The following is a 236,292-nucleotide window of genomic DNA, read 5'->3' as shown; positions in this document are numbered from 1 at the left end:
GGGGTCAGGCCTCCTGGTAGTTCCCGGTCTGCCCCTCTGCCCGAGGCTCCTTCAGCAGTCTTTGGGGCTGCTTCCACAGCCACGCTCAGGTCTGCACCGGGTCCTCACTGGAGGTCCAAGCCTGGGCTGGAGATCGTTATTCAAGCCTAGGGCACTGCCTTTGCCTGCGCTGATGCTCTTAGGGCCCTGCCTTCACCCCCGCAGAAGGTAGTGAAAGTCCGTGGGCTGGAGATCTTTATTCGCCCCTGAGGCGATGCCTTCAGTGCTTGGGAAAGGCCGCTTTTTAGGGGCCTTTGTCCCGGCTGGAGGCGGTGCCTTCACCCACGTGGACGCTCAGGGAGAGTCCCAGCCACCTGGGGTCCCTCGTCTTGCAGCGCACAGGTACAGGCTCAGGGGCTGCCAGTGATTTTCTGGTTGCCCCAGTCCTGTTTACCCGCTTGTGCGGTGTGGGGGGTGGGGGAGGGGCTTCTTCCTCTCGTGTTTTAGTGTGAACTGTTTCACCCCTTTAAAGTGTGGAAATGCCCCGATTCTGCGTACCTTCAATGCTGCGCCCTGTTGTGGGGTTCCTTCGTTCCTCTGGACTCGTTTTTATTTCCCCTTGAGGGGTCCTGTGTGGTTCGGTCAGGAGAGATCGAGCAGCTGCTCCTTACTCTGCCGCCATCTTAACCGGAAGTCCCAGTCCCATTTAATTTTAGTGCCTTCCCTCTGTTGATTATTTCCAATTTATGCTGTAAAGAGCTTGTGTTGGCTCCCTCATTCTACTGAGTTCTTTGATAATAACTGTATTTTTGCCTTTCATTTTCTTACTACAGTGCCAAGCACAAAGCAGACATTTAAAAATGTTTATTGAGTGATTATACTCTCAGAGTTTGCAAAGTGATTTATGAATGATATTTCATCTGACCTCGGCAATTCTGTAAGATACTGCTATTATAATCTGGATTTTAGAGATAAGTAAATTGAGGCTTAGAGGTTAAGTGACTTGCCACCCCAGAATCATTCACTTGTAAAGAATAAGGTCCCTGTAACTCCAAATCCAACACTGTCTACTATGTCACCTAGCTGACTCTTTAATAATAGCTAATATTTAAATAACACTTAAAAGTTTACAAAGATCTCTACATATATGTTTCAACCTATCCCTACAATAATCCTGTGAAATTGATAGTATGATTATCACAGTTTTACAAATAAAGAATCTAATGGTAAGAGAGGGTAACTGACTTGCTTAGAGTCTCACAATTATTGTGTCCCAAGAAAGATTTTAATTTAGAACCTCTCAATTCCAAATCTAGTGTCCTAATTTTGTAATATATTATAATCATAACATAATATATATTATATCGTCCTATACTTAAAAATAAGCCTACTTAACTCAGAAAAAAAGCAAATCATAGACTCTTTTTAAACACAGAATAAGAGGAAAATGTCATTAATTTTTATAATTAAACTATTAATAGAATGCCAAACAACTTCAGAATGCCAAAAATTCAATCACAAAAATTGGTCAGTGAAATCACTATAGGATATTAATAATTTCACATTTATTAACATTCTCTAAATCCTAAAACCCCATTTATTTTAGGTCCTAGGAGCACAAATCTGTGATAATGTTCAAAGCTAGTCTAGAACTAAATAGTCTTTCTTTGTTTCTTCATTTGACAGGTACAAGAAGCTAATGTCACCTGACACAGAAGGCGGCCTAGTCATTAAATGAAGAAATTAAATCTATTTCTAAATTCCAGTTGTTCCCATCCAAAGCTAACTAAATATTACCAGTTTCCTAATCAGTATATTAAGATAAACAGGATTGAAAGACATGTTTACTGAGGAAAACTTTCCATAAATTCTTTTTAGACTACCCACCAGGGATCATTTTGATGAAAGAAACTAAGCAATGAAATTTTAAAAAATAATAATCTATAGCTACTGGAGTGGATATTTGTTGTTGTGGAGTTAATAGCAAATAATTTTGGATAGGTAGGGATAGGGATTTCACTGACCATCTTGGAGAGCCTTTAAATCTAGGTAAAAGAATTTAGACTTGATGCAGTAGGCAGTAAAGGGCCATTTATGGTCTTTTAGCAAAAGAGAAACATGATGAAAGAAATGCTTTGGGAAAATTCATTTAGCCACTATCTACAGGATGGATTTGAGGAGAAAGAATAAAATTAGTTATTTTATTTGTTATACTAGCCTTGGCATGAAACAATAATGGCCTGAAGTAGGGTGGGAATAATAAGGAAGGAAAGAGAAGAATAAAATGGAAGATCTAATGAGGCAGAATGAGAGTGGTAATATAAGGGCAATAGGTAGATATTGACCCCATAACAAACGAGATCAAGTTATGGGGACAGTGGATCAGACTAGAAGTTTATACTAGAAGATTGAGGTTCATGGGCCTGTATATAAGAGTCAAGGTACAATATAAAAGTGAGGAAAGAACACTGGCCTTGGAATCCAAAGATCTAAGTTTGAGAGCTAACTAATACTTGCTAGTTGTGATCTCTGGGCAAGTCATTTACCTAAAAAAACCTCAATTTACCCTTCTATAAAGTTGGGATAATAATACTTAATATTATTCACAGAATTGTTATGAGGAAAATCTTTTGTCTATTTTAATGAACTATATTAGTATAAGCCCATATTATAAAGGGTAAATCTTATTCTTTCTTGGGGTTTTATATAACACCTTTATGCATGACTCTTAAATGTATAAATTCCAACTCCTAAAATCGAGATTATCATCAATCAACAAGCACTTATTAAATGCCTATTCTGTCTTGACTATGACATTTCTTAATTATTAAACCTCAGTATCTTCCTATTGCTTTCAAGATCAAATACAAAATTATCCATTTGACTTCTAAAGCCCTTCATAATCTGGTCGTTCCCTACCTTTTCAGTCTTCTCATACTTTACATCCTTCCACATACACTATGATCCAGTGATTCTGAACTTGTTGCACTCCAGCTCCCAATTAGGTCTGGAATTCTTTCTCTCCATTCTTCTGCCTCCTGTCTTCCCAGATTCTTAAAATTCTCAACTAACATCTTACTTTCTGCAAAAAGCTTTTGCTAGTCTTCCTTAATATGTTATTCCTTAATATTCCTTTTATCATATAAGTAATACAATATTCCTTAGTAATAATGTTAATACCTAACTCTCTCAGGAATTACCTTGAGTTTATTCTGGGTAAATCTTGTTTGGACCTATTTTTTTCATCTTAACTCTCCCAAATAGATAATGAGCTCTATAAGGAAAGGGATTATTTCTAACCTTTCTTTTTATTCCTGATCCTTTGGCAGAGTTTCTGGCACAGAGTAGACAATAAGTGGTTGATGACTTGACTTGCACTAGTCTTGGTTATAGGGCAACAAAGACAAAAAAAATAGTCTTTACCTTCGAAGAATTTACAGTCTACAACCTGTTCATTATGCCATGCTTCCTCTTTGGATATAGGATATACAAGATAAATGCAAGGTAATTTGTGAAGTTTAAAATGTACTTGAGCTTTTCGAGAACTTGGAACTTCCAAGATGTAAGGTAGAAGTATAGTCCAGACACAGGAGTTTCCAGTGCAAAGGCACAAAAATATGAGATGAAGTGTGTTATGTGAGGAATAGTAAGGAGACCAGGTTAACCAGAGCATGGAGACTGCAAAGGAGAGTATTATATAACACAATTGGGAAGCTGGACTGGAGCCAGTTTGTGAAGAGTTTTGTCAGAGGAGTTTGTATTTGATCTTAGTGGTAATTGAAAGCCACTCAAGATTATTGAGATGGAGAGTAACATGGTCAGACCTCTGAGGTCATAACCTCTGCTTGAAGACTGTCATTCTGGCAGTTGAGTGGAGAATGGTTTGGAGAACAATTAAGGACTGAGACGCAGAGAAAATTATTACAATAGTCCTAGAGAAGTGATTAAGGTCTTATGTCTCTACATGAACAGAGAGAAGGTGACAGAAGGCAAGATGTTGTGGAGATAAAATCAACAAGACTTGGCAATTGATTGGACATGTTAGAATATGAATTGTGGATATATTGGCTGATGGTGGTGCCCTCAAAGACAATTACATTTTTATGTAATTAATTTAGAATATTTTTCCATGGCTGCATGACCCATATTCTTTCCCTCCCCTCATCTCTCCCACCTCCTGGAGCCAACTCCATTAAGTTTTATGTGCATCATTGTTCAAAACCTATTTCCAAATTATTAATTCTTGCAATAGAGTGATCATTTAAAGCCAGTATCCCCAATTATATCCCCATCAAACCATGTGATCAATCATATGTTTTTCTTCTGCCTTTCTACTCCCACAGTTCTTTCTCTGGATGTAGATACTGTTCTTTCTCATAAGCCCTTTACAAAAATATTCATAGCTGGGCTCTTTGTGGTGGCAAAAAACTGGAAAACGGAGGGGGTTTTCCATCGATTGGGGAATGGCTGAACAAATTGTGGTATCTGATGGTGATGGAATACTGTTGTGCTGAAAGGAATAATGAACTGCAAATTAAGACAAAAGCACCTACCCCATGGAGATTGTTGTGAGGACAAAATGAGAATATTTGTAAAGTACACACTCAAGGTGCCTTATAAATGCTAGCTCTTGTTGTGAGCCTGCCATTGTCCCTGAGAAGATGGGGTGGACTTTCTCTAATGCTGTTAGCTTTACTCCTATTTCAGTGTATTCAGCACTCCCCCGCCCCCATAATAGCCACCAGTGATTAAAACATCTACTCTATTTAACTAATATCCATTCACTTTTCCAAAAGCAATTGGCTTCACTGATGTAGCTACTGGATGAGCCCCCCCTCCCCGCTGTCTCTACTACTGATGCTCTAGGTGTCAAAGGCCCATTTCTTCCCTGAAAGCCTTGATGCTGAATCCCCGGTGTCTGCAGAACCCTCGTTGGGTCCGTACTCTGGTTTCGCTCCATTGATTTCTCCGAGATTTGAAGCCTGTGTAGACATTCTGTACCTGGTTCCAGTCTACTAGCAGCCTTTCCAGCCTCTTCCATGGGTATCAGCGGAAGATGCTGCCATCTGCTCACCAGCCCCTTTCCCTCCTTCTCTTGCATATGTGTTACTCGAAGATCCCAGGGCAGTGCTGGTGGCCATTTTAAATAGCTTTGGTCCACACCTATAAATTTATAGTTTGGGGCTAAGGAGGTGATGTTAACCCCAAAGTGAGAGGAGATGGAGGTTACTGGACAGTAAGTTAATTACAGAGAAATTTTCTGCCATGTTAGTAATCTCAATTATTAATACCTACTAGATTTCTTATGAACCTAGAGAGAGACTTAATGAGGAAATAAGCTATTAGTAGCAAAAGGTTAAAGAACCATTGATATGTTGATTCAGGTAACTACTCTGCACATGGCTTTATTTTCCCAACCATTTTTTTTCCAAATTATAATCCTGCACAACACAATTATGCGATTGTATCAAATCTATTTAGTTGGACTTCAAAATACTCCAAAAGTCTTCCTGCAGTTATAAGCATTAATAGATTACAATGAGCCATGGGTAAATTCAGATATAGTTACAGGGTATCCTAAAAGTCAGCTATAATAGCTTTTAAACTAGAGTAATTAAATACTTGTTACCAAGCTATAGCTATAAAAGTTAAAACTTCACTAAGACTTTTGGGATAACCTGTATATATATTTGGAATGTTTTACAATCATTCACTTACAAATAGTTTGTTAATTTAATTGAATTTGTCTAGGATCTATTCTTCTTCAATTGACAAGTTATTTGCTATTGAAAAACTATATATTTGGGGTTAAATTTATCTAAAATTGCAGTAAGATCTGTTGATAGCTGGCTTGTAAAAGGGAAAGTACCACAGTTACCAATTTAGAAAGGAACCAGAGGAAAAAACTACTGCTGAATATTGAAATTCAACAGTGAGATAAACCAAGTACCAACAGTGATAAAAATTATTCAGTGCCTTAAGTCTGAGGCCATAATATTAAGGATAATGTTAGAAAAATCTTAACCTGCCCTTAAGGCACAAACTTATTACACTTTTGGGAAGAAGTGATAATCATAAATGAGGTCAGTTATCCAAAATTGGATATAATATAATATAATATGATAATATGGAAGAGAAGATAATGAAATGATACAAAATTTGGACATCACAAATGCCCATATCTGTTCAGGAAATGAGTATCATAGTTTTTTTTATTTATTTGATTTGATTTTTATTTTTTTTAGAAAAATTTTTCCATAGTTACATAATTCATGTTCTTGCTCTCTCTCCCCCACTCCCCACCCCCCCCAGTAGCCGACACACATTTCCATTGGTTTTATTCTTTTTTTTAATTTTGAGTATCACAGTTTTTGAAAAAATTAATATCACAAATAAGTAATTTTGTCATATAATTCAGTAAAGTTGACATGATGTATTATCTTAGAAAAGCTATTTTTAAAGGACAATTTTTCCTAAAAATCTGCATCAAAGCATTTCAGCCACTGTTCAGAAACAAAACAGGGCAAAATATATTTTTACTAATTGATTAGGAAAATATAGCAGAACAGAATAAATTTTAGTAGCATTATCACTTAGAAATAAAACAAATTTGACTAATAAGTAAAGGATAAGTTAATATTTGCTTGGCTTATGGAACAAAGAATTGGATGCTAACAGAAGCAGACTAATAAGAGGAGCTCTTTTAGCTGTGGTATGATGCTTGTCATAAAGAAAAAGGCCCCTGAGTCTCCATGAAAACCATAGTAAGCCTAACAAGGCTATGCAAAAGCTCAGAGGAAGAGGCCTTATTGGGATGCCAATCTTAGTACCCCTAGGTTTGGGCCTCCTGATTCAAGGCCAGGTACCCTGGGCAAGAGCTATAAACATTTTCAGCTCTCAAACTGAAGCCAGTGAGACTTGCAAAACAACTTTTCTTCATCTGCCTATGAAAAACCTCTCTGGTCATCACAAACAGCATACTCTGACAAACACTCTGAAAAAAAAGCCCTAGTAAAAAATCAGATTTCAAAAGCTCCATTTCTAAGCGAATAGAATTGAATTTTAGCTTTCTAGCCATACAAACCATACACACACTTACCTTGCTTTCATTTGTTAAATTTATATAAAAAGGAGCAGATATTGCCCCCAGTAGTGAGAATATATCCCAATAAAATTAGTCATCAGCTAGCTAGAGCCAGGTACGTATGATCTCACCCAAAGTACCTGATAAGTTTTTGGCTATTCCTGGCTGTTCTTGACAAATCCACTAAAGCAAATATTTCCCTGAGAAGCTGGGCTAGATGGTTACATATTTACCTGTGATTTATTATCCTGTGGAAAACTCTGTCTAAGCTTAGGTGAGGTAAACTAAGTCATTGCACTAAGATTGTAAATCATTACTAACCATTGTCCATGTAAAAAGCTTACAGTCAGTTTCTCTATAAAATACTAGCTGTGAACAATAAACCTCTCCTCCGATTGCTCCCAGCTTCAGTGGCCCTCCTGGTGCGTGTCATCCTGCTCACCAGGTCTCATTCCCTCCACCCTTTTGGGGCCTCAAAATGTTTGTCAGGATCACCTGACAGATGTCTTTATTTCTTATAACTTACTTGTATACTTTTCTTGAAGTCCAAAATATGATTCATTCTCAAATATATATTCCTAAGATTAAATTATTTAATGCTATGACTTCAGAAGAAAGGTGAGTTTATAAGAATAAAAGTTTGTACCCCCAATACCATATTTTAATACTTCATAAATTACATTGATGCTGTTTATTTCATCTCCACCCTAAAAATAATCCATCGACAGAATTGGTCCTATTATTCTTAGTAATCTTTTATCCTGTTAATTCAGTTTCAGAGTGCAAAATCTAAAGATATCTTCAGTGACGAGTTATCCCTTTAAAAAAGGAGTTAGTGAAGAAATCATCTCATAATAAATTAGCACTTACTAATTGAAAATTATTTCTAACTATTGTTATTCATGGTTTTCTAATGTTCTCTAGAAAGTAGATTTTTATAACAATATCATTACTCTAAGAATTTATTTTTAAAATGCTCTTAAAGTTTGATTTTTTTTCTCTTGCAGACACAGAAGCAGAAGAACAACAACAAAACCAGAAAAAAAGAAATATTACCAAACAGGTAAATATTTTTCCAGTGATTAACATACTTCTTAAAAATTCATGTTTTTTTAACTGATGCAAAAATTTTAAAAATATAAACATTTTAACTAAAATAAGCAGCTCTGACTAACCATGTTGATTCCTTTTTATCAGTTTATTGAAGGATACGCCCTTTTAAAAGTTGTCTTTTCTATTCATTTTTAAAAGATTTCAATAGTCATTTAGTTCACAAGTATTTACTGAATACCTATTATGTACCTACTATCTTGGTGAATGCTTTGAGGAATACAAAAATTAATTTTTAAAAAATGGTTCTTTGCCTCATGTAGATTATAACTTGAAAGGGAAGGTTGTTAGAAAAAGTACAAGGTGATAAGTACCATAAACAGGTACAGAGTACTCTGATAACTAAGAGGGAGGAGGAGAAATTACTACTAACTGGGAGGCTGTGGGGGGAAGATGAGGTATAGAAGTGACCTGTAAAGTCCTCAAGAAGGAGGTAGTCTCCTAGGTAAGCCTTGAATGGATGAGAAGGATTTTGACAGAAAGAGATGTTGCCAGAAAGGGCGAAGAGGCCATTCCAAGAATAAGGAAAAGCGAAAAGATGGGAGAGAAGGTAAGAGAACAAAGGCAAAGGGTCATGTTCAGAAGATAATGAGCAATTTAACTAGAATGTAGCCCTTGTTCAGGGAAGCTTAAGATATAAAGTAGGAAAGGTAGATATAGATAAGGATTGTAGAAAGTCTTGAAAAGGTCATGTTTAAAGAGTTCGTCCTCAAAGTAACAATAACAGAATCATAAAACAAGTCATTTTAACAAGCTTTTATTGCGAACTTTATATCTCCCTTTTGATTTTATACCTCCCGGCTTATTTACTTTGGATCTCATTCACAGACTTACCTAGTCTTATTTTTTAATGGCATTCTTATTGCTTTGCTTGTATATGTATAATATGTATGTATATATATATATATATATTTATCCACAGACATATATGTATACTCATACATAAATGTCTATATTACTAATGACTTATTTGTAATCTCAATGCATTTCTTTTTATCTACTGAACAGAAAAATTTCTTTAATAAGATTTTGCTTTAAAAACATTCAATATTAAGGCTTAATTTATCAGTCCTCTTACTATTCAAGGACTTTTGTCCCTACCTCCCATTGCACTTAATCGTTATTCTTTGTCTTATTATCTTTTGTTTTATTTTTCCTACTAGAATTTAAACATAAGAGCACATGCTTTTCCCCTTTGTATAATATGGATAGAACAAAGATAATCTGGGATGTTCTTAGAGCTCTAATCTCAAGACAAGAGCAGAACTAACCTAATCTGAATCTAATTCTCATTAATAATTCCCCCAACCCAATCTGAATGAGACTAAGGTCCCAATTCCCTTATGATACTTACAGACAAAAACAGGGTCCTTACCAAATATCATTGTTCAATATCTCTTGAGTAATTCTCATGTAAGAGAAAGCAAAGAGCTAAATCAAATCATAAATGTATGCTTATCTCTTGTTCTTAATAGGCTTGAATAGGTGGGATGGGGAGACAAGGAGGCATGTAGCATTAACTGAAAGGAATCTATGCCAGCCATATACCAATAGCTGCCCCATCCCTGGGTATCTATACTCTTCCTCCATCTGAGTACATTTGCCAATTCACTCTGCTATGTATCTTTGTTTATAGATGATAGTAGCATGGCTTTCACAGGTCATATGTTCTTGCTTCTAGACTAGACAGTTATTGTCTACCCTTCTGTCAAATATCTGTCAGTGTTCAGTGAGGGTAAGGGTGAGGTTTCAGAGAAAAAAGGGTTTCTTATTATGGTCATGAGGAAAATCATATCTTTCCATTTCTCTTAGTATCTAGTAAGGTGTATTTAAAAAAAAACCTTTACCTTCTGTCTTAGAACCAATGTGTTCTAAGGCAGAAGAGCAGAAAGGGCGAGGCAATGGAGGTTAAGTGATTTGTCCAGGGTCACACAACTGGGAAGTGTCTGAGGCCAGATTTGAACCTAGAATCTCCCATCTCTAATCCAATGAGCCACCCAGTGGTACCTCAGAGTTGTTTTGATTTGCATTTCTCTAATTATTAGAGATTTAGAAACTTTTTCATGTGCTTATTGATAGTTTGATTGCTTTATCTGAAAATTGCCTATTCACTTCCTTTGCTCATTTATCAATTGGGGAATGGCTTGATTTTTTTGTACAATTGATTTAGCTCCTTATAAATTTGAGTAATTAGACCTTTGTCAGAAGTTTATGTTATATTTTTTCCCAATTTGTTGCTTCCCTTCTAGTTTTGGTTGCATTGGTTTTGTTTGTACAAAAACAATTTAATGTAATCAAAATGATACATTTTACATTTTGTAATATTCTCTTTCTCTTGCTTGGTCTTAAAATCTTTCTTTTCCCATAGATCTGACAGGTAAACTATTCTATGTTCACCTAATTTACTTATAGTTTCCTTCTTTATATTTGTCATTCACGCATTCTGAATTTATCTTGATGTAGAGTGTGAGATGTTGATTTAAAACTAATCTCTCCCATACTGTTTTCTAATTTTCCTAGCAGTTTTTGTCAAATAGTGGGGTTTTGTCCCCAAAGCTGGGCTCCTTGGGTTTATCATACACTATCTTGCTGAGGTCATTTACCCCACGTCTATTCCACTGATCCTCCCTTCTGTCTCTCATCCAATATCATATTGTTTTGATGACCACTGCTTTATAGTACAGTTTAAGATCTTGTACTGCTAGACCCCCATCCTTTACAATTTTTTTCAACTTTACCCTTGATATTCTTCATCTTTTGTTCTTCCAAATGAACATTGTTATAATTTTTTCTAATTCAATGAAAAAGGTTTCTTGGTAGTTTGATAGATATGTAAATAAATAAGTAAATTAGTCTGGGTAGAATGGTCATTTTTATTATGTTAGCTCATCCTATCCATGAGCAATCAATGTTTTTCCAATTGTTTAGATCTAGTTTTAATTGTTTGGAAAGTGTTTTGTAGTTGTGGTCATATAATTCCTGTGTTTGTCTTGGCAGATTCCTAAATATTTTATGTTATCTAGGGTGATTTTAAATTAATTTCTCTTTCTAACCCTTGCTGCTGAGATATGTTGGAAATACATAGAAATGCTAATGATTTTATGTGGGTTCATTTTGTATCCTCCTACTTTCCTAAAGTTGTTGATTATTTCCACTAGCTTTTTAGTTGATCCTCTAGGATTCTTTAAGGAGATCATGATATCATCTGTGAAGAGTGATAGTTTAGTCTCCTCATTGCCTACTTTAATCCCTTCAATTTCTTTTTCTTCTCTGGAGGCTACTGCTAGTGTTTCTAGTACAGTTAAACAATAGAGGTGATAATGGGCATCCCTACTTCACTCCTGATCTTATTGGGAAGGCTTCTAATTTATCCCCATTGTAGATGATACTTGCTGATGGTTTTAAATATATACTGTTTGTTATTTTTAGAAAGGCCCTTCTATTCCTATACTTTCTAGTGTTTTGAATGGGTATTGTATTTTTTGAAGGCTTTTTCTCCATATATTGAGATAACCATGTGATTTCTGTTGGTTTGATAACTGACATGGTAAATTATATGGATAGTTTTCCTAATATTAAACCATCCTTGCATTCCTCCCACCTGGTCATAGTGAATTATCTTTGGGGTCACTTGCTGGAGTCTTTTTTCCTAGCATTCTATTTAAAATTTTTTGCATCTATGTTCATTAAGGAGATTGGTCTGTAGTTTTCTTTCTCTGTTTTTGGTCTGCCTGACTTTGGAATTCGTACCATATTTGTGTTATAAAAGGAATTTGGTAAAACTCCTTCTTTGCTTATTTTGTTAAATATTTGTATAGTATTGGGATTAGTTGATCTTTAAATATATTTGATAGAATTCACTTGTGAATCCATCTAGTCCTGGGGATTTTTCTTAAGGAGTTACTTGATAGTTTGTTCAATTTCTTTTTCTGAGATGGGTTTAAGTATTCTATTTCCTCTTTTGTTAATCTAGGCAGTTTTTATTTTTGTAAATATTCACCCATTTCACTCAGATTGTCATATTTATTGCCATATAGTTGGGCAAAATAGCCCTTAATAATTACCTTAGTTTCCTCTTCATTAGAGATGAGGTTCTCCTTTTCATCTTTGATACTGTTAATTTGATTTTTTCTTATTTTTATTAGATTAACCAGTATTTTATCTTTTTATTTGTTTTTTTCCAAAGGATCAATTCCTAGTCTTATTAGTTCAATAATTCTATTACTTTCAATTTAATTAATGTCTTCTTTTATTTTTAGGATTTCCAATTTAGTTTTTGTATGGGGATTTTAAATTTATCCTCTTTCTAGTTTTTTAAGTTGCATGCCCAATTCATTGACCTCTTCCCTCTCTGATTTGTTGATATATGCACTCAGGGATATAAATTTCCCCTGAGTACTTCTTTGGCTGCATCCCATAGATTTTGATATGATGTTTCCTCATTGTAATTTTCTTCAATGAAATCATTAATTGTTTCTTTGATTTGTTCTTTGACTCTCCAGTTTTGAAGAGTTGGGTTATTTAGCTTCCAATTAATTTTAAATTAGTCTTTCCATAAATACTTATTGACTATGATTTTTATTGCCTTATTGTCTGAAAAAATGCATTTATTATTTCTCCTTTCCTACATTTGCTTGCAATGATTTTATGCCCTAGTATATTGTCAATCTTTGTATATGTGCTGCTGAAAAGAAGTTATATTCCTTTTTTATCCTTATTTCTCCAGATATCCATTAGCTCTAATTTTTCTAATTTTTCATTCACTTCCCTTATTTTGTTCTCATTTATTTTTTTGTTTCTATTTATCTAGCTCTGATAGGGGAAGGTTGAGATGTCCCACTAGTATGGTTTTACTCACTGTTTCCTCCTTTAATTCCTTTAATTTCTCTTTTAGAAATCTGAATGTTATACCATTTGGTTCATATATCTCAAGTAGGGATATTTCTTCATTATTTATACAGCCTTTCATCAAGATGTAATTACCTTCCTTAACTCTTTTAATCAGATCTATTTTTCTTTAGCTTTGCCTAAATCATAATTGTTACTCCTGCCTTCTTTGTCTCAGTTCCAGCCCAGTAAATTCTGCTCCACCCTTTAACCTTTACCCTGTGTATGTCTACCTGCCTCAAGTGTGTTTCTTGTAGACAACATATGATAGGATTCTGATTTTTAATCCATTCTCCTATCCGCTTCCTTTTTATGGGTGAGTTCATCCCATTCACATTCACAGTTATGATTAATGCCTGTGTAATCTCATCTATTTTGACTTCCTCCTTTGATTCTGCCTTTTCTCTTATTTCTCTTACCCTTCTCTCCAACTTTTCTGTTTTAGTCAGTCTCTCCCCTCTTTCTCCTCCCTAATGTTACTCTCCTTCCCACCCCCTGCCTTCTTATTATTCCCCTCTTACTATAATGCCTTTTAAATGACCCCCCAACCTCTCCCTCCCTAGTGTTGCACCTTTCCCCACCAGTCCATTTATTAGCCTTCTGCTTCTCTATAAAGCATGATACAAGTCTCTGCCCCAATGGATCTGACTGTTCTTTCCTCTCTGAGCCAATTTCAATGAGTGTAAGTTTCAAGTATTACCTGTCACCAACCTCCTCCTCCCTTTCATTGTATTGGCCTTCTCTCCCCCACCCCCATCCCCGTTCACTTCTTCATGAAAATATATTTAACTCATTTTATCTCTTTTTCCATTTCTCTTAGTATCATCCTCTTTTTTATCCCTAGTTTTTTTAACATATCCTATACAGTTTATCACTATAACCTCTAGGTATACTTCTTCTAGCTACCCTGATGATAATAACAAGAGCTACCAATATCATCTTTTCATATAAGAACACAAATCATTTGAACTTATTGGGTCCCTTAATTTTTTTCCTTTCTTAATTACCTTTTGGTGGTTCTCTTGAGTTATGTATTTAAGTAACATTTTCTGTTTAAGTCTGATATTTTCTTCAGGAATGCTTGGAAATATTCTATTTTTTAATGACCATACTTTCCTCTGTAAGAATATAGTCAATTTTGCTGGGTAGTTCATTTTTGGTTGTAGACTCAGTTCCCTTGCTTTCCAGAATTTTATCTTCCATGCCTTCCAGTCCTTCAGTATAGATGCAACCAGGTCCTGTGTGATCTTGACTGTGGCTCCATGATATCAGAATTGTTTCTTTTTAGCAGCTTGTAATATCTTTTCCTTGGTCTGGAAGTTCTTGAACTTGGCTATAACATTCCTTGGCACTGTCAGTTGGGGATTTAATGCGGGAGGTGATCTGTGGATTCTTTCACTCTCTACTCTCTTGTTTAAGAATATCAGGACAGTTTTCTTGGATAATTTCTTGTGCAATGATGGTCCAAGCTTTTTCTTTGGTCATGATTTTTAAGTAATCCAATAATTCTTAAATTGCCTCTCCTGGATCTATCTTATAAGTCTGTTATTTTATCAATGAGATGTTTCATATTTTCCTCAATTTTTTCATTCTTTTGATTTTGTTTTATTGATTTTTGCTGCCCTGTTGAAGTCATTTGCTTTTAACTGTTTGATTCTAATTTTTAAAGACTGAATTTCATCCCTGACTTTTTGATACTTTTTTCCTTCTGATATATTTTTCTTTGTAGGTCATTGCTTTTATCTTTTACTTTCTTTGCCTCATTTTTGAGCTGGTCAATTCTTGCTTTTAAGACACTATTTTCTTGTGCCTCTGTTTCCAGATGAACTATTTTGCTTTTTAAAATCTTTTCTGAAATTTTTCAACCTCTCTTAATTGTTTTTTGAATTGTGTTTTGAGTTCTTCCAGAGCCTGAGTCCAATTAGCTGGAGTCCCTGAGTTTTTGTTTGGTGTTTCTTGGCCCTCCTCTGTTCCATTTGTTCTTTGTTCATTACCTGAATAGAAGCTGTTGATTAAAATTTCTTTTTTCTTTTTCTGTTTATTCATATTTTTTCCTTTCCCCCTCTCTCTTTATTGTCTTTATTCTTGGTCCTCTGTTTATTTGCTTGATCTCTGAGTTTGGGCTTTTCTGCCCTGAAGAGGCTTCTTCTCTGATCAGTTGATTAACTGGATTAGCCTGATGGAGCTAACCACAGTTGTATTAATGTACCTTGAGGACAGATCTTCCCCAGCTGCCAGCAGAGGCTGAAGGTGAAAGTGAAGGCATGAGGCTAAAGGTAGTTACCCTTGGTCCTCCTCTCTACTCTTTTCTGCTAGCCACCTAGTCAGAGACCTGAGCTTTCTATGGTAGTACCAAGGTACTCTGTTGTGGTTGCAGCCTTCACCCTAGAATCCCAGTCAGCTGAATTCCTACTGTGGGTCTCAGCATAGTAGGTAGGGGAGAGGTGTTGGATCTTTCCCTTATACCTGAGAATTTGATTTTATCTGTGTACCTTTCAGGTTGGATCAAGCAGAAGAGACCCATGGCTCCATCCCACTACTGAGCCTGGCTCTCTGTCTACTCTGCACGCTTCCTCCTCTGATTTTCTGCTAGCTCTATGAGACTGAGCCCCTCTGCCCTCTGGAGGCTTCTTCTCTAAACTATTGAAAAACTTGATTAAGCCAGTGGAGCTGATCTGCAACATTGAATGTGCCCTGAGGCCAAAACTTCCAGAGGCAGAAGCCCAAGATGGAGATGTGATGGCTGAAGGCTTTGACCAGCCTTCCCTCTTCTCTGCTTTTCTCCTCCAGCTGTCTCCTTGCCAGCTGTGGTCAGAGCCCTGAGCATGGAGTAGTTGTGGTAGCAAGGTATTCTGTCCTGGTTGGAGGTACTCTGTTATTTTAAGTTGAATAAAGCAAGAGGTTCCTGCAGCTCTTTCTTGTTGGATTTGATTTTCTGTCTCTTTTGAAGTACTTTGTTTTTGATTGGTGTGAAAGAGTTTTCACAGAGAAATCAACTTTTGCTGCATCTAAGCCACCATCTTGACTCTGCCCAAAAGAAGTTTTTTTTAAAGCAAAAGGAAATACATTAATTTGATAGTTTCACTTTTTAATCAGTTTCTAATCTATAAGACATTTTCATCTTTGTTTTGTCTTCCTTAAATAATAAATAATCTTATATATTTGTGTTTGAATATATGCATATATAAAATGCAGCAGCATTTTATTTAGAATCAGTTCTTAGCATAGTGCCTGGAACAAAACAGGCACTTAATAAATATTGATTGATTGACAGTTTGATAAATTATGTTTGAACACTGATATTTCTCATAAATAAAAAACAGAAAAAACAAGGACACTTCAAAATTTGTGAGGTATTATGGTCTCAGCTCAGTATCTTCTGTTACAAAATTCCATGACACAACCTGGTGAGTAAAAAGACTGTGCCCTTAGTCCCACAGCCAGTACTCCTTCAATATTGCATAGTATCATGAAGATTATCATCAAAGTGCCAGGAAAGCTCAAGATATATGTAGTCTTGGTTGGAAAAAAGAACAGAACAGAAACCAAAAAGTTGCCTATTTCCTTTATGATGTGGCTTGACTTCTTGGCAACATTTCTTGGCATATTACTCCAAGCTGAGATTTGACAAATTATTTCCCTGACTGATATACAATCTCCCATTAAGTACAGCTGCTTTCTCTGTAAGCTAGCTTCCTTTCTGGTTCACACCTTGCAGAGAGTGAATAAATAGAAGTAGTGATAATGTTAACAAAAGACAACATACAGAACAGATGGCTGAATCAGTAATATTCAGAAATCAGGATTTACTGTGAATAAGCCACAGTTTTGTAGACCATGTGGACTGGTAGAAAGAGCTTTCGGACTTGGAATGACAATGACAACAAAAACGTTCAGGTTCAAATCTAGATCCCTTTACTGTGTGAATTTTCTCACTTTATTAATTACTACCTGTGGAACCTTGAGTAATTCTTTTCCCTTCTCTGGGCCTTTTTCCTCACCTTTTTTTAAACCCATTAGATTGTGTGTTCCTTGGGGCAGCAACTAACTACCTTATGCCTCTCTTTTCAGCCCCAGAAGAGGTGCTTGGCACGTAAGAGAAATTTGATAAATGTTCATTGACTGAATAAAATGAGAGGGTTAGACGTTTGATGTTTAGTCATTTCTCATTCATGCCTGACTTTTTGTAACTCTGTTTGCTGTTTTCTTGGAAAAGATACTAGGAAGGTTTGCTATTTATTTCTCCAACTCATTTCTCAGATAAGGAAACTGAGGCAAATAAGGTTAAATGGTTTGCACAGGGTGATACAGCTAGTAAATTTGAACTCAGAAAGATGAGTCTTCCTGACTTTAGACTTTAGATCCACATAGTTGCCACCCTAGGGTTAGGCTTTAGAGTTAGACTAGATGACCCCTAAAATTCCTCCTAGCTCTGTCATTTTTGAGGTTATCCTGATTAATGGGACCTCATTTTAACTGAGTGAGTCCCAGTCTCAGCCTGCCTTTTTAATCGAGTTATTTTCCAACCTACTACTGTACCTTCTGACCAGACTCAGAGACTTCAACATAGAAGAACTTGGAAAATGCCATAGTAAATCAGGCTGATGTGATTGGTTGATGGGTGAGATCTCACTACATATCTAATTTAGAAGACCTCGGACCTAATTCTGCTCTCAGTCATTTTTTCACCCACTGTCCTTCTCTGTCCTGTTTTTGCTCTGGAAATATAATTAAATAATTTTTTTTATTGCTTCTGGAAAGGCCTTGTCAACTGAGTACTCTATTTTTCTATCCATTATCCCTTTGAATTCTCAGATCAAAAAATCCTATCCTTGTCACCATTTCTTTATATATTGACTTTTCCTTTTTAAAACATAAGCTCCTTTAAATAAAGGAGTTTTTTTTTTAATTTTTGTATTTGTATCCCCTGAGCTTAGTTATCATAGTACCTAGCACACAGCTTAATAAATACTTTTTTAAAAAAACTTCTATTGATAATTAGTTATACATACCAATTTTATAATTCCACATTTCCTAGAAATGTTTAATCTATTTGTGAAAATAAACATGTATATGTGAACTAGCTGATCTCTCAGGAACAGATTTAAATTATTTAAATGCTTTTTCTTATTTCCTAGATTTTCTTTTTCATAAGAACTCTGTTTATCATTGATTTCATTTAGTATTTATCATTGTTCAATTATGTCTAGCTCTTCATGACCTCATATGGGGTTTTCTCGACAAAGATACTAGAATGATTTTCCATATCCTTCTCCAGTGGATTAGGCAAAAAGAAGTTAAGTCACTTGCCCAGGGTCACACAGTTAGTTAGTATCTGAGGCCAGATTTAAACTCAGATCTTTCTGACTCCAGGCCTAGCACCCTATCCACTGAGTAGTCATGTATTTGCTTTGTCCTTTACAATGAAAAAATCATAAATTAATGACCAGAAGAGTGAATTCATTACTAAATACCTAATTTATTATCATGAGGTTACTTTGTACCTGTAGGTGATCAGCTCAGGTTTTAAAATATTATACGTCTTTATTTATACAAATTTATCAGACATCAATAGAGTACTTAGACTATATCAATCAAGCATTAAGGACTTACTATGTGTCAGACCTTCTGTAGGTGCTATGGATATAATACAAAGAATGAAACTGCCCCTACTTCCAAGAGCCTTATGTTTTCATGAGGACAACATGTATATTTAGGATAATAGGGTAAATGAATCATAGATTTAAAGCTGAAGAAATTTTAGAAGTAATCTTGTGCAACTCTCATTTTTACAAGTAAGGAAACTGAGACTTAGAAACGGTTAAGTGGCCCTCCCAGGTTTATACAAGTACCTAGTTTCAGAGGATGGATTTGAATTCATATCTTCTAGGTTCCAAGTCCAACACTCCCATCTATTAGGTTATGTACAAGTAAGTATAGAATAAATAAAAAGAGAATGAATGAAAATAAATACAAGGTCATTAGGAAGAGCACCAGAAAATGGAGGGATCAGGAATGACACCATTGTCATTATAGCTAACATTTATACAGCATTCTAAGTAAATTTGTCTCATTTGATTGTCACAAAAATCCTGTGAGGTGCATGTTATTATTATACCCATTTTATAGATGAGGAAATTGAGGCTTACAGGTAAAATGACTTTCCTGAGTCATAATGCTACTTAGTAGCTGATGTGAGATTCAATTTTGGTTTGGTTTGTTGAGGCTGACTCCTCAAAGTACTGTAACATACTGACTAAATCACCTAGCTGCTCTTCCATACAAGATAGTACCCGGACTAAGTCGTGAAGGATGACAGGGACCCAATGAGACAAAATTGAGAAAGGAGGGAGTACATTCTAGCCATTGCCCTGAGAATGGCTAGTGAAAAGGTAAAGAAATGGGAAAAGGAGTGTCATGCCTGAGTAAGAAAGAAAATGTCAATTTGGCTAGATTGAAGGATGCAGAAAGAAATGTAAGATACAGTGGTACTAGTAATGATAGTGTATCTCCTCAGTTCTAGTAGAGAAGTAAAATGACAAAACAATCATCTAGATTCCTCAGACCACCCCCCTCCTCAAAAGAAAGGTGGAAAAATGGATTTGGGAATTGAATTATCCAAATTAGTTCTCTATACAGACAGATTCACCTTTTTTTTTCTTAGCTCTATAGCCCATTCACCTTATCCAGAAACAGACTTAATTTGTTTCCAATATGGTTGTCACAGTGAACCCATGTTTTCCATTTGGTAATTAGATTTGTTTATAAATTTTGATGCCTTGCCTTCTTAATATCATTAAATCCATTAGAATCTAATTTACATTGAAGTAATTTTCTTTACTCTTTATTGTAGCAAACATTTATTTTTAGAGCTATGCTCTTCTGAAGTTTCACATGTTAGAGCTAGATATATTGTGACTTTTTGCTAGATTTAAAAGAAGGCTCTTTTGTAATGTCCCAAAAGATCAAACTGCCTTCCCTTTATAAAACCTATAGTAGATATTTCCAGCAAAATATACCTCTATCAATTATTCAAAACTCTACTCTAAAATACATGGATTATCAATACTCCTTCTCCCCTTTTCCCTTTCTGCTTTTTCTTAGGGAGGAGAGAAAGAATTTCATTACTCATTAATAGTTACCCTGGAGAACATTTGGGAACAGAGGAAAAGATGAAATTCTAATCATAAGATTTTCTCAGTAGATATGGTTGAAAAAATTGGGAAAGAGGGCATTGAAGCTTGTGGCTAAAATTGGGTTGTAAAATTTTGATTATGTTTATTTTTAATAATCATGTAGCTCCATTATAATAAATACAGTCATCTATATATTTAACTACTGTCCTGATCTTTTTATATGATAATGCAGAAATCATAAATATAGATTCTAATAATGTTCCATCTGTTACTCTTCTCAAAATTTCAGAATACCATCTTCAAAACACATTAAATATTTTGAGTAATATGAGATATATTGGAAAAACAAAAACAAAAACTTCTGCAGCTAGAATTAAGAAGGAGCTGGGTTTGAATCCTGCTTCAAATATTTACTAGTTGGATGGCCAATGGCAACTCTCTTAATCCTCTGAGCCTCAGTCTCCTGATCTATAAAATTAAAATAATCCAACTTAAAGGACCTATGTTATAAAGTTGTGAGAAACAAAAAAGATCATATAAGTAAGGCAATTTGAAAACTGTTGAGTACGATACAAATGTTACTTTTTCTATTATCATTTTTATTATATTAATGGAAATATATGCTTATTATTGCTATCGTTCCCCCAGTTACATGCCACTGAACTGCTTTCCCATATTTTACAATGAAGAAACCTCTGACTTGGTCTACCTGTTATGTAGGTTAGACATGCTAACATTTAGTAGTGTTTCATATTTCCAATATTAAAAATGCCACCAAGTAAATCAAAAGATTAAAGCAATTTAATGATCTCATATAGATAAAATCTAACTTCATGTTTAAAAATAATAAGAGTTTTTTTCTGGATTAGAAAAAACTACTAATTATTAAGGGTCTACTTTTTGTTTTGCCTTTGATACTGGAAGTCCAGTACCTGATCCAATGACTTGCACATGGCAAACTTTTAAATAAATGCTTGTTGCACTGGATTACAGATATGTCTTCGAAGAGAACAAATGTTTTCTTTAATAACACATTAAAGGAGGAGTGATTAAGTCACATACTTGGTATTGGCCTTTAAAGGGGGGAGGTAAACACAGAAAAGAACCACAGTGAGATGACTAGAAATAATCTAATTGAGCACACACAGCTTCAGAGGAAAAGCCTACGTATCCTCATGGACCCCTTACAGAACTATGTGCATTACAACCCATTGTAATATTTAGATATTAGATGTTATATAGATATATATTTTAAGGTGTGGTTGCCAGGAATCAATAATTCAGATTGATTCCATAATTAAAATAGACCCAAGTCAGGATGGGTTTTATGGTAGTTTATTTACAGTTAGGAAGATAGAAGGTAGGGTAATAGAAAGAGAGAGTCTGGAAAGGCCAAGGTAGGCCAAGGAAGTCAGCCTAACTTACCCACATGACCATTCAGAGTGGAAGCAGTCTGAGGTCTCTGCTGAGATCCTTCAGCACCAAGTTCAAAGTGGGAACTCCCCCAACAGGAAGTTACCAACATACTTGAAGAGATAGTATCTTTTGTCACTTCCTGTGGGTCCACCTCTTATTCAAGTGGACAAATGGCAGCCTCTACACTGTTTTGGACTGCCCAAAGGGCAGTCCCTTGTTCTTGATTTGTTGTCACGTGTGGGTAACTCATCTCCCCTCCCCACTAAGGGAGTTGGGGATGACATTATCTCTGGTGGCTAGAGTTTTAACTATGAATGGGTTTGAGCTAATTCCATTTACACAATCCCCCCTGATGATCATATTGGGTGCCTAGTCACCCCAAGTGATCATTTTACATAATCATCTTATACCCACAAAGTTCTTCTAACTACAATAGTTAGAGATAAGAGGGGAATGGAAGAGAGAGAAAGCAAAACCAATGTTTGCTAAGCGCATTCACAAGAAACCAATTGGGGGCAGTCCCCTATTGGCATAAAATGTACATTTAAAGTAGCTGTTCAAACCCCATCATTTCAATCAGTTGTAACCCAAAGTTCATTCTGGATCTCTTGATTAAATGTAGATTCTTCAGGCATCTCTCTGCAAACAGTTCATTCTTTGGATTAAGGAATCAGCAAGCTTCTTTCCCTAAAAATTTTTCTCGAACAAAATCAAAAAATTAAATCTTGGATTTAATAAAAATACAATTAAATCTTGGATTTTATAAAAATACACCATGTTGTCTCAGAATGGGGTGGGGGGAATCACTTTTGTTTCAGATAAGTTAGGGGATGAAGCAGCAATGGAGTGGTGAGGATCTCCTTGGCAAAACAACAACAAAAGCTAGGCAGCAGTAAATGAAAGGTGATGGAGGAATTCCTGAGCAAGCAAAGGAGTTCCTACATCAAGTTTTTTGAACCAGAGAAATTCCTAGAAAAAATGAAATTCCTATACCAAACCTTTGGGTTATCATTATACCAACTAGAGGAGTTCCTTGATCAAGCAGAAATGGGATCCAGTGATCAAAGATCCACAAGAACCCAGAAGCACAACATGGAGGATCAAACTGAGATGTTGACCTTTCCAGGGTCCATGAATTTTGGAGTCTATGAAAGTTCAGAAAAGGATAGATGCCTCTCTATGGACAGTCAAGTGATTTTTTCCTTTTAGAGCAGTGGTTCCCAAACTTCTTTGGCCTACTGCCCTCTTTCTAGAAAAAATATTACTTAATCCCCTGGAAATTAATTTTTTTTTAAATTTTAATAGCAATTAATAGGAAAGATAAATGCACCTGTGGCCATCACCACCATCCCTAGATCGCTGCAGCATGCACCAGGGAGCAGTAGCACCCACTTTGGGAATTACTGTTTTAGAGGATGCTAACTAGAGTTGTAAGACAAATCTGGAGTACTTTATAAGTGACTGAGAATGTGGGCCTTCCTGGAAGAAGAAGTTGCTATACTCTCTGGTGATCCTAAGTGCTTTTCTCTCATAAGGAGGGCCTCACCTCTATTGTGTAAAACTCTAGTTTCCTGAAGAGTAATAGGGAGAGAAGTGCTTCCAACAAGTCCTCTCTGCTTTGTGTCTTTATGTTAAATCTCATATTTGATATATTGTTAGCCTGAATGCTTGCATGGGATCTGAGGACCTTTTTTTCTGCTGTTATCAAGCCCTAAGCATGATGCAAGTTCTGATAGTCTCAGGGATAGAGACCTGAGTTGGAGATTTCAGTGAGGAAGCTAGGTGGCAAAGTGAATAAAGTGATAGAATCTGGAATACTTGAATTCAAATCTTACTTCAAATATTAGCTGTATTATCCTAAAAAAAAAAGTCACTTAACTTCTCCATATCTTCATTTCCTCATTTGTGGAATAAAGATGGACATAATAGCACCTACCTCCCAAGGTTGTTCTGAGGATAAAATGAGATAAAATGCTTTGCAAACTTTGTTGTTATAATTGTTAGTAGAAAAGCACCCAAGACTCTGGCCCTTGGTTTATATTATTATTATATATGTTTACCTCTCTTGCTGTCTTCCAGTTTTATTACTTTCATCACTGACCTTTTCTTGATCTTCAACCTTGATAAATATTCATTTACTTGAGCTGAATTTCTGTGCCCCATGGCTCCTGTCATAACCTAGTGAGTTTTTCCTGAAGCCATAGTTTCTATTGTCCTCTCCCATTTTATAATATGATTTGGATGAAATTTATTTTGTAAAAACATCCATATGCCTTTTCTATACATGACAGGTAGAGCACAAGTATATTTCAGTACTCTTCCCATTTGATAGGCATTGCAGTAGTTTACTCACATGGCAATTGGCATAATTCTTTGACACTGTCATACCATAGTCTATCAATTAGCAAACTATGATCCCTGCGGACCTGTTTTATATGGCTGGCTAAAAATGATTTTTATAGGGGGCAGCTGGGTAGCTCAATGGACTGAGAGTCATGCCTAGAGATGGGAGGCCCTAGGTTCAAAGCTGACCTCAGACACTTCCCAGCTGTGTGACCCTGGGCAAGTCACTTGGCCCCCATTGCTCACCCTTACCACTCTTCCATCTAGGAGCCAATACACAGAAGTTAAGGGTTAAAAAAATGATTTTTTATACTTTTAGATTAAGCATATAATCTATAAATATATATATATGCATATATATATGTATGTATGTTTTAAGATGTATAAAATACTTTTAGCTCTAAGTGGGATTTGGGTTATTAGCCCTGCCACAGTCTGATCATTAAACTCAGTAGACATTTCCATTGCCAGGATGGCAAAGAACTCTATTTTCTCCCAATTATTCTTAATAATCTTCAAATTGTCTGATGAAATTTCTATTTGTTGTGTGAAAGAGGGGTCCCAAAAGACTTTGGAGGATACCATGAGGACAAAGGAAATATAGCCCTTTGGTTGGGTACGGATGGGGGGGGGGGTAAGAGTTCCAATCTGGCCTCTGATTTATTAGCTGTGTGACCTTGGCTTGGGCAAGTTACTTAATCCATTTTCATTATCTGTAAAATGAACTGGAGAAGGAAATGGCAAACCACTCCAGTATCTCTTCCGTGAAAACCCCAAATGGTGTCACAAAGAGTTGGACATGACTGGAAGTGACCAAACAAGAGAGTATAGAACTGAAGGGGCAGTAAACAAAGTTAGCGAAAACCAGAAGCTCATTAAAAGAATATTTAACAAGTAAAGAATCGTCACTTTTAATTCACCAGAAATTTCTTATATGTCTCCTTCTTTCTTACCTGATTCATTTTCTTTTTTAACTTTTTCAGACTAAAATTCACAGATATCAACAACCCCACTAGGAGATAAAAATATTTATTTTTAAGAGGTATTTTAAATATTTCTATATCATTTGGAACCATTTCACTGAGTGCTTCTCCATATTATGTTCATATGTCTCTTAAAAGTCCAGATGCTATTAAAGGCCAGCGAGCAAATAGAATTTTGATGGATATCTGTGTGGGTGTAGCAACACTAAATGCATTCCATTCATCAATGGGGGGACCTTGAGTGTATTAATATTTAATGCCTCAGTGTCCTTGAATAAAAAGAGTTCAGAAATATAAAGCATATAAATAATTTTTATTAGTTAGGATGCTTTCAGATATTCTATTTTATGGTGAGTTTTTTATGGAAAAGCTTGCATCTTTGTACTTTCATTATGGATGCATTTATGGGCAATGTATTTTTTGACCTACCTTTCTCATTCTGCTCATATGGAATATAGTGGAGCATTGTTAATAACTCATAGTTCTGTATTATATTAGATTGTGAAATTCCATGAGAGTCAACCACAATAAGAACAATTTAAAAGCAGAAACAAGGAAGAAAAAGCTAGACGTGATTTGTAACATAGCTATAAGTTTAATTAGAGAAAATACAAAAAGAAATTATTTTCTAATGTGAACAAATATGCTAACAACTACCCACTAACCTTTCAATGAGTTTTCCAGGATTATGACTCTCATGTAATCAACCAGGAAAAAAAAAGTTATACAGCCACCCCTATGGTAGTTGACTAGGAACTCATAGATTCTAAACAACCACCCTAGTGCAACTATCAATAATATGGAAATAGGTCTTGATTGATGACACATGAAGAAACCGGTGGAAATACGTGTTGGCTATGACAGAGGACAAGGGGGGGATGGTTGGGGGGTGAAGGGGAGAGTATGAACATGAATTATGTAACCATGGAAAAAAATTTTCTAAAAATCAAATCAAACAAAACAAAAAACAAATAAATAAATGGGGAAAAAATAAAACAAGCAATACAAAGGTAAAATCTGCAAATGAAAAGACACAGTTCACATTTATGTAGTCTTTTTCCATAGGTATGCAAACATGCATGGAACATGAATTCATTGTGCCAGCACACTGGACCCCTATGTATTTTATTCTTTATACTCTGTAGAATCACAGAATTTCAGAGTTGCAAGAGATCTCAGGAACCTTCTATTCCAAATCATAGTTCAGTAAGAACTCCATCTACAAAGCATCCAACATAGACTCATTCAATCTTTGCTTGAAGAACACTAATGAGAAAACCTATTACCTCCTGAGGCAATCCATTCTATCTTCACTAGCTCTAATTGCTAGAAATATTTTTCTTTTCATTAATCATGAATATTCATTTTTACAACTTCCATCCCTTGGTCCTCTTTCTTCCCTTTAAGACTGAATAAAATAATTCTCATCCTACATCTAGATAACAACTTTTTGAATACTTGAAGATTGGTATAATTCTTCCTGTTCCCCTACCAAGTCTCTCCAGGCAAAACATTCCCAATTCATCCAGCCAGTCTTCATATGGCATGAACTTTTTTGCCATCCTAATTGCCTTCTTTTTTTTAACTTTCTAAATAATTTTTATTTTTTAGAAAAGTTAACATGGTTACATGATTCATGTTCTTACTTTCCCTTTCACCCCCTGACCTCCTTTCCCCTCCCCCCACCAAAGCTGATGCGCATTACCCCTGGTTTTAACATGTGTCATCGATCAAGACTTATTTTCAAATTGTTGATAGTTGCATTGTTGTGGTGGTTTTGAGTCTACATCCCCAATCATGTCTGCCTCAACCCATGTGTTCAAGCAGTTGCTTTTCTTCTGTGTTTCCTCTCCTGTAGTTCTTCCTCTGAATGTGGGTAGGTTTCTTTTCCATAAGTCCCTCAGAATTGTCCTGGGTCATTGCATTGCTGCTAGTACAGAAGTCCATTACATTCTATTTTACCACAGTGTATTGGTCTCTATGTACAATGTTCTTTTGGCTCTGCTCCTTTTGCTCTGCATCAATTCCTGGAGGTCTTTCCAGTTCACATGGAATTCCTCCAGTTTATTATTCCCTTTAGCATAATAATATTCCATCACCAGCATATGCCACAATTTGTTCAGCCATTCCCCAATAGAAGGGCATACCCTCATTTTCCAGATTTTTGTTACCACAAAAATCATGGCTATAAATATTTTTGTACAAGTCTGTTTATCTATGATCTCTTTGGGGGGTACAGACCCAACAATGATATGGCTGGATCAAAGGGCAGGCAATCTTTTATAGCCCTTTGAGCATAGTTCCAAATTGCCATCCAGAAAGGTTGGATCAGTTCACAACTCCACCAGGAATGCATTAATGTCCCAATTTGGCCACATCCCCTCCAGCATTCATTACTCTCCCCTTCTATCATTTTAACCAATTTGCTAGGTGTGAAGTGATACCTCAGTGTTGTTTTGATTTGCATTTCTCTAATTATTAGAGATTTAGAGTGCTTTCTCATGTGCTTATTGATAGTTTTTATTTCTTCATCTGAAAATTGCCTATTCATGTCCCTTGCCCATTTATCAATTGGGGAATGGCTTGATTTTTCATATAATTGATTTAACTCCTTGTATATTTGAGTAATTAGACCCCTGTCAGAATTTTTTGTTATAAAGATTTTTTTTCCCAATTTGTTGTTTCCCTTCTGATTTTGGTTGCATTGTTTTTGTTTGTACAAAAGCTTTTTAATTTAGTATAATCAATCATCCCATTCACATTCAGAGGTATAATTATCAGTTGTGTATTCCTCAAAATTTTGGTATCTTTTCTTAGTTCTACCCCTTCTTCTTAGGCTATTTCCTTTTAAACCAGTGATTTGTTTTAAACCAGTGACCCTTGTCCCCTCCCTTGATTTAGTACCCTTTCTACCCCCTCCCTTGTTATTCCCCTCTTTTTTATTTTTAAGTCCTAATGAATTCCTTCTCACTTCTCCTCCCCTCCCTTTTTTGACCTCCCCGCTCCTCTGCTTCCCTTGGTATATCCCTTCTGACTTTCTCAGTAGGGTTAGATAGAGTTCAATATCTCAATGTATATAGCTACTCTTCCCTCTCAGGGTTAATTCCACTGAGAGTAAGGTTTAAATATTACCTCTTAATGTTCTCTTCCTCTCCTTCTTATAATAGTATTCATCCCCTCCCCTTCCATGCCCTCTTTGTGTGTAAGAGAATATCCTATTTTTCTTATTCATTCAAGTTTCTCTTGGTGTCCTCTACCATTCACCCCCCTCTTTCCCACCCATCCCCTTATCATCTTAGACCATTTAGTACTCCAACCTCTCCCTGTGAATAATTCTTCTAATTACTATAATAGTGGATACTATAATAGTGAATAGAGTTCACTACAGAGAATTACACATAACATTTCTCCATATAGGAATACAAATAATTAGATTTTATTGAAGCCCTTAAAGAGGCAAATTTAAATATAAGAGTTTTCTTTCTTTCCCCTCTGTTTCTTATTTACCTTTTCATGTTTCTCTTGGTTTTTGTGGTTGGATATCGAATTTTCCATTTAGTCCTGGTCTTTTCTGTGCAAATACTTGGAAATCTTCTATCTTGTTGAATGCCCAAACTTTCCCCTGGAAGTATATAGTCAGTTTTGATGGGTAGGTGATCCTTGGTTGTAGACCCACTTCTGTTGCCTTTCTGAATATCATATTCCAAGCTTTGCGGTCTTGTAGTGTGGAGGCTGCCAGATCCTGTGTGATCCTGATTGCTGCTCCTTGATATCTGAATTGTCTCTTTTTGGCTTCTTGTAAAATTTTTTTTTACTTGGAAGCTCTTGAATTTGGCTATTATATTCCGGGGGGGGGTATCTTTTGAGGGTTTAGTGTAGAGGGCAATATATGGATTCTTTCAATGTCTATATTGCCCTCTTGTTGTAGAAATTCAGGGCAATTTTGCTGAATAATTTCCTTTATTATGGAGTCCAAATTTCTATTAATTTTTGCTTTTTCAGGAAAATCAATGATTCTCAAATTATTTATTCTAGACCTGTTTTCTTGATCTGTCAATTTCTCAGTGAGATATTTCATGTTTCCTTCTGTTTTATCAGTCTTTTGACTTTGCTTTATTTGTTCTTGTTGTCTTGAGAGATCATTGGCTTCTACTTGCCCAATTCTTGTCTTTAGACTGGTTTTCTGCTATATTCTTTTGATTTTCCTTTTTGATTTGGTCTATGCTGTTTTCCAGCTGTTTGATTTTGGTCTCCAATTTGCTTATTAAATCTTTTGATTTGGGGGCATCTTTTTCTAATTGCCCAATTCTAGCCTTTAGAGACTGGTTTTTGGCTATAATCTTTTGGTTTTCCTTTTGAATCTGGTCTGTTTGGTTCTTCAAGGCTTCTAGCCGGTCATTTCTGGTCTTCAATTTGCTTATCAATTCATTTGATTTTTGAGCCTCACTTTCTAATTGTGAAATTCTGCCTTTTAAACTGTTATTTTCTTGCCAGTTCTCTACAATCTTTCTCATAATCTCAGATTTGAACTCTTCTTGTGACAAGTTTTAATTTTTTTGGGAAGGTTTGGATATGATTACTTGTTTGTTCTCCTCTGCTGTTTGCTCTGTTGTTTGGATTTTTTCTGTGTAAAAGTTCTCGAGCGTTAAAGATTTCTTCTTTGTCTTTCTCTTCTGGGATTCTTGTCTCTGGCTTGCCATTGTTAACCCAGCGCCCTCTCAGCTTTATCCTCATGCCCAGGGTCTGTCTGTGCTCTTTAGGCTCCTGAGGTCTCAAGTCTAGTTGTTCTCAGGGTCAAGCCTCCTGGTGGTCCCCTTGCTTGTTCCTCTGCCCAAAGCTCCTTTAACAGTCTCAGGGCACTGCTTCCACATTTGTGTGCCCCTCTGTACTGGGTCCCCACCCACAGTTCCCTGCCTTTGCTCAGAATCCATGTCTGCAGCTGCGACCATGCCTGCCCTCAGGGTCTGTGTTCAAAGTCTGCACGTTTTTTAGCCTCTTGGGGTTTTAAGTCTTGCTGCTCTCAGGAACAGGTCCTGGTGACCCCAGGTAGCTGTCAAGGACTTAATGGATGCCCTAAACTTGCTCTAACTCTTGTGCACTGGCTTTGGCACTGGGGTGGGGGGGAGGGTTGCTCAGTTCGTATTTTAGTGAGAGCTGTTTCACCCCCTTATAGCATGGAAATGCCCTGATCCCAAGTACCTTCAATGCTGCGCCCTGTTGTGGGGTCCCTTTGTTCATCGGATTTGTTTTTATGTCCCCTTGAGGAGTCCTATATAGGTTAGGAGAGGTTAAGCAGCTGCTTTATACCCTGCTGCCATCTTAACCTGGAACTCCTATCCCTAATTGCCTTCTTATAGATGCTCTCCAGTTCATCAATATCCTTCCTGAAATGTGGTACCAGAATTTCAGATGTGGGCTCAGCAGGGATAAGTATGGTATTGTTTTAGTCCCTGAACCCAGGTTTTCTGCAAATATTCCTTACTTGAAGATGAAGCCAATAGAATTTGTATTTTTTCTCCATATTTCTGTAAATGTGATTTCCCCATAGTTTTGAGGGGAAAGAGGAGGAAAAAGTGCTTTCCATTATTGAATGTCTACTATGAAGAAACTATCAAGAGAAGTAAAAAGTGTAAGATATAATCTCTACTCAAGGAGTTTATAACTGAGTTAGACAGACATGGTTATAAATTCAGGAAAAGTTAAATGCCTAATTTGAGTTAAATAACAACACTAGTACAAGAAATCTTATCTGCTATGCTATTTTGACATATCCTTCTAGATGATTTAGCTCAAGCTACTGCTCTAAATAAAGGATATTTTCCTGGCAATATCCTTGTGAACAAAGGGGAGAAATGTGAGCCTCAAGTTCGTATCATAGAATCATGAATTCTAAGAGTTGAAAGGAATTTTAGGAATCATCTAGTGCAGTGTTGGGCAAGCTTTTTAAAGAGGGGACCAAAGGAAAGGAAATGCTCATCTGTCAGTCTGTTTCTAAGGCAACTCTTTCAAAGTTTCATTGTATTGTATCCTACTCATTGTATTCATCAGATTATGAATAATGTCATGTGGCAGGATAGAACATTTCAGGGGGCCACATGTGGCCCATCACTGGTCTAGTGCAACCCATCTCCTTGTGGAATGCTGCTTTGTGACAGAGGGGCTTGTATAGTTCAGTGAAACTATGAATAATACAATGTAGAGTTATCCAAAACAGACAGGTCATGGTGGAGAGTTGTGACAAAAGGTGAACCACTGGGAAAATCCCATGGATGCTATTCAAACGATAAGAGCTATGCCAAACCCCTTAAGTTGGAAGGTGCCCAGTGTCCTACTGGGGAAGGGCAGAGGAAAATTATAAGTAGTAGTACTTGTACTTATGAAGTACTGGGACAACACCAAAAAGAAGTTTGGCCACAGATGTGTCTGGTGACAAAAGTAAAGTCCAATGCTGTAAAGATCAATATTGCACAGGAACCAGGAATGTAAGATCTATGAACCAAAGCAATCTGGTTGTAATTAAACAGGAGATGGAAAGATTAAGCAACTCATACCTGACTAGTAATTCCCTCTAAAAATTAACTTGAATAAATTATTATTCCATCTTTACTTGGAGATATTTAATATGAGGAATTCACCCAAGTCTACCTGAGCAAATAATTAATTAAAAAACTGGATTAAAATAGACTGATCAATTTGTATCAGTCTGAAAGGAAGTTTCTAATAGAAAGGCACAGTGCTCTTTCTCTTGTTTAACATTTTAAATAACAATTAAATTTTATACAAATGCTACTTATTTCAGTTATTAATAGGAGCATATATATGTGTGTGTGTATATATATGTATATGTATATATATATATAGTGTTTAAAATCTTGCAAAGTACTTTACATGCATTTTCTCATTTGATCCTCCTATCAGCCCTGAGGTAAGTGTTGTTATTCCCATTTTATAGATGAAGAAACAGCAGCTGAAAAAGGTTATTTGCCCAAGGTCATACATATAATAAGTGGCTTAAAGCTATATTCAGACTCAAGTATTCCTGACTCCTGATACTTATTTAAAAAACAAATCACTTGAGCTAAAAATTCAGTCAAAAGAATCTCTTCTATGTACCATACATAATAGAATTACAAAACCCCAGAGTTAGAACAAATTTCAGAGGCTATATTGTCCAATCTGTAACTGAATAAGAATCCACTCTAAAAGATACCCAAATGATAATGCAACTGTCTGTAAAGATCTATTTCCAAGTTGACATTGAGCAATTAATGACTACTTTGGGGGTCTAGTAATTCAACTAGTTCCAATTCTGTCCAAAGGTATAGTCAAGTAACAAAAAAATGTTTTAAATAATATGATATAACCAATCCTTGCTAAAATTATGGCGACTGTCTGTGACCACTATTCCATTTTAAAATGTCCATTTACAATCTCTACAATAATAAATCTCCTTGGCCAGTTTATAGATAGAATCACAGAAGGCCAGGGTTTAAGGGACCTTAGAGGTTCCTATACATCAGTGGTTCCCAAACTTTTTTGGCCTACTGCCCCCCCTTTCCAGAAAAAATATTACTTAGCCCCCTGAAAATTATTTTTTTTAAATTTTAATAGCAATTAATAGGAAAGATAAATGCACGTGTGGCCATCACTGCTCCCCTCCTGGATCGCTGCAGCACCCACCAGGGGGCAGTAGCGTCCGCTTTGGGAATCACTGCTGTATATAGACAAAATATCTTCTACAACATCCCAATAAGTGCTCCTTCAATTTTTTTAGAAAAGAAAATCCTTAACTTCTGTCTCAGAATCAGTATTGGGTTTTGGTTCCAAGGCAGAAGAGCAGTAAGGTCTAGGAAATGGGGGTTAAGTGACTTGTCCAGGGTCATAGAGCTAGGAAGTGTCTGAGGCCAAATTTGAACCTATGACCTCCCATCGCTGGACTGGGCTTTCAATCCACTGAGCCGCCTACCGATTCCCACTTACTCAATTTTTGCATGAAGATATCTAGTAAAAAGAAATCTAATCCTCCCAAGATGTCACAGTCAACTTTTGGATGGCTCTATTTGCCAGGTAAGTGGTAAAGTAGATAGAAGGCAGGGCCTGGAGTCAGGAAGACTCATCTTCTGACTTCAAATGTGACCTCAGACACTTATCCCTGTTTGCCTCAATTCCTTCTCTGTTATATGAGCTGGAGAAGAAACTGGCAAACCACTCCAGTATCTTTGCCAAGAAAACCCCAAATGGGGTCGTGAAGAGTCAGACATGTCTGAAACGAGTAAAGGACAAATAGATAATGTTGCTTACATAAACCTTAAATATTTTGCTTTTCAACTTTTACCTTTTGTTCCAAATTCTGATCTCTGGGGCCACAAGCCTTTTCATGTAAAAATCCTTCAAATTCTTGAAGTTAGCTAGCCACACCTTGATTGTATTTTTATAATACCTTGGAAAGAGCATTAAATTGAGATTCTATGTACTTGGATTCAAATCCTGACTTTTCCATTTATTGTGTGCCTTTGAACATGGTGCTTAGCTTCTAAGAATCTTAGTTTCCTCATCTATAAAATGATTTGGTTGAACTTGATGATTTCTAAGATATTTTCAGTTCTATGCCTATAATGTTATGATCCTATTGTCATCTTCCCCACATTATCTCTTTCCTGCAAGAATAGCATAATGGCTTTATCAAATATTTTGCTAAAATTCAAATAACATCAATTTATTGCCTGAGGATTGTCAGACCAATACTCATATCAGAAAGTGTGAAGTAAGATCAATCTGATAGTCCATTTTGCTGAAGCTTTGCTGGCTATTTGTGATTGTTGCTTCTTCCTTCTCTATATAGTCACTAAGTATCTCTTTTTTTATTAAGTTTAGGTTTTTTCCAGAAAGCAAAGCCAAGCTCCATGTCCTGTAGTTTACAAGGATTTTATTCTTTTACCTTTTCTGAAAATTGGGATAACATGTCCTTCTCCAATTTTGAAAAATCCCTCGCTCTCCAAGGATCACTGACGAAGGGGGTCATTCATTCTATGCTATCTAGGATATAGTTCACCTCGGTCTAGTTCCTTTAACTCATCAAAATCTAGGTGCTCTTTATGTCAGCTCTAGAGGGCTGGTACCTTGACATTTTCCTCATTGAAAAGGGTAGAAAATGGGGATTTTTTTTTGTACCTTAAAGCAAAGGGTGATTTCTTGTACCATATGACAAAGGGACTGAGGGGGGATTTTGCTCCCTTACCATCCCAACCAAGAGCATTTATAGCAGGTTGCCTTAGATGCTCATATTGGATGCACTTAGGTGGCTCAGTGGATAGAAAACCAGATCTGAAGTTAGGAGGACCTGGATAGGTTCAAATCTAACCTCAGGCACTTTACATCTATATGACCTGGGCAAGTCACTCGAACCCAACTGCTTTACCCTTACCTTGGAACCCATATTTAGCATCGATTCTAAGTCAGAAAGTAAGGGTTCAGAAAAAAAATCACCTGGTTTGTGCAGCTCAGCTGTGTCTTCTGCAGGAAGACTTTCCCAGTTCCCCTTACAGCTGGTGCTAATAATCATTGCCCGAAAAAGTTCATTTCCCTCCTCCTGGAACTAATATATCTTTATTTACAAGATGAGACCCAGAATAGGTTTGAAAAGAATAAAATGGAATTTTCTTTTGCTGGTTCCTCTCCTTTCTGAAGGACTAAATGGTCATTAAGGTTAAGTCAAGAAATTAAGAGTTATGCTTTTTAACAGAGAACCTCTAGTAAAAATAACATAAAAAAACCCTCAAGGTCTCCATCATTACTATATTCTGATTGCATACCAGGTGTATTTCCCAAATTCTTTGGCCTATTTCTCCCTTCTGTCTATTTGGTCTATGAAATATTTTGATAAAAATATCAATTTGGCTTCTGCCACTTCTGATCCTGAATGAAACACTTTTTTCCTGCTATTTCCTGAATTTCTTTACATAAGCTATTCTGCCTCTTCTATCCTATCCTCTTTTTTTTTTTTTAATAAGGGCCACCATTCCAGAGTCAAGTCCCCTTAAGTCTCATCCTATGACATCTCAGTGTTGTGTAAAGAGCTTACATCTGCCCCCTTATATTAGTATCTCTGGTTTATGTTGCTTAGTTAGCTAAACTTTGTACATTTGAATGGAGAAGTCTTGTTTTGACTTATCCAAACTTCTGGATATCTCTAAACTGGAAGCAGGGTTTTTTAATGTGGGAATTTTCTTTTTAACTATGTGGTTGATTGTTTTCCATCTATTAAATTTTTTTAATGTGTTGAGCAATATCACTTGGTTAATAATATCTGCATTCCTTCAGCCCACACAATTGGTACTGTCATGCCAAATCATTAGTGGTTGAAGTAATTAAAAATCTTCTGATATTTTATTTGTAGGGATATATTTTAATGCTTGGTGCATCAAATGACAACATAAATCTTTTATATTAATAATAGGAACAGAATCAAATATTTGAGAAAACCATCCTTATTTCTGTAAAAATATATTAATTTGGATAGTTGTACTAAATTAGTATTTATTTTGTAATTAATATTTTAATTATTTATTAATAGATTTTAATATCCCTATAGTTTTAAAAATCATTTATGTAAATGCAATTAATAAACTTTTTTCTCTTCAGTTATCACTAAAGGACAGGAAGTTTTTATTACAAGTATTGGAAAGGAAAAAACAATTAAAATCAGTTACACCCAGAGAAAATGATGTAGGAAAAAGAAAAATCCGAAGAAGACGAAAGAGAAAAAGAACTCGAAACCCATATATCTTAAGAAGAAATGCTAGCAGTTGTAAGTAGAAATCTATTATTAAATGTTATTTTTGTCCTATTTTATTTAAAGTTATACTTTACATACAATATTACCAAATTAATCCAAAGACATATTTATAAACATTCTGCCATGGCTTCAAATCAATGCAACAAAAGTTATTGAAAATCTGTTTGAAATTCACTATGGTAGATACTTGAGGTGGATACAAAAATGAATAAAGCATATTATACTCTCTATCTTCAAGAAGCAAATACTAGAAGATGCCAGACACATCCACAAACAAACATAATGCAAGGTAGGAAGGGATAAATGCTATAGGAGAAGTGTAAGTTATAAAAACATAGAGGAGGGAAAGATTAATTGTCAGGATACACTAGAAAACAAGCTTTTCTGGTCAGAGATATGTATTTAAAACCTGGCTCCAGTATTTATTAACTATATGCCCATGAATGGAGGGTGCTTTGTGAACATTCAAATGATAAATATGCAAATAACCATTGTCATCATAATGGGAAGATCATTAAGATTTTAAGAGGTGGCAATTGAGTTGGGACTTTGAACAATGATTAACTTTCAATAAATAGAGAGAAGGTAGAGTGAATAATGAAAGGCTCAGAATACACTAAAGGGGAAGGACTATACTAATCTTATCTCATTTTATCCTCACAATAATTTTATTATATGTATATGTACATGCATACATTTACACATATAATTTCTTTATCCCCAGCAAACAGAGGTTAAATTCTTGTCCAGGATCACAAAGCTAGGAAGTATCCGAGTTCAAATTTGAACTCAGGTCATCCTAATTTGAAAACAACTGCACTACAAGTTGCTTTTCTCTATTGAGGGAATGGAAAATAGATCCATTCAGTCAAAGCAGAGAGGTACACAAAAGGAATTTGAGGTTAATAAAGCTAGACAAATGCTAAGTGCTAGGGATATGAATTTTAAAAAAAAAAGTCTCTGACCTCAAGGAGCTTAGAATCTAATGTAGAAAGACAGCATATATTAGAGTTAAAATGAGGCTGAAACGGGAGGAGGTGGTAGGTGGAAGGGTTGGGGGAAGATAACTGACTCAGGGGCATAGTGAAAAAGTCAGAGAAGTTCCACAACAGCGCAATCAAGTGAAAAATGTGATGTTTTGAGTTCCTTCCATACATTTAAGAAATAGAGGTTTTAGAGTTCATGGCTATACTCTCTAATCTGAGGGACTGAAGGTGGTGCTGAGGTGGAATATCAAGGCTAATAAGATCTTTGCAGGATGATATTTTCCACAATTACTTGGCAACCAAGAAAGCAGATGTGATTTTACGATATATTAAGAGAAAAAGGGAGCAGTTAGGTGGCTTAGTGGATTGAGAGCCAGGCCTAGAGAGGTTCTGCGTTCAAATATGGCCTCAGGCATTTCCTAGCTGTGTGATCCTGGGCAAGTCATTTAACCCCCATTGCCTATCCCTTACCACATTTTTGCCTTGGAAACAATATACAACATTGATTTTAAGACAGAAAGTAAGGGTTTCAAAAAGGGAGAAAGAGAAGAACAGCTTCCAGGAATAAGGAGGCAGTTGTTCTATTACTCTCCACTTTAGTCAGACCATATGTGGAGTATCAAGCTCAGATCTGGGTATCCTATTTTAGGGAAGACATTGTTGAGCTGACTAAGAGCCCAAGGGAAGACGACCAAGGTAAAGGGAGTCAAGTTCATGACATATGAAGACTGGTCTGAGAAAATGGAAATATCTAGCCTATGAAGAAGAAGACTTTGGAGCAACAGAACTTTCTTCAAATTGTTCTCATCTGCCTATTTCCACTGGGAAACATCTTGGGGTAGGAGGTGTTCAGGAAATACTAACACCTCTGGCAAGAGGGTGTGCCAAGCTTTTTTCAGGGCTGCTAACCCAGCTTTGGTGTCCACCTTTCACCCAACTCTCACCTATGACTCTAAGAAGCTACAGCATGTACAGCATTCACACCTTGGTAAAAGTGTCTGGGAAGATGGGCTAAACCAGGTTGAGAGCATCCAACATGTCTCAGAGCTGTCAATGAGTTAGAGGGGATGTCTACTTCCTGGCCTGGACTACTCAAAAGTTGAAGGAGGTGCTTTGGGAGAGGTAGTAGATTTCCCGTCACTAGAGGTATTCAGACAAAGGCTGGATTTATCTTATGTAATATTTGTCTAGTTTGTTTTAGAGATCTTTTTTAGTAAGAGAGGCAACAAGGTATAGTGTATAGACAGCCAACCTTGAAGTCAGAAAGTTTTAGATTCTAATTCTACCTCTCATGTATACTGGTTGTATTACTCTGGGCAGATCATTAATCTTTCACATCTAGGCAATTTGGTTCCATTTTTAAGGCTAGTGCTTGTGCCTCTTTTATTCCCTCCAGGTTTTTTACTGTACAGATCTTGTTTGTGTGTTACTTTTTGCATATTGTCTCCTCCATTAGACTGTGAGTTCCTTAAGGAGAAGGACTATTTTTGCCTTCCACTGGAGACCCCAGTGCTTAGTACATGACCCATAGCAGGGATTTAATAAATGCTTGCTGAGAAATGATATCTACCATCATACAAGAAATAGAGCATGAATACAGAGTAGAATATTTACTTTATTTCCCTCATGAATTTTTCTCTCGCAGAAGCAATTTATGTCTTATTTCACAATATGATGAAGAGGGAAATATGGATTATATAATACTATATGTACAACCTATGTCATATTACCTGTCTTCTTGGGGAGAGAGAACAGGGAGGAGGGGAAATGAGATATTTTTAGATATAGTTAATGGGAAAATTTATTTCTCTTGGATAGACATTCTTATTTTGATTATTACATATATAAAAAATCATATGTATTATTATATTACATAAGATATTGTTACATATAAAAAACAAAAACGAATGGTAAGAGAAACGCTTGCTGATGACTTAACCAGGAGTTTTCTATGCTCAAGAAATAATAGTCCTAATCTCTAACCTGATAGTCTGAACTATATCCTGAGGTTTCTCCTGATTCTGTCATCCTAGGTATTTCTTAAAAGCTGTGACAACAATACAAACTCTAACAGCTAGAAAGATTTGGGGCACAGGCTCAGTGTGATAGACTGTGTCTGCTGTTCAAGGATCAGCTAAGTTCAAAAGGTTCATTGCCAGTTAGGCATCAGGATTAGAAATTTTGTGGTCACACACAATTCTTGGAGTCTGGCTATTAAAAAGGATGGAGTGGAGAGGAGGAATGTTTGTTTTAAGCCAGTGAAGGAAATATCCATAACAATGGAGTAACAGATTAATCCTTGAAATATTAAATTACTTCTGTGAGATAAAATTGTTAAAAGTAAAATGACATCCTTTACATATGAGCAAAGAAAATGCTTCAATGACTTAGAGTTGGCTAAAATTTTGCAAATTATTACTAAACCTCTAAATGATGGGCCAATTGATTGGTGTGGTTATTATGACTATGTCAGTGATCTGGATGAATCCTTGGAAAGAAGAGACTGCTAGGTCTCACATTCGTCAGAGCAGTGAGTACAGGATCTTACCTGCACAGATATTCCTCCAAGTACTAAATGCACTCTCTCCTCATTGCTGCCTCCACCTGGATCCTTTGATTGGCCAATGGCCTCCATATGTCATATCTCCTAGCTTCTATGGCACCCCCACTCTGCAAACGGGTGACTCTGACTCCTATGGTGAGTCTTTCTGGGATTGGACTGGGTTGAAGGTACCCTAGATATTTAATTCACAAACTTCAAAGCATGGTTCAGGTGCCAAGGCATACACAAGGCCATGTATGGGTACCTAACATTCTTTTTTTAGTCCAAATATGTAATTTCATCCATGAAAGGGACTTCTTGGCGAGGAAATTTCTTCTACCAAAGCAGGAACTAGAACACCAAGAGATTAAATGTTTTGCTCAAGATCACACAGCCAAAATGTCAGTCATAGGCACCCAAAGATGCCTCCATTAAGCTATATATTGCCTCCTGCCTTCAAACAAGAAAATAAATCCAATTCCTCCAAACTGTTCATAAGAAATTAACTACTTTCCTTTACATAGGCTCCAAACCTACTGCCCCAGGCTTTATGCCTCAATCTAATTCTTTCTTCCTTTTGGAGGCTGGATTTGTGGACACAAACTCAGAAGCTTTGTATCAGGCAGCCTTGCTTCAGTCATCTCTAATTCCCCCAAAATGGATTATACAAACTATCTCTTTAATCACATTCAGTCCCAGATGGAAGAATTACCTCTTCCATCTACACAGCAGAAGCTGTAATTTAGCCAGGCAACCTTCTCAAAATGCCCATCTCCATTCTTGAGCAAGAACCTCTTATTTCAAGGGCTTCTTTCTCTCAACTAATTTTATTTTACCTAGACCAGTGATGGTGAATCTATGGCACAGTTGCCAAAGATGGCACACAGAGCATTCTCTATGAACATGTGGCCAACCCCTCACCCAGAGTTCATTGCTAGAAAGGCAGAGGAACTCAGGTGGAACTGCTCCCCTCCCCCACTCCATTGTGCCTAATGACATTTTTTCACATCTCCCACCCATCTGCTCAGCAGCCCAATGGGAACACACAGGGGATAAGATGGTCAGCTTACAGAAGGCAGAGCTGGAGGGGAGTGGCATGCTCAGGCCACCCTCCTTACCCCTCTACACTTGCTGAGGACATTCCTCACTTTACCCACCACTCTGCCCAGCAGCCCAATGGGAGCACTTTCTCCTTCCCCTGTGTGTGGTAACGAGAGGTGCAGAGAGCAACTGGCACTCGGTGAGGGGGAAGCAGACATGGCACTAGGTCTAGGGGTGAGGTGTGGGGACAGGGCACAGCACTCCATCTCTAAAAGGTTCACTATCACTGACCTAGACAATTATGCTCCCCTACTCCATTCCTACTATGGCTGAGCCAAACTGACAGACATAAATACCTGGACAAAAGCAGCTGAGGAGTGTGTTGTCCCTATTCATTTATCCTATCTGGGCCTGCCCTTTGGGGAACAGATGTTTTAAACTACCTTTTATTACCATAATTTTCTTTTTTGGAGGCAGGACCGGACCTGTGCTTTTATCAGAATAGGAAACTCCTGGTGTGGAGACTTCTTTCTCCAATGCACATTGGTATCTTTTCTGTAATTTATAAGGTTAGAGCATTATCCAGAAAACTGAGACGTTAAGTGACATTTCCCAAGGTCACACAACCAATATGTTTCAAAGACAGGATTTGAACTCAGGTCTTCCTGATTCTTAAGATCTTTCTGCAATAATAACTAATAATAGATTTGAAAAGATTTATTTATCTGATTTGATTCTATCAACCTACCCATGAGGGTAGGTGCATTATTATCTCCATTTAATGGGATGAAAGCACAGTGAAGCTAAGGAATTTTCTTAAGATAACAAAAGGTAGTTAATGTCTGAAGCAAGATATATTTTCAGGTCTTTCTGACTTCAAGTCCAGTGCTCTTTCAAGTGATAGCTCATTAGTACAGTAAAAGTTTTATCACAATCCCTTCCCAACTATGCAACATCATAATTCTTGCAACTTCTTGCCTTGTCCTTCACAATCTGTCTTACCGATATTCACTTCCATGTCAGATAAGTATACAAGTGGTACAGAAACGTTTTCAGAAAGATTTTTACTTTCATTTTTACAAACCGCTGGGCTGAGGACAATGACTGCCTCCGTTACCAACCGCTTCTAATTCTTTTTTCTAATGTAAAATATCACCTAAATCTTCCATTTTATCTCGTGTATATGGCCACCTTACTCTGAATACGTTCTTGTTTGTTAATCTTTCTATTAAAGCATGATACCTATAACAGTTTATAATACTGTAAATGTGTCCTAACTAGTGCAGAATACAGATGGTTATCTATTACTTCCATGAATATGGATTTTATACCCTATTAATGCAGCGTTATGTAGTAATAAGCCTTTTGACAGCCAAATAACAATACTTTGTGTCCTTTGCTTTTGTACTGTTTCTCTTGTCTGCAATGCATAGTCTGTCAGCTTCTTGAAAGCAAAGAAAAAACATTTTAATCTTTTTTTTTTGGTATCTCCAATGCTTAGCACAGTACCTTGCACATAGTAGGTGCTCAATTAATGCTTGTTCATTAACAGACAAACAACTTCCTCATATCTATCTTTTAGAATACATAGCATACTTTTAGACTCAGCTCAAGTGCTGCCTTCACAAGGTCTGTCTCAATCTTCCATAGATATTAAGCACTATATCTTCAAAAAATTATTATGTATTTATTTGGTATCTATTTTGTATATAGTAGCATTTATATCTCTATCTATCTATGTATCTATTTATCTATGTTTGTCTATCTTGACAGAACATAAACTCCTTGAGGATAAATATTGCTCTGCATTGTATCCCCAGCACCTCAGACAGTGCCCAACAAATGGCAGATCTTGAATTATTGACTCATATGATGCTAAAAGAGGAAGGATCATCTACTCAAAGGAATCTAGAACTTGGAGTCAGTGTGTCAAAGGCTCTTTTATTTCATCCTCAAGAGAGAGAAGAGCCAGTGTTATAAGTGTTATAGTCAGCCAGTCAGCAAGTACCAAAGTATGGGGGCAAGCAGCCTCGTTTTATCCTAGTCCCTTAGTCCGTGATGCAAAGATGGTCCTTCCCTTCCTTCACCACTGGCTGGTTACTTGAGAGTTACAATCTTATCTCAAAAGCTACCTAAGCAAAATGTGCAATTTACAAAAATAATTATCCTAATTATTTAAATGGGTTTTAGTTAATCAACATAAGGACTGTTGCAGTCCTATCTATCTGCATTTCCTATAAGATTTTTACCAATCAAAACAAGGACTATTTCAATCCTATCTATCTGAACTGGGGCTTAGGTTGGGGATAGGAAACTTGTTTTGATCAAAAGGCTCCCTGACTCTATCTTAGTGATTCATTGAGAAGAGTCCACCATCTTGCTGAACTTCATCTCTCACAAGCAAGCAGACACCAAAAAATCCTTTATGTCTTTTCCACATGAACTTTTGTTAAACCCAGATTTACATTTGCAGTTGATATTTTTTTAACCATAGCGTAGAACATTTTTACCTATTCGATTTCATCCTTTTATAGTTTTTCCCCATTGTCCAGCCTATCATTTTGTTGTTCAGTCATTTCAATCATATCTGATTCTTCATGATACTTAGCATGATACTTAGCAAAAAAATACTGAAGTGGTTTGCCATTTGCTTCTTCAGCTCATTTTACAAATGAAGAAACTGAGGCCAACAATTAAGTGACTTGCTCAGTGTCACACAGCTAGTAAGAGTCTGAGGCCAAATTCAAACTCAGGAAGATGATTCTTCCTGACTCCCGCTCTTTCCATCGTACCATCTAGCTGCCCCAGCCTGTTAAGATCATTTTAAATCCTGATGCTATCATATAGTATTTTACCAAGTTCTTCACAAATTTCATAAACTGTCTTCTATGTCTTCTTCTAACTCTTGATATGTATCTATCTCTTGGTCTACTCCACTCTACATTCATACCAATTGAGGTTCAGCTTGTAGGATTTTTAATTTTGGTTTGTAATAACCTCAGTTGTCTCAACAGTTGTAAACTGGGAACTTCTAATGTCCCTTGGGTTTTCACCATACTAAGAAAATCCAGGAAAAAGACATAGCAAATTGGTAAAATACTTAATTAGAAATGAACCAAAGTGTAAAATAAGCAATCACATGCATTCCTAAGGAAATACAGACCCATGCCCTCCCGTCCCCAGAGAAATGGGTTAACAAGCCCTTCCAAAGTTTCATAGCTTATCTGAAATAAGGTTGGAGCCTTTCTCTCATTGCTCAAAAACTGCTCCTGCCATTATCTTATTGCCTACTTTTTGAGTCTATGTTTCTACCCAGTTATTGTCTTCCCTGATTTCTCTAGCTACTTGGAACCAGTATCTCCATGTGCTACTTTGCTTGTCTCTCTTCATGTTCATGAGTCCTCAGTAGCAACTTCCGTGTTTTTTCCTCCCCAGTCATCATTGCCTCCTGTCATAATCTAACCATAAGTGTCCTTCAGGGTTCTGTCCTGAGTCCTCTTTTCTTCTCCATCTGTATTACTTGCCTTGGTGATCTCTTCAGCCTAAATGGATTTAATTAACATTTCTATGCTGATGACTCTCAACTACCTATCCTGTTCTAAATTCTCAGCTGACCTCCAATCTCATACCTCCAACTGCCTTTTAGAAATTTCATATTGGTTATACACTAGATATATTAAACTAACATTTTCAAAACAGAACTCATTATCATTCCTGCTAAATCCTCCCACTACCCCACCTACTTTCCCTATTACTATTGAGGGCAAGATGGTATATTCAGGGAGGACTAACACTTCTGGTGAGAGAACTTGCCAAGCCCTTTACAGGACTTCTCATCTACCTTTGGTGTCTCTCACCCAATTCTCACCTGTGGCTCCAAGATGCTTAACATGTTTAGTGTTCGTGCCCCAGTAAAACCATCTAGGCAGACAGGCTAAGACAAGTTGAGGGTAACCAATGGCTCTCAAACCCAACAATTAGAGGATGTCTACCCCAAGCATGTGAAGACTTCCCCTGGTGAGATGGGAAGATAAGAACAATTTCTCCCAACAGCTATTAAGGCAGCTGAAGAAGAGTTAGAGCTTAGAGGTAAGACATCAAAGATGCCAAGGTCATCCACTATATACCAGGCAATTATCACTAATATCCTGACTTTTCTCTTGCCACTAGATTTGAATAATTCTGTAACAGAGTGAAGTTGATGACTTTGTGCAACTCTGCTCCACTTAAATCCACTACATGCATAAATCTTCACCCAATGATATCATTGGTCCTCTTTGAAAATAAAGGGAGAACAACAAGAGGGCAAAACCATCTCAGTCTCTTGAGGTTTACAATCTAAGAGTCATCCTGGACTCTTCACTATCTCCCACCTCCAATATCCAGCAGTTGCCAAGCCCTATTGATTTCAACTTTAGAATATCTCTTTAATATACCGCTTTCTGGGAGCCAGTTAGGTGACTCAGTAGATTGAGAACCAGACCTAGAGACAGGATCCTGGTCTTAGGTTCAAATCTGGATGCAGAAACTCCCTAGCTGTGTGACCCTGGGCAAGTCACTTACCTCCCATTGCCTAGCCCTTACCACTCTCCTGCCTTGGAACCAATGCACAGCAGTGATTCTAAAACAGAAGATAAGGGTTTTAAAAAAAATTACATACTCCTTTCTTTCCACCGAAATTTCCACTACTTTAGTACATGCCCTCAGAACCTCATGCCTGGACTATTGTAATGAATTTCTAGTGGGTTTGCCTATCTCAAGTCTCTCCCTTTTCCAATCTATCCTCCATTCAATCACTGAAATGAAGTTGTCCAACAATATCACTCCCTATTCAATAAACTTCCAATGTGGCTCCCTAAGTGACTTTATAATGCTTTCAGGATCAAATCAAAATGCTATGTGGCCTTCAAAATCCTTCATAATCTAGCCTCTCCTTACCTTTCTAATCTTCTTAACATCTTCTACAACAAATAATCTTCAATCCAGTGGTACTGGCTTTGGCTTCCTGGATGTTCCCCAAACAAGATATTCCATTTCTCAACTTTGGGCATTTTCTCAGGCTGTCCCCCAAGCTTGGCGTTCCTTCCCTCCTCAACTCTACTTAACTGAATTTCTTTAAGTCCCAACTAAAATCCCATTCTTTGCTGGATTCATTCTCTAATAGTTCTTAATTCTAATGCCTTCTCTTTTAATTATTTCATATTTATACCATATATATATCTTGCTTTTTATATCTATATTTGCATGTATTCTCCCCCATAAGATTATAAGCTCCTTGAGGGGCAAGGACAATATTTTGTCTTTTTTCTGCGACTTCAGTGCTTAGCATAGTTCCTGGCTTATAGTTGGTTCTTAATGCATGCTTATTGACTGATGGATTATTACCCCACTCTATAGGTATAGAGCAGTGATGGTGAACCTTTTAGAGATGGAGTGCTAGGCTCCCCCACCCCACCCCTCTAACTGAGTGCCATGTCTGCTTCTCTAGAGACAATGTGCCATGCTCCTCCCTCTACCAAATGCCAGGTGTGCCCTGCCCCTACCCTCCTTGCCCCACACAAGAGAGGGAGAAAGTGCTCCCCTTGGACTGCTTAGTGGAGGGGCCAATAATGTGAGGAATGCCCTCAGCAAGTGTAGAGAGGGGGTGAGGAGTGGCCTGAGAGCTCTTCTCCCTTCCAGCTCTGCTGCAAGTGAGCCACCCACCTTACCCCTGTACGCTCCCATTGGGCTGCTGGGGAGTGGGGTGGGGGATGTGAACAAATGTCATCAGGCATGGTGGGGAGGGGGAAGGGAGAAGGTATGCCCAAGTCCCTCTGCCTTTCTAGTAATGAACTCTGATGGGGGGAGAGGGAGGCTGTGTGTCCACAGAGAGTGCTCTGTGTGCCATCTATGGCACCCATACCATAGGTTTACCATCAGTGGTATAGAGGAATCCTGGGAAATGTCATCCTGGGAATTTCTTCTATGCCATGGACCCCAGCATTCTGGGAAATGTAATGCTTAATCAGAATAATCTTCTAGACAAAAATGTTGAACAAGAAAGGGCTGATCCCTAAACTTTGCAACATTCACCTCCCTTAGATATTTATACATTACTCAATATTCTTTAGAAAACAATTGTTCCACAGCCTTGGTGATCTCTAACAGGTAGGTCCTCTCTACCTGCCCCAATCAGATTCCTAAGGCTGGTTTCATTTTATAGAATTTCAGAGTTTCAGAGCTGGAGGACCCTAGAAGCCATCTAATTCAACCTAAAACAAAACAACATTCTAGTCCCTAACATCCTCAACAAGTAGGAATCCAACAAAGACCTTTATATTAGAGAAGGTTTCACCTCACAAAGCAGCCCATTCTTCGTTCAGATAGCTTTTATTCTTAAGTTTTCCTTACATCAAAGCCTAAAGCTACTTCTCTATAACTCCATGGTCCACCTCTACTTCCTTGATTCTTTTCCTTCTGGGATTATTTCTTGGATCCTCTCCAGAGACCCTTTCTCCTCCTGGTAGACCAGAGGAATTCTATAGAGAAGCATTCCTCAAATCCTTTTTTAAAAAACTTTTGCAGGCATGGAAAGACAGTTTGAAATATCCCACAAGTAATTGGCAAATGCCTCTGTCTGGAAGACAAATATAAAACACACCAAAACAAATCCTTCAGTCTCTGTGCCTCCTGGGTAGGAAGAATAACCTACATAATAGTGTTTGGAAACTTTCCCTGAAAATTACTGTGGCACATTTCCTATTTACTTCTCTTTACTGTTGGTATCCTGTTTCATGGGGACACTTGAAGAAAATTATCCACTCTCCCCTTCCTATGAGATTCTGCTAATCTCCTTAATTTAATAACTTGAATTCCTTTAAAAAAAGTGGCAACTTTACTGAGGTCCTTGTGCCAGATATTCCACAATCTTATTTACCATTCCAATTTCCTTTGCCATTTTTATTTGCCCCAGGGCTCCTGCTTTGGCAAGGGACACTGAAAACTTTTGGCAGTTTTGACTTGCTCTTTAAAAGTTCAATCTTGTCAAATACATTTGTATGGTACAAAAATGGATATCCATCCTGCCGATTCTTAAGTCATACAGAAACAGGTAAATTATGTTTGGCATAGAGGGATGCATCATTGAGAAGAAGACAGCAAGCTGGCCATGTAGCTGAGATGAACCAAGTTCAAAGTCTGACTTTGGCATATGGGCCTGGGGCAAATTATTTAATGTCTCAGTGCCTTAGGCAGGCAGTTCTCTAAGACTATTTGTTGCAGTGAGGTTGTCATCCTGTATAGTTAGAGGGAGTTTCTCCACCCCAGGTAAAGATTACTAATGGAATCACAGGTCAAGTACTTATAGTACCTTAGAAAGGTGCATGTATAAATACATTTTTACAAAGATTCCAATTAAAATAACCAAATTAAAGAAAGCCTTAGTACTTGAAGAGGCATGCTTCCAGTTTTCTAAATGATCCCTTTATGTCAAATACATCATTCTCCAATAATGCCAGATAATCAAGGAAACAAATTTATTGAGGATATAAAACAATAAAATAATACCTAATAATAATGTTGAGCAAAAACTGGCTTATTGATACTATATTTAAAAATTAATTTCTATTCATTTTACTTTACTTTTACTCTGTTTATTATGCAGTTGCTATAAGACATGTTTGATTCTGGTCTCATTTTATAATTTATAATTCTTGAATAAATGAATACCTTATTTACATACTAGGTTATATCTCCTTTGTATTCAGTATTTGTATTTCCTTTTTTACCAGTATATGAAAAGAAAAAGTGGATTTTGTGATTATACAAGAATGTTGAAAGAAATATTTTATTTGGAATGATCTATACCATTTCCTTTACTCAGGGAATGTATTTATGCTTGCTAATCATGATTTGCAGACCAATAACTTGTACAAACATGATTATTATAAATATGTATTTTCTTACTTCAAAGTATTTAATGCTTTAATCACACTAACTTGTATATTGAATCTTTCTTATATTAATTTATATTTTGTGTAATAAATCATTATTCTCCTTCCTATCTAAGCTTGATTCTTCCTACCACATATTAATGGTACAAGTGTACTTCTAATACATTGTTCAAGAAATCAGTAGCATAATCTGATTCAGATTAAATTCAATTGAAAAATCAAGTGAGAAATGGGCAAAATCTATTCATGAGAGTTTTGTTGCCAGAGAGGCAATTTCTCATTTTTGTCTTCTTGGATTATTTAAAACTTTGAAGTCAGATAAGGAGATAAGAATACTGTTGCTTAGTGGTCTTTTCAATTAACTATCATTTCTCTGTCATGTTGTTGGGCAAAATGTGGCCTAATTTGGGGGCAGCTGGGTGGCTCAGTGGATTGAGAGTCAGGCCTAGAGAGAGGAGGTCTTAGGTTCAAATCTGGCCTCAGACACTTTCTAGCTGTGTGACCTTGGACAAGTCATTTAACCCTCATTGCCTAGCCCTTACCACTTTTCTGCCTTGGAACCAATACAGAGTATTGATTCTAAGATGGAAGGTAAGGGTTATAAAAAAAAAGTGACCTAATTTGATGCCTAAAATAATTGATTTATTGTTCATTTATTTTGTTAGATTATTTTAATGTGGCTCATTCCTTTATTTAAATATTTGATGTTTTAGATTTTTGTGATCAGAAAGATATTCCTTTGGCTGGTCTTTTTTGGCCTATGCTAACTGATCATAAACATACTTACACTATTGTCCCTGTGAAAAGTAGATAAGTTCTACATATATGTTTATGTGTATATGTTTGTGTATATACAAAATAATGCTATATTGAGAATTTTTGTTATAAATATAATTTTTATGTTTATGCACATATACATACATTTATGTATGGACAGGTGATGATAATTTTATATATAAAGCATCCACCTTTCTATATGGCATATATACACATAAAAACACATGTATACACGTGTCTATATAAATATGTATTGTCTACAAAAATATGTGTACATTTACTTGTCTATATGCACATACACATAGAGCTCAACTCAATCTGGTCCAAACCAAACCACAAATTAAAGACTCCCTGAAAGAAGCAAATTAGAAATTATTCTTCCTTACAAATTCAAAGAACAACTTGTAAAATTCTGCATTTGTGGAATTCACTTACTTTTATGTGAATTGATCTAAATACTTTTATTATATTCTAAACAATTAGATCTGAGACAAGGACAGTCAGGAAATGTGAGATCTAAGTCAAACAGCTTAATAAATATATAGGCAATGAGAGGAATAGGATTGGGACTCTGGTCACTGATGTGTGTGCCAAATAGTACTGTGCCAAGCCAAGGAGTGCCAATCATTTGCATTACTGATCCAGACTTTTTCTTTATGGCACAAGATCTAGGATTTAGAATTAAGGCACTTTAGATATCTCAAAGCCAGATACATAGTAGCTGCATGACCTCATAAGCAAAAAGGAAACATTAATAGTACATCTATCCCAGAGTTGTGAAGATGAGATGAAACTGTATTTGTAAAATACTTTGCAAACTTTAAGGTGCCATTGTTATTATTATCATTCCATCCAACTTATTTTCCAAGGAGCAAACTGAGGCTGAAGAGCTGTTCAATAAGTTCAGATCGTCCAAGATCACACAATTGTTAAGTATTCTATTCTATATTATAATCAAGCCTTAAACAAGAAATTGGTCATAAAATATTCATTGAGGGCTTACTATATATAAAGTACTTTGCCTGGAACTGTGAGGTATGCAAAAAAAAAAGGTAAAACAGTCTCCTCTTCACCAGTTATATTATGGTGTGATGAGAAATGTAATACCTTTGTACAATCAGTAACTGTCAACTTTTCTCCATCTCTGTCATGTGCTATTTTTTTAACCATAGCTTCAGAGTCCAAACTCCCTGGGATGGATGAAGCATATGCTTATATCATTCAAGATCAACAGCTAAATTCTAATTGTTCATCCCTGGATTTTCTCCACTGTTAACTACAGTTAACTACTTTTTGTATCATTTCTCTTTCAGTAAAACTCTCCTAGTTACAAACTACAACTAATACAAAACTAACATTTAGTGAATTTTGCAAATTAGGTACTCAAACTACAAAAAGTATAAATATAATCCAAATGACTAATCACAGAGTAGTAGAATCTTATAGTAGGGAAGGACTTAAAGGACCATGAAGCCTAACCTATACATACACTAGAATCTCTCTTCTAATGCCTCCAACCAATAATCATCCTCTGCCCAACAAGGGGGAGCCCACTACCTCTTGAGGAGGCCCATTCCACTTCTGGACAGTCAAAATATTTAGAAGTTTTCCTGATGTGGACCCCAACTCTTTCTGTCCCATTGACCTATTTCTACTAGTTCTGCCTTCACAGGATAAAACTGAACAAGTTTCATTCTTTTTCCATGAGAGAGCCTTTCTACTATTTGAAAACAATTATCATGTTTGTCCCTTCACTCTCAATAGTTCTCCAAGCTAAAGATCACTGGTTTTTTCCATCCAATTCTCTCACTATCTTGGTTATTTTCCTAGATACTCTCTGTTTTTTCTATATCTTTGTGGTACTCAGAAATAAACACAATATTCCACTTATCTGAGTATGGATGAAATAAAAGGGACTATCATCTCCCTCTTTCTGGATAGACATCTTTTAAAGCAGCCTAAGATCATTATATATAACCTTTGACACAGACTGGCTTTGTGACCTAGATAAATCATTTGTTTTCTCAGTACTTCAGAAATTCTAATGCCCCAAGTTGCAGAATAGTTGTAGACCTGTGTTGGTAGAGAGAGTTTGCTCACCAAGGTAAACTCCATAGCAATGAAACTACTGGCTGAAACTCCCCCCCCCAAAAAAATACAACTTCTTTGGCTGCTATACATATTGAGTTTGCAGTCATTTGAATTCCCAGATTCTTCTTTTTTTCTTTCCTTCTTTGTTTCTTTCTTCTTGCCTGCCTACATCCTTTACTTTCTCTCTCTTTTTCTCTCTCTCCCTTCCTTTCTTTCCCTCTTTCTTTCTCTCCTTCCTTCTCACTTTCCCTCCTTCCTTCCTTCTATTTCTCCTTCCTTCTATTTTCCTTTCCTTTCCTTTCCTTTCCTTCCTTCTTGCTTCCTTCTTTCCTTCTTTCCTTTCTCTCGTTCCCTCTCTCTCTCTCTCTCTCTCTTGGAGCTCATTATATTGATGCTAAACTTAATGTAGAAATCCCATTGATAGAGCCCACTGTAATTCAGAACTCCCAAACTCAATAAATCTACTAGCCTCTCTGGTAGCTGGGATTTTGGGTGTGCTTCAGATCTTTTTCATATGAACTGTTGTCTAGACAACTCTTATGTGTTGTTCTTTAGTAGCTTTCTTTTTACTTATATCTTTACCTTTAGCTTTATTTAAATTTATTAGGTTTAACCCACCATCCTAATCTCTTAGGATCTTTCAGGATTATAATTCTGCCACCTTACATGTAAGATATTTCCCTCCTCTCCACCTCTGAGTCATTTATTTGTCAATTTGATCCAAGTTGCTATTAGAAATGTCAAATAATCAAGGTTGAGAATTGAGTTCTGTAGTTCACTTCTAGAAATTTCCCTAAATTAATCATTGCTCATTCAGGCCTGACCTTTCTTTTGTGCACAAAGATTTTATGAGATGGTACCAAATGTTTTAATGAAATCCAGGTGTACTAACCTAAGGCATATTCCCTACATCTAGGGAAACTGTCCTCTAAGAAATGGCCTTAATCTGTCATGACCTGTTCTGCTATGCTTCCTCTCAATGATCCCCATCTGCCTTCCTAAATAATCACAAACTATCTCTTTAATAATATACTCTAGATTTTTTTCCCAAAAAATCCAAGTCAAGAAAACTATTTACCAATTATTTTCCTTGGCAAAAGAAAGCCCCGAAGGTGGTATGTGTTGCCTTTGGTACAAGAGGATTGTCAAAGTCTGGATTACTTCTTATCAAGATAAGCTATAGAGCAGATTCTGGTTCAGTTTTGAGCTAAAAAAGATGGTCAAAGTCTGAAAATCACTGAGACTCCATGATTCAATAAAATATTACTCTTGGTCTAGTACTTAAAATCTTCTTTAAGTCTATTTTTGCAACCTTATTTCATAACTCTCATGACTACTAGTTCACAGCTAGAATGCTATATTCAATTCAAAATAAACAAACTTCTCATTTCTCTATATTGAACCTCCTGGTGCTTTGCCTAATAGTTTCATTGCAAACTCATCCATCTCTTCATAGATAGGCATATTTACAATTTTTAAAGTATATTCTAAAGTTTATACATAAAAATGTACTCATTTTGAATATAAGAATACAACCAAGTGTTATGATGATCAATCAAGACAGAGATGGGCAGGCAAAATGTCTGCAATTTGGGTGGGGTCAGCATGAATTCAAAGTGTGTCCATTTATCTTTGTGGATTCAAAAACTTTATCACTTTCCTGAAAATTGATGAGGCTCAAGGAAATATAGTCTAACAAATTCACAGAAAAGATGGATTTGAAAACCAGGATGCCAAGTGATTGTTTTATAAAGTGGATCATATCCGTAAGGTAAAGGGTCATTTGAAGAAGGCATTCCATATTTTAGGTTAATACACTAAAGAATAAACCAAATTATAGACTAGAAATTTTCTTAATAAGTATACCACTATTGACTAGAGTAAAAGGGATTAGAATTGGAACTTCTTAAAGGACATTTCTCCCAGGCTTGATAAGTTCTCATTTTCTAGACTAGAACTATTTTCCAGAGAACCATTGCCAGTTCTTAGAATCAGAGCTTCTTTTATATGGACAATGGTTGATAAACCCTGATTTATAGTCTGAGATTTAACTTTTTCTAGATTCTAGGCAGCCTATTCTTTTATAATGCCATCCCTTTGGAGGGACACCGTTAATTGACTCCAGCTTATCTTTCTAGTTACATTTTGAGTCTCCTGGATGAGATTTGGAGACATTCTAATCTTCTTGCTTGAGGATCCTTAATGAGAATTGGAAAATATCCTAGTTTCATCAACAAAACATTAACAAATCATCTCCAAGTATGATTTTTTTTCTTACACATTCTTCCTATGCTTCAAGGCTACACATTGTTTGGGGTTTTACATACATACATACATACATACATACATACATAAACCAAATTAAGGAATTAATATGTGAATTAATCTACAACATGCTTGCAAATCATAAAGCAGCATAAAAATGCTTTATTTAAGTCGTTTTCAGTCATGTCCAACTCTGTGACCCCCATTTTGGAGTATTTTTTGCAAAGATACTAGAGTTCATTGCTATTTCCTTTTCCAGCTCATTTAACGATGAGGAAACTGAGGCAAACAGGATTAAGTGACTTGTTCCAGGGTCACACAACTAGTGAGTGTCTGAGGTCACATTTGAACTCAGATCCTCCAAGTCCCAGGCAAGTATTCTATCTACTGTGCCACCTAGCTACTAGTTATTATTATTATTTGAGTGAGGTCTTGCTTTTTCTCTAGTGGTTTCTTTCGGTTCCTAGATTTTAGTTAAGGAAAGCTAGGTAAATTCAGCTATTACGATAAAGGTAGCTGCTTCTTTCTACTGGAGAGTCTGAAGGGACACCCTTTGATTATGGCCACACCAAATTTGAATTCAGAAGAGAAAACATTGTCTTCCCTCTCCAGAACACTAATTCTTTGTCATTTTGTAATCCATCTGAATGAGCTGGTATTAATATTTATGTAACACTTTAAGGATGCAAAGTGCTTTGCATATTTTATCTCATTTGATCCTCATAATAACTCTATGAAAGAGGAGATAGGTGCTATTACCATACTCATTTTATAGATGAAGAAACAGGCAAAGGTGGGGCCAGTTTGGACTTTTCCTGCCTTGATAAGACCCCAACCAGAGAAATCCTTTTTTTTAATGTTTAATTCTATGGAGTTCCACAATAGATGGTACTTATTGAAGCTGCCAGGTTCTCAGCATCCCTTTGCTACACAAAAGAACAGCTTGTAGCACTGGGAGGGAATTAACACCTCTTGTACAGGTGGATTTATTTTTTGGCTACCCTGTTGACTGACACATTTTCATACAGCAGTTTAGATGTTGTACTGGCACTACTCCAAAACTTTCTGCAGTATTTCTAAAATGTCTTAAAATATTGCCATCTGTTTAAGGATGGAGGAATTTCCTCCTCACCCACTTTCCTCCTCCACGCTATAACCTTTTTTTTCCCCAAGTGCTCTATTAGAGTACACATTGTCTGCTAAAACTCCAGAGAAATTTTTCTTTTAAAGGCCTGTGCCATCTCCAAAATAAAACCTTTCCTGATTTTCCCTCCGACCCATTTCTGGTACCCTTTCCTACAGGTCTTACAGACCACTATTAAGAACCCACTAATATGCCAGTGAGTTATTAAGAATATAAAGACAAAAATGAAGCAATTCCTATTCTCAAGAAACTTAAAGTCTGTAGAATCAATGTTGTACAAATAGATATTGACTAAAATATAGAACAATATACATTGAATGCCATAAATGTATGCTATCAAAAATCACAATGGATATCTTCTATAAACCCTCTGCTATGTTAAACCATACACACAAAAAAAATCACTAAAATGCCCATCAAGATAAAGGAGCTTAGTTTTAGGTTGAGAACTCCACTGATAAAATAGATTTGTATACCAAAACAAATTTAGAGCCTGAAAAGAATTTCAAATGAAAGGATCCCACAAAAGAGGAAAGTTATAGATGTTAATCATTTCTGGTATAAATATATAGAGTAGAATCCTTAAATTCAATTCCAGTTCATTCATTGGGTATTTAAATAGAAGGAATTGCTATTGCAAAACCAATTTGATAAAAATGTTTCTATTAAAATATGCCTATAATCCAAAGACTTGATAATATATAATTCAAAACAGCAATTCAGTACTAAAAGTGTTTTCTATTCCAAAATTGATTGGCAAGCCAGTTGTCCAAAATAGCTGCAAATCATCTTTAAGTGGGAAAAACCCCAAAACTTTGCACTTAAACAAACTGACAAAGTTTCTAAGCCCACAAAGAAAGAAACCATATCTTTCAGATGAGTTGTCAGAAGGAAAAAAGATGATGTTGTAAAGGAAGTAACATTTTATGTGTCTTCTATTAGCAAATGATCAGGACTATTAATAGGTCTTTGTGGTCTTGTTAATGGAATATGGGATCATTGTACTCCTCTCATTTGAAATTGTTTCCTTTCTTTATTCCCCGAGTTTTGAACCAGAGCTTTCACTAAATATATCAAAACCCTCTTTTGGAGGCAATGCTAGGTAGTGGAAAAAAACAGAATGTGGATATGAAATGATCTGGATCTGAGTTCTGACATTCCCCACTTACTCTAGCACTTGGACTTGGGAAATCATTTAAACTCTCTGACGAACTATGGTCTCCCTATGAAATGAGAATAATAATTTCTAGCCTTTTTAATTGATAATATTGTGAGGATCAAATACATAAACTATTTTCAAAATTGTAGAATGCTACAAGTATATGGTGATACATAATATATTATTAAAAATTAAGACAAAAGCATAATGCAGTTTTATTCATTTTGTCTCCTATTTGTATCTATATAGTAAGAAGACAAGCAAAGAAAAACCAAACTGAGGAAGGAAATCGCCTTTATGAATTGGGCACCAAAATGCTAAACCAGTCTAAAAGCCAGAAACAAAAAGAAGAGTGAGTCCATATTTTGTTATCTTTTAATACTTTGAAAGAGTCCTAGATTCATCACTGTGGTCACTCCTTCCTATTGGTATAAGTCACAGCTCCTCCACATACTTCTGAGAGCTACTTTTGCCCATGTTTTCTCACAAAAAATCCATTTAAAACTAATGTGGTCAAAGGAAAATACTACATAAAAAAATTCAAAGGGGAAAACAAAAATGTATTTCATAGTCTTTTTAATAGCTTGGTAACATTTGCTTTGTAGCCTAAATTTTAAAATGATCAAATTTAAGTATTTAACAAATTTAGTTAGTTAAATACTAAATTTAGTATTTAACAAATGATATAGAAAGTCAAATTTAAAAAAACTATTTCTTAAATGAACAAGCATTGGCATTTGAAAGTAAATTCCTGAAGGACCAGATAAAATGGGTAATTGTGGTAATTATCTGGATATTTGAAATAAAAACACACGATTTGTCCTTAATTATCTGTATATGGGTTATTAAAATGTGTTGGGTTACATTATAGGTAAGTTATAGAGTAGACGTAGATTTAAGTTAGGATAGAAAGCTGACGGCTAAAAGCAAGCCTTGACTTGAGTGCATGGACATTCCAGGATAGAATGAAGAGTGAGGTTTGAAAAGGAGAGTGGACTTCTTGGCTAAGCTGGTAGAAGGAGGGTGGATTTTGTGGTCCAACTTGTTGAAACTCAAGTAGCTGTGAAGTTTTGGGATTTTAAAGAAGACTGAAGAGATCATCAATCAACACAGCCTAGTTTGAGAAAAGGTTTCAGATCTGAAGCTGGTGGAAGGCTATCAGATAGCCTTTCTCCCTAGAGCTTCATTTGGACTTACTAGCTGTTCAAGGATTTGTTCCTGGTTCCTGTCATCATCTAGGATCAGCCTGAGCTGTGAGAATTCCAAACTCCAGCCCTCTCCAACTTAGTTAGAGCTGTCTGTTAGTGCAGTAAGGGAAAAGCCAGCGGAACTACTTACATTCTAAAGGCAGTTGGTTTGTTCATTCAGTGTTAGAAATCCTTCACCCACTTTCCCATCTTACCAACATTAAAATCTGTTTTAATAAATTTCCTGTGTCTCCTCTACACCAACAAGAACCCCCACTATTGAGTTACCTTAACATCCCTGGTATCCCTGGCTGTTTGGTGGACAGTTAAACTGTCAACTGTCATTACTCACTCCCCACATCCCTTGTGTGGTTAATTCAGTGTAACAAGCCAGTCCTTTACCTTGCAGGTATGGGTGAGTTTTCATTTTGTTATTCTCTGACACCCAGTCCAGTCCATCCTACCCCTTCCCCTTTATTTTATTTTTTCAGTTACTACAAATGCAGTAAACTTATCCTTTTCTAAATATCTTATTTTGCTAGCACAGCATGTTATTAACTGCTGCTGTCTTTGCAGTTGATTATTTAACTGAAGTTTAGGACTTTACATTTATTTCTCTGAAAGTAGAATAGACCTATACATCTTTCATTAATTCATTCATTAATTGCTCTTTTTTGGATAGAACTGTTCAACTAGTTTTGAGTCTATTTAGCTTATATCTTCCTATCATTTTCCTGAAAAAAAAATTACATTAATCTAGTAAGACTTTCAACCACTTATTAGCTATATGACCTTGTATCATGGCTTTCCCTCCCTGATTGCTTTCCATCTGCAAAGTATATACCTAGTTTTTTTTGTGTGTGAAGTCTCCTTAGAATGTAAGATCTGTGAAAGCAGGAATTGGTTTTTTTTATCCTTTTTACTCATTGCCTGGTATAGTGCCTTGCTTACAAATGTTTCTGCCTGCTTGCCTAACAAGTTAATTCAGTTCTCTGAGCTTCAATTTTCTCATCTCTAAATTGGGGGTGAGAGATTGTAACAGATGTCAGTAAAGTATCTTTTTTTTCCACTTTAACTTTCCACAATTCTATATCTTGTCCTTCATTAACCCACATTTGTTCAGATAAAATCAATTTTATCTCCTAGGTCTTCTCAAATTATCTTTACATAATGCATTCTTTAATTTACCAGTAATGAAAATCAAACTTACTGAACAAAAGTCTGAGGAAACTATTTTTTTATTAGTCAGGAAAACATTTGCCTATTCTAAATCTTGTGGCCTATTACAATATTCACAGTTTTTCAGAGATCATCAATAATGTCCTGGCAATCATACCTATGAATTCTTATATTAGGATGAAGTTTAGCTTAGTTTGATGCCTTGAGCACCACTGGGAGTGTCTAAGTGCTCTCTTAAAACTTCTGCACATTAAAAAAAGAATTATTAAATTCCTTCTATGTGCCAGGCATTAATGATACAAAGACAAAAAAGAAAAATAATAATTGTCCTCAAGTAGCTTAATTCTCTTAGGGGATACAACATATAAACAAATAAATGAATACAAAATTTTTTGAGGATGGAGATGGAATCAGAAAAGACTTTCACATACATGGTACCTAAGTTAAGCAGCGAAGGAAGATAAGGATTATGAGAGTTAAAGGGAAAGAGAGAGTATCTTCCAGGCTCAGGTTACAACATCAAAGTTGTGGTTAGATTGTGAAGGGCCTTAAACAGTAGCCTGAGAAATTTTTATTTGATCTTAGAGTGCTAATATGGAAGTAGTTTTTATTTAAAAATTTTTAATCCTCATCTTCTGATTTAGAATTTATTTTAAGTATCAATTCCAAAGCAGAAGGGCAGTGGGCAATAAGGGCTAAGCAACTGGAGTTAAGTGATTTACCCTGAGTCACAGAGCTAGGAAATGTCTGAGGTCAAATTTGAAACCAGGATCTTCTGTCTCTGGATGTAATTCTCCACTGTGTCACTAAGCTTCCCTAATAGGGAAGTGTTTTTATGATTTTTGAGCCTAAAAATTTTATAGTCATGCCTGTGTATAGGAAGATTATTTTATCAACCATTTGAAAGATAAATTGGAGAGAGATGAGATGGGAAACTGAATGAATGCTATGAGACTTGCAATAGTCTAGGCAAGAGTTAATGAGGACTAAACTAAGCTAGACAATGAGCAGAAAGGGAGAAATACAAAAGGTGCAGTGGGGGTAGATTTCCTAAGAATTAGAAAATGAATGAATGTGACAGTTAAGGAAGAGAGAAAAGTCAAGAATGATTGACATTGCAAACTAGGCGATTTTCCAGTGGAGTTTGGTGGCATGCAAAAGAAATGAGAAGCTTTGGAGGAGGGATAGTTTCAGAGGGAAAGATGAGTTTTATTCTGGACATACTTCCTAGCTGTGTGATCTTGGGCAAATCTCTCAACCCCCAAAGCCTAATCTTAGAATTGATCAATTCTAAGACAGAAGTTAAGAGTTAAAAGAAAAAAGAAAGAAAAAGGAGTGAAATCTTGTGTTTCAAGACTTTATTATCACTTTTATTCCATACTTCCCAGTCTGATTGTTATTCTTTGTGTTAAAGAAAAAGAAACAAAATAGGGATAGTTATTTTTCTAATGGTTCTTTCCCTTAAACTCTCCTATTATCTCCAACAACTAAGAAAGTTCTTTTGGTGATCTTGACATTCAAGATCTTCTCACTAGCCACTTTGCTGCCCAGGCCAGAGACCATGACCTAGATGATTTAGTTTTTTCAACTCCAGCATTCCTGTCCTGAGGTGTCCCTTGAGGTCCTGATTGATGTCAATCCACTAAATCAGGCCAATTAGTCCAGCTTGTTCTTCACTTTACACTCTCATCATCTTCTTATCATCAGTCTTACTGTTGCTTTCCAGTTCTGTAACTATGGTCATGGAAAGGATATGTTGTCAGTTTACTCCACTGATGCTATCCTAGATATTCTTTGCCTAGAAAATTTCCTTGATTTGTCAGTATAGTAAAAAGGTCAAATAAGAAAATAAAGTTATTCTCCTATGACTCTTTACCACTTATTTATTTATATGACCTTGGAAAATATCTTTCCAATCACCAAACCAGATAGTGAAGTTGTTTGTCATTTCCTTTTTCAGCTCATTTTGCATATGAGAAACTGAAACAAAAATAGTTGAGTGATTTACATGAGGTCAAAGAGGTAATAGTAAGTATCTAAGGCTGGATTTAAACTCAGATTTTCCTGACATAGGACTTGGCACTATGCTACCTAGCTGCCCTTGGCACATAGTAATGTGAGGATATGTGAAGGAACCTAAAGACAAATTAGATCCACTGAGGAAAAGCAGCCATAAAGCCATACTTTTTGAGCTGCTATTTTGAGATCCCAGCCCTACCTTAGAATCCCAGAAAAACTCGTAATTATGACTTTATTTATGGCTGCTTTTCCTCAGTGGATCTAATTTGTCTTTAGGTTCTTTCATATATCCTCACAGTAGGTACTTAATAAATTTTTAAAATTTATTATTCATTCATTTTATTCATCACCAGCCTTCATTTATTATAGATTTTAGCATTACTTGAACTAATCCTATACTTTCTATGGAAAAGATAAGTCCATTTTGATATTCATCCTCAGTAAATATAACCCAGAATCACTGAAGAGACTCAGAGACTTATCTGATTCCACTTCTACCTTCTATAAGTGTCTTTTAGAAAAATAGATATTTTTTGTATATCACCTATAGTCTCCTTCCTCTTCCTCCCTCCCAGACAACCCCAATCCTTATAACAAAAAAAGAGAAAGAAATTTTTCAGAAAAACTAAAAATAATCCGATATTGCAGTATTCCATATCATTGTTTCCCAATTTCTGCAAAAATGCAGAGGAAAATGTTTTTCCATAACTATCCTTTCAGGGCAAAATTTGACCATCATAATTTTGTAGCCTTCAGTTTCAGTTTTGTTGTTGTGCTCTCTGTTTACATTGTTGCAGTCATTATGTACATTATTTTCCTGGTTCTGCTTATTTGTTTTGGATCAGTTCACAATAAGTCTTTCCATGCTTCTCTGTATTGATCATATATATGATTCTTTACAGCACACTAATATTCTATTACATGCACATACCAAAACTTATTTGACTATTCCTCAATGATGGGCATAATAGGTGCCATTTAAAAATAATAATTTGGTCAATTATTCCCCAGTACATTCACATTTACCTCTTAGAGCACTCCCCCTTCTTTCCTATGGGAAATATTTCTACTTCTGTCTTTAAAAAACATATTCTTAGGGTCATTCCATCCCTCTTGAGTTGGCTTCCCTTGCAGAACTTTATGCCATGGGAAGATACCTATCCTTTCTCTGAATTCTTTGAAATCTAGTCTCCTAAATTTAAGATAACCATTAGATAATGACTGACATTCTATTTCTTGACTATCATTTTCAAGACTATGTAGTCATTTCTTCCCAAGGTCCCAGTCATTTATATTTTGGCAACCATTTCCTCATTACTGATCAGATTCAGACCCAGAATAACAATTGCCTTCACTGGTTTCTCCAGAAACCTGCATTCAAGGTTCTGCCACTTCTGAACCTCTCTTCGTCTTAGTTTTCTTATCTCTAAAATAGTGAATGTTGTACATGCCCTTTCCCTTTAAAGGGTTGTTGTAAGGATAAGATATATAGTGCTTTATAAACTATAAAATTCCATAAAATTGCTGTTTTAATTATCGCTGAGAACTCTTAACTGCTGTGACTGCTAGAGCCTATTTTATAATCTTTCTAGATTCCAGAACTTCAACTGTACAAAGATCACCGATACCCATAACTCTAATACCAAGTCAACTATCTCCTCATTCCATTCCTCATTTAACTCATAGTATCCTGATGCTTCCTACACCCTTGCAAGCTCCAGAATAAGCAAATATTGAATAGTATCTAAACAACCTTCAATGATCCATTTCTCTCTTATCTCACATCTCTCCTATCCATCTCTCTCTAACACTTCTTTGCTGCCTACCAACGTGTTTATGCTTTCCCATACTTAAAAAAAAAACAAAACACCTGATTCTGCTTTCCTATCTCTCTCCCCTTTCTGACTAAACTCCTTTAAATAAGTCATCTATAATCATTGCTCCCACTTTTTTCCTCCGACTCCCTTCTGAAGAGTCTTCTTTCTGATCACCGTATCCAAAGTTCCAATGATCTCTTTATTGCCTTTTCTACCATAGATCATCTCCTCCTCCTGCCTAGGTTTTCATAAGATCTCTTGGTAATCTCTGATGAGACTGAGAGAGACAGCTGGTAGTGGAATGGATAGAGCCCTGGATTGTGTGATCCTGGGTAAGTTATTTAATTTCTGTTTGCCTCAGTTTCTTTCACTATAAAATAGGGATGAGAATAAGAGCACCTACTTAACAGAGTTGTTATAAGGATCTAATGAGAAAATATTTTTAAATAGTGCTTAGCAGAGTCTCTGGCACATAGTAGTCACTATATAAATACTTATTCCCTTCATCTAATATCATCTTGGTTCTCCACATATCTGCTCCTGCTCTCAACTCTTTTTGCTATTTCTTCACGTCATACCTATTAACCATACGTATTTTCCATGACTTTCTCCTAGGCTCTTTTCTGCTCCCAGGGGTTCATTTATTATTTTATGCAAATGATTCCCATATTTACATAATCATCTTAATCTCTTGGTAAGTCAATCACCAACTGGCTCTTGGACATCTCAGAATGGATAATCCTTTAGGCATCTTTCAAACTTGACATATCCAAAACAGAATTCATTATTTCCCTCCAAACCTTCCCCTTTAAACTTCTGCTATTGAATGTACAACTCATCCTTGACCTCTTACACTCATCCAATCCTTTGAAAAACTTGGCACTTCTAACTTTAAAATTTTTCTCATTTTTCCCCCTTCTGTACACTCACACAACCTCAACCTTTGTTCAGACTCTCATCATTTCTTACCTAGATAATGATGATAGCCTTCTAAATAATCTCCCCAACTTAAGTGCCTCTCCAATCCATCGTCCACTTAGCTGCCAGGATGATTTCTCTAATATATAGCTCTGACCATGTCACCCTTCGCTCAATGAGCTCCAGAGGTTCCTTATTATCTCCAGGATCAAATATAATCCCCTTGGTTTGGCATTTAAAACCCTACATGATCTGGCCCCTTCTTAACTTTTCAATCCTCTTATACTTTGCTCCCCTCAACTCACTGTAGAATCCAACTACATTGCCCTACCCAGAGTTCATTGAACATTGACACTACATTCCCCATTATGGAATGCTGTCTCCTTGACTTCCTTCAAGACTCAATTCAAATTCCGCTTTTAATAGAAGAACTTTCCTTTCCCCTCCAGGTACTAAAGACTTCCCCTTTCATATTATCTGCCATCTACTGTCTCTATACATTCTGTATATATCTAGTTGCATTTCCCCTGTTAGACTGTATGCTACTTTGAAGGCAGGAATTTTTTCCCCCTTTCTTCGTATTCACAGTGCTTTGCCTAATAATTGGCACATAGTAAGCACTTCTTGACAAACTCAAAGCACATGTATTTTTCGATGGTTCTTTTTATTCATCATTATTTTTGGAGATCAGATTGGAGCAAGGACATATGTGGGTTAATTATTTCTAGCCTTTGTTTCCTGAAAGGAATATTAATTTTTCTTTTTAAAAAAATATGAAAATAAATTCCAAAGCTACTTTCTGTCTCTTTAATACACATCTTACTCTTTGCAAAGTTTTTAGTTTGTTTTAATACATAGTAGTAACAGATGACATCTCTGCCCTGAGAAATAGAAAATGCAGTATAATTCTACTGCATTTGTATTTCTAACTCATATAGCCTTTATGTAAAGAAAAAATCTAATTAACATCTAATTGTTGGAGAACTTGTATAAAACCTCAAAACTTGTATAATAAATTATAGTTTAACCGAAAAACTTTAAGTTTTTCTAAATAAAATAACAGTTGAGTTTTCTCTATGCAGTTTGTGTGTAGTAGTAATGAGTTTGTGCTCAGTCAAAATGTTATACCAAGTAAAGATTTTATGTTTTAAAAATTCATTTTAGAATATCAAGCCTTTGTTTTCATGGAAATTTCTTCATGGGTATGATATATCAAATTTAATTCATCATTCTCTATAACTTTTGGATAAATAGTAATTCAGATTAATAGTATTCAGATTTGGATGATTTTACTATTTCAGATAATTGCCTCAATTTCTCACTTCATATGAAACTTAGTCTAAAAAGATGGTGAGATGCTCCATTATGATATTATTGTATCTTCCCCTATATTCCTTCTTTGGTGCTTCATTTTGGGAAAGTGACACTGAGGTTCTCAAGAACTATTCCAGCAGAGTTTTAGCTCCATAAAATCCTATCAAATTGATGGCATGTTTTAAAAATGTGCAGATGACAAAACCAGGGTTCAAAATATCTTGCTAATCTAGAACATTGGGCTAAATAAAATAAGTTTAAATTTACCAAGAGTAAATGTAAACTATTACACTTAGGTTCGAAAAACCCACTTTGCAAATGCAAAATATAGGAGATATGACTAGTCAGCAGTTCTTTCAAAAAAGGATCAATGAACTATAAACACTAATGATATGAGTCAGTCAAGGTAGGTAATGCAAACTAACTAATGCAACTTATATTAGGATAGTCAAAGAATAGTTTTACTTCATCCTGGTCTGACCACTTGTGAAGTGTGCATTCAGTTCTGGATGGAGAATGAAAAATTAAAGAACAAGAAGGAGGGTAATAAATAATAATAAATGATATATGAAGACCAGTTCTGGCCCTCATATTTAGTTGTTTAACCTGGAAAAGAGAACATTCTGAGGAGGCATGTTGACTCTTTCAAGCATCTGAAAATTATATCCTGGAAGAAGAACTTGGTCTGTTTGACTTGGGAAGGGAAAACTAAGAACAATGAGTACAAGTTGCACAGTGAAACCTCGGTTTGATGTAAGGAAAATTTTCTTAAAAGAGCTATCTGATAAGAAGTGGAATGGGCAAATGCACAGTATGATAGGGTGAAAGACTTTGAAAGACTTTAAGAGAAAACTTGACTGCCACAGGGAGGAGTATATTTTAGAAGTTGTTTGTTTTTCAGATATCACAATCTAATAGGAGAGTCAAAATACAAACAATTACGTACAAAGAAAATATAGACAGGAAAAAGGAGGGGTTATCACAGAGAAGGGGCATTAAGATTAAGAAGGGAGAATGACAGTGACTTCTGGTTAAGATGGCGACAGAGTAAGGAGCAGCAGCTTGATCTCTCCTAACCGAAGCATACAGGACTCCTCAAGGGGACATAAAACCAAATCTAGACGAACAAAGGGACCCCACAACAGGGCACAGCATTGAAGGTACGTGGAATCGGGGCATTTCCACGCTATAAAGGGGTGAAATAGCTCTCACTAAAACGTGAGAGAAAGAAACCCCTCCCCCACCCCCCACACCACGTACAGCTCAGAGGTAAGCGCGCAAGAGTTAAAGCAGGTTTGGGGCACCCAGCTCCAGGGCTTGTTCCTGAGAGCAGCAAGACTTAGGATCCCAAGAGTCTAAAGAACTCACACTGACTTTCCTGAGCATCTGCGCGGGTGAAGGCAGTGCCCTAGGCAAGGACAAGGATCTCGAGCACAAGCTTGGACCGCGAGTGGGGACCCTGGGCAGATGGGAGTGCGGCTGTGGAAGCAGCGCCCTGAGACTGCTGAAGGAGCCTCGGGCAGAGGGGCAGACCAGGGAAGACCAGGAGACTCGACCCCGAAAACAATGAGACCTGAGACCTTGGGAGCCTAGACAGCGCAGACAGACCCTAAGTGTGAGAATAAAGCAAAGAAGGCGCTGGGCTAACAATAATGGCAAACCAAAATTGGGAAGCCCAGAGGAAAAAGATTATCAAGAAGAACTCTGGAACACTCAACAACTTTTACACAGAGAAAATCCAGACAACAGAGGAGGACAAACAAGAGATCATATCCAAACCTTCCCAAAACAATGAAAACTGGTCACAAGCTATTGAAGAGTTCAAATCTGAGATGATGAAAAAGGTGGAAGAGATCTGGCAAGAAAATAACAGTTTAAAAGGCAGAATTTTGCAATTGGAAAGTGAGGTTCAGAAATCAAATGAACTGATAAGCAAATTGAACACCAGAAATGACCAGATTGAAAATGAAAACCAAAAGATCATAGCTGAAAACCAAAAGATTATAGCTCAAAACCAGTCCCTAAAGGCTAGAATTGAGCAATTAGAAGCTAATGATCTCTCAGGACAACAAGAACAAATAAAACAAAGTCAAAAGACTGATAAAATAAAAGGAAACATGAAATATCTCAATGAGAAAGTGACAGACCAAGAAAACCGGTCTAGAAGAGACAATTTGAGAATCATTGGTATTCCAGAAAAAGCAGAAATTAATAGAAACTTGGACTCCATTCTAAAAGAAATTATTCAGCAAAATTGCCCTGAAGTTCTATAACAAGAGGGCAATATAGACATTGAAAGGATCCATAGATCACCCTCTACACTAGAACCAGAAAGGGCAACATCCAGGAATATAATAGCCAAATTCAAGAGCTTTCAAATAAAAGAAAAAATCTTACATGAAGCCAGAAAGAGACAATTCATATATCAAGGAGCACCAATCAGGATCACACAGGATCTGGCAGCCTCCACGCTAAAAGACCGCAAGGCTTGGAATATGATATTCAGAAAGGCAAGAGAGCTGGGCCTTCAACCACGGATCAACTACCCATCAAAACTGACTATATACTTCCAGGGGAAAGTATGGGCATTCAACAAAATTGAAGATTTCCAAGTATTTGCCCAGAAATGACCAGGACTAAATGGAAAGTTTGATATCCAACCAAAAAAATCAAGAGAAACATGAAAAGGTAAATAAGAAACAGAAGGGAAAGAAAGAAAACTCATAATTTTTTAAATTTGACTCTTTAAGGGCTTCAATAAGATCTAATTATCTGTATTCCTATGTGGAGAAATGCTATGTATAATTCTCTGTAGTGAACTCTATTCACTATTATAGTATTCACTATTATAGCAATCAGAAGAATAATTCATAGGGAGAGGACAGAATACTAAATGGTCTAAGATGACATGGGGGGTGGGAAAGAGGGGGGTGAATAGTAGGGGACTCCAAGAGAAACTTGAGTGAATAAGAAAAATAGGATATTCTATTACACACAAAGAGGGCATGGGAAGGGGAGGGGACAAATACTATTATAAGAAGGAGAGGATTATGTTAGAGTTTCAAGAGCCACAAAGAGGATTTTTATATTTGATTTGATAGGGAATGGTTGTGATTATTGGGCAGCACACCTACACTTATGAAACCACATGTCCTTGAAGCTTTGAAGTATGTTAATATATATTTTCTATAACTCTCAAGTCTTCTCATATATTTTCTATAACTCTCAAGTCTTCTCATATATTTGAAATGAAAATCATGGACAGATAATTATTTAGATAGTATAGAAAAATGCTACTGGCAAGGAAACAACAATTTCTAGACAATCTGTTTTATAAATAATAACAAATATTATCATTTGGTAATAACAAATGGTAATAACAATTGAGTTCAAACACCTTAAGACAAATATCATGTTAGAATAGAAAAAAAAATGACTTTTGAAAATTAAACTTCTAATTTTATGTTCTTGAAACAGAGCCTACCTATTCTTTGCCAGAGCAGCTGATAAAGGAAACTTGAATGCTATGGAGAAGATGGCTGATGCTATGCTTTTTGGTGATCTTCGCGCTCAAAACATTTCAGCAGCTATAAACCTGTATGAGTCCTTGGCAAAAGAAGGATCTCATACAGCCCAAAATGTAAGCAAACTTTGGAAAAGATAATACTACATAAATAGATATAGAGATATATGGGGGGAGGGAAGGGAGAGAGAGAGACAGAGAGACGGTTATAGAACAAATACCACACACTTGGAAAGGCAACTGATAAATAATATCCAACTATTACCAATGAGTCCTTAAGGAAACCTTATAAATTTCCTAGAATGATAAAAGGCAATGGTAAGACCACAGAGCAGGTGCTCCATAAAAGTTGCCAACCAAACAAGCAAAATTCAGGCTCAGGACACACAATACTTTAATTAAAATTTGCTGACCATGGTTTTTTTTTTTGCCTGTTTTCAGGTAATCTGGTACTTAACTCTATAAAAACCATTCACTTTAGTTATACTCCATTTTAAACTAAAATCTAGTAAACTGAACATAGAAAATAAGAAGTGAGTCTAGGTGCTACAGTAATATATTATCTGGTTACCTAAAATAAAAACCCATTTTTACAAACTAAATGAATTTTCTCTTTAAAATAACATTGAACTATTATTATAGAACATGAGGTTCAAATAAATCTCCAACTTCCACTTCTAGAAACCTGAGGACTCTATGTTAGTATTATGGAGGAGGTCAAATGTTGAGATCACTTCCTCTAATGAAAAGAAAAAAATGGCATTATATGATTCCCTTTCAAACTAGTACAGGTATTCATTTTTCCCACTAATAGAAGACAATGAGGCAATATATCTAATATGTTTGAACTTTAGTAAGTATATGATACATTAAAAAAAATTCCCAAAGAATAAAATCCTAAATGACATGGAAAATACAAAATTCATATAAATTTTTAGAGCATGGTGTTATTAATGACAAAAGGACATTTTCAGGCTTTATCATATGTGGTTTAACTTCATTCTGTAGCAATAGGGTGGACCTAGTTTATGGAACTGTTAATGGAAATTTTTGTATCTAGGCCATTGCAGACAGATGTCCTCTGGGAGTGAAGAGCTCTCCATAGCCCATCATCTGGTAGCTTCCTATATTAACTAATTATGCTTACTAACTAAACGCTAATCTGTTATTTCTATACTGCTAAAGGTCTATAACTGTTGTCATTGCCCTCTAAATTTGGTACCCAAATCAGATAGTAACCAACCTTAGTTATCACTCTGCCTATAAAACCATCTAGATGTTTCCAAGTGAATGCAATGATCACAAACTCATTGCCACTATTTAAAAAATGAAACTCAAAATATATGTCCCTGCTGATTGCACCTGAATAGCATTTTCTTGGTATACAAAAGACAGTATTATTATTAATATATTCTAATACTGAACCCTTGGTCTTGGACAATGGATAAATTTTAGAAAGGATATTACCATATAAGATAACCCATCAATCAATATTAGCCATTTACCCTAACATTCTACTACAAATTAGGAAGACAATAAGGAGGAAGGTTTCTCATAAAGGGGAGAGTGAACAATTAAAATTCCTAACTCCTAAACTGTCAGAAGAAAGCAGTTCACAGAGTCCTTGATATTCATCAAAAGATGCTACCTTTTCTTCACTACATTTTGTATTCAATAATTTACCATTATTGGTATATCATTATCTATTTCACAGTGGAGGAAATATGTTTGTTTTGTTACTTTGACATCAAAATAGTATTGTGAGAAGTTTGTAACCTGCAAGTGTTTCACATTCAACAATATCTTTATATCTTTTAGTCCCTTTTGCACCAGTTCCCTTTACCCAGAAACAAACAGCTCCATAGACAGTCGATCAATAAACATTTGTTAAGCTTTTACTATGTGCCAGGTACTTTGCTTAAAACTGATAATTCAAAGAAAGGTCAAAGAATAGTACCTTGCCCTCAAGAAGCTCACAGTTGGCTGGAGAAGACAACTGTAATCAATTATGTATGAATAAACTACAAAAAGGATAAATTGGAGACAATCAACATACTCCTTTACAGCAATGGTAAGGGAAAGAGTATGATGAATATGGAATCAGAGGCCTAGGTTCAAAACTCATTTCTGCTATCCAATTATTCTACTATTCTACTATACTTGTGGGAGTGTGGGCATATCTCTTACTTCTCTGGGCTTCCATTTCCTATCTTTAAAAATGAGGATTAGGATTGGTTGATTTTAATGTTTCCCATCCAACTCAAACCCTATAAATGACTGCATCTCCAGCTATAGCTGGCTTCCTTATAAATGTGTGCCAAAGACTAGGAGAGGGGAAGTATCAATAACTCACTACAAATTCATCACCACTGGAAAAAAAATCAAACCACAAGATCCTCCTATAAATAAATCCTTTTCATCCATGAAGGATAGTATACATTAGAAAAAGTCTATAACTCAGGCAATAACTGTGACATTCAGTTGCAGGTGACTTTGATCAGAGGGAATGCTGGCTGTAGCAACCAAAGCTCCCTAGTCAGGCTGTTCCTATTTCTGATATGTCTGCCCTTATTGGGCTAATTTAGGAGCTCTGATCAATACTTGTGAGGAAAGAGTTGCAATTAAGATGGATTGAATAAAGCTGTAAATGTAGGCTGAAAATGATACAAGGTTCAATTTATAAAACACCAGTTTATAAAAAACCAAAACATACCTGCAGTGAAAAATAATTTTAAATGCTGATGTTCAACAATCTGACAGATACCAGAATTAACAAAGAAGAGTGAAACAATACAAATTCACAAAGTAAAATGGCAACAGCAGTAAACCAAAAAGAAATGGCTTTCTAAGAAGCATTGGAAAGAGAAGAAGGACATGATTATTTCCTTTTACAGATCTCTTTTTTATAGTTCTGCAAAAGATTTGTGTAAAATCATCCACAAACTTCCATCTTTTCCAAATGCTCTGTGTCTAAGATATATACTTACTTATTTACATGTCATTTCCACCATCAGAATGTAAGTTCCTTGAGGGCAAAGACTTTTTTGCCTTTCTTTGTATCCACAGCTCTAAGCACAGTGCCTGCCACATAATAAATATTTAATAAATGCTTTTTTAGAACTACTACATATACTATATAAACTTTTTTCAGTTAATTCACAGTCTAAGGATCTAAGAATTGGAAGAAACCTCAGACATATTCAATCAGTAATTATCCAAAATTTCCTTCAAGACCTCCAGTGAAGGGGAGAATCTACTACCTTAAAAAAAATTGTAAACCCTTGCCTTCTGTCCTAGTCACAACTCTATGACAGAAAGACAAAGACTAGGCAAATAGAGTTAAGTGATTTACCTTGAGCCGCACAGCTAGGATGTGTCTTAGGACAGATTTGAACCCAGGTCCTCCCAGTTCCAGACCTGGCTCCCTCCTATTCATTGAGCCACCTAGTAGCCCCAAAACTACAACCTCTTGAAACATCCAATTTCACTTTTGAATTGTTAGATTTTAATTACTATTTCTTTGCTGGTGATTTTCAAATCTACTTATCCAGATTTAGCCTCTCTATTGACCTCCTTCTATCTACTGGACATCTGTATAGTGCACATCCCATAGACATTGTAAACTCAATATGTCCAAAACTGTGCTCATTAACTTTCTTCCAAAACTTCTCTTATTTCAAACTTCCCTATAACTCTGGAGGTTACCACAATCCTCCCAATCAGACTTTCAACCTGCCTATTATTTTCAACTCCTCACTCTTAACCCATTCCATATCAAATCTTTCACCAAGATCTGTTGATTTTCCCTTTGTAACATTTCTTATATATACTCTCATCTGACATTACCACCATCCAGATGCTGGCCCTCTTCAGCTCCTGCCTGAACTATTGGAAAAGCCTGTTTGATGGTATCCCTGCCACAAGCATCTTGCCATTCTTGTTCATTTTTCACTCAGCCACTAAAGCAATTTATTAAAGCATACATCTGACTTGGTCACTTTTCAGTAAATTCCAATGGCTATCAGTTCCAGGATCAAATATAAAATTTGTTTGGATTTTAAAGACTTTCATTATCTAGTCCAACTTCCACTGCAGTCACTGCAGTCTAGTGACATTGGTCTTATTGCTGTTGTTCAGATAAGACACTTATCTCCTAACTATTTTTGTTGGCTATCATCTTCATTGCCTAGGACTTTCTCCCTTTTCAGCCCTTCCTCATGGTTTCTTCGGCTTCCTCCAAGTCTTGGATAAAATCCCTCCTTCATCAAGAAGCCTTTCTCATTTATACTTTCTATGTGCCTTCCTTCTATTGAGGATCTCCAATTTATTCTACATATATAGTTGTTTGCATGTTGTCTCCCCCCTTAGACTTTGAACGACTCAAGAAATGACCACCTTTTGCTTTTCTTTGTACCCCTAGCACTTAGAATATGGCCTGGCCCATAGTAGATGCTCCATAAATTTTTTATTAACTCAGTTGTCTTCTTTCTTCTTTGCAAGTTCTACTCATTGTTCACAGGGTCCATCTGATCTGTTTTACAGATAAGGACCCAGAAAGGTCACTTGACTGCTCCAGGGGTCAAACAGTTCAGTGGAAAGCCAGGAATCAAATTCAGGCCCTTTAATCCCAATTCCTTCACTCTTTCTTGTATTCCATTCTATTCCATGTAAGACTTATAGAACCAAGCAGAATCAGTCTAACTCCTACAGAGTATGAAAGCTCCTCAAATACTTAAATAGAATTATCATATTCTACTTAAGTCTTCTCCTCTGCAGGCTAAACCCTCACTAGTTCCTTAAAAGAATCCCTTTATGACACAATCTGGAGAACCTTCATCAAATTAGTTGCACTTCTCCGAATACTCCCCAGTTTATAAATGTCTTCCTAAAATGTGGTCCTGAAAACTCAGCATTGTACTCCTGTATTCTGGATAGAATGCAGCACAGAGAGGCTATTGCATCCCTGTTCCTAGGCTCAATGTGTATCAATGGTAGGGTAAGGTAGCATTAGCTCTCTTCGAAGTCATATTATACTGTTGACTTCTAACAAAACTTCCCCAATGTGCCCAAATAACCCAGATCTTTTTCAGACACACTGCTGTATAGCCATCCCCCTTGTACCTATACTTGTGACTGATTTTCTGAACCGCAATGGAAGACTATGTTTATCCCTTTTAAATTTTGTCTTATTACATTTGACATAATTTCCTATCTCATACAGGTCTTTTTTAATCCTGCCATCCAATATGTTAGTTATCTCTCCCACATTTGATAAGCATGCCATTCACAACTTTATCAAGGGTGTTGATAAAAAATGGTAAATATCTTGGGACCAAGCTAAATAAGTTGATATTTAAAGAATCCAAACCTTTTAAATGAGTGAAATAATAATAATCTTCAACAGAAGTGGTAGAAGTTTAGGAAATTTATGTCAGAATTAATAAGATATTAGAGAATGTGTAGTAGAAAACTTTTCTTCCCTAAGTATAAATCAATTAGATACTTTTTAAATTTATGTGATTCTTATGCAAAAGATAGAAATTCTTAGCAAAACTCACTCTCTCTGACATTTATTACCTATTTCTGGACCAAAATTCATCTGTATTAGCCTGTAAAACAAGAAATCAGCTTGAGAAATCCATATCTTACTATGTCTACATCAGAAGAAAAAACTGGACAGTTCCTGTTGTTAATCCCTTAAAAGTTAATCTATTATTATTTTAAAGTTTAATGTTTTATTTAAAAACTTAATATTAGACATTGGTGCAAATAACTAAATTTGCTTATGTATTTAGCTAATTTGAAAAAGCAAGGCATTCTAATCATAGTTTTGTCACTAATCCTAAGTGCTCATTAAGATCCTTTCTACATTCTTTGCTTCACTTTGTATCAATATGTGTGCACTATCTTCATGGGATCACAAATCCATACAATGGAATTTGCAGTGACCATGATCAGAGACCATCTAAACCAAGATCTTTCAAGTTACAAATGAGGAAACTGGTTTTCAGAGAGACTATGATTTGCCTACCATCACAGGGGTGTAGTGCTCATGAGAGATCTTGATTTGAACAGAAGTCATATGGACATAGAGTCAGTGCCCTTTCCGCTGGGCCACACTAGTATCTTTCTAGTTTCCTTTTTTTAAATTTTTATCTTCTTTCATGAAGGTATTTTCATATTTCTTTGTATTCCTCATACTTTTCAGTCTTATTGTGGCACATTGGATAGAATGCTGGAGTCAGGAAGCGCCAAGTTCAAATTTGGCCCTCAGACACTTACAAGCTGGGTTGCACAAATTGATTAATCTGCCTGCCTCAGTTTCCTCATCTAATATGCAGCTAATAATAGTTTTTAGTACAGTACCTGGCACTTATATAAATGTTAGCTATTATTGTTACTGCATTATTCTTACATAATTCTATTTCATTAATGTAATTCAATTTACTTAATAACTCCCCTATTATTCAGAAGATACTGGTTGCCTCCAGTTTTTATGTGATACATAAAATGCTATTGTAAAAATCTTTGAACTGATTGCTATATTTTTTTTAATTTTTATTTTGAATATTTTCCTTTAGTTACATGTTTCGTGTTCTTTCCCTCTCCCCCAAACCTCCCTAAGCCCCCTTAGCTGACCCACAATTCCACTGGGTTTTACATGTATCATTGATCAAGACCTAATTGCATATTATTGATAGTTGGACTAGAGTTATTGTTTAGTGTCTACATCCCCAATAATATCCCCATCAGCCCATGTATTCAAGCAATTGTTTTTCTTCTGTGTTTCTCCTCCCACAGTTCTTCCTCTGAATGTGGCGAGTTTTCTTTCTCATAAGTCCCTCAACCTTGCTCTGGATTCTTGCATTGCTGCTAATAGAGAAGTCCATTATGTTTGATTGTACCACAATGTATCAGTCTCTGTGTACAATGTTCTCCTGGATGTGCTCCTTTCACTCTGCATCAATTCCTGGAAGTCATTCCAGTTCACATGGAATTCCTCCAGTTCTTTATTCCTTTGAGCACAATAGCATTCCATCACCAACAGATACCACAATTTGTTAAGCATTCCCCAAGGACATCCTCTCATTTTCCAATTTTTTGCCACCACAAAGAGCACAACTATAAATATTTTTGTACAAGTTTTTTTTCCCTTATTATCTCTTTGGGGTATACTGATTGCTATGTTTAAGAAATAATTTTATTCAATTTTTAACTCTAAATTACATAAAGTAATAGTTTTTAACATTTGTTTTCTGACATTTTGCAATCCAAATTCTCTTTTTCCCCTTTCTTCTCCCCAAGAAAGCAAATAATCTGTACATACATGTGCTATCAGATAATACATATTTCTATATTCATCATGTTTTGAAAGAATTAAATAACATTTAATAACATATATCCCCAATAATGGAATTATTAGGCCAAAGAATGTGATTATTTTTAAAATTTCTGCTGTCTTCTGTCAGATTGTTCCTCAAAACATTTTAGAGGCTTGTAATTCTACCAGCAATGAGTGAATGAATGAGTATATGTACTCCTCCACAATCCTGCCAGAATTGAGTTTCATTGTTTTTAATTATTTTTACTAATATCAAAACTTAATTTAGATAGAGATCTTTTACTACTTAGCTCAAAATAAGTTTCCAGATAAATTCCAAGTAAATTGGAAACCCTAAAGGGCCTCAGGTTAGAATCCAGCAAAGAATCAAGTCTCATACTATGAATGCTAATTATACCCATTGGTGGGGAGAGAGGTACGGATCATAAAAGGATATAAAAATCATGTATATACAATGAAAAGGCAGAGCTAATAACAGTTACAGTCAGACATGCTCCACTTGCTTCTCTTTATCCCTTACAGAGAGAGGCTTCTTCTGAAAGATTTTAGCAGTTCTATTTGGAAAGGTTAATCTAGTCCGGTTAAAGGAACATTGACCTCTCTCTTTTTCTTGTTATTGCTTCCGTCACCAAATGCTGAATGCTATATGTCAGTCTGGTTGTTGATTGGGTAACTGTAAAAAAGAGAGTTTATTTGACGTGTGTCTAGTCTCTGGGCTTTCCCTCCTCCTCCTTCTCTCTCTCCCATTTTATAACCTTGGGTTTTGGTTTTTTCTGGACTTTACTTTCCCTCACTTTCCCCTCCACACACATACCTTCAGTCTTATTTTCCTGCTAAATTCTTACTATGTCTATCACTTTGAATGAAGTACATCCTCATTCAAGTTTTAAGGTCAACAATCCAATCACTACTTACCTCACCAAAGTCGACATTGCATCAGAGGAATCTGGTATATTAAATTAAAATAATTCTACTTTAAATATCTATGAAACCCTACTATGTTCAAACATTATATTAGAAAACTTTTGTTGATCTGAGTTGTTAAAATGCCTAATAAACACAATGTAAAAATAAGGTACATATTTCAGTGTACATCTTACTACATACCATGTGACTAGAATAATTCAGTTTCACTGGCAAAGTTTCAACATGTTTTCAATTTACTTCAGAATATAATTATAAAAGTGTTTGGGGGGCAATATAGTTTATTAGTACAATGTCAATGCAGAAAAATTAGTTTTTAGGATTAGCTTGATCATTCTAGTATTACCTCTATAGAATATTTCCTCCCATACAGATGATGTTAATCCTCTTTATATTAAAGATAGAGTACTGGAGGGTTTTTTTTTATTCCGAGTCTTTCATTAGGGGTGATTCAGGTGATTCACAGTTCTAACTATTATGTAATTTGAGATCTAGATAATGATCACAGATGGATTTCAAGCATTGTACAATAATTAAAGGAAAATTACTTAATCTATTCTTCAGGCTTCAATAATTTCTTAAATTTGGAAAGTAAAAGGAGGAATAATTTATTTTTAAATTTACATAATGAAGCCTGAATGCATTTACTTTAAATATCATAATACGAATTTATCCCCAAATTAACTCTTTGAATTCAAGTCTCAGTTACTACCACACTTACTTCAGAATCAAAGCACAATATCCAGGGTCCAGAATCAAGCCATATAAGCAAGCCTAATTTGTAAAACATGACCTTTTAAAATGAGTAAAGATGCCACCCTCCTCATCATTTCAAAGTGATTCCTCTTTCTAGAAGCATTGCTTTTTTTCCCTTAGATTAAGCTCTAATCATTCTAATCCATCTCATTTCATCTCACTCTTATCTCCTTCAAGCACCAGGTACTAAAAATTGATTAGCATAAAGTTATTCATTGGGAATATCCAAATGTAATGAAAAGAGCTGAATGCAATCAGCATGCACATTGAATGACAACTTCTAAAATCTTTCTGCTTCCCCTATGGGCTTAACATGCTTTGAGTTGCACAGGAGATAGAATGAAACACAAGCATCATATGTATTCCATAAAAGTATTAATTCAGTGTTACTTTTGGTTACTTTCTTCAGAGGAGAAAGAAGGCCTTAAGAAGTTGACTGTTGCATTTTTTTAGAGCATTACATTAATGATACCAAGATCATACATCCAATTCTGTTTGACAAAAATGTATTAAATGCCTACTATGCACAAGATACTGGGCACACAAAAACAAAAATGAAATAGTCCATTCTCCATAAGTCATTTGCATTCTATGAAAGTTAAAAATCTGACCTGATGAGTAAACATAAATATATGCAAATATCATACAGGTCATACTGGTCCCCCCACTTTCTAGCGACCAAGTATTTTATACATTCCTCCTCCAGGCTTGTCTAATACCCTTAGATGAACTGGAGATATCTAAACTCTCTGCCAGTGTTTGCTCCAGAACCCATTGATAGCTCTCAACTGTAGAGAGTAGTCCCTAGTATCCTCAGCTCCATGAGCCACAAATAGATTCTCTTTTACACAGAAATATTTATTTCATAAGATAGAATCACAAATTCAGAAACTTACTCCCCTAACCCATAGGAAGCATAATCCTCTTCCTTTCTCTGGGGAAGAGAAGGAGATTAGGCTCGTGGTTTAGCTCTGTTCCCATAGAGCACAGTCCCATTTTCAAGTCTAAAAACCCAGCACAGACTGAAGTATCAGGCACCTTGGCTTCTCAGGGCTTCCATGCTGGGCTGACTGGTTGCACCATCCCACCTACAATCCTGACTCCAAAGCTGTCATAGTTTGGCTTGGGTCCCATAAGAATACTTGATGGCACCTGAAATTGAAGAGGAGAAACCACACAAAACAAGAGCAAACCCACCCAGGCTCATTTCTGGGGTCCAGGGTAAAAGGGGGAGCAGTTGAGTTCATGGTGTCTTGGCTATAGGTAGATTGAGATTTTTACCATCTGTGGTTTACAGATAAGAGAGCAGCAGAAAGAGACTGATTGGCTTAGTTTTACTAGTTTTAAAGAAACAGGCAGCTAATCAAAGGAGGCTACCACATCCACTGGTACGAGCAAAGAGGTCTGGACATGCTCCAAAGGTCCCTCCATGTTAGGCAAAGTAGGTATGCCCAGACAAAACTGGATTATGCAAAGTAATTCCATTATGCGTACAGAGGAACCTTGTTTTACGTGAACTCAACATATGAATTCAGGTATTGATTGATGATCAAAACATAAAACAGAAAAAGAAAAATACATAAAAATTTTAAATTAAATACTTAAATCTACCCCATTTTACCAAGGAGAGTAAAGTCTTGAAGCAGTTCATCCCATCATGCTCATTCTCCCATATTTTCTCCCATATCAGTGTTTGTCCAGAGTTCTCTCTTGTAACAAGTCATGTCCAAGTCAGAGTAGTGCTCCGCTTTGTTTCATTGACACTATTTAGCGATCAATAATGGCCCCAAAATACAAGAGCAATGATGCTGATAGCTATAAATAAGCCTAAGAAAAGATGCAAAGTGCCTAGGTATGTTGATATTAGAAGTACTTATTAAATAATGGGATTCACTATTATGCATGATTTTCAACTTACCCAAAGGGTCTTGAAATTTTTGCCTGTATAAAATGAGGTCCTACTGTATTGTCATCTTTTATTACTAGAATATAAGCTCCTTGGGGACAGGGATTGTCTTGGTTTTGTATCTGTATCCCCAGAGTTCAGTACAGTGCTTAAAAACATGGTTTAAGCACTTAATAAAGGTAGTTATTAGTATTCTTTTTTACCAACAGAGAATTCCACTAACAAATAGGGTAAGGGATGGTGCTCAAAACTTCATATTGGAGATAGAATTTTAACTGCATTTTGAATGAAACTAGGGATATTAAAAGGAGAGAGTATAAAGGGAGTACATTACAGATATGGCTCAATATGCAAAGGCATGGAGGTGGGAGACAAAATTCATATTTGGGGAAGCAGTTAGCAGATTAGTTTAAAAGGTTTCAACTAGGACTGGCCAGCTGATTTTTCAGAGAAAAAACTGTCCTCCAGAGGCCCAAACAAACTACATTCCAATATTTGAAAGATGCAAGGCAGTGATGATAAGGAGGATGGAGAGAGCAAGTGTAGATGGCTCAGCACAAACTGATATCAATTGCTGCATGTTACTGAAAAATGCATGATATACTGACAGTGGGTCAATAACATCATCTTCTTACACAAAGAAAGCACATTCATTTACTGCCAAAGTCTAAAAATGGCCAAACCAAATCCTAAAGTGAAAGAAATCAAAAGTTGCTGAGAGGGCAAGAGGAATCAGCAACTGATACTTATTAGAAAGCTCTGACCAACAAAACTGGAGTCAGCTGAATACATCTAAGAGTAAATGACAAAATTTAAGGATTCCAAACTGGTTTTTAAAGGCCTTTATAGCCATCTTTCTTGAAAAGGGAAAGTTTGAGAGGAGTAGCTAAGGAGGAGAGGAGAAAGACAAGAAGGAAGAAGAAGGAGGAGAAGAAGGAAACATGAATGAAATGTTAAAAAAAAAATACACAGAGAAGAAAGGGAGGAAGTTCAGAATGGGAACACAAATAAGTAGGTCTATGTTGGCACTACCATGGAAAATATTATATACTTTAAGAAGGTTTTTTTAAAAATCATGATTTTATTTTTTTAAATAAAAGTGTTATTATTGAGCTAGTGCATAAATTGGAAACAAAGTTGCTGCTCCTCTTTCCTGTTTGTTTGTTTTTTTTCAGAAGAGTTTTGTAATCATCAAAAGTACTTTGCAATTTTCCAAAGCCAGTCTAGGCCACTTCAATCCTATTCAATTATGGGCCCAGATCATTGTCCATTTGTAGTATTCCAAGTTAAATATGCTGGTAGACTAGGCTTCTAAGTTGTCCATCCAATTGCATCTTCTAGTCTGGACAAGAGTAGTTTTCCATCCATTTGGTTTTTTCTGTGTGGATAATTAGGCCAAACTCATTATATTCATCTTTGCTCTAACAAGTTGGTTGTCTGACCTTAAGCAAACAGCTAATTCAAGAAGGACTACTACCTCATTAACAAGGTGTTTACTATTTATTTAATGCAATTTACCTTATTTTTAATAATATTATTTGGGTCTCTATCAAATGTCTCTTAATTTTTTTCTTGAAGAAAATATTCCTGTTACATAGCCATGGGATGCCTATGTAATCTATGAGTCTTTGACCTCTCCTTCCTTATTACAACCATATTTTCTTTTTATTTTGACCATTTTATTTTTTAATCTTTTATTTTATATAACCCAAAATAATCCCTCTCCCACTCTCCACTCAAAGAGACTTGACTTATAATAAAAAGTAAAAAGAAAATGAGAAAAAAAAACAGTTCAAAATTAAGCATCATATAAGTATTCTGATAGGATTTCCTGTGTTCCAACCTTCATAGTCTCTTACCTATGATGAGAAGAGAGAGGTACATGTTCATATCTTTTCTTTAAGACTTATTGTAAGTTATACATATATATGTATATGTATACACACACACACACACACACACACACACACACACACACACATATATATATATATTAACCCTTTGCAGAAGGAGCAGTAAGGACTAGGCAGTGGGGGTTAAGTGACTTGCCCAGAGTCACACAGCTAGGAAGTATCAGAGATCACATTTAAACCCAGGACTTCCCATCTCTGAGCCTGGCTCTCAATCCACTAAGCCACCTACCTGCCCCCTACTCTGAGTATTATAAACACAGTTTCAATTCTTCCAAGCCATATTTTCAAATGCATTTCACTGTCCTCCCCAATATCCATGTTTCCATTGAAGTCACTGAGTATCAAAATATATGTTGATTTAGTTTGGAAAATCTTATCACTTCTTTGTAGAATTTCTCTCTCTTTCTCTGGAAGAGATAACATTATTTTTCAATTTTTTTTGTAATGATCTATGACTTCATCTGTAGGGGAGCCCCATCCAAATAATGCAAATTAGCTACTCATAATTTAGAATATTAAAGAGCCACCTGGGGTCATTGAATAACCACAATGATGATGATAGCTATTGATATAGTGCTTTAAAGTCTGCAAAATGCTTTAAAACATTTTCATTTTACCCTGTTGATGGAGAACTTCATTCCAGAATAGCACATAGAGTGGTAGGCTAGGCAACTCCTTACCTCCTTCCTATATTTCCCTCTGGTTACTATCTCTACTTTGATGTAATAAAGCTACTGAAGCTAAAAAAAAATTCTCATTTTATTTTCACAACAACTATGGCTGTTGTGCTATTAACAGTAATTTGTGGTATTATTATCCCCATTTTACAAATGAGGAAACCAAGGCAGATAACTGTTAAGTGACTTGCCTAGTATCTGAGGCTGGATTTGTACTCGTCTTCCTGACTCCAGGTCCAGCAATTCTATACAACCATACCTCTGAAACATTGCCACATTCCTTATCAACCAAGGTTTGAAGGTAGAAATAGGGGGGGTAAAATCATCATAGCCCCTTTACGCCATCAGGTTTATCAGATTCTCTATCCTGGGACTTGGGCTATTTCTCACTAAGGCCAATTTCACTCTTCTCTGCTCTCCAGACATTTTAACCTCTTGATCATAATAACATATTCCTTTATTAATACCTGGATGAGTATACTATAATCACTACTAGCTTTCTCCTCCCCCATAAAAATGTTTGCTAGTTCTTTAATGAAAAACTGGAAGAAAAATTTCACTGGATGATTTGGGAAATTTTGAAGCAATTTATTTTAAATTACCTTAGGAATAAAAGAAGATGAGAAAAATGTGCTTTTATACAGGTCACAATGATTAACTTTCCTATAGTAGATAAAATTAAATACTGAACTAAATCTTAAACATGTAACACAAAAGACATTATCATATTACAAAATTCATACTTTTGGAAGGAAATGGTGAATAGCAGGCTTGAAAGACATATCATGAGCTCAACAAAAGACAAATGTATGTTTGAATTTGCTGAGACATATTTTTCCTTACATCACATTTGGTTTTAGCTTCACATTTGAAACATTCAAAGTCAGACAATTTTGTAGATTATGTATGTATCTTCTCCTGGGTACTCTTTCCTCTCTCGGTTTTCCTGATCTTGCTCTCTTCTGGTTCTTCTATCTGCTTAATTGTGTCTTCTTAGTCATCCATGTCATGAACTCTAATTCCGAGTATATTCCAAGGCTCTATCCTGAGCTGCATACATTCTCTTACTTGGAAACTTACTATGTGTTTATTTATCATCTCTGTATATATGATTCCCAGATATACATACCTAGAACTTTTATTTCTCCTGAGTCATGTGTCATCAACTGCTCATTGGACATTTTAAATAAAATGTCCTATAGACATCTCAAACTTAACATGTCCAAAATAGAATCCATTATTGTTTCACAAAACCTATTCCTCTTCTACACTCCTCTTTTATGTAATCCTGAGCTTCTCAATTCCTCATCATCCCTTCACATATGATCAAATTTTATTTTTACTACTGTTAATATGAAAAATGATAAAGGCTGGTATAAATATATAAATTAGTATTTTAATTAAAGCCATGTTGATAGATAAAATCATTAGACCACGCGCTTGTAAGCATTCAAAACTGCCGCCTCCATACTGCCTCCTAGCCAAGCTCTACTCGCCAAAGAAGAGACCACTCCCTCCTAACCCACGAGATTTAAGCGCTCCCCTGCGTCAAGACGTCGGAAACGGAAACCAGTTGGACCATGTTGGATCACGGGAAATGTAGTTTTATACATTTCCCAAATCCACTTTTTACACTACCACTACAATATCTTTCACATACTTCTAACCCGAACCCCTGTCTAATCACATAGTCACCACCTTAGTTTGGACCCTCACCACCTCTCCCTCATCTAGACTATTGCAAGAGCCTCCTACTTGGTCTTCCTGCCTCAAGTCTCTTCCTACTCTAATCTATTCTCCACATAGTTGCCAAAATTATTTTCCTGAAGCATAGACATGACCATGTTTCCTCCTACTCATCCAGTAATATTTAGTGGATCCCTGTGTCTTCTAGGATCAGATAAAAAAAACTCTTCTATTTGATTTTTAAATCTGTTTATGATCTTCTTCCAGTTTTATGCATTTCCCCTTTTTGTACTGTTCAGTCTACCCTAATTATGTATTACAGATCTTTATACGCTACATTCAATTTCTCACATTTCTACTGGAATCTTGGGCTAGCTTCCCGTAAAAGGGAAATGTTAATCCCACTACCATTGTCAGACTTTATCTGAAGTACTATGTTCAGTTCTGGGAACCACAGTTTCATAAGGACATTGAAAAGCTGGAAATTCCCAGAGGAGGTATAACTAAGATGGCGAAGGGCTTAGAATCCATGTTATATTAGTATTTGTTGAAGCATCTGGGCATATTTAGCTTGGAAAAGGAAAAGACATGGGGAAAACACACTACTTGTCTCCAAGTCTTTGAAGGACCATCATTTGGGCAAATGATTAGACATGTTCTGTTCCAGAGGACAGAACTGAAAGTAATGAGTGGAAATTTCAATAAAGCAAATTTAGGCTTGATGTCTAGAAAAACTTACAAATGATTGGACCTGTCCATAAGTATAAAGGGCGTCCTTCAGATATGGTATTTTCCACTTTCTTAGATATCTTCATAGAAGATTGAAGTCCACTTAATGGGTATATTACAGTGACCTTTCTTCGTATGGATGGGTTGGACAAATTGGCTGATGATGTCCCTTCCAAATTTTAAATTATGTGATTATATGATTTCCATCTCTTTGCCTTTGCAGAGGCTGTCTCCCATGTCTGCAATGCATTCCTTCCTCAACTCTACCTCTTAGAATCTTTTTTTAACTTCAGCTTTTCCTTCAGTTCAAGGTCCATATGAAGCTTTCCCTGATCTCTCCATAGTTGCTAAGCCCTCCTCATTAAATTGCCTTGCATATATTCTATATATAGTTATATATGTACATATTATTTCCCCTAATAGAATATAAACACATAAAGACAGAAGATGTTTCAATTTTGTCTTTGTATCTCCAGCACTCAATACTCATTGATGATTGACTGAGTGGGTCTGTTACCTCGCTCATGTGGGTACTTCCTCTACCACTGCATTCTGAATCACTGGAAATTTTGATTCTTCTGGATGATGGTGTTCCATAATTTCCATTTACTTAGAATTTCTGAAAGAATGTTAGTGCTAGAAAAATGGACTTTTCTACAGTGAATCACTGGTGATTGAAAACATAGCATACTTTCATGAATTTAATCCAGATTTGTGATCTTCGAATCAGCTCTGGGCCACCTCATTTTACTTCTGTGGTGCCTATTCAAGATATAAAGGGACTAGAGTACTTACTAAATGACGTGCTGTTTATCTATATGTGTCCTTCATCCACTTATTTTATCTAGGGTGAATGACTGAACTGGTTTCTTGACTAACTGAAATGAAGGGGCCTTGAAATCTTCAATATAATATATAAATATAAATCAATATAATAAGGCAAATGCCATTCAAAAATATGAATTATATTTTAAAATTTTTAATAAACAAATTTCCACATAAGTTTTTCAAAGTCGTATGACTCATATTATCTCCCTCCCATCTTCCCTCCCCACTTCTGGAGCTGACCAGAAATTCAATCTGGGTTACACATGTATTATTACATAAAACATATTTCCACATTATTTATTTCTGTAAGTGAATAATCTTATAGAACACAAATCCCAAAACATATACCAAATAAATAAATGATAAACCATACATTTAAATTTGCATTTCTATTCCAACAGTTCTTTCTCTGGAAGTGGATAGCATTCTTTTTCATAAGACTTCAGAAGTGTCCTGGATTACTATATTGCTGTTAGTAGCAAAGTCTCTCACATTTTATTGTCCCACAATATTGCAGTTACTGTGTAAATGATCTGCTGGTTCTGCTTATTTCACTCTGCATCATTTCAGGTAGGCCTTTCCTGCTTTTCATCATATACAATGCTATTCCATCACCATCATATACCACAATTCGTTCAGTCATTCCCCAGTTGAGGGACATCCCTTTAGTTTCCAATTCTTTGCCATCACAAAAAGAGTAGTTATATATAAATCAAAAATATGAATTCTAAAGGTTTCCTTTAATAAGTATGTAATTAGAAATCTTGCACCCTTGAACTTCATTTCCCAGTACTCCACTCTCCTTCTGTCATTCCGTACTAACATAGGCAAGATATAAATTCTCCCTTTTTCCGCCTTTCTTCCTCTCATCTTCCTGACATGGCTTTGGTGGAGCAGGCTTTTTGAGCAGGAAGATTAGCTCAGGAATGTGGTTTTATTTGGTGAGATAATTACCTTTTTATTCCTTTACTTCTAGTGATTATTAATAAATCTTATAAAAATAGTATTTGGAGTTATTGTATATTAATTCTTAAGCTTACATAGGGATTATCTTATTTTTACATAGGGAATATTCTTATTTTGGACCATTATACTAATAATAATACCACAACTGAAAATTCATATTTATATTGTCTTTAAAGTTCACAAATCACATACATTGCTCTCAATAACTATGAGGAAGACAGTGTAGAAATTATATCCCCACTTTACAAACCAATTAATCAGCACATATTTATTAAACTCTGTACCAGGTACTGTTCTAGGTACCAGGAACACAATTAAAAAATTTAAGAAAGCATTAGCATTTGGGGAATCAGGAGAGGTGGTTTTATGTAGATGTTTTCTGAGTTTTCTTTAAGTTAGAGTGGTGATACTGTGAGGCATAGGTGAAGGAAGGAGTGTATTCCTGGCAATAGAGATGGCCATTGTAAAGGCATAGGGATAGGAAATGCATATTCATAGTTAAGGAAAGAAAGAAGATTATTTTGGCAGGCCCGAAGAGTGTAAGAGGTAGAAACTAATGAGGAAACTAAATATAGGAAGCAATTTGTCCACAATCATAAATAAGCACATGTGTAAAATGTCTGTGGCAGAATTCAAGCCTAAGTTTCCTGTATTCTTTTATCCCAAGCTGATTCTGTTCATTGAATGCCTCTCTAATTTATTTTTCTCCTCGTTTGATATTGACATGTAGTAGGTCAGTTTTTTTTTTAAGATTTTGTCTCTGTGGCTATATTTGTCATGAAAACTTTTATGAGCTTAATTTAACATAAGTGTGGGAAAGACTTCTTTTGAGAAGAATTGTCAAGGATGAATTTTGCCTACCCTACTTTTTTTAATGAATAATCAATAAGCACAGTGGGATTCATATTCTGAATACTTTTAGCAAATTACATGACTGATAAGATGTGGTCTGTTGTAGAAAACATCTGCAGTGGTTGACTTAAATTCTTTTTATACATTTAGCATCTACTTGTACTATTCTCATAAAGATATCATAGAGATGAGGTAGGAAACGTAAGAGCCAATTTATTGATGTCTTTTCAGGAGCCTCTTTTGGTGGGATGTGTAGGTGTAGTGTAGGTGGGGAGTAATAGTTTTGTGATCTTTTTCTTTCATATAGACTCTTGCCCTCTTTGATATGTCTTGAAAACCAGTCCCTGAATGTTATTAAATTGTATTAGTTCCATCACAGATTTCTTCTATATACATTTGATTAACTAGCTATTCTCATCTACTCTATCTTCTTGAGTTCCATTGTCACTTCTTTACATATTAATTGATGGTGAAGTACAAACGTGATGATTCAACCATCATTGCAGATGAGATTAAAAGATCATAATCCTGGCAGACCTTTTCCATTTTTTGTCTGTTTGTAGTCTTCCAAGTTTTGCCTTTAAATAAATGTTTTCAGTTCCCAAATAATCAGATATCCTAAAAGAGGAAGAATTCTCATGGAAAAACTGACACCTTATAAATGTGTCCATCCCTAAATATTCAATGCCCATTCTAAAATGGTTTAAAATGTGCAAAATGTTCTGGCTTAAGCTAGTGTTATACTGGATTCACTGAAGACTCAATTTCTCCTTAACTTCTTCTCAATGTTTTGTGAGTCAGTATTGCTTATAATCTGCTGTTCTTCTTCAGTAATGTTTTGGAATGTGTGACTCTTGTCTACCATGTCTCTTCATTTGGCAAAGATATTAAGTTTCTGCCTATTAGAGAAAGTAGCCTCTCTTGACTTTGTCATTGTAACAACAGAGATCCAGACGTCATACAGGAGAGAACCACAATCATTGTCTTTGCTTTTGCCTATTTTCTGGAGTTGTTTTTTTAAAATAGTTTCACAGCTTACCTTTTTTTTATTTTTTTATCTTTAATTCTGGTTTCTTAATGACTTTTATTTTATTTTTTCAAATGATATAACTACATTTAGATAGGTGATCCTAAATAACTCATTGCAACTAGACATGCTATCTAGGTTATTGTATATTTCATTTCTCATATTTCACAGTGCTTGCCATACCCAATACCAATATAGCCATGAATCTTCTACGTAGGCTTAATTTTTTTACCTTTTTAATTTCCTAGATGATATTTTAATTTACCAAATGAGATTTTCTAATGTATTTCTCAAAATTTTAGCCTGTCCCAATCTTTTCATTGCAGTTGTCTAATATCAAAGTATATATGGAATTAATTTGAAGGATCCTGTGAAGATCTTCATAGAATTTCTCAACTTTTATTATCTACATTCCATGTTGATACATAAATTTCAATGATTTGATGGTGATCTGTTTGCTTTTTTTATATTTATCATGAGGACTAAAAGGCAAAATGATCAAATATCCCATAAAATTGTGTTTCTTGTTTTTAGTAAAATCTTTTATTTCTTTCTTATCAGTAAAGAAAATCTTTCAGCGATTCTTCCATTTAATTATAAATTCTTCATATCTTTTGGTTTCATTTGCAGTGAAAACCAGTGCAGATATACTTTTATTCCAGAACTATATCCATTAATTGCCGTTCGACAAAGATCACTTATTTTGAGTAAACTGTTGAGTTAATGTTCTAAATGATCAAAGAACTTTATGGTTCTTAGCATACTCTGTCTCTTTTTGTGCTATTTTGCTACTATCATTTCAGAAGGAGGTAATGGCACAGGACTAAAAACCATTCTACGTAGGTCTCTCTGAGCTTTGCTAGACAGGCACTTCGTCAACAAACATAATCTGTTAACCAGGGCCATGCTAATGGACATTGGCTGAAAAAAGATAACCAATTAGTATATATGCCTGGAACAATATAGAGTATTAATATGAATGATTAATAGCAAATGTTGTACTTTTAAAACTTTTCCTTCGGTGTGTTGAATTCCTTTTTCCTTTTTGCCTTTAACTTCCAGTAGACACTTAAGGCCATCAAGATTTTTACTACCACAGTCCAGGTGATAAAAACTAATTGTATTTCCCTCCAAAGTCTGCCAAAGTTGCTTTGATAATTGCTACTAGAATAATGCTAGACTGAATGAAAAAAAGGCATTTTATACCCTGATATACCTCTTTAAAGCTCACAGACTCTTCTGGATTAAAAGTGCTCCACATTATAGTAGAATTGTTTTGTTTAAGATTAAGAATGACCATTGAGGCCACAAGGTGATAAAGGGGATAAGAGTGTTGAGCCTGGAGTTAGAAAGAACTAAGTTTAAATCTATCCTCAGATGCTTATTGTCTGTGTGACCCTAAGCAAGAAACTTAACCTCTATCCACCTGAGTTTCTTCAACTGTAAAATAGGGATGATGATGATAATAATAATAATAATAATAATAATAATAATAATAATAATAATAATATACTTCCCAGGGTTGTTGTATATTTACATAGTACAGTATTTGGAACATAGTAGCCACATAACAATGTTTATTTCTTTCCTTCTATTTCACAGAAGAAAACAATTTGAAAAACTTTTTTTTAATTATCTTCTTTTTCAGTTGAGATGTTAGCAAATTTGGACCAAGTGATCTCAGAGATCAATCTAAGATAGCTTCTCCTTCTAGATCTTTACTTCTCTAGTTCTAATTAATAAAAATTTCAAAATTTATCTTTATATTTTAGCTCAAAACTAGCAAAGATATTTCTTTTCAGCTTGATAAGAACCAAACTGACCCTCAGCTTAGAATATAGAATCCGTTTTGTGTCTTTGTTTTGAAGTCAAAGATCTATGCATTCCCTAGGCTCCAATCCAGATGGAATAGTGCTAATGGTCACAGAGTCACACATTACAAAGAAACACTTTTAAGAGAAATATGTCTTTTGTTTGGTTAAAAAAAAAAAAGGGAGGACTCAGATGATAGCCGTTGAAGTACTAAGTTTCTAGAGAGGTCAGTATGTGAGTTGCATGCCTGCTATATGCCAGCACATATCACATTACTGGGCATTTCAGGTCATGACTTGGAAGAATTGAAGCTATATCCAAGACATCATTGCTCATCCTGATACTGGGGTGGATGACTACAATGACTTCAAATCAAAAGCTCTGGTGACAAGCTAATTAGAATATTCTTTTGTGGTTTATTTGCAAGGGATGAATACCTCCTAATTAAAATGAACAAATAGCCTTTTAAAAATCTTATCTTCCCAAAGTTTCATTAATTGGAAAACGGATTTGGGAATAGAGAATTTGGGAATAGCCTATATCAGATGAAGCCAAAGAGAACACAAAGAATTTTGTAAGTAAAATTTATCATGAATAATAATAACTGATATTTACATAGCATTTTAAGGTTTATGGAACACTTTGTATACATTACTAATTTGAATTATACAACAGTCCTGGGAGTTGGATGTAGCAGGTATTATTATTCCTATTTGACAGATGAGGAAATTGTCATTATTATTACCATCTGACAAATGAGGTTCAAATTAACTTGAACATGATCAGAGTTACATGCTATCAGAGGTAGGCTTTAAAGTGACATCTTCTGACTTCAAATCCAGTACTCAATCCACTTCCCTACACTGTGGTTTCAGTTTATGTGAAAAACAAAATATTCTGATATCTTGTCATAAAAATCCAGGCTTGAACTTTCAAAAAATTTTCACTTACCCCATATTTATGTGCCCATATTTATGTATATTAATGTCATTCCCACTAAAATCATCCAAATTAAGGTTCTGAAAGAGCCATATCCCAAAGGTTGAGGAGTCCACATGGAAAAACTGATAGCTGATGCATTCACCCTAAAGTGTTCAATGTGAACTCTCCCTACAATGGTTTAAAAAGCACAAAATATTAAATTACTAATTTAAAATATTTTCAAGTACTCCACATTGTTCTCGAAGCATAAGCAGTGCCTCTTTAAAACTTGCTAAAATTTTGATTCTCCACTGACCTTGGCACTTGAGAATCTTTGTCTTCAATTCCTGCGATCTTCTCTGATGCAATTTTCAGTTTGGGTCCCAGTAAAGAGTTTGCTATTCTACCATTCTCTTTCTTGGTGTGTTATGTAACTGTAACTATATTATCAATTGCCATATAGACATAGCTATATTTTCAACAAAATAACAAAAAGCAAAATAGGATTTGAAGAGAAAATATGAATAATTGAGTCAGAATATATCACAACTACAAATATTCTCCTCTAAATTTTATGTGTGTTGAGGAAATGAAGCCAGGCAGAGATTAAATGCTTGCCCAGGGACACAGCTAGTAAGGCTGGATTTGAACTCGGGTTTTCCTGAATCTAGCCCCCACCCCCATTCCTATATAGTCTTCTGATCTTTAAAGATATGTGTCCACTTATTAACAAAGGGTAAGTGAGTAACAGCTTTAATAATCTCCTATTATAAGAGATATACTGATACAAAGAAACCTAACTCCTAGTTTTGAACAGAAAAAGATAGTTTCACACCATCTTATAATTTAAGATTAGTTTGTTGACTCACTAAACATTTTATTTCCCCAGTGATACTTAGCTTAATTTTACAGTGTCTATCCCGAAACCCTAGAAGCTGTTGTGTGTTTTTCCAAAGAAAGAAAACCCGAGTCTAAATGCCCAAATGATCGTTCTTTTCATTAGGGTGTATACCAGAAATGTACTAGAAGTAAATTGAGCAGGTTCTAGGAAGCAATTTGCTACACGGGTTCACTGTGTCTGAATGGAAAACAGATGGCATGTATAGATTTCAGGAAAAGGAGCCCTAAGATTGACAGTACTTATTAAGATTTATTATTCCATACATTGCTGAATCTAGCTATAGCAGACCAGATTCTCAGCACCTCTGTAGAGCTTTGAACAAATACATTAAATTCAATTCTTTTTCCATATTGAAGCAAGTAGGCTATTATATCCCCTCTTAGTGTGTTTACATAGGAGGAGGATATGTTAGTGCCTGCACAATTTCAGCGTTCTTCATCACTCAATGGTGTTCTTTCCGAGCACAAACCTTGTCACATATCTCCACGTATACATATATATTTTATATGCACATATGTATTATATGTATAAATATTTTACATGCACAGAGTACTAATCAATTATTCTAAATGAGGAATTTTTAAAAATGCAAACCAAATCTTCCCAAAGGGAAAAAGATCAATATTTTAAAATTTGATTTGCTATTTCGAATTTAGTCTCTGACATAGTTTTCTATACCTGTAGATATTCAATACATATTCATTTAATTTAATTGAGCTTCATAGAGTGGAAAATAAGAATGTGGAGTTTTGATCCCCTGCTAACTTGTATGAGACCTTGCAAGAATGCTGATTAGCTTGTGCCTCTATTTTTCTGCCTATAATAAGTGGGTCATGACACCATCTCATGGGCCTGAATAGCTTTAAGATCTTTTTATGCAATATCAATAGTTTAGCTTTGCCTATAATTTATGCTTTTTTTCTGGAGCCTGTCATTTTCTATGTTGCAAATGTGCCAAGTTCCATCAATTTCAATAATTTCTCATAAATTCTTGGAAAATATGCCATTTGTTTCAAAAATAGGTTCAAAGAGCAAGTGAAATTTCCTATATAAGAGGCTAAGGGTTGTTTAGGTTTAGACATATTCTGTTAGTGCAATTTCAGACCTTAACAAGAAAAATGGGTATTATTTTGAATAGGAAAAACTTCTCTGTACCCCCGAATGCACACCGCTCAGGAAGATATGTTCTCTGCTTTCTTGTAATGCTATTCCTACTATTAGGACAATTCCATAGACAATGGTACTCACATAAAATGTTAATGTGTAGAACAGTTTTTAAGGTCCCTTTTGGATTGGTATAAGAACAAAGATTAATTATTTAACCTTGGGAAGGAATGGGTTTTGCCCAATACTTTGAAAACTAATAAGGACTCACAATTTATAGTTTTAAAATATTAATTTTCATCATTATCATTATTGCTGGTAAAAATGAGCAAAATCCTAATTTCCCTCAATTTTTTCCTGTCTCTATGATAGCCCTTCTTTTGCCTTCTTCATTGGCTCCTTTTCCAAATGTGATATTTATAAAGCACTTAACACATTGACTGGTACTTAGTAGGCACTTAATAAATGCTTGATTCTTTTGTACCTGGTCCCACTAAATGCAAGCATTCCCTGATAGCTCTTTGCTCTTAGTTCTCTTCTTTGTTCACTATTTCCTTCCCTTGGCAACTGATATACCCCTGCGGCTTCAGTGACTGTCCCTGTGTAGATGACTCCTAAATGTATACCTTAAGCCTCAACTTTTGTCCAGAGTTCTAGAAGTTTATAACTTCTTACTAGGTATCTTTACCTAGATGTTCTGTAAATACCTCAAACTCAATATGTCCCAATTTGAGCTCATTTGTTTGTTTCAGCAGGGTTTAGGGCTTTGCACCTAGAAGCTGCTTAATAAATGTTTATTGACTTAATGAAATAGAATTAATTAAACATATGCTGGTGATATAAATGCAAAATTGAGACGGTCCCTGCCCTCCAGAGTCTTACTCTCTAATGTGGAATAATAACAAGGATTGTCATCCAAGGAAGGGAGTTTTGGCCTAAGGAGTCAATGAATTATAAGTGGGGCCCTGGGGCAATTACTTATAACTCCCCTTTCAGTAAAAAAACAGGTATTAAAAAAACAAACAAACAAACAAAAACAACCCCTGCGGGTTGTTTTTGTTTGTTTGTTTGTTTTTTTAATACCCTTACCTTCTGTCTTAGAACCAATACTCTGTATTGGTTGCTAGGCAGAACAATAAGGGCTAGGCAATAGGAGTTAAGTGACTTGACCAGAGACACAGCTAGGAAGTATCTGAGTCTAGATTTGAACCCAGGTCTTCCTGTCTTCAGGTATGGCTTTAAATCCACCGAGTTACCTAGCTAACCCCAGTAGCAATGGTTTGATTAGTATTCTAAATTCAAGAAGTGGAAAGTAGTGGAATAGTATTTGGGGTACCTGGGGACAGGACAAATAACAAGAGGTTCAATTATCCTGGACAGGATGTTAAATGTGGTCTGGAGCCAGCTAGATATAAAGTTAGGTGAATTTGCCTTCACTAATTCCTCAATCAAAACAGCTGAGCTCCAGGGCAGAGTACCCAAATTGAGTGGATTAGCTCTGCCAGGAAGGTAGAGAATTGTCTCTGGAGGTCTGGTCCTGGTTTCCTGGTGGGTGACTAGATGTGACTAAACTCAATAATTAAATTCAGTTGTTGAATCATCTCTCCTTAAAACCTTCCCCCATTCCCAACTTCTTTATTTCTGTTGATGGTACCACTATGATGCACCTAATCACTCATGCTTGAAAATTATGAGTCATCCTTAAACCATTAATCTTCAATTCATCCTATCAGCATCATCCCCCACATCCACTCATCTGTCAAAATCTATTGATTCTATCTCCATAATCACTCTCAGGCTCCTCTGGCACTGCCACTGTCACTATCCTGGTTAAGATCCTCATCACCTCTAGTCTACTTAGCTTCAGTTTTAATCCACTCTTAAACCAAACTCCACACTCCTGCCAGGGTAATACTAAGGCATAGATCTGGTCATATCTCTCCTCTGTGCAGAAAATCTTCACTGGTTCTCTATTCACCTCTGGAATGAAATGTAAACTCCTAGATCTTGTGTTCAAATCCTTTCATAGTCTGGGCCTTCCCTACCATTCCATACATTTCATATTATTATACTTCATACACACTACATTCCAGGGAAAATGTGTGTGTGTGAGTGTGTGTGTGAAACTATTCTACCATTCTTAGTCGTATCCCAGCTCTTTCCTCACTGTTACCTTTCTTCAGTTCTAGGACAAACACCCATCTCCATCTGATGAAATCCTTGTTTCCCTTCATCATTCAGTTTATATCCTCAGTAAAACATTTATTGAATCCCTTAGTTAAAAAGGAGATTCATGATTATAAACTGTTGTTTTTTGTCTGTCTCTCCACCTCTCTCCCAAATTAGAATTTTTTTTACATTAACTCCCCACCTCACGTCTCCTCCCTTGCACCAAAGAAGAAAGTTATCGAAACAAACTGATACATTAACTCTCACATCATATGCAACATTTTGTACCCATTGCCTGCCACTTCCATATGTCATAAATGACCCTCTGAAATGAAGACCAAGCCTTACCTTCATCTGAATTTTTATGTCTGTAAGTGTAGTTAGTAGTGTAAATAGTTAGTTGCTGTCCTTTTATATCATTGTAGTCATTACATCTGTTTTTATTTTAATTTACTATGCAAATGCAAACTTTTGGAAGTAGGAATGCTAATTTATTAACATTAACAATAACTAGTATAATAAAGATATCAATAAATCATAAGTGAAGTGTAATTTTGAAAAATTAACTCTTTTGAATCTGTAAATATAGAAAGAATATTTTGGAAGCACATTCATTAAAGTTTTCTCTTTATTTTGGGACTTTTAGGCATTAGGATTTCTATCTTCATATGGAATAGGAATGGAATATAACCAAGCTAAGGTATGATTCTTTTATCCTTTCTAGAAAAAATTTTTAAGGAAAAATGTTGAATATTAAATGGCCATTAAAAGGTCTAAAAGTAGAACAAGAAAGCAAATATGTAATTTACTTTGATAATGGACTACGGTATCTATTACAATACTAAAACAAATATTAAGGGGCTAGGTTTTCCTCCCTCCTTTAATTAATAATCCTTTCCAAAATCTTGGTTTTTTTTTTATTCTAGGCACTGGTATATTATACTTTTGGAAGTGCTGGAGGAAGCATGATGTCCCAAATGATTTTGGTTCGTAATTGACTTACTCCTATGCCTACTCCAATACTTATACTATATATACAGCAGTCACTCTATAACAAAACTTGAGAAATGATATATATTTTCTTATGTATATTTTTAGGGGTATAGGTATTTGTCGGGAATAAATGTTCTACAGAATTGTGAAGTTGCACTTACCCATTACAAGAATGTGGCAAATTATAGTGAGTATTTCACATTTTATTTTTAAGATAGAAAATAAACTTGGAAAAACTATTTTTAAAATCATCCTTCTAAACAGGGGTCCACATATAATCCCAGTTACTTGGGAGCTAAGCCTCTAGTTCAGGGGTCGGCAACATATGGATCTCGAGCCATATCTGGCTTTTTTGAGGGCCACATATGGCTCTTTCTGCAGGAGCCATAAAGTCATTTTTTTTCAGGCGCTGTTACAGGAGCGCACTTTGTGAGCACTGTATGGCTCTCACGAAATTACATTTTAAAAAATGTGGCGTTTATGGTTCTCATGGCCAAAAAGGGTTGCCGACCCCTGGTCTAGTTGCTCAAGCACTAGAGTTCTGAGCTGTGGCGGATTATGCTGATCAGGTATTTACATTAGATTCAGCATCAATATGATGACCCACTGGGATCAGGAGGTTTTCAGGTTTGCAAAAGAGAGACAAACTAGCCCAGGTCAGAAACAAAGTGAGTTTAAGCACATATACTGATTATTAGTGAGTTTGGGCCCATGAGTTAACCCCTGTGCTTTAATCTGGGTAAAATGGTGATACCAAGTCTGTAAATAATAAATTAACCTAAAATTATACACATCCTATGATTATATCATGTGACATATTAAAACATTAGAAGAGGTAATAATTTTAATGTATTTTATATTTCTATGCTTTAGAATGCTTCATCAACTAAGAGTTTGTAAATCTTTTAAAACTGTTTTTTTGTGGGGCAGCTAGGTGACCCAGTAGATAGAGCAGATCTAGAGATGGGAGGTCCTGGATTCAGATCTGGCCTTAGACATTTCCTAGCTGTATGACCTTGAGCAAGTCATTTAACTCCCATTGCCTAGCTCTTAGCACTCTTTTGCCTTGGAACTGACACTCAGTATTGATGCTGACAGAGGTAAAGGCTTAAAAAAGAACTATTTATTGCAAAGTTTGAAATGACATCCTCAAAACTACTTTTCATTGTCATATGTGTGTGTTGTGTGTGTGTATACCCAAATTTATTTTCCTAACTCATACTGTGTTCTTTTCTTAAATCAAAATGCCGAATGAAACATTAAGTAGCTATAATAATATATTATAAGAGAACATATTAGATAGAACAGAATAGAATAGATTTATAGGACTACTATTAGAAGTTAGAATTATATAAAATATAATAATTGGTTCTAGCCTAATGGAAATATGCAGCACAAATTCAAATAATGCAAGTTCAGGAGAACCATTATTAACATTAACCAGGCATTAATCAGGACCTAGCTGAATTAGAATGTAAACTCTTTGCAGACAAGACCTGCCTTGATTTTTGTCTTTGTGTACCCATTGCTTAGCAAAGTGTCTGATACATGGTAAGTGTAAATACCCTTTTTTCATTTACATTCAAGGGAAGTGAAAATTACAAAGAAGCACTTGTGAACTTTATTTTTCCATTAGAGGCTGATTTGTAAACTTCAAACAGCTATATGCTACTGTCATACTGTTGTTGATCTACCAAGAACAAAGCCTGGGCTACAACTTGTTCTTTAAATAATTTCACAAATTAAAGAATTGCCATGTCATACTTTGATCTTTGATATGTTCCAGAAACAAATAGATAAGCTAAATACTGTTTGTTTTATTACTGGAATAGATTCATGATTTCACTGGTATGGGCACTTTCAACATGAACACAGTTCACAACCCTTTCACTGCCTAGTAGACTATTTCATGAACTGCCATGGCCAAAAATTATTTATCACCTGATGGCCATACTCCCAGTAATGAGTCCTCTCCACATTTAGCTGAGGAGGACAGACAGTCTGTCTCCAGGCTTGTACTTGATGCCTTTCCAGCTTGGTAGAGGCTGCCAAGGGTTGTGCTCCACTGGCATAGCCTTTGAGAACCCGGGGTCACCTCCAAGCTAAAGTGATCCATCAGAGGAAGACTTAAGTAAAGAAAATAACTTATATGAAAATAATTATTCTAAATGTATGACATGTTTATATGTCTGCCATCAAAATAGTGAATAATTCATCTTTGAGATTGTCAGAATATAAGGAAAATCCAAAAGGAGTAAAAATATAACTACTATTGAATCTTAGATTTTACATATAGAAAAGATAATTTCATATGCAAATTGGCCCAACATTATTATAAACACTATTTACAATAGTATCTTATGAAAAATTCAAAACCTACATTTTGATCATATACATACAAGCATGTACATATTTCCAAGGTCATGGGAAGTTGATTTCCAGGTAACCAAGGTTTTCCTAGAATTCCTTTTTTCTATATCTATATTCTTAGTGGAAGAAGGGCCTGAGTTAAAAAAGAATGAAGACAAAGATTTGGGAAAAGACATTGAGGAGAAACAGAAGGACTACATAAATTGATGAGGAGGCAAGGATTTGATATTCCACTTCTGAGTTAAGTAGAAGAAGAGAAGAAATAGGACAGAGGAAAAAGGAGGAAGAGGAGGAGAAAGAGGATAAAGGACAAAGAGCAACTTAAAGAGGAGACAGAAAAAAAGAAGAGCAAAGTAATAAAGGAAAGGAAATTGGATATGTTCAACAAAGTACTAACAAAATGAAGAGATTGAACACACCAGACACACAACACAGTATTTGCTTTAACAGTTTTTCAGCATATTTGGTCATAACAGTTATGAGCAAGTTAGGCAAAGAAACTAAGATTTTGCTTCCAAAAAGTGTGGAGAACAATGACCAGCACAGGAATATGTGATATTTGTCTTTCTATTAAGTCCCAGTAAATCTGATCTACAGTCAAAGTACTATCTATCTCCCTACAGAAGAGGAGAGTCAAAGGAAGTCTCTCTATTGTGTTAAGTTACCAGTGAACATGGAATATCCCTTAAAGAATGCAGATCGATATTAAAGACAAATGTAACTAGTATCCCCAGATATTTCCCTACAATTTCTCACTTGGTGAGAAATTCAATGGGACAAGGTCAATCATCTGACAAAACATGAGTTCAGTTGTTCTGGATATTTGTTGTCTTAACAAACTGAAAATAATGTTCAAAGCTTCTGAGTCTACAGCCTTGGCTTGGCAGAGTATAAAGAAAGAACTAAAATTTTGTTTCTATGTTCTCCACCACAGAGCATAATTATTGGCAGCTCTCTGAAATCATAAGGTGCAGAAAAGGTACTGATTTGCATTGGGAGAGAGAGTTAACTCACAAGGAGCTTCACTATGCCAATTAATTTTCACAAGTGAGAAAGAAAGGCATAGATGATATGTTTATTTAATTGACAAATGTCACAAAATCAAGCCTGCTGAGCCAACAAGCATTTATTTGCCTACTATGTGCTGGTCACTATGCTAAGCACTAAGGATACAAAGAAAGCCTACTCCACTACCACCACCAAAATAAAGGGGAAAAACACATTTACTTTCAAGAAATGGACATAAAGGAAGATACATGCAAATAAGCATGTAGAATAAATTGGAGATAATCAGCAGAGGGAAGACACTAACATTAATGGGCATCAGGAAAATCTTTCAAAAGTAGCAAGTGTAACTTAAATGAGAGAGTCAGGATAACACATCTTGACCAGCTAAAATGTGTGGCCAAATCTAACAAGATGAAATGAAGTAGGGATGCATGTAAAGGTTTACATTTAGGTCAAATCAATTTCAAGAATATAAGATTGGGGGGTGGGAATCCTGGTAATATAGATAGTTGTCTGAAAAGCACTTGAGGGTTTTAAAAGGACTGCAGGTTCTCTATGAGTGAACTGTGGGATATAGCAGCCTAAAAAGCTAATCTCATATTCTATTAAGAAAGGTATAGTGTTATTTCAGACAAGAGTCTGAAATTTATTTTATTTTATTTTATTTTTGGTTGGGAGTTTTAAAATTTGAGGAACAGGGAAACAAATGATGGTGGCAAAACCTTTTTTTTAAAGTAAAGAATAGGGACAGCTAGGTAGCACAGTGAATAGAGTCCCAGACATGGAGTTGAGAGGACTTGTATTCAAATTTGACCTCAGACATTTTCTAGCTATGTGAAACCTAGGTGAATTATTTAACTTCAGTTGCCTAGCCCTTACTGCTCTTCTGTCTTAGAACTGCTATTATCAATATGTAATATAATTGATATTTATTATCAATTCCAAGACAGAAGATAAGGGTTTAGAAAAGAAACATAATGAATAGATGGAAATTCAATGGAGGACATAAAGGAGCAGGATAGCTTAGAAAGTAAGGGGCTAAATTTATTTACAACTTTTAAAAATGAGTCAAGCTATTCATACTAAAAATTCATAGTTTTCTATGAAATATTTTTTGCATGCACTAATACTCATGGTTCCTGGGCATTTGTTAAGTACAGAATAACAAAACATTTTAAAAATTTTTCTAAAGTTTAAAATAAGGCATAGTATGTAGGACCTGAAAAGGGATGGTTAACACTGTACTTTGTCTGCTCAAACCAGTTAGCAAGCACTTATTAAGTGCCTATACTAGTCAGTAAGTGCCTTTTAAGTGTCTGGATTTGTGTTGACATATTGTCACAGGCATACATAAAGCATGGGCAAGATCTGCTAGTATATGCTGCCAGAGGTTGAGTTCTGGTTCCCCAAATCACAAAATCAGAGGACCAGAGGACCCTTCCCTTCTGTGGCTAATGAGCTATGATCCACAAAGTACCTAGAACCAATTTTGAGTATTTGAGTATATAGTTCGTCTAGAATAGGTGACTTGAACTCAGGAGAAGAGCCAATGGGAATGTTCTCCCAGGATGTTCCAACATACCCGACCTATACTCTATACCTATCTACAAATATTGTATTCAGTTCTTGCTGCCTCTTTTTAGGGAGGATATTGATATATTGGAGAATGTCCATAGGAGGACAACCAGGTTTGCCTAGAATCTCAAGTTGTTTGAAGGAAATAAAGATGTTAATTCTAGAAAAGAGAAGAGTTGGGGGCTATGTGGTAGTTTAAGTATGTGAGCAAGGTCATGTGGGAAAAAAGGATTAAACTTATTCTGCTTGACTTCATTGGACAAAACCTGGAGCAATAAGTAGATGTTACAGTGAGTTGGTTGAGATTTGATGAGCAAAACCTTCCTAATTATTAGACTGATCTTTAAAAGGGGAATGAGTTGTTTAGGGGAAATTGTGGGTTATACCTTTAAGGCACTTGTTAGACATGTTAATGCAACACTATTGCATCTCATTGCAGTTTAAGATTACATTACCTTTTATTGGTCAAAATAGCACGCTGCTGACTAATATCAAGAGTATTGCCCATTGATAAGTTTTAGATGAGCTGTTCTCTAGCCTTAAACCCTTTTCCCAACCTTTTTTTGCATTGTGGAGTTTATAACCAAAATATGATACTTTGCATTTATCCCTATTAAATTTTATCTTAGAGTCTGTCTAAAATTTTTGACCTTTTTGGGCTCATGTCTTTGATATCCACTGTCTGATCTCTTCACATTTGAAAAGCATGTCATCATTTCACCTTTATGCAAATTATAAACAAAAATGTTAAAATAGCATAGAGCCAAGCATATTCTCTGGGTCCACCCTAGAGGTCTCACCTCTGTTAATGACTATTCTTAGGGGCCAACCTTTCAATCAGTTCCAAATTTCCCTAAATACACTGTAGCCCACAAGAATATTATAGGGTACTTTTGAAAACATTTTGTCCAAATATAGGTAAATTCTATTTATGGCATCCCCTGAACTATTAGTCTAGTAACCCTATAAAAAATGGCTTAGTCTTGCATCAACTACTAGATAATTATTTATTACTACTTCCATTTCTTTTACTTAAAGACTATTTGCATGCTTTCCATTCCTCCTTGGCTTTTTTGAAAATTAAGATATCATGTGTTCTCCAACCCCAAGCTACAATTCCCTTTCTCCATGATCTTTTAGAAATCACTGGTGGAGGCTCAGCAATCACAAACGTAGGTCCTTTCAGTCCCTTAGATGTTATTTACTGGAACCTATTGTATTGAACTACTCATCAAGGCTAGCTAGGGTGCTTTCTTACTATTTCCTTGCTTCTCTTTGGATTCAACTCCCTATTATTTTTGTTCTATCTTTGCTCATCCAGAGATATGTAGTGGTTGGATTATTTGTGTTAAATTGAAAATTCAATTCAACAAATATTTATTAAGTACCTATTAAGGTCCACACAACATGATGATCTAGAAAGTTGAAAGTAAATAACTAGGTTTCTTGGAGTTCTGTAAAAAGACAAATATGCAGGCATCATTAAATTAAAAATAATAACTGATGAATTCATGAGTGGCTACCTCTTCTGCTTCAGTTAGTTTATGAGGTTTTTGTATAGTTTAAGAATATATACATACATAGTTTTGACTGTGATCATTCACTGGCTACCATATATATATATATACATATATATGTATATATGTATATATATATATTTGATTATTCCTGGATATGTTTCTATTTGCAGTTGCTGATAAATTGGAAAAAAATGAAGGTGTCCCCGTGGAAAAAGTGAGACTAACAGAAAGACTTGAAAATCTGAGTTCTAACAGTGAGATTTTGGATTGGGATGTATACCAATACTATAAATTTTTGGCAGAAAGAGGAGATATTCAGATACAAGTAATGTATACAAATAAGTTTTCACTTTTAGGACATGCGAAATAACAAGATGCTTGATTTAACTATGCACCACCCAGAGTGCAGTAGGGAAAGGTGCATCCTTTTTTATCACAGGCTTTCCTTACCTTGTACCCCCTTCCAAAAAAAAAAAGTTTCCCTGAAGCTCTAAGCAAGACTATAATTTTAAAATGCAGTTATTTACATTAAGTTATTCCAAGTGAACATTTCCTGTGGGGGAAAAATGCTTATTTTTTTAGAGAGAAAAGGAAGAAGCATTGATAATAAATATCCTTCATTTAAATGGACTTAGGAAGGATCTTTGATCAATATATTTTAGGAAATGATGTTTACAAATCATCTTTCTAGAATTCCTGTGGGCAAAGATTTAACCTTCCTGTACAAGAACCTAGTTGCCACATCCTACCAAACCACCATTCTCTCAGGACTGAAAGCTTTGCCTATCAACAGACAATTCTTCATGTATTTAAAAGATAGCTATGCTCTGAAAAAGATGCCTAGGCTAGTAGCTTTATGCTGTCTCCTAAGATACACAAAATGCAAGGAAGATGGTGAATCCCTGAAGAATCCAAATACCATAGCAACATTATGCATAATTGATTGTTCTTTCTGTATTCATGAAACTGAGTGTTGCTAAAATAAACATTTTTAATCATTATTCTTAGGTATCTCTTGGACAGTTACATCTAATAGGACGCAAAGGACTAGAACAGGATTACTATGTAGGTATACATACAATTCAGCCTTAAAATTTTAATGGGATATACCATTAATCTTAGATGAGTTTGCCTATAGGGCAAAGAAGTATTGATAGTGGGAGGGAAAAACAGGATTAGAAGAAAGAAGGATAGAGAAGACTACAAAGAAGCCTTCTCTTTATTCTCTGAGCACCTAAACTCTGTCACTTCTTAAGGGATACAAAGCACCCAGAAGTAACCTTCCTCTCTCTTCCTGTTGTCCTCCTCAAAGCTAATGTGATACATGAATAGGGGAATGGTGTGGAGGGTGGGAAGTGGAGTGCTCAGGACTGATTTGGTGTGGAAAGAGGAAGCATTGGCCTTTTTGTTTCTCACCTCTCACCCTGATGGGAAAGCTAAGACATATGTCCTGGTACCTAAGTTCCAAAAGACCAAGCCTCCCATCCTATCATAGACTGTTACTGCTATCTACATTACTGATTGGCAGCAGAAATAGATAGGCGGGTCCTTATGCACAAAAAAGGGTGACCAGAGAGCTTTGCAAAAGCTATCCTAGCCCATATGTAGAGTGTCTCTATCCACTTGTTCCAGGTAATATGATCAGTGCTGAACTCATTCTGCTGGGGATTTGGTCTGGTCATAGACAGAATTAGACATGGGCCTATATTTAGTACTAAAGCAATTAACTTGAGCATAATTAAAAATATTGTAAAGAAATTTTATGTATTTGCAAAGCACCTTTTAGTCATTTTTATTAACCAGTCTTCACCTTATTCCTATGAGATTGGGAAAGTAATTAACACTTTACATTTATGAAAGGAAAATACATTGTTTGTAGAAAGGTCTTCTACAGAAGGTGCCAAGACAGAAATGTTGAAAAGGGATAATTTGTAGAATCTAGTAATTATTAGAATCAAAATCTTAATTTCAGAGGATATAATAGATATTTTTAAAATTTTAAATAAGTTTTTTTGGTTGGCTTTTGTTTCACTTCTGAGTATTCTCCTCCCTACAACCCAGAATTGAATCCTCAATGGGAATTTCTTAAATGATACTTTTTCAGCACTCAACCATCTTGATTCATGCCACAGTTTTTCTCTCAAAGGACCACATACCCTATTTCTATGTGTTCTAAATTAAGTAGAATTCTTTATTGAATAGCTATTGCTATTCATTTCTATTTAAAAGAAAAATCAGCTAGCCTTTTGGGGGGGGGGGTCTTGCTTTATTTCTTATGAGTTATTTTTATCTTTATACTGAGCTTTAGGTTTTATGTGAGTTATTGTGAACATTGAGTAAGCCTCATACTAATAAAAGTCATTTCATAAAATGTAATGAAATTACTAGCCTCTGCATGCAAGCTGAGATGGATATATTATAGCTCTTTGAATTTTTTCACATCTCATAACCAGTGTTTTATCTTCTTATGTAAGGAATTCCAGAACCTTGCTGCCACTCTATTGGGCTGCTTTACTGTAGGTCAAAAGTCCAAAGCTGTAATGGCTTTATTCACATTCGTTTCCAGAAAGAAAGAAAAAACACTTTGATCAATAAATAGCAAGAGTTTCACATTTCCCATTAACAGTGAACCCCTGACTCAGTACTTCTCTCACTCTTTATTTAAGATCAGCCATGCATAATCTGTAGATGGAAGTGGAAGAAAATCTTTTATATTTCTTAGATGCAAAATTACCCCATCTAAATACTGCAGGACAAATGTGGCATTGTGGTATGATGGAAAGGGCACTGATCTAGAAGTCAGAACCTTTAGGGTTCAAAGCTCAACTCTGACCCTTACCAGCTATGTGACTTTGGGTCCTTAAATTCTCTGATCTGAAAAATGAAGATAATTCTACTTATGCTACTATACTATAGGGATATCATGAGGGAAAATGTTTTCTAAACACATCAAATGTAAATGTGAGTTGTTATTCCAATAAATTTCATCAACAGAAGACCACCCAGCCCTTCCACTGTGCAGTCTGGAATGCCTGTTCCATAGACATCAAACTTCCTTTCATCCTTAATCTTTTTCTCTCCCACTCTTCCTATCTCCTGACTATTGTTGAAATCTGACAACTCTAGATAACACAGCCTCCAAGAACACCCTTTTCAGGACTGTATTCATCTTCTCTCATTTTCCTCAGCTCACTGGTCAGGGCAAAAGAGTTGGAATATTCGTTGTTCCACTATGCCATTTACCGTTTCTCCCCCTATCTCTGTCCTTCAATCATTTCTCTTCTTCTGAGGTACATGATATCTACCACTCAACCAAAATCCTGGGAGTTGTTGTTTACAGAACTCCAAGTCATCCTACTTTCTTGCTCAATGAGTTCAACACATGGCTCACAATTTGTCCTTGTTCCCCAATGTCTTGATCTAGGGGTCCCGGAATAGGGACTGAAGGGGTAGGATAGTGTGAAGGGAGGAGAGAGACTCTCGCACTGGCAGGCTTATAACAATCTAGCTTTATTCCACCATGTTCCTCTATCAGGTTTCTGCTATTTCAGCCCCTCAGCCAGAAGCAATGTGCATATTTAGCTATTCTCTACCAAGGTAACTCATTAAGGGAAGCAAATGGTCAGCAAACATTGTTTTGACTAGAGCCTGGCCTCTGGAGCCAGGGAGGAGATCTCTGCTTTCACATCATTATACTCAAGGTTATTCTTTCCCTCAGTTGTGTCCTTGTCATGACTCTTTTACGGGAATGTAAAGAGAAGAGGGGAAAACTTTTGGGGGGATTTAACCTCTTGGTCCCACAGCCCCCCAAACCCCAACTCCTGTTCTTCTACTAGGAGACATCAACATACATGTTAATTCCCCCTCTCTCTCAAACTTCCTAACCACTCAGTTCTTCAACTATTCACTTTCCATTAGCTGCTCCTCCTCCTCCTTGGCTATCTAAATGACGATCTTATCTTCAATCTTGCCATCACCAAAAACAGTACTGACTCCATGTTCAAGAATACCAAAAGCCCCTTATTCATCTAAACCCTATTGGTTTTTTACTTCTCCTTGTGCATTCCCTTACAAAACCCTTTTATTTATCCAAAGCTTGACCTCCAATCCCTTGATCCCTCAATTCTCTCCTAGGCTACTGCCCCTGCACTAGTCACCCTCTTTGCTTCTCTCTTTCTTGATGCTTTGGTGAGCCATTTCAACTCTCTAGTGTTCTCACTTGAATCCCTATTCCCCTTATCATTTCTTTGATTATGCCAGCCACATCTCAGCCTTGGATCACTCACAACTTTTACCTCCTTTGCTCTTATGCATAGACTACTGAATAAAGGTAGAAAAAAATCACATCACCATTCGACTGGATCCACTATAAATTTATGTTACACAACCTCAGCCGGACCCTCACTACTGCTAGACAATCCTACCAGACTTCCTTTGTCAACTCACTATAACCTCTCTCCATAGCAGCTCCTTCAAACTTTTAATCCCTCTCAAAATTTCCATGACTCTTTCTTCCTTAACCCTCTTGCCCACAACTCAGCAGAAAAATTCCCATCATATTTTGTTGAAAAAATTGAAGCCGTTTGCCAAGAGCTCCCTCTTCTCTCTTTCTCATCTTCTATTACTCAAATGCCTTCTGCCATTATCTCTTCCTTCACTCTTGTCTTAGATGATGAATTAGCCTTCTTCCATACCAACACTAATCCCTCTACAATCTCAAATTAATCCCATTCCATCCCATTTCATGCAATAGATTGTCCATTCTGTTTATCACTTATTTACCATCTTTCTCTGTCTCCTGGTTCATTCTGCCTAAAAATATGTCCAAGCCTCCCCAATCCTGAAAAAATCTTTACTTGATCTTCTGATCCTTTCTTTTTTCTTTCTTTTTCTTTTTTAGAAAAATTTTCCATGGTTACATGATTCATGTTCTTACTTTCCCCTTCACCCCTCCATAGCTGACACACATTTCCACTGGTTTTAACATGTCATCTCTCAAGATCTATTTCCATATTATTGATAGTTGCATTGGTGTGGTTGTTTTGAGTTTACATCCTCAATCATGTCCACATCAACCCATGTGTTCAAGCAGTTGTTTTTCTTCTGTGTTTCCACTCCTGTAGTTCTTCCTCTGAATGTGGGTAGCATTCTTTTCCATAAATCCCTCAGAATTGTCCTGGGTCATTGCTTTGCTACTAGTCCAGAAGTCTATTACATTCAATTTTACCACAATGTATCAGTCTCTGTGTACAATGTTCTTTTGGCTCTTCTCCTTTCACTCTGCATCAATTCCTAGAGGTCTTTCCAGTTCACATGGAATCCCTCCAGTTTATTATTCCTTTGAGCACAGTAGTATTCCATCACCAGCATATACCATAATTTGTTCAGCCATTCTCCAATTGAAGGGCATACCCTCATTTTCCAGTTTTTTGGTACCACAAAAAGCACAGCTATAAATATTTTTGTACAAGTCTTTTTATCTATGATCTCTTTGGGGTACAAACCCAGCAATGTTATGGCTGGATCAAAGGGCAAGCAGTCTTTTAGAGCTCTTTGGGCATAGTTCCAAATTGCCAACCAGAATGGTTGGATCAGTTCACAACTCCATCAGCAATGCATTAATGTCCCAATTTTGCCACATCCCCTCCAACATTTATTACTCTCACCTGCTATCATTTTAGCCAATCTGTTAGGTGTGAGGTGATTTGCATTTCTCTAATTATTAGAGATTTAGAACACTTTCTCATGTGCTTATTGATACTTTTGATTTCTTTTTCTGAAAATTGCCTATTCATGTCCCTTGCCCATTTATCAATTGGGGAATGGCTTGATTTTTTTATACAATTGATTTAGCTCCTTGTATATTTGAGTAATTAGACCTCTGTCAGAATTTTTTTTTTTTAGACCCTTGCACTTCGGTGCATTGTCTCATAGGTGGAAGATTGGCAAGGGTGGGCAATGGGGGTCAAGTGACTTGCCCAGGGTCACACAGCTGGGAAGTGGCTGAGGCCGGGCCTTGAACCCAGGACCTCCTGTCTCTAGGCCTGACCCCCACTCCACTGAGCCACCCAGCTGTCAGAATTTTTTGATATAAAGATTTTTGCCAATTTGTTGTTTCCCTTCTGATTTTGGTTGCATTGTTTTTGTTTGTACAAAAACTTTTTAATTTAATATAATCAAAATTATTTATTTTACATTTTGTAATTTTCTCTAACTCTTGCTTGGTTTTAAAATCTTTCCTTTCCCAGAGATCTGCCAAGTATACTATTCTGTGTTCACCTAACTTACTTACAGTTTCCTTCTTTATATTCAAGTCATTCACCAATTCTGAATTTATCTTGGTGTAGGTACTCTACTATCATTTGTAATTAAACTCCCCAAAAATGTTAGGTGCAATTGTATTTCTATTGTAGATGTAATAGGTGATTCCATTATCTCTCCTCTCATTATCTTATTTCACAGTATGGCTTTCAACCTTACCATTCCATTGAAACTCCATAATTACCAGTGTTATCTTAGTTGCCAAATCCAATGGCCTTTTCTCAGCCCTTAATCTCTTTTACTTCTCTGTAGCCTTTGATATTTTTGATCACTCTCTCTTCTATGTGTTCAAGACACCCTTGTCTCCTGATTCTTCTCATACCTATCTAACCATTCTTTCTCAGTCTCCTTTGCTGGAGTATCCTCCAAATTTTGTCCTCTAACTATAGGTATCCCTCAAGGTTCTATCCTGGGTCCCCTTCTCTTCTCCTACATTACTTCCCTTGGTGATCTCATCAACTTTCATGTATTTAATTATGATCTCTAGGTGATTCTCAAATCTACCTACCCTGCCCTAACCTCTCCACTGACTTCCAATTTCAGAAGGATAGTCAGTAGACATCTTAAATGCAATGTGTCCAAAACATTATTTTTCCCACTAAGCTGTCCCCTTCTATTTTTCCTTTTACTACAGAGGGCAATACTGTCCTTTCAGTTCTCCAGGCTTGCATCCTATGAGTTTTCCTCAACTCCTCATAATCTCTTATCACCTTTAACTAAATTGCTGATGAGGCCTGCCAATTTCACCTCTGCAACACCTCTCAAATATATGCCCCCTTCTTTCTTCTTACCATCATCACTTGTGCAGGTCCTCATTCCCTTCCACCTGGGCTATTGCAACAGAATGTAGGTGGGTCTTCCTGCCTCTACTCCCTCCCTACTCTAATCTATCCTCCATTCATACACCCAAGTGATTTTCCTACAGCTCTGATCTAACCATATCATTCCTGTACCCAGTTAATACACCCAAGATCAAACGCAATGATCTGCTAAGAAGCCAAGTTCAACATAGCCTCCTCTTAACATTCCGGTGTTCTTATTCCTTATACTCCCTAACACATACTCTTCAATCCAGTGACACTGGCTTCCTAGGTATTGTTCCTTAAACAAGATATTGTACCTATCTCTTGGGCTGTCCCCCATGCCTGGAATGTTCTCCCTCCTCAACTCTACCTACTGACTTCCCTAGTTTCCTTTAAGCATTGACTAAAATCCCTTCTTTTACGGGAAGCTTTTCTAAACCTTTCTTAATTCTAGTATCTCCCCTCTTATTTCTTTTTTATCCTGTTTATAGTTAGTTTTGTTTATATTTGCTTGAATGTTGTCTCTCCCAATTATATTGTAAGCTCCTTGGAGGGGAACAGATTGTTTTTTTTTTACCTATTTTTGTACCTCCAGCACTTAGCATAGTGCCTGATATAGAGTAGGCTCTTAAATGTTTGCAACTGATAAATTCTTTTATATATTAAGTAGTAGTGGCCAGCTAGGGATGGGAAGCAAATGAGAGACTTGAGTTAATAGTCTTAACTATGTCTACAATACTAAATGAGAAAGACAACTGGATAGTTTGAGCATTAGCTATACAATAACTGTCCCTTATGCTTAGAATACATTCCCTTCTCACCTCCACTTCTGAAAATTCCTATTTTTTTGGAAAGCAGCCTTATCTCACAAGTCACCTATATGAAGCTTTTTCATGATCCTCACAGTTGCTAATATTCCCCCAAAAAATTATCTTCTCTGTATGTGTATAGATAAATACTATATTTTTTTTATTTTGTACATACTTACATAGGTACATATAAGAATACATATATAGGTACATATAACACATGTTGTCTGTTCTGATATATTGTAAGGTCCTTGAGACCCCTGAGCTAATTCATTTATGTCCCTAGCACAGAAGATAGTATATTAATTGCAAAAAAAAACCCCAACTTAATAAATATTCATTGATTGAGTAGCTTACCTACTTAGACTACATTATAGATTGAGATCTGGAAGTATCTTTAGAATTAATCTAATTCAACCCACTTACTTTACAAAAGAAGAAACCAAGGCCCAAAGAGATTGATTTTTCTTAGTCTACACAGGTAGTAAGTGGCCAAGTTAAGATTCAACCCCTTAAAGCCTGATCCTAGATTCATTGTTCTTTCTACTATATCAAACTGCTCACTCATAAGTTTGATTGAAATGTCCAAGTAAATCAGAATCTCTCAATTTGCCTCAGAATCAAAGCTGTTCCAGAGGCAATCCTTTGCTCATTCACGGAGCAATCAACACCTGCACAGAACCCTGTGCCTTCTCCATTGGAAGAACTCTTCTGCTATAGAAACACTTTCCTGTCTAGGCAGAGAGGGAATTTTTTGGCATGACTGTCAGAATTCCAAGTGATAAATGCTACTTCATCTAACTAACATTTACAGTGTTCTGATAGATTAACCTAGACCACTCACTGTTTTAGACATTATCTTAAAGAATTAAGAAGAGGGATGAAGTCAAAGGACTTTTTTTACCCCTTGGAGACTTAAAAAAAATGTTTAGTAAAAATCTATAGAATTTTGATTGCATTATCTTGAACTTTCTGCACAGAATATTAATGTCATTTGTATTTAAAAATATGGACACAGGCTCAGAATTGACTCTGTTTGGCAGGTACATTTGGGATGTCTATTATTAAAATAAAGAGGAAGAATTGGAGTAGATATGGAGGACTACCAGTTTTTCTAAGAAAGTTTCCTTCTCTCCACCATCACAACAAAGAAAACCCAAAACACTATGGGGGCTTCAGTCACTGTCAAGGGAGTAAGCTACTCCCTGGGGGTAAATTAGGTATTTTGGAAAGAGTCAACAATTCCTTGAGGCCTCTAGAGGCACATCATTTTAAAAACAACTCCCCAAAGGTTTAATTTATGTCACAGGGAGCAGTTTACTTTCTTATAAAGGCTTGGGAGCATTCTTTCATCCCCTAAATTGTTGCTTTTAAGAGAAATATATTGCAGGGTACTTTAAATGTTGCAGTAAGAAGACTAACCTAGGAGTCAGGAGACATGGGCTCTAGCCTCAACTCTGCCATTAACTTGTTGTGTGATTTGGGGCTAATCTCTCCAGTTCTATGGTTTTCAAGTTCCCCATCCATAAATGAGAGAGTTTGACTATGTGATCTATAAGAGTTCTAAATGCTATAATTCTATGAAAGACAAACTTTAAAAAGCTATTTTACTCTTAAGTAGCTTTACAATTTACAAAGAACCCATGGGACAGCTAGGTGGGTCAATGGATAGAGAGCCAGACCTGGAGACAAAATTTCCTGGATTCAAATCTGACCTGGGACACTTCCTAACTGTGTGATCCTGGGCAAGTCACTTAACCTCCATTTTCAAAAAACAAAAATGAAAAACAAAAAACCATTATCTCTTGGAAAAGTGTGTACTATCTTTTTTATTTAGGCTTAGATATTATATAACATCCTCTTTAAACACTTAAGTTGCTTTAAGCACTCTTTTTAAGGAAGGAGGAAAGAAATAAGCATTTATTAAGTTGCTATATATACCAGGCTCTATGCTAGTCACTGGGGTTACCAAATACTGGTCAAATTTAAAACTTTTCAATAGTTCTTAAATGTGGCAAGATCTTAGATTTGGTAATGGAAGGAACCTTTAAGGTTATCTAGTCCATTCCCCTCTTTTTACAGTTGAGGAAACTAAAGCCCAGATACCTTAAATGACTTACCCAAAATGACCCAGGTAGTAGTAAGTATTGGAATTACAGACCTTCTGACTCCAAAAACATTACTCTTTCCTTTTAACCATATTACTTCCAAATCCTCTAGTCTATCATTCTAAGTCTTCTGCAATCTAGATTCAAATTACTTTTATAGGTTTGTCTCCCTCTACACATATAGTCAATACTATAGCCAACTGGAATACTTTAATGTTTTCCATACTCATTTTGTTTCTCTCTTTTCATGAAATTGTTTGTACAGCTGTTCTCTCTTATTTGGGATGTTTTCTGTGAACCCCCAGCTTCCCACTTCCTTTTTCTACTAAAATGCTACAGCCTGAGGGCTGTAGAGCTGGTCTAAACCAGTTTAAAAAACCAACTGATTACACCTAAAATCCTATGTTCTGACCAGTTGTTACTACTCCCCAGTTCCCCCAGACTTTGGCTCCTTTGTAAAACAATTTAACCCCTTGTTATTGCCCTTCCCCCCAGCCTTTTCACTTTTTCTATGGACTTTCAGTTATTCAAAACAACGTCAGGAACAGCTTCCTAAGATTGCCATCCATGACACTTCCTCAGTTGGAGTGTTAAATTCTGCTCCCTCTGCCCCTCATAGACGTTCCTCCTCTCAGTTAAGGACCTTTTGTTGCTATTATTTTGGTGTAGTACTCTTTATTTCAGGTGGACACCACTCATACCTCAAGGTTGTGTTCAAATCCTTCATGAAGCCTTCCTTAATGACCCCAGCCTGCTATAAATTGATCTCTCCTCGCTCTGAAATTCTAAAGCACTTTATCTATAGTACTCTTTTTGAGGGTGCCCATCATGTTTCAAACTATAACTCTTTGTGTACCTCTTGTTCTTATTAGAAATTGCTTTAGGGCTGGCATCAAGTCTGTTTCATTTTTGTTTGTCCTGCACACCTAACACATATTATTAGCCATCTGAAAAAGTATTTGTAATTTGAATGAATGAATGGTTTAATATGAACATGGGTCAGCTAGGAAAAATGATGAACTTGAAATCAGGAAGAGCTGAGTTCGAACCTTTCCTCTGATACTATATCATTGTATGGCCATGACAAATCACCTAAAACTTCTCAGCCACAATTCCTTGTCTATAAAATGGTTTTAGGAATACAAATTACTTGCTTGAAAAAAATTTTTGTAAGATAATGTATTTAAAGCATTTATCATTATTCTTATTATCAAGACATTTAACCAATTTTGTACCTGCTTAAGTACAGTAAATAAAAACCAAGAAAGGATTCTGAGACAAAATGTTAATATGCCTATGGGCAATCATTATTTAACAGAATTACATGTATTAGTTCTTTATACAGAGTGTCCTCTTCTTTTGGAAGAGGAGCAAATCCCTGCATATGAGCAATAAAACACTACTGTCCTACAAAACAGGTCTGAATGAATTATCTTTCTTTGGTTGCAGTAGCTTTTCCCTTTGATTTTTCTAAGCAGACAAGCATAAAGACCTTTCTGAGAGGGAGAGGGAGCCTCAGTGTGCTTCCAGACCAGCCCTAGTTTGTTCATTTTAGGTTCACTCCCAGGTGAGAATCAGGTACATTGTCCCCTGTCTGATTCTCTCCAGCTTCATTTTAAAAGGTGTTCATCTCAGGTTCATCTTTGCTAGAAGGCTTAATTTCAATTAATAGTGCATCATATTATACTGGACAAGAGGACTAGAGGTGTAGACAGAGGGCATAGTATTGAATTCCAGATCTCTTACCTACTACAAGTGTGACCCTGGGAGGTTACTTTGCCTTTGTGGACTGGTTTTCTCTTCTATAAAATAAGAATATTGGTCTAATTGACCTCAATGGTCCTGTTGAGCTTGAAATCCTATGACCTCCCAAGAAAACCATGTAGCTATATCTATTTTTGCTGATTATTCATCATTACAGATCATAAACAATACAAAAAGCTTCAATAGTCACCTATTCAATAGTCAATTATTGTTGACATAGACTTATGAAATAGGGACATGAATGTTTCAAATAATTGTCAGTCCAAAGGTTCATGGTTTCTAGTCCATAAATATAATTTTTACCCATGTTTTACACAAAAAATTTTACTTTTACTGCTACTGGTATCCTTGACTGTGTTCTCACAAATCTGGGTGCCTCTATTACAATTTATTCTAGACCAGCAAAGCAAGTTTTCATTTCTTGTAGGAATTCATTTTCATCTTTCTTAATTCACTAAGATGTGGTCAAGCATATACTTTTTAAAAAATTTTCAGAGAGAGCAATATTTGTTCTTATGAATGTTAAGCATATACGCCCACAATAGCCATTTTTATGGTCAAAAGCAAAAAACTTATTTTAATTAGTCATTTTCTTGGGTATATTTGTGAAAGTCAGTGATATTGTTTCCTTCCTCCTTAGAAAGCATTATACTACTTCTTGAAGGCAGCCAAGGCAGGAAGTGCAAATGCCATGGCATTTCTGGGAAAGGTACATATTTTCTTTTTATTAATACTTCAATACTTCAAATTGTCTTGTGACACATTAAGGGTGAACTAGAATCCCTAAGAGAAAATAATATTATAAAAGTAAATTACCAGCTGTGTTATAGCCAGGGTTTTATAGGAACAACTGGATATGAGGATCTAAAATGTAAAGCACATTAATTCTACATTATAGAGGACTATCATTAACTCCGCTTTTTCAGGAAAACCCTAGCATTTGAAAAGCAGTATGTGACCCACTAGGTGGGAAAAGAATTGCACAGGTCAGCTGCTAGAGCTGTCTTCTACTCATGAGATGATAAATTCTAGCTTTAAAGGAATCTATCACCTATAGGTCTTCCTAGGCAAGTTAGACTTCCTCTCAAACTCTAGCTATTCCTCTAATGCTACTACCTAATCAATAGGTCCTAATTTGACCTTGCCAAAGGTAGATTTTGTTGTTATTCTTTTGGGGTTATAAAGCTGTCTCTTCTCTTCTCTTCTCCTCTCTTCTCTTTCTCCATTATAGAACTTTTCAAATTTCACTTTTGTGCTGGACAATCTCTCCACCAACTGGTGACTAATCCTTTAAACTTTCTGTACTGATTTTCATTGGCCACAATGAAAATATGCATGCTTTCTTCAAAAATTCAATGTTGATGAACTCAGAGACCAGGGTGTTGAGGGACTTTCATGTACACATTGACATTTAGGATATCAGAAAGAGAAGACGACGGTATTGACCTCTTGAGAAATGAAGGAGGTACCTATTTTGAGGTAGGTGGATGACTGCAGATTCAGATTTAATGAACCTCAAAAAAAGAAAGATTGCTGAGTAATATTGGCAAAGGAAAGGAACACAAGTGAGAGTGAAGAGCAAAGAGAATGTCTTAGTATATGAAAAAAATTTTTCAAGAGGTATGGGAGAAAGAACAATATGAATGAAAAATAATTTATTAAGTGCTTACTATAGGTCTAGCACTTGCTAGGCACTGGAAATATAAATATCAAGGAGAAGACATTCACTGACCTTGAGTTTATATTCTTATAGGGAGAGGCAACACACACATATGGGGCGTGATGGTCAGAGAAGGATATTTTGGTTTGGTAAAGCTACAGGGATAGGGAATGAAACCAAAGCAAAGTAGACTAGATGGTCATACCACCTCCAGCAGCAGCAGCTGTGTTAATTTAATTATAAGTAGCAGAAGGATAAAAGGTTCATGCATGGTACCAAGGAAACTAGTGACATGATGTCCAGGGAGTAAAATGAAGTATTCCTGGAGTTGGCCACCAATGAGAACAGCAGAAGCTGTAGTACAGGAATCATAGAGCTGAAAGGGTTAAGCCCTCCAGGGCATGATCTCTGGCTTGGGAGGCAAGTCATCTGCTAAGAAGATCTCCACAAAGTTAAGTGAAGCATGGTTGGAATTAACCTAGATTTCTTTGCCATCGTGGGCCATTGTAAGACGATCACTAGTGTGGACAACCAGGTGTCCAGGGTGGGAATTTTGGAGCTGAAAGGATCAAGTCCTCCAGAGTATGGTTTTTGGTTTCTGGTGCAGGCAGCAAAAATAGCTATCACCAAGACAGGTGGGGGTACCAGGTAGGCATCTAGGTGGCTCAGTGGATTATGAGCCAGGCCCAGAGATGAGAGGCCCTGAATCCAAATTTGACTTCAGACACTTCCTTGCTATGTGACCCTGGGCAAGTCACTTAATCTCCATTGCCGAACTTTTACCGCACTTTTTGCCTTAGAACCAATACCCAGTATTGATTCTACGACAGAAGGTAAGTGTTTAAAAAAACACAACAATATAGATGGGGAGTAAAAGAGTACTCAGTACTAGAGATGGTGGCCAGGAATCTATCTTCCTAGGAGAACCAGGTTTCAATTAGCAAGAAGATGGAAAAACTATAAAGTGGAAAAGAAGTCCATGATAAAAGGGAATTTGTCAACAAAGTGGGGCCTTCAAAGGACACAATGAAATGGGAAAACAGAAGATGATATGGAGTTGTGGAAGTTCCCAGAGGTCAGGCTTCTCATGGTTCTAAGTCACAAATGTTAGAGAAAGAAATTTGGAGGAATTAGGTACTGTTCAGGGCACCACTATTAGGAAGAATATTGACAAGTTGGAGAGGATCCAGAAGAGGGACAGTCAAGATGTTGAGGGGACTGCAAAATAAGGTCGTTTGAAGAAACTGGGGTACTTAGCAAGGTCATGGTCACAATGAGTCTTCAAGTTTTTGAGGAGTTGTCATGCAAAATGAATCAGCTTCCTTGTGTTTGATCTCAGAGGGCAGATCTAGGAGCAAAAGAGCAAAGTTGTAGAAAGGCAGATTTAAACTTGATAGGTGAAAAGAAAACTTCCTTAAAAATTAGTGATGTCCAAAAGAAAATGGGCTGCTTTCAGAGGTTTCACTCCATTAGAGATCTTTAAGTAAAGGATGGATAATCATTTGTTGGAAATATTGAGCAGAGGATTCTTGTTCAGATATATCTAGTTGGTGTAGAGGATAGAGTGTTGGACTGGGAGTCTAGAAAACCTCAGTTCAAATCCCATCCCAGATGCTTATAAACTCTGTGACCTTGGGGAAGTTACTTAACTTCTGTTTGCCTCACTTTCCTCATCTGTAATATGGGGGTAATAGTAACACCTACACCAACAATTATTATGGGGATAAAGTGAGATTTTTGTAAAGTGTTTTGCAAACCTTAAAATACTATATAAAAGCTATGTTATTATAACTACTATTAAATACGGGTTGAATTAGATAATCTCTAAGATTCCTCCCACATATGAAATGGTTTAATTCTGTAAGAAATGTACAAATGTGCCAAGATCAAAAAGGGAAGCATTTATCTAATTCATTCTTCTACCATCAGGAAAGATAACTCTTGAGTTTCCCCTACAGATTCAGTAGTGTCTCCTCTTTTATCCTTATTTATTCTCCCTTTTTCCTAGATGTATTTAGAAGGCAATCCTGCAGCTCCACAAAATAATGTTACTGCCTTTAAATACTTTTCTATGGCTGCTAATAAGGTATGTAACTCAACATATCACCATGAAAACATAAAATGTTTAATTTTTCTAAATGATGAATATAGTAAAGGTGAGTCAAAACCCCAGATAATTTATTGACAATGGATAAGTTTTGTGATCCAGGGAGTAAGATAGTACTGACAGTATTATTGTCAGGAAAAGTTATTCTAATTCTTATAATAATTAGAGCCTGTAACCCTCTAAGGCATTACTTATAACTTTACGACTATATTATACAACAGTTGCCTATCTACTTTGGAAAAAGGAGCTTACTTACCAGGTTTCCTCCACAGATGAAATTACAGGTCTAGAGCAAAAAACGTTTTTTGTAATGTTTGGGGGCCTAAAATACTTTCCTCTTTACACTTCTGGGAGGTAGTATAGCTATTCTTATTTCCTCTTCAGATGAGGAAACTGAGCCTGGAAACAGAGACCACTATGTGGCACAGTTTGGAGCCAGGAAGACCAGAATTTAAATCTAATCCCAGATATTTGCTATAGTTTATGACCCTGGGCAAGTAGTCTCTCTGTGTCTCAGTTTCCTTACTATAAAAGGAGAATAAAAATAGTACCTGTCTCCCAGATGTAAGAAGGGGGGTGATCAGGAGATTAGGGGTATAGTTGTTTACCTCCCAGATTGATGTAGAAGGCCTCTTCTCCCTCTCTGCCACACACAAAAGGAGACAAAATGGGGTTCCTAGAGGAAAACGAGGGATTCCTGCCAATTATGCTGGGGTGTGAATGCTGGAGGGAAGATATCTCCCCAAAGGGAAACAAGTGTAATCCCAAAAAGAGGTTGGTCCCAGCCAGGAGAAACAGAAGCCCCCCTTTACTTCTCAGTAGGAGAGTAAGCAAAAATGGTGGTCTGCTTGCCTTACTTTCTCAACCCCCCCTCAGGTCTACCTCCCACCAATTTGAGTACACTCTGATCTGACTAGATAAACTGAAAGGGTTTATTTTAGGAACACATGATCAAGGGAAATAAATATGGGGTGTATAGGGAAGGGGGGTTCAGGTAAATCCCTAAGTCCCCTTCAGTCCTTGACTATGATGGGTACCCAAAGAGTTACTTCTGTGTTCCCCAAAATCATAGTTTCACTGACCCAAATCCCAAACTAGTAATCCTAAAGCTAAGTATTGTTATTAACTAGAAGGGGATATTGAGAGGTAAAGCCTAAGGCAATTTGAGGGTCCCAGGGGTAGGCTCCCAACAGAAGTCCAGACACCCCTGACCAACACCAAAGAATCTGTTGTTGTAATTCAAGTGTGTTCAGGAACCGATATAGATCATGGGAAATGGACAGTCTTCTTTGGAAGTCTGAGGAAATTCTCCAAAGTTCACCTTGAGGGTCCCACAGACTCCAAAACCTCTTCCCACCAGGACTGACACCCTCAAAGCTAATGAATCAGTTGGTTCTCCTTCCCAGAAGTCTTTGCTTCAGGCCAACTGTCAATGAATCTTCTTTCCTTTGTGTTCCATCTCTCAAGGTGCCAATAATGCCTGGCTTAGCCTTGCTTCTTACATAGAGTTGTTGTGAGGATCAAATGATGTAATATTTGTAAAGTGCTTAGCACAGTGTCTGTCATATATAGTAAGGGTTATACTTATTCCCTTTCCCCTTCAAGTACTACAGTATTAAAGTTTAGAGGAAAATGCTTAGTAAATTTTAGTATTATGTGAAAGTGAATTATTATAAAGGGTGGGAAAAGGAAGAACCTTTGCTTTATTGCTAATAAAAGTAGATGATAAAAGTCCAAAGTGCGCCTTCAATCATAATATTGAAAGCTGGAAGGAAACTTAAAAATAATATAGCCCAACCTTTTACTTTATAGATAAGGAAAATAAATTTCAGAAAGGGCAAAATATTTGTCCAAGTTCACAGATGTGAGTAGACTTTAGTGAGTAGATTTTATGATTTAAACCTAGGTCACTGGACTCTAATTCCTGTGTTTTTCCACTATATCCTCTTCATCAGCAATGAAACAGGAAAAAAATCTGACCTTTTCCATTGACCAGGGCAGCAGACTAATCCTCTGTCTCAGAATAACAAAGACATGGAAAGCAGAGGGTGGAGTCCTAACTACACAGACCATATAACTGCATTAAGCAGGATAGAAAGCCATTTCTTAGTGAATTACAGAAAAGACAAGGAAGAAATATATTCATCTTTCCAAACTACTCTTCCCTAGAAGGCTCCCTGGGGCTAGTTCTGATATGGCTGAAAACCAAGGAAACGTGGACATGGGTCCATTTATCTGTTGGAGATCTAATTTACAGGTTTCTGGGAGCAGAAGGAAAGGCCCAGTCAAGTAGAGCTAATGACATTAGTAGACATATTGGAATCCATCAGTACTGTGCCAGGCACAAAAAGGGATGGAAAAGTTGTCTTAGATATCTTATGCTAACTTTTTTTTTAATTGAAAGCAGGTGAATACAGAGATATTAGACTGGTTGCCTTGAACCCCTTTGAAACATAAATATCACATTACTAACATCCATAATCCTAAAGTTGTAGCTTTTGAGTTGTTTTCAGTGTGTCCAACTCTTCATGATCCCATTGGGGTTTCCTTGGCAAAGAAAGTGGAGGGGTCAACTCAGTTCTTCTCCAGTTCAGTTGAAAGATGAGGAAACTGAAACAAAAACAAAAACAAAAAAAAGGGTTAAGTGAATTGCTCAGGGTCACACAGTGTCTGAGGACAGTTTTGAACTCAGGAAGATGAATTTTCCTAACTCTAGGCCCCAAATTCTATCCACTGCTCCACTTAGCTGTCCACAATCCTAAAATTAGTTATGTTGAATCTTCCGCTTCCTCATAGAATAAAATATTTTGCTCCCTATGAATTTTAATCTGTATTACTGACTATGGAAAAAAAGCTAAAAGAAAAACTGACTGATCTCTTTTTGAAAACTTTATTCAAAGAAAAGAAAACCAAAACCACCCAAGTTCTGTAGCTAAAATTAACTAGAGCCCTCCCCCCACTTTGAATCTTCTCAGATTCAAAGGCCCCTCCTAGGCGCAGGATTGGCCCTTATATAGACCAATCTCACGCCTGGAAGTAGGAGGGCATGGCCTTCCCTGCACAGGATTGGTCCAATTGAGAACCAATCCCATGGCAGGAAATTGGGGGGGGCGTGGTCCCTCCCCTAGCATGGGATTGGTCCATTCAAGACCAATCCCACACCAGGAAGTAGAGTGGAGAGGAACCCCAGGGGCAAACTGGGAGAGGTAGTTCCCCGGCGGCAACACTTCAAAATCCACAAGTTGGAGCAATAATATGACTTTTAAAAAATTCTTATTTTTTGTAAAGCCTACTCATAGTTACTGATACTGTGGCACAAATTACTAGGAAAGACTATCTAAAACTTTCTTCTATGTGGCACAGTGGATAGAGTTCTGGACTTAGGAGTCAAAAAAGACCTAGGTCCAGATTCTAACTCGGAAACCTACTAGCGATATGACCCTGAGAAATTCATTTAACTCCTTCTGGCCTCATTTTCTTCATGAGGGTGCTGGGACTCGATGACTTCTAATATCGCTTTAGTTCTAAATTCATAACCCTGAGATCCTGCTTTCTTCAGTGCTTCAAGGATACATGAATCTCTCTATGGGAGTACTTTCTTTCTCAGTACAGATTGTAACCTTTCCATGTCCAGGTGGATAATTTAGTGAGGTGGACAACAAAAGCATATAATAGCCTTGTGGTCAACCAGAACTTAGGTATCTGGAATGCTGGACCTAAAATCAGAAGGACCTGAGATCAAATCCAGCCTCTGATATTAATTAGCTGTGTGACCGAAGGTGAGTTACTTAACTGCTTTCCAGCTCAGTTTCTTCAGCTATCAAATAAAGATACTATTGGCAGTTATACCAAGGTCGTGGTGAGGATCAAATGGAATAATGTTGGTAAAGCACTTAACACAGTGCTTGGCACCTGGTAAGTACAGAGTAAATGTTTGCTCCCTTCATCCCCCACATTTGCAGCTTGGTCTATATTTTAAATCTTTCCAACTGGGTAGGGGGACCTCAAGAGCTCAAAAACTACTCTGGCATGGCCTGGGTCACCTCTCTGTCATGATGAGGCATCATGGGATGACTTTAATGGAGCTCCTCCTTTTTAATTTATATACATTTATTTCTTAGTCTATTTATCTATAAATCAAATTATAGTGAAAAAAGGTCTGAAAAAGGAGTTGGAAAAAGGAATAGGGAATGTGTAGGTAGACAGTAGAGCTGATGGGATCTGGCGAGCAATGCAGTTTCATCCACCCAAATAATTTTAGAATTGTGGTTGTATAAACTAATCCGAAGCCCAAATTATTCTATGAAATATAGGACCAACAATTATCTGGGTCTTCACATAATCTAAACTGATGCTAAACTAACCACCTTCACCCAAATGAAATATTGAGCTATTCTTCAAGTCTATTATCTTCATGAAAAGTAGGGTAGATATGGCCAAGGAATCATTCATTATCCTGATGCTTTATTAGAGTTGGAGATTTACTAGGAAAATAAAAGGCTTTCTTGTCCACTTTGCATATGAGCTCCCATATTCTTTTACTTTTAGCACCTTGAATTTATATTTCCATGTGTTCATGTACCATGCAAATCTACGTATATCACATTTATTTCTGTTTCTAAGGAACACATTATTGAAACTTATAACTTTGAGAACTTTGGCCAAGACTTTGAATACAGCTAAGACCATATTAATTTTTTTAATTACTCCTAAATTCTTCTAGCTGTCCACAATTCTCTGTATAAATCATGCACATATTCGCCCACTACCTACTTCTCATTCGAAATTATGTCTATTCTACAACCTTTCTATCCACATCCTTCCAGTTCTTCAAAGTCCAGATCACATCATTCATTCCATGACACTTTCCCAAACAACTGCATTTGACAGTCATTTTTCCATCTTCTGAAATCTTAGAACTCTTTTTATATGTAGAGTTTATTTGGCAATTTAAAATATTCTACCTTAATGCAGCACATTATTTTACTAAATATACATAGCTGTGTGTTCACATCTTCTCCCACCACCCCCTACCCAAACTATGTTATAAACTTCATTAGAGTAAAAATTACATCTTATGTTTCTTTTTATTCCCCACAGTGCCTAGGTTAATGGCAAGAATTCAATGAACAAAGGTTGAATTAATAAGCTATTCCTTGGGTGCAAGTTAATTAGAAGAGGGAATATCTTTGACTCCTGGATGCCCTAAATGTAACCTTTAGCATAGTGAAATAATTTGAATTTTAAAAATGGAGAATTTGTGAGGCAACATGGCCTTATGGAAAAGATGCAAGACTTACACTCACTAAGCTCTGGGTTTATAGCCTGTCTCTAAGGGAATTATAGGAATTGAGTGGACTACAGCTGTGACCCAAGTACTACCAGTGTGAACATTCACAAGTCACTTAATTTCCTGGAGTGTAGTTTCTTATTATGTAAAACGGGGGAAATATTATTGTATTACTTTTATCTCACAGGATAATTTGTGAGGATCAAATTGAAGTAATGTATGTAAAGTGATGAACAATATCAGCTATTGTATTAATCAAGTCTTTAGAGGACCAAAACAGTGGACACCCAAAAAGTCCAAAACATGGCCAGGATTAAGTTTACTAGAAGGAAACAGCTACTCCCATCATTATGATACTTTAAGGTGATCAAAAGTTCCTAGGAGGTTTGTCCCAACTAACTCCTGCTGAATTTTATCACTCTCAGGCTAAACTAGGAAAATATGCTTTGGGAAGAGGAAGAAAATTACATTCCCTGATTTTTATAAGTATGAATGGAATGTCATTTTAACTCTTAGAACAAGAATTTGAACAAATTAAAGTAGGCAATGAAGAAGCTAAACCATCACTCATTGTGGCCGATATGATGGTATACTTAGAGAATCCTATATGAGATAATGAATAACTTTAGCAAAGATGCAGGATTCAAAATAAACCCATATAACTCATCAGCATTTCTGTATATTGCCAAAAAAGTTCAGCAGCAATAGACAGAGAAATTCCATTAAAATTGCCCTAGACAATATAAAATACCTGAGAGTCTACTTGCCAAGACAAACACAGGAATCATATGAACATAATTACAAAATACCTTTCAACACAAATCAAGTTAGATCTAAACAAATGGAAAAATATTAATTGCTCATGGGTAGGCTGAGGTAATATAATAAAAATTCTACACATTAATTTATTTTTTCAGTGCCATACCAACCAAACCACCAAAAATATTTCATAAACAGAAAAAATAATAACTTTTATAAGAACAAAAGGTCAAGAATTTCAAGGGAATTAATTTTTAAAATATGAAGGAAAATAACCTAACAGAACCAGACCTTAAACTGTACCTTAAAAGCAATAATCATTGAAACTATCTAGTACTGGCTAAGAAATAGAATAGTGGATTAATGGAATAGATCAGATGCACAATATACAGGAGTAAATTATCATATCAATCTAGTATTTGATAAACCCAAAGATGCTAGTTTTGGGGATAAAAACTCATTTGACAAAAATTCTGGGGAAACTGGTAGAGTATGACAGAAACTAGATTTATTATTTATTTTCTAATCTTAGTTACATTGTTTTTTTATACAAATACCTTTTAAATTTAATATATTTGATTATTAAAATTCTATATCACAATGTTTTCTGTCACTTGTTTAGTCATAAATTCTTCTCTACAGATCTGATAGGTAAACTATTCTATGTTCCCCAAATATGCTTATAGTATCATCCTTTATGTCAAAATCATATAGCCATTTTTACCTTGTCTTGGTATAGGATATGATGAAGACATAAAAGATATCAATAAACATAGGAAAAATTTTTTTCTAAATCACTCTTGATTCCAGGTATGCAAATTAGAACAACTCTGAAATACCACCTCACACCTATCATATTGATTAATATGACAGTAAAGGAAAAATGAAAAATGTTGGAAGAGATGTTACAAAATTGAGGCATTAATGTGTGAACTGATCCAACTATTCTGGAGGGCAAGTTGGAACCATGCCCAAAGTTCTAAAAACTGGTTTTAAAAAATGGAGGAGGAAAGGCATGCTTTTACAAAAATAATTATAGCTTCCCTTTAAATGTTGGCAAGAAAAAATGGAAATCGATAGGATAACCATTAATTAGGGGAATGACTAAACAAATCGTGGTATCTGATGGTAATGGAATACTATTGTGTTTTAGGAAATGATGTATAGGATGATATCAGAAAAAGCTGGAAAGACCTACATGAACTGATGCAAAGTGAAATAAACAGAACCAGTAGGACATTGTACATAGTAACAGCAATATTGTACAATGAACAACTGTGAAAGACTTAGCTGCTCTCAATAATACAATGATACAGGAAAACTCTGAAGGTCTTACAACAAAGTATGCTATCCACCTCTAGAGAAAGAACTGTTAGAATTAGAATACAGATCCAAGCATACTATTTTTCACTTTATTTGTGTTTTAATTTGGCGATTTAGGTTATATATGTCTTCTTTTACAACAATGATCAATATGTAAGTAAGTTTTCTGTGATGATGCATGTATAACCCAGATCAAATTGCTTACCATCTCTAGTAGGGGAAGAGCAGGGAGGGAGACAATTTGGATCTTAGATGTTTGGAAAATGAATATAGAAAATTGCTATTGTATGTAATTGCGAAATATATATAAGGTTTTCTGTAAACAAAACATACATATACATATATACATATATGGATATATATGTATATATGTATTTCCCAGATTAACAGAAGAGGAAATAGAATAGAGTACAACCCCATCTCAGAAAAAAAATTGAACAAAGCATCAATGAATTTTCTAAAGGAAAAAATCCCCAGGGCCAGATGAATTCACAAGTGAATTCTACCAAACATTTAAAGAACTATTAATTCCAATATTATATAAACTATTTGGAAAAATGGCTGAGAAGGATTCTATCAAATTCTTTTTATGACACAAATATAGTGCCGATACCTAAACCAGGAAGAGAAAAGGCAGAGAAAACAAACTGTAGACCAATCTCCCTAGTGAATATTGATGCAAAGATTTTAAATAAAATACTAGCAAGGAGATTACAACAATAGATCACAATGATCATACACTATGTCCAGGCAAGTTTTATACCAGGAATGCATAGATGGTTCAATGTTAAGAAAGCTATCAGCATAATTGACCATATCAATAACAAAAACAACAGAAATCATATGATTATCTCAATAGATGCAGAAAAAGCTTTAGACCGAATACAACACCCATTTCTATTAAAAACACGAGATAATCCATACAGAGAAAGAACTCTAGGAGTAGAAATACGGAAGAAAAACAACTGCTTGATCACATGGTTCAGTGGGGATATGATTAGGGATGCAGACTTTAAATAATCACTGGTGAAAATATTAATAATATAAAAATAGGTCTTGATCAATGTCACATGTAAAACCCAGTGGAATTGCACACTGGCTACAGGAGGGGGCGTGGGAGGAGGGAGAGAAAGAACATGAATCATGTAACCATGAAAAAATATTCAAAATTAATTAATTTTATCAAAGTGTAATTTCTTTCAATTCATTATTTATAAACTTAACATTGGTGGTTTTAGTATCATCAGGTTTAACTGTAGAATGAACTAGGCATTTCAGAGATTCTGGAGATTTATCCTAATGTAGATTGATCTGGGGAAATGTGTAGTTATTTACATGAAAGTACTAATAAGGAAATAAAACACCAACTTTTGCTCACCTGTAGTAGTAAGACAACAGGGTGTGAATATTTAAATCCATAAGTAAAGACACAACCTAACCTGACCCCTTCCCACATTTGCAATCTTCTTACAACTTACTGTCCTCCACATACTCTGTTCAGTGACTCTTCCTCACACAAGGCACTCCATCTTCCAACTCCAGGTGTTTTTCACTGACCATCTGGCACAAAGGATAGAGCACTGGGCCTTAAATGAGGGACATCTGAGTTAAGAACTTATTGTTGACACAAACTATGTGACCCTGAGCAAGTCACTTAACTCTTGTTTGCCTCAGTTTCCTCATCTATAAAATGAAGTGGAAAAGGAAATGTCTATCAATTCTAAAATAAACACAATTCACATCTTTAATTGAGATCAGGAGGGTCTCCTGCCAGGAAATGTCCTATGCAAGTACAGGAGTGTCCAAAGAGGAAACTTACAGCAAGGGTTTTATACAATCAGGAGAAGGGGAGGTAAAATCCGGGAAGCACAAGTCATTTATTAAAGTAATTACAAGGTAATAGCACTTTCTTTTTTTCTATTAAAAATATTTTATTTTACTAATTTCATATAATAAATTTTTAACATCTGTTTTCTGAACTTATAAGATCCAAATTGTCCCCCCTCCCTGCTCTTTCCCTCCTAGAGATGGTAAGCAATTTGATTTGGTTATAGATGTATTATCATGTAAAACATACTTCCTTGTTGGTCATTGTTGTAAGAGAATAGGCATATAAAACCAAAGCCACAAAATAAAAACATAAACTGAAGTGAAAAATAATATGCACTGATCTGCATTCCAACTTCAATAATTCTTTCTCTGGAGTGGATAGAATTCTTTGTCATAAATTCTTCAGAATTGTCTTGGATCATTGTATATTGCTGAGAATAGCTAAGTCCTTCACAGCTGACCAACATACTACATTGCTTTAACTATATACAAGGTTCTAGTTCTGCTTGTTTCAGTCTGCTTCAGTTCATGTACAATACTGCTGTAACTGTATACAATGTTCTTCTGGTTCTACGTATTTCACTCTGTATCAGTTCATATAGATCTTTCCAGGTTTTAAAATTTTCATTATTTCTTATAGCCCAACAATATTCCATCACCATCATATACAATTTGTTTATTCATTCCCCAACTGATCGACATCCTTTCAATTTCCAATTTGGAAGAGAGATGCTTGAAATAGTTTTGTACACGTAGGTTCTTCCTCCTACCCCCCCTTTTTTTTTTAACACTTTAGGAAACAGACCTAGTAGTGGTAGGCAATAGCACTTTCCAGGAAAAAATACAGGATTGGTTTTAGCCACCTCTAGTCAACAGAGGCAGGCCACTAACTTGATCCAAGAGGGCAAGTTGATCACCTGTAGAGTAAACAAAAAAGCCGCCTTAAAATTATCTCTAACCAAAAACAGGGGCACTTAGAAATTGCTGAGTTATACAGGATTCTTTTGCAGAGCATTTAGAAAAAGTAGAGATTCCCCAAGAGTTTACCTTGGGTTTAGGGAAGTAATTAGAAGCTGCTAGTTCAAATAGGTTACCAGTGGGTAACATGACATGGCAGATCACTATCTTTGCCAGATGACCCAAATAAGGTTTATGAAGAGCTGATGTGACTAAAATGACTCAACAACAACTACTCTGGAATCCTCTCCCTTTCCAAAGCCTTTCTTCAGGTCCTAATTAAAATCCTACCTTCTACAAGAAGTCTTTCACAATCCCCCTTAAAACTAGTACCTAGGATTAGCTCCAATTTATACTGTTTATATCTTATTTATATATAGTCATTTACGTGTTGTTTCCCCATTAGTCTGTGAAAAGCAGAAACTGTTATCCTTGGGACTTAGCACATACATCTAGCTCTTAGGAGGCCCTTAATAAATGTTGACTTGACTGGACAACATGGCATGGTGGATAAAGAGCAAGTCTCAGAGTCAGGGAGACCTGGATCCAAGTCCCACCACCCCTCATACATATTATCTGTGTGACTATAGACAAGTCACTTAAACTCATGGAAAAAAAAATAATAAAACCTCTCTAAGACTCTAACTTGCATAATATATTGACCTTCATCGATAAGAATTTCTTAATAGAAGTTTCCTACACCAATGAAATTGGAGGTCCAGAACCTCCCGAAATATATTAGCAAACCTTATTTAAGAAATTAAGATCCACTTGCTTTCCCTTAATCCTTTTGGTCAGAGCATTCTAACAAAGACTGGAATGGAGAAATCTGAGTTTCACCTTATCTTTTCTTGTCAATCCCCTGATGAAAAAACAAGGAGGATTTATTGAAAGTCATATTGACTGAGTGACCCATTGTTCCCAAGCCTTGCTTGCCAATCAGAGTTGAGGGAGGCTCTGTTGGGGAAAGGCAAAACCAAGTCTGCGGTTTTTTGCATAACATGCTCTTTGTTAGGTACCCCCACCTGTGATGTTTGTGCCTTTAACTGCAAACTGTCACCACTTGCTGCCTTGGCAAGGAAATAAGATGCAAGAGCCCAACTTCTTTTGCTGATGTGCAACTCTCTGAATTGTCTTTTATCTCATGAAAGTTACTCCTAAAAACTGGGCCACCTTGAAGAGATTTACTGATATCCCATGACCAAAACTACCTTGATATTCTTATAACAAAGTCCTTTTAGTTCTTTTTATCCTGAGTTTTGCCTCCTTAATCAGAGTAAAAGTCCACACAAAGAATTTCCCTTTCAACAGATTTAATGAGATAATATATGTAAAGCACTTTGCAAACCTTAAAATGTTATATAAATTTCAAATAACATTATCATAAACAGCATCATCAAGATATGAAAGAACCAAAAGTATGGGGAAAAAAAGTGAGTCTGATCCATGTATTTAATAATACAAATATTGCTTGGATTTTAGTTCTTTGCAATTACTCTATGCTAATTCCTTGTAATAAAGTTCTCTCAATAGTTTGCTGAAATTATTAAAAATTATGTCCAAATTTTACATTGTTTTAGGGTAATGCAATTGGACTCCATGGTCTTGGCCTTATTTATTTTCATGGAAAAGGAGTTCCTGTGGTAAGTAGAATTGTTACACTAACCCCTCACAATTGGGGGAAGAGAATCAAGTTCATGATAATTCAGTTTAACATGTAAATAAAGTCATTAGTAGCTAAGTTTACCATATTTAGTGAAAGAATAAAAATTAGTAAAATATTTTCTGTAAAGTTGAGACAAAGGCTAGAAATTTACAAGGATTATGACTAGGATCCTAGCTTGTCAATCATCACTCTTCTGAGAATTAGTCCACAAAAACTATTGCTCTATGTAAGATCTTTGAGAGCATGAAACTCTTCTTGTTTTGTATTTTCTTTGCCTCCCCAGAATCAAAGTGGCATTTCACAAATACTTTTTGAATTGAATTCTATCGTATTATATTGTATTGAATATATAGTTCCTAACACATAGTAGGAACTTACTAAACGCTACTTTACTGATATATTGAATATAGCCATATCATTATGGCACATGGAGAGCAAGATTAGGAAAGTTCATGGTATTTTTGACACTACTTACTTTTTTTAGAAAAACTTAGTATGTTTTTCTCAGACCTTGAAGAAATGTAGATGATAATAGTTGCCATAGTGTTATACACATACCTTTGAGTAACAGAGTGTAATTATCTTTCAGAATTACGTTGAAGCTCTTAAATTTTTTCAGAAAGCTGCAGAGAAAGGATGGCCAAATGCACAGTTTCAGTTAGGATTCATGTATTACTGTAAGTGCTATAAATACTGCTGCTTTGTTCAGAATAATAAATACATTATTCATTTCTTCCCTTGTGAAAAAGAAATAAAGGGTTGGTAAATGGGAGGCTTTCCCTTAACTGATCTGAACACAATTGGATGGTCTAGATCACTCCATGGTGAAAGATTGCTCATTCCTAACCTTTTAAAAATGAATAGCCTTGGGGGCAGCTGGGGTAGCTCAGTGGATTGAGAGCCAGGCCTAGAGATGGGAGGTCCTAGGTTCAAATTTGACCTCAGACTCTTCCCAGCTGTGTGACTCTGGACAAGTCACTTGACCCCCATTGCCTATAAAAAAAAAAAAAAAAAAAAAAAGAATAGCCTTGAGGCAAAAAAAAAAAAACAAAACACAAAAAAATGTAAGTGAATAGCCTCATTTTCCTGCTTTGAGCTTCCAGAAGTTGCTAGTAGTAGACCTTCCTAAGGGAAACTGGGAAAATTTAGATCTTGGACTTTTAGGAGGCAGAATAATGCTGACTTGACTTCCAGCTATATTATCTATTGCTTGGTAGCTAGGATATCAGTTTGCTATCCACAGATTTTTCAGGTGATAAGTTTAAGGGGAAAAGAAGGCTCCACAAAACAAACAAACAAACCTATAGCAGGCATTTTCTCTTCTCTAGATATGGTTCACCCCATTTCTGAGTCCTACTACCAGGTCTTCTTCTAAAGCAAAGTAGGACCTCACCTAAGGAAACCAATGGCTTTTAGACTCTCTCTCCAACTCTCCTGCTATCATCAGGGGGAAAAATCAAGCTCCTCATTCCTCTAAATCTGGTGTCAGAGGGCTCCCTCCTTTGTGATAACTTCTCCTTGCTTCTGATTTGCTCTAAACACAGTTCCAGATCAGGCTTCTCTTCTTCCCATAGAAAAAGTGAAGACTGACAACAAGCAGGGTGCAATAAAGCTTCAAATATAATGGAGAAAATCCTCCTACTTTATTTCCTTTCCCTCCCTAAGATATTAGCCGAGTTCTGGGCAGCCCGGGGTACACTTGGGAAGGCTGCTCTTTGATCTGGAGAGATTCCAAATGGTCTGACCTATCTCAGTGATAACTCGATTCTGGAGAACCCCTCCCAGACTGATTTTCTGGGGAGGCTGCTGTCAGCAAGGAATAAGTCACTATCTAGTATGATTTGGGTCATGAAGCTTTACCTTTAAGACCATTTGGGCCATTCCAGCACTATCTCCTAGTTTTCTCTCCAGTCTACTAGAAAGTCTTCTGGACCATGGATAAGTCTGTTTTGACTTGGACTTCCTTCTCCTTGTTCCTGACTGCATAGGGTTGGTAGATATGAGGCTATTATCCCCTAGTTGACCACACAAATGGACAGTCCAAACAATGCAAGTGTATAGTCAAGACTAGACTAGAATTAGAAAGTTTTTTTGGGACTGGGAAAAAGTAGTTGGAAAGTATAAATTGCCTTTTGTTTAGATATATTTATCTCATGGTAAACCTCCTAGCCACCCTTTTTGGAGGCAGCTGATAATGCCATGAATAGATTCCTGGTCTGGAGAATATAAATTCAGCCTCAAACATTTACTAGCTATTTTACCTTGGGCAATACTTAACTTCTCCTCAACTGTAATAGAGGGGTCATAATAGCACTTACCTAACAGGGTTGCTGGGATTTTCAAATGAGAATAGTATTTGTAAAAGCATTTAGCACAGTGCCAGACACATAAAGAAGCTTAATAAATGCTTATTCTCTTCCCTTCTCCTCTGGCCAACACAGAGTCCATAACACCCTTCCAAACGTAGAAGCCAGAAGTATTCTTAAATCTTTTTTAAAAAATAACTGTAGTAAAAAAAAAAACATTGCCAATTAACTTTCTTGGAAAAGGAATGTTTTTGGTTTGGATTTTTTTGTTTCTTTTTAATAAAAGTCTTCTGTGGTCCTTCTTCAATTTTATGAACACATCTATAGGACACCTTTTTCCAGTTTCCAACTGTGGGAATCAAAAGAAAGTCTCATCATTTTAAAAATGGGGAGAGGATATGGGGAATCAATTTTGTTTTGAGGGGGTTCTTTTAGTGCTAAAACCATAGTCATCACCATAGTCTTTTATATTCATAGTCTGTAATTGAAGAGAGAAAAGGGTGGAGCTCAAATCAATTTTAATTTTCAGCTGGCTCTGGAGTGTGGAAGGATTATAAACTTGCCTTCAAATATTTTTACTTGGCATCTCAAAGTGGACAGCCTCTTGCCATTTATTATTTGGCTGAAATGTATGCTACAGGAACTGGAGTGCTGAGATCATGCAGAACCGCAGTTGAGGTAAATAATGAGCTTTTTAAAGTACTAGTCATTTATCATAGCTAGGAGATGATATCTTTCCTGAGCTATGGGTACTTTCAGTTTTACAGCTATTGTCTCCTTCGCTCTTCTTTTACAATGTGGATGCTGGTGTTTGCCCAAAGAAGAGAACACTGATGGAATTTAGATAGAGAATGGGAGGGTGAGAGATCAGTCCCATTCTTCATATCTGGAACTAAGTTTTTCATTGCGTTTTCAACCTTCCATTGATTGCTTCTGGTGATCTTCAAGTTTGGAGCTTTCCATTTGAATTCATCTAAGAAACTTCGAGTCAGCCTTTAATTAAATCATCTAGATCACTGGGAACTTCCACTTGAGAGGGGAGTTGATGCTTAGAGGAGTATGAAGCACAGGTGTGCACACACAAATACATACATGCACACACAGAGTGGAGCCCTTCCTTTCCTTCCCAGAGTCCAAGAGTTCTTAAGTATTCGATTATTTGGATGACAATTTAGAGACTAATTTCTTTAAGCCTCTGCCAGGGGTGTATTGTCAAAAGTCTACTCAGTATTTCATTTTCCTTCATTGATTTATCAAATACTTCCTCTGTACCACTATAAATACTTCCAGTGTTGCATCTGGCCCCTATGAAACTTAGTTCAAAAGCTGCCAGCTAATAATCTATCTTTAGATTTGTTACTTTGCCAACTTCCTAATGAATTATGTATGGATAGCCTCTTTTGGTTACATAAGGGCTATTCAGCTAAGTTGAAGTTGGCCTCTCATAGAAAATTGCCCTGGTGGTCATATCACCTATATCCCAGGGGAGGACTGTCTTCCTTTTATTCTCTTTTTTTTCCATAGCATTCAGGACCTTTGGACTCCTTAAAGTAAGGTAGCATTGCCCAGGAAGGCCATTTGTTTTAAATAGAAGTCGATAAGCCCTTGTCTTGCAAAATAGCTTATTTAAGTCAGCAAAGTGAATATAGGCTACCTTGCTGAAACTAAAAAATGAACTGTTACATTTTTGTACTTCCAAAATATATGACCTCTTCTTCCTAAATAAACTGTGCTTTTCAAACCGAATTTTTCTGAGTGACTAGCCAGAAGGAGCTAAAAGACTTATGTCATTCATCATTTGCCTGAAATTAAATATAAATATAAGATCTCATGAGCCTGTTTGATTTTTCATCCTCTTTATACAGCTTTACAAGGGTGTTTGTGAACTGGGCTGCTGGGCTGAGAAATTCCTGACAGCATACTTTGCCTATAAGGATGGTGATATAAATTCATCCCTTGTTCAATATGCACTTCTGGCGGAAATGGGGTATGAAGTAGCTCAAAGCAATTCAGCATTCATTTTGGAATCTAGTAAGATAAGTTAAAATTCTCTGCAATTCCTTTATCACACACATGCATTTTTGGCTTGCCCACAGGGGCCCTGGAAGCCACACTAATGGGATGTCTCTCTTTTCCAGAAAAGGCTACCATTCTTAAGAAAGAACAAATGTATCCCATGGCACTTCTCCTGTGGCACCGAGCTGCGGTTCAAGGTATAGGATACTAAATTAAAAATAACTTGGGACTGTCCTTTCCTGTTGGTCTCATTTGCTACAGTCATGTTTCTTAGCTTGTAGGGACAGAAGGAAAGGGAATATCAAAAGGTGATATGTCATACTATACTGATGTTAAGGTCAACATTGGGTTAGCTTTGTTTCTGGCAATCATTTTTTCCCCATTGCTACAAAGGGTATCCTAGCTTAAAAGTATTTTTCCCTTGCCTCAATCTCCACAACATCCAAATACCTGGATGAAAAGTTTCTGTTTTTTTAAATTTAGCCAACCAGACAGTAGTCTGAAAGCTTTAACGGGTTCTGGAAGAGCCGTGGCCTGAATTCCAATGAATTACATGCCTTTTTATATGCCCTTATACTTTCATAAGAATTACTGAATCATATTCAATGTATCTTTGTAAAGCTTGTATTTATGTGCCTAGAGTATAGTAGGATCTTCATATATATTTAATGACTTGCCCATTTGGTAGGTGATTTGAGCTTTATCGCCCCCATTTCACAGATTAGCAAAATGAGGTGTAGAGAGATTAAATAAACTGCCCACAGTCACACATCTAAAAAATGTAGAGCCTAGAGGTTCTGACTCCAAAATCTTATGTTCTTTCTATCACCCACAGACTTCATGGTAAAAGATCAATGTTTTCAAATCACATTACTTAACAGTTTTATGAGTTGCTATGGCCTCCCCAAAAAATATTGCTTGGTAATCAGCCTTCTGCTGATGTGGTTCTTTGTCACTGAACCTCTAAAGGTAGTGGAGTCCTGGTTTTTGGAATCAGGAGGATGTAGATTTGGATTCCATCTTCCAGGTGCATCATCCTAGGCAAACCCCTTTTTACCTTTTTTGGCCTCAGTTTCCTCATCCAATAGGTACAATAATGACACCTATTTTTTTTTTGTGAAGGTCCATCACTTGACAAACCTTAGAATGTCGTGTAAATTTCAGTCCTTTTTTGCTATTGCTCTTCCTTGAATCATGGTAGGATATGCTCAGCCAGCATCACCTTTGAGGACTCAAAGCCAGAAAGAGCCATTTGAACGAGGCTTTGATGGAAAACTTGCTTTGGTTTGTGTCCATTAAATCTCGTATTTCTGATTGGCACAACTTTAAAAAATTCCTTTGTGGTAGCTGTAACAAGGAAACCCCAATATTAAAGAGGCTTTTTTGCCCCTTTTCTTACTATTCCTATATCAATTCACTATAACCAAATGTTTGTTCATTATAACACTAATCATAATCTGAGGCAGTTACCCATCTGGTGAGATATAGGTAATGCAATAGATAGAGCGACGTGTCTGGAGACCGGAAAACCTGAGTTCAAATCTGGCCTCAAATCATTATTAGCAAAGTGATCCTGGGCAAATCATTTAAGTTCTGCCTGTCTCAGTTTTTTCAGCCGTAAAGTGGAGGAAATAGTAGCACCTACAGCTGCCCACGGTCATTATGAGGATCTAGTGACATATTTGTTAAGTGCTTAGACTAGTTTAAGCCTAGCCCATAATAGGAGCTCTATAAATCTTGGAATCAGGAAGACAGGAGTTTAAATTTTGCCTTAGATACTTGCTTATATGATCCTGGACAAGATATGTCTGTCTGTTTTCCCTATTATGAAATTAGGACAATGGTATCCACCTCAAACACACACACACACACACACACACACACACACACACACACACACACACCCCTTTGTAAACTTTAAAGAGCTCTGTAAATGGTAATCATTACCATAGGAGATATCTATTTGTGCTTTAAAGTTAAAATGTTTTACAGAATCAGGCAGCTAGATGGCACTGTGGATAGAGCATCTGTCCTGGAGTTAGGAATACTCATCTACGTTCAAATGTGACTTCAGACGCTTACTAGTTAGTTCTGTCATTCTAAGCAAGTTACTTAACTATGCCTCAGTTTCCTCATCTGTAAAAATGAGTTGGAGAAGAAAATGGCAAACCACTCCACTTTCTTTTGCTGAGAAAACCCCAATGGAGTCATGAAGAGTCATACACAACTGGAAAATGTCTAAACAACAAAGTTTTATATAAATGTCCCTATTTAACTTTCAAAAAGACTTAGGCACAAAGGGCAGAATGTATTATCCTCTTTTTACAAATAAGGATACAGATACAGAAATGACAAGTGACTGGCCCAGAGTCATGCTGATTTTGTGGCACCAGCTCAGTGCTGGTATCATCATTAAAAAACAAAACCCCTTAAGACATACAAATGAGCCCCAAGTATTCCTTTTAGGGTAATGATATTGTCTGGTAGGCTCCATTGACACTATTCTCCTTCTTGCCCCAGTTTTCAGTGAGGAACTTCTATTATGCCCATAGAGCTATATTATTAAAGCAGGGTGGTGCTGCCTGCTTGTCATTTCTGTCACTCACATTTGTGAAAATATGTTGCAGTAAGACAGTAATTTTGCTTCCAATGAGCTTTATGCTAGGGCCAAATCATCCCCTTTCACAAGAAGTGAATTTTTTAATGATTTTAAACCCATTTTAATACAAGAACTAGAAAAGGGCACCTTGGTGCCTTCTCAGAGCCAGCTGAGCTAGTAATGCAGCATCAGGCCATCAGAATGGCTTCAATTTGAAGACATTTCCTAAAAAAGAAAGGGCTGTGTTTCACAAAATGCAATAACATTGAATTTGGGAAACAACATAGAAATCACTCAACCTCATCAATCAGCTCAATTGCCACAAACACCAAATTATTCTTGACAAGGAAGAAACATAAAATAACAGATTAAGGACAAGGAAAATGGAGAACTGAGAATCCTGGGAAACATAATGTCTCCTAAATATAATGTACAGGTAACTAAAGATAAAATGAACTACCTGGAGGTCATTCTGAAACTATAACTTTAACTGTGTAAAGAATCTTGGGAAATATTGTTTCTAAATCAAATGGCCAGATGACAAAAGATAGTAGGGATAGACTGGGAGTTAGTCTAAAGCTAGAGTTCCAACTTGTATAAAGAGCTTTAATGATTAATTTTTTAATTAATAATTAATTGATGATGCTTCTTTGGCCAGCCTACAAGAAGGGAACAGGCTTATTTCAAAATTCTTCCAAGGCTTTGCCAAATGTCTTTAGGCCACTGCATTAAACAAACAAAAGAGAAAGAAACAGATACAATGTCCACCCTGACCTTTTATGTTAGAAAGGTCCTGAATCATATAAGCAAAATTACCTAAGCTGTGGATCGTGTTGGGGAAAATCCGCTATTGTCTAATCATCAACCTTTACTGTCAGGATGCCTTCGATTCTGGTATAGGGATGTCTGAAAAAAATAGGAAAAAGGTTTCAGAATGTGCCATCAGTGTCATTGACTTTGTGATATAAATTCACCAACAAAAAAAGCATAATCATCATAGGGGACATTTATATAATGCTTTGGGGTGATAGTATTTTATAATAATTTTATAATTTTAGAATATTCCCTTTATCATATTCCCTTACAATAACCCTGTGAAGTAGACAGTGCAGATATTAATTTTATTTTTACAATTTTACAAATAGTCTGAACTTTGTACCTAAGATTTCAGAACTCTCTCAACATGGCCCAGCACACAAGACTTTCTTAGAAACATTTACAACATAAGAAGAAACATTTAGGGAGAATCACCCCAAAATTATAGACACCCAACCACATGCCCTTCCCTTGAAACTGCTCTGTTCTGCTTCAAAGAAATTTCTTCTGACTTGTTATTTTATTCTCTTTCTAAGGGGAGACATCTCTGTCATAGCAATACAATGGACCAGTTTTATAAATACACCAGCCTAGGAGCTCTACTTCTCAACACTCTTAGAGAATTATAAAAATGAAAATTGGAAGGGATTTTAAGAGTCCATCTCTTCCAGACCTCTCATTTTGTAGATGAAGAAGCTGAACTCTAGAGTATACCTTGCCTCGAGACTTCACAGTCAGTAACAAAACTAGGATTTTAATTCAGGTTTTCTGATTCTCCTATAGATGGCACAGGATTACTACGGTCACCCTCAGAAAGAAGCTGGGACCATCATCAGAGCCAATACCCACAAGGCCCCATTCCTATCCTCATAGTTGTGGGGAGGCCTCTTCCCCTCCTTCCACCTCCCATAGTTGCAGAGCTGGCCCCTCTGCCTCTGAAATTGAGCAACATGAAATATATACTTTCCTTTTTAGCACGGCCACTTCCTTCCTCATATCTCCCCAACCCTATCCTTCATACCATCCCCACAGGACTTTCCTCTGTTTTCACTCAAAAGAATCTGAAAAGTTCATCCCCATTAAAATGTTAGCAGACAACCACTTGAAGCATCACTCCTCCCAAAGTTATTTGCATTTTAATAGAAGATTCTTAGAGACAGAAAAGCCCAAAGTTCAGTAGAAGTGTAATTTCAGGCAAAGCTATAGACTGCAAGATGCTAGGGGAAAATTTTTGGATAAGAGACTTCAGGCATACCTTGATTCATGCTAAATGGCTGGGTTACCTACTTTTACAACTTGTAAGGCTGTTCTCTGTTAGAAGGGCCTGTCATGGCTCAGTCAGATGGCTAGTTAATTCCATCAACTATAATAGATACAAAAGACTGGCTTGTAATACTTTATTTCTTCAAGTTGGGAACTTTTATTTTAATGAGGTATTTCAGCAAATAATATTCTAAACAAACATTTTAAGTGATATCTTTCAGAATTTATTATGCTGGGATTTATAAATTCTGTAAGGCTATATCACTCCTTTATTTCTCCCCCATTTAATACTCAAATCTATGTACATGTGGGCACATTATACACAGGCACTCAAAGAAGGGAAGGGTGAAGGGAATAAGCACTTATTAAGTGCCTATTATGTACCAGAAGCCATGTATCTCATTTGATCCTCTCTACAACTCTGCCACATAAGTACTATTATGATTTCCATTTTACAATTGAAGAAATCAAAGGCAAACAGAATTTAAGTGACTTCCTCATAAGTCTCTAGAGTCAAATTTAAGCTCAGGTCTTTCAGATTCCAAGCCCAGCACTCTATCCACCATACAACCTAAATGCAGAATACCTATTTTAATTTTCTAAAAAACACTAGAATATGAAAGAATATATCAAGCATATAACTTTCATAATTAATAATAATTAGAGATGTGATAAAGATGATAAAGTTAGTTCTAAATCTTTAAACATTATAAAAGCTGAAAGTTTAAAATCTTTTTTTCTAATTTAATATTCTCCCTCAAATTATTCCCTCTCATTCCCTTTCACTTAACAATCCCAATGTCAGCAGATTGAAAGATCAAAATGTTTTCTTATACAGGCTTAGATCTTATTGATAAAAATGGAACCAGGGGATCAAAGTATTAGGACAGAAGTATGGTAATACCCATGAAGGAAGGAATCTCCTTGTTGTCCTCTTCTTCCTCTTCCTCATCATCCTTCTAGGGATATGCGATGAGTATGGATACTTTCCCTAGAGATGCTCCTCACCACCAGTGCGTGTCTGAGCAATTCTTGTCCATATTTATAGCAGCTGGGAGGCACAATAGGTAAAGTGCTGGGCTTAAAGTCAGGAAAACTCATCTTACTGAGTCCAAATCCAATCTCTGACATTTATTAGCTGTATGACCCTGGGCAAGTCACTTAACCTGTTTCCTTCACTTTTCTCATCAGTAAAAATGGGATAATAATAACACTTACCTGGCAGGGTCATTGTGACAATCAAATGTGATCATCATAAAACATTAAGCACAGAACCAGCAAGATATGTAACTATATCTATATATTCTCTAGTAAATCTTTCCATATCACAATTCTCAAATGAATAAGAGAAGTAATTTTAACACCCCTTAGTATTATTTTGTAGACATCTGGAAGTATCTGAAGTAAGCACAATCAGAATGAATTACCAAGTAGTGGGTCAACCTTCAGAATGAAGTTTAATAGATTCAGTCTACAGCTGCAGGTTCTTTAAGCCTATTTGTGCCACATCGTAGTTTCTGCCTTTCAATAAAAGGCAGCAGATCATTTTAGAATATTATTATGGCCCATTTTATTATTTCCCAATACACATACCAATCCTATGATTAATTGATGTTTTTAAAAAAATAGCTAAGTTAAAAGTTAGGTCAAATAATTAGACAATAGATACAAATTAATAAAATGATTGTGACCATCATGTTTTCTCCCTGCTTTTTAATATCTCTAACAGGCAATGCATTTGCTAGAATTAAAATTGGAGATTACCACTACTATGGCTATGGAACAAAGAAAGATTATCAAACAGCAGTGACTCATTACAGCATTGCAGTGGATAAATATCACAATGCCCAGGCCATGTTCAATCTGGCATACATGTATGAGCATGGTTTAGGGATTTCGAAGGTAACTGCTAGTGTGGAAATAATAATATATAGACAATGTAATGTGTCTTTATGTAAATATGATATTTTACCTAAAGAATATAAAATATTTTATTTTATTATATTACCTAATTATATACATATAATTACCTAAAATATATTATTTTATAATATTACCTAAAGAATATAATAAAAAGAAAAAAAAAGCTGGCTTTCAGGAAGCAATGTCTTTGAGTTCTCCTCTTAGGCTGCATGTAAGCACATGTCTCCAATGACTGCGAGACATCATTGTCAATGAAGAGGGAAAAGGAGAAAGAAATTCCTTTATCTTCCATTTGCTGACCTCTGCTAGAAGTGCTCCTAGAAGTTGGCTGTCTTGACTCAACTGTCTTGACTAGACTCAGTTCTTTTGTTAGAAACTTTCTTTCTGTTCACCCACATCACTGAACAGACAAAAGGCATCAGAATAATACACAGTAAAAGGCAAGTATATTATAGCTATCAATGTTCAATCAGACTTTCTGATCCTTATGAAATGCAAATAGATCACTTAAAATCTAATTTCCTTACAAACTACAAACAAGGCCGCTCAAGGACTAGCACCCTTAACTTCATTAAGAAGATTGGAAGTGGGGCAGCTAGTTGGCTCAGTGGATAGGCAGCTAGGGCTAAAGACAAAAGGTCCTGGGTCCAAATCTAGCCTTAAACATTTCCCAGCTGTGTGAGCCTTGGCAAGCCACTTAACCCCAATTGTCTAGCCCTTAACATTCTCCTGCTTTGGATCCAATAATTAGCATTGATTCTAAGAGGTAGAAGGTAAGGTTTTGTTTTGTTTTTTAAGTAGTAGTTTGGGAGTTCAGGGCTCAATTGATGAAAGGTCCCCCAATAACACCCTACCATAGTTAGTAGTTAAATCTTGATTAACTGCTTGATTTGTTGATTATATAGTGCTTCCTTAGTGTTTAAGTACTCATCTTTTATCTCAGCCCTAGGTTCAAGTGATAAAGACAAGATTGAAAAAGGTTTGGATTGGATATAGGGCATGGGGGGAAATCAGTGTATTATGAGCCAAGGTACCAGAGAGGACACAAAGAAATATACCATTTTCTGTCTGCTCTCAAGAACTTGTAATTTTAGTCAAGATGGAGAGAGATCTCACATACAAAAAAAGTAAACAACATAATGCAGTATATATTGTGTCAAATGATGATTAGAATAATAACTGTAATAGGATTTCAGAGTAGAGAGAAATCACTTCAGGCTTGGTCAAGGAAGGTTTCACAGAAAACATCGTGAGACTTTGAATATATGATTTGCCTATGGTATTAATATATATATATATATCTTTTGAATGTTTCTCTAACTACAAACTAAGCAAAATAGAAATGACTTAGGACAGCCATAAAGTTAATATAAATTTAGTTTTGCTTTAAGAATATAGCATTCAGAAATTAGAAGATGTTTATTCCATTTTACTCCATCTACTCGGAGTATTGTATTTGTTTTTTAGTGCAACTGTTCAGTTAGAACAAGCTAGTATACACTGTACAACAGAGGGCAACTGAGATGGTGGAAGGGATTCAAATCCATGCCAAATGGGAGTTGATTGGGAAGGTTGGTTGAAGGAAGTAAAGAAAAAAAGTTTGGGAGATGAGATTGAGAGATGTGTTGGACATGAAAATCATCTTCAAGTATCTGATAAGTTGTCACATAGAAGAGGGGCAGCTAGGTGGCACAGAGGATAAAGTTCTAGACCTGGCATCCTCCTAAGGTTAGATCTGGCCTCAGATACTCATTAGGTGATCCTGGGCAAGTCACTTAACACTATTTGCCTCGGTTTCTTCATCTACAAAATAAGCTGGGAGAGGAAATGGCAAACCAAAACTTCAAATGGAGTCATGAAGAGAAGTTGGACATGACTGAAATGTCCACAACAATACCATGTGGAAGAAATGATTTGGCAGAAGTAGGATGAACTGCAAATGTAAAAGTTGCAAAGAGCAAGATTTAGATCAGATACAAATTGGGCTAGATGGCTTCTCAGTTCTCTTCAATGTCTGTGATTCTGTGAAGGATTCCATGACATTCTTTATTATCTTCTCAAAAACTGCTGATAATTGATCATTATTGGTAGCACTAGCGGAAGGAAAATATGAAAAGTCAGAAGAGGAACATAGCTAAAAATTCTCATCCTCTTGTGCTTATATCCAATGGATGGATTAGCCATGCCTTCCTTTTTTCCTCCTGCCTTTTGACCTCTCATTTTTTTATATCTTTTCCAATTACAGATAGAAAGGTCAAATTCAGATCAAGCCATTTGGCAAAATTTTAATGGGAGAGGATATTGAAACTAATAACTAAAATGAAATTCAGGGTTATCCGTAAATTCCCTTTTATCCACTGCCATCCCTATTTTAATTTCATTTCTGAAAGAAGAATAAAACTATGATAAATGGCATAATACAATGTTTAGTTCAGGAAAAGTCATTTGAATCAGAGACAAGTCAGTACTTATATTCACAATTTCCCAATGTAAGGAATGAGAGAACATAATGCAAAAAGTGAACAAAGATTTAAATGAGATAATAAATGTAAGGAGCTTAGAAAATCTTAAAATGCTATATAAATGCTGGCTATTATTATTATTGTTATTATAGGATTTATAAAAGAAGAAAAGAAATACCATTTGCTAATATTCATTATAATGACTTCAATATGAATAAAAGATTAATCTCAGGGCAATATCTTATCTACTCTAGAATGTAAGGTCCTTGAAATCAGAAACTATTTTTTGCTTTATTATTAGGTAACAAAAGCAGGTTGTGATGGTGGTGGTTGTCGTTGAGAAAGGATTGCTGTTGGTCTACTAATAATCCTTACCACATTCTTTTCTCCTTAGCCCTTTTGTCTCTGAAACTTTAATAAGTCACACCATGTGATAGCAATTAATTTATTTTTGTAAAGGTACGGTCCCCTGGAGTCAGGAAGACTAATCTTCCTGAGTTTAAATCTTGACTTAGAATACTAGCTGTGTGACCCTGGGCAAGTCACTTAACCTTTTTTGCTTGGAGTAGGAAATGGCACACCACTCAAGTATCTTTGCCAAGAAGAAAACCCAAATCAGGTCAGGAAGAGTGAAACATGACTAAAACAACTGAACGACAAACAATTTTTTACTGTAAGGTCAATATAATGCACTCTAGTGTCCATGTGGCCCCTTCTTTTACTGCTTTATAGAGTTTATTTTTAAATAAAAATTGTAACAGTTTGGTGCTGCTATTCAGGAAAATTCCTAAGGCTCCTAAGATTCAGGCATAAGTTACTCAGCCCTAACTTAAAATATTAAAAAATATCTGCATGTTTCTAGACTAGCACAGAAAGAGGGGAAATTGTTGAGAGAGCCTCCATATTCTACTTTAAGAAGAAGCTAATGGCTTTCCTCTCACTTTCTCTTTTCCCCTCTTGTGGGAGTATTATAGATTCTTTCTAGCACAGTGGGAACTCTATGTGGGTCTTTGGATACTATCCCTACTGTTTCTTCTGATCTACTTTTGGGATCACCACTTTTCAGTCTGTCTCATAGACTATGTGTGTTTCTCTAAGAACTCCATTTTGTGTTTCATTTGGACCTTTTGGCTCAATATCTCCATCCATAGTTCCAAAATCCATTCCTAAGCTGAGAAGAGGATGCTTCTCCCCTTCAACTGCAAATCTCAGGATGCCAGTCAGTTCTAAACTTCTGTTCTATTAATATCCCCTGTGCCGGCGACTTGGTGCCTTCAATTCAGTTCAATTCCACAATTTATTAGGCACTTACTATGTCCTAGAGACTTGGGGATAAAAAGACAAAAATGATAGAGTCCTTGTCTTTCAGGAATTTTTCTTTTATTGGGAGGGGGACAATATGACATTGACAAAATAAATATAATGGTTATGGCTATATCACCTAAAATCAAGATAACCCTGTAGAAGACATGGAGGACCTGCCTCTGGGAGGTTTCTTTTCCTTGCAGGTGAGAGTAGCCTCCATGTTAAGTGATCTAGACATACTCTGAAAACGTTTACACAAAATAAACATAAAGTAATTTCTGGGGAGGATGTGAGAAACCAGTCTAATACAAAGGACAATTGATTAACAATAGAATGGTGGTTCCAGAGAGCACAGAGTGGAAGGGTAGGGTAGTGTAGGGTAGGGTATGATAGGAATTGGGAAGGATAGAGCTGACAGGGGTGAGTATGAAGGAATGGAGAAAGTCCAGAGATGGTAGCTTCCATTTAGATAGGTTACAATTCAAAATCATAGAGTAGATGCTTGGAGAAATGTTTATTGAATTGAAATGAGTCAAATCTTTAGGCATGAAAAAGCAATTGTGTCCTCCAATGACTCTTAGAAACACATTTTTCTCACTTCCCTTTAGGGCAGAATGATGGCTAGTTTGAAGCAGGAAGAAGAAAATTCTATTTGCAGATTCCAATTGCCTATATATGTCAGAGGGTTTGTTTTTCTTCCTTGGATTCATTAGTGGTTGCTTCTTTCATAATGTCAAATAGAAGTAGTTGGTGGGCATAGGTTCTCATGTTTTATACATTTCACATTTATAAAAAGTCTTTGAAGGCTCCCCCTGATGAGCTCTTCAGTTCCTTTATGTCATGGTTCCCATTAAATCATGGGTGCTTCATTATTACCAGTCCTCCTCAGCCACACTTGCCTTTTCTTTTCTAGTCTTACTTTTAAAAATAAAACTAAGTAGAGTAGCAAATAGATATTAAAATTTTTAAGTTAACTAATAAGAGACCAGCATACTTTGTCTTTATTAACTTAATTTTGTTTAGCAGCAAGAAAAATAACTAGGTGCCAACGGGCAAAGTTTATGATGCTACTATATCATATTCAAATTAATTAGGAAATACCACTGATTCCTTTTGCTGAAATGAATATGATAACAATTAAAAGCCCAAAGCATATTCTGATGATGATTAGTGAGAGCAAAGAATTTAGATACTAAGACTTTCTCAGGCTTTAACTCACCTAGTTATTACTCAGTTTTCACATAGTGCAATGCTTCATAATCACCTTTTTTAGTTAATCATCATGCAAACATGGAAGTTGGGTGAACACAGAAGAAGAAACTGCAGCAAGGGAGAATTATATAGATTACTCCCAAATCAGTCAACAGGATGTGGGCCAAAGTCAGAGGACTCACTTCTAAATCCCTAGTCTTAGGCCTACCCCCAATGAGAAACCAATGCCAAGAATAACAGCTTAAAGATTGTCCATTTTTTATGTGAAACTGTTACCTAATTGAGATAATACTCTGAAATATCTTTAAAATGTTACTATGAAGAAAACTTTGTTCCTTGTCCTTTCCTTCCCAAACTCATTTACGTTCTCGCAAGGAGTATAATATCATAGATTTAGAGGTTGAAAGAGCCTGAGATGTCACAGGTCTAGTCTTCTTGTTTGACACTCCTTTTTTGCTTCGTCTATTTTACTCTTATAAGGGATGACCTCACCTTTTGTCTCTGTCCCTTCCCATCCATGCCATATGCTGCCACCATATAGCCACCTACAGGCACGGCTCCCTTCCTATTATTCCTCTGGTCAAAAGCCTCCAGTGGCTTCTCGTTGCCTAACAAAGTTCAGTCTCCTTAACCAGCTCTTCAAGGCATTCCATTCATCACCTGACACCACTCCTGTCTTTTTCCATTGACCCTTCACTAGGCATACCAGTAGGCATTCCAAACAAATTATACAACATATGGTTTCTTAAGGCTTGGTTTTTCTACCACCCTTAGACTCTTTCATGGGAAAAGAATCTGACTGAGAGGAACTGTATAGGGGATTAATTCAGTTCAATAAACATTAAGTACCTATTATATATCAGGCACTGTGCCAAGCGTTTGGGATACAAAAAAGAGGTAAAAGGCATTCTCTTCCCTCAAGGACTTCACCATCTAATACAGGAAGGGAGCAACAAATATATACAAAGAAAGTTACATATAAGATAAACAAGAAATAATAGAGGGAAAGAGCTGGAACTAAAGAGAGGTTGGGTAGAGTTTCCTGTTAGGATTAAAGGAAGATGTCATATCCCTGATATCTGGAGATCCTGCTTTCTAATTTGGTTCATTCTCCAAATCATCCAGGCTCTACAGATGTACAAAGAAGAAAAAGAGTACAATTCTTGTCCACAAGAAGCTTATATTCTGCTAAGGGGAATATAGCATCTGTGCAGAAAATTATAATGCAAAGTAGAATGTGAAGAGGCATAGGAGAGAACCAGAAAACATGGATGATGCAAGGCAGGGAGGTTTAGACTAGGACCCCTTTGCCTCAAAAGAGAGGGGACACACAAATAGAACTAAACTGATTGATGAATGTCCATGGATACCCCTGACTCAAACCCTGTCCTGCCAAACCCTACATACAGTTTTCCCTAGCCTACTCAAGATTATTGCATGTGTAAGAAGCTTCAGTTCATTGTCTTTCTCAGTATAAAACTGCACAGCCACTAAGATCTACGAGTTATCCAGTGGTCAGGCTAACAGTACCTGGATACAGCTGGTATACAGCTCCATTGGCTAGTGTCAAACAAGGCAGTTAGCAGTGAAGTAGGCTAAGACATCAATGTCTTCTTGCCTTCTTCTTGCACAAGTGAGTATGTCCATGTGGTTTATTCAAATCCTCTGGTTAGATAACTACATATGAGTTCTTAGAAGTTCTTGAAAGCCTGATCCAGACTATAGTAGTCCAAGAAATTCTGAGGAGAGAAAAAAATAAAACCTGAAATCAAGCTGGGAAGGAGGTGAAGAGAGAAGATCCAAGGAAGGCTTTACAAGAGGAAGCAGCACCTGAGCTAAGCTTTAAAGGAAGAAATTTCTAAGAGATAGAATTTAAGTAAAGGAACTGAATGCGGAACATGGTGCAAACTGTTCATTCACATTCATCAAGGTAGGAGATGGCGGGTTGAGTATAGACCACTGTAGTCTAATTTGATTAAAGCATCTCTATGGAAATGAATAATGCAGAATAGTACTCTGAAGGTAAGAGGCAGCTAGGTGACTCGGTGGATTGGGTACTGGCCCTAGAGTTAGGAAGAACTGAGTTTAAATTTGGCCTCAGATGCTTAGTAACTATGTGACCCTGGGTAAGTCACTTAACCCTGTTTATCTCAGTTTCCTCATCTATAAAATGAGCTGGAGAAGGAAATAGCAAACAACTCCAGTATCTGCCAAGAAGACCCCAAATGTGGTCACAAAGAATTGGACATGTCTGAGAAAGAACTAAACAAGATCTGTACTTTGGGAAGAAGTATTGTGTATGATAGAAGAATGAGATTGTGTGTGTGTGTGTGTAAGATAAAGACAGACAGACAGACAGAGATGGAGAAAGAGAAGACTTTTCATTTTATATCACCTTTCCAAAAGAATACCATTTTAGTAACTATGTGAAGGATGGATTGGAAAGATGAGTAGTCCAACAGAGCTGTTATTAGAGCCTGAATTCATAATTTCCCTCCTTAAGCCTCTCCCTCCTCTAAACATCTCTATGTCTGTTTGTTGCATAACTTGTCTTCCAAGGCACCTGGGCTTGAAACTTTCTGTCATCATTGTCTTGACTTTTTTTCTTGACTATGCCACTCTCTTGCTCAAAAACCAACAGGGGCTTCCTGTTACTTCTAGGTTCCCTCTGTGGTGTGCTTTTCCACTTCTCAGATATTTCATAGCATTTTATCTCTATGTTTCCCACGTTTGATATTATATACTGAAATTATAATCATACAGAACATAAGTTCTTTGAGGATAAGGATCATATTTTTTAATTTTTATATTCTCAGCATTTTTATGGCACTTGGCATAAATCCAATGTTTGCTGAATAAATGAGTCTAATTTTGGACACTATGCAAAAGTAGCATGGAAGGAGGAGAAGAAGAGTAACTGAAGATAAGAACTAGAGAAAAAGAATCATCAATGGAACAAATCATTAAAAGAGACAGGAGAGGAGAGGTTCAAGAGTACAAGCAGAAGAGTTAGTAAGAAGGGCCATCCTCTAAGAGTAGAACAAAGAAATCAGAGACAAGTGCAAGAGGCAGGGAGATACTTATATTCTAACAAGGAAAACAAATAGGCTCCTTAGTAGACAGAAGCTTATCTTAAGAGGGGTAAGCAGGAATATTTGGATGAGGGAGGGGTTCTAGTTTTCTTATTTCTTCAATTAGACTTTAAGGTCCTGGAAAAAAAACAACACTCCCTTAGAAAAATCATACAAGGAAAATGCCCCCAGTTGAAATAGTTATGATAATACAATATAACACTTCTTATTTGCTCTGCCCGACCACCTGAAAAGTGTTTATTGCTGGAAATTTTTCATAGGAATAGAAGATAAGAAGGTAAAGAAAAGTCCCATACGGACAAATTTAAAACATTCCTCCCATCACTTATGAGCCAAGGCCCCTTATTATAGATATGTCTCAGAGATATACAAAGTTTGTGAGCTGGAAGATTCTAAAAAGAGTAGAAGGGTCATAAAATATTTTAATTATGGCATTCTTGTTTTCCTAAAGGGGATATTCTTTTAAGAACAGATGGAGGTGGGGCAGCTGGGTAGCTCAGTGGATTGAGAGCCAGGCCTAGAGACAGGAGGTCGTAGGTTTAAATCTGGCCTCAGACACTTCCCAGCTGTGTGACCCTGGGCAAATCACTTAACCCCCATTGCCTAACCTTTACCACTCTTCTGCCTTGGAGCCAATACACAGTATTGACTCCCAAGATGGAAGGTAAGGGTTTTAAATTAAAAAAAAAAAAAAAAAGAACAACAGATAGAGAAGGGGCAGTTAGGCAGATAAAGAGTCAGTTCTAGTGATGGGAAGTCCTGGGTTCAAATATGACCTCAAAATACTTCCTAGTGGTGTGACCCTGGGCAAGTCATTTAGTTCTAAATGCCTCATCCTTATCATTTTTCTGCCTTGGTACTGATGTCAATTCTAATATAGAAGATAAGGGTCTAAAAAAAAAAAGAACAGGAAGGAAGCAGAGCCAGTAACTAAACACTTAATTTAAAATAAAATTAAAATCCTAACCTAAAGTAAAAGCAAAATATTTTAGGTATTTAGTAGTCTATGCTGACCTAATTAATTAGGGAAATTTTCATTAAGAGTACAAAAATATACATATTTTGGACAACTAAATAAAGGCCTGACAATATGCTATATTACAGTTATTCTTAGCCTGAGGTCTATGGATAGATTTCAGTTGGTCTATGAAGCTGGATAAGAAAAAAATCTTTTTCACCAATGTCAAAATGAAACTTAGCATTTCCTTTGATTGCAAATTTAAAAAAAAATTCTGAGTCCACTGGCTTTACCAGATTTCCAGAGGGTATGATATCAAGAATTACATAAGGGAAATGATAAATGTTGGAGTAGATATGGGGAAATTGGGACACTAATACAATGTTAGTGAAACTGTGAACTGATACATCCATTCTAGAGAGCAATATTGAACCAGGCCCAAAGGGCCATAAAACTGAATGCATTTGACCCAGTAATACTACTGCTAGGTCTTTATCCCAAAGACATGAGAGATAAGGGGGAAAGACATACTTGGAAAAAATATTTTAGCAGCTCTTTGTATAGTGGCAAGGAATTGGAAACTGGAGCGATGTCCATCAATTGGAGAATGACAAAATAAGCTGTGGTATATGGTCATTATGGGATGCTATTGTTCCATAAGAAATGATGAACCGGATAAGTTCAGAAAAACTGGACTTCTATGAACTGATGCAAAATGAAGTGAGCAGAACCAGGTGAACAGTGTATATAGTAAGACTATATGATCATCAATTGTGAAGGACCAAACTATTTTCAGAAAAATTGATTCTAAGATAACCCTAAGAGACTCATTTCTGGTCCAAACACTATTATATTTCTGGTCTTCAAAAGAAACAAATCTTTTTTGTTTTGATGGTTTCCATTCATTTCCAAGGAAGTTTCTGAATGTTTCTCCCTTTAAATATTAAAGAAGTGGGGACAAACACATCTCTTCCAGATAGTTTGTTTATATTATTAATGCTTAGAGGCCAGAAGATAACTGATGAACCACTGAGGACTCTTCCAGAATAAGTTTACTCTTTTGCATTGACAACTGAGTAATTGACATATTTGTCTTAAGGAATAAATTAATAATTATTTCCTTAAATGCCTGACATTTTTCTGTGTTACAAGAAACACTGACTTCTGGTGAACTTTCTTTTGAATTACATATGCCAGTTATATAGGAGAAGGATAAAGTTGCTATAATCATCATGTCAATTAGATGCCAAATAAATTTGACAGAATTAGATGTAAAAATTAGCACATTTATAAGATACATTTAGTATTATGCCAGGAAGATCTAGCTACAGTTCTCCATCAGATCTTGGGCATTTTAAGGCAGGCAGATTCCTCTTCTCAAATAAATTAACTAATTTACAAGGCTCTATAGCATTTGAAGAATTAAGTAAATGACTCAGCAATTCACTGATATAAGAAATGGAAAGTCATTTAATAACTATATTTAGTATCCTAGTCTTAAGGATTTGTTCCTTTTTGAAATTGGGCTGGTAGACTAGGGAGGATAAAGACATAGTCATAGGAATAGACAGAAAAATTCCCTCTGATATTTCTTCCCTGAAGTAACACCTGCTCCTTTTGAAATAATAAACATTCCTACAACCTAAACCTTCCCCCCACCCCAATCCTTGTACAGAGGTTTGGGGACAGGCTCAGAGCCAACTGATCCAGGCTTTACTAGCAACTCTAGCAATCTTGGTACATGGTGAATCTTTATAAGTGCTTTGCCCTCCATTCATCCATTATTTGGCTCTATTCATAAATGAATGGAAAAAAATGCATTCATTTAAATACTCTCTATGTGCTAGTACAGTCCTAAGTGCCTAAGAAACAAATACAAAGAGTGAGACAATCTGATCTGACAGAGCTTACATTTTAATGCAGGGAGACCACTATAGAAAAGGATAGTGATTAGGGGAGCAAATTTTCCTCTGGAGAATCTAAGGAATGATGAATTAAACCATGATTTAGTCTTTTAACATCCTTTTTTCAAAATCAATGATAGTATTAGTCAGGTTGTGCCCAAGACAAGAGGTGCAAAGAAGAGGATTGTCTGGAAGGAGAGAATCCTGATGTAGTGATACATCAGATGTAAAGAATGTACTAAATGTGGTTGGCTATATAAGAATGTAAAAGATGACCTAGTGCACAGGTGCCATGATGATCAAAACACTCCCTTTCAAACCAGATAAAAATGTAAATGAGGGGCAGCTGGGTAGCTCAGTGGATTGAGAGCCAGGCCTAGAGACAGGAGGTCCTAGGTTCAAATCCGGCCTCAGACACTTCCCAGCTGTGTGACCCTGGGCAAGTCACTTGATCCCCATTGCCTACCCTTACCAATCTTCCACCTATAAGTCAACACACAGAAGTTAAGGGTTTAAAATTAAAAAAAAAAATGTAAATGAGAAATATTTAAGAAAATAAAATAGAACATAATGTTTTCCAAGTCAATATGCTACCTTCAAGAAATTTGACACCACTGTTCTAGTGGTCTGGGGCTGTTAGAGACAGTGGCTTTGGAACATTTTTACATATTCATTCTATTCTTTGAGACAATAGCTCTAGGGAAGGAGTTCTAAAGTTGAGTGATTTAAGGTACTCAAAGCTGGAGACATTGTTTCTGCACATCTGGTAGCAGCTGAGAGTGCTGGTTAAGATGAGAAACAGAGCAGCAATGACAGGGCAGATGGCAAGATAGACTAGATAGGTAGGTATCCAGATGGACTGTGCAGTAAATTTAGTAGGAAAAATGAAAAATACTGTAAGTCATTTGGTTAAAAGTGGAAAAGTTAATATAAGTGATTAAAAGCAGACTCCCTTTCACACTGTGCCCTTTGAGGAACCAAGTTTCAACAATAAGTCCCAAAATAATGAAAACACACACACACACACAAAACCCACCAACAAAACTCCCTCTTGGGGGATAATTTATAACTGTCCAGTTCAGAGAAAAAAAAACAGAAAAATAGTAAAGTCCTGAAAACATATTCTCTTCAAATTGGAAATTAATTTTTGAAAAATGTTTCTGACAATACGCAGATGAAACCAGAACTAATACTAAGTAGGTTTGCATCCCATAAAGATTTAAGTAGACTTACTCAGATAGAAGGCGTATGTGCAGGGATATATTTAACAACTGGCTCTCTGAGCAGAGGGGGGAAAAAGAGCCTAAAAGGGCATACTCCTAAATTTAATCTGCATTATTAACATTTTCTCAGTCACTTTCTTAAATCTAGATAATCAACAAAATACTACATCAAGCCCTAATTTTTAGCATTTTCTGATTTCACCAAAAACTTAACAATTAGTTTATTATTTCAGGCTACAGCATATTCTTGTGTACGTTCTCATTAGATCTTCATGTTAGCCTTTTGAAGCAGGAAAGCTAGGTATTAGAATCTCCTTTTATCTAATGAGGAAAATTGAGCCTCAGAAAATCTAGGTTATTTGCACAGGATCTCATGGCTAGTTGATCAAACTGAATGATCAAGCTAAAACTATAACTGGGCTTTTAGCCCCTAGCTCCTCTCACCATATGAAATGACACCTTCTTTGTCATATTGACCCTTAACAAGCGGTATCTCCAACATACATGCACAAAGTTACAAGCATATCTAAGCCTTAGCATACCACATAATCCAAAAATAGTTTCTCATGGGACAACAATGGCTTAGAGAGCAAAAATATTTTGCAAAAGGCTTATTTCAATATTCATACTGTAGAGGTAATCCTGCATCCCTGAGAAGTTGTGGCACTGGAACAAATGTTCCACCGGATATGACCAAGCTGGAAAGCCTTGCTTGTGAAAGGATATGGTCCTGGCAGCAGATGGTCTCTGATGACTATTCTAGCAAAATATGGTCCTGGTAATATACGTTAACTGAGAACCACATGAATGAAAGTGATTAAATGTTGATATGAACATGGAGAAACAGACCTAACATTACATTGCTAGAGCAGCTGTGATTTTTTTTGAAAACATGATGGAAATACATACATACATACATATATATATATATATATATATATATGTAAAGAGCGCTATAAAGTTATTCATTCTCATTGACCTAGAGATCTCATTACTAATGTTAGACTCTAAGGGCATCATTGTGAGGGTAAAAAGCTGTTTTTGTATGAAAGTATTCATGGAAGCTTTGTTATGACAAAATAATTGGAAATAACACAAATTCAATGAATGGAAAAAATGGCTAAAGATGATAATTTAAAGGCAATGGATTGTATTATGTTATTGGAAATACAAAGAAAATAAAGGAAATATATGAAGAGTTTAATAAAAGAGAATACATATTATAATTACATTTGAAAAATAACGGCCAAAAAATTAAGAAAAAAATGTATACACATAAAACATCCAAACAGGAATCAAAAGCAGATGTTTATATTATAGTATACATATATAATTTACATATTTTAAACAACTTGTAAATGTGGAGTTTGTGGTTTTGCACATAATTTTTTATGCATTTTAGTTAAATGTTTTCTGTTGGTGGTGGTGGTTACTAAGATATAATTTTTAAAAATAAAGCAACAAAAAAGGGGGTCTTTTGCTTTTGTGTTCCTAGGACATTCATTTAGCCAGGAGGTTATATGATTTGGCTGCTGAAACAAGTCCAGATGCCCACATACCAGTTTTTTTGGCACTCCTGAAACTGGAAACAATGCATTTGATCAAAGATATTGTGTATTTTAAGGTAAGTCTGGTTTGAACTATTCTTACATACTTTTTAAGATAGTAGGATGAGGCAGATAAAATTGTGGTAATCCTTTTAAGAGAACTGCTCAATTCATTTTATAGATATAAATTAAAAATGCATATTTATAAAGATATATACATGCATGCAAGTGTGTATACACATACATCTTACAAAAAGAAAACCTTTCTGTTTTAGCTCTTATTTTGATATTTCTAAAAGGAGCTGATTCATTCATCTAACTAGTAATTACTGAGTACCTCTAATGTCAAATTAGGTCAACATAGCTATCTACATGCCAACATCTTGGGAGGGAGAGGGGGACACACTCCTCATAGCAGTCTAGAGCCCACCATCACACATCTCACAACTTTCCACCATGTTGCCTCCCTGAAGGGGTTAAATGGGAAGAAAGGCTTCAGAATTGGGTGAATGTATAAGGTCCTAGCCCAGTGGAAGGTGAGGGAGGAGAAGGAAGAAGGGATAATCCATGCCCTAACTCAGCAGGATTACACTTGTTGTGAGTCTTTCTCTCATAGGACCCACCAACACCAATTCGTTCCCTCACTTCCCATCCCTGTCTCTCATTGCCGACTGAATTTGTCCCAGATATTGAGGTTCCTAGTTAAGTCTCTTGAGGGAGATGAAGTTTTAGAACATACAATCCCTGCCAGCCAGGAGCTTACATACAGTCCATTGGGGTGATATACTAGTATCCACAGTAATATAAGGCAATGTATAATAAATACCTTATAAATGATAAAAGCCAAATGAAGTAAAAATAGAAATCAGCCATGAAGGTAATTGATAAAATACTTTCATGTTACCTAGTAAAGAAAAAATAAACAGGAAATAGTGTATAATCAGAAGAAGAAAAAAGATGAATTGCTCATGTAACAAGGGTTGGGAGTTCTCCAAAACATAGCCTATATGTACCACATTGGTATCCAGGCGATTTTGAAGCAGCTGGAGGATGGCCTCCAGGATTTTGGGTGGATCACTAGCAGAAGACTAAGGGAAGTTGTGAACTAGAGTTGTACAGGATGGACAAGCATGAAACAAGTTTGTGGTCTGCAGCATAAGTGAGAATACTCACCTCAGTGACATCATAGAGGTATCCAAGAAAGGTACAATTCAAAGCATGATAAAATCAGGTCTGAGGAATTCCCTAGTCCTGTGACCTAGTAAATGCTATCTATAGAGAAAGAATGATTAGAATTATGTAGGATGGAGGAGCATCTTTGCTCTGGGTAGTGTGGATTCAGAATGAGGAGAAAAGAAATTTTGTTAACCTCCACTTATCATTCCATTCCGATACCTTCTTGTGATCACAATGAGCCTATAAAGGCTATTCCAGAGAAGTACAATGCTTGTATTAATGCTTGTAATATGGATTTGGTGACAGATTATGTGCCTACCATGTTAGGAGATAGAATTCATAAATCAATACAAAGCATTACTAGGCAGTGGGGGGAAAGGTTAAAACTCCCTTAGTAATATATATCTGGAGGTCTTGTTTATATAAGTAATAGTTCTTGCCATCATGGAACTTACATGTTAGGAATCCAATTCAATAACTATTAAATGCCTTCTATGTTTCAAACACCTCTAGGCACTGGATGTATGAAGACAGAATAAATAATCCCTTTCCTCCAGGAGCCTATATTCAGTAGGAGAAAAATAATATGTACAAACATAAGTAAATATAAAAACACATTCAAAATAAATTTCTGGAGAAAAGGCACATAGGAATATGATATATACTCATCAAAATAATTCACAAAACACTATAAGTGCACTATAGAGGTGCAGAAGTGCCAGGTGTGATCCAAAGGGGACAAGGTCACTGCTGACTTGGGAAAACAGGAAGAGGTTCATCTTCATATTGGTGGGCAGACATTTCATTTAGGTAAGAATTAAATAGCTGAAGAGTAGAAAGAAAACCATTTAAGCCCAGGAAAAAGCACTGACAAAAGCACAGAGTTAGGGAAATATAGGGCATGTTGAAAGGATAGAATAATCCAATTGGGTTGAAGTGGAGCATAGAATAGGTCATGGAGAAAGTAGTATGAGACACAGCTAAAAAGGGAGGGCAATGAAACCATGAATTCATTCAAAATTTCAAAGTCTATAATGCTAAGCTAGTTTTTTTTTTCCTCAACAGTTTAATGTGAGATGGAAATGGCTGAAATTGGACAATACCCTTGGATCCTACTGGGATATATTTATGATTGTTGTCATTATGGTTATGCTGCTATTATTGCTTAGAAACCGGCCAGATTAAGACAGCAATCAAATGAAAACCTGCCAGTAGAGTCCATTCATTTCTGAACTTATTGTTTAGAACCCAACCAGTGAAAAACACCAGTCACAAAAGAGCCTGCTAATTGATTCCATTCATTACTGGGAATCTTCTCCTAATAATAAAGAAAAGCAATTCCTCCACTTAAAGATGTATTTTTTACATAAATCTTGTGCAGATTTGCCAAAACAACACATTTGGCCTCATTGTAAAAGAAGATTGGCAAAGTTTAATGACTATTCTAGAAGCAATCGCCTGCAGCAGTGGAGCAACATGCATTGGGTCAAAGATTCAAAAGACTTGAGTTCTAATCCTGCTTCTGCCATTCTATGATCCTCGGGTTTCTCATCTATAAAATCAGGAATACTACCCTACCTATCTCACAAAGTTATTATTAGGATAAAGTCAGAAAATGATTGAATGTTTTTTTAAACTTAATGCAATGTAAATTTAAGCTTCATTATCATAATTATTAAGGCAACTCTGTTGCAAGCCCTTATGAACCATAAAAATACATTGTTTTTCATTTTCCTTTAGACACCAAGGAAAGGCAAAAACAGGAAGTACTTCTAAATGATTTGCTAATGTAAAGAACATACATAGTGCCATGAAAGTTGGTGTGACTACTAAAGTGGAAAAGGTGGCCCTTTGTACTTCTCACTATCTGTAATGTTTTCCCAAACAGGAAATCTGTGCTTTTGTAGATTCTGAAAGGGTTCAAGTTTCCAAAAGGATCATGTATTCAATGGGTGCTCTATCAGTTTAAATGGTACTCCTTTCCCACCCCAAAGAGAATATAGCAGAGGGGAACTCAGAAGAGGCGATGAAAGCATCAAAGGATAGTTACTACAGGAGCAGTCAGTTGGTAGAAAAGGGGATGCGGTGAGCTGAAGGAGTCTTTCTTAAAAACTTTAATCAGAAAATATTTTGAGGTTGATCCTCTAATAATACAGCCATGGTGTATATGGCTATGGGAAAAGAGACACAACAAACTGGGTAGGGAAGTTGATACTTCATACCTTCTCCAAGAGATATCCTACAGATCTGGAATTGTAATCCTGCTATTTAATTTTATTAATAAATGTTACTTAAATTTTTGTGTGATACTTTTGGTGTCATGTGAAGTTGGGAAAGATTGCTAGGGACCTTTTCATATCCCTAAGTTACTCAGAAAATAGGGAAAAACACTAAAAGGGAAAAAACCTGAGAAGATATAGGGACCTGAAAGATCCTATCCATATCTCTTCAATAATAGTAGTGGTATACTTCTAGCTTTGTGTGAAACTGAAGGTTTGTGTGTGACTGAAGGAAAGAACTAAATTTATTCTTTTTGTTTGATCCTCCATTCTCGTGTCATAAGAGAAGTAAAATCCTCTTTTACAACCAGGATACTTTCTTTAGTTAATGCCCTGCTCCCAGAGTGATGAGGCTTTCTAGTAAACATACTCAGAAGGATGGATAATTGCCTAAGGCACCACTTCAAATATCAGTGAGCTGAGCTCCTATATGGATGATCTGGATTCATTTGTTCTCTTCTTTAGGGAAGCTTTAGCAATAACATATTTTCTGGCTAGCTTCAAAATCCCAGCTTTCTCATTTTTTTCTCGTTTTCCTCATTTTCCTCCTCCCTCTCCTTCTCCAACTCCTCTTCCCTTCATACACAAAATACCTACAAATGCCAGTAACATAAGGGTTAACCACAGTTTTCATCAGTATTTAAACAATGTCATATAATAGGCAAGCCATGCTAGTGAATGTAGCAAAGCACCATGAAGAGGAGAACGAAGTATTTTCCAGGTAGGCCAAACCACTACTACCACTTTGATTATCACCAGCCCCTCTGACTCTGATGGAAATATTCCAGGACATTTCCAAAGCTCCAGGATTAGCAGCACACCCCAGTTCGCCAGCTCTCTTCCAGCTTAGTCTCTGTACCCATTTCCAGAGGCACAATGACCATAGAGAACTCATATTGCAACTCCTCATATAGAGGCTACATTCCTTAATTTCAGTAGCCACAGATGCTGAAGACCCACAAAATCTTAGAACACATGCCAGGATGCAGCTGAACTCTCCCAAAATTCCCCTTGTGAGTCAAATTTTGCAATGGCAAAGACAAAAGTTCAGAGGGAAACATTTTTTTCTAGACCAAGACAACTTAAGAGGTCTACAGAGGAGATCTTTAACCTGGGTGGGGCTTGGAGGCAACCATTATAGCAGCAGTAGCAATGGTAGCTTCAGGAGTTGTCATCTCAAACATGGCAAGGAAGTTGGACAACTGTTATGAGTAAGATGAGATTAGCTAGTGATTAGGAATTAAGTTGTACCTAGCAGGAAGGAGCTGGAGCTGGGAATTCCAGGATGGAATGAGGGAGGAGGAAGTGTGTCTGTGCCCTGATTGAGGACTCTATTAGTGGTGGGCAAAAACTGTTGCCAGCCTGGGAGACCTCAGAGCAAAGGGCACCCTGCTTCCTGTTTTCCCCTGGGATCCTGTGTGGTGTGGCATCTAGCAAAAGGACAAGATCTACAGAGCCAAGAGAGGTAGAAGTTTGAGAGCTGGTGGACAGTGCTTCAAGCAAAATCTTCTCTACTTGGTACCTGAGACAACTTTAGCTCCTGGCATCCAGAGATCATCAGTGGATTGCAGTGAGAATCCCAAAGCCACAAAGTCTTAGCTGTACTCAAGCCTGGCAGGTTCCAGGTTTGAGGCAGAAACCCAGAGACTCCATTTATAGCTCCTTGGGCCCTGTTAGTTTAGATCACTTAGATTAGTTTAGTAATAAGTCCTTCCCTTTCCCTGTGGAGTTTTGTTATTAGGTGTTAAGGTTTTAGAGTAGACATTCCTATCCCTCCTTTTGTTGTTCCTAATTAAACCTAGTTTCATCCTGTTACCTTGTCTGTTGAATTTAAGGCCTCTGGCCAGAGTGACAGTTGGCTGTTATTTTTTCAATTAGGAGTGGCTTAGCTGTACAAGTCTTCAATGTTCAGTTTTAGTCTCTCTTAAATCCCAGAGTGTGTTCCCACAAACCCCTTAGTTAATTTATAATATCCCTGGTGACCCCATTACCTTACATATATTTTCCTACACAACTGACCAGAAAGAAATTATAAGGGACCTTTGCTGATGTTGAGTACAGCTGGTGCTGATGAGCAAATCTATTTCCCATAAGCAGTTCTGGGTTCCAGAACAGATTAGCACTATTACTTGAGGCTACAAGCAAGCAGAGAACCCTGATCACAGTCCCAAGTCAAAGAAGAATACCAGTAGTTCTGCTATAGCAGAGGTTCCCCTAGGTAAAGACCAAGACAGCAGTGACCATATCCTCCTGGGATAATGCAACCTTGGAAGCACCAAAAACTTTCAGTTCCTCAGAACTTGCTCTGAAATCAACAGCAGCATGAAAAATTTGAAGCTTGGCATAGTGGTTCTTCACCTGGAAATGAGCAGAGTCTAACTTTAACATAAAGTTCAAAAGTAAAGAAGTAGACTGGGAAAATGAGCAAACAATGAAAAAAAGAACTTGATCAAAAGATTTTGAGTGGCAAAGAAGATCAGGACATTAACTTGGAACACTATAAAGTGAAAGCATTTTTAAAAGCCTCAAAAGAAAATACTAATTGGGTCCAAGGCCAGCAACATTTTTTAAGTTAAAGATTTAAAAGTGTTAGAGGAAAAGGTGGGGTAGAAATGAGTATTACAGGAAAATTTGTAGAAAAGTTTAAAAAACAAATGATTAGTAAAAGACACATAAAAATACTAAATAAAATAACATCTTAAAAACAAAATTGGAATAATGGTTAAAGAGATACAAAAATTCACAAAAAAAGTAGAACTGGCCAAATGGAAAAAGAGATTAAAGAGTTTATTTGAAGAAAATAATGCCTTAAAAATAGAATTGGACAAGTGGAAACTAATGATTCCAGGAAACTTTAAAAGACAAAGTCAAAAGAATAAAAAAAAATAGAAGAAATGGGCAATATCTCATTGGGGGAAAAAAATGACCTGAAAAATAGATTGACATAATTGAAGGACTACCCGAATGCTATTGTCAAAAATAGAGGCCAGACATATTTCAAGAAATTCTAAAGGAAAACTTCCCTAATATCTTAGATCCAGAGGGTGAAATAGAAATGGAAAGAGATCCCAAAATGAAAACTCCCAAAAATACTATAGCCAGATTCCAGAGCTTCCAATACAAATAACTAGAAAGACTCAATTCAAATATCATAGAGCTATAGTCAGAATCACACAAGACTTAGCATATTTCACCTTAAATGAGCAGAGGCCTTGGAATATGATATTATAGAGGGCAAAGGATCTGTGGTTACAATCAGGAATAACCTACCCAGAAGACCTAAATATAATTCTTCAGGAGAAAAAAAATGTGTATTTAATGAAAGAGATGACTTCTAAACATTCCTATTGAAAAGATCAGAGCTGAATAGAAAATTAGACCTTCAGAGGACTTAAAAGAAGCATAAAAAGGCAAGCATGAAAGAGTAATCATAAGGGACTCAATGGAGTTAAACTGTTTACATTCCTAAATGGTAATGCATAAGAACTTTCTCATTATTAGGGAAGTTAGGAGTATACATAGACAGACAGCAAAGGTATGAGTTGGTTATGTTGTGATGATCTACCAAAAAAAAGATATGAGCGAGAAAGAGAGGTATATAGTGGGAGAAAGGAAGGGAAAAGTAGAATGGGACAAATTTTCTCACATAAAGTAGGCATGCAAGGAAGATCTTTTAAAGTGGAGAGGGAAATGGAGTGGTAGTGGTCAGTGCTCGAACTTCACTCTCTTCAGAATTGATTCAAAGAGGGAAGACTCGGTGGGGTATAGAAATCTATGTTACTCACTAGAAAGATAGGAGGAAAGGGGATAATGAATATGGAGGCTGGGATAAAAGTTGGGGAGGACATAGTAATAGGCACCAGTGGTTGGAAGGAAGACAGACTTTTTAGAAGGAATAGAATAAAAACAAAAATAAACTGGAAAATGGGATGAAGGGAAATGCAGAGTTAGTGATCTTAACTATGAATATTGTTAAAAAGAAGTGATGGAAGAAAGGTGTATAGATATATGAGACTGATCTGTGATCTGATCTTTTTTCTCTTTGTATATCTCCTCTTACTATTATTATCTCCCTATCGATCTTCCTTCTAGATATTAGAGGATGGCTGTCACGTAGATCTTAGGGATAGATGAAGGAGGGGTCGGGGCCCAAGGCCTAAGCCAGCTGTAGTTGGTGAAGGAGGAACCCCACTCCTCTCACAATAGCTGTTGCTGCAACCTATCCCTCTTCTCCCTGACAGGCTTTGTTGGTGAAACTTGTCAGTGACTTCTTTCTAACAGTTGCCCAGGTTGGGACCTCTTGAGAGGTTAGGCAGATGGTTAACCTCTCTAGGCCCAACCTGAGGTTGGATAAATTGTTAATAGGCTATTGATTTGCTTTGGAAACGGTGTCTGACTGTGTATTGATTCTCCCTTCCCAAGGGCTGTGATAGAATAACCACTCAGGAAGGTACTTGTTGTTAATCACTGTATTATCTATTGATGGGGAAAGGAAAACCAAGTAATAGGTTTGGGGATTGAGAACCCTATTGCTATGGTTTGGCTACTAAGCTAATCATTGATTAGGACTGGAGACTGCTAGGCTGGTAGAGGCTGGAGGTCTTCGCCCTCTCGCTATCTCTGACCTGACCTGGCCACAGCCAAGCCAGAGAATAGGGAAGGCTATTGATGTAGGTATGGATTAATGATCTGTATATTCTCTCAGCTCTACTACCAATAATATTGATGGATCACTAGCTCTCTCTCAAAATCAACAAGTTTTGGCTCAGACCTACCCTCCTCTTCTACCACCCTTCACCCTTCACCTCCCTATCCCAGTTCTTACTCCAAAAGAAGTTTGCTCCAGTCTCAGCTCTGAGTTCTGAGACCTCCCAACTGTAATTCTTAGGGGGCATTTATAGGGGTCAAACGACATTTGCCCCTGACTCATGACTCCTGGGAACATTCCAAATCTCTCAACTGCCATCCCTCTCAGCCAAGGTGGCATCCAACTTATCCCAGATAATGATTTTAACAATATGAATAGAACAGAAATGGAAAGAAGAATGGATTAGAAACTCAAATCCAACAACATGTTGTGTACAAGAAACACTTAGGATGGAAAGACACACAAGGTTGAGATGGAGGGCTGCAGCAAGTTTATTATGATTCAACTAAAGTTTTTTTTAATTTTTTTTTATTTTAAACCCTTAACTTCTGTGTATTGACTTATAGGTGGAAGAGTGGTAAGGGTAGGTAATGGGGGTCAAGTGACTTGCCCAGGGTCACACAGCTGGGAAGTGTCTGAGGCCGGATTTGAACCTAGGACCTCCTGTCTCTAGGCCTGGCTCTCAATCCACTGAGCTACCCAGCTGCCCCCCCCCAACTAAAGTTTTAAAAAAGAATGGGTAACAATTATATTCTAAGATAAATCAAAAGCAAAAATAGTCCTAATAGAAAGAGATGACCAAGGAAACTATATTTTGCTAAAATGTATCATAGATAAGTAATAGACAGCAAGTTTCTCTGATAATGACCCCACTTTTAAAATATAAAGGTACCAAAATCAAATTTATAAAAAATAAGAGACATTTCCCAATCAAAAAATGTTTTAAGGGATATAGAGAGCCAGCCCTCTATATGGTTTTTGGGTCCTGAGTGGCGTTGATGGCATAGGATGGTTAAGACAGGAAAAGGAAAAATGAGAACAACCAGACTAGTGGTTAGCCCATGTTGCTCTAACACTATGGGATTTGGACTTTATTTTATACTGGTTTCAAACAAAGAACACAAAGAAAGAGTAACAGCTGTGAAGGGGTTACAAATCATACACAATCCATTAAAGTCTAAAAAGTAGAGATATAGGTGCAAGGACAAGGGCCAAATTCCAACCACCAATTAGTAGGGGTTTACTTCTGGGAGCAGAAATAAATTTCATGGAGATGTTTACTAATTGCGTTCTGCCTTGATTTACAGATCTGCACCTGGTCAGATAGTCTGGACTAAATTGTCTGGCTCCAGTCCTTATCTAAGTAATATATTTTTTAGGGTTTAGGCTTCTTAATTATCAAGGAGAGAAATTGTCAAGGAGAGAAATTGTTAACTCAGTAGCTTCTGGTCTGGTTATGGACTGAAAGCTTTCCAATAAGTCTATAATGTTTTTCCAATAAGAAAAGGTATGGATCATAAGAGGTGTCAAAAGAGGGGTCTCAGATTTTTATCTATTCTCTTATTGGCTTCCCACAAAGGGATATGAATAGGCAGTTTTTAGAAGAGGAAATCAAAGCTATCTATAATATTTTTAAACATTTATTAATATTAATTTTTAACCTGTTTACATACTTTATGGCCCTACTTTCCCCTTCACTCCCCCCCCCGCTCTCCCCCCACCCATGGCCGATGCACATTTCCACTGGTTGTAACATGTGTCCTTGTTCAGGGCCTATTTCCATATTGTTGTTAGTTGTGTTGGTGTGGTGGTTTCGAGTCTACATCCCCAATCATGTCTGCCTCAGCCCATGTGTTCAAGCAGTTTATCTTCTATGTTTCCACTCCTGCAGATCTTCCTCTGAATGTGGGTAGCATCTTTACCATAAATCCCTCAGAGCTGTCTTGTGTCATTGCATTGCTGCTGGTACAGAGGTCCATTACATTCGATTTTACCACAGTATATCAGTCTCTATGTACAATGTTCTTTTGGCTCTGCTCCTTTCACTCTGCATCAGTTCCCGGAGGTCTCTCCAGTTCGCCTGGAACTTCTCCAGTTTATTATTCCTTTTAGCACAATAGTATTCCATCACCCGCATATACCACAGTTTGTTCAGCCATTCCCCAATTGAAGGACATACCCTCCTTTTCCAATTTGTTGCCACCACAAAAAGCGCAGCTATGAATATTTTCGTACAAGTCTGTTTATCTATGATCTCTTTGGGGTACAAACCCAGCAATGGTATGGCTGGATCAAAGGGCAGGCATTCTTTTATAGCCCTTTGAGCATGATTCCAAATTGCCAGCCAGAATGGCTGGATCAGTTCACAGCTCCACCAGCAATGCATTAATGTCCCAATTTTGCCACATCCCCTCCAACATTCATTACTCTCCCCTTCTTTCATTTTAGCCAATCTGCTAGGTATGAGGTGATACCTCAGAGTTGTTTTGATTTGCATTTCTCTGATTATTAGAGATTTAAAGCTATCTATAATATTAAAAAATGCTCAAGGGCAGCTGGGTAGCTCAGTGGATTGAGAGTCAGGCCTAGAGACAGGAGGTCCTAGGTTCAAATCCGGCCTCAGACACTTCCCAGCTGTGTGACCCCGGGCAAGTCACTTGACCCCCATTGCCTACCCTTACCACTCTTCCACCTATAAGTCAATACACAGAAGTTAAGGGTTTAAAAAAATTTAAAAAAAAATGCTCAAAATCACTGTTGATCAAAGAGGCAAATTAAAACAACTTGGGATACCACCTCACACCTATCAGAATTGACAAAGAGTAGAGAAGATGAAGAAAAGTAGGTATATTAATGAACTATTGGTGGAATATTGAACTGGTTCCACCATTCTGGAGAACAATCTGGAATTATACCCAAAGGGCAATAAAACAATGCATACCTTTTGATCCACCTATGCCACTAAAGAGATAATAGAAAAAGGAATGATGAAAAAATGCCCTCCACCTCCAGAGAGAAAATTGATGAATTCTGAGTACGAAATGAAGTATAATTAATTGGGGGGGGGGCAGTTGTCTTGTGTTTGTATGTGAGAGAGAGACAGAGAGAAATATGGCTAATATGGATACTTTTTTTGCTTGATTTCACATGTGTGGTTGATATATTGTTTGCCTTCTCAGCTTGTGGGAGAAGGGTGGGAGTAAGAGATAAAATCTAGAACTCAAAATTTAAAAAAAGAATGCTTAAATAATTTTTAAAGACTCAGAAAGTCTTTGTCACCAAAATCCTTGCAACTGCCAAATTTGTTCAATATCAGAAACATATATGACTTTATCTTTGGAAATTATGTTAAAGAAGATGCACTACCATCTGTCTTAAATCTACATTCTCAGGATTACTAGACCTTTGCATTTGACCAATAGTTGAAATCTCCTATAATGCTGTCTTCCCATTAGATTTTGTGGCCTGTTTAAGAGAAATGGCTTTCTTGTTTTTCTGTCTACATCTCCATCGCTTAGTATAGTGTTTGATACCTAGTAATCACTTAAGTGCCTTTTCATTCATTCATTTGTTCATTTATCCATTCTGGAATACTCACTAATGTCTTCCTGAAATTGAGGTTCTTAGAACTGAACATAATATTCTAGTTGAGGACAATACAGTGGGATTATCACGTTCTTATTCCTGAAAGCAGGATATTTCAATGAAGAGCAAGATCACTTTAGCTTTTTTGACCACAACACAAAACTACCAAATCAACAACCTTGAAATCCATTAAAATCCCCAGTCATACTCCAAAAGAAACCCCAAAATGATAACTCCAAGGAACCTCATAGCAAAAATCCAGAGATTCCAAGTCAAGAGGAAAAATTATTAGTAGCCAAAAATAGTCAAGTATCAAGAAACTTGAATGAAGATCACACAAGACTTTGTGTCTGTCATAAAGAAGATATCTTGGAACAGATAATTCTAAAAAACTGAATGTAATCCAACAGGGAAGAAAAAACCATCAGGGTAATGTATGACTTTCAAGTATTTCTGATGAAAAGATCAGGTCTGAATGGAAACTTTGAAATGCAAACATGTCAAAGGAAACCTAGAAAACTAATACATTTGGGGAAATAAAAGACACCCTATGCAATGATAAAGTTATATGCTAACAAAAGGATAAAAATCAAGAGAATCTTCAGATTTTTAAAGTCTTGAAAAAGTCATTGAGGGAATTAAATAAGGGAACTTTGAGGTGAAACTATTTTGATGGTGAAGAGAGGAAATAAAAGAGAAGTTGAAAAGAATACACTAGAAAAGAAAGGACAAATAAGGGAGAAAGACTTATTTCTCATAATTAGGTTCTAAAAACAGTATATAAACATAGAGGAAGGGGTATGGATAAGGTCATTATGAGGTCACTCTTACCTGAACAGGACATAGGAATATTCCTCCTGCTGCCTGGTAATTAACTTAATATGTTTCCTCAGTTTCTGGCCTCAAAAAAGAATCTCCCTCTATTTGAGTCACCAAACCCTGTACTGATAAGTGACTGCAAGAATATAAACTCTCGAGTCTTATTATGAATGTCCCCTCTTCCATTTAGCACTGGTTAGCTGTTCTCAGTAAAGCTTATTGTTAGGGTATAAAATTTTGCCACCCAAATCCCAACTTTTAACATGTTTTCTCCCCAACTCATCTATCTCACCCTCTTCCTGGGTGAGTTTCTTGCATTTATGGGAATAAATGTCCATCTATATTGCTATATAGCATGTCTGTGTCTGTATGTATGTGTATGATTTTTTGTTTCCTTGCTGTGACATAAGAAAATAAAACTTTTGTTATTGTCATCTTCACAAGTGCCAATTTCTGTAAATTTGTAGACCTACATCTTTGCTTTCATCTAAGTCTGAGGCCAAATAAAACAATCACTAAAACTGATAGTAGTATCACTAAAACTGCCACTTTGTTCTTTTTCATAAAGAATAACCATATGACAGAGTGAAAGGAGATACACAATTATAAAAAAATAATAATGATGAACATAAATGAGATGAATTCATCCTTTAAATGTAAAAAATAGTAGAATAGATTTAAAACAATGCAAAAATATAGGACTTTAAATTGTTTTACATTTAATAGTGAGAAAATAAAATATTTAAAACAATATACTGTTTGAAAGAGAAGTAATGAAACAAAATAGTTTAAAAGTAGGGGCTGTACCATTGTCACTGCTGGGTTTATACCCCAAAGAACTAAGGAAAAAGACTTGTACAAAAATATTTAAAGCTGCACTCTTTGTGGTGGCAAAAAATTGGAAAATGAGGGGATGCCCTTCGATTGGGTAATGGCTGAACAAATTGTGGTATCTGTTGGTGATGGAATACTATTGTGCTCAAAGGAATAATGAATTGGATGAATTCCAGATGAACTGGAATAATCTCCAGGAATTGATGCAGAGTGAAAGGAGTAGAACCAGGAGAGCATTATACACAGAGACAGATACACTGTGGTACAATCAAATATAATAGACTTCTCTACTAGCAGCAATGCAATAATCCAGGACAATTCTGAGGGACTTATGAGAAAGAATGCTATCCAAGTCCAGAGGAAGAACTGTGGGAGTAGAAACACAGAAGAAAAACAGCTGCTTGATCACATGATTCGATGGGGACTTGATTGGGAATATAGACTCTAAATGATCCCTCTAGTGCAAATACTAATAATATGGAAATGGGTCTTGATTAATGACACAATGGAATTGCTCATTGGCTATGGGAGGGGGTGGAAGGAGGGGAGAGAGAGCATGATTCATGTAATTATGGGAAAATAGTCTAAAATAAATAAATGATGAATGGATAAATAAATAAATAAATAAATAGATGGATAGATAGATAAATAAATAAATAAATAGGCTTTTTAAAATGGAGAGGAAAGTTGGGGCTGTAGTGGAGTTAATTAATGTCAGGTGATTTTTTTAAAGTAAGGAGTAGCAATCATAATCTCAAACAAGAAATAGTAAAAAGAAATAATTAAAAGAGATTTTTTAAGAAGAAACTATGCTTAGAGAAATCATAATGAAATGCTGTCAATATTTGATGCATATACACCAAATGGTATAGTAGCTTGTTAATTAAAGAAAAAAATTAGTCCAAGTAGAAGAAAAAAATAAGTGGTAACACTTGAATATGTCACAAAATATGTCGATATGTAAATTTTAGAGTTAGGCAAAACAAAAGGTAAATAAAGAAGTTAAGGACTTGGACAGAATTTTAGAAAAGTTAAATGTTAGATCTCTAATGAGTGTTAAAAGGAGTATAACTGTTTCTAAGTTATGTAGAATCTTTATGGAAACTAACCATTTTCAAGGACAAACAAAAAACTCTTAAAAATATAGAAAATCATAATTAAACATGCCCTGTACTGGTGATCATTCAAATAAAAAATATATGATGTCTTATATTAATTTCTATGTCCTGTTTTGTCATAAATTCTTCTCTTTATAGATCTGACAGATAAAATATTCTATGTTCTCCTAGTTTCCATATGGCATTACCCTTTATTCTAAATCAAACACCCATTATCATATCTTGGTATGGGGTATGAAATATTGATCTATACCAAGTTTCTTCCATGCTGTTTTCCAGTTTTCGTAGCAGTTTTTGTCAAATAGTAAGTTCTCATACCAAAAGCTTATATCTTTGGTTTTATCAAAAACTAAATTGCTCAGATTATTTATACCTAATCAAATTCCATTGATGTACCATTTTATTTCTCAGCCAGTAACATATTGTTTTGATGATTACTGCTTTATATTACAGTTTGAAATCTGGTGTTGCTAGGCTACCTTTCTTTACAATTTTTTCATTAATTCTTAATTTTGTAATCTGATCATCTTTATTTTATTTATATTTTTAAATTTTATTTAAAAAGGATAGCCATTCTCATAGGAAGAACTGAGAGAAACTGAATGCAGATTAAAACATACCATTTTCGGTTCCGGGTTAAGATGGCAGCAGAGTAAAAAGCAGAGGCTTAACCTCTCCTAACCGAAACATACAGGACTCCTGAAGGGGACATAAAAACAAATCCAGATGAACAGAGGGACCCCACAACAGGGCGCAGCATGGAAGGTACGTGGAATCAGGGCATTTCCATGCTATAAGGGGGTGAAACAGCTCTCACTAAATCGCAGGCTGAGCAACCCCCTCCCCCACACGTACCACCTATAGTTCCAAAGCCAGCGCAAAAGAAGTAGAGCAAGTTTGTGGCACCCATTGGGTCATTGGCAGCTCCAGGGCCTGCTCCTAAGAGCAGAAAGACTTAAGATCCCAAAAGGCTAAACGGACTTTGAGCACTGACACCAAGCTCAGGCACGGGTGGAGGCGGACGCAGGCTGGAGCGAAGGCTCTGAAACCTTGAGTGGGGAACCAGTGCAGACAGGTATACGACTGTGGAAGCAGAGCCCTGAGACTTGTAAAGGAGAAATCAAATGAACTGATAAGCAAATTGAACACCAGAAATGACCAGATTGAAAAGGAAAACCAAAATATTATAGCCGAAAACCAGTCCCTAAAGGCTAGAATTGAGCAATTAGAAGCTAATGATCTCTCAAGACAACAAGAACAAATAAAACAAAGTCAAAAGACTGATAAAATAGAAGGAAACATGAAATATCTCAATGAGAAAGTGACAGACCAAGAAAACCGGTCTAGAAGAGACAATTTGAGAATCATTGGTATTCCAGAAAAAGCAGAAATTAATAGAAACTTGGACTCCATACTAAAAGAAATTATTCAGCAAAATTGCCCTGAAGTTCTACAACAAGAGGGCAATATAGACATTGAAAGGATCCATAGATCACCCTCTACACTAGACCCAGAAAGGGCAACACCCAGGAATATAATAGCCAAATTCAAGAGCTTTCAAATAAAAGAAAAAAATCTTACAAGAAGCCAGAGACAACTCAAATATCAAGGAGCACCAATCAGGATCACACAGGATCTGGCAGCCTCCATGCTAAAAGACCTCAAGGCTTGGAATATGATATTCAGAAAGGCAAGAGAGCTGGGCCTTCAACCACGGATCAACTACCCATCAAAACTGACTATATACTTCCAGGGGAAAGTATGGGCTTTCAACAAGATAGAAGATTTCCAAGTATTTGCACAGAAAAGACCAGGACTAAATGGAAAGTTTGATATCCAACCAAAAAATCAAGAGAAACATGAAAAGGTAAATAAGAAACAAAGGGGAAAGAAAGAAAACTCATATTTTTTAAATTTGCCTCTTTAAGGGCTTCAATAAGATCTAATTAACTGTATTCCTATGTGGAGAAATGCTATGTATAATTCCCTGTAGTGAACTCTATTCACTATTATAGTATTCACTATTATAGTAATCAGAAGAATAATTCATAGGGAGAGGTCAGAATACTAAATGGTCTAAGATGATATGGGGTTGGGAAAGAGTGGGGTGAATAGTAGGGGACACCAAGAGAAACTTGATTGAATAAGAAAAATGGGATATTCTATTATACACAAAGAGGGCATGGGGGAGGGGAAAATACTATTATAAGAAGAAGAGGAAGAGAACATTAAGAGGTAATATTTAAACCTTACTCTCAGTGTAATTAACCCTGAGAGGGAAGAGTAGCTATATTATCCACTGGGATATAAAATTCTATGTAACCCTACTGAGAAAGTCAGAAGGGATAAACCAAGGGGAGCAGGGAAGTGGGGAGGTCAAAAAAGGGAGGGGAAAAGAAGGGGGAGGGAATTCATTAGGCCTTTAAAAAAGAGGGGAATAATAAGGGAGGGGGTAGAAAGGGAAATTAATCAAGGGAGAGGATAAGGGTTACCAGCTTAAAGCAAACCACTGGTTTAAAAGGAAATAGTGTAATAAGAAGGGGTAGAACTAGGGGAGGATACAAAAATGTCAGCAAATGCACAACTGATAATTATAACTCTGAATGTGAATTGGATGAACTTGCTCATAAAACGGAAGCAAATAGCAGAGTGGATTAGGAACCAAAATCCTACCAGATGTTGTCTACAAGAAACACATATGAGGCTGGTGGACATACACTAGGTTAAGGTTAAGGGCTTAAGCAAAATCTTTTGGGCATCAAATGAGAAAAAAAAAGGCAGGAGTGGCTATTATGATTTCTGACAAAGCCAAAGTAAAAATAGATATGATTAAAAAAGACAGGGAAGGTCATTACATCCTGATTAAAGGCAGTATAAACAATGAGGAAATAACACTGCTCAATATGTATGCACCAAGTGGCATAGCATCCACATTCATAAAGGAGAAACTGGCAGAGCTCAAGAAGGAAATAGATAGGAAAACCACAATAGTGGGAGATCTAAATATTACTCTTTCAGATCTAGATAAATCAAACCAAAAAATAAATAAGAAAGAGGTAAGAGAGGTGAATGAAGTCCTAGGAAAAATTAGATTTAATTGATATGTGGAGAAAAACAAATGGGGACAAAAAGGAATACACCTTCTTTTCAGCTGCACATGGTACATTCACAAAGATTGACCATGTAATAGGGCATAGAAACATTGCAAACAAATGCAAAAGAACAGAAATAATAAATGTAACCTGTAATGTGGGTAATTTGAGGAAAGGTGTTTGGGATAAGGGAAATTGAAAAGGAGGATGTTGGAGACTTGCTAAGTGAGTAATTTCGGTTACAGATAGGCTGGGATTAAAGGAGATTCAGGGTATAATAGGACTGAAGTCAGGAGTATAACACAGAAGGAAAACAGATCTTCAGGGAGAAGAGAAATTAAACTAAACAGACAAACACAGCAGGCTTACAGACTGGCTCTTAGACTCAAACACAAGCTGAGGGAAATAGACTAGACTGAAATTAACAAACAGGCTTTAGTTAATTTCACAGGAAGGGACCTGTTTTGAAGTAACACCTTCCTTCAAGATGGATGCCCAGCTTCCCTCTAAGCCCAGAGTATGTTGTCTCTTTCCCTCTTCTTCCCTCTTGATAACTAACAGACAAATTATGCTAATAGGGCTGTTGAAACATAAAAGGGTTTATTTTGTTTGAAGGATGTTTGTTAGGAAGGTGGATCAAAGGAAAGCCCTATCAGTGGTCTCAGGAACCTCAGGTGGGGGAAGGGAAGCAAAGATGGAGTCTGAGTAAGGACCTGCCTTTAAACTCAGCTTTACAAAGTGCTATTGCTATCTAAAGGGAATAAATGATGACTAACTATAACTAATGCTGTCAATTAGGTAACTCTTCACAGATTTAACTCCTCTATAATTACTCTCCTTATTAACTCCACAGACATATAAGGCAAGGGAGGGAAGGCAGGGATGGTATTAGGAAAGGAAGATATAAAGGGTTTATCTAAACAATAATTTCTTAAGTAAATATATCAAAGCTAGGCTAAATTTCAATATTAAAGCTAGGTAATCAAGCAGCTCAGCTCATTGACAACCTCCCTCCACGGAAGATCCAGCCAACTGCCTTTTTCTCAAGATTCCAAACCCCTAAAAGCTTTTGGAACTCAGCCAAAGCTAGAAAAAACTATATCACCCCAATTCTGTATACTACAAACCTTCTCAGATCATAATGCAATACAAATAATAATTAGTAAGGGCACCTGGACAGGCAAATAAAAAACTAATTGAAAATTAAATAATATGATTCTCCAAAACCAGTTAGTCAAAGAAGAAATCATAGAAACAATCAATAATTTCATTGAAGAGAATGACAATGATGAGACATCCTACCAAACTCTGTGGGATGCAGCCAAAGCAGTATTCAGGGGGAAATTTATATCCTTGAGTGCATATATTAACAAATTAGGGAGGGCAGAGATTAGTGAATTGGGCATGCAACTTAAAAAATTAGAAAGCCAGCAAATTAAAAATCCCCAGATGAAAACTAAATTAGAAATACTAAAAATCAAGGGAGAAATTAATAAAATCAAAAGTAAAAGAACTATTGAATTAATAAATAAGACTAGAAGCTGGTATTTTGAAAAAATAGATAAAATAGAAAAAGTACTGGTCAATCTAATAAAAAAGGAAAGAAGAAAACCAAATTGACTGTATCAAAGATGAAAAGGGAGACCTCACCTCTAATGAAGGGGAAATTAAGGTAATCATTAAAAACTATTTTGCCCAATTATATGGCAATAAATATAACAACCTAGGAGATATGGATGAATATTTACAAAAATATAAATTGCCTAGATTAACAGCAGAAGAAATAGAATACCTAAATAATCCCATATCAGAAAAAAAAATTGAACAAGCCATCAAAGAACTCCCTAAGAAAAAATCGCTAGAGCCTGATGGATTCACAAGTGAATTCTATCAGATATTCAAAGCGCAACTAATCCCAATACTATACAAATTATTTGATCTAATAAGCAAAGAAGGAGTCCTTCCAAATTCCTTTCATGACACAAATATGGCACTGATTCCAAAGCCAGGTAGATCAAAAACAGAGAAAGAAAACTACAGACCAATCTCCCTAATAAACATAGATGGAAAAATCTTAAATAGAATACTGGCAAAGAGACTCCAGCAAGTAATTAAGAAGATCATCCACCATGATCAGGTGGGATTTATACCAGGAATGCAAGGATGGTTCAACATTAGGAAAACCATCCACATAATTGACCATATCAACAATCTAACAAACAAAAATCATATGATTATCTCAATAGATGCTGGAAAAGCCTTTGACAAAATACAGCATCCATTTCTATTGAAAACACTGAAAAGTATAGGAATAGAAGGACCCTTCCTAAAAATAATAAACAGTATATACCTAAAACCATCAACAAGCATCATATGCAATGGGGATAAATTAGAAGCCTTCCCAGTAAGATCAGGAGTGAAACAAGGATGCCCATTATCACCTCTATTATTTAACATTGTACTAGAAACACTAGCAGTAGCATTTAGAGAAGAAAAAGAAATTGAAGGTATCAAAATAGGCAACGAGGAGACTAAGCTATCACTCTTTGCAGATGATATGATGGTATACTTAAAAAATCCCAGAGAATCAACTAAGAAGCTTGTAGAAATAATCAACTTTAGCAAAGTTGCAGGATACAAAATAAATGCACATAAATCATCAGCATTTCTATATATCTCCAACATATCACAGCAGCAAGAGGTAGAAAGAGAAACACCATTTAAAATCACCCTAGACAATATAAAATACTTAGGAATCTATCTACCAAAACAAACACAGGAATTATATGAAAACAACCACAAAACACTTTCCAAAAAAAATAAAACTAGATCTAAACAATTGGAAAGCCATTAATTGTTCATGGGTACGACGAGCTAACATAATAAAAATGACCATTCTACCCAAATTAATTTACCTATTTAGCGCCATACCTATCAAATTACCAAAAAACTTGTTTACTGAATTAGGAAAAACTATAACAAATTTCATTTGGAATAACAAAAGATCAAGAATATCAAGGAAAATAATGAAAAAAATGTGAAGGAAGGGGGCCTAGCAGTACCAGATATTAAACTATACTATAAAGCAGCAGTCATCAAAACAATATGGTACTGGCTAAGAGACAGAAGGGAGGATCAGTGGAATAGACTTGGGGTAAATGACATCAACAAGACAGTGTATGATAAACCCAAAGAGCCCAACTTTGGGGACAAAAATCCACTTTTTGACAAAAACTGCTGGGAAATTTGGAAAACAATATGGGAGAAATTAGGTTTAGATCAACATTTCACACCCTACACCAAGATAAATTCAGAATGGATGAATGACTTGAATATAAAGAGGGAAACTATAAATAAGTTAAGTGAACACAGAATAGTATACTTGTCAGATCTGTGGGAAAGGAAAGATTTTAAAACCAAGCAAGAGTTAGAAAAAATTACAAAATGTAAATTAAATGGTTTTGATTATATTAAACTAAAAAGCTTTTGTACAAACAAAAACAATGCAGCCAAAATCAGAAGGGAAACAACAAATTGGGAAAAAATCTTTATAACAAAAAATTCTGACAGGGATCTAATTACTCAAATATACAAGTTAAATCAATTGTATAAAAAATCAAGCCATTCCCCAATTGATAAATGGGCAAGAGACATGAATAGAAAATTTTCAGGTAAAGAAATCAAAAGTATCAATAAACACATGAGATAGTGTTCTAAATCTCTAATAATCAGAGAAATGCAAATCAAAACAACTCTGAGGTATCACCTCACACCTAGCAGACTGGCTAAAATGAAAGAAGGGGAGAGTAATGAATGCTGGAGGGGATGTGGCAAAATTGGGACATTAATGCATTGCTGGTGGAGTTGTGAACTGATACAACCATTCTGGCTGGCAATTTGGAACTATGCTCAAAGGGCTATAAAAGAATGCCTGCCCTTTGATCCAGCCATACCATTGTTGGGTTTGTACCCCTAAGAGATTATAGATAAACAGAATTGTACGAAAATATTTATAGCTGCGCTTTTTTGTGGTAGCAAAGAACTGGAAAAGGAGGGTCTGCCCTTCAATTGGGGAATGGCTGAACAAATTGTGGTATATGCTGGTGATGGAATACTATTGTGCTAAAAGGAATAATAAAGTGGAGGAGTTCCAGGTGAACTGAAAAGACCTCCAGGAACTGATGCAGAGTGAAAGGAGCAGAGCCAGAAGAACACTGTGCACAGAGACTGATATACTATGGTAAAATCGAATGTAAAGGGCTTCTGTACCAGCAGCAATGCAATGACCCAGGACAGCTCTGAGGAATTTATGGTAAAGAACGCTACCCACATTCAGAGGAAGGACTGCAGGAGAAGAAACACATAAGAAAAACAACTGCTTGAATGCATGGGTTGAGGCGGACATGATTGGGGATGTAGACTCAAAACCACCACTCCAATGCAACTATCAACAATTTGGAAAAAGGTCTTGATCAACGACACATGATAAAACCAGTGGAAATGTGCATCGGCCATGTTTGGGGGGTATGCGGGGGATGAAGGTGAAAGTAGGAGCATGAATCATGTAACCATGTTAAAAATGAATATTAATAAATGGTTTTAAAAAAGCATACCATTTTCTACTTTATTCTCTAAGTGAATTTTTTTCTTACAAAAGAAGTATGTGTTTTCTTTCACAACGTGATGCACATCAATTGCATATTGCTAAATAGCATATACATAAATAATACATTACAAAGATTACTCATTATAATCAAGTAGAATTTATACAAGGAATGTAAGAATGGTTTAATATAAGGAAAACTATCAACATTATTATATCAATAACAAGAAAAATGAAAATCATATGCATATATCAACTGATGAAGAATTAGCCTTTGACAAAATGTAACATTTATTCCTATTCAAAACACTTTAAAGCATAGGAATAAATGGATTTCTTTCTTTAAATGATATGAAGCATCTACCTAAAATCATCAGGAAAGATTATTTGTAATGGGGATAATCTAGAAGCCTTCCCAGTAAGATCAGGAGAGAAACAAGGATGCCTATTATCACCAATATTATTCAACAGATCATTAGAAATGGTAGCAATAAAAATAGAAGAAAACAAAATTGAAGAATAAGAATTATCAAAGAGGTCATGAAATTATCTATGTTTACAAACAATGCGGTGGTATATGTGGAAAATCCTAGGGATTCATCTAAAAAGTTAGCTGAAACTAACAATTTTAGTAAAGTAACAATATATAAAATCCATATACAAGTCATCATCATTTTTATATATTACTAATAAAGTCTTGCAAGACATAGAAAGAGATACTCCATTTAAAATAACCACAGATAGATTAGAATACCTGGGAGTATGCTTGTCAAAAGAAACCCAAGAAATCCATAAACATAATTATAATACAATTTTTGCACAAATATTACCAGATATTTCTATTATTTTGTTCTTCCAGATGAATTTATTATTTTTCCAGGTCTACAAAATAATTTGTAGTAGTTTGATTGGTATGACATTGAAAAACTAAATTAATTTTGACTATATCAAATTTTTAAAAACCCAATGTAGGGGGCAGCTGGGTAGCTCAGTGGATTGAGAGCCAGGCCTAGAGACGGGAGGTCCTAGGTTCAAATCTGGCCTCAGACACTTCCCAGCTATGTGACCCTGGGCAAGTCACTTGACTCTCATTGCTTACCCTTACAACTCTTCCATCTAGGAGCTAATACACCGAAGTTAAGGGTGAAAAAAAAAAGTTAAAAAAAAAACCAATGTAACTAAGATTGGAAAGGAAACAACAAACTGGGGAACATTTTATAACAAATTTCTCTGATATAGTTCTCACTTCTCAAATATATAGAGAGCTAAATCAAATTTATAGGAACACAAGCAACTTGTCAATTGACAAATGGTCAAAAGATATGAACAAACAATTTAAAGCTATCAATAATCATATTAAAATGTTTTAAATAACTCTTGATAAAAGAAATATAAATTAAAATAACTATGAGGTACCACTTCACATAAATCAGATTGGTCAGTCTGACAGTAAAGTGATGTCTCAGAAGCGATGTGATAAATTGGGATGTTAATTCATTGTTGGTGGAGTTTTGAACTGATCCAACCATTCTGGAGAGCAATGGACTGTAGTATAGAGAGAGGGGGGTCATATAGTTTTTTCAAGCTTTGGCTGAGTTCTGAAAGCAGTTAGGGGTTTGGAATCTTGAGGGAAGAGGCAGTTGGTTAGGGTCTCCCGTGGAGGGAGGTTGTCTGACCAGCCAAGCTGCCTCCTTACCTATCTGTAGAATTGAAATTTAGCCTAGCTTTGAAACATTTATTTAAGAAATTGTTATTTTGGATAAACCCTTTATATCTTCCTTCCCAATATTATTTCCTACCATCCCTCCCTTACCTTATATGTCTTTGGAGTTAATAAGGAGAGTAATTAGAGAGGAGTTCAAATTTGTGAAGGGTTAATTATAATTGACAATATTAGATATAAAGAAACTAGTCAGTCATCATTTATTCCCTTTAGATATCAAGAGCACTTTGTAAGCTTGAGTTAAGGCAAGTCCTTACTCAGACTCCATCTCTGCCTCCCTTCCCCCACTTGAGGTTCCTGAGACAACTGTTAGGGCTTCTGTAATCCACTTTCCTGTCAGATCATCCTTTTGAAATAATAAACCCTTTTGTGTTTCAACAGACCTATTAGTTAATTTGTGTTAGTTATTAAGAGAGGGAAGAAGAGGGAAAGAACCAACATACTCTGGGCTTGAAGGGAAGCCGGGGTATCCATCTTGGAGGAAGGTGTAACTTCAAAACAAGTCCCTTCCTATGAAATTAACTAAAGCCTGTAGTTAATTTCAGTTTAGTCTATTTCCCTCAGCCTGTGTTTAAGTCTGAGTCCTGGAGGTCTATAAGCCCTGCTGTATTTACCTGTTACATTAATTCTCCCTCTCCCTGAAGATCTTATTCCTTCAGTGTTATACTCCTGACTTCAGCCCTATTATATCCTGAATCTCCTTATTCCAGCCTACCTGTAGCCTACAGTTACTATCTTAATAAGTCCCTGATAACCTCCTTTCAAAATTCCCTTGTACCACACACCTTTCCTCAAATTATCCCCATTACAGGACCCATGCCCAAAGGGCCTTAAAACTGTATATTACCCTTTGATCCAGAAATGCCACTACTAGGTCTGTATCTCCAAAAGATCAAAGATATGGTAACAGTACGTACAGGTACAAAAATATTTATAGAAGCTCTTTTTGAGGTGGTAAAGAAGTGGAAATGAAGAAATATCTATCATGGGAAACAGCTGGACAAGTTATAGTGTATGATTGTAATGGAATGCTATTTTGCCATAAGAAATAAAAAACAGGACTATCATTAAAAAATTCTGTAAATACTTATATGAAGAAATGCAAAGTGAAGTGAACAGAATCAGGAGAGTGTTGGACATAGTAGCAGCAATCAGGTCTGATGATCATCTATGAATGGTTTAACTATTATCATCAATGCATGGATCTAAGATTACTCTAAGAGATTCATGATCAAAAGAATATCCATTTCATAAGAAGAACTGATAGACTCTGATTGAACCATGCCATTTTCTACTTTATTCCTTAAATGAATTTTTTTCCTTGTAAAGGTAATATGTGTCTTCTTTCACATGATGAACATCAAAATATGCATTGTAAGATAGAATATACATAAACTATCATTTTACCTTCCATCTTGGTAAGGGATAGAAAAGGAAGGAAAATGGATCACAAAATGTCAGATAATAATTATCAAAATTATATTAACTAAAGTTGGAGAAAATATAATTAAAATCTTTTAAAAAGAGATAAATTATGAGTCTAGCTTTTTCAAAGTAAAAAAAAATTTGTCATAAATTTTAAAAAAGAGACTTCATCACAAATTTAGAGGAAGTTAATGGAATTATTAGAAACGATTTTGCTAAGTATATGCCCCCAAAATGGTAAGTTTAACTGAAAGGGATGAATATTTACCAAAAGGTAAAATACTCAGATTACTAGAATAAGAAATAAAAATATAAATTATCTAATCTCAAGGAAAAACTGAATGAACCATAAATGAATTCTAAAAGTAAAAAATGTGTACTATATGAATTTACAAATGAATTCTATCAAATATTAAAATAACAATTGATTTTAATATTATGTAACTGCAAATACAAAAAAAAAAGAATCCTAGCACTTTCCTTCTATAGTTTTGATATCTAAATAAAGAGACAAAAGAAAGGAATGTATAGCCAAATAAATTTAATGAATATTAACAAAAATATTAAACAAAATATTATCAAAGGGATAGTAGAAATATATTAAAAGGATTATATACTTCAATATAATTGGATTCATACCAGGAAATTAGAACTAATTAAATATTAAGAAAACTGTAACAACCATTATTAATAACAAGATCAATAAAAATCATATAGCTATGCCAATAGGTGTAGGGAGAAAAAAAGCTTTTGACAAAATTTTTCTTTAAAAAAGACTAAAAGTTTAAAAGATTAACTTTCCTTAACAGAGAAAATAGTATCTATCTAAAGTCAAGAGTTAGTGAAATGGAAAAATGTTAGAAGCCTTCCCAATAAGATCAAGATAAAGAAAGAATACCCTATTATCACCACTCTTTCACATGATATAGTACTAAGAATAGCTAACTATAACAAGAAAAAGAAATTGAGAAAATTAAGGAAACAAAATTATTCCTTTTTTTGTAAATTATGCATTGCTCTACTTAAAGAACCCTAAATATTCAATTAATAATTAATTTTTAATTATCTTTAGCAAAGTATCAGTATATGAATAAAATCACAGTTTAAAAAATCAGATTTTCTTAATCTTCCTTTTTGAAAAACAACAACAACAACAAACAGATGGACAGAATCAAATTAAAATAACTATAGAATATACATCATATTGGGGTTTCCATCTACAAAGACAAAGATGGGAACCATGTGACTAAAATCACAAAATATTTCTTAAAGAGATCAAGACAGGCCTAAATAATTTGAGAAATATAAATTGTTGATCTCTATCAACATAATAAAAATGACAATACTAACTAAATTAATTTGCTTATTTAATGCCATGCTAATGAAACAACCAAAATATTTCCTCAAAAAGATAAAAAACAATAAAGCAAACCATCTGGAAAAACAAAAATGTTACGTATAACAAGAGAAATTCATGGGGAAAAAATGAGATGGAAGGGGGTCCATATCAAACTATGTTGGAAAAAAGTCATTATCCAAACTAGTTGATACTGAATCTAGAACAGATTAGGTATAACAATTTAAAGAAGTAAAAGAATATAATAGTATAATGTCATCAAAGATCCCAGCCCCTGGGAGTTAGGAACTTTTTAGAAAACTTGAAAGTAGACTAGCAGAAATTAGATCTAGTAGACTAGATAAATTAGATAGAGATACCAATATCTCACACAATAACCTAAAATAATCTCAGAATGGATACTGTTATATTTGTTAAACAGTTATATTTGTGGGAAGCTGTAAATATGCCAGTGGTCTGTATCAAGCAGGTATCACTCACAGCCACTGACAAGCTTGAGAGGAAGGGAAGGGTAGGATCTTGCTGATACTCCTTCACTTTCCCCCCTCCCACTAGGCAGTTGGAAAAAACGGTTACTGAAAGATGATGGTGGACAGACTTGATAACCGCAGGGCCAGGTCAGTAACTTGGGAAAGGCTGAACTCCTAAAGATGTTAACTTTCTCTAAACTATTTCCCCACAGGTTTGAGTAGGAGAAAATAATAAAAGCTTGATGTCTTGAAGCTTTCAGGCACAGAGGAAAGGACTTGCTTTTGGGGCTACATGGCAGGAGGAAGTCAGCTTGAGGAGTTGTGAGAGTATCCCTAAATATAGCCAGATACAGCTCCCAAATGATGAAAGGTTTAATGTTATGTGGGGAAGGAAAGGAAGGGAGAGCAAACAAGGATAGATAAGGTCTGGAAAGCCCTAAACTGTTATGTCCAAGCAGCCCCTCCCCCCCAGAGAGGAAAGGTATCTTGGTTTGCTAATTAGCCCTCTAACCTAATAGATAATTTTCTCCTATGGTCTAAATAACTAATTAGAGGTAACCACGATGTTGATTGAAGGTCTAGTCAAGCTAAAGCAGGTTGGCAGCAGAGAGTTAAAATGGCTTGGTTCAAATTCAAGCCTAAAGCCCTCAAGAGCCACCAAGATATGGGATGGCAAACAGAGTGATCTGCTCCCTTCAACCCCAAGAATCAACTGCCCTTAACTGCCTTAAAATGCCCCCTCTCACAGAGTTGGGGGGAGGACCCTCTGGAATTCTGAGCTGTGGTTTGACCCCCTATCTTGCAAGCTGGAATTCCACTCTGCAATATCAGGGTCACAATACGTGGCCTATATATGAAAGACAACATCATAAATAAATTAGGAGAACAAGAACAGAAACATCCATCACAGCTATGACTAGGTAAACAGTTGAAAACCGAACAAGACTTCACAGTAGATTAAATGGACAATTTTGATTTATGTAAAATTTTTAAAGTTTTTGAAATTACAAAATTAATGAAATTTAAAAGTTAACTGAGTGAAAGACTTTTTAACAATTATCTCTGGTAAAGGTTCTATATGAAAAAAAAAATATAAAGAGAGGCAGCTAGATAGCTCAGTGGATAGAGAGTCAGGCCAAAGATGAGACATCTTTTTTTTTTAATTCTACCCCAGATACTTCCTCATCGTATGGCCTTGGGCAAGTCATGTAACCCCAATTGACTAGCCCTTACCTCTCTTCTGCCTTGGAACTAGTATTTAGTATTGATTCAAAGATGGAAGGTAAGGGTTTTAAATTTAAATCAAGCTGAGAGTAATATCTCTGGCCTCCCTGGCCATGGTCTCATCTGATTGAAGTATAAATATTCCCAAACAAATTGAAGAACTGGGGGCAGCTGAGCCAGCCAAAAGCCTCACTTTGTAGGCTTAATTTGACACTGTATACCCCAGTAGCAAATACTGGAGTCAACAAACAAGAGCCCTAGGAGAATCTGGGTGGGCACAATCTCAGATCCAGAGATTCCCACCCACCCATGTTCATGGCTTGGGAGGCTGACCAGATCAGGATTTTGGGGCCACAGGCATGCTGATAGAACACTACTCTGTCTCATGGTAGAGCTTTTGCAGAGGTATAAGAGAGCACAAACTGCTGAGTGAACTTATTGAGGGGCAAGGGCTTCGTGGGCTGTGGTCATTACAAGGAGTCCTGGCAAGAGCAACCTGAGGTCTATCTCAGACTAGGGGGCAAGGTGGGGGGAGCAGGGACCACACTTGGCCCCAGAATTTAAAAATTGGAAGAATTAAGTAGAGCTAAGGAAATAAGATCATAAGAACCCTGAAACAGCATATCACACACACTGGGAAGAGAATAAACACTATCATAGAGGTAACAATTAAGACTATTGGCTGTTAATTTTTTTAAATGATTAAACAAAAGAGAAAGAACCTAATCATAGACAGCTATTATGAGAACAGAGAAAACCAGGGTTCAAATTCAGGAAAAAGTTAAAATATTTCCTTATAAAACATCAAAGAAAAATATCTCATGGTAATAAAAAAAAAAAAGAATTTTTGGAAGAGCTTTAAAAAAGACTTTAAAAATCAAATGAGAGAAGTTGAAGAAAAGTTTTAAAAATAAAACAATGCAAAAAATCATGAAAATTATGAAAACTGGAAAAAGAGATCCAAATCCTTAACAAAGAAAATAACTTATTAAAAATTAGAATTTTTGAGAGCAGTTAGATGGCTCAATGGGTTAAGAGCCTCCTACATGGAGCCTTTCCTGATTCCCTCTTATGCTAGTGTCCTCCCTTCCCAACTTTTTTCTACATCTTCTTATATGGGTATTTATGTCCCTGTTAGAATGTAAACTTCTTGAGAGTAGGAATTATTTCTTTGTATTTGTATCCCTTGTGCTGTGCAGTTCCTGCTTTATAGAAAACATTTTAAAATGTTTGTTAATTGATTGATTAATTAATAATGTCAACCCAAGATTTCAGGGCACAGAGCAACCCTGGTTTCTGGTCTATGTTAACTTCTCTCAAGATTTCTCCAAAAATAGGCAAAAGAGCAAAAAGGACAGACTTCAGTGAAGATTTTGTTTTAGGCTTTTATTAATAATAGACTGAACCAACCAAGTCAACTCTAATAAATGTTTGCTGAACAAACTCATCCTCAGGTATCAATGGGTCCAATAAACATATTCAAATCCTTCATGGGGAGATGCAAAATTCCAAACAACCAGAGATCTCACAAAGATGATAATAAGGGAACTCCTCTAATCAGTGCCCACAAAATGCATAAAACCCAAACAACTTCCAGAAGTCTAACCCTGGGAATAATTTTATGGTTAGCAGGCAGCTAGAAGTACAATAGATAAAGTGCTGAATCTGGAGACAGGAAGTCTTGAATTCAAATCCCACCTCAGACACTTATTAGCTATATGACCTTTGGCAGTCATTTAGCCTCTATCTGCCTCATTTTTTTCAGCTTTAAAATGCATAATAATAGCACCTTACTTCCTAAGATTGTTGAGAGAATTAAATTAATTAACACTTGAAAAGTACACAGTGCTTGGCATATAGTAAGTGCTATATAAATATTGGGTATAATTATTACATATTATTATTTTGGACAATATGCATGGAATCAGCTAAAATATTTGTAGGCTGAGGATAGGGCCCATGATATCATTGGTTCAGGGAGCTCCTTTTGGAAGGATTTCCTCTACCAAGGCAATTACAACAATAAGTGATCTACAACTTATAGTCTTAGAGAGCTGCCTACAGGACTAGAAAGTTAAAGGTCTTACCCAAATCATATATATGTTCCAGAGGTATGACTTGAGCTTAGTTGGTCCTGCTTATGAAGTCCTCTTTCTATCCACTTCATCACATCACTTCTCATAACCACATTTAAATGAGAGGCACCATACTGTAGACTGAGGAAAGAGCCAGGAGACTTGAGTTCTAATATCAGCTGTACTATTGTCCTCATGCATTCCATTTCCCTGGCTCTCATTAAATTTAGACGGTCAGATTAAATGATATTCTAAGACTCTTCCTACTCTAATTTCCTGTCTACTATTTCAGCATTGAGATGGTTCATTTCCATCCCTCTGGTCTCACCTTGAATTATAGCCTAACTAATGGTATCAACTATATTCATACAACAATTTTATCCCTTTGGGGATAATGGTAGGCAAAGAAAATATAATGCATTCCTCAAACTTAATATCTCGTCATTAGCTCCTACACGTGTGAGCTATGTTATTAATCTCCCCTGGAGTACTTCAACACTTTGTGAAAATAGAGGTCATTTTTGCTAGCTCTTCTCCATTTTCTGAATTCTGCAGGTGATTACAGAGACATTATAATACTTATCTGTTGCCCTAAAAGCTTTATCCAACTCTCCAGTCTTTCCTGTTCCAAATCATTCTATATTATTTGACTAACAATCAGGAATAACCAATCACACACTGCAGAAAGTACCTTCATTTTCACCCTTAAGGGAAATGCTTTTGGATCTATTGTCTTACCATATTACTACATCATGAAAGTCTTCTTAATCAAATTCTTCAAATCCATCACATTCATCATTTTTGGGGATAAAAATATGTTGTTACATTCATATATCATAGTTTATTCAACCATTCCTCAATCAATAGACACATAGTTTTTTTATGGTTCTAACTCTTTGTTGCCATGGAGATGAGAGATGCTCAATCATATGCTATCCTAGAGACCAGCAGTTGGTGATAGTTTGGAATTCAGACTTCCAGAATATTTAATGAAAATTTTTTAAAGGACAAATGTAGAAGGAGTGATTTAGTTACAATCAGGAAATGGAGTGTAGTACGCAGAGCACAAAAGATTATGGATTTGGTTGTCTATCTTGGGGCCATGGAGATAGGCAAGAGTCAAATAAGTGCCCTATTTCCCAGGGTTTCCTTCTCACTTCTCCCTTTCCTAGAAACTAGAAAGAAACTCTGCTGATGTCATTCCCCATGTGATTGCTTAGGGAAGGAAAATAAACATTTATTTATTGTCTACTATGTGCCAGGCACTGTGCTAAATGCTTTTACAAATATTACTGAAACATAGGTGCTATTTTCCTCATTTTACAATTAAGGAAATTGAGGCAACCAGAGGTAAAATAATTTTATGAGGGTCATACAACTAGTAAGTGTCTGAAACAATATTTGAACTCAAGTCTTACTGCCTCCAGGTCCAACATTCTATCCACTCTGCCACAGCTATTTTACTCTTGCTAAGGCTATGGCTGAGTTGAGCATAAGAAGTCATGGCTGAGATAATAACAAGAATGAGCTAACCCAAGCATTGCCTCAGAGATAAGTCCTTCCCCATCTTTCCCCTGAGTCAGTCTCATCATCTGAACAACTCCTCTGAGTTATACCTTTCCCTCTTTCCCAAAAGAGGAGAAGAACCTAAAGCAGAAAAAGTTGATTTCTTCTCCTTTAAGTTAATAGAGCTTAGTGCAGGCTAGCTTATTGCCAATGAATTGCCCCTCCCTCCAACTGGCCCCTTTTCACTATATCATGTTATTCCATTTTATATAAAAGAAACCCTGAAAACTAGTAATCCTTGTGATTAATGTTAGCATGAGGAAGGCTAGGGACTGGAGAGAATTTCCATTTCATGTGGAGGTACAGGAGGGATAAAGAAGGCACTGACTCTCTCTGGAAGTCAAAAGCACATTGTAGAAACATTTAGCTATTACTCCTAAGCTAGTTCAAATATTATAAGCAGTTTATAATATTATATAAAATATAATATAAATTTATAATATAATATAATAATAATAAGCAGTTTAGGCAGTGAGTGAAATATTTGCCAAAGTGAATTAAAACCACTAGACATATAAATTGTAAGCTTTTGAGGGAAAGGTGAAGCAAGGAAAGGGATATTTGTAACTAAATGTGGGTATCCAACAATATTTCTCTTGAAGTCATCATTTGTTATTGTTCAGTCATTCAATCATGTCTGACTCTTCATGACCCCATAGATGAGTGATGGTGAACCTTTTAGAATCTTTTAGAGATCATGTGCCCCACCAGACTGTGAGCAGTGCCCTGCCCCTCCACACACCCCCACCCCCCGCCAGAGACTGAGTGCCCCACCACCCCCTGCTTTCAGGGGTGAGGGTCAGGCTCCCAGCCATCTCTTGCCTGGGGGAAGCCACCTCCTGCTGCCATGGGAACCCACTACTATATCCAGCCATGGAGCAGACTGATCGAGCCGGCTGTTGCTAGGCTTCTTTGAGTATTCTGATTCCTTCCATTTCTTTTTCTTCTCTTTTTGCTATTCTCTTATTGCTAATATACAAATTGCTAGCATTTGTAATACTATGTTAAATATGAATATAAACAGGTAAGGAATTGTCTTTTTAGCAATTTCATTTTTCTTTAAAAAAAAAAAAAAGGGGAATCCTACCATGGATTATACTGTGAGTCTAGAGATCCCTAGAGTAATTTGGGAGGGAAAACGGGACTTACCACAGAGAAAAGGAAGATATTCTGATTAATTATTTAGACTACTATGAGTTTTTTATTTGATCTTTGCATTTGCTATAGAACAAAATAAAGGCTATTTGGCATTTCATATATATCTAGTTTTGCTTTGAGTACTTTCCATGAAAGCTGGAGACAATTTCAAACACATCTATGGAGACCATTCTAGTATCTTTGCCCAAAAAATCCCAAATGGGGTCATGAAGAGTTGGACAAAACTGAAACAACTAAGCAATAATAAAAATGAAGACTGAGATACTAGCTATATATATGTATATATAAGCTAGATGGTAAAATTTCCCAGAGATGGCTCTGGATATAGACAAAACAAGTCAAAGAGATGAGAGTTGGAAGATTGCCTCCAAGATTGAGTGGTCTTTGAAAGTCTAGAACTTGGGATCCAGAAATACTAGTTACAAAATATTAACAATTGACATTTATTTAGCACTATCACATTTTAGTATTCTTCATTTGAACCTGATAATAACTATATGTGGGTTGGGTTAGGTCTGGGTCTCTTCCAGTTCTAAACTGCTGATTTTATGGTCTGATGAACTTTATGATCTTCATAGAAAGCTTTTCAAATGAGATAACTGAGAGTCTAACAAGTTAAATAACTAGTTCCTTCTCGAGGTATTGCACATCTAAAGTAGGATAGCATTCTATCCATTAAGCCAACAAAGTTGATAACCAACTTATTTCTTTTAGTCATAGGAGGTTTTCTTCTTCCTCATTAACAACTAAACTATTATGTGAGAACCTATGCACTGTTTTCAAGATTTAGAAAAAGACCGAAGAAAATATTTTGTACTCTAAAACCAAATGGACTCCCACATAATAGAACAAAAAGGGAAATAATTCTAGCATGTTTGGAGTTCTAAGACATACTGAAATCATAGAAAGAGTACCGAAATTGGAATCAGGAAATCTGAACTTCTGTCTCAGCTTGTATACTTGTTAGCTGTTATTAGCTGGGAAAATATAAATAGCTAAGTAGCTAGAGTGGCATAGTGAATAAAGCTTAGACATAGAGTCAGGAAAACCTCAGTTCAAATTTGAACTCAGACATTTTCAAACTAGGTGACCCTAGGCAAGTATCTAACCTCTGTATGCCTGTTTCCTTATCCATAAAACAGAGATAATAATAACCCTAACTCCCAGGGTTGTTGTGAGAATAGAATGTGATATTATTTGTAAAATAAAATATTCAAAGTTCCTGGCACATAGTAGATTGCCAGATGCTAAATGCTTATAAAAAATCACATAACATCCATTTCCTTTTCTATAAAATAATATAAATAATTCCTCTGCTACTACCTCACAGATTTGTTGTGCAGAAATTAATTTGTAGCTCTCTATATAATATTGAATTATTTTCTTTTTACTACTTAGACTACTTATAAGCACAAATTTAGTGATCAAATGGGATGATGTAAATAGAACATTTTACAACACTAAAGCCTATATTAATTTATATTAGTACTGGACAGACTCAGCGCTTCATCTACCTTCCTACTCTTAAAGTCTATTTCCCTATTACACTCCATAGCAAAAACAGTTCTACAAAATCAGTTGATCCTTGACATGCTTACAGCTGCATCAGGAGGTGTGTGTGCCTTTATTAATCAATCTTGTTGTTCTTACATAAATAGATCTGGAGAAATTGTGACAAATATCTGGGAGCTTCAAAGGATTTTAAATGATACACAAGTGAGTATAGAGACTCATGTGACTCCTAATGGTAACTGGTAGAATCTCTCATGGCTGCAAGGAACTGGTTTATTTGCTATTATCATCAAATGGGCTCTTTAATTTTGGGAATTGTGGTACTTCTTAGAATCTGTATTAGCTGTTGAGCTACTATTTGCAACAAGCTTTTTCCTGGTGAAAAAATTAGGTACATGTGCACCATGGATCATGGCCAAGTGAGAGAGGAAATAGAGCTTACTTTTGAGCAATAAACCTTTGTGTCATGCCTCTGTTTGGCTGGCCTATTGTCAAATGGGATGAGCAATATGAATTCCTGATTTTTAATTATAATTCGTTTTCTATGTTTTCAATAGAATATTTGATTGCTCTTTTTCTTATTATTTTTATACTTTACATGGAATCAGTATTAATGTTTTTGATTTTGAAGGATAAATTTACAATATCAATTAGCCCAAATGCCAATGCATATTCTAAAGCTTTAGATTGTGGAAACCTGCCATTGATTGTTAAGTATTATGAGACTTTAATAATTGTGTCTGATTTCAGAAGATGAGATTACTAAGGAACCCTTGCACAGTGCAAAAAAGCACAAGGTCAAGGAGACCAACAATCTCTGAAGGATTGATGAGAATCTATACCAAAATAGAGGGCTTGTTTTGAGGCTCGAGGAAATGGCTGATTGACAAATTCAGACGCTGGACTTCCCAATGCCACATTTCTACAAGTACTTTCATTTGGCTTTCATTCTGGCTCCCTTCTCCCTGATACTGAAGGTAAAATCAGATCAGGAAATCATACTTCCCTTTTACCTCAGAATCTTGTCCCCTTCTCTTTTATAGTATAGCAATTTTCCACAGTCCTGGCTGCTGATGAATGAGTGCAATATTGCTGCAACTGTCCTGCAAGCTTGCAAGACATAAGCCACTTTAATTGGACCTTATTGGTGATTCAAAGACCTGTTATAATTTTGGAGTTTGGAGTTTTCTTTTCAGAATTGATTCATATACCTCATAACTCAGCCATGTATCTCAGGGTGATTCTAGTGTTTTTCAACACCCTCCTAAGTGGGGATTGTGCAATTATCCTAAAATTGAAGGTTTAAGATCTCTTAAAGCAATTTTAGGAAGAGAAAATCACCAACACCATAAATCAAGAAGGATCTTTTAGAGAAGGTGTCATTAGGATACCTATAGAAACCACACACTCTAAAATCTAATGATGAACCAAATTTTTACATCAAAAGATTCAGAATGAACTTTGGGATAAAATGAACTGAACTGAAGGTGACTGGACATATTATTTATGCTGAATGCAAACTCTTATGCCAAAGAGGAGTGCCTCCTAATTGGCTTTTTGTCAGTGTATCCAACAATAATTTTGTTTGTTTTGTTTCTCCTTTTTTCTTTTTTTCCTCTTATCATCAAATTGTTGTACTTTCCTCTATATCAATTTATACACTGGATATGTGAAATGATTCATTGGGGAGACTGAGCATGTTAACCTCCCAAAGATCCCAAGTGAGGAAATTTTAACATGCTTGTCTCCTTATAAAATTACAGCGGAATTGCCTAAAGTAAATTTCTCTCTCTCCCTTGTTGCTCTCTTAATGTTAACTGGAGGTCAAATACCAGTGAGTAAATTGAGATAGAGAAGCCACTGCCAAGTGAAGTTAAGAGTCTTGAAATGGGAAGCAATGATGTCAAGAATATCAGGAGACGGCAGTTATTTCTCTGGCATTCTCCCTCTGGGCAGCCCAGCCAAATTAAGAAACTATGGTTGGCTCCTGAAATGTGATGTATGAGAGTTAGTAGGTGGAGAAAAGACTTCATGAGATAAGACTAGGAGAAAGTAGGAGTCTTTGGGGTGCTGTGGATGGTGCTGACTGGACCTGTGGTGGAGTATAGCAAGGAGGTCCACAACTGTGGCTACAGATTAGCCAGCTAAGTACCTACTTTTCTGTTTCCCTCCTCCTCCTCCTCCTTTTGATAGAATAAAGTTGTTAAGCTACAACTAGCCTTATAATTTCTTATTTAAATGGCAGTTGTTTACTGCTCTTCTCATACAAGAGGGAATGATACTGTCTCTATGGGAAATCAACAGGCAGATATTTCAGCTAAGCTTGCAGACTTTGAACAATCTTTGTAAATTTTGACTCTAACATCTAATGATGAACCAAATTTTTATCTCTTATAACAGGAAGCAGTGAAGTGGAAGTCAGGTTTGAAATGAGATTAATGGGGCTTAGGTATCTTCAGAAGAAAGCCCTTACTTCCCAGAAGCTGCTACCATCAAATATGCATATCTATTGAAAGAAGTAGCCACAATGGTAATCAGGGGATTGTGTACTCCCTCAAAAGAGTTTGGGTGGCTATAGTTATTAGCAATATAGCCTCTTATATGTGTGCCTCTTGTCAGACCTGCAAGGTATATAATCAGCATGCTTTCCATGCCAAGGCTTTGATGAGCATCCCCTGACTTGCACACCTTTGAACATTTAAAAATTTATTCCATCAGTATGCCTGAAGTTGGACATTGTAAAGTTTGTCTTGTTATGATGTTCCAGCTCACTAGTTGGATAGAAGCCTTCTCTTGTACTCATGCCATAGAAATTTTTGTTGCTAAAACCTTATTGAAGGAGATTGTTTCCTTGTTTGATCCCCATTTGTACACATTGATTCAAATAAGGGAATTCATTTTACTAATTCTGCTTTATCATAATTTATTCTCGTTTGAGAATTACTCTTAAATTCCATACACCTTACTATCCCCAAAGCTCAGGCCAAGTTGAATGTGTGAGTAGAGAACTTAAAACCATAATTGGCAAACTATGTACTAAGACTCATTTAAAGTGGCCTGAGATTTTCTCCTTAGTCCTACAGCAGACCTAGGAGAAATCTTTGTCTCAATATTAGAAATGTTTTTTAGACATCCCCCTATATAGGGGACCAGCCTCTACATGCAAAATGAGGGTTCTGAGTGGCGTTTACGGCGTCGGATTGATAAGACAGGAAAAAGAAAAATGAGAACAACCAGACTAGTGGTTAGCCATGCTGTTCCAAATTCTGTGGGCATGGAAGTTTATTATATATCTTTCTCAAAAAAGAAGTCACAGTTGGTAAGGGGCAATAAATCACGTATAATCCATTGAAGTTTAAAGAATACAGATGCAAAGACAAATGGTCAAATTCCAAACCCCAATTCAGCAGGTTATAATTCCGGGAGAGGAAATATCCTATGGAAATGCTCATCAATTGAAATCTGCATTCAGACTAAAGACTCAGGTTTTAATCTGAGTATGGAATCAGCGTTTGTTTAAGATTTAGGCTTCTTCAATTATCAAGGGAGGAAATTATCAATTCAATAGAAGCTGGTCTGCCACTTCAAAGCTCTCCAATAAGAATTGTAAAAAAGGTGGGGATCAAAGACTGAGTCAGAAGAAGAGCCTCAGATTTTTATCTTAGATGGCCCATTCTGTCTGCATCCTGACATGCAGGGCAGAAAAATCATACACACAGTTTTACTTGCCGATGATTTTGTAAAGGGATCCAGATAAAATATCTGTTACAGACTCTGTTTCTCTAAATGACTCCTAATAACCTTTTTGGAGGGATCAAGTTGATTTTGTATTAACCTACTTGCTGGTACCAGAGCCTTTTTGGGGCTCAGGTGACCAGGACCAAACACAAAGACTGCCTCAGCCTGGATTGGTCGCGTAGGGAATCCAGATAATAGGCCCTAAATTTGATCCTATTTCTCCAAAGGTTTTAATACATAGAATGGCTTCCCACACCCCTATTCAGGCCAAACATTTCTTCCTTTCCCTTCTTATATTCAGTGTGTGTTTGGGATTCAGGGAGGTGCCATTTAAAAGTATCTTACAAACTTCCTGTGGACACGTGGGGCAAACGTATAGGGCAGCTTAAATTCAGAGGGAGGCCAGGAGACGGCCTCTTGGTTACCTGAGTGGGCTGGCTGGCGTACGAGAGAGACAGGATGGGCACTGGCAGTAAATTTAAAGGATAGTCAGGGGTGGTCATATATATTTTACCAACATGGCAATGGCAATTAAAATATTAATTTCTCTTATAATATCAGTCTTTATCATTTTTAATCATAACATCAGGAATTATAAGTCACAATGAATGAACTTCATGACTCTGGAGCAACAGTACAGGTAAGACCCTTGAACTTCTCACTCCATGATCTACCCCCAAGTGCAGTAAGAAAATTAGAATATTGATTAAGATATTGATTAAAATAAGACATTTGATAAAGAGATCTCTGAAGGTACAAGCAAGGTAGAAAGCAGTGCATGAAACCAGAACTTGGAAGGAAGAACGCATAAAAAGTTCTGTCAGTTGGTGAGATCCTCTCACTGGGTCACTAACTGACTGGAACTCTCACTGACTGACTCACATTCACTGGGCTTTGGTTAGTGAACTTGCTCTCTGTGGCTGCTGTTGGAGACAGACATCTGAGACTTTACTCTTGGCTGGTGAAAGGGAAGAGATAACTCTGAATCCCATCTGAAAAGTGTTTCTACTTTCTTGATCTAAAAAAGTCATCTCTAAGAAGAAGCTGGTAGATCTGCTTTGCTGAATAACAGTTTTGGAGGAGAAAGATTGAAGCTTTTGTTCTGGACTCTGGGCCATACCAGGGCTACCAGATTGTCAGTTAGCAGCTGCCATCTTGTCTGACTGAATTTATATGTACTTGGAGAATCTCTTTATTAAATTAAGTTAATGAAATAGGGATTTTAGGTAGATTTATAGTCAGATAGTGTTTTGGGTTTTAGTAAGCGTCAGTGTAGTTTTAGTGTAGCCAGAAGAACAGAAGACTCCACCATGAGGTGGATTTAGCAGATGGGTGGAGACAGTTCCCAGTTAGTGTTGGGGTTTCCTTGTTATTAGTCTTTATTTTCATCTTATTAAACATAAATAAATAGCTTTATATATATATATAGAGAGAGAGAGAGAGTGTCTCCAAGAACCTTCCATATTGACCTAAGGAAGGGAAGTCATCCCTGACTTTCCTTCAGAGAGGAAAGTTAAAAGATACTTTTGTGGACACCAAACAAAGTATCTTATCACATCCTCCTCCTCACAACTCCAATTTATCAACATTATTTCTTCATAAGAGACAAAGTATATATAAAGAATTTTAAGAGAACTGGTAGAATTCAGCCTGCTTCAGAATGCCCCCTCTAAGTGTTTACTACTCTGCCTGCCATCAAAATTTCAGAAAAAGATTCTTGGATTCATAGCTTACAAGTAAAATCAACACCTTATACTAGGTAATCCTATCTCCTTGTGCTGAAATGTATGCCAAACTTTTAATAGGGAAAAACATACGTATATACATTCTGAGAGTCATGGCCATGTTGGAGATATAGTGAATTTAATTTTTAAGTAATATGTTTCTTTAAAATACATATATTTAACTATTACATTGTTGAATGAGGTTTGGGAAATGATCTTCCTTTTAATCATTTTCCTCCCTTTTGTTTTGTTTTGTTAGTTTTAAGTATGGTTTTTCATTTGAGTTTATGGAATTATACCTGATATTTGGTATCAAAGGACTAGCTTGCAACATCTAATAGCCCTGACAGCATTGTATACTCCAAAATTTAGACTATTGAAACCTGCCATTGATGATTAAATTTCATGGGACCATAACTGATATTTTAACTGATATTTTGTTGGGATTTGGTTTTTGATCCATTCTGCTATTTCTGTTTTAAAGGGCAATTCATCCCAGTGACAGTCATAATTACTAGTTGTGTATTTCCCTTCTCTGTTTTTCCTTACTGTTTGTCCTTCTCTTCCTCTCTTTTGGCTATATCCATCCTCAGATGTTCAATTTCTTCTGTACATTACTTCTCCAATTCACACTCCTTCTTAGAAGCCTTACTATATCCTTTCCCTTTGTCCTCTGAGTTCTAAACTGGCCCACCTTTTAAAAGGTTCTTCCCCAGGGGCAGCTGGGTAGCTCAGTGGATTGAGAGCCAGGCCTAGAGACGGGAGGTCCTAGGTTCAAATCTGGCCTCAGACACTTCCCAGCTGTGTGACCCTGGGCAAGTCACTTGACCCCCATTGCCTACCCTTACCACTCTTCCACCAAGGAACTAATACACAGAAGTTAAGGGTTCAAAAGTATAAAAAAAAAAAAAAAGGTTCTTCCCTTACCCCTTTCTCCTTACCTTTTAGTTCTTATTGTATCTGCCTCTTCATAACTCCCTTCCTTATCCCCCCAACTTCTATTTCTTGATAAGCTTGATTCTAAAAATCCTCTCTTATCTTGTCCTAAGTCTCTCTCTTCTCCCTCACCTTTCTCCTCTCTTTCTTGATATGTACTTCCTACTACATATTCCTCCCTTTTCTTATCCCTTTGTCTTCTTTTCTCTTAATCTACTTCCTTCTCTAAGTCTCTCAGTTCCTTAAGGGAACTCTTAGTCACTTCCTTATCATGTCTGCTTTCTTTCCTATTTCTCTGAATATTAAGAATTATACCCTTCTAGTTGTATATGTTGTTCTCTTTAACTTAGATTTGATGAGAGTAGAGTTCTAATACTATCAACCCTCCACTCGCTACTTCCATTCTGTATGGCAGGTCTTTCATTCATTCCTCTTTTATGTTAGGTAATTTTTCCATTTTTTCTCTACTTGGTCTATTTTATTATTATTTTAGCTTATTCCTTTATATTCAACCTTATCTCATCTTCTATCTTTATATGTTCTTTGTTATATCACACAGGGGTTGATGAAGGTGCTTCTGTAATGTGGGCCTGATCAGTTGGCCCAAGATCCCTAGATGGTAAATGGATCTAGGCTGAGTGAGGTTAGGATGCCTGGGTGACCACCAAGGTGTACTGGTAACCTCCAGGGTTTATGAATGTTCAGCTCAGCCAAACACTTGAACCTGTTAACAGTGCCCAAGCCAAAGTTGACAAGTGAGAAGCTGTGTATTGTTCCACACAGCTCCCTGGGTTACTTGGCTTGGGGTTAGGTAATGGATAAAGGTTTGTAGTAAAGACAGTCATTGGTATTGGCTAGGATAACGCTAACTGACTGTGATCTGAGTAAATCCCTTTCCCCTTTGCCTGTAATTGTTCACTAGCTCTTAGGAAAATACCAGTCTTCACTTGAGTTATGTTTCAAAAAGGTTTAATGCTATAAGCTCAAAGGGATAGGGTTCAGGATAAGGAAAATGGTGTTGGGAATGGCTATGCTAAGTCTATGGGGGTTAGAACAGGCTAATCAATGAACAGGTTGGCATCTGGCTGGAGATGCTTCTCTCCCTCACAGACCCTGGTCAGACCCAGCCGTGGTCCAGACCAAGTGAAAGGATGGGATTGCGATTTTTCTTCTTGATGGCAGATGTTGGTGTTTATCTCTCAGACTCATCTAGTAATAAGATACTTTGATTGCTTGAGGCAAAAAGGTATAGATGCTGGATATGTAGGTCTATAGGCCTACCCACCCTTCATCACCCTCTACCCTCCAGAAATCCCTTCTCAAAAAATAAGCCCCTGGGTCTTCTACCCCTGGGATTTTATAGAGGTGGTCTCAACTATCTTTTGCCCTTGGCTCATGCCATCTGGGTAAATTCTAAGTTCTATAACCAACAATCTGTCACTCAAGCTAGTCTCCATCTTCTCCCCAGAAGTCACCTATTACATCTTTCAAAGTACCCAGATAATGATGTCATTCTTAAGGGTTATAGATGATATTTCCCCATATAAGAATTAAACAATTTTACCTTTTCAGTCACTTATAATTGGTGTTTAATTATCTTTATGTGTTTCTTATAAATCTTATAAATCAAATTTTCTACTAAGATCTGGGTTTCTCCCTAGGAATAGATGAAACCACATTCACCAGTGAGTATACTCTTTTTTCACTATTACTTTCATGATTCCGAAGCCTGGGATAGAATGGGTGTCTGGACCCCCAAAATATTTCCCTAGTTATCATAAAGATCAACAGTCCTGCCCTCAGAGACTAGCACCTAAAGACTCTGTCAACCCTTAGCTATGGGCAAGTGGGGAACTTTCTGAGCAGGGGCTACAGACCACAAAGCTGCACTAGAGCCCTCTGCCTGCCAGTTCCAGTAGTATTCTTCAATCCTCCAACAGTATGGAAACTCCTGGGTCCAGCAGATAAGATAAGGCTACTAGTCTTGTGCCTAGGACCTGCCTTGTTAATTCTATTTGTTTGCTCATGGATATTTACCCTATCTGGTGGGATTGATGCCAGGGAAGTCAGAGACTCGTTATCCTTGACAGATTAATTTCATTCTTGACTCATTTTATAAGTTTCTGACACTTTGAGCACTGGTTCTGTGGAGGGTTTGTTTTTTTTTTATTGTTTGTAGAGGATACTAGGAGAGTAAGAAAGCTTCATGTTCAATTCCACCATCTTCCCCTATATTAAAAATAAGACATCTGTTTCCTGAAGGGACACATTAAGATTAAAACTCTGTTTAACAAAATTTATTTAACTTTTATGACATTCAAGGAAGTATGAGATTATGGATCTATCTTTTCTTTAACTTTTATGACCTAAGAGGAATGTACAGAATTGCAATATGTATATGAATTCTCTGTCACTGACATAATTTTGCCTATAAGAGGATTTGTGAGAATCTTAATAAAGGTTCAAGTTTTTTTCTGAGAACTGAACCTATGATTTGATATAATAAAATAATTTCAAGCCATTCCTCAAGATCAACCTAAGTCCATGTGAACTTGAAGACCTTGGGCTATGGGTTACAAAAGAAAAATAGTCTCTTTTCTGAAAGGACTAACATATTATTAGGAAATAAAATATATGAATAAGTAAATATAAGGGAATTTCAGGAGGGGGAAATGTTTTCAGTCAGTCAATATAAAGGCATATGTTGAACACACGCTAAGTGCCAGACACTGTGATTAGCACTGGGGCTACAAAGAAAGGCAAGACTATTATCCCTACCCTGAAAGAGCTGCCATTTTAAGGGTCAGAGAGCATATGAGAAGGATATATAAATAACTGTGAACATGTAAGCTATAGAAAGGGAAAATGCAAGGTCTTCTCCAAGGGAAGATACAAGGAGCAAAGAAAGAGATGGCCAGTAGAAGGTAAAATTTTATTTGAGTCTTGAAGAAAATCAGGAAGCTTTGAGGCTGACATGAGAAGGGAGGGCATTACTAGTAAAAGGGAAGGTCAGTGTAAAGTCACACAGAATTGAGAGTGAAGAACAGCAACAAGCCAATACAGTTGTATTTTAAGATGCATGGAAATATCAGAAGACTTGAAAATAATAGTCTGGATTATAAAGGGCTTTAAAAATCAAACAATGGTATTTATCCTACCATTATTAGGGGGAAAAGGGAGCCTCTGGAATTCATTGAATAGGGAGGGGTGACACAGACTTGAGTTTTAGGGAAATCACCTTGGCAGGTAAGTAGGGATAGACTAGGGTCAAGGAGACAAGTTCAAAGACTATTGAAATAGTCTAGATAAGAAGTGAGGAGGTTCTGTACTAGGGTAGTGACTATAGAAGGGTTCTTGGTGTAGTTTTTTGATGCTGATGCTGGTTTCTGATTAGCTGAGGTGCTGGGCTTTTTTGGGGACTCCAGAAGGGTAAAGAGGCCCTGGGCTGCCAAAAGTTTTAAAAATAGGAGGTGATTCAGAGATGGCTAGATACTAGATACAGGGAATAGGGATGTGGCATGATGGTGAAACCTCACTATAATGATCAGCTTGAGAATGAGAGAAAGGTCTGGTTTTTGTTTTCCTAGTCAGTCCAGAGACCAGGGGAATTTAAGGGTGAGATCTCCCATCTCTGCCTGGTAGACATTATTGAATCTGATATTCTGATCTTGGGAGAAATATTCCTTCCAGTTTCCAGTTACGCCTAAAGGGAAAAAAAGGACACTGAGTGAAATTCTGTGAGAAGTGAAGACCCCTCTTCTCCCTGGTGGAGGCTTGGGAGAACTCCCCGGACAGGTGTCCTTCCCCAGGTGCACCCCTCCTTACCTTTCCTGAAAAACTTTCCATTACTGTGGTCATAGTACTCATGAGGGACCATGGAAAAGTTGAGATTGTCATTTTGACTCATGAAAGAAAAAGTGCTGTAATGCAGGATGCTCGCGACATACTCCGGTTCTAGATGCTGACCCAGGAATTTGGCCAGGCTCTGAATAGCTTGTTGAGGTTCCTTGGAAATAGGGAGCATGGATGAGGCTGAGGCTTCATAGCACCCAGCCTCCCTTCCTCCCTTAGAAAAGCAGCTTCATAATCCCTGCTGCCCTTGATGGAGGAGCTTAAAGAAACCAAACTCAGGGATTCTGAAGGCAGGGTTGACAATCAGAGACCAAGATTGAAGATAAGGAGCAAGTACTCACTCCCTGTAATCATTGGTGTGTCCATATCCATCCATGTATTTATAAGCATATGTGTGTATGTATATGTATATAATGCATGTGAATGAAAACATATCAGCATATCTATGAAAGTGTAATTATGTGTGTCAACTATACACATGTCTCTGTGACAATGTGTATGCATTTGGGATTGTGTTGGTATGTTGATGAGTACATGTATGAGCATATGTTTGTGAGAGTATGTTTGTGGAGATGTATGTGATTTAAGTGTTTGTTAATATGATCTTGCATAATTTATGAGTATATGACCATGCTGGCAAAGATGTGGGACATGTACCCCAGCATGCTGGAGGGGGCTACTCTAGTCCCCGTCTCCACGGTGCCTAAGGATATTTTTGCATGTCCCACGCCTCTGTCCAGCAGAACTATGTGAGCACTTCCTCCCTCCACTCTCTGGGGTAATATGGGGGTCTTACAGGCAGCTTGAAGGTACAGTTTGGGCATGTGGTCCCTAAAAGGTTTGCCAGTGCTGACATATGATGTTTGGGTGATGTGCGTATATGTGAAAATGTAGATCTCTCTATTTGAGAAAGTAGATATGATTACATGTGAAGAATATGTTTATGTTTCTCTGGGACAATGCATTTTTGTGATTATGGGGCTATTATGAGGATTATATTAATTTGTGATCCAGTAGATAGATATATGAGTATATGTATGCACGTGTGTTTCTGAGAATGTATTTGTGGAGATGTATGCATTTATATATGTTTGGGAATATGTGATATGTGTGTTGCAAATGCATGTATGTGTATGTATTTTTGTTGGAGATTATATATGCTTTAGATGTATAAACGTGTATCTGTGGCACAATGTGTCTATGCATATATTTGTGGAGCCATGATTCTGCTCACTTTATACTCCAGCATCCCAGCACCATGTGCTTGTGTCCCTGGGTACTTTGGACATCTGGGAAGATCCCAGGGGAATTAGTAATCCAGCATATAAAGTTTTTAATTAGGAAAAAGCTGAAGGCTAACGTGAAGTATGTTGACCACCTCTTATTTCTAATAGAGGCATCATGAGGATTGATTGGGACCAGGAAAGAAAAGACCCCATAAGAATAAAATGTGAAGAGGCTATGAAATCCAGTACTGATGACTGAGCACAGGGAAATATGGCAAAGAAATGTTGGTCTTACCTGGGACAGGTCTTCATAAGTGATCACAAAGAAATTCAGTTCATGCTGGACACCTAGCCAGCCCTTTATGTGATCAAACCAGGAACCATAATGCACTGGGGGAGAGAAGACAGAAAGAGGGTCAATGGCATGCTCCCAAGCCATGCCCAGGAGCACGCTGACTCTGAGCATGGGAAGCACCCAGACACCTGCCTTTAACATGGCACAGAGGACAGGAAGGCATCTGTTTCAGGCCCAGAATAAAAACACATACTATCTAATCTTTCTGAATCAACAGCAATGTCCTCAAGGCTTAGAAAACTTCCTAGCAACCTGGCGCTGAAAGGATTTGTTCAGAATTGTTGAGTACAAGACAGAAAGAATTAGATGGAAAAGAACCCTGACTCTGACATCAGGAGGTCCTAAGGCAGAATTTATGGTCTGCCACTTACCACTTGTGTGACATGGAGGAAGTCACTTAACCTAGGTCTCCATTTCCTCATTTGTTAAATAAAGAGTAGGGAGAAAAATAAGCATTTGTGGTGCCTGTTTTGTACCAAGCACTATACCAAATGCTTTCCACAGAGTATCTCATTTAATACTGAAAATAATCCGGCAAGGTACTATTATTAGGCCCATTGTACACTTGAGGAAACTGAGGCAAACAGAGTTTAAATGGCTTGCCCATAGTCACATAGCCCCTAAGTTTCTGAGGTAGAAGTTAGACTCAGTCTTCCAAATTCCAACTACAATCTTTTTCTAGATATGTTATTTAGATAAATTCTGAGGATTTTTCTAGCTCTAAATTGACTATTCTATGATTTCTAGAAGGGACAGTGGTGGTTTCATTTGTGGCTCTGCTCACATCCCATGGCAAGCCAGAGTCTTCTCTCATTTGCTTGACCCACTAATTATATCTTAGACTAGAGGTCTACCATGTGGAACACAACACTCCTGACTGCAACTTGTACCAGATTAAAATGTAAGGGGGAAAACTAAATCAATATAAAGCCCAGAGGGATCCTTATGTTTGGTTTAGTGGATCCATTTCTATTTGAGTTTCACTCCATTGTCTTAGACATAAGTTTGCCATCTTTTCCTAATTTAAACAGAGCAGATGGGGAAGAGTAAAGCTAGGAGAAGCTTATGGTCTCTTTGGCCCTTCTACTGCTCCTATCCCATGAATTGTAGTGGAGTCTAGGGAAGAAACAGGACTCCCATAACCACAATGCAACCAAAATAACTGTCTCCTTATCCAGAATCTGGAATATTCCCCTCCACCATAAGATAAAACTTGCCACTGATGAAATTATAGAATCTTACAGTTAGGATGGATCTAGAGACCCCTGGAATAGAATAAGCATCCCTTTTAACTCTAGATTCGGCTTGAAGTATTCCAGTTGTAAGGGGGGAAAAGGGGTTTTTATTAGGTAAATATTAAAAGGTGGGTTGCCAGGGGATTGAATAATTATCAATCCCCAATTAAGAATAACCTCAAGTTAAATGACTTTTATGGAAATTTATTTACAAAATACAGAAGAGAGTGGAAGTAGAGAGATGAGAAGAGGGTAGAATAAGAGTTCTATATTCAACTCTGGGCTTTTACTCCGGCAGGGCTCCAGAGGCCCAGTCAGGGAGCCTCCTGGAGGCTAGTACCTCCTGGGAGATTAAAGGAGTCAGCCTTATTCACTCACCACGTGTAGTTCTAAGAGTGAGATTTAAGAACAGTCTCACCAAAGTCTCAGAGTCCCAGGTCCAGGTCACGAACCAGAAGTGCTCCTTCAGGTCCCATTCATGAACCAGAAGAGAGAGCCCAGCTCACTGAGATCTCTTTTTAAAGGGGCCTCTTTTGCATCACTTCCTGTGGCCTCCTCTTAGTTTATGTGTCCAATCACAACAGATGGACTGCCCACAAGGCAGTCAGTAAATTTTGATTTGTTACTCTAGCACACGTGAATTACAGACCACCCAACTTGTGAGTTAAATGGAGATGTTTTTCACCTTTGGTGATTAAATCTAAAGATGGGCAGGGTATATTTAAACTCATTATCATAATCCCCCTGTGATCATTTGGGAGACTCATCTCCCCAGTTGATCATTTGATGTAATCATCTAGTACCCCTAAAAGTCTTCTAACTACAATAGTTAGAAGAGGTAAGTAGAAGAGATAAAAGAGCAAAACCAATGTTTTGCTAGATGCATTGACAAAAAGCCAATTAGGAGGCAATCCCCTTTGGCATAAGAGTTTACAATTCAAAATAATTGTGTTCAATCCCCTTAAGTTCAATCACTTGCATTCCAAAGTTCATTCTGGATCGTCTTGATTCACTATAGGTTTCTGAAGGCAAATAGTCCATTTTCTGGTTTCAAAGCATTAGCAGATTTCTTTTTCTGAAAAATTTTCTCAAACAAAATTTTAAAACTTGGATTTTTATAAAAAAAATACAATCCCCCCTGAGTAGAGTGTTGACCCACACCCATATCAACTCAAAATACATTGTTGAGTTATGGGGTGGATGAGTGAGTTATCAAAAGAAAAACCAAAAAAGGAAAAAGAAAAACAGAAGAAAATTAAACTTTGGGAGAAATAAAAATTCAAAATAAGAATCAAAATATAAAAAAATCTACTTATGTAAAAAAATTTTAAGTAAACAAGGATAAATTCATAACAGGACAAAATGCAGTAATATTGCACTTACCCATTGGCAGCCAAGACTACACAGTGAAGAATTTTCTCCCAACTGGAAGAATGAAGTCCTCAATACAATAATAAGTCCTTCCTACTTTTGGATAGCTCTGATTATTGAGAGTAACTAGGTACTGGGAATATTTTTAGGTGACTTCATATGTATAATGGATATCATAGTTCTTGGCTTCTGAATGGGGTGAGAGAGGGAGTAGGAGAGACAGAATCTGGAACTCAAAATTAAAATTAAAGGATTAATGATGAATAAGATTTGGGACTCCTCTCAAAAGAGCTTATAATTTGGCAATGTTTTCTTCCTTGTCAGTTCTGTTCCCACCACCCTATATTCCCAGATACAAACCTTTGCCTTCAAGGAACTGGTCAAAGAAGTCATCAAAGGAGCTGAAATCTGGCAGAAATTTGGCAAGAGTATGAAAGTGATAGAAGGAGACGAGGACATCCTTTGGGTTTCGTGCCATATATATCACCTAAGGACAAGCCAAATGAAGAAAGGATAGGAAGAATCCTGAAATTCTGGGTCAAACTGTTACCTAAATAAGTTTCTAAAAGCATCCCCTTTCTGCCCACTTACTTGTTCCCCATTTCTCTCATTTCCCATTCCCATATATAATCATGGAATTCAAGATCATTCAAACTTAGCAAACCCTAAAAATTAATTTATAAGACCAAAAGAAAAGAGAGGCTGGAAAAAAACTTAGGAATAACATAATCCAATGTCCTTATTTTATAGAAACTGAATTCTAGAGAAGAAAGTGATAGAGCCATGACTAGGACAGGTCAACTGGTGCTTTTTCACAGGACATTGAACTTTAGAGGATGCTGACAACACTAGTACTACTATGGCACACAAAAACAATTGAGCTAAGTATTTAGCAAGGATAAATCTTTTTTCTTTTTTTAACACTTACTTCTATCTTAGTATCAGTTCTAAAACAGAAGAGCTACAAGGGCTAAGCAATTGTGATTAAGTGACTTGCCTAGATTCACACAGCTAGAGAAGTGTCTAAATCTAGATCTGAACCCTGATCCTACTGATTCCAAGTTTTACACTCTATTTATTGTGCTACCTAGCCTTCCCAAGAATACTTCTTTATAAAATAGTAAACTACTAGATGCTCTCTGTGACCCCAACTCCTACCGTACCAAGATAAGATCCACTCTGACCTGGCCACATCCTCTTCCCTCTTGTTTCAGTGACTTCCCCAGCATAAGCCTGAAGGGGTCTAAGCCTCTCTGTCCATGGAGACTGTGTCCTAGAGCCTCCATCTCTACCAACAATACATTAGTGTCCTAAGACCTGGTTAATTAAAAAAAAAAAACTTGGAACGACTTACATGAAGTTATGAAGAGTGAAACAAGCAGAACTAAGAGAATAAGACTTGTGGGTTACATAGTTTTATATATACAAATATCTTTTTGTTAAGTTATATCTTCACTAGTACAGGGAGAGGAGCAGGGAGAGTACAGGTGGGAATTATAGAGTATTTTAACATAACAAGTAAAGAAAGAAATTGAAATTTAAGAAATAAAATATTATTCTGAAAAAGAATGTTAGTTGATTGAGTAGATCATTTGTTAATTTTAAGTCAACAATTCACCTTGACAAATATTGTTGTTTTCAGTCAACAAGCATTTATTAACCACCTACTATATGTCAAGCACTGTGCTAAGGCTACTGGAGACACAAAAAGAAGTAAAAGATAGGTCCTGCTCTCAAGGGCATATAAGGTATATAAGATAAATTTGAGGTTATTTCAGAGGGAAGGCATTTGAGGGGCCTTGAAAAGCTTCTTATAAACAATGAGGATTTGAGCTTTCTCCTTGGCTTAATACAATCTCCATTCCAACGTCTACCATTGCAAATTGCTCTCTCCCAAGTTACTAATGACCTCTTAGTTGCCAAAACCAATGATCTTCTCAATCTTAATTCTCCATGACTCCTCTGTAGCCTTTGACAATGTTGATCCTCTTCTTCTTGATCCTCTTTTCTCTCAAGGATTTTGGTATACACTCTCCTCTACACCATTCTCTTCTATCTAACTTCCCCTTTTCTGTCTACTTTACTGGATCCTCATCTAAGTCAAACCTTCTTAGCCATGCTTATCCCTCACAGTTCTATCCTGAGATCTCTTCTCTTCTCTTCTCCATCCATACTACCTTATTTTGTGATATCTTCAGCTCCCATGGATTTAATTTTATCCTCTTTGCTGAGGACTCTCAAATCTATCCATGCTACCTCACTCTCTGATGACTTCTAATATAGCATCTCTAACTGCCTTTCAGACATCTTGAATTGGATGTCAAGACTCCTCACTCTCTCTCAATCCATCCCTCATATCCAATCTCTTGTCAAATCCTGGGGATTTCACTTTTGCAACAGCTCCCAAATATATTTTCTCTCCTCTGAAACTGCCACACTTCTAGTTCAGACCCTCAAAGCCTGCCTCAAAGCTCTCCCCCTCTCCAATCCAATCCTCTATCCATACACAAAAGTACCTTTCCTAAAGCACAGCTTCTACCATGTCATCTCCCTACTCAAATTCTAGTGGCTCCCTATCACTTGTAGGATCAAATAAAAAATCTTGTACTTGTTGTTCCCTTTCCAATCTACCTACACCTTATTCCCTGCTGTGTACTCTTCCATCTAAAAATCCTGGTCTCCTGCTTATCACACAAACAAGATACTTTATCTCTGTTCTGAGCATTTTCTCTAGCTATTTCCCATGCCTATTATAATGCTCTTTCCTCCTCTCTGACTATTGGCTTCCTGTAAGTGCAGACTAACATCCCTCCTATATTAAGCCTTCCCCAACTCCTCTTTGTTCTGCTGCCTTCCCTCTGATAATTATGTCCCATTTATCCTGTATATAGCTTCCTTTATTTTTATAATTTTTGACGTGTTGTTTCCCCCATTGGACTGCGAGCTCATTGTGGGCAGAGACTGTTTTACGCCTCTTTTTGGATTCTTGGAGCTTAGCAGAGTGGCTGGCACCTGGTAGTTGCTTAATAAATGTTTACTGGTTGGTTGAGATAAATGTGAAGGGAGCCAGGGAAACCAGAAGACAGAGTATTCTAGGCCTGCATGATGGCCTATGAAAACAGAGATTCATGAGGAATGGGAACAGTAAGGAGACCACTATAGTTGGATGGTAGAGTTCTTAGAGGGGAGTAAGATGTAAGAAGTCAGGAAAGGTAGGAAGGGGCCATATTGTAAAAGACTATTAAAGCCAAAGAGAGAATTGTCTATGTGTTCATGGAGATAATAAAGAGCCAATGGACTTTATTAAGTAGGGGAGTAAAATGATCAGACCTATGCTTAAGGTATATTTAGGAAGCTGGGTAGAGGATGGCCTCCAGAGAGGGGATGCTTGCTTTGTCCTTTGCACTACCTTGAGTTCTTTTCTGAAACATAATCAAAGGATCCTAACTCTAGATTTGGATCAGACCTAAGAGGCTACCTAGTTTAACTCCTTTTTACAGATTAAGAAGTTAAAGCAGAGGTTAAGTGATTTGTCCAAGGGCATAAGTCCCAGAGGGACAATTTTAACCTAGATGTTTTGGATTCTTTCCACAACACAAGCATATTTAAGACTTCATGTCTTACCTAATTGATTGATACAACGTTGGCTTAATAAGTGCCCAGGATCTTAGGCCTGCATGCTATATTCCTCTTATTTTCCTCTTCCTCTTAAAAACAAACAAATGAAAACAAACAAACAAAAAAAACCCTTTCTTTCTGTCTTAGTAACAAATCTAAGGCAGAAGTGCAAGGGCTAGGCAAACAGGGTAGAGTGATTTACCCAATGTAACAAAGAATCACAATTTTAGTGATAGAAGGTCACTAAATGGATGGAGGTCATTGAGGACAAACTTCTCATTTTAAAAATGGAGAAACAGAGGGACAGAAAAGTTAGGTGACTTGCCCAGTCACCCAGCAAGCAAAGGAGAAAGATGGTTATTTGAGTCTTCCTCTTCCTGATTCCAAGTCCAGTGTTCTACCAACTCTACCATCTGCAACCTGTCAATCATCTTGTCATATTCCACTTACAAATTTGATTTCTTCCACCGTAACTGGAAGCTCCCATTCCTCATTTACATATGGCAAGGCCCCAGCATTTGGCTCTTGAATCTTGCTACTGGGGATTCTGCACTGATCCTCAGCCTGCTCTAGCATCAATCACTTTAAATTTATATATAGATATCAATATTGATATCAAACACACATACATGTATGTAACATACATGTATATATTATTTTCATAAATGCATAACATGGTTAGACATGTATTTTTTATTCTGAACTGAATAAACACCAAATAAATGTGCATTTCCACATACATAGGAGCATAGAAAAAGTAGATTGTCCATGAAACTATGGGTACATAAGATGTATTTTTCTTTTAAAGTATATAATAAATCCAGCAAGTGACTTATAAAGCTATCTTGATTCTCCATTCTTCCTTTCTGCTTTTCTGTTCTCCTCTCTTCATTTTTAAAAAAGATGCTTTGATGGCCCTCTTTTCTTTTTGTTTTGCTTTTTCCTATTCTGTCTCTAAATCCTACCCACCTGTTTTGCTTTTTGAAAGCCTCTGGGCCCAATCTCACTTACTCGAACCTTGGAGTTTTTTAGGTTAGGGATTATAAATTTGGCTTGGAGATGAGTGGTGATGATGCGTGGTCTGGACTTCTCATTCCTGGCCGAAATTTCGAAAGAGTCTCTGTGTTCAAGCCAGAAGGCCCGATAAAAGGTAGGTATGTTGCTTTGGTTCTGGATGTCATCCTTGCTGAGAATGAGGCTTAGGATATGCTGTACCCAGGTTGTACCTGAAGAGAAAAGAAAGTGGTTTTAAAGGCTTAAACTCCCACTATGGCCAAGGGTGGCACCCTCTCCCTCAAGAGTAGGGGCCATACCTCCTCCCATTCCTCATCCCAAAGAAGTGGATGACCACTGCCTCCATAGCTTGTCCCCAAGCACACTTCTAATGAAGGCTAAATTCAACTTCAGTATATCCTTACTTCTTCCCTCTTCAGAGTATTCCAAGTCAGGACAGACAAAAGATAATAGGCCTTTAATTAGGTGAAGAACAGAAATTTAACAAAGATTATATTTGATGTAGTTAAAGGCCTACTTGTCAACTCCCTACCTCCATCTGATAGGAAAGAATCCATCAAGGGGCAAATTCCTCCCTCTTTCCCAGAATGGATTAAATTAGACTATTCCCCCCCCCTTTAAATATTCATTTTCATTCAATAAATCACTCAAATTGGATTGTCTATAATGTGTCATAGGAAGAACACATTGATTCCTGGAGATGAGTGGTCTAGGAGAAAGGAAATAATGATATGGTTGATCAGCTATTAAAAATGTTAACCTAAAACTGGATAGTTAAATGCCTCGATTTTTGTTTTTGGAGTCCTATAAATTTTACATAAAATTTTCTTGGAGCTGAGAAAATTAAAGGGCATTAGGTAACATTACTATTTGGATATCTCCTTACTCTAAATCAGAATGCCTTGGAATTAGATTAATCATAAATTAAATATTCTAATAAAATTAATCTTGAATTGAAATCATTTCTGGCAGACTGGTATCTAAACACAGAGTACAAAATTATTTTTATAATAATATGAAGAAGTATGATGGATGATTATGAATTGTGTCATTCCATAAAACTGAGAGAAGCAGTGAAGGGTTGAACCATTTGAAAGAAAAATTTGGCAAGACCACTAAGCAAAGTGGTCCCACAGGCAATTCAAAGATGAAAATTGAAGGAGATTCAAACAGAAGAAAAGTGGAGATTTGCAAAAATTCACTATAACAAACTGTATCCTCCACTAAAGATAATGGAACCACTACACCTGGACCTTAACATCAGAGTTCCTGTTGTGCTTCTAGAAGAGGTAGAAATGACATTAAAGGGGAAAATAGAATAAAACAATTGGATTGAGCCAAATGGATACAGAGACCTATGCTGGGAGGACAGAACCACGAGGGAATTAAAGACTAAGAATTTGTGCTATGTACTGGAGATACAAAGACAAGGATAGGGGAAGGGAAGGGAAAACATATTTATTAAGCACTTGACAAATATTATCTCACTTAACTGTCAAACAATCCCAGAAACTCAGTTCTTTCATCATCTCCATTTTATAGTTGCGTGACTTGCTCAGGATCATACAGTTTATAAATGTCTGAGGCTGCCTTTAAACTCAGGTCTTACTAACTCCAACCCAGGGTTCTCTCTACTACACCACCACATCCTAAAGGATATTAAATTCCTCTAGAATAAATTTTGACCTGAAAAAAGCTTGATGGAAGAGAGGGATGCGGTGGGCCAGGGACTTCCATGATCCATTCCCCATGTGAAAATAGAATTAACTCTCCCCTTATCTATTTTTACCTAATCAAATCAAGAACTTAAAGAACAACAACAACACATACAAAAGTAGATTGAAAAGTAAAGGTGTCACACAAATTTATGATATAAGACCAACTCAGAGGAAGCTAAGTGGTTTAGTGGACAGATTACTTGGCTTTTGAGTCATTTCAAATCCTTCCTCAAGAACTTACTATCTTGGGACTATAGTCAAGTCACTGAATGAGCAGGTTGGATTTGATGGTATCTAAGGTCCCTTCCAGTTTTAAATCTATGATCATTTATTGGCCTTTGGGCATAAATATACTCCAGCTCTTTTTTAACCCACTGTCTTCTCTTGGGCTTTTCCAGTGTCTTGTTGCCATTGTCCTAGAGTTTAGTTTTGGCCCTTCTAGAAAACTAAAGGTCCACGTCCTTTTATCATCAAATAAGAATTACAGCTTGAATGACAAAGAGCAGGTTGGGATGGGTGAAGGGACCTGTTTGTCACTCAGAAAACATCCACAGGGACACTATCTAAGATCATAGTGTGCAGGAGGCATGGTATCTGACTTACCTCCTATACCAATGATCCATCCTAGTCTTATAAAGTGGTCCAACACTATAGGTTGTTATTTCAAAAGAAGCTTCTTCAAGGTCTGTCCATCCATTAGACCTTTTAATTCAATGCCATCTCTTCAGATATATTCATCTTTACTCTTTTTTAAAAGCCTTACTTTCTTAGCACTAAATTCTAAGATAGAACAATGGCAAAGGGATAACAGACATCAATTGATTTGCCCAGGGTCACATAGCTAGGAAGTTTCAGAGGCCAGATTTGAATGCAGGTCCTCCAGACTATAGACCTGGCATTCATATTTACTCTTATTTTATCTATTGCCTTTAGAAATAGGGATTTCTGTACTATCATGCCATAAGAAATGATGAAGGAGATAGTTCCAGAGAAACCTGGGAAGACTTATATGAGCTGATGCACAGTAAAGTAAATATTATCACAATTTATATATTAATAACAATATTATAAAAATTAAGCATTTTGTAAGACTTAAAAATTTGTATCAACTCAGTGATCAAATTGTGATTCCAGAGGACCAATCATGAAAAATGCATCCCACCTAACAAAAAGATAATGTCCCAAATATGCAGACTGAGACCCATCTTGACAGGTATGGACAATATGAGAATGTATCTTGCTTGACTATGTATATATGGATAACAATTTTTTAAATTTACTTTTTTGGTTGATGGGAAGCTGGAAGGAGAAAAATAAATGCATGATAATTGAAAAAATACTTAAAATAAGAAACAGAGTCTATTATCTATTATGGAAGGGTTCTAACATAGGTTGTTCAAGAAAGACAAAAGAGCTGGGGCTCTTTTCATTATGACTTTCAATTTATTCCATGCTATGCTACTCCAGAAATATTTGTGGGAGGTGAATGGAGAAGAGAGGGAACCACTCTAAGATCCAGAAAGATCAATTAGGATATACTGTCTCTGCTCTGGATTCACCCAACCTTTTAATTAGTCAATATGCATTTATTAAATACTTGCTACTATCAGGCACTTGCTCTAAGCACTAGAGATACAAAGATGACAGAGAAAAACTCGCTGCTCTCAAGGAGCTTACATTCTAAATAGTGAAACCATCATGTATATAAATGGGTATATATAAGACATATACAAAGTAGAAACAAGGGAGATTGAATTTGATTTTTTTTATTGTGTTTATTCACTGTGCTAAGTACCAGCAATATAAATGAGGAAAAGAAAGATAGTTCTTGACCTCAAGGAGTTTACAATATAATAGGAGAAGACAACAAACAAAAGGAAGTTGGAAAGTGGTGATGGTAGAAGAGAGGGATACTAAGGGGAGTCAAACCAAGCAGAGCTATAGATAAGGGAAAATGGAATTTGAGTGAGAAAGTCCAAAATCTGTCTTGTTTTATCTTAGAAACCAAGGGTTCCATGATTTGAAAGTGAGGAGAGCATTCCAGAATCCAGCACCACAAAAGCAAAGGTACAGAGATCAGAGGTAGTACTTATGTGTGAGGAATAGCATGTACATCAATTTGTCTGGACTATAGAGCTTATGAAAGGGAGAAATATATATAATGATTAGAGTAGAAGGAAGAAAGTTCTGAAGGGCTTTAAATACCAAATAAAGTTGGATATCTTCAATCCTAGGGTTTATAAGATCTTACTGGTGAGTTTACTGAGTTTGAGTAGGAGGGTATGTGACAAAAGGAGAAGCGGGAATTAAAAGGGAGATTGAAAGCCAAGCACTATTTCACTATTTTTCAGAGAGCCAGTTATGCCAGCTACATCTTTACCTGATTTGGGGTAAGTGACCAAGAGGATATCTGTATCTTGGAACTGGAAGTTGGTGGCAATGCTCAGGCTCTCTTGAGTGCACAAATGTCCTGGCAGAGAGATGCCCTCAATAACTTCAGTGACCTTATTCCTGGCCATTCCAGTTACTTCTCTGCAAGGAAAGGAGAACCCAAAATAAATGTCAGAAAAATTATCTGAAAGGATCCATCACTTGAGGAATGTCTCTAAGGCTGGCAAATCCAGTTCTCTAAGTCTCTGGGAAGATGAGAGTCCAAAAGAATCACTCTTCAAGAGCTTGAATTGTTCTATGCAACCAAATGGATTCTGTAGGTGATTAGTTAGATTTTTAATCTTACTGTCCTTGAAGAAAAGTCCCTACATAGAGAAGTCCATTTAGCCATGCCTCAGTTGTAAGTAGGGTTGGGGAAAGGATGTATTTGACAAGAAAATGGGGAGAAGGAAGTGCTAAATTCAGTGCTGAGTGGAGAGTTCCTCCACTAGCCTTCACCTAAGGATGTTGCTCAGGCCAGCTATCTCTTCTTTTCCCACTCAGCTGTGTCCAGAGGGAACTCTCCATTATGCTATCTGTAACCTCATTATCAGGCAAGATCAGGTCAACCTTGATACTCTCATCTCATTAGGATCCTCTCATGTGAAGAGCCCGCTCTTCGCTCAGGAGGGTCTCTGGAGGTGGGATGGCATGGTGAAAATGAAATGAAAATGAGCCAGTGTAAGTGGAATTGCAGAGGCTGTTCTCTGTTGCCATCTGCTGATTTTTATTTTTATACCCTTTTTTCTTTATGATCTCATACAGGTTTTGATTTTCCCATAAATTCAAAATCACATATTAACTTTTGAAACATCATATGATTGGCATTTACTAATTATCTTACTGTGGTTAAACAAAGGAGCAAGCTTGTCAAGAATTATTCATTATTGAATGGCTTAGTTGGAACTTATTATTTTCAGCCATCCGTAAGGTTCAAGAACATCATTTCTTAACTAAGCATAATAGTTAATTATATTTTAACTAATTAAATCATGTATATTGTTATGTTATACTATTCATACCTATCATCAATCAAGAAGATAGTTATGGTAGTTGATTACATCAAATAAGATACAATAATATCAGTCTAGTCCAAATTTTGTTCCCATTATGTTCTTTCATTTTTCACTATTTTTTTAAAAGTATGTTTGCTGTTCTTTCTGCTATAGGGTTAATAAGAATGCAGTTCTGGAAGGTTGATTCTGTGCTAATTTGTCATTACCCTGTTTTCCTTGTGTTTCACTGTTTCCTTGGTCTATGGGAGTTTGGGAACAAACCCAGGCCAGGTACTTTCTTGCTGGGGAATTTAGAAACTTGCATTAACTCACTAACTGCTGGTTTTTTGCTGGGCTGATTCTAGGGAAAGTTTCTATACTCTGGGGGTTTGTATAGGGGTTTATTTTGGGATAGTGGGTAGTCTGTGACTGTGGTTGTTCTTGCCATGAGCCTGTATTGTTTTTCTGTGTCTCCCTGGAGCTGAATAAGGATACTGATTGCAATAGTTTCAATGGAAGTGAATGTCACTGTAAAAAGAATCACATAGGGTAAACTGAGTGTGGAATTTCCATCCTCCTGACAACCTGCTGTGCTGGATTGTCAGAGCTGGTGACTAGCTGTGCTAAACATCATGGCTTTGATGGCTTCCTGCACTCTCACCCTGGGTCATCTCTAATTAGATCCAAACTTTCATTTAAAGAGGGGACCCAAGTTACCCATTAGTTCATTTTCCACCTACTTGTACTCCTTTGGACCTCTCTATCTTTTACCCATTTCCCCTCACCAAATACCTTCTCTCTTCTCTTACTCCCATTTTTATTTTCCTCCACTCTGAGGTTTTTTTCCATTAGACTGACAACTCCTTGAGGTCAGGAATTGTCTTTCTTCCTTTTATATCCCCAGAGCTTAGCATTTTGCCTCATACCAGAATGGGAACTTAATAAATATTTATTGACTGACAACTTCAGGTCTTAACTTTCTGTCCTCTTACAGTTAGGATGGGGTGAGGGTAGTAGAAAATCACACAGAATTGTAGGTTTGGACAAGTAAATGATGATAAGGAAGGAAAAAAGGAAGAAAATATGCATTTATTAAGTTCTTACTTTGTACCAGGTACTATGCTAAGCACTTTATAAATATCATCTCTTTTGATACCCTGAGGGGGAAGGAGTTATTATCCCCATTTTCATGTGAAGAAAGTGAGCAGACGGAAGTAAATAGACTTGTTCAGGGTTATGCACTTAGAAAGTATATGGGGATGAATTTGAACTTAGGTCTTTCTTACTCTGGGCCCATTGCTCTATTCACTTGGTCACGTAGCAGCCAACAAGAAGCAATTTGGTTAGTGAGAGCAGGTAAGTGAGATAGTGCTAGAAACAGGATAGCACCCAAGAATAACGTAGCTGGGAAAACTGAGTAAAAATCTTACAGGGAGAAAATGAATGTTCAATAAAATAGGGGATTTCCAAGCATTCCTAATGAAAAGACTAGATCTGTAGAGAAAACTTGACATTAACCACAAGACTCAAGAGAAGCATAAAAAGATAAACATGAGTAAGAAATCATAAAGGGATTTAAAAAGGTTAATCTCTTTGCCTTCCTTTATGGGAAGATTATACATGTAACACCTAAGAATCTTATTATCATTAGTACAATTAGAACGAATCTACTTTGACAGAGGACCTGGGAGTGACAATATAATGTTGGGATAATTTAGGAAGAAGGATGAAAGGATGAGGAGTAAAGGATTCCAGGGCAAAAGAAGAGGAAGAATGGGTGAAATTATTTTAAGTAAAAAAGGAACAAGGAAGATTTTTTACTATAGGGGGGAAAGGCAGGGAAGGGCAATGCTAGACTCTTTCTCATCTGCACTTGTTTAAAGAGAAAAGTATACATACTCTCAAATACACAGACACACAAAGTTGGGATTAGAAATTCATCTTACCTAATAGTAAAGTAATGTGAATGTGAAATCCCCAACCTCCTTTTATGATTATAATAGTATTAGCCTTTATGATTATTTTTATAATACAATCATTAGTTTCGAATTAATAGTCAAGTAATATAGTTAAATTTAGAAGCATTAGCTAGGAAAAATATAGATTAGGGTATTATTAAATTTTGCTGACAGGCTCTGTGACCTTGGACCTGTAATCCAAATGTTCCTACCAAGTCCAGCACACCCTGACAGGATAGATGGTTAATCAAAGGAGGTGCAATGACATAGGCAGTCAAAAAAGGGAAGTTTATCCCTAAAGGTGTACTGACCTATATTTGCTACCAACTTAATGACTTGCTCCTGACATCCATAGGAGCTGTTCATATATCAGACCCTATTCCCTTGTTTTACAAGAATTGCAGTGGCCTTTAAAGGCCAGGCCTAAGAATAGATACTGAATACCATCCATAAGTGATAACTCTGTATTTTCCAGCTTATTCAGCATCTGCATCATCACTTGCATCATGCCCATCTGGAATCTGCATATTCATACTATTTTGATTCTTACTATATCCAATATTTGTCTTGATCTGACACTGGATCAACAGATTTCTGTTCATAAAAAAAGGCCCCCTCGTAAGGCTCTCTTGTCTTTGGTCTTGACCAGAGTCTGGCTTTATTGTGAGACTACCCTCTCTCAATAAAACTATTTCTTTTTGCGTTAGAGACTGCTTCTCTTATTGGAGTTTCTACTAATAGAATTTTCACCACAGTAGGAAGAGAAGAAGCCAAGAGAAATGGGAAGTGATAAGTGGGAGAATAGATTACAGAAGGTGGTAGTCAGAAGCAAAACACTTTTGAAGAGGGAACAGGGTAAAAAAGTGAAGGAAAAATAGAAATAAATAGGATGAAGGGAAATATGTAATTATGTAAATGGAATGAACTAATCTGTAAAATGGAAGAGGAAAGCAGAATGGATTAGAAGCCAAAAATCTAACAATATGTTGTATAGAAGAGACACACTTGAAACAGAAAACAGACCCAGTTAAAATAAGAGGCTACAGCAGATTCTATTATGTTTCAGCTGAAATGAAAAAAGCAGAAATAGAAATCATAATCTCAGAGAAAATAAAAAGCTAATTTTAATTTTGAAAATGATTAGTATGAATTCCATATTCTCTCCCTCCCTCCAACTATTCCCCTGCCATTAAAAAGATAAGAAATACAATAACAAATACATATGAGGTCATGTAAAACATATATACTTAAGTGCCTTACATGTTATAAAAAAAAAAGCAAAAATAAAAGTGAAAAAATATGTTTCAAATGGTACTCAGAGTTCATCTGTTCTCTCTCTTGAGATAGACAGCATTCTTCATCATGAGTACTTTGGAATTGCCATGGATTGTTGTATTGATCAAAATAACTAAGTTTTCCACAGTTGATTATTGTTACAATATTGCTGTGTACAATATCTTCCTAGTTCTACTCACTTCACTTTGCATCAGTTCACATAAGTCTTCCCAGGATTTTCTGAAAATATTGTCTTCAGAAACCAACCTCTTCATCATTTCCCAGAGCATAATCCTATATCACAATTTTTTCAGGTATTCTAATTGATAAGCATCTCCTTGGATTCCAGTTCTTTGTTACCAAAAAAAAATCTAATATAAATATTTTTGTGCATGAGACCTTGTCCATTTCTTTGATCTCTTGGGTGTACAGACTTAGTAGCAGTATTTTTTAATGTAAATTTATTTATTTAGAATATTTTCCAGGGTTACATGATTCATGATTTCCTACCCCTGCTTCCTCCCCCTTCCCAGAGCTGACAAGCAATTCCACTGGGTTATACATGTATTGTTGTTCAAAACTTATTTCAATATTATCCATATTTTCAGTAGAGTGATCTTTTAAAGCCAAAACCTCAATTATATACCCATCGAACCATGTGATCTATCATGTGTTTTTCTTCTGTGTTTCTGCTCCCACAGTTCTTTCTCTGGATGTGGATAGCATTCTTTCTCATAAGTCCCTTAGAATTGTCCTGGATCACTGCATTGCTACAAGTAGAAAAATCAATTAATCAATTACATTTGATTGTGCCGCAATATTTTACTTTCTGTGTATAAGGTTCTCCTTGTTCTTCTCATTTCACTCTGCATCAATTCCTGGAGGTCTTTCTAGTTCACATAGAAATACTCCAGTTTATCATTCCTTTCAGCACAATAGTATTCCATCACCATCAGATACCACAACTTGTTCAGCCATGACCCAATCGATGGGCACCCTCTCATTTTCCAATTTTTTCCCACACAAAGAGCGAGGCTATAAATATTTTTATAAGTATTTTTCATTATTATCTCTTTGAAGTGCAAACTCAGCAGTGGTATGACTGGATCAAAAGTCAGGCGTTCTTTTAAAGTCCTTTGGGCATAATTCCAAATTGCCTTCCAGAATGGTTGGATCGTTTCACAGCTCCAATAACAATAACAATGAGCAATAACATCCTGATTTTGTTACATCCCCTCCAACTGTCATATTGGTCAATCTTCTAGGTGTAAGGTCGTACCTCAGAGTTGTTTTTATTTTAATTTCTCTAATCAAGAGGGATTTAGAAAAATTTTTCATGTGCTTATTGATAGTTTTGATTTCTTTATGTGAAAACTGCCTATTCATATTCCTTAACCATTTGTCAATTGAGGAATGGCTTGATATTTTCAAATTTGACTTAGTTCCTTATATATTTGGAAATTAAACCTTTGTCAGAGAATGTTTTTATAAAATTTTTTCCCCAAGTCTATTGCTTTCCTTCTAATTTTGGTTGCATTTGGTTCTGTTTGTACAAAACCTTTTTAATTTGATATAATCAAAATCATTTATTTTATATTTTGTAATGTTCTCTAACTCTTGTTTGGTCTTAAATTCCTTCCTTTCCCACAGATCTGACAGGTATGCTATCCTATGTTCACCTAATTTATTTATGATTTCACTTTATATTTAAGTCATTTACCCATTTTGAATTTATCTTGGTATAGGTTGTGAGATGTTGATCTAAATCGGATTTTTCCCATACTGTTTTCCAATTTTCCCAGCAGTTTTTGTCAAAGAGTGAGTTCTTGTCCCAAAAGCTTGGATCTCTGGATTTAATCAAACATTATCTTGCTGAGGTCATTAATTCCTAGTCTATTCTGATGATCCACCTTTTTAATCTCTTAGCCAGTTCCATATTATTTTGAAGACCACTGATTTATAGTACAGTTTAAGATCTGGTACTGGTAGGCCTCCATCCTTCACATTTTTTTTCATTATTTCCCTTGAAATCTAACATAAAATAAACAAGAAAGAAGATAAGAAAATAAATGGAATTTAAAAGAATGAAGACTGATTCAACATTAGAAAAATAATAATCATAACTAACTATTTCGTTATGAAAAATAACAAAAATCATTTGTATCAATAGATTCAGAAAAAGCTTCTGACAAAATGTAACACCTTATTCCTAATTTTTTTAAGGTATAAAGTAAAAGAATAAATGAAGTTTTTCTTAAAATAAGAAGAATCTAGATAAATCCAAGAACAAGCATTATATGTAATCAGGATAAACTAGAAGCCTTTTCATTAAGATCAAGGGTGAAACAAGCAAGTCCATTATTACTATTATTATTCAATATTGTACTAGAAATGGAAGCTATAGCAATAAGACAAGAAAAAGAAATTAAAGGAATAAGCATAAACAACAAGGAAACAAAACTATCACTTTCCACAGATGATATAATGGTTTACTTAGAGAACCTTAGTCAACTTAAAAACTAGCTAATTAACAACTTTAGCAAGGTTCTAAGATATAAAATAGACCACACAAATCTTCATTTATATGTGTGTGTGTGTGTGCATATATATTTGTACATAATATATGTGTGTGTATATATATGCTTCAGTTTAAATTATTTTTAATGATTGATTTTTGGTGAGAATAAAAATTTATTGATTACAACCAATAAAGGGATAGGTCAAAAGCCCCCTCAAATTACAAAAAAAAAAAAAAATCCTAACACTTCTTTGGCAGATCTACAAATAGTTTAGGAGCTTGGTATTCAGTCCCTCCTTTGCATCCCAAGTCATCTCTTATTGGTAAATACCTAATTAGGAGGTGGTCCATCAAACTCTCAGCCTTTCCTCAAACTGACAGGTTATGGATGTCAGGCAGACCAGAAAAAGAACCATTGTAAAACATTCCTATCAATAAGATTTTATGAAAGGAACATATTCTTTGGGATTTCTAAAAAGAAAGAAAATGTAAAAATATGAAGAATGGATGCTACCTATGATTCAAAACCCTGGCACAGGAATACTGTCTAATATACAGGAATTGATTGGACCCTTTCTAACCTAGACTTCTATGTAGGAATTAATACAGTAAATGAAAAATAAATTCTTACATATACACACAGACATACACACATCCATATACATCATCAAAGCATGTCACTTCAACTAATTGGACAGCCTCAGTTTTCTCATTTGTATAATAGAGACAATAACACAACCTACAGCGTTATTATGAAGCTTAATTGAAATAATGAATTGAATGTGCTTTGCAAATAAACTGAAGCATTAGATAAATGGGTTGTTAAAAACTTACTCATTATTACGATTATTAGATGAAGAAAGAATTCTCATCTCCAAATAAATAACTGCACGTGTGGCAGATTACTTTTTCTTTCCCTTTATAGTCCCAACTGGCCCCACACTGCAGCACCTTTGACACCCTTCTTTGGCCAACCGACTCCCCACAGTCAGCCCCATAAATTGCCTCCCATCCCTCTCCTTCTTCCTCACCCGCTCCTTATGCGGGTTTTGATCAAATCCTCTCCCCAACACTTGCTTTTTCTACCTTTCCTGTAAGATGGAGAAGCATAGCCAGAGGCCGTGCTTGGGAACTACGGGATGTCTGATGGCTTTTCCGTAAACCCCACAGGACTCAATCCCTACCTCTAAGTATTAGGGGATTCTCAAGCTCACCTGGCCAATGCAGTCAGAAAGGGCTTTCCTCCACTTCCTACAGCTCCTGTCGGAATTCCGTGCTCTAAGAAAAGGGACCCAAAGTTGCTTCTCTGAGAAGGTGGCAGGCTTCTTCCGACTTTGTTTTGATTCAGGAGCAAAGGTATGTTTTAGTAGATAAAAGACCACAAAGTTAGGGGAGGAGTTCCCGACTTCCCTAAGGTTGCAATTTGAGCAATGCAGGGCGGAAGAGGTGAAGTGGGGAGGAAACTCTAGCGGTGCCAGAGCTGGTGGGCTGAAAGCCTGATATCCTACACTCCCTTTTCTGCCACACCCTCCTGAAAGAGTGAAAATGATCCAAACTTAAGGGATCTTTTCCCAACACCGGTATGGCCAAGACCTGATTTCTAGGAAACAAGAAAGGGCTTCTGCCTCTTCTGAGTGCCCAACTTTCTGAAACTGGAAGGCATATTAAAGGTCGCCCAGGATAGAAAGCATCAAATGTGGAAAGAACACTAGAATAGAATAGAATAGAATAGAATAGAATAGAATAGAATAGAATAGAATAAAATAAAATAAAATAAAATAAAATAAAATAAAATAAAATAAAATAAAACAAAACACAGACCAGGAAATTTGGAATAAAAATAATTTAAATTATTTTTTATCCAAATTCAAATTTTTTTAATTTTATTTAAAATTAATTATTTTGTTTGCACGTGAAAATACCCAGTTAACTCCCTCTCTCCTTCTACTGGAGAAGGCATATGACAAAAATATAGATGTATATATAAAACTATGTCTTGTGGATTTTAATTTATCTGTTCTTTCTCTGGATGTGGGCATACACAAGTCATTCTTCAAACAATATTTCTGTTGCTCTCCATAATGTTTTCTTGGTTCTGCATAAATATTGATATAAAAATATTAAAATATTAGCACAAAGAATACGATATTCTGTTCAAAAGACTATTTACTATAATCAAATTAGATTTATACCAGACATGTAATTCTGTTGCAGAAGAACTTTATGATAAAAACCCAAGGTTGGGAACAGGTTTCCCTTTGAAAGAATGCAAGACTCCAAAACTTAGTTTTAAAAAAGGAGAAATTTATTAATTTAGAAGTCATGTTGAAATGTCCAGGAGACAATATGCAAAGGTAGACAGGGCCTCCCTGAGGAGATAGGGTAAAGGGATTTTATGTCCTTTTCACAGCAGGAGTTACAATATAAGAAGGGGTGTGGTGGGGGGGGGGGAGATGAGGTAAATTAAGAATGATGCAATTCTTTAAGTTTGGGAGTATAAAGAATGTTCTGTTAAATTCAAAGGATGAATCTAAAGCTAATAGGAGTGGAACCAGGAAGTACATATCTATGTTAATTGAAGATCTAGGGAAAAGTTCAAAGGGGAAATGCTTCTAGAAGGGAATTCCTCATGTCCCCTTTGACTTAGAACACTTCTGGAGTCTGGGGTGTCCAGAGAAAAACCAATGCCCCTATATCAATTCAAAATTAAGAAAATTACAGGGCAGCTAGGGGGCTGAATACATAGTCAAGGCTGGAGATAGAAGGACTTGAGTTCTGTCGCAAAAATTTACCCACCACCCCAATTTAAACAATTTAGATAAATAAAGTCAAAAGCCAAATTTCTCCAAGACAAGGTAAAATTTTAGTTTGTTGGAAGAGGGCCAAGTCCTCCATATAAACCCAGATGTTGTGTGCCAATTAAAGGGTTAGAAACCAGCAGTTGACAAATACCCAGCAACAGAGACCTGGTTTTTATACCAAGACAAAGTGGATATTTCCAAACAAGGATTATGACTTATACCACAAGACACAACTTTTTTAGAAACTGTCACCCAACTACAAAGCTGATTGGTTAGTTCATTTAGGAAAACCCATATTAGTCTTAAGGTCAAATCACAAGACAATACCCTTATTAAGAAATACTGATGACCATTATCTCAGAGCTCCTCTGATCTGTTTGGAAGATATTATCTCAAAACAGGAAAGAGTGAGCATTCTTGCACCATATCGGGACATGATGCAGCATTCAGGGACCTGAAACTTATATGGTCAGTATCTCATGGTAGAAGGGAAATATGATTTAGGGAGGGGTTAGAAATCCCCTTAGAAGCAGTTTTATGTTTTAGAGATCCTTATAAAAATCATGAATTCTACTAATTATAATTAAGATTATAATGGAATTATACTAATCACTTTAAAATCACAATATTGATTAGGTTTAAATTTATCACTATCACTAAATCCAAACAAGTATAAGGGGGTTGGGGTTTTTCTTCCCAACAGTTCCAAAATTGGTTTCACATACTTCCTGGCTGTGTGACACAGGGCAAGTTACTGGAGTTCAAAAAAATAATCCCTCACCATTCTTTTGCTCTGGAACCAGTATCAATTCCAAGAAAGAAGATAAGGATCAGAAAATAATAGAGAAAATAAGTCCCAGAAGTCAGCAGAGAAGTAAGGAAAGCTGTAACTCCATGAGAATCTTCTCAAACTAACCTTAAAATAGCCTTCAAAATGAATATAGGAGTAACAGAAATAAGGGGACAGAGTGAGGCAATTCTCCTGAAGAAAGCAACTTGGAAGGTAGGCAGAAAGGTTCTGTTTCATTAAGTTGTGTCAACTTGAAATCTGTGAACCCCATGTTTTGCTCCTGTCCCTTGAGAAAAGGCCTGAAGAGTCCCAGATTGACTTTGTTTCAGACTGAACAGTAGACCATAATGTAGTTAAGGATCCCAGTTTAGATGGGACTAGTAGATATAATTAAATGTTGAGTACCCGTTTTGTCTTGGAAATTTCTCCTATTATATCAGAATCCTCTCCCAGGTAGCCCAGGCCTTGGCTGGACCTTTAGTATCCACTGTAAAGCATCAGCCTCTCCCTGACAATTCTGTCTTGGACTTCTCATTTCCTTGTAGCCATTGTAAAGCCAATCAATTATACTTCCCTGTCCTCGGTTCTCCAAAAGGTATATAAATCCCCCAGTTCTATTGTTCTTTAGAGAATCATTTCAAACTGTGTAATCCTCTCTGAGATACTGTTCCCAGAGTCCCAGAGCCAAATATCTGTGTGGCAGCCAAATATTGAATACTATCTCTTTCCTGATTAAAGACTGGGTTTTCCTGACTACTTTAGTGGTGGTTCTGTGTTTTTTCCAGGTTGAGAGGTGAGAAGGGAATAATAGCCAGAAGCAAAACCAGACACTAAGGAGTACAAGCTGCTGAACCCCCAGTTACTCCTCCCGGCTCTGAACCTTGGCCCAAGTCAACTTGGGACCCTGTCTAATCCAGAGCTCCCAAAGTGCTCCCCTTGAAGTTCCAAGCCCTAGCACAAGCTGCAGTGAGGCCATCAAGCTCTGCCTCAGGGCAGCTCACAGTATACCTGGCTGGTGTAAACTTAGAATGAGGCTCTGAGCCTCTGTCCAAGTCTGCCTTGAAGACTCCAATCCCAGTGCAACACCAGTGAAAGGTAGTCCCTACCTGGCTATCTCCTAATGATTGTTTTAATTTCCTCTTCACTGGTGATGAATTCACCCTTTTAATTTTTGATACTGGTAATTTGATTTTCTTCCTTCCATTTTAAGATCAAATTAATCAATGATATTTTAATCAATAATTTTTTTTCATAAAACCAACTTCTAATCTTATTTATTGGTTCAAAATTTCTCTTACTTTCATTTTTTAAATTTCTCCTCTGATGAGGTCTTGTACTTTCAACTACTAACTTTTAAGCTGAAACTAAAACAACAAAAAAAATACCATTACTGGATCTGTATACTGTTAAAAGGGTAGAGAAACCCTTAGGATGTTGGAATAAATGACTGACCTGGTTGGTTGGTTCTGTGAGCTGACTTGTCTGGGTATCCCTCCCTTCTAGATAGAGAGTAAGTGGCTTCTTCTGTCCCTGATGGAATAGCTTGGAGGCAAAAGAATACAAGAGTCTGTGCCAGATAGGGATCACCACTGGGTAATGAATTAATGTTTAACTAGAGCTTTGCATAACCTAGTCACCCTAGATGGACTTTCTGTTACAAACCTGTCAGAGAGACAGCAATAATGGCCAGCATCAATCTGACTGCTTTGCCACAGTTGATGAATATTTATTAAAGGGGTAACAAGCTAAATTTGGGAAAGAGGGAAATAGGAGATCCCTAATTTGAAGGCATTGATCAATTATTCAAGTTCCCTCAGCCTCAGCTAAAGCTAAAGCCGGGCTGACTTTACCCTCTCTGTCTGTTCTAATCATAATGGATATCCTAGGTTAACTAAGAAAAAAAGTTTATAGTCTCTAGACTTGCTGGAACAAGTTCCTCTCAGGGTGGTCCCTTCAAGATAACTGGCTGATGATCTAATTACACAGGTTCTCTCATTTTAGGATAACAAGCTGATCAGGATGAATGGCTTCTCTGAATGGCTCAGGAAAATGACTGTGGAGATATCTCCTCTTTCTAGGAGTCTCTCAGTGAGTTCCCGCTCTGTCCACAGTCCAAGACAAGACTCCCTCCAAATGTCCATTAGCCTTCTCAACAGCCCCCTGCTTCTAGGGTTCCAAACAACCGTTGGCCTCTTTCACTGTTCTCTTGCCCTCATGGCTTCCCTGTATAAATTCCATTCTTCAATACCAAAGAGATTTTTTTTAAAAGGAGGAAAGGATCTACTTGTAGAAAATTATTTATAGAAGTTCTTTTTGTGGCGGCAAAGAAATGGAAATTGAGGGGGTATCCATCAATTGGGGCATGATTGAGCAAAGTGTGGTATATGGTGGTGATGGAATACTATTGTGCAGTAAGAAATGGTGAACAGGATGATTTCAGAAAACTGGAAAGACCTATATGAACTGATGCAGTATGAAATAAGGAGAACCAGGAGAGCATTATACACAGTAACAGCAATTTTTATAGAATGATCAGCTCTGAAAGAGTCAGCTTCTCTTAGCAATACAATGATCCATGACAATTCTGAAGGACTTATGAGAGAGTGCTATCCACCTCCAAAGGAATTACTGTTGTAATCAGAATGCAGATTAAAATATATGATTTTTACTTTAGTTTTTGGGGGGTTATATTTGGGGATTTTGGTTTTATATATGGATTCTCTTAAAAAATGAGCAATATGCAAATATGTTTTTCATGATAATACATGTATATCCCAGATCAAATTGCTTATCAGCTTTGGGAAGAGGAAGGAAATGGAGGAAGGGAAGCAATTTTCATCATATAACTTCCAAAAAGTTATATAGAAAAATGTTATTACATGTAACTGGTAAAAAAATTTATTTAAAAAAAGAATAAGCCCTACATTCAAAAATAAGAGAAAAGAAAGAAAATTGTATATGTGGACCACATTAACAACAAAAACACTGAAAATCCTATGACTCTATTAACAGATTAGGAAAAGACTTTCAGAAAATATAGAACTTTTTGTATTAAATGTTTAGGATAAAATGAATTCTTCCTTTTTAAAAATTTAATTTCTTCTAAATACATGTGAAAAGTTTCCAACATTTTAGAAAGAATTTTGAGTCTTAAATTCTCTTCCTTCCTCCTTCTACCTCTCCCCCACCTGAGATGATAAGCAATCTAGTATATTTTTTACATGTGCAATAGTGTTAAACATTTTTCTATATTGATTCCATTTTCCATATTGATTCTTTTGTGGAAGGAAAAATAATAAAATTAAATAAAATTAAATGTTAAATTATTTATCATATAAATATAAAAATTAAAAACAAGTAAAAAAAGTTTGATTTGGTCTAGATTTCAATCAATTCTGTGCCTGGAAGCAGAGGTAATTTTTTATCATGAGCTCTTTGAGATTGTTTTGAATCAACTGTATTGTTGAGAATAAGTTATTCATATTTGTTCATTGTGCATTATTCCTGTCACTGTGTATAATATTCTTAATATAATATCTAAGATGGTTGGATAATTTCAATGTGAGAAGGGGTCCAGGGATGAATCAGGATGAAGAGGCTTTTCTGGCATGGCAGAGAAAGTTCTAAGGAGATTGAGCCAGCAGGACAGCCTGAACAGGGATGAAGACATACACAAGAAAGATACATTGAGAAGCCATATCAATAACCCAGATAAAAAGTAATAAGCTCATATTTAAAGAGAGGACATGTGAGAAGGAGAATAGAAGTGTAGAGGAGAGAAAGAGTTAGTTTGGCAAATGGTTGGATGTACAAGGTAAGAGAAATGGAATAGGCAAGGATGACTGTTGTTAATCTTTGGTTTGTTCTCTTCCTTTTCCATAGTTTAGAATAGTAGAAAGAATCTTGGATCATTCCAGCTCTGAAATTCTTATGATCTAAAATTCTCTGTCCCCTAAAGTTCTCTGTCCCATCTATCACTTATCAGGCATTCACCAAAAAAAAAAAAAAATGGGTTTAAAGGTTATTGGAACTCTTTAGGCTTAGGACCATAACTATTTTGTCCCATGAGGCTCACATCTCAACTGGAAACCTCTTGGAAGCACACCCACACACCAATTATTTCAAACTGAGACTAAGTGACTTGCCCAGGGTCCCATTCTAAAAAGTGAGGATCTGAGGATGAATTGAACACAGGTCTTTCTGACTCCAGGGTCCAGAACTCTATCCACTTCACCACTTAACTACTCTAAGGCCTAGGCTTCATTGGCCATTACCTCCCATTAGAAATACATGGTTCTTTACAATTATTGCATAATTTCTAACCACAGGAACACAATTACGGGAAAGGGCCTGAACATATCTCCTGGACAAATGGCATTCTTACATATATCCTGACAGACCCCAAAACCTTTGTAGTTCAAAATAAGTCTTTGTAGTTTGTGATGAGTCCAAAGAGAACTTTGTAGATTAGCCATATGGTACACTTGTATCCCTCCTTGTACTTGTAGCTGTGTTTATTCCTTGATTACTTAAGCACAAAATTCCTATATATACTGGACTCAAACCTGAATAAATCAGATTTGTGCATCACTGGACTACCCTCTCAGCCCCATTCATTTCAGTCACACTAAGTCTCTCATGCCCCTCTGTTTTCCTGCTCTCTCTCTTCCTTATCTCTCTGTTCCTATGTTTCTCTCTACCTCCATCTTAGGCTTCTCCTTGAGGCCTCAGATAAACTGTAACATGATCCCACTCAGCTGACACCCCCCTCTCTGTGCTGGTCAGTTCTCTGCCCCAAAGTCAGGGGCTCCCCCCAATCCTTGACATAAAAGTATAGACAATGCATCTTTGTGTTAGGCTATGTGAGATTGGGCAATTAAGGTGTGTGGAGGACTCTGGATGTAAGGAACATTCAGCTCCTCTAGCTAAAAGTTCTTTTATCCTCTTGCTCAGGGAACAAAAGAACTCAAAGCACATTAAAGGAATTCTATGGTTTGTCTTCCATGAGAAGGGGATACTGAAGACCCTTCTTTTACCTTTAGGAGGTCAGTTCTACAACCATAGGGTAAAACATTGGGCATTTGCCCAATGCCAAAAAAAAAAAAAAATTGGGGCATTCCAGGCTTGAGAGTAAATAAGGAATCTTTATGCTCACTCAGGTGGCACAGTGGTTAGATGGTTGGCTGAGGAAATGGGAGCCTTCCTAAGGACAAATCCAGCCTGTAGGATTTATATTAATATCCAATACTCCAAGTATTATATTTTATAAAGTTTATAATCACTAGATGTAAAGGAACAAAAGAGTAATTATCTAACAAAATAGAACCACGTGACTAGACTTTCTTACCTGTTTAAAAAGACTGCTGGTCACTGCTGCCATTACAGGAAGAAGAAAGACAGAGACAGAGACAGAAATACATAGAATTACATCCTGCCTAGTCAGCACATAATGACAGGAGGAGAGAGGGATGCTGGGAATCGTAGTTTTTAGAGTACAGAAATTAATTACAGAATCCTCCCTGTGATCCTTTGGGAGACTAGTGTCCCCAGTGGATCATTTAAACATAACCAGTTTATACTTCTAAGGATCTTGAACTAGTGTACATACAATATTGCACTTGCTAAGGGGAAATTACAATAATTTGGGGATAAAAGGGAAAGAGAACAAAGCCAATGATTGCTATGCACATTGACAAAAAAATAATTAGGGGGCAGTCCCCTTTGGCATAGGAGTTTACATTCAAAATAAATGCATTCAACCCCCCCACAGTTCAATTTCATTACATCCCAATGTTCATTCTGGATTTTTTTGGTGCAGTGTGAGGTTTCTGTAGGGATCTCCATGGCGCCTTCTCCAAGCAGTTCACTCTCTAGATTCTGGGAGGTAGTAAGTTTCTTATCCTAAAAATACTCTCAAACAAGAAAAATTTTTATAAAACTAGAATTTAAATTAATTATACAATCCCCCTGAGAAGGGTGTTGACAAATACATGGATCACCCAGGGATACATGGCTGAGTTATGAAGTATGTGAATCAATTGTTAAAAGGAAATCAAAAACATAAAAAATAGAAGAAAAGAAAAAAAATTAAAATTAACTAGTATATAAAAATTCTGAGTAGGCAAGAATAAGCCTATAACAGGTCCTAGAATCAGAGCGCAATAAAGTAATTTATGTCCCACAAGCTTGTAGGACCATCGCAGCGGTATGTACTTACTCAATCAGCAGCTAGGACTATAGAAAATTGCCACACTTATGAAAGACAGAAAATGGAATACATTTAGCAGCAAATGGGAAATATCATTCCCTAGTCTGATTTTACCTTTGCTCTCAGGAATAGGGGAGTCATCATTGAAACAAGACTGAGATACTTGGTCTGGATCTGGCATGGGGAAATTCTGTGCCTGATATATATCAAACAGCCTCAACCTCAAACCCAAAACAAGTCCTCTGTCTTGGCACAGATTCTTGTCAACCTCATCAGGATTGGTTGGTCTTCTTTGACATTGTGCTTCTTGAGACTGTATAATGGCTCTTTTGTGATCCCTTCTCCTGGAATCAGACACAATCATTAATCAAAGTCTCATAATATTTAACAATCAATGGCAAGTTTCCATAGTCTAAAACTTTTGAGTATGCAGTAACATTAGGGCTAAAGGATATTTTAAGCTTATATTAGTGCAAAATCAAAAGAACCATTAATACTGGTAACATGTGCTTCAAATGTAAAAATGAGAGAAAAAAGGAAATTCAAGTGTTCTATTGCACGTACAAGGAAAAACAATAATAATAAAATTTTTAAATAATTAAAAATATTTAGTTCACATCAGTGACACACTTTGTTTTCCCAAGGAGAGGCAGAATACAAAGGTTTCTTACCCAAAAATGAGATCCATTTCCTTCTTAACTTGGCCATGATCCACAGTATGAGTGCAATTGATATTTTACTAAGTAACAGCTTTTCAAAACAGTAGTATAGCAGCTAATGCAAATTCAAAGAAGTATCAAAATCCCTAAAATCACATGATCTCATAAATTCTACCAAGGTTACTGATAGTTATAGCCAGTTTGATGAAATACATCCATCATCTATATGACAATTAGCAAAGGCCAAAAAGGCACAAAAGGTTATATAGGCAATATGTGACCTTGATTAGATCTGGTGACAAACCCAGTATTCATAAGGACTTCTATTTTTGCAATGGAAAAGGTTTGCCCAACTTTACTATGGACTTTTACAATGGTATTTAGCCCCAGTCCATGTATAGGACATTACAAATAAAGATAATAGGATGGTACAAATAAAAACAGTGTAACAGAACATATAGTCAATAACCAAAATACATTAACTTAAAGTGATATAGTGTAGCAGAATATATTAGATTAGATCAATATGTGAACTTAACAAAAAATTAAATTTTAAAACAAATAATCAGCAAATACAATAAGTATGACAGGATATGGTCACTCAATGTCAGTAGAATGTGCTCTTATTACATGAGAGCAATGAACCTAAGAGTCCTTTTCTCCAATTTTAATAGCTGTTGGAGTGGTTAACAGGATTTTAAAAGGGCCTTTCCAGGCAGGCTGAGTTGCCCCAGTGTGCTAAAAGTTCTTTATATATACCTTGTCTCCTGGGTGTATGTCATGGAGCAAGAACTCTATAGGGCCTGCTTGTGTTCCAGATTTATGGAGTTCTCACAATTTGATTTGTAAATCTTATATATATGAGGCAATAGAAGTGTCTCCCCCTAGTAATGATGTATATGCAGGAGAGAAAGGTTTAGCCTGCATAGGGGGATGTCCAAAAAGCATCTTAAATGGTAAGATGTGTAGATCTCCCCTGGGCCTGCTTCTAAGATAAAATAGGGCCAGAGGGAGAATTTTAAATGAGTCTCAGTGCACAATTTGCCATTCATAGTTTGAGGTCTTTTTTCATTCTTTCAGCTTGCCCTGAGCTCTGGGGATGATACAGTACATGGAATTTGGAAGTTATCTCCCAACAAGAATATATCTGAGATAAAACTGAATTGGTAAAATGACTTCTCCTGTCTGAATCAATACATGCAGCCAGGCCAAAGTGAGGAATAATCTCTTTTAAAAGCACTTTGGCAACAAAAGCCACTGTGGCTTGGGTGGTAGGAAAGACTTCTGGCCATCTGGTCAGTCGATCCACTATGACTAGACAAAATTTATACTGTCCAGCCTTTGGCATAGTGATACAATCAATTTGCAGGTGTTCAAAAGGTGTGCAAGCCAGAGGAACTCAGGTCTTTCTTATTCTAGACCCTGCACTTTATTCACTATACCTCCTAGCTTCCCCACTTCATACTTTACTAAAAAAAAAAAAATAGAAGCTATTTGTCTCCATTTCTTCTTTATCCTAATTCTTCACCTGAAATCCCTTTAGAAACTTCTCCCAGTTTCCTCTTTTTTTCTTTTTTTCCTTTCTTCTGCTATAGGAAGAAGTGGTTCCTTTCTTGTCAAAGTCATGTGTCTTTGATCCCCTGCCATCTCTTTTGAGAGCTTATCCTTTCAGTCATACCATCTCCTCCCTTATTCACTGTTTCTCTTCTGTTCACAGTGTAGCTATAGTGCTCTTCACCACCTTTGTATTTTTCCATCCCTTGCAAAAGTTCAGTCCTTGGCTTCTACTTACTGATATAGCATACTGAGGCCAGTAGTTAAAAAACATTCCTCCCTCCCCACCCACCCCCACATTCACCCCTTCCAGCTAAACCTGGGACTATATTCTACTCAATCTCAGTAATATTTAATGTGAAATTTTCCCCCACTTGATAATTTCCTTTCATAACCCTATTAATTTTGTTCATGTAAAAACTTCAGTTTCCTGTGATTGAAATAACTTTTTAGGATAATTTATAAGGAGTGAGACAGATAGATGAAACTTGAACCAAGACCTTGACTGTTTATCACTTGGATTCATCACTGAGGTAAAACTGTTCTTTCCAAGGTTACCAATGATGTAATGGCACTGTACACACTGTATACTGTAGAACATGGTCACCTCCTGGTTTTTTCTGTCTTAATTCTTTTCTGATGAATCCATCTCAGTGGGCTTTAAAGATTAATTATAGGTTAATCATTAATGGTCCTGAATACAGTTCAACAATGATTGTACACCAGAGCAGTGTCCTAAACTTTCTCTTCTCAGTACACAATCTCCTATCATCAGCTTTCATAGGTTCAATTGTCATCTTTATGTAGACAAATCTACATATTAATATAATCTTCTTACCTAACCTAAGCTTCAGGTTTGTACCTCCATCTCACACTGGGCCTGAATGTCTTATAGGAATCTCAAACACACGTCTCCAAAATAACTCATTCTTTGTTGTTAGATTCATTCCTCCAGCTTACTTATTTTCCCTTTTCTGGTTGCCTAAGGCTTACATTTTAGGTGATATCCTCAATTTTCTGCTCTCGTTCACCCACCATATCTCATCAGTTACCAAAACTTATTGATGCTAGTCATGCAATATCTATTATTTGTCTTTTCTCCACTGACATAACCACCACTTAATTTCAGGTCCTCACACCTCTTTTTAAAAAGAGTACCTTACACCTACTTTAAATTTATCTAATTTTTATTGGTGCCTTTTTTTTTACATAACATTTATTTTTCAATTTATCCTTTCCCTTTCCCTACTAAATGAACCATTAATTATAATAAAGATTTACAAAAGTAAAAAAGAAATTTCAGCAAAGCTAACCAACATATCAACTCTGTCAGCATATGGAACTCTCTGCATCTGTAGCTTCTCATATCTGTAATTAAGGGAAGGAAAGGCGTCTTTTCCCTATTCTTTGGAGCCAAACTTGGTGGTTATATTTAAATACGGTTCACTTTCTTTTTGTTGTTGTTCTTTTATTCAGTCTGTTATAAAGATCATGTAAATTATTATATTCATCTTGATTACTTCACTTTGCATCACATCATATCATAGTAGCATCCCTTCTCAGTCACTTCCTTAACTCAGCACTTGAAGGTTGCAGGTTTTGTCACCAAGGGCTAGCTACTACCTCAATTTATTCTGTATGTCCATACTTTTTTTTTAAAAAACCCTAAATACTGTGTATTGGCTCCAAGGCAGAATTGCAGTAAGGGTAGGCAATGGGGGTCAAGTGACTTGCCCAGGGTCATATAGCTAGGAAGTGTCTGAGGCCAGATTTGAACCTAGGACCTCCCATCTCTGGCCTGGTTCTCAATCCACTGAGCTACCCAGCTGCCCCTGTATGTCTGTGTTTCTAAAGCTACATACATCACAAGTCCCTACTACTACATTTTCCTTTTACTGTCAGCCACTAGATATTAACTCAAAGCAAAGATAATTACTAACATGGCACAGGGAGGCAGTAGCTTCAAAAGATTCACCAATAAAACTGGAGGTACATTACACCCAATCTCAAAAGGGATGTTTCATGCAAAAACTGCCCCAATTTGACAATTTCCTTACATAACACTATTAATTTTGTTCATTCAAAAACTTCACAGTTGCTTGTAATTGAATTAACTTTTAAAAAACATTACCTATTTTTGTTTGGTTCAAAATTTCCCCCTTCTATAGTTATAAAAGCTACCTTTTTGTTTTCTAGTCTTGGGTTGCCTATTAATTGGGAAATGGATGAATGATTTATGGTAAGTAAATGCATTAAAATATTATTCTGCTATAAGAAATGACAAAGCAAATGATTCAGAAAAACCTGGAATGATTTCTGTGAAATGGTGCAAAGTGTAGAGAATAGAAGGAGCCAAAAGAATTGTATTGTATTACAATACATATAATATAAAAAGTAACATCAATATTATATTATCAACTGTGAAGAACTTAGCTATTTTGATCAATACAATTCCAAAATAACTTATGATGAAAAATTCTATCCTCATCCAGGAGAGAATTAATGAATTCTAAGTGTATATTTAAGCTATTTCATTTCCTTTATTTTTTTTTTTTGCTTCCCCATCCCCAAACATAGCTAACATAGAAATATGTTTTGCATGTCTTTATTTGGATAATGGATATTGTATCTTGCCTTCTCAATGGTTAGGGGAGGGGATGGAGGGAGGGAGAAAATTCAGAATTTAACATAAGCAATTTTTAAAAAAAGAATGTTAAACAAAAAAATATTACTTTCCTTCTCCTACTGTTCTCATCAATTTTTCTCAGTCTACTTTTTGAAATCTTCAATTATGTTCCACTTACTTTGCGTGACTGTTCCCCAAGGTTCTGACATGGGATCTCTTCCCTTCCCTTCCCTTCTCTTCCCTTCTCTTCCCTTTTCTTCTCTTTTATTCCCTTTCCTTCCCTTCCCTTCTCTCCTCTCCTCTCCTCTCCTGTTCTCTTCTCTTCTCTCCTCTTCTCTTTTATTCCCTTTCCTTCCCTTCCCTTCTCTCCTCTCCTCTCCTCTTCTCTTCTCTCCTCTCCTCTTCTCTTCTTTTTTCTTCTCTCTTTTCTTCTCTCCTCTCCTGTTTTTCCTTCACAAATCTTTGCTAACCTACTTGCCCCTTGCCACTTGGAATTTTTTAAAGCTGACATTAATGATTTCTTTTTCATTGTAGTAAAGAAGAAAGGGGAGTTAAGATTTCAGAGCCTATTAAGGAGACTCTACTTCTTCTAAAATCTACCCTTGAAATTTGTTGATTTTTATTCTACTTGAGTAAAGATAATCTATTTATGACCAAATAATTATTTCTGGTTCACTCAAAATTGTAAGGAGATTAAATTTTCATAGAAATGCTTGTGAATGTGAGACAAATAAGAAATGGATTATTATTGGGAATATTCATACCCCTTCCAATAGACTAGACCAAACCTGGGATGGAAAGGGAAAATACAAGTCCTGTCTATACATGTACAGAAAGACTGAAAAAGATTCATATGGGGCTTAAAGGTGTGAGGTCATGCTTATTCCTGTGTGGAAAGGAGCTAAAGTAATTTAGATGGATCATTATCTGTTGAGTCAGGCAGAAATTACACTCTCAATTGCTAGTCTAGGCATACCTCTACACATGCACCTGTGGAGTGAAGCAATCCACCTTTTTATATTCGTATAATTTAATAAATCATTTTAAAATGCCCTTGCCCAACAGTGATTTAATAGAGTTGAAAAAAACAAATAAAATCCAATGTTATCATATTGAAAAAGGGGCCAGATGAAGGAAACAGTACACTCTCCAGGGCTCCTTGAAATATAGATGTGGATGACTGTCAATTAGGAATTCTATTACCTATGTGGCTGCAGGGTCCAAGAAGCAAAGACTGATGGCAATGACAAAGATTTCATCTGCATGAAGAGATGTGCTCACAGGATGGAGACAGGTAGAAGAAAGAAGTGGGATCCTAGCCAGCCCATAAAAAGTCCATAGCAAGAATTCCAAAGTCATGGAATGGAAGAGAGAATGAAAGAGAAATGGGTTAAGACAGAGGTGTAAAATTCAAGGTACATGGGTTGTGTAATGTACAGAAGATGGAAGCATGGGATCCCTGCAAAATACAGGGAGAACCTCACCCAGAATTCCAGGGGACCCCCCCTTGAGAATTTTGGGTGAGGGGACAGTTGAGAAGAGTTGGTCAGTTGCTTCTGGGGGTTAATGTGGGCAGATCTCACTGCTTACTGCTCCTGACTTGGGGGTTCACCTGAGAGGGCCATTGTGGCTAAGCCATCGTGGTTTCTACTCAGGAGTTAGCCTGCTTAGTAGGGTTAGTCCTTACCAACATCAATACAACAATTATTTAGTGATTTAGAGATTAGAAATATTCACTATTAGCAAGAGAGCCAGTTTAGCCAAGTGCCCATCACCCCCTCCTGAAGGGGGGAAAGGGCAGTTTCAACCTAACAGATCAGGGTTACCCTTTCCCTCATCCTAAACCTAATTACCCCCTCTAGCTTTTCCATTTCCTTCTTAATATAAGCTTTACCTTCAATATCTGTGCCTGGGAATTATTTGGGGATACTCACAGCTCAAAATTATCACTTAGCTTGAATCCTCTCAGCTGGCAGTTTTAAGAAGATCAGATCCATCTCAGTCCTCAACATTTAGATAACTAGCTTCTACTTATTCCTCTATCAGACTTATGTGGAACATAAGTTAAAGAAAGGGAACATCATTGGAGTTCAGCCTTAACAGAAACTTGCCAGAAGTACCTTAGTCTCCATTTTCCAACTGAAAATCAACTGCTTGAGGGGGAGGGGTTTGAGAGACAGGAGTGTCAAACCCCCTCCCTTCTCACTGAAGCCTGTCAGTCTGTGTCTGTGTCTTGGAGGTCACTGGCCCAGGCATAATTATCTGCTTCCCCAAAATATCTCTTACTATCAACATAACAGTTGGCACCAGAGATTAAAATGTAATTGAGAAAAATTGTTTAACAGAATAAATATACAATAAAACTCAACAGAGATAAGGTTGATTTGACATTTTCTAAGTTAATATGTGGTTCATTTCTATTTGTATTTGATGCCAATGGGCTAAAACATCAGGCTTCTAGTCACCCTAGGAAGAGTTGGGTTAACAAAGCCAAAAAGATTGTCAAAATCTGCCCATGAGATGTCTTGGAGGATGCTTATGAAGGGCAGCCAATTATGAAATTTTTCCTTTAGACAATTTACACTTTAGAAATGATAAATGGTATAAATCAGGACTGAATTAATTGTTTTGTTGATTTCTAGACTTAAGAAAGTGGTAGAGAAAATATAAAAATGTGCACTAAATTTAAAAGTGTGTCCTCTGGGGTTCCACCCACCCAGAAAACTGATTGTTAAATATTGATCAGAACACCACTGCAGAGTTAACATCCAAAGATGCTTAAGATGGTGGACATTTTATTCTGTTTTTTCATTCACAGAAAGGAGTCTTTAATGGAAGCTTCCTCTCTGGACTATGCTGGAGAAGAGGAGATTAGGGATACATTCGCTTGAGGAATGGTTACTAAGAATACTTCTCAATCTCTCTGTCTCTGTCTCTCTCCTTCCTTTTTAATCCAATAGCTATAAATGTGTTTGCTAATCCTATGCTGTGGCTTGCCTAGATTTTTTTTTTATTTTTTATTTTTTAAACCCTTAACTTCTGTATATTGACTTTATAGGTGGAAGATTGGTAAGGGTAGGCAATGGGGGTCAAGTGACTTGCCCAGGGTCACACAGCTGGGAAGTGTCTGAGGCCGGATTTGAACCTAGGACCTCCTGTCTCTAGGCCTGGCTCTCAATCCACTGAGCTACCCAGCTGCCCCGGCTTGCCTAGATTTTAACTAACATGGTTATTTTTGAGTAACTGAACCTGAGTTAATTTAAACAAAGGCTCTTAACTGGAAGCTCGGGAATACTTAAAAATATATATTTGAAAGCTATAATTCAACTTAATTGTTTTTCTTTGTACTCCTATATATATATATATATATATATATATATATATATATATATATATATA

General features: G+C 36.4%; 2 protein-coding genes across 2 annotated transcripts in view; one reads left to right on the top strand and one right to left on the bottom strand.

Moving 5' to 3' along the window:
* Positions 1 to 39,185: 39,185 nt before the first annotated feature.
* Positions 39,186 to 155,989, top strand: SEL1L2 (SEL1L2 adaptor subunit of ERAD E3 ligase). The gene is made up of 18 exons (XM_044659495.1): positions 39,186 to 39,417; positions 55,919 to 56,021; positions 67,581 to 67,743; positions 94,786 to 94,839; positions 95,066 to 95,125; positions 95,238 to 95,319; positions 101,776 to 101,930; positions 102,614 to 102,670; positions 114,051 to 114,119; positions 117,079 to 117,156; positions 128,917 to 128,979; positions 129,592 to 129,679; positions 131,838 to 131,986; positions 133,174 to 133,339; positions 133,447 to 133,521; positions 139,732 to 139,904; positions 153,577 to 153,705; positions 155,870 to 155,989. Exons 1-18 carry the CDS (start codon positions 39,186 to 39,188, stop codon positions 155,987 to 155,989), a joined length of 2,016 nt encoding a protein of 671 aa, XP_044515430.1.
* Positions 155,990 to 198,277: 42,288 nt separating this feature from the next.
* LOC123233375 (sulfotransferase 1C3-like) overlaps positions 198,278 to 236,292 on the bottom strand; it is a 56,124-nt gene continuing 18,109 nt past the window's right edge. The window contains exons 3-8 of the mRNA XM_044659494.1: positions 211,460 to 211,611; positions 207,359 to 207,573; positions 203,090 to 203,216; positions 200,064 to 200,158; positions 198,516 to 198,696; positions 198,278 to 198,393 (exon numbers count right to left, since the gene is read on the bottom strand). Coding sequence (XP_044515429.1) covers positions 198,278 to 198,393; positions 198,516 to 198,696; positions 200,064 to 200,158; positions 203,090 to 203,216; positions 207,359 to 207,573; positions 211,460 to 211,611 — 886 coding nt within the window. The remainder of the gene's footprint in view (positions 198,394 to 198,515; positions 198,697 to 200,063; positions 200,159 to 203,089; positions 203,217 to 207,358; positions 207,574 to 211,459; positions 211,612 to 236,292) is intronic.

This window comes from Gracilinanus agilis, chromosome 2, assembly GCF_016433145.1.
Source record: "Gracilinanus agilis isolate LMUSP501 chromosome 2, AgileGrace, whole genome shotgun sequence".
Lineage (NCBI taxonomy): Eukaryota > Metazoa > Chordata > Mammalia > Didelphimorphia > Didelphidae > Gracilinanus > Gracilinanus agilis.
Note: the sequence above shows the minus strand (reverse complement) of the source record. Positions and strands in the feature narration are given on the sequence as shown.

Coding starts and splice junctions, on each gene's coding strand:
- SEL1L2 (XM_044659495.1), top strand. CDS start 39,186: ATGTCAGTGATCTGGATGAATCCTTGGAAAGAAGAGACTGCTAGGTCT. Junction 39,418..55,918: donor GGGTGACTCTGACTCCTATG/GTGAGTCTTTCT, acceptor GTATCTATATAG/TAAGAAGACAAGCAAAGAAA. Junction 128,980..129,591: donor ATGGAAAAGGAGTTCCTGTG/GTAAGTAGAATT, acceptor ATTATCTTTCAG/AATTACGTTGAAGCTCTTAA.